Source organism: Notolepis coatsorum (assembly GCF_963971535.1).
Source record: "Notolepis coatsorum genome assembly, chromosome: 3".
In the NCBI taxonomy this organism is placed as follows: Eukaryota; Metazoa; Chordata; class Actinopteri; order Aulopiformes; family Paralepididae; genus Notolepis; species Notolepis coatsorum.
In genome coordinates, this window is record NC_140167.1 from 36,487,557 (window position 1) to 36,766,610 (window position 279,054).

Below are 279,054 nucleotides of genomic sequence, written 5' to 3' on the forward strand. Positions count from 1 at the left end.
GTTTTAAGACATATACTGAGGGGGAAACATTTTTGCTGCATATTTTAAGTTACATTACACCAATGTAAATATAATTTATAGATATTCTTTTGTATATTTTTTGTGAAATGTTTCTTAAATTGAACTTTAATAAAAAAAAAATAAAAAAGGCAAATGAAATTGTTATAACTATAAACTGATATTACAGACTGATCTTCCTAAATAGTTAAATTTGAGTGTGAAACTAAATTTGAGAGCGTAAAAGAGCACAAAACAAATAATGAACTAAAGCAGACTGACAATTAAAATACTTTCCAGCTGCGTTTTAATCATTCTGATATAATCAGAAAGCACAACAATTAACTCTGTAAATATGTTCAAATAACCATACCACAAGCACATTTGGTAATTTATGCACATGATCCAATGGCCTGGTTTACACACAGATTTGATTTGAAAACATGACAAACTTGTAAGCACTTTCATAGTATTATAATAGTTTATAGTAGCAACGATTCATATATTATGTGGCCTATTTACAGTTTGTACACACAAAGACATGGCACTGAATACCCGCCCACACAAAACACCTCAAAGCAGTCTTTGTTCAATATAAATAATACATTACTATTCTGTTCACAACAGCGCTGAATGTTAACTCAAATCATGAATGAACAGAGTAGACAATGCCATTGTTCTGCAAAACAGAGATCCAAGCACAATCATCAAATACCTCTCATCTTTCATTCACTTCCAATCATTTGAAATTTAAACAACCCACATTTTCCTCCAGGAGACTATCTGTATTCTATCAGTGTTATGGATTGCAGTGTCACTCAAATTGATTATTGGCGAATAACTTGACATGCGACATGCTGGGACATCGTCACAGCAAGAGATTGTCACATTGCTGCCGTCGGGCTAAAACCTGGTATCTCCAGTTACAATGATTTTTTTTATTTTACATACATGTTTACATGGTTTGGCATGTTGTCAGCAGGTTTTATGAAACCCACAACCAGGAAACCAATTAAAAACCCAATGCATAACTTCTAAAATACATGGATGTAAATATGAAAAAAGGTGTTCACCCTACGACAGCGATATGTACATGTAAGGATAACTATGATTAATACCCATTAGGGGCAAATGGGGGGCCCTCATAATTTAACAGAGAAGGAGCTGCCACAGGAGCAGCCGTGGTCGGCTTGGGGGTTCTTCAGCACCTGGAAGGAGGAGCGGATCAGCTCCTGGGTGAAGTCCAGTGTGGACCCTTTCACAAACTCCAAGCTGTCTTCGTCCACAATAATGCCCACTCCTCCCTGCTCAAACACTCTGAGAGGAGTAGAAAAGACACAGGGGTTGGTTAAGGGAAAATCTACCCTGAAAACTGAAGTGACATTCTATTCCAATGACCTTAGACAGCTACATACAGACAATGCTCTGACTTCCAGTTTAGGGTGACAGTTGTCTGTATGTAGATATTGCCATAATCTGGAAATCAGAGCATTACGTTTATATATATATATATTAGTGCTGTCAGGCGATTAAAAAAATTAATCTAATTAATTACAGGATTTGTAATGAATTCATCTAATTAATCGCATAAACATTTTATGCCTGATATTCTATATTCTATAATCATATTTCAAATTGCATGTGTCCGGATGGCAGAATGCAGTACTGTATCTACAAAACCTTCTGTTTAATCATCTTCCATCTATTAATTTGCTTAGATTTTTCAGGTCTGGTCAATTTGAGCATAGTGTTATTCACAGTAAAATATAAAAAAAAAATCGATATTCTCATTTGGTTCATTACAATTTACTCAAGCCTAGTAACAGACACAGTATTTCTGACACTGGGAATACATTCCCTGAGATCCATAGATGTCCCTAGAATCAGATACCAAGAACATGCAAATGACCATATTAAAAAAAAAAAAGGTCTGTAAATGTGTATTCTACGTTCTTATGGAATGAATGAGATTTAAAAAACTAAAAAAGATTTTTTTTGTAATTAATTTTGAGTTAATTTTCATAACGAGATAATTTGCTGTGTAATTAATTAATCTAATTAACGCGATAAACTGACAGCCCTAATATATATATATATATAAAATATATGGGGGCGACAGTGGCTCGGGAGGTAGAGCAGTCGTCTGGTAATCCGGAGGTTCCCGGTTTGATTCCCGATCCTCCAGGGCAGTGTGTCGATGTGTCCTTGAGCAAGACACTTAACCCCTAACTGCTCCCGATGAGCAGGTTGGCACCTTGCATGATTGCCTCCGCCGTTGGTGTGTGAATGTGTGAGTGAATGGGTCAAATGTGAGGAACAATTTGTAAAGCGCTTTGGATAAAACCTGCACAACCTGGACATACTGTATCAATTATCTCCAGTGAAACAAACACAAAAAAAGACAATACAAAAACAGTCGTCATTACAGACGGAAAAATAAACGAGAACAAAAAATGTATAAATAAGATAAATAAATATAATTGAATAGCAGTACACAAGTTCAAAAAGTATTTCTATTCTATACGAGTTTGCACCATAATGATATTATAGGATCTTATCATGATTAAGGAACGCATACAGTTCAAATTATTACTCCTCACCTTTAAAGCCCTCCATAGCCTCCCCCCCCTACCTGACTGACCTCCTTCTCCCTTACCGCCCCACCCAATCCCTCCGGTCCCCTTCCACTGCTTCCCTCACCGTCCCGTCATCCAAATTAAAAAGTGTTGGTGATCGGGCTTACTCACGTGCTGCACCCCAACTCTGGAACACCCTCCCTCAGACCATCGGAGACTCTCCACCTTCAAATCCCGACTCAAAACCTACCTGTTCTCCCTAGCATTCAACCTCCCCTACCCATAATCACCCTCCTCCAACCTACCACCCCCTTTTCCCCTGCTCTACCTCCCCCTCAGTTTCCCTTACTCACTTCCCGACTGTCTCCCCTACTGGCTCCTGTATTTGTTGTCCGTTACTCGTGGTTTTATGTTCTTGTGTATTCATATTGTTCCCTGTGGTTCGGTTTCTTTGTTTTTTGCCTATTGTCAGCGACTGTGGGTCATTGAAAAGCGCTATACAAAATAAATGAATTATTATTATCCATGTTTAATAAGACATATCATGAGCCACAGAGAGTTCTGAAAAGGTATTCTCTGTACTCATTATATTTATGCATTAGATATAATTATACTTAACCAGATACAAAAAGATATATATACCGGTATATATTTAAGAAAAACAAGAAATAAAAAAAATTGGTCGGCCTATAGTATTGACATGTCACACAGAGCATTAAGACTTGAATTTGTGATGTCATCAAGTGATACTTTTTTGGAGTTGGACCTTTCCCCGTCATGCGAACATTTATAGGGTACTTCAGTCCCGTCATATTGACTTTTCAATCGCAAATTGATCAGGGGGTGGATGTGGCCACTGTATCCCACCTGCTATACAAATGCTGATAACGTTATGCTGGCTACAGAATTGATTCAGCATAATCATTTTATAGGCTAAAATGGCCTAAATTAGAATGGCTATCCTGTGAAACTGTACCTACCTCATACAACACTGCCCTACCCTGCATCACACTGGCCCCACCTCTACCTCAAGCATGTTTGTGAGAACCACCATCTCTCTGCAGTTTCACAGCCATTTTTAAAGCATTCTAAGTCAATGGGTGGAGCAAACACCACGCACGTCTTCTAGTTATTTATCTCTTATGACATCTCTCTGGTATTCAGCTTAACCCTTTCACTACCACACTACAGAAGGTTAACCTTTCACTACCACACTAGACTGTTAACCGTGTGTAGTGTGGTAGTGAAAGGTTAACCTTCTGTAGTGTGGTAGTGAAAGGTTAACCTTCTGTAGTGTGGTAGTGAAAGGGTGAAGCTGAATACCAGAGAGATGATGTCATTAATATTCACAAGTTGAAACGGAGCAGTTCAATATTATAGAAATACTATGTGAAATCTACTTTAGGGTGGATTTTCCCTTGTGTTTTTCAATGTGTGATTTGGGACCACAGGTGGGTCTTGGGAAGAATGGATCCCCAAATCATTCTCTGGAAGTATTTTTTTTGGTTTGTTAAAATAAGTGGTCTATGTTAACACTTTGACTGCCGGGAAACGCTGTACAGCGTCATTCCCGGCCATGCTCAAGTTGCCGGAGGACGCTGTACAGCGTCCTTATATCAATATTTCAAAAATCTGCGATCGGATTCATATTTCCCCTCCGCTGGCCTGAGATCCACCAGGAGGACCCACTGAGCTCTCTGGCGGTTCAGGAGCGCCATCTGGTGGCCGATCGGCGCAATCGCCAAACAGGAAGTGCTATGGAGGTTGTGCTGGTCGGCCATATTACTTCCGGGCACTCTGTTTGGCCCTCGGGACTCGATCTCGACACAATACATAGCGATCGATTGCCAATAACTCGATAAACATGATTTGGACATATATACTATTATACAAGCTGGAAATGGACCGGATATTTCTACATACCATAATAGGTAAATGACTGTTCCACGCTCATCGCCCAACGGCGCGAGGAGGATACGGTAAGATTCAGCGTTATTTTTGATCGTATTCCATATAAACTGTTATGATGAACATATCACCCACACTAGATTAATGATATAACGCTGCCCACGGAATTATAAACGATCCCCCGCCCATCCGGTCATCATCAGATCATACTTAGATCATTCTAGAAGTACGTCCAATTGAAATTTTTTATATCGCCCCGATTGCCATCAAACTGTATTTCATCATCAATATAATGCATTTGGGGCTATATATCACGTTCTGGAGAAAGCTGCAGAAAGAGATGAAAACATACTTATACATTAGACCATACTTTACTATGAATATGTGAATGAAAAAGTTTAACGTGGCTACACAATGAACAATACATATAGGACTTTGAATGGGCCCTAATAATGGCAATGTAGCAATAGAATTTAAAAAGTTATAGCCCTGCAAAGAAGGGGAATTTCTCCATAGACAAATAGCGCTGGCAATCCACAGTCATTTTCCGGATTTCTGGCCGGCACCCATAGTGTTAAAGGTCCCGTGTCTTATAAATGGCCTTTTCCAGTGTTTAGCATTGTTTCCTAGCAATGGGGGATTATATCAATGTGGTCTGTGTCTCTAATTATCATTTTGACTAATCAGTCTAGTCTCGAGTTCACAAGATCTTCCCTCACTCAACTAAGCCGTTCTGATTTGACTGTTTTGCTGACGTGAATAAGGCACTGGTTGTAGTCACCGCCCACAATCAACAATTTGCTCAACAACAGAGCGAGTAGAATTACTTCCTCAAACAGAGGGTGCCGACAGACAGCAGAGAACGAGCGAGCGAGAGATAGAGGGAGAGATAGAGAGGGAGAGAGAGGGGGACCGCGCGCAGGAGTGTGTGTAAATGTGTGTGCGCGCGGGGATGGATCTTCTCCCCCACAGTCGGGAGCACTCGCATATTACTGTCAAAATATCTTTTTGCGCATGCTCCCACGCGCACGCCCATATTCCGATCCATGCAATAATATTCACAGGGGTATATATTGTCATTTGAAACAAGTTACCAATGCATTGTCCCGTGGGATTATGCCCCCCCGCAGCGAAATTAATTAGTATCCCCCTCAATCTTTCTATCTCTCTCTCTCTGTCTGCCAGTCACATACTGTGGGTGACTGTCACTCAAAGCGCTTATGGGCGGAGCCCACCCCAAAAACAGCTTGAAATCTTGAAGTGGAAAAATGCTGCTTTAGAGTACCGTAATTGATTAGAAATAGAAAACAATGAATTTTTTTGAATAAATACTTTACAGATGTGTTCCATAGACTCACAGGAATTGTGTAAAGTTGCCCAAATAGTGAAAGGAATAGCAATGCATGACCCCTTTAAAATAATAGCTATACATTCTGACAGCCATTGCTGAAATAAAATAAAACTTTTCTGGTATCCCGTTCCCACTTTATCCAATCAGGAGAGAGAACTGCACACTGCAAAAATGGTCTGACAAAAATAAGAAATAAAAAATTGTTTCAAGCAAATATGTCTTTCAAACAAGTACAATAATCTACCAATGCTGTAAGCAAATTTGGCTTCAGCAAGATTTCTTGAAATAAGTACAAATATCTAGGGTTCTCTATCCTGATTGGATAAAATGGGAAGGAATATTTAGTGTTTGCTGCAGAGCGGAGGGACTGGGAGACCCATGTTACTGACCAAACACTCTCCAAACAATCAGTGATGGCTGTCGGAATGTAGAGCTATTTAACACTTCTTTTAACAAAGAAATGCCTCTTACAGCACCTTTAACACTGTTTGGTTTGTAGGAATATCTATTCTGAAAATGTGGCTTCCCTGAAAAAACATTTTGAAATTAGTCAAATTACATGAAATGCTGGATTAAAGTGATGGACATGAGGTGAATGTGTACGCTTGTACAGTTGAGGCCAAATTATTAGCCCCCAAGGAATTATGGAACATGTTCCTAAAATGCATCCCAATGTTTGCAGCATTGATAAAACGTTATATAATAAATAAAACATTGAATAAAACATTAACCAGAGCTATTTAGTAGCTTTTGGTACATTTTGGAATATAAAATACGTTTTTAGGCTTGCTTTATATCAAATACAGAAAAATGCGTTAGTTAAGAAATATTAGCCCTCATGTGAATTTTTGCTTTCAAAACACCTACCATCAACTAGGGGTGCACCGATATATAGGTCGGGTATCGGTATCGGCCGATAAGTGCCTTGTTAACTCAAATGTGCCGATGGCAGTAGCCGATAAATATCCATCAATTTGTGTCGTGTCAATCTGGTCCACACATTCAAACTTTGAAAAAAGTTTCAGTCAAGCGACCTGCACAACGCCACCCCCACACACACACGCTACTGCATCAAAGTTACTACTTATGATGAACAAAGGCATTCGTTTTGTGGAATTAACGTTATATAGTTACACGTTCAATAACATCAGCGTATTTACCCGAACATAGCAAGCATTACTCATTCATATCTCAGTTCCTTCCTTTGCTCAGAGAGCCCGTACTGAATTGTACCCATTCTGCAATCTGTTAATAAAGTTTTCAATCAGACAAATGTATAGAAAAGCTTTTATTATAACATTTGTTGCAGTAAAATCATTATGCCTCGTTTAGTACTCCTGTGGAGCGCTGGTAGTCTACTCGTGGGCCGCGGGGAGCTAACTTTATTAGCTTTGTTGTTGAGCTCGTGAAAATCAATGGCGGACTTCCCGGAAGTAAAAAACGAATAAGCGCTTGCCGATTGGTGGTAAGAACAGCAGAGGCGGGTGCAAGCGGTGTGATGTAATTGGCAGAATCGACTGTCAATCAAAATTGTTCTGTTGCATTGCTTTGGTTGAGAGATAGTGCTCTCTTATTAAAACTAATAAACAAGTCTTGAGCAAGACAAGTTAGTCTGTTATGAAAGCCAGTGAGTATTGTATGACTCAGACTTCAGCAATAATCATGACTCATGAGCATTATAAAATAAAAACACACATGGCATGGTGGAATTAATACCATAAACATATTTCTTGATGTTTCCTTTTTTTAAGTAAGTAAAGAGGCCTATGTTCATATCGGTGAGCACAATTTGTAACACAAAAAGAGAGACGTGTAGCCTATTTATTTATTTAATATTTTATTTATTCATTTTATTATTATTATTTTATTTGTTGCCATGCCTAAAATAATAGTCAAGCATAGGGCTAAAACATTTTCATAAACAATATAATTTTTTGTTATAATAATAAAAGCTTTTCTATACATTTGTCTGATTGATTGAAAACTTTATTAACAGATTGCAGAATGGGTACAATACAGTACAGCTCAGTGGACTGGAGGATGAAGACCAGAAAAAGACTTTCGGCTTTTTTACATAAGGGTCCTCCATTTTCAATTAATCAAAACATTTAGAGACATACAAATATACAGTAGTTTCATAAAAAAAAAAAAATACAAAAATACAAAATTATAATACTTTTTTTTTTTGTCACAAATATCGGTATCGGTATCGGCCGATTGTGTTAGTTGAACAATCGGTATCGGTGGCATTTTCATATCGGTGCATCCCTACCATCAACCAATGAGCTTTCAAATCACACCTGTACAGTCAATTGGCTTCCTAACAACACCTGAACATCCAATCAGCATAAAAGGACTCCAAGAAACAGGCCACTCGAATACATTATTGAGAGAGACTATACTAACTACTACTCTTACTCACCATGCCAAAGACAAAGGAAATCAGTCTTGAGCTCAGAAAGCGTTTCACAGTGTCTAGAACGGCTGTTGCATCATTGCTAAGTACAAGGAGACAAATTCTGTAAGAAACAAACCTGGGCACGGTCGAAAGCGCAAGATTTCAAGAATTGTGGAGAGGAAATTAGTCAGAGATGTCAGCAAGAGGCCCTGGACATCTGTCAAGATGATTGTTGCTGACCTGGCCTCTTCTGGAGTTGATGTTTCAAGGAACACAGTTGTGAGGGCTCTTCATCGTGGTGGGCTTCAGGGCCCTTGTCCCAGAAGAACCCCTCTACTCAAAGAGCGGCACATCGGAGCCAGACTGAGGTTTGCCCGTGAACATTTGAAAGGTAAAGATGAGTTTTGGAAGTCTGTGCTTTGGTCTGATTAGACTAAACTGGAACCGTTTGGGAACATGGATGTTGCTTAAGTATGTTGTAGTCCATCAACCCTAAGAACACAGTTCCCACAGTTAAACATGGTGGTGGAGCATCATGCTGTGGGGCTGTTTTGCAGCCTAAAGGCACAGGGAGCCTTGTTCGGGTGCATGGCATCATGAAAGAATTTAATTATGTTGACATTATGAGGGATAATATGAAGATGTCTAGGCTTAGGTCATCGCTGGATCTTCATTTGAATTAGCGATTCATAAAATCCCAAGATGAATAAAAAAAAATTATATATATATATATATATATATATAATATAGTATATATTTCTTTTTATCCCCAATTTAGTCATTATGCCTATTCCCTTCCTGGCCGTTGCACGCCACGTTGGTCTGGGGAGGGTGTAGACCAGGGGTCAGCAATTAAGTTTGGCCTCGGGATAGGCATTTTCCATTGGTTCTCCCAGGCCACGTGACCATTTCTAGCATTTACATTGGCTATAGTGACAGACATAGATAATGATTGTGGAAATAATAATAATAATAATAACTTCGTTTTATATAGCGCCTTTCAGAGGACCCAAGGTCGCTTTACATAGGGGGGGGGGGGGGGATGACAAATTAACAACATAGTGGACAGACACAACATATACATATAGAGTGAGAAAGTTAGGGGGTGAAGGCCTAGTGAAGGGGTGGGTTTTGAGCAGTTTTTTTTAAATGAGTCCAGAGTTGGGGCAGTGCGGAGTTCTGCAGGGAGGGAGTTCCAGAGGGTGGGAGCTGCCACACTGAAAGCTCTGTCCCCGAACGTCCGTAGTCTGGTTCAGGGGATGGAGAGCTGACCAGTGTCCATGGATCGCAGGGACCGTGACTGAGTGTAGGGGTGGAGGAGGTCAGTGAGGTACTGGGGTGCCAGGGCGTGAAGGGATTTGTAGGTGAGCAGGAGGGTTTTGTAGGTGATGCAGGATTTGATGGGGAGCCAGTGGAGGTGGATGAGGATGGGGGTGATGTGCTGCCAGGGTTTGGTGCGGGTTAGAACCCTGGCAGCTGAATTTTGAACATACTGGAGCCTGTCCAGGGTTTTGCTTGGGACCCCGGACAGGACCCCGTTGCAGTAGTCCAGGCGGGAGGTGACGAAGGCGTGGATGAGGGTCTCAGCTGTGGTGTCGGAAAGTGATGGTCAGAGTCTGGAAATGTTTCTGAGGTGAAGGAAGGCGGATTTGGTGAGGGAATTAACATGGGATTGATAGGAAAGGGTGGAGTCCAGGATAACGCCCAGGTTGCGGACCTTAGGGGATGGGGAGATGGAGCATCCGTCAATGTTGAGGGTGAGATCCCCAACCTTCCGGAGCAGAGCCTTGGGTGCCACAACCATGAGCTCGGTTTTATTGTTGTTGAGTTTGAGGAGATTAGATGACATCCAGGTTTTTATTTCGTGAAGGCAGTTGATAAGGGAGTGTGGGGGGAGATGGGTGGATGGTTTGGTGGAGAGGTAGAGTTGAGTGTCGTCGGCATAGGAGTGGAAGCTGAGGCCATGGCGGCGGATGATCTGACCGAGGGGGAGCATGTAAATGGTGAATAGGATTGGGCCAAGTACGGAGCCTTGGGGGACGCCTTGGTTGACTGGGGCCGGGGTGGAACTGGAGTCGCCGATGGTGATAAACTGTGTCCGGGTGGTGAGGTAGGATTGAAACCAGGAGAGTGCTGAGCCAGTGATGCCGAGGTTGTTGGATAGGCGGTTGAGGAGGATGGAGTGAGAGACTGTGTTGAATGCTGCAGAAAGGTCCAGGAGGATGAGGATGCTAATGTGGCCAGAGTCAGCTGCAAGGAGGAGGTCGTTGTTGATTTTGATGAGGGCGGTCTCTGTGCTGTGGTGAGTTCTGAAGCCGGATTGAAAAGGCTCATAGAGCTCATGGTTGGACATGTATTGTTGGAGTTGGGCGGCCACTGCTCTTTCCAAGATTTTACTAAGGAAAGGAAGGTTGGAGATCGGACGGTAGTTGTTTAGCTCGTCTGGGTCGAGGCCGGGTTTCTTGATGATGGGGGTGACGGAGGCTGTTTTGAAGCAGGGGGGGACGAGACCAGATTTTAGTGAGGAGTTTATGATGTTGACCATGGTGGGGCAGAAAGCAGGGAGGCAGATCTTGACCAGGGTAGTAGGCATGGGGTCAAGTGAGCAGGTGGAGGCTTTGGCTGAGGCTATGAGCTTGACAACTTGGGGACCATTTACCGGGGAGAAGGAGGAGAGGCTGCATTGGGGGGGGGGGGACACACCCAGGGGGAGGAGCAGGTGAGGGGGAGGAGGGGGGCACTACTAGCTGCTGGTAGATGGTATTGACCTTGTCCTGGAAAAAGACATGGAACCTGGAGCAGAGGTCGTGGGCACCAGATGGGCGGGGGGGTCAAGGGGGCGGAGTAGCCGGTTGATGGTGGAGAAGAGTGTCCTGGGGTGGTTTTGCTGGTTGCCGATGAGGGTGGAATAGTAATTTGTTTTGGCCTTGGTGAGAGCTAGCTTGTAGGTCTGCACATGGTCCTTATAGGCCTCGAGGTGGACAGTGAGGCCAGATCTTTTGTGGAGTCTCTCCAATTGGCGACAGACAGCCTTCAGGGAGCGAAGTTCAGGGGTGTACCAGGGGGCAGGACGGGTGTAGGTGACAGTCCGGGTTTTGATGGGGGCGAGAGAGTCCAGGCTGCGGGATAGGGCGGAGTTGTAGTGGGCAGCCAGACCATCCACCTGGGTGCTGGGGGGAGCTGAGGCCAGGTGGATGGTTAGCAGGTTGGTCAGAGCTGGTGCACTGACTGTTTTGATGTTCCTGTAGGTGATGGTGCGTGCATTCCGAAGCTTGGGTAGGGAAGTAGGGAGGGTGAAAAGGACAGCATGATGGTCGGACACCGCCAGGTCGAGACACTGTACATCAGATGGTGTTGTGCCAGTGGAACAGACCAGGTCAAGTGTATGGCCTTTGGTGTGGGTGGGACCATTTGTGTGCTGTGTGATATTGAAACAGTCCAGTAGTGAGAGGAAATCAATGGCTGTGGAGCAGCTGGTGTTGTCCACATGAATATTGAAGTCCCCAAGCAGGAGTGTGGATGAGCACATGGTGCAGACAGTGGTGAGGAGTTCAGACAGGTCAGACATAAAGTAGGTGGAGGCTTTGGGGGGGGCGGTAGATGAGGACTACCTGGAGTGGTGTAGGCCCAGGTAGTGAGAAAGCCACGCACTCGAAGGAGGTGACAGTGGGTACTGGGAGCTCTTTAACTAGGAAGTCAGCCCGATGTATTACGGCCAGCCCACCACCATGACCCTGAGTACGTGGCTTTTGGATGTAAACATAGCCTGGGGGTGTGGCTTGGTTGAGTGAAATGATGTCCTGTTGATATTGCCATGTCTCAGTAAGACATAGAAAATCTATATCTCTGTCAGTAATTATGTCATGGATGAGGAGAGATTTATTGTTAAGAGAGCGAACATTCTGGAGCATGAATGTTGCATTTTTGATGGATGCTGGGGCAGACAGTGCTGGAGGGATGTCAACACAGACTAGTGGCCGCAGATTGGTCAGGGTGCGCACGTGGGGTTTGTTGTGATGACGTCGTTGCTGCGCATTGTTGGAGCGCCAGCCCGATAGCACAGAGGGAATTTTATGGTCTGAATAGTAAACAAACTATTCTATACAAACTATTCTATACAACAAATCTACGAAACCACTTACTGAGACATCATCACCCAGCCATGACATATCGCTGCTGTCGGGACAAAACCTCATAACTCCAAAAACCCAACTTTTCAGCAGATGAAAAAAACTAACACAGATTTGAGGGTGAATAGAGTTAGGAGGTTTAGACAGATGATCGGTTTAATGCTTTCCCATTGTTTAAACTTTGTAAAACCCACACACACATATGGAGGATGATCTACGGAGTTGATTTATATAATAAAAAAAAATTCAAAAAATGGAGTTATGAGGTTTTGTCCCGACAGCAGCGATATGCAAATTCCAATGTTCCAATAAAAAGTACATTCATGTAACTGCTTGAGTCAATTCTTAATGTAAACATTGATATTTTTAAAAATGCAACATGTTAGATAGAGGGTTCCTTGAACCATTTAAATTTTATAGCATTGAATCGAAAATCAAAGATTCTGGACCTTGTGAATCGGGATCGAATCGTTTTGGGAAATCAGTGGCGATACCCAGCCCTAAATAAACACTTGTTGTTAATGGTAATTTCCATGGAGAAATCAAGGGTTGTGTTTGATTTCACAGGGGGGGCTAATAATCTTGGCCTCAACTGTGTGTGCAGGGGGGAGGGTGCGTCGAGAGCAAAATTTAACAATAATAAAGCGTCGATAATGACCGCCTTGAAAGCTAGAATCAATCACATTAGACATTATTTACCTGTCGTCCTCGTTCCTGTTACCATCAACAGAAAACTTGTACTGGAACCCAGAGCAGCCTCCACCCTCCACATGTATCCTCAGATACTCTCCCTTCACCATAATCTCTCCTAGTCTCTGGATGAGGGCAGAAACATTAAGCATAATCAATAACTTACGGAACCGAAACATGTCTATTCAGTGAGATTTATAACTAGCATGAAATAGAAATGTGCATATGTTATACTGTGTTCTTGGACAGTTCAATTTATATTTGTGTACATGAACTCCCATTGCAAAGTTAGAATATAATTTGTGATGTCTTCAAACGATGCTTTTCCACACCATGGGTTATATGAAATCTACTTCAGGGTATATGTTATGTTATGTATTTGAGCTTGTATACCCATGTTATGAACCATATCAAGATAATTCGACTGGGTTCCCAGTCACATGGTTCCCAATGTCATTCTCCCGTCATTAATTGTTAAAGGAACAACATTATGAGAAATGCACTTACCGTTATATCTATTTTATTTTCTGACTCTAGAGATAGTCAGAAAATAAAATAGACATAAATGTCCTCTCTGTGCATTCAGTAGAAAGCTATCAGGCTGAATGCTAGCCTAGCTTAGCACAAATGAACAAACGGATAGGGACCACTAGCCTAGCTTAAAACTGGGAGGTGTTTTTGGCCAACAGCTGGGCTAGCTGGTCTGTATCCGCTTCCATTCGTTTGAGATCATCTAGACCAGTGGTTCCCAAAGTCGGGGTCGCGACCCAAAGGTGGGCCGCGAGCAGCCACGGATGGGCCGCGAGATTATTTATAAAAAAAAAAAAAAAAAAAAAAGTGAAGGCCACTGAACTTAGAAGCAGGCCAGGACAGTGTTTCTAGTTGTATTCTAAAATTATTTTCTATTGTATTCTAAAATGTGACTATATGGTTTTATATTAACTTAATAAATAAACAAAAACGAAAAATCTACTTATTTCAACGAACATTTCAAACTAAATAACAGATTATGCACATAAAACGCTGAAAACAACCGAAGCAACAATAGTATTTTAATGAGGCTATTATAATTATCATTATTATTTTGCAACAAGTTAGCCCTCTCATAAATAGCACATATAAATGAATAACTAACTTGAACTAACTTAATAGGATTGAAGTGATATTTGGCTTAAAAAATCTGTCACCTGGCAAAAAAAAAAAAAAAAAAAGCCAGACAATGTGCATTGGGCCGCGGCTCTCTGACGCCTTATTTTCTGGGCCCCGGCCTGAAAAGTTTGGGAACCCCTGATCTAGACTAGCTTGCAGTCGGATAACTTTCTACTGTCTGAACGCACAGAGAAAATTGGTATCCATCTTCTTTCCCATAATGTTGGCAATGTTCTTTTAATGAAGGAGCTTGTTCATTGGAGTGAAGAAAACTAATGTTGACTGTGAATTTATACTGGGGACAGAAATGTTCTAATACCAATGATATGCAAATAAAATTGTTATTGACAAACGTGCTTTTGGTATGCAGCTCCTAAACTACTCCTGTGTATTTCCTGTGTAACTTCTCAGCCCTACAAGCCCTTCTTCTTCTTCTTTTGATTTGTATTGGCGGTTGGCACAACCTTCTTGGTGCATTACCGTCACCTTCTCTAGCTTGATGTGGTCTTAACGTTGCATTACCGCCATCTTCTGGTACCCTTTACCTCCTACAATGTCCATTCTGCGTTCACCATCATGGAGTGCAGAGTGCTGCTTCCTCCTGACTGAGTCCCCCTCTGTGAGACACGCTTCGCCTCCTGTGGCCTGACTCTGGACTTCTTGATTACTCACAATCCCCTTATTCAACTCGCTTCTTACTACTTCCTCCCATGTCAGACCCTTCATACCCATGTGCTGTACTGCCACTTTAACAATTAACTTGATCCTTTGCGTTTTACTCTTAACCATAGCTGTTGCATTAATCACTCCTGCCACAAAGGCCACCACATTCATCTTCTCCTCCCACACACTCTTTATCCTCCTGTACTACATTTACTGACAATTCCCCCTTTTTAAACCCCTGTTCCTTATCTTGCTTTTCCTGTCCTGCCATCCTAGCTGCCTCTGCATATGAGATTTTGCCTTTCATTCTCACCTGTTGAACCACCACCTCTCGTTTCATCACCTCACAACCCCAATACGCAACATTATGCTCCTTACCACAATTACAGCACTTTGGCTCCACTCCCTCTCCACATTTCCCATAATCATGCTCCCCGCTACATCTAGCACATCTCTTCCTCTTTCTACACGACTTGGCTATATGCCCAAATTCTTGGCAGTTATAGCACCTCAGTGGTTTTGGTTAGAACTCCCTAACCCTATATACCATATATCCTAAAAACATCCCCATCTTCAAATTGAATCACAATAGTCTCTGTCTCTTTCTTCTCTGCTCCTCTTTTCATTCTTTCAGCATTTTTTACATTCCCATTGCATTCGTCTCTCTTTAAATTTCCCACCAACTGCTCCATACTAACCTCGATGGTATTCCAGCTATTACCCCCTTGCACCCACGACCATCCCTCTTCTCCCCAACTCTTACTACTTTAGAGATATTAACTTTACCAATGCTACTCATTTTCGTAGCCTTTTTTTATCCACTTTTTCTCCCATTTTCTATATTTTCTCCCATCCCAATTTCGTATCATCCAATTCAACCCCTCCCCTGTCACGGACGCTGTTTCTTGCCTCCCACAAGCCGGCTGCAATGTGGACTAAGTCATACATAGCACAAGTCCCCTCCGGTACTTAAGGTAACAGCAGTCGCATCTTTTCACCTGCGCAGCTCGATCTCTCAGTGGCGAGGAGTAACACGTGGGAGGCTCACGCTGCCCCCGACACTTCCTGATTCTACTGCGCAGGCGCACCAACAGACCTGTAGGAGTCGCTGTCCACAACGCCCGATCCCCACCCATCAGTTTCCCACCCCCTAATACGGCCAATGTGTATTAGTACGGACGACCAGCTAAACTGAAAGCAAATGTGGAGCGCTGGGCTCGAACTGACGAGCCCAGCGTCTCCAGCATTTCGTGGCGAGCGCCTTGCCCACTACGCCACGTAGCCGCCCATTTTCCTTGCCTTCTCCACCTGCTCTAAACGTACACAACCTACAATCAAGTTTCCATCTCTCAACACTTTTGCGTATTTTACCTCTCCTAACTGCGCTCTTATGAATTTTGTTAACTTTAACGGCTCTATTTTTTCTAACTCCCCCCATCTCCCTCAAATCTCACCACTATATTCAACACTTCTGTCAAATCCTTTCCTCTACCTCATCCTGACCCACTTGAGCTACCTCACCCTCTCTTTCTTCCTCTTACTCCCCTTCCCTTCTTCTCCACCTTTTTCCACCCCCGCTCTCCTCTCCCTCTACACTCCAACTGTCACTATCAGTCTCCTTTCTTTTGGCATGGCCGTTCCCATCCCTGTCGGTGTCGCTCTCGCTCAAAGCTTGGTAACTGACCGCCCTGGCTCCCGATGTCGAATCCTGAGGGGAAACAGGGCACGGATACGGTAACTGGCGTCCTTCTCTCCTACGCATGCTTCCCCGATCATAACGCCAATGCTCTAATTAGTTCAGAATCCATTGTCTACGCCATGAGCGTGCTCCAAAAAACAATCCAGATAGTCTACATCATGTGCATACAAACTTGCTAAGTAATACTATACGGAATATTTCCTGAACAACAATCATCTGTCAAAACGTCTCTCCGATCAAGGACCTAACCCACTTCGCTTCCCTACAAGCCCTTTGTCGTGTCAATTCTGTTTATGGGTGGATTATTTTGCTAAACAAACCCAAGTAATTCGGGCAAAGAGAATGCGAGGATGACGATGGTGCTGACCTTTACACATGATTTACTGAGGTACACGTTGTCTTCGGATGAACTTGACACCACTGGGTTATCCTTGGTCAATGTGCTGCTGAATCGGTGAGGCCCAACTGGTTGGCCCATGTTGGTGAGGAGAGAACAAGCCCTAGAGAAACATTACCAGACCAGAGGTAACTTCACAGGCAGTAAAAGACAAGTTTAGTATTTGATTGACTAGTACGACATAAATGTGCTCGTATAGACGGAACACAGTGGCTACGCAATGTTAGTTAAACATGTACTGTAAACCTAGCACGTTAAAGTTGTTTGTTTTGACCCTGAACTTCTCCTTATTGGAGATTCACACAAGCGTTGTCAACACAGCTCTGAGCTAATGTTAGCTAACACGTTACATCACGTTTAGCTAACGGTGGCAAGTACATACATATTTGCTCAACAAGCTGCTTAAAATATGTTATATTCAGATCACAGTTGTTCACATGGCCATTCCATTGGTTGTCTTAGATTAAAGTTACCTAGAAAAGCTCCATACTCTTGTCTTTGACGCACTTATCATTGCTCCTGTTACGAATGACATCGTCCATAAACAACTGTTGTTTGTCCCGCCCCCAAAATGGATGACGAGACTATTATCTAAAGACGCGAAACCTAATAGGTTAAAATTTGCATTCCGTAGAGAAACCAAAGGACAACGCCTATAGTTCATAAATAAAATGATTCCATTCGTTACAGCTAATGCCAATCAGTACTTTAACTCAATGGGTACGCTCGATTCATCATATGCTGACAGATATGTGGGTGGTCGGCAAAAGCCCTCACATAGGTCAGTGGAAAAGGAAGTCAGCTGACAAAAACAACCCGATGGCTTGACAAATCGAACTCACCCAAAGGAAGAAGGGCGTCACGTTGTCTCGTGATACAAGGAAATAAGAAGGGCTGGTGAGCGAGCACTAGCTGCACTCGAAGCGCAAGTGTACAACAGGTATGTAATGAACTTTATTAGTTGGATTCCTGTATAAATTCATGCCACACTATAGTTATATCTGCTATTTATTTCAGCGCTTAGCTTTATATGTCTTTATTTACCATTTGTCACCGCTTGGTAACAACAATGTTTACTTGTCTTTAGGACTCCTAGGAGTCAGGGGGCACAAACAAGTCATAATGACTGTGTTCTTGGCTGACTCATGAATATAGGCGATCGATCTGTCCCCTAATGTATTGGTGTTAAAGGTATTGCCTTATTTCAGGCTCGAAGCAGATTGCTGAACCATGGATTTCCGAACTGCTTCCGTCGTTTTGTTCTCATTGATGGCATTCACCTGTGCGGAGCCTGTAAAGTTCGTTGATTGTGGTGAGTTGATCCCATCTATCTCATTAACCAATCGACGGGATTTGAGTGACTCGTTTGAACACTGTGCACGACGTTGATTCGTATGTAAAAAGTACGGCCTTCAAAGTTATTGTTCAAGTTTGCGGTTTGCCACAACGTTGGGCGACATTTCGCTGTCCTACATGTTTTTGGTTGATTGATAACTTTATTAACAGATTGCAGAATGGGTACAGTACAGCTCAATATCCAATTGTTAAGGGGATGCAGACCAGAGCAAGACTTTCGTCTTGTTTACATCAGGGTCCCACATTTTCAATTAATCATAACATATGATATACACGACATACAGATAGACAGTACTGCTACATCTATACATTTATGACATACCAGATTTGCAAATACAGTACTGTTTGTGATAGAAAAAGAGTCCAGAAAAGAGAGTATATACATTTGACGTAGAAACTACATTGGAGGAGGTTGGGTAGGTGGGGTTGGGTGGGTGGGGGGCTGATTGATTGATTGATTGAACATTTTATTAACAGATTGCAGAATGGGTACAGTACAGCTCAATACACACCAGAAAGACTTTCGTCTTGTTTACATCAGGGTCCCCCATTTTCAATTAATCATAACATATGACATACAGATACAGTACTGCTACATCTAGACATTTATGACGTACCAGATTTACAAATACAGTACTGTTTGTGATGCAATAAAAGTCTAAAAAAGAGAGTATATACATTTGAGGAGGGGAACTGTACATTGGAGGGGGGGTTGGGTAGGCGGGGGGTAATGTTATGGAAATTATTAAGGACAAAGGATGAGCCGTTTTGTAATCATTCTGAGTCGAGTTATTAAAAATAGAAACATAATTTATTTAGCTGTGGCCACAGGGAAAAGTGATCAGTTTACAATCGGACATGTTCACACACAAGCGTCTGACCAGAAAGTGACAAAAAGCTCTGGTCAGATGTACATTAATTAACACTTTTGAGTGCCAGCCACGAGTTATGCCGTTATTTCATGCCAACCGTTCAGTGCCAGGCGATGAGAAAACTCTCTTTTAATCGTTATTTTATTAGCGATTTCCATTCATATTTCATCAATCTAGCCTCGCGTTACCACTGGAACTCTCTCTGAGCTCGAATTGGGAAAATACCGCCCCCTATCGTCTCCCGGATGGTAATGCATCCTTTGGATTGGACCGAATGAAAACTCATGGGGAAAAAATCCGGATTCCACATTTTACTTGTCAGGCATGTAATCCGAGCCTACTGCAGTCATCGCCAACCCTCAGAGGAGCGTGGATTATGTGTTTTCGACCACCCAGCGTTGGATCAATAAACGTGATCGATATTTGGAATGGCGATCAGGAATTGGAATAATCTTTTTGGAGAACATCTGATCTGAGGTAAGGAATCTATTTTACCAGTATTGGGATAATCTGAGCTTTTTCCACCTATATAATATATCAGCGTGTCCCATATGCGAGTGTGTGTGCGATCAGGAAATAAGAAAATCGATTTTTCAGCCCGCTTCTATAGCGTGCATAAGTTCACATATACTATCGATAATCTAGCGTTTATTTGAAAACGATTAATAAATAGGCCGAAAAATGACCGTGTTTTGTGTATTCCAGTAAAGGGCGATTCCTGCAGAATCACTTTTTCTTTCTGGAAATTTAAAAAAACTAGCGTTTTTCAAAATGGTATAAAACGGGGGGAAAAAAATATATATATATCCGTTTTGACAATGTTATTTTTTTTATCTACTTTTTCCTCCCATCCCAATTTCGTATGATCCAATTCTTCCCTCCCCTGTCTCGAACGTTGCTAGACCATGCCTCCCACTGGTCGGCTGCAATGTGGACGAAGCCTTGCATCACGTGTCCCCTCCGGTACACGAGGAGGCAGCCGTCGCATCTTTTCACCTGCACAGCGCGATCTCTCAGTGGTGAGGAGTAACTCGTGGGAGGCTCACGCTGCCCCCGATACTGCTGTACAGGCGCACCAACCGACCTGTAGGAGTCGCTGTCCACAACGTCCGATCCCCACCCACCGGCTTTCCCACCCCCTAATACTGCCAATTGTATTAGTATGAACGACCAGCCAAGCCGGAAGCAACGCCGAGAGCTGGGCTCGATCCCAGCATCTCCTGCGTTAGTGGCGAGCGCCTTGCCCACTGCGTCACTTAGCCGCCCCGTTTCGACAATGTTGACTGCAAACAAGTCATTGATAAGCGATGGGCGTATTAGACACATAGCCATAATTTAAGATATAGTTTATGCGTTCGCAAATGTGATCGCTCTCATTGAATAGAGCGTCGGCATTCAAGCGCTATTTTTAGGCACGGAAAGTGTTAATACACAATTGAAAGGCATAACACTAGACATTCAGATATGACAAAGTAAACAAAATGGCCCAGTTAGGAGAACCAGCCTTGGCTAGGCGGTGTTATTCGCCATGTCCCTAACTGGAATGAAAAACAACCTTGCTAGAAAAGGAAAAGATTAGGTCAAAAGTCATCCTCTCCCTGGAGCCCGGAGTCCTTAACACATTGGACGCCAAAACTGAGTATACTCGTTATTGCCCGCCATGCGTTGTGCGCCAGAAACGAGTTAACTAGTTTTTGGGATCAATATTTAATTTTTTCGCCATAGCATTCATAATTCATCCAGCCTCCCTCCGGGACTGCAGCTGGACCCTGTCTGATATTGCAACGCCTCAATACATAGATATACACTCGCGAGTCTCGAGTGCATGGGATCGCTTTCGAAATGCAATAATCAATATGATTTCTGCGTTTATTGCGTTGTACAAATGGGAAATGGATCTAGCAGATCGACGTCAAATAATTGGAATATTTTTCCTCCAGTCTCATCGGCGAACAGTAAGAGGAATATAACGTTATTTTCAGCCTGATTGTTTATTAATTTCACAGCAATCTATCTGATCATTATCAACCCATACTAAATAAAGCCGTTACTGACTATCAAGGAATTATAAACGACCCCCCCCCCCTTTCCTTCAAGCATGATGAAGCATAATGTATACCGATCATATACATTTGAATTTTTTAATATAGCATGTATAGGAAAGAAACGCCAGATAATCTATCATATGCGTCAGGGCCTATAACTTGCGTTTTAGGAATTACTGCAGAAAACCTTAAAAACATACTTACATTCTCGACGGTATTAAAGGGGAGATGAAGCATAGCGATATAAACATAGTCATAGCATCAAATTAGTATTTGGATAAACCACAGAAAAAATCACGTTATAAAAATAAGGCGTTTCTAAGAAAAAACTATATGTCCATTTATGTAGCATAAATCAACATGTGCGCCGCCATTTTGTTGCTGACGTCACGCAGAGATGGTTTCGCCCGGAGGCCGAGCCTCTCACCTCAGAGAATTGCACGCTGTAGCAATATTATTAGGCTCCTCAAATATCGTTATTCATAAAAACATATTTATGTAATATTTTACAGCATTGAGCAACCCCAACAGGGGGATGCTGCATGTATGCTCTGTCATCTTTGAGATGGCGAGCCCTGCAGTTGGCACCTGAGATGGCGACACCTGCAGTTGGCACTGCGAGGCCACGACATTTGAGCAAATTAATAATACTGCATGTTCTGAAGGTCCAGATTAATAACTGCGGTCAAGTGAGCCGTCTTTTGCTTTTGCGTGGTCAAATCAGCCGCTCTTGTTTTTCGAGTGCGCGATTAGTTCCAGGTTTACGGTAATGCATTCAAACAACCCTGGGACGCTGTTGTAATGAACCGACGTGACTTTTGAACACAGTCTCACAAGTAGATCTTACAGAAATACTTAATATGACATTGAATGCGCATCGAATCAATAGGACGTTTAGTCTAATCAATAGGACGTTTCGTATGTGCAGTATTATTGAACATCGAATCAATAGGACGCGCAGTATATTCGACCACTAAACTAAAGCTACAGACAATTCCACAGAGGAACACTTCCGGTGAGGATTTCAAAGTAAAGGATGGCATGTGGTTCATTTCTATTATTTCATAAGTAGTTTATTACACTGCCATGTTTGTACTTAATACTTCTCAAGACTACTTGCACAAATAATATTAACTACTTTTACTGTGTACTTTGAGTAATTTGAGTTTCACAGTCCTTTTTATAGAACAATGAGTATTTTCGACTAACTTTGATGTGGGATAAAAACAATTCTTTCCATAAGCAGTTTATGAAACTGCCATGGTTGTACTTAGTACCTCTTAGACTACCTGTACAAATTATATGAAATATTTTTACTGTGTACTTTTTGAGTTTCAAAGTCCCCAGAATCAGCAAACTTTGATGTGGGATAAAAAAATATTTTCCCATAAGCACTTTATGAAACTGCCATGGTTGTACTTAGTACTTCTTAGACTACCTGTACAAATTATATGAAATATTTTTACTGTGTACTTTTTGAGTAATTTGAGTTTCAAAGTCCCCAGAATCAGCATTTTCGACTAACTTTGATGTGGGATAAAAAAAGATTTTCCCATAAGCACTTTATGAAACTGCCATGGTTGTACTTAGTACCTCTTAGACTACTTGTACAAATTATATGAAATATTTTTACTGTGTACTTTTTGAGTAATTTGAGTTTCAAAGTCCTCAGAATCAGCATTTTCGACTAACTTTGATGTTGGATAAAAACAATTCTTCCCATAAGCAGTTTATGAAACTGCCATGGTTGTACTTAGTACCTCTTAGACTACCTGTACAAATTATATGAAATATTTTTACTGTGTACTTTTTGAGTAATTTGAGTTTCAAAGTCCCCAGAATCAGCATTTTCGACTAACTTTGATGTGGGATAAAAAAAGATTTTCCCATAAGCACTTTATGAAACTGCCATGGTTGTACTTAGTACCTCTTAGACTACTTGTACAAATTATATGAAATATTTTTACTGTGTACTTTTTGAGTAATTTGAGTTTCAAAGTCCTCAGAATCAGCATTTTCGACTAACTTTGATGTGGGATAAAAAAAGATTTTCCCATAAGCACTTTATGAAACTGCCATGGTTGTACTTAGTACCTCTTAGACTACCTGTACAAATTATATGAAATATTTTTACCTGTGTACTTTTTGAGTAATTTGAGTTTCAAAGTCCCCAGAATCAGCATTTTCGACTAACTTTGATGTGGGATAAAAAAAATATTTTCCCATAAGCACTTTATGAAACTGCCATGGTTGTACTTAGTACTTCTTAGACTACCTGTACAAATTATATGAAATATTGTTACTGTGTACTTTTTGAGTAATTTGAGTTTCAAAGTCCCCAGAATCAGCATTTTCGACTAACTTTGATGTGGGATAAAAAAAGATTTTCCCATAAGCACTTTATGAAACTGCCATGGTTGTACTTAGTACCTCTTAGACTACTTGTACAAATTATATGAAATATTTTTACTGTGTACTTTTTGAGTAATTTGAGTTTCAAAGTCCTCAGAATCAGCATTTTCGACTAACTTTGATGTGGGATAAAAAGAAAATTTCCCATAAGCAGTTTATGAAACTGCCATGGTTGTACTTAGTACTTGGGTTTAGATTTTTCCTTTTTCCTTTTAATTATAAATATTTCATATAATTTGTACAGGTAGTCTAAGAAGTACTAAGTACAACCATGGCAGTTTCATAAACTGCTTATGGGAAAATATTTTTTTATCTCACATCAAAGTTAGTCGAAAATGCTGATTCTGAGGACATTAAAACTCTAATTACTCAAAAAGTACACAGTAAAAATATTTCATATAATTTGTACAAGTAGTCTAAGAGGTACTAAGTACAACCATGGCAGTTTCATAAAGTGCTTATGGGAAAATATTTTTTTATCCCACATCAAAGTTAGTCGAAAATGCTGATTCTGGGGACTTTGAAACTCAAATTACTCAAAAAGTACACAGTAAAAATATTTCATATAATTTGTACAGGTAGTCTAAGAGGTACTAAGTACAACCATGGCAGTTTCATAAACTGCTTATGGGAAAATATTTTTTTATCCCACATCAAAGTTAGTCGAAAATGCTGATTCTGGGGACTTTGAAACTCAAATTACTCAAAGTACACAGTAAAAATACTTCATATAATTTGTACAGGTAGTCTAAGAGGTACTAAGTACAACCATGGCAGTTTCATAAAGTGCTTATGGGAAAATCTTTTTTTATCCCACATCAAAGTTAGTCGAAAATGCTGATTCTGGGGACTTTGAAACTCAAATTACTCAAAAAGTACACAGTGAAAATATTTCATATAATTTGTACAAGTAGTCTAAGAGGTACTAAGTACAACCATGGCAGTTTCATAAAGTGCTTATGGGAAAATCTTTTTTTATCCCACATCAAAGTTAGTCGAAAATGCTGATTCTGGGGACTTTGAAACTCAAATTACTCAAAAAGTACACAGTAAAAATATTTCATATAATTTGTACAGGTAGTCTAAGAGGTACTAAGTACAACCATGGCAGTTTCATAAAGTGCTTATGGGAAAATCTTTTTTTATCCCACATCAAAGTTAGTTGAAAATGCTGATTCTGGGGACTTTGAAACTCAAATTACTCAAAAAGTACACAGTAAAAATATTTCATATAATTTGTACAAGTAGTCTAAGAGGTACTAAGTACAACCATGGCAGTTTCATAAAGTGCTTATGGGAAAATCTTTTTTTTATCCCACATCAAAGTTAGTCGAAAATGCTGATTCTGGGGACTTTGAAACTCAAATTACTCAAAAAGTACACAGTAAAAATATTTCATATAATTTGTACAGGTAGTCTAAGAGGTACTAAGTACAACCATGGCAGTTTCATAAAGTGCTTATGGGAAAATCTTTTTTTTTATCCCACATCAAAGTTAGTCGAAAATGCTGATTCTGGGGACTTTGAAACTCAAATTACTCAAAAAGTACACAGTAAAAATATTTCATATAATTTGTACAAGTAGTCTAAGAGGTACTAAGTACAACCATGGCAGTTTCATAAAGTGCTTATGGGAAAATCTTTTTTTATCCCACATCAAAGTTAGTCGAAAATGCTGATTCTGGGGACTTTGAAACTCAAATTACTCAAAAAGTACACAGTAAAAATATTTCATATAATTTGTACAGGTAGTCTAAGAGGTACTAAGTACAACCATGGCAGTTTCATAAAGTGCTTATGGGAAAATCTTTTTTTATCCCACATCAAAGTTAGTCGAAAATGCTGATTCTGGGGACTTTGAAACTCAAATTACTCAAAAAGTACACAGTAAAAATATTTCATATAATTTGTACAGGTAGTCTAAGAGGTACTAAGTACAACCATGGCAGTTTCATAAACTGCTTATGGGAGAAATGGTTTTTATCCCACATCAAAGTTAGTCGAAAATACTCATTGTTCTATAAAAAGGACTTTGAAACTCAAATTACTCAAAGTACACAGTAAAAGTAGTTAATATTATTTGTGCAAGTAGTCTTGAGAAGTATTAAGTACAAACATGGCAGTGTAATAAACTACTTATGAAATAATAGAAATGAACCACATGCCATCCTTTACTTTGAAATCCTCACCGGAAGTGTTCCTCTGTGGAATTGTCTGTAGCTTTAGTTTAGTGGTCGAATATACTGCGCGTCCTATTGATTCGATGTTCAATAATACTGCACATACGAAACGTCCTATTGATTAGACTAAACGTCCTATTGATTCGATGCGCATTCAATGTCTTAAGTATTTCTGTAAGATCTACTTGTGAGACTGTGACAAAAGTCACGTCGAACGTCCTATTGATTAGACTAAACGTCCTATTGATTCGATGCGCATTCAATGTCATATTAAGTATTTCTGTAAGATCTACTTGTGAGACTGTGACAAAAGTCACGTCGGTTCATTACAACAGCGTCCCAGGCTTGTTTTAATGCATTACCGTAAACCTGGAACTAATCGCGCACTCGAAAAACAAGAGCGGCTGATTTGACCACGCAAAAGCAAAAGACGGCTCACTTGACCGCAGTGATTAATAATTAGAATGAGTTCAACAGAAAGGTATAGATTAGGCTATCACCTAAAGTCTGTTGGTTGCTATGCGAGTTCAGCCTCAACCGAACTCAGTCTAAAGGTCTATTCTGTCTCCGTTATCCCCTGCCCGTCGCCGTCGGCAGATCGATGCGGGAGGAGTATGGTATTCCTCCTCTCCCTTGGCGACACCACAACACCGTTACCACCACAGCGCTGTAGAAAAACACCTCTCTCCTCACTTTTATTCTCCAACTAACGGTTATCTTTTTCTCCATTCAATATGTGTTGAGTGGCTCGGTTGTATACAAAACTAACGGTATAACTTTGTCTCCGTTCCAATGCGCGCTGTAAGCAGCGGCGATACAAGGAGCATATACGGGCGAACAATAAAACACTATCGTCAACAGTAAATATATATCTTACAAATAAAACTATATATATATATATAGAGAGAGGGAGAGAAAATAATAATAGGGTTCGACGACCGTGTTACACTCTCCCAGGTCTCATGTATTTTTCAGACATTGCCCTGTACCCGAGCTCTACCAGGCAGTGTATTCGCACATTGATAGCCCATGTCATAGCTGAGTTTGACAGCTCAGTGGATTGACGCAGACTTCCAACTCTGTAAAGCGCTCCTGCATTCACAAGAGTTCTCCGGCTCCCATACTGCTGCAGCACTGGCAACAGCATTCGAGAATAATGTTCCAGACGTGGCATATTCCAAAAGAAAATATTCATGTCATACTCCGAGATAATGCCAGAAACGTGGTCAAATGCATGAAAGACGCAGGATTACAAAGTTTGGGATGTATGACGCGCTTCAGCTGGCTGTCCAGTGTCCCCGCCAATGTTCCGAGACATATTTATATTAGGGATGCTCGATATTGGCTTTTTTACCGATACCGATATTCCGATATTGTCCAACTCTTAATTTCCGATACCGATATATGCAGGGTTTCCCCCCCAAAAAACTGAATAATTTCAGGTAACTAATAATTTCACTGGATGCATTCAGGCTTTCTAAATGTAAGCATTATCTGTGCAAAATATGATCATTAAAAAAGAAAAAATTAACATTACATATCTCTTGTTGTTGAATTAAACCAACATGCATACTTTTGACAATAAATAAAATAAGAATTGGTTCTTACTTGCTTGCCTGGGTAAATAAAGGTTAAATAAATGTAATTTTTTTTTTTAACCGATACCGATATTTTCCGATATCACATTTTACTGCCGATATCGGCTGATAATATCGGTCGGACGATAAACAAAAAAATTCAAACTAGAATGCAATACCAAGCAGGGCTCTTTTGCCTAGAGGTTGCTGTTTGATGGCATTACAGATTCTACCTTTAGGGTTGGGCCATACCAGAGGAAAGTAGTAATGTTTACAAGTTCTAGCACATAATTCAACATTTTGATTACCAGACCACAATGGACAATCGCAGTTCATTAAGATACTGCTTAGGAAAAAAAAAAAAAAACTGCTTTGTAACAGCGATAGTTGCATTTTATTTCTGTCATTAATTCAAAAGACATCATGGCAGTGATTGTTAGTGCACTTTTATATAAAATGTAACTATGAAATGACCATCAAATTAATGACATCATCCATCTACTTTAACTCTCTAGGATCTTCTGTTGGCAAGGTGTCCATGGTTGATATTAAACCTTGCCCTACACAACCATGCCAGCTACATAAAGGACAGTCCTACCAGGTCAATGTGACGTTCAGCAGCAGTAAGTGTATTATTCAGATATAATATCGGTTCATCAAGGCAAAAGTCCTTTGAGCAGATCGGGGCAGTCATGTCTCATCCTCTTTTTTCTTTTAAATAGGTGTGCAGAGCAACACATGCAAAGCAGTGGTTCATGGAGTAATCGCTGGACTGCCCATTCCCTACCCCATCCCCGTTGAAGATGGCTGTCTGTCTGGTATTGTGTGCCCCATCCAGGTGCAGACGAGCTACCACTATGTGAATGCACTGCCTGTCAAGACGGATTACCCCTCAGTAAGTGACTAATGATGAGTCATGTCTTGAGCAATATTTTACTCTGGCATTTTGACACTTAGGCCTGTATCTTCATGTGGGTGAATGGAACAGTTAGCCGAATAGTGTTTAAGAGCAACTAAACGCCACAAATTAATCTATTTACTATTGCTAGCCTATCTTGGTGCCAGGTGATTGGTACCTGTGGATTGGATGTGTGATGACATCACCTGGCACAAAGATCGGCCAATAACAGATGGCGAGAGCAGGCATTTATCCTTTTAGATGGCATTATTTGGTGTTTACTTGCTCATATTCACTGTCACAATCACTGTCATTTGCAGTGATTACATTTTTGTTGCCGGCTTATGAAAATGCCCAAAAACTGCTAGGCACTTGTTCTACTCTCTCCTACCCTTTTGAAGCTCTCAACCAGGAAGCCGTATGTGCCTGTTTGCTCAAATCATTACATACTACATTCCTTTTCAAAATGCCATCATGGGAAGTACCTTTTTCTTTCTGCACCAAAATCCCACAAGATCACCCACCAAAGTGGCTAGTAAGAGTGACACGCCACTGCCAAATTCTACCTGCATTTGGCAGGTGTTAATGTCGTCCTGGTTAGATTCACATGTGGGCACACTAAAAGGTCACTCCAAACCTTTACTGAAAGTTGGTATCCCTGCCAACATATAGACTAAATCGATACAATCTCTTCACTTCCATGGTGAAAAGACTATACATATACAATATAAATGAACATTGTGACTGTTACGAAGTTGTTAAATTGATGATAAAGCTGTAAATATCAGCAATATTTGAAGCAGCTGACTGAGGGGAAGGCAATGTATCATTTCTCTTTTTCTTACTTCCACTTCCTCTTGTAAATATAAGTGGAACATTGTGACTGTTACAAAGTCGTTAAATTGAGCATGCTCGACAATAAATCTGTAAATATCGGCCAGACTTGACCCAACTGACTGAGGGGGAGGCTGACGTGTCTAATGTTTTTCTTACTTCCACTATATGTGAAATGTGGCGTTTATCGTTCTTCTTTACTATTTGCAGATAAGGCTGGCTGTGGAATGGGAACTGAGAGATGATGACAACAAAGACTTGTTCTGCATCAAGTTCCCAGTTCAGATTGTGAGCTGAGCAATCAACTGTACCTCTACCGCCTAGATTTTTTTTTAAACAACAAAGGGATTCAAATGTAAGAAAAAGAAAATGCCAAATGTATTGTAAATTATATTTATAGTAAAACGCAAGATACTTGTACTATATCTTGTTTTATAAATATAATTTCCAATATTCAGCTTTTTATTCTTTTCTTGCATACATTGCATCACGTTTTATGTATCGTTCACCTGGTTTTTAATTATGTTTTTGTTTAATTTAGTCTTTTCACTGGTTTGCAAATCTTTATTTTTTTTGCAGCCATTGCCATTTAGAATTCTACGGGTCAGTGTTTAACGCTTTCACTGCGACAATACACAAGGTTAACCCTTTCACTGCCACATTACAGGTTAACCCTTTACTATCAACTACCGAGTTATCGTCGGTAGTGTGATAGTAAAGGGTTAACCTTCTGTAGTGTGGCAGTGAAAGGGTTAACACTGTGCTTATTTTTGCACAATGTAATCTGCCCAAGAGTGTCAATGATTTACCCATTTCGGATGTGACATTAGACTAATGTTCCTGTGACTGGCTACGGCTTTGGAACTACATTCCACCGCATTACTTTTCTACGACTTTTCGTCTCTTAATTGGCTGCTGTGTAGTCGGAAAAGCATGTTTCACATGTCAAATTAAGTACTTTATTATACTGAAATAACACTGCCAATAAGCATCAGTTGTGTTTTTGTAAATTAATAGTTAATTCTAATAAAGACATTTATCTAAATCTCATTTGTATTTGAGGAAATTGGCTACTGGGTGAGGTGTTACTTTTGGCCTATACTTTTTTTTTTTTTTAAGCACAATATGGTGATTGACATTTTTTTTTTAGTACATCAGGAGTGATCTCATTCATCTTGAACTAATGCATGTACTCAACATGAATGGGTGAATAATTGTTTAATAGAAATTGAGACAAATAAACCTTTTGAGATGTTTTTATTTTGTCTGAGCAAAAGCCAGCAGCAAGGAATAACTGTATAAATGCAGGAGAAACTGGTTTTCTGGATAGGTCTTCACGCTGCAGCAGGTCACAAGTACAATAAACGTTTAACTTTGGTCCGACATCTTCAACTTTTAAATGAGGAATACTCATGGATGTCAACGACTGTGCTTTTGAACAATGAACCAACATTTTTGAAAACCTATGAAGTGTATTTAACCTTAGGTCATCTTGACTTGCATGAAGTGTATTTAACCTTCCTCTTCATTTACAAAGCCAAAATGTTTATTTGCTGACATGCAGTGCATGGGGTACTATCATAAAAAGCAGAAACTACGATATCAGGAAGTCTATATAGCAATTTTTCCCTCTTTAGCGTCAAATGCTGGTTGCTCATAGGACAAAAGCAGTATTTTTCTAATTGCCATTTTATTTACTAATTCCGCATGAAAGTGGCTTTAATAAAGTTCTACATAGTCACAGTGGCTATTTGCTGGTTCCCAGCTGTATTATGTAACACTACGCTAACTTCTCATCACATAAGCTAGTGTTACACATACAGCCAGGAACCATCGAAGTCTGGTTTACCACCTATAATGCCAGAAAACGAAAGGATTCTTGTACTTTTCCTGACGAGAGCACAGTGGTTAATAGTTAAGGCAGTTCATAGGAATAAGGAAACGGCGCAGAAGGAGTTGTATCAATTCATCTTTCAATGAGACATGTGCCTGCTGATCTAAAGTGCTTGTATACATACACCAATGAGCATACGTCTGCAGATGACGGCACACACATTGATAATGTAACAGACCTTCAGTGCAACAGAGAAAAGAGGTAAAGCAGGGTTATAGTCCAGCAGAGAAGTTGACTGCCTCCTTATTTCAAGACAATTATGATGAGTACAAAAGCTGGCGCATTAGAAAACAAGCATTGTTGTCGGCAAACTTGAAAATGGACAGCTCATTCCAGAGTAGCCAATATGGCAATCGGCGGATCCATACAAATCAATCCAAAACAATATTGATGTGACATTTATATATAAATAAAACTAGGGTGACCTTACGGCAAGCTATTACTCTGTAGTAGTCTCCCAGGTGGGCATTAGGCAATCATATTTGACCAGACTAAGTTGCCAGTGGCTCATATCAATCAACAACCCCCTCCTTCACTAATACAACTTGTAGCACTTTCGTTCTTTAATGTCCATTTTGCTGCAGCCTCTCCAGCCGCTGTAGCAACGCGTTCCCAAAGGCTTCTCTGTAGCCTGGACTGAGGGTGTCCAGAAGAGAGTAAACAGTCTCGTGATACTGTGTGCTCAAATCCTCGTCCACCTGATTAAAGGCATAACCCACCACCTGTTAGGGTAGAAGAGTCAATAGGTGTAAAACAGCACACAATTATTAGGCAAATGTGCAGAAGTAAAAATATTTTTTTATATATAAATAGTCTGTTGGTGTCTTACCCTTAGTCCTGCCTCTGTGAGCTCAAGGCAGTAGCGATTGCCCTCTCTAGTTTCCACATTTATATAGGCCACGTCCAACGCACTGTCGAGACTTTGTGAAACATACATCTCGTCGACGGCAAATAGTACGTCATTGACCACCGCCTCCGCCTCCAACCTCATGTCCTTCACGTCTCCGAGGTCAACGCAGTCGTCGAATGAGGAGACGATAGAGTCCTCTGGCTGGCAGTCTACCTCCATCCCCCTATATCACAGAGATTAGATTAGATTCTAATGTATTGTCATTATACAGCACATTAGAATCAAGAAACAAGTACAGACAGTACAACGAAAATAAGTTCCAGCATCCAACCAGAGTGCAAATGTAGCAGTAACATGCAACAGCAATATACTTGTGATTAAACTGGGTACAAAATATACAAATTGGTACTACCGAGTGTAGTGCTAATCAGATGTATGTACAGAGTTGTAGTATACAGGTGATACAGGTGTAAAGACAGTATGGTATTGGTAGTAGCCATACTGGCCAGCAGCGTAACTAGTAGTAAGAGTAGGATATGTACAGATAGGGCATAACAAAAAATATTGTTTGTTTCCTGTTGGTTGTCAGTTAAGGCCATGGGTAGGTAGGGAATTTATTTTATTTTATTCTTTCCCACGGCGACTATGGATAGGGAATTTCTTTATTTAATTAAAATGTTCACAACAACATCGATGCATGTACTCTGCCAGCATGTTTAATATCCATAATACTAAAGGGTTGACTAAGATTTCTATGAAACTTTACTATTTTTTTTTTTTTAACTCATAAAATATATTGAGTCGCACCTAAATCGGCAGGGTCGGTCGGCAACCGGAAACAACCCATTTTTTTTAGGCCTAGGTATAGATCTACAGATATGTAAAAGGGCTATGTGCAGATACAGACAGGTGTGGATAGATATATATGTTGTGGTGAGAATAAATATATATATATATATGGTATAAACAGCATTTGTACATGCTATCATACAGAGCTGTGGGTTATATGCAGGTAAGTAAGTAGGTATATATGAATATAATAGAAGTACTTTATTGACCCAGAGGGAAATACAGCACTACAGATGGTAAATGGACTATATCTATCTGTACATATCCTACTCTTACTAGACCCAGAGGGGAATTCAGCACTACAGATGGTAAATGGACTGCATTTATATAGCGCTTTTATCCAAAGCGCTTTACAATTTGTTCCTCACATTTTACACATTCACACACCGACGGTGGAGGCAATGCAAGGTGCCAACCTGCTCATCGGGAGTAGTTAGGGGTTAAGCGTCTTGCTCGAGAACACTTCGACATGCTGCCCGGGAGGAGTGGGAATCGAACCGGGAACCTCCGGATTACCAGACGACTCTACCTCCCGAGACACTCACATAATTTATATTATATTGTGTCTGGGACACTATGTACAATACACACACCGTACCCAATGTGATTTTACTGGGATATAGGTAATTTTTTGTCTCACATTTAAATAACACTTGTTTGGATGTAATAGCTAAGGCCCCGTTTAGACGGAAACGCTAGCAGGTGAATCCGCAAAAATATTTTTACAGATGTGCCTTTCGTTTATACGGAAACAGCGTTTTTACTTGGTGAAACCGCAAAAAAGTGAGACTACCTTCCAGGGTGGAATTCCTAGAAACGCAAAAGCTTTGCGCTTTCGTCTAAAACTGTCAAACCGTATAAATCTGTTAAAACGATGACGAAAGGGTTGTCACGGCTCTGGTCGCGCGTACTGCTTACGTCACATGTAGCAGGTATGCGCCAGTAGCCGAGACGTAAACAAAGCAAGTATGTCTGACTATATCAACGGAGATCACCTGAAGGCTACATTGGCAGTACTTTTAACCTTTTCACTGCCACACGACAGAAGGTTAACCCTTTACTATCACACAACCGGCTGTCGTGTGGCAGTGAAAGGGTTAAATACACAAGAATCTGTCCCGCGGCGTGAGTGGACCCACTGTCTGTGAGTGACTCTGCTTTTGTCCAATCAAATTCCCCATCCACAGTCTGCGAATCAGAGGCAGAGTAGGGCGGGTCTTCACAGCACGTCATGTGACATATGCGCCAATCGTGTGACAGCGGGGCTCCGTTTGTTACAGCGTCGTCTGCACGGAGAATTCCCCAAAACGCTCGTCTAAACGTAAAATTAAAAGTGAAACCGCAAGATGACTTTTGCGGGTTTCTGTTCACAAAACGCTCGTCTAAACGGGGCCTAAAACAAACATTGTATGAGCCCATTGTGTCACTAATTAATTGTCAACAGACAAACTCCCAAAAGTGTCACTTGATTACATCACAAATTCAATTCTTGATAATTTGGTTTCCAGGCAGATAGTAGTCTATGACTTAACTGTACGCAATTATTAGAATTGATCATGTAAATTAAGTTTTGTGGTGGAATGTTTACTTTAACATCCGTGAAAGTTGGCTTGTTTTTATTTGTCACATTTTATATGTGGCTCTTTGTATTGGATTTCAACATCGGGGGAGTCCAGTGATACCCTAGAATCTCTGAATCTCGAGGACAAATGTAGATATTGAACATGTGTTTTCTGCCAGAACTTTCAAAGGAATTAAATACTATATGACAATAGCTGTCCCCACTGTAAACACAGAGCGGGAATATCAGCCACTGTTTAGACGGAAACGCTAGCAGGTGAATCCGCAAAAATATTTTTTCGGATGTGCCTTTTGTTTATACGGCAACTGCGTTTTTTACGGGGAGAATCCGCAAAAAAGTGAGACCACCTTCCTGGGTGGAATTCCTAGAAACGATAAACCTTTGCGCTATCATCTAAACTGTCAAACCGCATAAAACTAGTTGTCAATGCTCTCGTCGCGTACTGCTTACGTCACAGGCATGCGCCAGTAGCCGAGAAGCGTAAACAAAGCATGTCTGATTCTATCCATGGCGATCACCTGAAGGCTACGTTGACTAAATACACAAGAATCAGTCCCGCGGCTATCGCAACTATTAGAGACTGGAGCCACTGTCTGTGAGTGACTCTGCTTTGGTCCAATCACATTCCCCCACCCACAGTCTGCGAATCAGAGGCAGAGTAGGGCGGGTCTTCACAGCACGGTCATGTGACATCTGCGCCAATCGTGTGACAGCGGGGCTCCGTCGTCTCGAGTATTTACAGCCTCGGCCCTCGTCTGCACGGCACGCAGAATTCCATCCCAAAACACTAGTCTAAACGCAAAATTAAAAGTGAGACCGCAAGACGACTTCTGCGGTTTCTGCTGAGACTCTCTCCATCTAAACATGGCCTAAGGTTGTTGTTGCTTCCTGTGACTGGGAACCATTTTTATTTACTTTCGTCATCATATCTGATGTATGGTGTTACGTCTGACAAGTGTGTATTAAACTATGTTCTGCCCAAATCTCTTGGTGACTTTATGGCGACTTTATGGCCAGATGCTACTGTGTGAACATGATGTATCCGTCTGTAAACTGGCCTTTCATTGTGGCCACGGTGAAACAAACATTTCTATTATTATTAATAATGACTCAGAATGATTTATAAACGGCTCATCGTTTTGTCTTTTAATATTTCCCACTACAGGGACCCTGATGTAAACAAGACAAACGTCTTTCTCTGTTCTGAATCCCCTTAACAATTGTGTGTATTGGGCCGTAGTGTATTGTACCCATTCTGCAATCTGTTAAATAAAGTTTTTCATTCATGTGTAGCCCCTTTCGTGACTGCGAGGCTTGCATCGCAGTCACGAAAGGGCCTAAGTAACCCATACCATACCCTATTTAAACCTGGTATCAGCCCAATATCCAACACCAGTATCACTAATTGTGTATATTATATCTACTATAAGCAAAAGAACAGCACAACGGTCTGAAAGCTGCCATGAAAGGCAGCAGCAAACATCATTATTTACTAGTTCTGTGAAAGACGTGTTTTGGTGGTTAGCTGCCAACCGTGTAGCAGCCTATATAAAGTAAATAGACATTAGGCTGCTTAATGATTTCCAAATGATCAACGTTCAACATATAGCCTAGATTGAGACATGGACCCAGTGGCAGTGGTAATGTGTAACTGATTTAACATTTTCAGTAACTTTATAATATAAGTTATAACACCCACACACACGGTTAGTGTTAATTTAGCAAGCGAACAGCGTCGAATAATAAACAAGCTATGGTTAGCGTTAGCAGACAAAACACCCTCGCATGTAGGCCGCAAACCTAGACCCGCTCTACAAACCTCCCCCGCCCCCATTCGTTATAATTGCAAAAGGCTAAATGCATTTTCACGAAAAGCAGAAACGTAATTATTATCTATATCGTGTCTACGAAATAGTAAATAAAATGTTCTAGCAGATTGTGCAAATTTCCTCCCACCTCCTCACCTTGTATCAATGAGGCTCTTTGGTTGTCTGCTTCCGGCTGATGCTCACTAGTGACGTCACCAAGGCGCCTCATACAGAGGATCAGTCTGTTATGGTGACGTTGTTATTATACTGAAACACAGTCAAGTTGTGGAGCGGGGATTCGGGACGGGAGTAGCACAGCGATTCTTTGTGTTAAATTTACGGGTTGTACTTTATTTGAACTAGTTGCGTGGTCTGTGTATTTATAAACGGTTTCGTTGGTGTTTGAATCGTTTGTCCCAGTAGCAGGGGTCCACGAACAACACATTTCCGCCTTTTGATGACGTCATTGTCTACTCCTTGTTTTGTGCACCCTACGCCCAGCCAGCGGAACGTGGTCGCGTCAGTCGGTGCGGAGTCATGAAAGTGTTTGTAAACAACTCATGCAGAGGGTGAGATGAAGTAATACACTTTACCTGTCTTCACAAAGAACTGATAAACACGTCACACAATTATTAATACGGCTTTGCTTGTTCTTCGTTAGTCAACATCCAACATAGTATCTAATTTATTTAAGATATGTAACATGTTCTGTTTACTTCCAGCTAACGTCGGCTAGCTTGCTAGTTACCAGTTAGCGTCAGTGAGCTAGCTTACCCCAAGCCAGGCTAAGCTAATGTTGATCCCCACTCAGATTGGGCAGTGGGGTGATTGATTGGAGTGGATTAGCTAGCTGGCTAACTAGCGCTACTACTAGCGTCGCCAACTTGCTAACTGACGTTAGCTTGCCAAGCCTTTGTTTAGCCAACAACAGCAGTCCGAACACCAGTTGTCTCGTTATTATCAAAACAACTAGTACATTGGTCTAGTAGTGACTAGTCTATACCTAGATACTGAGCTCATTTGTGTGGCACGAGTGTGTTTCGCTAGATGACACCCAAATAATGACAGTGCTGGGTGATGACACCCAAATAATAACAGTGCTGGCTGTCAATAACGTTGACTATCTATTATCTATCTGTGTTATAATAAATGTATACAGACTTTTGTAAGGAATAGGCTTTGTCTAACGTTAGACTAAAACTAAGTTGTTTGACTAAGTGTCTCTGTGATGTATTAAATTATATGTGTCTTATTTCTGTAGGCGCAGCAAACTGGATTCGGACCAATTGCCACCCATATCTTTAAGTTTCAGCACATCTTTCAGACTGTTCCAGGTCTTGAGATATGAAGGATGTTTGACTTGACTTTGCTGGACTTCTTGAAGCCAATGGGATGACAGCGCAACACAACCACACATCAATTCATAGCCATTAGGTTATCTATGCCATTCTTGGTCCAGATTTTCAAGAGATCTATTGTTTAATTATTCACTGAGTCCATTCATTCAGTGAAGATGCCCTGGCCATTTTCAGAGTCCATTAAAAAGCGGGCTTGTAGATACCTCCTGCATCGGTACTTGGGGAACTTTCTGCAAGAGAAGCTGAGTTTGGATCAGCTCAGCTTAGACCTCTATCAAGGAACTGGATCACTTGCACAAGTGCCCTTGGACAAATGGGTACGTATAGTAGTGTTTTAATTTCCAACACAGTAACAACAGATGAATTAAGCTGACATAAACGCATTATGTGTATTGATGAGGAATACCTGAGTATTGTTTCTCCGTCCTCAGTCGCTGAATGAGCTCCTTGAGACAGCCGATGCCCCGTTTGAGGTTATAGAGGGTTTTATCCAGACAATCTCCCTAACCGTACCATGGGCTGCGCTGCTGCAAGAGAACTGTGCCCTGGAGGTGAAGGGGATGGAGATGGTATTCAGGCCCAGACCGAGGATGGGTGAGGAGGAGATTCCATATGACCCTCTTTGTTTCATTGAGATAAATCTTGTATGGCTGATGAAGTTACAGGTTCATATGTTTGTCAGAGAACACAAACATCTTTCTCTCTGTTAGTAGTATCCCAGTCAGTGCAGACACGTTCGTAGGCAAACAAACAGCCAGAATGAAATCAAATAACCAGTGAATTTCATTAAACGACAACAGTGGCCAGTCATGCCTCTAAGAGGAGTTGACCAATTAATAATAGAACGCAAGATCCTTGTGCCCCAAGGATAAGTGCTCGTAGACGAAACCCAAACCCATTGCAAAAAGAAAGCCCAAAATGCCTATAAACAATTATACTATGGACCTACACACTAAGCATGTATTACATGGCCCATACTGGCCACACAAACAGCACCAATTTCAACAAGACCCATGGCCCTTTGATGCAAGCTTCAGGTATTGACAATGCTGATGCTGCATAACAATACTCTACCACGTGGCCTATAAATGGCCACCAGTGAGAGCAAACATATCACCAGGGTTATCAAATGGGCACTTCACTTTACTTTTGATTCGTTGAGTTGAGGCTCAACAGTTAGTTCTAGCATCCCAGACCCACCTCCCTCCATACCCGCACTCACTGCCTATGAGGCCTATATGTCCATAGACTCCTTTTATTATTTTATTCTTATGCCAAAACAGCAGCATTCCTAATATTAAGGTCACATTGTATTCTCTACTACAAACCATTCAAATACGCATGTCAAACCTTCGCTTTCAGCTTCCTGGGTGTTTCCCATTTGATTATGCAGATTTGAATGAACTGCAGTAGAGTAATACAGTTACATTATGGAAACAAGGGTGCCCAGCGACTGTGCCTAGTGACTTTCAAACAACGTTCAAGTCTTGCAGAGTCTTGCACCCCTTTGCCACATCAATGGCAGTGTGAATGGTATTTGGGAAGGTAGGCTGAGATCGGCTGAAACACACACCATATACACTTATGAACACAAAATGAGTTAAAGATGGGGGACAGTCTCCGGTAATGGCAACGTCAACATTAGACTGGTATGGTCCTTGTCTACTAAATTAGATGTATGTTGGTTTGCAGCGTTGCCTTCTGTTAACAGCTATATGTTTTACCCTGATCTGTCTTCCTAGCGTCTGGCATGGAGCCCATGTACTGGTCCAGCTTCATGACGAGCAGCATGCAGCTCGCCAAAGAATGTCTGAGTCAGAGACTTACCGATGACTTGGGGGAGAGTTTCCAACCATTTGAGGGCTTGGAGAAGTTTGCAGAAACCATAGAGACAGGTACATTATGTCTGTTTTTAATAAGCGTCCACTTAAACAGGTATAACCTGGGCCCGCCTTAAAGTCTGTATCATTTCTTCTCTTTTTTAGTTCTGAGAAGAGTCAAGGTGACGTTTTTGGATACAGTTCTTAGAATTGAGCATGTTCCCGAAAATTCCAAAACCGGAATTGCTCTTGAGATTCGAATCGACAAGTAAGTTGGGACTATTAGAGGGGGTCACTGACTCACTTATTTGTCACCCTCCTCATTATGCAGTGTGATCCTATCTTCTTTTCAAATTTTGTATCGCGTTCAGGATGGTTTACTGCGATGAGACGGGGGAGGAGGGCTCCAGCGTGAATGTGCACCAGCCCACCACGTTCGCACATAAAAACCTGCAGATGGAAGGAGTCTCCATCTTCTGGGACGAGTTCTCGGAGGCGACTCGTGCTGGTTTCAAATCCTCACCCACACCAGCAGTGAGTGTCTTGAGAGAGAGAGAGAGAAAGAGAGAGAGAGAGGTTATTTATATTCTATAATTTACTTACCGGTCCTTCCTTCCAGGAGACGGAGGCCAAGCTCTCCCCCAGCTGGAACCCCAAAATCATATGCGAGCCTCATCCCCAGTTCACGGAGCCTGTGTCCACCGCTACACCCTTTGAACCTATGCAGATTGGCAGTCTCTGTGGCAAAATTGAGCTGTCGCTCACTCTGAAACAGAACCTAGCTATGCCCGGAGCAAAGGTACAGCTGCTATCGCTGATTTCTTTCTTTTGTTGAGATGCAATGCCTTTGGGATAATTTACCCTTGATTGCCAATGAAATCACATTTTTGTTCTGTTCTTTGTTTTTCAGTTGGATGTTGACGGTCAAATTGATACAATGATAATTCTATTATCCCCACGGCAAGTTCAACTTCTGCTGGACATGTTTGGTGCTTTTTCAGGAGCAGGTAGGTTGTCTTCTGTGGGGGCCCAATGGGAAATCCACCCCCCACACACACACACACAAATCATTGTTAAAAAATACCCCTATAGAAAAGTTAATTTCCCTACCCTGTCTCTCTATGAATTATTTAGCTAGTGTTTGAACAAGATAGGCCTATAGCCAACTGAATTATTGAGACATAATCATAATAATAATAATAATAATTCATTACATTTATATAAAGCTTTTCTAGACACTCAAAGCGCTCCCCACAATGCAGGGTGGAAATTGCCTTCTTCACCACCACTGGCAGCACCCAACCTTGGGCTACGCAGGCTCAATGGCTGCCATACACTGGCACCAGGCACACATCACACTACAGAATGGCTGAATGGCTCAGGAGATAGGGATTGATACCACTACCAGCCAATTAAGGGGAAGGGATGATTAGGTGGCCTTGATGTCACAGACCTGATTGGGAATTTGGCCAGTCCTGGGTTCTTTAACAACTGAGATTCAGTCAGGACCTCGGTTTAGCGTCTCATCCGAAGGACTCGCAGCTATACGGTGTCCATATCACCGTAACAGGGGCATTGTTACTGACTAGTCCAGAGGACAGAGTGCCCCCTGCTGGACAACAACACCACTTTCCGACAATGGCCATGACCGGGGCTCGAACCGGTGATCTTCCGATCATGAGTTCGGAGCTTTACTCATGTAGCCACGCTGCCGGACAGAATACAGTGAATAGAGCATCTGTTTTGTTTTGTTGTTGTGTGAAGGAGCACAGGAATGGGCCAAGGACAGGAAGAGTCGGCCCATGCAGCAAGAGGACGAGTATCGTCTCCACATGGAGCTGAACCGCTGTCTGAAGAAGGACTCCACTACCCCCGGAGCGGACCCTGACCTGTTTGAGAGCCAGACCACCAGAACTGTGTCTAGCCGAGGTTTGGATTGAAATATCGCTCCTTTATCCCTGATGCATTCCTAAATATTAATAAGCCATTATAACTAAATCGATCTGCAAATTAATGCACATGAATTAATTAATTAATGCACATGCAAATACGCAGAGCCTAAATTTGTACCGGATCCGGACATCCGTGACCAAATTAGTTTGAAAAGACAAAAAATGAAGCTTGTCTGAACATTTGAGTTATGCAGTTATCAGAAAATTAAACAGACTATCTTTTCTGTGTAAGGAAATCATACATGTATGGCTGTGTTCATTGTTGTTTCCATGGATACAGTAAATAAACAAGGCCGCACAGACACCGTGAGATTTTATTATTGAACTTTTTTCAACTTGTTTTCGGTTCTTATTTTACAGCCTAAAGAATATGGGCGGAACCATAATATAATATTTATTCATGTTAAGAGAAAATAATGATTATAAGTAGCACCGGTTAGTTTACTTCCTCTTTGGGTAGAGATGTTTGGAGTGGACGCAAGTGGAATGTCATCCAACATAGGTGAATTAAATTAATGTTCTGTTATTGTTTATTACAATAAAAATAAAAGCATTTTACCTTGTTTGTGATTGGTGCAGAGGATGTGTTCTTCTCTATGGCTGACATGGACATGTCGCACAGCTTGTCGTCCCTCCCTCCTCTTGGGGAACCGCCCACTGTTGACCTCGACCTGTCACTCAACAGCAACTACTCCGCCTCCCCAGTAGAGTCTCCCTCTGGCACTGTGCCTGTAAGTGCTATACTCCTTGCCACTTTTTATGGACCTGACTGTATTTATATATATATAAATACATATATATATACATATACATATATATATATATATACGTTTTTTTTTTTTTTTTTTACTTATAAATATCTACTGTATCGATATAATATAGGCACACAAACTGTCACAATGTATATTGCTGTATCGATTTTTTACCCCACCCCCATTGAATAGTATGGTGTCTACCTCAGTGGTTCCCAAGGCATGGTCTGTGGGGACCCTCGGGTGTCCTTGATGTCATTCCGGGGTGTACCCTGGCCGTAACGGCATGCCAGCTTGCTAGCGCATATGTCTGGACTGCAGAAAATGTCATACAATTTCCTTATGTACTCATGAGATTGCTTAAATCTTCTCAAAGTCGCAACAGGCAATTACACACAAAGCACACCTACATGATGTTGTGATATTACACTGTATACAAGCTGGTAAGAAAGTCGAACAAGAAAACTCACCACGACTTTGTAAAAACCCATTGTGTCTAGCCGTTTATCTCCACCTGTAGTAAATCGTATTATGTGTATACTTTCTCCGAATGCATTCTGTGAGAATGTTTTAGAACCCTTTCTTGGTGTTTATGTCTCCGTTCTTCTAGACTCTCTGGGATGACTATCTGGATGTGCCACGGCAGAGAGAAAAGCCCAGTCAGGAAACCCCTTTCCAGTCACGGCATGCACAACTCACACATAAACTTCTGAGACAGACACGTAAGCAACTCAACAAACCTATAATAATTATTTTCAAAATATTATTTTTGGCATTTTCATGCTTTATTGATGGGACAGTCAGAGAGAGAAATCGGGAGAAGAGATGGGCCAGATTCGAACTCAGGACGTTGCGATTACGCAGCAAGTGTCTTAACGTGGTGCGCCACCGAGGCGCCCCAACTGAACAAACTTCGCTCTCATAACCATGCAGTATTGATACAGAGATGTTGACATTTGTTTCCCCACACATCGTTATTGATGTCGCATTATGTTTCAGCCCATCCAGCCAAAGCCCACGGGGACGAGTCCAGGCCAGAGCTGGTGTTCAGGATGACACTGGGAAGCCTGGCTATCTCAGTCCTCCACATCGACCCGCTGCCCCCGCCCAATGCTGCTCCCAGCCCCCTGGCTCCCATGGCCAGAGACTTCTTCAGCATGCTGGGGCCGGGCCAGCTCCCCCCGTCTGCTTTCCTCCGGTCTCGGACAGTGTTTGACCAGGCCTGCCCTCATGACCACCTCAGGTGCTCATTTCCTTTTGATCACTAGTTCCTGTTCTAGAGGGTCGCTATTCATTCAATCTTTATTTCATCTCGGAAGATCATTGAGAGCAAACTATCATTTGCGATGACATCGAGAGATACAATACATAATACAGAAAATCAATCAGTTAAACAATTTACAACAGACTGAGGTGAAATGGTTGGCTGTTATAGCTTTAAACTGACCAATGGAGACTAAAGTATTGAGTTTGAAAGTGCTTTGCAAAATGCTCCACATGTCAGGGGCACAGAAGCTAAAAGCAGATCTGCCTAATTCTGTGCAGACTCTGGGCACCTTAAGCGTAAGCCAATCACCAGAGCGAGTAGGATAAGGTCCTGAGTTCCAGTCCAGTAATGAAGTGATGTAGGGTGGAAGATCAGCAATAATGGCTTTATACAGAAATAGATCCTAGTGTCTTGTCAGTATTATTATTATTGTTGATGTTGTTTTGTTGTTTAAAAACCTCTTAACACATTAACTGCCACAGAGTTTGCCCGTCTCATACCACTCTCTGCCACCACTCTAAGCCTATGGAGATGTTTACCTTCTTTGCAGGGCTATAACTTTTTTAATTGTATTGCTATATTGACATTACTATGGCCCATTCAACATCGATTATCTATCGTTCAGGATGTAGGAACGTTATACTTTTTCATTCATAGATTCATACGAAAATACTGTCTAGAATATAAATATATTTTTATCGTTTTCTGCAGTAATTCCTAGAACGTGAGTTCTAGGCATAAACGCATATATAGATTATCAACTGCCGTTTGTTGCCGATACACGCTATATTAAAAATGTCAACTGTACATGATCCTAAACGTTATGACTTATCATGAACGGGGGGGGGGGTCGTTTATAATTCCGTGATCGTCAGTAAATGCTTTATGTAGTATGGGTGATATATTGATCAGAGCAGTTTGCATTAATAATAATAAACAAACACGCTGAAAATTATGTCAGTGTCCTCTTACCGTTCGCCGATGTGACTGGAGGAAAAAGATCCCACTTATGTGACGTGGATCGACTAGATCCATTTCCGGTTTGTATAATAATAATAAACGCCCAAATCATATAGATTATTGAGTTATGGTAGCGATCGATATACACGGATGTGTGTCTAGAGTCCCGCAACAATATGCGAGTGCCGGACGCATTTGCCAGATGCACGGAGATCTCCAGAGATCCATTTCCGGTTGTAACTCGCCGATCATCCACCAGGCGGCAGTATTGAAGCGTTGCAGAGTTGTGCAGTCTCTCACTGTATCAGCCGAGGCTGGGTGAGGGCATTATGAATACCATGGCGAAAAAATGAAATATGACAGCAATAACGTCGTACGCCGTGGAATGGCAGAATTAGCATGACCTTGAAACACGTTGTACGACGTTATTGGCGCCAGATGTGTTAACAATCGCCCCCCAAAAGTGGTCATTTTAGTTTTCGTTTTTGAGGACTGCATACTTCTTTTGCAAACCAAAATACTATACTTTATACTTATAGCACATGCATGAGCCTGGTCTCTTTTGAAAGATGACATTCTGAAGTTTCTGATACAATAAAAAAAATAATCACTTTTAGTGCTAATGAAATAGAGTAACATAGGTCTGAACTTGAGTTGTAGAAAAACTTGTTACTCACGTTTTTCTGTAGTAGTTAGTAGTCCAGAAGTAGTATTTCCAAAGAAATTGGTATGGCTGAAAAGACACCCTGGTTCCATAGCCTGAAGTCTTGTGTAGTACAGTACATGTCCAAATTTCATAAAAATCTGTTCAGAAATGAGTGATTAGAAGCGGTTTTGGTAAAAGGTGAGAGAGCTCAGAAAACGATTTTCTCATAGACTTTAATGCATTCGACAGACAATTCTCTTCCTGTTTTGGCTTGTGACTTTTCACCTAGATCCCCGATTCGATCATTCCCACGTGGGGTACCATTGGAAAGCCCTACTCATTGGTTACAACCCTGTCCAAATGATTGACGTAGGTAGAGGCTCGAGAGTCGGGAGTGGTATTTGAAAAAATAAAAATTCTGCCGTGTACTTCGGCGCACGCCTCACATATCGGCATGTAACTCGAGAACCTCTGAATGGATGGTCACCTGAAAGGGCTATATATAATTCTATATATATTGTATTCGAAAATATGCACACCGAGCCGCTAGAGGTCGCCAAAGTGCCGGTGGGCAAATCGTCCTCAAGAGGGCCCACATGTGGGCCGTTAAATTGAAAATAAAAAAAGATTTGATCACAAAAAGAAACAGATCCCAGTGCAAGGACCACCCAACCTTATCACTGGTGATAAATGTAGGGTAGAATGATATACAGACAATCTGATCAATCTTGGGATGGAGGTGGAATGATTATTTTTTTTTGATCCACTTTTTCTCCCATTTTCTATGTTTTCTCCCATCCCAATTTCGTATCATCCAATTCAACCCTCCCCTGTCATGAACGCTGTTTCTTGCCTCCCACAAGCCGGCTGCAATGTGGACTAAGTCATACATAGCACAAGTCCCCTCCGGTACTTGAGGTAACAGCAGTCGCATCTTTTCACCTGCGCAGCTCGATCTCTCAGTGGCGAGGAGTAACGCGTGGGAGGCTCACGCTGCCCCCGACACTTCCTGATTCTACTGCGCAGGCGCACCAACCGACCTGTAGGAGACGCGGTCCACAACGCCCAATCCCCACCCTTCAGTTTCCCTCCCCGTAATACGGCCAATGTGTATTACTGCGGACGACCAGCTAAACTGAAAACAATGTGGAGAGCTGGATTCGAACACGCGAACCCAGCGTCTCCACATTGGTGGCGAGTGCCTTGCCCACTACACCACCTAGCCGCCCCGAGGTGGAATGATTCTATTATTACAAGCCCACACATGAATAGAAATACTTTTATTATCCCGAGGGAAATTTGACACTGCAAATCGCTCAACATTAAAGTGGAGATGAAGCAGTGAGCAATGTGATCCTAGTTTGTTTGTTGTGTACCTTGTGTAAGACAGGGTTCTATAATCAAATGTGAAATCTATCTTATTTGTCTGAAAAATATAATATAATATCCCTGTTTTCAACATGGGCGCCGCCATTTTGTTGCTGACGTCATGCTGGGGGTTGGGTGTATACACTCTGGTTAGCTGCCTATATTGAATGGGTCAGTCAGCAAATAAAATGTTGCCTACAACATTTTGAACGGGGCCCGGCGTTAGCTCTCGCTAGCTAGCGTTAGCAACCGGAGCGTCGCGGAGCATTCAGCCTGCTGGCTACCTAGACCCACTTCAACCAGCGTCGCGGAGCATTCAGCCTGCTGGCTACCTAGACCCACTTCAACCAGCGTCGCGGAGCATTCAGCCTGCTGGCTACACAAGCTGGCTACACAAGCTGTGTAGCCAGCAGGCTGAATGCTCCGCGACGCTCCGGTTGCTAACGCTAGCTAGCGAGAGCTAACGCCGGGCCCCGGCTGGTGCCAACTAGCTAGCGATCGCTCCCGAGAGCTAACGCCGGTCTGTCTGTCGAAGACCGAGGGAACCGCGTCCGGCTTCAGCTGATTAGTGGTCTTCTGGACAAACATCCCACCCCAACAACATAATCCGAGGCAATGAAGTGTTCGCTGCAGATCCTCCTTCCCTGTCCAACAGGCTGGTCGCGCCGCCTGAGTGCAGCCAGCCCGAGCCAACATGTAAACAACACTGTTTTTTTCACTGGTAGTTTGTGGAAATTAACCAACTTTCCTCTCTCTCACATGGTAAAATTAGTTTGAACAGCCAGGAGCAATACAAACAGAACCACCGCGGTCCCGTTGTTTTGTAGGCAACATTTTATTTGCTGACTGACCCATTCAATATAGGCAGCTAACCAGAGTGTATACACCCAACCCCCAGCATGACGTCAGCAACAAAATGGCCGCGCCCATAATGCTAAATGCTTCAGAAATGTACACAACAAATCGTTTTTTCTTAGAAACTGCTTATTTTTATAACGTGACTTCTTCTGTGGCTTATCTAAATACTAATGTGATGCTATGAATATGTATTTATCGCACTGCTTCATTTCCACTTTAAACATTTAGACAGAGAACAGGTCATGAATAAGAATAACAAAACAAATCAAATTGCCTAAAATAAGAGTAGAATAAAATAGAATAAAAATACAGTAAATAAATACAGTAAAAATATACTGAGGTCTACAGTAGGTGTAATATAATATTGTGCCTTTTTTTTTTTTTTTTTTTTTTTTTAAATCTTTTTCCCCCTCCATTTTCCTCAGATTTTCTCCCATCCCAATGTTAGTCGTTATGCCAATTCCCAATCCCCTTCCTGGTCGCTGCGCACTTACCCCCCACAGTCGGTCTGGGAGAGTGGAGGCTATCACGTGCTTCCTCCGACACACGTCTAGCCAATCAACCGCTTCTTTTCACCTGGCTCTCACTGAGAGCGTGTAACGTATGGAAGGATCACACTACCGCCCTTAGATCCTATCCGCGCTTAGCAGGCGCCCCGACCGAACTGTAGGAGTCGCTGTTTACAACGACCCGGACCCACCCCGCCAGCTTCTCCCACCCTCTAATACTGCCAATAGTATTAGTGTGAACGGCCAGCCAAGCTGGTGACAACCCCGGAGCTGTGAGCTGGATTCGAACAGACGAATCCAGCGTCTCCGGGGTTGGTGACGAACGCAATCTCCTCTACGCCACCTGACCGCCCAATATTGTGCTGTTTCAAACAGCACAGTGCTGTTTCAAAAGTAAGAGTCCAGGAAGATGGTAACTGTCACTCTGTGCTCAGTGATGCAGTGAGGCACAGTGATCCATTGTAGTCTGATGGCTGTTGGAATGAAGGACTTCCTGTGCCGTTCAGTGCTGCATTTAGGTAGTGTGAGCCTGGCACTGAACATGCTCCTCCTGTCAGCCAAGTCTGTGTATAGTGGGTGGGAGGGGTTTTCCCTGATGGCCTGGAGCTTAGCAAGGCTCCTCCTCTCCGCCACCCTCGCTAGGGAGTCCAGCTCCACCCCAACCACGCTACTGGCCTTCCTGACCAGCTTATCCAGCCTGTTTGTGTCCCCTGCTCTCAGTCCGTTGCCCCAGCAGGTCACAGCATTCAAGAAGGCGCCCGCCACCACAGACTCATAGAACATCCTCAACATCCTTGTACAGACATTGAAGGATCTCAGCCTTCTGAGGAAGTAGAGCCGGCTCTGGCCCTTCTTGTACAGTGCCTCTGCGCGTTTGACCCGTTCAGTTTGTTGTCGATGTGCACACCAAGGTATTTGTAATCCTCAACCATCCACATCGACTCCCCTGATGGAAACGGGGGTCACAGGTGCACTCCTCCTCCTCCCCAGCTCCACCACCAGTTCCCTGGTCTTCGCCACATTTAGCTGCAGGTGGTTTTTATCGCACCATGTGACGAAGTCCACTACCAGTTCCCGGTATTCCCTCTCGTCCAGTGGTGCAGTCGTAATATGGGAACTGGTAACACGCCACGTGCACGCGCGCGCGGGTACGTGCATGCGCACAGAACTGATTTATACACACACACACGCACGCACACACACGCACACACACACAAGCGCATATACGCAAGTGCAATCTTAGCATGACCTTGAAACACGTTGTACGACGTTATTGGCGCCAGATGTGTTAACAATCGCCCCCCAAAAGTGGTCATTTTAGTTTTCGTTTTTGAGGACTGCATACTTCTTTTGCAAACCAAAATACTATACTTTATACTTATAGCACATGCATGAGCCTGGTCTCTTTTGAAAGATGACATTCTGAAGTTTCTGATACAATAAAAAAAATAATCACTTTTAGTGCTAATGAAATAGAGTAACATAGGTCTGAACTTGAGTTGTAGAAAAACTTGTTACTCACGTTTTTCTGTAGTAGTTAGTAGTCCAGAAGTAGTATTTCCAAAGAAATTGGTATGGCTGAAAAGACACCCTGGTTCCATAGCCTGAAGTCTTGTGTAGTACAGTACATGTCCAAATTTCATAAAAATCTGTTCAGAAATGAGTGATTAGAAGCGGTTTTGGTAAAAGGTGAGAGAGCTCAGAAAACGATTTTCTCATAGACTTTAATGCATTCGACAGACAATTCTCTTCCTGTTTTGGCTTGTGACTTTTCACCTAGATCCCCGATTCGATCATTCCCACGTGGGGTACCATTGGAAAGCCCTACTCATTGGTTACAACCCTGTCCAAATGATTGACGTAGGTAGAGGCTCGAGAGTCGGGAGTGGTATTTGAAAAAATAAAAATTCTGCCGTGTACTTCGGCGCACGCCTCACATATCGGCATGTAACTCGAGAACCTCTGAATGGATGGTCACCTGAAAGGGCTATATATAATTCTATATATATTGTATTCGAAAATATGCACACCGAGCCGCTAGAGGTCGCCAAAGTGCCGGTGGGCAAATCGTCCTCAAGAGGGCCCACATGTGGGCCGTTAAATTGAAAATAAAAAAAGATTTGATCACAAAAAGAAACAGATCCCAGTGCAAGGACCACCCAACCTTATCACTGGTGATAAATGTAGGGTAGAATGATATACAGACAATCTGATCAATCTTGGGATGGAGGTGGAATGATTATTTTTTTTTGATCCACTTTTTCTCCCATTTTCTATGTTTTCTCCCATCCCAATTTCGTATCATCCAATTCAACCCTCCCCTGTCATGAACGCTGTTTCTTGCCTCCCACAAGCCGGCTGCAATGTGGACTAAGTCATACATAGCACAAGTCCCCTCCGGTACTTGAGGTAACAGCAGTCGCATCTTTTCACCTGCGCAGCTCGATCTCTCAGTGGCGAGGAGTAACGCGTGGGAGGCTCACGCTGCCCCCGACACTTCCTGATTCTACTGCGCAGGCGCACCAACCGACCTGTAGGAGACGCGGTCCACAACGCCCAATCCCCACCCTTCAGTTTCCCTCCCCGTAATACGGCCAATGTGTATTACTGCGGACGACCAGCTAAACTGAAAACAATGTGGAGAGCTGGATTCGAACACGCGAACCCAGCGTCTCCACATTGGTGGCGAGTGCCTTGCCCACTACACCACCTAGCCGCCCCGAGGTGGAATGATTCTATTATTACAAGCCCACACATGAATAGAAATACTTTTATTATCCCGAGGGAAATTTGACACTGCAAATCGCTCAACATTAAAGTGGAGATGAAGCAGTGAGCAATGTGATCCTAGTTTGTTTGTTGTGTACCTTGTGTAAGACAGGGTTCTATAATCAAATGTGAAATCTATCTTATTTGTCTGAAAAATATAATATAATATCCCTGTTTTCAACATGGGCGCCGCCATTTTGTTGCTGACGTCATGCTGGGGGTTGGGTGTATACACTCTGGTTAGCTGCCTATATTGAATGGGTCAGTCAGCAAATAAAATGTTGCCTACAACATTTTGAACGGGGCCCGGCGTTAGCTCTCGCTAGCTAGCGTTAGCAACCGGAGCGTCGCGGAGCATTCAGCCTGCTGGCTACCTAGACCCACTTCAACCAGCGTCGCGGAGCATTCAGCCTGCTGGCTACCTAGACCCACTTCAACCAGCGTCGCGGAGCATTCAGCCTGCTGGCTACACAAGCTGGCTACACAAGCTGTGTAGCCAGCAGGCTGAATGCTCCGCGACGCTCCGGTTGCTAACGCTAGCTAGCGAGAGCTAACGCCGGGCCCCGGCTGGTGCCAACTAGCTAGCGATCGCTCCCGAGAGCTAACGCCGGTCTGTCTGTCGAAGACCGAGGGAACCGCGTCCGGCTTCAGCTGATTAGTGGTCTTCTGGACAAACATCCCACCCCAACAACATAATCCGAGGCAATGAAGTGTTCGCTGCAGATCCTCCTTCCCTGTCCAACAGGCTGGTCGCGCCGCCTGAGTGCAGCCAGCCCGAGCCAACATGTAAACAACACTGTTTTTTTCACTGGTAGTTTGTGGAAATTAACCAACTTTCCTCTCTCTCACATGGTAAAATTAGTTTGAACAGCCAGGAGCAATACAAACAGAACCACCGCGGTCCCGTTGTTTTGTAGGCAACATTTTATTTGCTGACTGACCCATTCAATATAGGCAGCTAACCAGAGTGTATACACCCAACCCCCAGCATGACGTCAGCAACAAAATGGCCGCGCCCATAATGCTAAATGCTTCAGAAATGTACACAACAAATCGTTTTTTCTTAGAAACTGCTTATTTTTATAACGTGACTTCTTCTGTGGCTTATCTAAATACTAATGTGATGCTATGAATATGTATTTATCGCACTGCTTCATTTCCACTTTAAACATTTAGACAGAGAACAGGTCATGAATAAGAATAACAAAACAAATCAAATTGCCTAAAATAAGAGTAGAATAAAATAGAATAAAAATACAGTAAATAAATACAGTAAAAATATACTGAGGTCTACAGTAGGTGTAATATAATATTGTGCCTTTTTTTTTTTTTTTTTTTTTTTTTAAATCTTTTTCCCCCTCCATTTTCCTCAGATTTTCTCCCATCCCAATGTTAGTCGTTATGCCAATTCCCAATCCCCTTCCTGGTCGCTGCGCACTTACCCCCCACAGTCGGTCTGGGAGAGTGGAGGCTATCACGTGCTTCCTCCGACACACGTCTAGCCAATCAACCGCTTCTTTTCACCTGGCTCTCACTGAGAGCGTGTAACGTATGGAAGGATCACACTACCGCCCTTAGATCCTATCCGCGCTTAGCAGGCGCCCCGACCGAACTGTAGGAGTCGCTGTTTACAACGACCCGGACCCACCCCGCCAGCTTCTCCCACCCTCTAATACTGCCAATAGTATTAGTGTGAACGGCCAGCCAAGCTGGTGACAACCCCGGAGCTGTGAGCTGGATTCGAACAGACGAATCCAGCGTCTCCGGGGTTGGTGACGAACGCAATCTCCTCTACGCCACCTGACCGCCCAATATTGTGCTGTTTCAAACAGCACAGTGCTGTTTCAAAAGTAAGAGTCCAGGAAGATGGTAACTGTCACTCTGTGCTCAGTGATGCAGTGAGGCACAGTGATCCATTGTAGTCTGATGGCTGTTGGAATGAAGGACTTCCTGTGCCGTTCAGTGCTGCATTTAGGTAGTGTGAGCCTGGCACTGAACATGCTCCTCCTGTCAGCCAAGTCTGTGTATAGTGGGTGGGAGGGGTTTTCCCTGATGGCCTGGAGCTTAGCAAGGCTCCTCCTCTCCGCCACCCTCGCTAGGGAGTCCAGCTCCACCCCAACCACGCTACTGGCCTTCCTGACCAGCTTATCCAGCCTGTTTGTGTCCCCTGCTCTCAGTCCGTTGCCCCAGCAGGTCACAGCATTCAAGAAGGCGCCCGCCACCACAGACTCATAGAACATCCTCAACATCCTTGTACAGACATTGAAGGATCTCAGCCTTCTGAGGAAGTAGAGCCGGCTCTGGCCCTTCTTGTACAGTGCCTCTGCGCGTTTGACCCGTTCAGTTTGTTGTCGATGTGCACACCAAGGTATTTGTAATCCTCAACCATCCACATCGACTCCCCTGATGGAAACGGGGGTCACAGGTGCACTCCTCCTCCTCCCCAGCTCCACCACCAGTTCCCTGGTCTTCGCCACATTTAGCTGCAGGTGGTTTTTATCGCACCATGTGACGAAGTCCACTACCAGTTCCCGGTATTCCCTCTCGTCCAGTGGTGCAGTCGTAATATGGGAACTGGTAACACGCCACGTGCACGCGCGCGCGGGTACGTGCATGCGCACAGAACTGATTTATACACACACACACGCACGCACACACACGCACACACACACAAGCGCATATACGCAAGTGCAATCTTTCTATCATACAAGCTCTTCTTGCTCTCTATTTGTGTGAATGTGCGCGTGGAAAGCTGGCGCGCAGCACAGACGCTTGATTCAATATCATAAGCAGGTAGACCCCCATCACGAATTCCGAGCCACATTAGTATTCACCTCCACTGCCTGTGTCACACAGAATGAAGGGGGAGATGCATTCAGATAGCCAACACCCAGACACTTAGTCTACCTGCGCTTTTTGTTATGTAAAACGGTGGCCGGGTACTAGTCACAACGAATGGATACAGCGCATTTTTGTGTGCGCGTACACGCGAGTACACATCCGTGCGCGATCGCGCGTACTTCTGCCTCAGTGATCTGGTAACACGGCGTGTAACCGGGTGTGACCACGACTGCACCACTGCTCTCGTCACAGTCCTTTATACATCCCACTATCGCAGAGTCATCAGAAAACTTCTGAAGGTGGCAGGACTCTGACCGATAGTGGAAGTTGTTGGTGTAGACGGTAAAGAGGAAGGGAGAGAGGACTGTCCCCTGCGGGGCCCCGGTGTTGCTGACCAGTCTGTCTGACACACAGCTCCCTAGGCGCACGTACTGTGGTCTGCCCGTCAGATAGTCAACAACCCAGGACACCAGGGGGGCCTCTACCTGCATCGCCTCCAACTTCTCACCCAACAGCCCAGGCCTTATGGTATCAAAAGCATTGGAGAAGTCAAAGAACATTACTCTCACAGTGCTCCCCGACTTGTCTAGGTGAGTGTAGGCTCGGTTCAGCAGGTAGATGACAGCATCCTCTACCCCCAGTCTGGGCTGGTAGGCGAACTGGAGTGGGTCTAGGTGGGGTTTGATCACCGGGCGGAGTTGCTCCAGGACTAACCTCTCCATGGTCTTCATTATGTGAGAGGTTAGAGCCACCGGCCTGTAGTCCTTGGACGTGCTGGGATGTGGGCACTTAGGAACAGGGACCACACAGGGTAGGGAAGAAGGTAGTTTATAGGGCTTAATAATATATATATATTAAGGCTGTCAAATATATCGCGTTAATATCGCGTTAACTCCCGATTCTATTAATGCCACTAATTTTTTTAACTCAAGATTAACTAAAAAAAAATTTTTTTTTTTTTTTTTTTTTTTTTACTAGACTTCACTCAGGTGTATTATTGATGCTCTCATTGATACTATGTTTGTTTCTGAAGTGTGTGTGTGTGTGTGTGTGTGTGTGTGTGTGTGTGTGTGTGTGTGAGAGATATAGAGAGAGAGGGGGGTGAGAGAGATGAGGAAGGGGCAAAAGAGAAAAATATCTGGGAGAGTGTGTGTGTGAGGGAGAGAGGGGGGTGTGTGATTAATCAGCCCTTGTGTGTGTGAATGTAACAAGTTCCTAACGTTTTCTTTCCCCTATTATTTCATGCACACTTTATTCATTGTTTTAAATTATTATTTTCTTTTAAGTTATTTTGTGCATCACTCTGTTTTGAATTTGATGCAAATTTGCAATGCATGAGGGTCATCCTTTTGTGTTAAATGGCTGCACAAAGCAAGCATTTGTTGACTCGCATGTTGATAAGAGTATTAAAACTTGGAACTTGAAAAAGATCTGTTTAAGGTAAAAAAGAAATTAAAAATAAAAATGCGATTAATTTGCGATTAATCGCGAGTTAACTATGGACAATCATGCGATTAATCGAGTTAAATATTTTAATCGTTTGACAGCACTAATATATATATATATATATCTCAAAATCACAATATGGCCTAGGGGCAATATCCAAATCGCAGGAGACGCAATAATTGTTAAAGGAACACTCCAAAGGCGCTATACCATGGTAAACATCGCCCGTTTCAAAATAATCCATGCTGGGTTTCTAGCTCATGAGTAAAAGCGTGTTCTGTGCAGCGTATGCGCAAATCTCGCGGCTGCTCGCCTGAAACCTATATTATTGCCAGGTAAACACATGACCTTGTTTCTTCACAAAGCCGGGGGGGGGGGGGGGGGGGGGGGGTAGTTTTCCGATGCTGCGATCATACAAACGCATGTTTTAGGATGGGGGTTCGGTAAAATAGATGTTACCTTTGTCAAAAGGTACACTACCATATGTTTCTTCACAAAATCATCGGGGGGGAGGGGTCGTTTTCCGACGCTGCAATCATACAAACGCATGTTTTATGATGGAGTTTTGGTAAAGTAGACATAAAATAGACGTGACCTTTGTTTTAGAGGTACTCCATTTCTCACTTCGAGTCCAAGTGTCTTGAATCAGAACAGGATCAATACATATAACGTTAGGAAACGCACCTTATTGTCCATAATCATCCATATAATCCATTTAGTCTTTTTCATAATATCCAATAGTTCGCTCTAGGCGATCGCCATTGTGGTCCTGCTCACAGCTGCTCGCAACCTACTAGTAGAGTGAGTGCCTAGTTGTTTGGGGGCTGTGGCCACCCACACTAAGCTGGCCCATATGCATGTTCATAAGGTAGGCGATACTGCCATCTGGCGGGATTCAATCGTCATTGCAATTTCAAGGTCTCAGATGAGTCACAAAGGTTCGCGCAAGTGTTTAAAATGGGAAAATTGAAAAAAAGAAAAAGATCTAAACCCAAGAAATCTCAGAAAGCGCAGAAAGGGTTAAAGGTGAAATGTGTGTCAAGATATCATTGTAAATGTAGTATAGTAGTGGTGCTGCAGAGATGTCCCAGCCTACAAATCATATTCTACAGACTTAACTCATTCAGCGCCAGCGTGTATCCCCATCCCTGCTGTCAATGGGCCACACTTTAAAAGATAGGCATTTTCACGGTGCGTCACAATGTTTGCAGAGCTATATCTATATTCTATATTATAGCTATGGAGACAATACTATGGCTCATTTGACAGTCACTATCTCTCGTCCAACATGTAAAAAAAGATTTTTCATGTATACGTTAGCGTGTTATCCTGTGGTGAATATAGTTTCAGAGTGATCCGGGCTAATTCCTGGAAACTTGAGTTATGGAGCGCTATGTGCATTTTGCGAAAGTCCTTCGCGTTGCTCGCCTGGACATGATACTATTTCCAAATCAAAGGTATATAATAGGTATTATGTTTCATTATGAAGGCATCAAAGGGGGGGGGGGGGTCGTTTTGTGATGCTCTGATCGTCAGCAACGGCATACGTTTTGGAGTACGTGACATATGATCGTTGCGATCGATGTGAAATCATTGTAGGATCAAAGTAGGATTGATGTCATATAGTCCTTACCTTTGCTAGGAGGTATTCCAAAATGAATATTCCAATTGTCTGATCGTGATTTCTGGTATTGATGTCCATCGGGTCGCTGACATAAAATGGGACAAACTATGCATCAAGTGTGCTGGACACGTTCCAAGTGGCTTTTCACTTGCCCGGGTACCATTTCTCCGCCCGGACCATATAAAATGTAACACACAGTGTGAAATACGGTTTCAAAGGATAGGCAATACTGCCACCTAGCAGGATTCGGCCGGCATTGCAATCTCGAGGTCTCGGAATGAGTCCCAATGATAGGTGAGATAATAACCTGACTTTTTTTCGTCATTGCCGCAGAATGAGTTATGGAAACGTGTCTTGTTTGGTACAGATACCTGCAAAAAATCATATGATAATTTTAATGTTTGACAATGAAAATATAAGTAAATAAATAAGCATAACTTCCTCAGTCAAAATTAATTAGGTGCGGCTGGGTAGCACAGTGGACTAAGCACTTGCCATCCAGCTGTCAGCGGTACCTCCGGCTTGGTCAGTCATCCCTACTAACACAATTGGCAGTGTTAGCAGGTGGGAAGCCGGTGGGGTATGTTTCCTGGTCGTTGTATGTTTACTGGCCTGTTCAGCAGGGAGGGGATCTGGGGGAGATGGCATGAACCTCCTGTTCCCCAGTGAAACTCCTTGCTGTCAGGTGAAAAGAAGCGGCTGACGACTCCACATGTATCGGAGGAGGCATGTGGTAGTTCTACACCCTCCCCAGACCGACAGTGGAGCAATGCGCGCAACGACCAGCAAGGGAATTGGCATAACGACTAAATTGGGATGGGTGAAAAATACAGAAAGCCCCCCCAAAAATGTTTCTAATTATAATAATATTGCAATTAGATATTCTTTCCAAATCGTTTGGCCCTAGTAGTTTAACCACTCGTGTGTAACTACTGTTTGTGTTTGAACCGCAGGTTTCTTCTAAGATGTGGCTTGACCTCGTGGATAAGTTGACACAGACGGGATTTGCGCTGTTACTGTTGGCACATGTTATTGAAGTCGGTCAAAGCTCCACAGGCTGAGGTCAAAGTGTTAGCCATTAGCACGTATTGGCAAAGATGTAGATGGCAATGGACAAGATATTCCCGACTACAGCAGTTGGGACACAAACAAGCTCTACACTGCCGCACCTTACACAATATTAGTCATACACATGAGTTATTAACACTTTAATCGCCGAAGACGCTGTTCAGCGTCTTTCCCCGCCATGCTTATTCTGCCGAAGACGCTGGACAGCGTCTTTGATATCAATATTTCAAAAATCTGTGATCGAAATCATATTTCTCCCCCGGAGACATTATATGTACTGGTGAGCCCCTCTCAATTCTCCAACGGTTCAAGAGCGCCATCTGGTGGCCGATCGGCCGCTCGCCAAAACAGGAAGTGATGCGGATGAAGTGGTGCTCACCCATATTTCGTCCGGGCACTCGCTATCATTAGCAGGACTCCATCTTGACACAATGGATGTCGATCGGTTGCAAATAACTCGATAAACAACATGATTTGGACGTATATACTATTATACAACCTGGAAATGGATCTGGTATTTCTACATCCCATAATAGGAATATTTCAGTTCCACGCTCATCGTCCAACGACGCGAGGAGGATACAGTAAGATCCAGCGTTATTTGTCAACGTGTTCTTTACTAACTGCTCTAATGATCATATCACCCACACTAGATGAATGATATAACGTTGCCCACGGAATTATAAACGACCCCCCGCCCATCCGGTCAACATCAGATCATACGTAGTAACTCCTAGAAGCACGTCCAGTTGAAATTTTTTATCTCGCCCAGATTCCTACCAAACTGTATTTGATCATCAATATAATGCATTTAGGGCTATAAATCAAGTTCTGGAGAAAGCTGCAGAAAACGATAAAAACATACTTATACTTTAGACCGTATTTTAGTATGAATATGTGAATGAAAAAGTATAACGTTGCTACACCCTGAACAATAGATATAGGACGTTGAATGGGCCATAGTAATGTCAATTTAGCAATACAATTTAAAAAGTTATAGCCCTGCAAAGAAGGGGAACTTCTCCATGTTAAATAGGGCTGGCGAGGGATGGTAAATTATGAATTTAACCCCGGCGATCAAAGTGTTAATAACATATTAATATTAGTTATACATAATATAAGTCTCCTTAATCTACATGGTATTCTCTTAAATATTCACACTGGAGAGCAGGTTCGCAGGTCGACGTGTTCATAAACGTCAAACTGACCCAGGCCTCTCTTATCTCTTCAGATTTGTGGGCCAGGGTCTGAAGATAAGCTATGAACACTGTCAGGGCTCTACCCTGCGGACTTTCAGCACCGACTTCTCCCTCGGCCAGATGGAGTTGCTGGAGTGTCTGTTCCCTTCTGAAGCCCTGAGCGGTGGCTTCCAGAGAGGAGTTCAATACACTGAGGTTAGCGTTTTAAATCTGACGCTAGCGCTCGCGTGACATCACGGCTCTCAGCTTTGACCTGTTGGAACAATGCAAATGAACATGCCGTATAGGAGTGCGTCTCACTTGTTTTACCTGTTCACATTTCAGCTCCTGACATTTGACACCACAGCCAGTGCTGATGCTCCATCTGCCACCTGCCTACATCTGCTCTATAAGCTGGCAGAGCGCAGAGGCCCTCAGGTAAAAAACCCTCATTGTTAGTACAACTAATGACACCGTAGCACTCAGAATACACTCAAAACAAACAGGCTTTCTTTAAAAAATATAAAAACATGTCACTGTATGGGCGGCTGGGTGGCGCTCGTCACCAACGCAAGAGACACCGGGTTTTAATCCGGCTGTCGGCATTGACTCCGGCTTGGGCCGGCCGTCATACTAACTCAATTGGCAGAGTTAGCGGGTGGAAGTCGATGGGTGGTAATCTGGACGTTGTGGACAGTGACTCCTACAGGTCGGTTAGGGGACGCCTGCACAGCAGAGACAGGAAATGGTGGGGGTAGTGTGAGCCTCCCACACGTTACACCTCGCCAATGAAAGTCCGCACTGGCAGGTGAAAAGATGTCACAGGCTGCCTCCTCGTGTATCGGAGGGGACACGTGATGCAAGGCTTCTATCCTCCCTACAACCGGCCAGTGGGGGGCATATGCGAGCAACGTTCAAGACAGGGGAGGGGAGAATTGGCACAGCGAAATTGGGATGGGAGACCAATAGAAAAAGAGGAGAGAGAAAAAGTGGATAAAAAACAAAAAAAAACATGTCACTGTTCGCAGGGTGGCCAGGTGCGCCTCAGCACCATCCCCAGGAGGGCAGAGATCCACGTGGAGTTGGGCACTGTGCGCTCCGAGCTGGACATCAGCATCGTGGACCGACTCAACTCCCTGCTGCAGCCTCAGAAGCTGGCCACTACAGAGATGATGGCCTCCCACATGTACACGTCCTACAATAAACACGTCAGCTTGGTGAGGACAACCGGCGGCGAGGCGGCATCAGTCATAATGTACATTGGCTTCTTACGGGAGCCGGGTTGAAGTAATTTCCACTGGAAACTAAAAGTGTAGAACCCACACAAGGTTCACCCACAATACATCTTTATTGAGCCGTAAGGCAATGCTTCAGCCCTTGCTGGGCCTTTGCCAGGTGTCCAAAGTGGATTGGAGATAAAGTGTGTGGGTTCTACGCTCTGGTTTGCAGCTTGGTAAGGACACCCTAGAAATCCTTGGTATAAGAGTGCTTACTAAAGCATTTCCATAGCTTATAAATGTGTTTTCTGTCCAACTCGTTTTACAGCACAAGGCTTTTGCAGAGGTTTTCCTCGATGACAGCCGCACCCCGGCCAACTGCCACGTATCGCTGACCGTCAACGCCCCAGTGCTGTGTCTGGTCATCCGTTTTCCCATTCCGGACCTGCGCTCCGATCAGGAGAGGGGTGCCTGGTTCAAGAAGTCCTTGCAGAAGGAGGTGCTCTACATCCAGCTGGAGGACCTGGAGATGAAGACAGAGTTCATGGGAGGCAGCTCTCCAGAGCCGACCAAGATGGAGCTCACCTTCAGGGAACTTGTTGGTAGGTAACCCCGGAACACAAAAGCTTCCACACAATCTAATCCCTGGATCCTAAACCTTGAATTTGAAGAACTGTATTTTTTTGGGGGGGGGTGTTCTTTGCCTTGTTTTTCACAGGGAAGTTCCAGGAGGAGCAGGACCAGCCGGCTGTCAGGTTCCTCAGGGTGTCCCACAGCATGGATGGAGACATGACAACATCTGACAGTGGCAAGTTTGACTGGCCAAGGTGGGTCCCACTACCAGCATACTGTAGTCCGCACCAGATTAGGACATTCTCAAACTGTGTCAAGGGGAGCACCAAATAAATTAGATAGAAAATTAGGCCAGGGACCCACATTTGATGAGATCTTATCCCAGTCCCAACTGATAAAGATTGTTGTTGTTGGATATCATTTAGAAAGGAATATGTCTACACTGTAGGTGACTCTTTAAGAGTGGAGAGGGGGAACCCTGTGATCAGAATAGATATATACGTACCTACTCTCATTCATTGTGCTAACTTGTAGGAGAAATACCATAAAACATCTAACAAAGGCAGGGTGTTTTTACATGTTTTGAGAAATAAAGGCAGGTCTCAATTAGAAGCCTGGTCTAGATTCATTCTTTATCTGGTTGCCATTGATGCTGCAAAGCAGTTTTTCCCCCAAAACTGGGGGGTTCATCCTGTAATGGAGGTTCTTTAGTCTCATACCGTTTTGTTCTCGCAGAGTTGTGTTGAAGATGAACCCTACTACGGTCCACTCCATCCTGGAGCGCGTGACGACGGAAGACGACGAGGGCGCAGAGGACCATTCCCCCGAGGAGGAAGAGGAGGAGGGGGCCGCCCACTCGCTGAAAGACGTCTGTGACTTTGGGAAACCGGAGCCGTCGCCTTTCTCTTCGCGCAGGGTCATGTACGAGAATGAAGAGGTGTGTAGTGGCCAAAGGGCCAATTGCTCTAAAGAGATCGGCTACAAAAACAGTCAGGTCCATAAATATTTGGACATTGACATGATTGTTTGAAGAGGTGTGTTTTCAGTCCCTGGTTCTCTTCTCCGGTTTTCAAAAAGAAAATGTCAGCTTGTTCGATTGTCAACTTTCTCTTTCTACCTAAAGTAGAACCTAAAATATACAGGAAATAGACCACGCAATTGCTGGATCCTGAGTCAGTATTTGATCTGCGACGTCTAGGTTGACAGTTTGATCTGTACTCCATGGTTCCATGGTACAGCATAGTCCATGTGCTTTAAGACAGCTTTAATTTGGTCACAGTATTAAATGTGACCATTTTATTTATGGGTTAGTTTGTCCAATTACTTTTGGTCTATTAAAAAACATGTAGGAGCTGTTGTAATTCCTACACTGTTCACCTAATCTGGATGTAAATACCCTCAAATTGAATGAGAATGAAGAGCACATTCAGCCAAAGACTTCCCCCCCCCCCCCCCCCCCCGACACACCACAAACCGCCTGGGCGAGTCCTTTATACCGGCAGCCATCAGGCTCTTCAACCAAGGGCTCGAACGGCCGGCTCTGCTGCCAGGAGAACTATCGTTGTCAGAACTCGGAACGTGAGAACTCAAGACTCATATCCATGTGCACTCATTGTACTATCATCTTGTATATAGTATATATCGGACTGTAAAGCTCTGTATCCCCCCCCCCCTATATCCCCCCCCAATGCTGCTTTGACACCTGCATTTCCCCAAGGGTATTAATATAGGATCATCTTAAATTAAATTAAATCTGCACTTAACACTTTGGGTGCCGCGCTGTTTTTGGGGCCCATATATTCAGTACCAGCATTAAACTAATGGAGTCCGTCACCTTGTTTGTAGAGCTATAACGATATTCTATATTATAGCTATGGTCATTTGACGCTGAGTTTCTTCCGGTCAAGATGTAAAAAATTCATAATTTTTCCATCCATATGTTCCCGTTTTATACCGTGGTGAATATAAGTATGGTTTTAGAGCGGTCTAGGGTAATTCCTGGGAGGCTGGTAATAGCCTGCAACGTGTATTATACTAAATGCATTGGCATTTCGTCCCTACACACACGCTACAATTAAAAAATCAAATGCATATGATAGGTATTATGTTCCATCATGAATGCATGCAAGGGTGGGGGGGTAGTTTTTTGATGCTCTGATCGCCACCAACGGCATACGTTGTGAAGTAACGTTACAGTAACACTTTCGAATCGCAATGAAGGCATGCTCGGATAACGCAAGATTGATATCATATAGCCCTTACCTTGACTAGGATGTGCCCCAAAAAGAATATTCCAATTATCTGATCGCCATTCCAAGTATTGATGTCCATCGTGTCGCCAACATAATCCATCCCACAACACCGATCTGGAGTGTTTGATTCTTCTCAATCCGAGCGTTATGACCGCTCGTCATGCCTGGAGAAAAAGAGCCTAGCCGGACCCATATAATCGACACACAGCCCAAGACACAATGTTTCAAAGGGTGCTCGATACCACCGCCTGGTAGGATGCAGCCGGTACTGCAGCTTCCGAGTCCCAGTATGCATTTTACAGGCAACATACAGCTCCCTGACATTGAATAGGGTATTAAAATCGAAACCCAGAAACGTGTTAACACGTGATTGGCACTGAAAGGGTTAAAGCATATCCTGATTGTTTCATTTCAAGTTCATTGCGGTGGTGTACAGAGCCCAAATTGTGTCGATGTCCAAATATTTATTAACCTGACCGTATATAGTGGGTCACTTCTCTTGGGCTTATTTCAGCAATTCTGGTCTCAAAGGCCATACAATTAGTAATTTCTTAAAAATAAGTCATAATCATGATTTGTTTGATACTGATGTCATTAGTCCCTAATAGTTTGGCTAGTTTTACAGAAGGCACGTAGAGGATAAGGACTATGCAGTAGCAACGTGGAACAGAGGCCTTTACACTGATATATTCTGTGCCAACACATTCGCCAGTTGCATCATTTGAACGTTAGCAAGAGGGCACACTGTTCTGCAAACTGGACCTGTGTACAGAAGCGGTCAGTTCAACAACATTTTGATTGTCCTTATTTGTCCTCAGATGGTCATTCCCGGCGACGTGGTTGAGATGACTGAGTTCCAAGAAAAAGCCATGAACAATTCTCGTTTCATCCTCGAACTGAATTTCCCCAATGTGCAGCTGGCACTGCCAAGCAAGACGTTCTACGAAAAACTCCACAACAGGTACTGAAGTTCACTTGTGTCACTAACGTTTAAAACTGATCCGTTACCTGATCACAATTCTGGCTCATGTAAATATTTGATGTATCGTATGTAATAGTGTTTATGTAAAGACATAATGGGTAGGATGCAGCCACTAGATGGCACTAGATGTCACAACACCCATGTCAGACAAAAACAATGTGGCGCTTACATAGGATTCACTGTACCATGAAACTGAGCAATTGCATGGCCTATTTCCTGTTTTCAGAGACATATTTTAGGTTCTACTTTAGGTAGAAAAAGAGAAAGTTGACGATCAAAGAAGCTGACATTTTCTTTTTGAAAACCAGGGACTGGTTCCGCCTTCGACTAAACAGGGTTTGCACAAGGTCCTTGAAGTGCTTGAATTTTGACAAAAAAAAAGTCAAGGCCTGGAATTTTGACAAACAGCTAAATTTTTTACTCATTCAGCGCCATAAACGGTCTCCATCTCTGCCGCTTCAGGCCAGCTTAAAATGCTCATATTCGTGGTGTTTCACGATGTTTGCAGAGCTGTGTGTGTGTTCTGTATTCTAGCTGTGGAGACAATGGTGTGGCTCATTTGACAGACACTACTTGTAGTCCAACATGTATTCTACACACTGTAGTTTATTACATGCTAAACATCGCACATTCCCAAGATAATCCAGTCTTTTTCCATAGATCGCAAGATAAAGCGCGTTATATGCAATATGCCCAAACCGTTCTGGTTGATCCCCTGAAACCCCAAATACTCTCAAATCAAAGGTATATACCATGTACACATGTACCTTCACAAAATCATCAAGGGGGGGGGGGGTCGTTTTAACTCAAAACTGTGATCGTGTTTGACGAGCATGTTTTACGTCCGGTAAAACACAAAACTGTAATCGTTAGAAAAACATGTTTCAGGTTCGGTAAAATAGATCGCCATCGCGATTACCAGTGTATATGTCTATACACGTTTCGATGGGAAATACGCTTCGGCAACGGAATTTCGAGGCGATCGCTGTGAATCTCTGTTCAAAACGTGTATCCACACCAAGCCATTCCAGTTCAAAGGTAGGCGATACTGCCACCTGGTGATATTCAATCGGCATTGCAATTCCAACGTAGGCAAACGAGCCAGGGATGGCTAGAATGATCCGGATGATGATTTAGAACGGGGATCAGAGGAAAAATATCAAAGGATCTAAAACGTATTAAAGGGGCTATGCACTGCTATTCCTAGCACTATTTGGGCAACTTTACACAATTCCTGTTTGTCTATTGAAGACATTTGTAAGTTTTTTTTCAAAAAAATTCATTGTTTTATATTTCTAATCAAGTACTCGAAACCATCATTTTTCAGCCTCAAGAAATCAGGCTGTTATGGCCTGGCTTCGCCCATAAGCACTTTGAGTGACAGTCAGACCACAGTCTGCACTGGTAGAGGGAGGGAGGGAGGGGGGGGAAGAGAGAGAGTTCAGTTCAGTTCAGAGTTTTTATTTGCCACATGGAATAATACAATCATAGTTTCTTCATTAAAAAATCATAAATAGTCATTCCATGGACAAAAGGAGCAGGAAGAAGAATAAATCTTATAGTTACCTGCCCCTTATTCCTAAACTAACATGTATTTTCTTAATGGTCGGCGTATAACCTTATTTACACAAATAATCATTTATACAGAGAGAGAGAGAGAGAGAGAGAGAGAGACTCTCTTCCTTTCTCTCCCTCCAAAGCGCACGGCCCCGCAGCTCCACTCGCTGATGAGACGGGGCAGCTTTTTTCTTTCTTTCAATCTCCCGTGTGGCGCGCGGCCGGCAGGTACCCCCCCCCCCCCCCCCCCAAGTGCCCCCTCTCTCTCCCTCCCTCCTTCTCTCTTCCTTTCTCTCCTTTCTCTCCCACTCGGCTCTCGCTGATGAGACGGGGCAGCTTTTTTCTTTCTTTCAATCTCCCGTGTGGCGCGCGGCCGGCAGGTACCCCCCCCCCCCAAGTGCCCCCTCTCTCTCCCTCCCTCCTTCTCTCTTCCTTTCTCTCCTTTCTCTCCCACTCGGCTCTCGCTGATGAGACGGGGCAACTTTTTTCTTTTCTTTCTTTCAATCTCCCGTGTGGCGCGCGGCCGGCAGGTACCCCCCCCCCCAAGTGCCCCCTCTCTCTCCCTCCCTCCCTCTCTCTTCCTTTCTCTCCCTCTCGGCTCTCTCTTCCTTTCTCTCCCTCCAAAGCGCACGGCCCCGCAGCTCCACTCGCTGTCTAGTCTAGGTAGAATGGGGGCGGGCATTAGCTCCAACCACAGAGCCAATCGCATCACTGTGCGCCGAATGACGTGACTCAGGACTTCAAATCAAAATGACCCGATTTACTAGAGGAAGAGAGGGGCTGGGCTGAATCGGAGCAATCCGCCAATATGGTATTTAGACCCTAAAACACATTGATACAAACTCCTATTACTATAATACAATGCTAGAGACTGAAAAATGACATTTATAATGCATAGCCCCTTTAAGTGTTTTTTGCGCTCAAGCGTTGGCGAGGAAACACGTAATATTACATGTGTGGTGCTGAATGAGTTAACAAGGTGCTTAAAAATTCCTTGAAATTCAAATCAACCATTCCCATTGAACGTTTTGTTCATCCATGATAAAATAGTTCTGAATCAAGATTATTTTTTTTTATCTAAAGTGTAACTAATTGTCGGAAATTGGTTTTTAAGCCATAAATATTGGATCCGATTTTAAAACGGCATTTAAAAGTGAATTGTATCCTTTTAAATGCCCTTTTAAAATGAAAGATAGTGCTTGGGAAACTACTTGAAAGTCCTTGAATTTCATTTTGCAATGTCTGTGGGAACCCTGACTAAAAACACACCTCTTCAAACAATAATCTGAAATAATATCTGAAGGAAAAGCGTCAGCTAAATGACTAAATTGTAAATTGTAATTGTAATTGACTGCCCACTAGCAGTGCATTTATCCAATCAGGTGCATTCCATGTGGGGAAGTAGGGAGGGGATACATGTACGCATTGCAACATGCACATTACCTACATGCACTGCCCAAAGATGCCCAGAAACGTCACAAGCACAGCAAAATAAGGCAATCCAGGCAGAGGGAAGGATCTCTGCAGATAAAGACACCATCACACACTTCTAGTGGGCCACAAGTGATTATTGAGAGGGATTATGTTTGCGCAAGTCTATACATTTCTTTTATTTTTTTGATGAATTCTACTCCATATGCCTTTAACCAACCCTAGTTGTTCTTCTAGAATAAACAATGACCTGCTGCTGTGGGAGCCCACTGCTCCTTCACCGGTGGAAACTGTGGAGAGCATGCCGTACGGAGTTGGACTGTCGGTGGCCAGTCAGCTGATCAACACCTACAGCAAGGACGGCTTCAGCCAGTTCCGTTCCACTGGGCCCGAGGGTGAGAACAGAATACATCTATAATAAAATAAATCATATAAAAGTTGCATTTGGTCCAAGTGCTAAACGCTTCGGTAGAAATGAATGACAGAAATGAAGTCAAAACGAGAATTGGAAATGCACACGGAGCGTACAGAACTTCTGTCTCCATGACAATCATGCAGCATTGATGCACAAGCAAAGATATCATCAACGGCTCCACACAGTATGACAGACACATGTGGCACTAACAGGACATACACATACAGCGCATGGGGATTGCAAGACAAACAACAGACTGTACGCTACACTGATCACTCCATACTGAATAGGGTTGAGTATATTGTTGGAAATACTTCAATATCGGTATCATTTTTTAAGTTTGTTTGTTTATTTATTTTTTTAGGACAGTGCACATGAATGAACATCTTCAGTTTCCCACATCAATGTAAATGTGCCAGATTTGAGCTAATTAGCTAGTTTCCATCTGTAGTCCCTGCCTACCATGCATGTATTTATGGTGTGGGAGGAAACTGGAGTACCCAGAGGAAACCCACGCAAACACAGGGAGAACATGTAAACTCCACACAGAAAGGCCCCTGCTGGGGTTTAATCAATACTTTTTTTCTATTCCTGTCTTTGTTGAATGGAAGCACATTTCATAATGCAACATTTTTATGCATTTTTATATGCCATCTGCTTTTACTGAATATAATCTCACTAGATAGAATCACACTATGCTAAATCTCTATTATTATTATTATTATTATTATTATTATTATTATTATTATTATTATTATTATTATTATTATTATTATTATTATTATTATTATATCTTTTCTTTTTACTTGCATTTTTATTAAGTTTGATCTTACAATGACAAAAACAACACAACAATGTGACGTGGGCTTTTCTCCCTTATTTATAATGTAACATCGTCTTCTAATTCCATCCCTCCCAATTTGTAGTGTCGTAAATATATATTTTTTAATTTATATATATTATATATTCATTTTTTTCCATTTCGATCCAAATTTCTCCTTGTTCCCTCAATATATGTGTAAAACATTCCTCGTCATATATTTCCTAGACTATACCCAACCACTGCTCCTTTGTAGGTGGATCCACCCTGTACCATGCTCTTGTTATGGTTTTCTTGCTGGCTGCTAGCAATGCCATCATCAGGTATCTGCCCCCCCCCCCCCTTGTATGTTTTCCTGTGTCAGATTCCCCAGGTGTAATACCAGACCTGTCTTAGGCACTTCACAACCCAGTATCCCCTTTAATATTTCCCACAGACTGAATCTGTATTTTCAATAAATTAAAAGAAATTAAAAAACATAAACTTAGAAGGAAATCCCTAGTGGTCATGTGGTTACTGAACAACTGTGTGGTGTTTGTTGTAGAGGAGGACAGCGGCTCAGAGGAGGAGACCCTGCAGTACTACTGCCCCGTCCCCGACCTGGGCCTCCGGTCTCGCAGGAGGAAAAAGCCCAAAGCCCAGAGCAAGACCTCCCAGAGTCTGTTCTCCGTCGTCCTCAGTGTGAACCACGGACTGGTGTCTCTACAAACGAACGCCAAGGTAACCTCCACACTGATTTATATGTAAAGCTTCACTATGTTGTTTCAGGAGTAAAGCTTAGAGCTTATTTCTAATCGCAACACAAATTGGAAAGAAAAAAATACCTTTTTTCAATGTTATTGGTTAGAAGATGCATCTTGTTATTGGAGTTGCAGTGCGGTTGCAGGGCCGAACAGATCGTTTCTTTCTCTTGGGGCACATTCTTTGCTTGGTGCTGAAGGTACACTGCGTACCATTTTGACTTTAAAGATCCCCTCTTCTCAAAAATTTGTTTTCTTATGGTTAACTACTCTTGGAGGCATGACTTTGACTATAGAGATTATTTTGTGCAGAACTTGTTCTCTGGAGAGGGAGAGCTTCTTCCTGTACTTCCCTGAAATCGGAGTTGCATGTGTGATGTCACTAATAGGTCGACCTCTCATCGTCCAATATGTGGTAGCTTCAGCGTACACAGAAAGCAGAGTAGGTACAGTATTGACATGTCTTGAAAGAATAGAAGCTGTTGACTTGGAATTCCTGGTAAACATCAATGGCTGCGTGTTTGCAATTTGCATATTCATAGATCCATGCATTCCCAATAAGGGTAAAGGTGTAGAGATGCTGCCAAGACATTATCAGTAGTTTATTGAACAATTTGGTAGAAAATAAATATATTTATACGATTGTTGTTCAATACTTCAGATTTATAAGGATTTAAAATGCATATCTTGAGGGAAAATGTCTACCTCAAAACATCACAGTGCAACTTTTTATTATTATTTAAAAAATTATGTAGAAAGTTATTAGAGGTAGAGCAGTCGTCTCGTAATCCGGAGGTTCCCGGTTTGATTGAAATTAATAGGCAATGGTATTTGCTCCAACTAGGTAAACTGTCTCTCCCCCCTCTATTTTCACCCTTGATGGTTGTTCTATTGAGGTTATTGAAACTTACAAATACCATGGCATCTGGCTGGACAAGAACCTAGATTTTAAACATCATAATGATGCTTTAATCAAAAAACTTAAATTCACAGTTGCTTTTTTCACAATTAGATTATGGTGACATAGTTTATAGATTTGCTTGTCCTACTGCCTTAGCCAAACTCGATCCGCTTTACTATGCCACTCTGAGATTTATCTCCAACTCACCATATACAATAGGACGCATCACTGTACACTTTACTCACTAATTGGTTGGACTTCACTGGCTACACGCAGGTTGCAGCACTGGTATGTTATATATAAGGCTGTTCTTGGTCAACTTCCTTGGTACATAAGTTCCAAGCTTGAATTAATTCAAAACTCCCTCAATCTCAGATCCAGCACCTGGATGCGCTTTAAAATACCGCCCGTGCGGACTGAGGCAAGTAAAAGAAGCCTATTTTATTTTGGTCCTTGCTCCTGGGATGACCTCCAGACACGTCTCAAATTGACCTCTCCGATCTTTTTTTTTTAACAGTTTATTTTTTGGCGTTTTATTGCTACTGGGCAGTCCAGTAGAGAGAGACAGAGGAGGAATGGGAGACAGAGCGGGGGGAAGACATTCGGCAAATAACGACGGGTTCGGGAGTCGAACCCGGGTCGGCCGTGTCGCGGCTGAGCGCGCTATGTGGTTCGCCACTGGGGCGCCCCCCTCTCCGATCTCTTTGTGTTGCTTCAAACTAAAAATATCTGAAATCCTTGCCACCTGCTGCTCCTGCTTTGATGTGTAGCACTTTTCTACAGGTTGATTGTTACTGTTTTATTGTGCTTGTATTTTATTAAGCTGAATTTATTTAATTTTTAATTTTTTATATTATAAATTATCCTCCTGGGCAGCGTGTCAAAGTGTGCTTGAGCGAGACACTTAACCCTAACTGCTCCCAATGAGCTGGTTGGCACCTCTGCTGTCAGTGTGTGAATGTGTGAGTGAATGGGTAAAATGTGAGGAACAAATTGTAAAGCGCTTTGGATAAAAGTGTTATATAAATTGACAATTTTTTTTTTTTTTTTTTTAGAAGGAAGATAAGACTGTATTGAAGAACCGCCACGGGGAGTTCTGGCTGGAGGTGAAGAACGGAGTTCTGTTCAGTGTGACCCAGTATGAAGGCTACAAAGATCAACACTATATCTGCTTCCACACCAGTAGCATCTGCATGTATCACCAAGGTAAACCAGGAGAACTCGAGCCTGATTTAAAGAACACACTTCTCATTTAGTAGAGCCTTGGGTGAACATATACAATATGTCAGTAGTACTACGGACTGGAAATGGTAACTGTGCACAGATATACTGTATCTGGTTTCTCAAGTCTGGATTTCATGATTCACTGCGTCAAATGATGCCATCATTCCTAGGGCAATATAAAAAGATATATATACCTGGTGAATGGCTCTCTTTTGACTCCCAGCCTCCCCTAACTGTTTTTAATTTCTCTAAAACATCGCCATGCATTGATGATGTCGTTTTGATGCAGTGAATCCTGAGATCCAGACTTTAGGAACCGGAAATGAAAATCTGAGCAGTGTTGCTATTTTCAGCCAGAGCCTGACTGAGGCTCTACTAAATTAGATTGTATATTGGTTCACAGTGTTTTAGTTTCCTTTATGTGCTACAGTGTGTCTGAATCTGATGTGTATAGAATAGATTGCACAAACTCTTTCTCTCTGCCTAAGTTACTTGACGAACACAGAATAAGCAACACAAGAAGGTTAGTTTCACCCAATATGTCCTGGCCCCTGTGCCGTGCCGTGCCGCCTGGTCGTCACGTCCTCCAAGTTCTGTTCTAGCTCTAGTTCTATAAAGTTGTTCATGATATTGCCCCTCCTACTGTGGGTCCTCAAAAACTGCCATCACTATAGAGGAGACCGAGACCCCTTTACCTAAACGTATCCCGACCCCCACAACAGCTGTCAATCCCACAGCTAGGTTTGCCTAACCTCCAGAATTAAAGTTAAGAACATTTGTTCTGGTACCACCCCAGTAATTCAACATTTTCATCTTATATGCATGTGAGAGTCATTGCTCTCATAGAGATGGACGAAGTGAGACCTAGATTCCATGATACAAAGGAGGATGTCATTGATTGAAATTTCTTTCTCATGGTGTGCCTGGTCTTAATTATTCTGGTTGAAACCGTTTCTAAATGTGTACCTCTCTAGACTCTTGACCACAGCTGTTCCATAAGCCTTCTCCCCCCTCCAGGTCACACATCCAATCTGGTACAATTGACACGATTCTTTCCAGAGTAGCTCACCCCTAATCAAATATGGCTCAAGATGATATACTTCTGTGGTGAATCTGGGTCCACCTCAGAATCCATGTTCATGTAGTCTTACTCTGTTTGTATGTTTAGGCCTTGTGGAAGGTGACGCCTCTGCCTCAGACGCCAAGTTTCCCTGCAGGACGCGTCCTCATTGGTTGGAGCCAGGCATCTACCAATCAGAGATGGCCTCTGAGAGATCCTCAACCCCCTCTGAGGGCATCGGCCTGGAGGCCCACAGCATGCTGTCGGTTGCCGTCAAAATCTCCTCGCAGAACACAGACCGCAATGTCAAGGTAGGGTCTTGTGCCGGGGTGTAGGTTTGATTTGAGATTTGGTAGGGACACTTGATATGTGAAGAATCTTTTTTTTTTTTGCACTTGCTGCATACAAATTGATGGCAAATTGGGTCCAAAAAAGGTAAAAAGATTTCAGAGATGTGCCTATGACTTTTCTATATGGTCATTGATACATTAGGATGTGAGATTTACAACACATTTGGAGGAAAGTCCAGGTTGTTGATTGGATATTGCAGATAATAGGATAGCTTGCTTATAGGTTCTTGATGCAGCTGTCAACCTACACTTTTGCAACAGTGGCTCTGTTTTCCAAGACCGTGATGTTGTGAATTATAATACTAAAACGAGTTTCACTCTGCAATTTCTTTGGTAGGGACAATTTGTGTTTCCATGGATATGTTTTTCTGGTCCGTACTGAACATCTCTATTTCAGTTCAGTATCGGCTTTCTCATCTTGACACACTGCTTTGTGCTTCTTCTACAGGAGTTCCTGGTGGCAGTGGGAGTGAGAGGGGCTACACTCCAGCATAGAGTGGTCCCTCCTAGCCTGGGCTGGTATGATCAGGTAGGTCTTCACTCTTCAGGATAGGTTTTCCAAACCCTCTGGTCGGGACTCCACTGATACTAATACGGGGTCACTAGAGAAACTCCAAATTGAAGTAAAAGAACTGTAAAAACGGCTTGATCGTTCATTTGAAAATGAAATGACTGAACTACTGTCCTGGACTGCACAGAAAACACTATGAAAGCCAGGCATTCTTACTACCCTGTACTCAGCCGTGATGACAATCTCACAACAGGAGATGGATTTCTGTCTCCCTGCGGCACGGTGGTGTAGTGGTTAACACTGTCGCCTCACAGCAAGAAGGTCCAGGGTTCGATTCCCGCTTGGGGACCAGGTTTCCATGATGCCAGGTACTCAGGTGGGGTATCTCCCAGGCCTTTCTGTGTGGAGTTTGCATGTTCTCCCCGTGCTCGCAAGGGTTTCCCCCCCGATAAGATAAACCCAATGGAAAAACATGCACAACAGATCGCTAACGCTGTGGCGTCCTTGACGAAGACGGACAGGAGCACTTGGATTGGTCCCCGGGGCGTGGCTCACGTTGACGCCCTATCTGCTCCCGGCTGCCCATGGGGGGAAGGACAACGGGATGGGAAAAGTGCAGAGAGACATTTCATTGGCGACTCAGTGCATGTGTGTGTTCCTGTGGGTCGCCCATCTCGCGTGTGTGTGTTAAAAAAACTGCATGACAAATAAAGACTTCTAGTCTAACAATTATTATTATAATGAAACATCGTTTTTTTTTTTTTTTTTTTGATCCACTTTTTCTCCCATTTTCTATATTTTCTCCCATCCCAATTTCGTATCATCCAATTCAACCCTCCCCTGTCACGAACGCTGTTTCTTGCCTCCCACAAGCCGGCTGCAGTGAGGACTAAGTCATACATAGCACAAGTCCCCTCCGGTACTTGAGGTAACAGCAGTCGCATCTTTTCACCTGCGCAGCTCGACCTCTCAGTGTCGGGGAGTAACGCGTGGGAGGCTCACGCTGCCCCCGACACTTCCTGATTCTACTGCGCAGGCGCACCAACCGACTTGTAGGAGTCGCTTGTTCACAACGTTCGATCCCCACCCTTCAGTTTTTCCCTCCCCGTAATACGGCCAATGTGTATTACTGCGGACGACCAGCCAAACTGAAAAACAATGTGGAGAGCTGGATTCGAACACGCGAATCCTAGCGTCTCCACACTGGTGGCGAGTGCCTTAGACCACTACACCACCTAGCCGCCTATAATGAAACATCGTTATGCACTCAGTTCAATGTGTAGTTGGTAGGATGGACATGAATTTCCTGACTGCAATATGGGGTCACCCTGCTTTAGTGCAACATGGGGACAGTAGACTACTAAACAAATTGTAGTGTAGCTATCTTGTTATTAAAGTGTAAATTGAGAATATGTCAACCCCTAGCTCGCCCTACTCACTACTTACCAAAGATATTGTTGATTGGTGGAGTCCTTTCTCAGCATAGCCCATTTCCAATGTACAGTTTCTTCCCCTTCGGATGTATATATTTTTATGATCTCTTTTTCTCACACAGTACTGTATATTTTTATGTCATAAATGTCTTGATGAATTGAAAATGGAGGACCCTGATGTAAACAAGACAAGTCAAGTCTTTTTCTGGTCTGCATCCTCTTAGCAGTTGTTTGTATTGAGCCGTACTGTATTGTACCCATTCTGCAATAGGGAAATAGGGCTACGGGTCCAACATTTGACACTTGCCCTTTTTAAGGGTTCTAAAATCATTCAAAGTGAGTAGAGTATAATCATTCTGATTGATTTAACAGATGGTGGACTTCCTGAATGTCTCTGATGAGCCTGTGTTGGGCTACACGCCCCCTGCCTCTGTCACCACCCTGCACCTGCACCTGTGGAGCTGCTCTCTGGACTACAGGTGCCGCGTGAAGCCATGTCTCGAGCGTTCTTATTTACGTTATATTTTTATATTGTTCATATTAGTTCATGAAGACGTTCTCTATTATCTGTTTATTTGTGTTTTCAGACCCCTGTACCTGCCGCTCAGGTCGCTGTTGGTCGTGGAGACCTTCAGCATCTCCAGCAGCGTCTCACTGGACCACTCCTCCTCCACGCTCCGGTACATGAGATGCACTGGTCCTGTCACTCATACAGAGGATTCAGATTAACATTCAGATTATTTTATTCTCACAGCTTTTTTAAATGTACATACATTCAGAAAAACGTGAGATGCTTGTTTTTCCCGGGCTCTTCAACCATAGTAGATTTGTAGACAACAATATACAACGATCTATACAAACTATACAATACAAGGTAAAAAAAAACTGTGGGTTAAACAAAACAATGTAATGATTCTATAATGTAAATAGCAGCAGTGTGTAATGAGTGGAGAACCCAGATCCTTTACTGAAGGACGGGGCGACAGTGGCTCAGGAGTTAGAGCGGTCGTCTGGTAGTCAGAAGGTTCCCGGTTTGATTCCCGCTCCTCCCGGGAAGCGTATTGATGTGTCGTTGACCAAGACACTTAACCCCTAATTGCTCCTGATATGCAGGTTAGCACCTTGCATGGTTGCCTCCGCCGTCGGTGTGTGAATGGGTGAATGTGAGGAACAAAAATTGTGAAGCGCTTTGGATAAAAGTGCTATATAAATGCAGCATTTACCAAATACCCTGATAGAATAGTCCTCTGAACTTCCATTCAAATTTATACTCAAGTAAAAAAGGGCACTTGATCTTTTTGATGCTACTCTTTTAGGTTAGGCTGAAAAGGTTGGTCAATTTGGCTGACTTGAAGTTGAAAAGGACATTATTTGTACAAATTGATTACATCTCTTGTACGAAAACCCCTTTTTAATTAAAGTAATTCGTCCTTACAGGTGTTAAAGATAAATAAAGTGGAGTACAAATTAGGACATTTCCATTGAGATATCTAAAATGGCTATAAAATACACAATCCTCACAATTGTACTTAAGCGCAATACTAGAGCAAAAGCACTGAGTTACTTCCCACCCCCAACAGATAATTAGTGTTGTTACAGTTGACGGATTGAAGAATGTCTCATTACAAAGTATATTGTTATTCACAGGATCATTTTGGATGAAGCTGCTTTGTTCCTCTCGGACCGGAATAACGCTGTCTCTGTCAATCTAACACGAGGTAGGCTAAGTACTAGGGGTGTAACGGTACACAGAAGCCACGGTTCGGTACGTACCTTGGTTTTGGGGTCACGGTTTAGTACGAGTTTGGTACAAAACGGGGGGAAAGCTAAAACAATCCCAAATGTATAAGGCTAGGTTTCATTTCATTTATTTTGAACAGACTGTAGTACAAGTTATACTTAGTTCCACCTAGGCTTGCCACAGTAGTTTGTGATACCGGTGTTACTCGTATTCAGGCATCCACCAAGTAAATGACCCCCGGTGTATGCTTTTTAAGTTTCAGTTTCACTTCTAGAGTAGCAGCTCGACTGGAGAGGAGCTCAGATGACCAGTCCAGACTAGCAAAAGTAGAGATGGGAAGAAACAGCCCAGTGTATAGTGTGGTGCAGTTGTTAAATTGCTCTGTCCCCTTGTCATCAAGCCTTTACAAGCATCAACATTTTATTTATCATCTAAATTTTGGCAACACAAGCTTATAAGATATTGAGCATCATTGTGTAAAACGTGCAACCCTAGTTCCACCTAGTGTCGTATAGTCCCCCTTGAGACATTCAACCCTAGTTCCATCTAGTGTCGTATAGTCCCCCCTGAGACGTATTCAACCCTAGTTCCACCTAGTGTCTATAGTCCCCCCTGAGACGTATTCAACCCTAGTTCCACCTAGTGTCTTTAGTCCCCCCTGAGACATATTCAACCTTAGTTCCACCTAGTGTCGTATAGTCCCCCCTGAGACGTATTCAACCTTAGTTCCACTTAGTGTCATATAGTCCCCCCTGAGACATATTCGTTGTATAGCTCGACGTACCGAACCGAACCGAACCGATTACTCGTACCGTTACACCCCTATTAAGTATCAATAAAGTGTTTGATTGTAAAATGATTGAAGAAGACGCTACATTGCCTGACCCTGCCTTGTGTCGCATCTCACAGATTATGTGCAAGTCGTAGACATGGGAACATTGGAACTAAGGATCACAGCGGTCAAGCCTGGAGTGGATGGAGTGTTGGTAAGACGTTTGCAATCCAGTAATCAACATAGGGCTGCTCGATTATGGCAAAAATCATAATCACGATTATTTGTGGCTCCCTCCCTCCTCCCTCTCAACACAAGCTGAAACTAACTGTTTGGGCTTGGGGGGGGGGGGGGGGGTGCACCACTGTAAAGGAAGGGTGTGCTGCATTTACAACACAAGACAAAATAAGAACGATGTGGCACAATAATCGTTTTATCTCGATTATCTTGTTTTCACGATTGCAGGAAGACAAAATCGCAATTGAAACTCAATTAATCGTCCAGCCCTGAATCGACATAAACATTTATCGGCTTCTCTCACTCTTGGATCACACGTTTTGATTTTCTGTCTGTTTGTTTGTTTTTTAGACTGAGCCCAGATTGGAGCTGCGCTGCTCCAGTGATGCCATCCATATCAGGACGTGTTCCGACTCGTGTGCTGCCCTGATGAACCTCATCCAGTACGTGGCGAGCTACGGAGACTTACTGCCCCCTGCAGAGCAGGTGGTCCAGAGCAGCAGCACACAGAGACCCAAGGTCAGTATTGACACAGAATTCATGACCTCAAGACGACTGTGTCATTATAGAGCGCTAGTTGCCAGAGGAACTCTCATCATAACGTCTTACTTTGAATACATCTTTTGGACAGGCGGATTTTGCCAGCCGACCTCCGTCTCGGACCCCTCTGCTTCCTGAGACAGAGCAGCAGATGCTGCAGGACCTGATGAGCGAGGCTATGGAGGAGACCGACGGTCAGCATGTACTGGGCATGCAACAGAACGGTGAGATGGCTATATATTCAGCCAATACAACCTTGCATTTACAAGCTTCATAAACATTTGTTTGTAATTGTATTTCCATGCCGTTTCCCCACTCACACAGGCATACACGAGGAGCGAAATCATGACCAGGACCCTCCTCGTTCAGACCTATTCCTATTTCCAGATGAGAGTGGGAATTTGACCCAGGAGTCGAGCCCTACATACCCCATACTGCACTCTCCACTCATCACCCCTGTGCCCACCCTGGCCCAAGAGGCAGATGACTTCTGCATCCTAGAGACGCCGGGCTCCAGGGGAGCGGTAAGGATGCACTCAGCTGTGTAGTCAGGGTTTCTACAGTCATGCATACACAGACATGGCATGGATTTAGAGAATTTAGCTTTCCAGGCTTGGAAGAGCTATAGAAAATGTGCAAAAACTTTAGTAAAAGTCATAGACATTGGTCAAGTATTCATATTGAACACAGCTGTTTGCCAATGTACAGTAGGCACACTGAAGAGATGGTAACCCTAAGCCCACAGCTACATCACGTCCCAGATGTGAGTTGTACTCAGCCAAGGAAGAGATGGGACATTCAAACATGAAAATAGTGATAAATGTTGTGTGTCATCCGTTTTAGGATCTAGACCAGGAGCCAGTGGTGAACAAACTGACCTCAGACTCTGTAGTGATTAAAGACGACCACTTCAGTGAGCCTCTGGACAGCGGTGACTCCAGCCGTGGGGCCATGAACTTCCCCGTCCCAGAGGTGCGCTACCTCATTAGGGAAATCTCTGTCATCTGGCACCTGTACGGCGGGAAAGACTTTGGGAATTCTACTGTCACCGCTTCTCCTGCCAGGAGCCAGGGGTGAGCCATGTTCCAACCCTAACACACATCCAATCTTGAGTAGAATTGTAAAAAGCCTCATGGAATGTGTTTTAAATGGGATATAGACTTGATTTATTTTGCCCTGTTGCATGTATTTGTTGTAGATCTACCCCTCACAGCTCCCCCTCCCAGACACCGGTCAGACAGGGCAGGGCTGGAGGCCGGGCGGCTGGTGGGAGAGGAAGGAACCCTGACGTCCTGATGGAGATCCAGCTCAGCAAGGTAAAGCTCCTCCTCTGCTGATTTTAAAACAGTCTTTTCAAATAACACAAATGTCACTGTCACATAATCACCCAGATACGAAGGTCCTCACCACTGACTCCTCTCTCACCTGTGATACATGACTTCAAAGTCAACTCGCTGTCCTCTGCCTTTTGTCTGCCCCCCCCCAGGTGAGATTCCAGCACGAGGTGTACCCACAGGCCCAGGTGGCTTCTGGGTCAACGACGGACCAACCCGTGTCCCGGCAGGTGTTCATTGTACAGGACTTGGAGATTCGAGACAGACTGGCCACCTCGCAGATGAACAAGTTCCTGTACCTGTATTCCAGCAAGGAAATGCCTCGCAAGGCCCACTCTAACATGGTGAGAAGGCCACACAATCACAGCAACAACAACCCACGTGATGGTATTGACCTAGAGCAGTGGTTCTCAAACTATGGGTCACGACCCAAATTGGGGTCGCGGGTAGGTGACAGTGCATTGGAAAGTAAAAAATTAAAAAAAAAAAATATCTGGCAACATATTTTGGCTAAATATGCCTCGTTTTATAAATGTGTATTGATAACATAGTGCTGTAATAAAATGTTCTAATAAATATGCATGATCAAGTTCAACAACATGTGCTTTTATTTTGATATTCCTTAATTCCACTTTGAAATTACGCAATGTGGGGTCCCCAAAAAAAATCCTAAATAAAATGGGGTCACTGTATGAAAAAGTTTGAGAACCCCTGACCTAGAGGTTTGGTAAACATAAGGAGGCTTGTGATACACTGTGATAGGCCTGTGATACACTGCGATAGGCCTGTGATAGGCTTGTGATACAGCACTCACCGCCTTCTACATGGGCATCATTGAAAGCACTCTATCATTGAAAGTGTTATTACTGCCTCACGTCCTGGTTCGGTTACTGCAAAGCGTCAGAACAACATCAGCTGAACAGGATTGTGAGGACAGCCAGTAAGATCATTGGTGCCTGCCATCTGGGAAGAGGTACGGGAGCATCTGTGGCAAACCCAGCAGGATCTACCCACAGGCGGTCAGGATTATGAACAGACAAATCCCCCCTGCAACATAATGCCAACATTGACGTGAAAAATGTCACAAAATGAACTTTCTCACCAATGCACTTTAATGAACTGTGCTGCTATTGTCATGCTGCTAATTGATTTAATGTAATCATTGATTGTGTATATGTTGACTTATGTGTTTTTATTTAATCATTGATTGAGTATATGTTTTTATTTAATCATTGATTGAGTATATGTTGACTTATATGTTTTTATTTAATCATTGATTGAGTATATGTTGACTTAATTTTGGTTTTTCGTACAGCTTCTTAATGGACTTTTATATATTATACATTTCTGGGCTAGGAGGAACTGTATTTTTTTTTTTTTTTATGTATGGAGTACACAAAGAAATGACAATAAACTAAATAGAATAATCTTGATAATGTTAACACGTGCTTTCTCCCTCTCAGCTGACGGTGAGGGCGCTGCACATGTGCCCAGAGGCAGGCCAAGCTCCTCAGGAGTGCTGCCTGCGCGTCTCCCTGATGCCTCTTCGCCTCAACATCGATCAGGTAGGAAACATACGCAGATGCACTTGATTCAAAACACCCAGTCGTGTCTGGTTTAAGAGACATCCTTAAGGTTCCACGATGCTAAACATGACATGTTAAAATGTCTGTATGTCCCTGTAGGACGCTCTGTTCTTCATGAAGGACTTCTTCACCAGTCTTGCTGCTGAAGTTGAGCTGTTCTCTCCTCCTGAGACGGAAGGTAAAACTGCCCACTCACTGGTTGTTTGTTTGGTGTGTGTTTTAAATATTTCCCTTACCTCTGTGATGTATGTATCGTCTGTGTCCAATAGTCTTATCTGGATTGTTCTTTTTCCCTGTTACCTTTCGAGAGGCCCTTTTGTCATCTCGCCAGGCCATCATTGGAAATAAGAATTTGTTCTTAATTGACCTGCCTGGTTAAATAAAGGTCAAGGAGAGGAAAGAAAGCTTCAAGGTAATGATTGGCTCACAATATCACATGTGGTCTGCAGCTCTCTGCATATCGATGAAGAAGCCGTCTGGTCCAGAGATCTCCTGCAGCTTCTCTAAACAACACAGCGCCCAAGACCCGGCCCCAATCATCTCAGTGCCTGCTCAGAGCCGCTCCACCCACAACGGCCTGACCATGCCTGGTGGAGAGGACTCTAGCGAAACCCATGCTACTGCTGCTGTTACTCCCTTCACAGACCAACCCATCTTCTTCAGGTTGGTGACGAATCACTAAAAAGCAGGGTTCCCGTGGGGTCTTACTCTTAATCGCGATTTTAGGCCTTAAAATGTCTTAAATGTGTGGGTCTTATTTTAATGAGTCTTAAAATGTATTGCAAGTTACTTCTTTGTTGCGATAACTTCTCTGTGTCGCATTTAAATGTGTTGGGGAAATGTCTGAGCTGCAAATCAGTCCCCCAACAATTCATATGGAATTTCTTCTTTCATAGTAATTTCCCTTCATACTTTTTTGCCAGTATAGCTGTGAGATAGGTATTAAATTATATTCAAAGTGATCTTAAAAAGGTCTTAAAAAGTATTTTAACATTTAACTTGCTGAAACCAGCAGGAACCCTGAAAGAGTTATCCAGCACATTTTGAGGACATTGTGTTTTGGATCAGTATTTGATCATGTTTCATTTCACCATCAGGGAGTTTCGGTTTACCTCTGAGGTTCCCATTCGACTGGATTACCATGGGAAACATGTTTCAATGGAGCAGGTATGTGGTCTTGTACAGCAGCCCTGTGAGAGAGACACTACTGACACTTGTTCTTTTCAGTCTGTGCGCCATACATTTACTTCTGCTTTGTTTCAGGGAACCTTTGCTGGGATCATTATGGGGTTGACGCAGCTGAACTGTTCCGAGTTGAAACTAAGACGCTTGTGCTACAGACAAGGGTATGTTCCACCACTACACCAGTCTCCTATTGGACTGTCTTTGTTTTCTATTTAATGTCACTGATGTAGTTAGAAATAGAGCATTTTCTTTCAAATGTCTACATAACAAGGTATTTGTTCCTAGTGAGTATGTAAGTAACTATGCAAAAAAATGAATGTCAGCAAAGTAAAATTGTTTGTTGTCTTTCAGACTGTTGGGTGTGGATAAGCTCTTTGCCTATGCTATAAATGAATGGTTAAATGACATAAAGAAGAACCAACTGCCAGGGCTTTTGGGTGGAGTGGGGCCCATTCACTCTCTGGTACAGCTGGGTGAGTGCAATACATCTGTAGTTCATTTTATGACTGACTTTGGGTAATTATTATAACAACTGCATGTATTTTAGAGGAAACATAAAACACAAATATGATTTCCTGTGATGGAACTCCTCCTTTGTTTATTTTTGTATCTGTACCCCAGAATGAAAATGTTGAAATTCAGGTACAATAGCTATATCTTTGGCCAGTTGGAACAGGTCCAATGATATGGATTAAGCACAGTCCCAGATTAAGACCCCCACCCACACACACACACTGATCTCCACTAAAAGCAACATCTAGGACATGTCTGTGAAACCAGCCCTATGTGTAATTCACATTTCTATAACTGTTCTCCTAATGTCTAGCTAGATGTTAGTAAGTGTTGGGGTTGACGTTTTATTGAAATCACAATATGGCCTAGTGCAATATCCAAATCACAGGAGGTGCAATATTTGTTAAAGGCTAAATGTGTCAAAATACCATTCTAGATTAAATTAAGTATAGTGGTGTTCTACAGACTAAAACATCTTTAGTTGGTACAAATCCCAGCAACAATCACACCATGAAATGAACTGAAAATGTGAATAATGACTCAAGAATGATCATTCCCTCTAATATTGTGAATCATATCGCAATTGCAATATTAATCAAAATAATTGCCGTTAGATCATTTTTCCAAATAGTTTAGCCCTATTAAGTATGCCTAATGGTCTCGGAATGTTGATATCCTGGTAAGTGGGCCATATTATTCAGATCCGTTTCTCAGTAATTCCTTTTGTCCAGTCCAGGGATTCAGGGATCTGGTCTGGCTGCCCATAGAGCAGTACCGTAAGGACGGTCGGATAGTCCGTGGCTTCCAGCGTGGCACTGCCTCCTTTGGGACCTCCACTGCTATGGCCGCTCTGGAGCTCACCAACCGCATGGTGCGGACCATCCAGGTAGTTATTTTTTTACCATGAGAAATAGCCTTAAAGGAACACGCCAACATTTAGGGAAATTAGCTTACCGTCTTCTCCAGAGAGAGACATGAAGATAAAATACCAGTTTCCTCTCTGTGCGTTCAGTAGAAAGCTATCTGGCTGCATGTTAGCCTAGCTTAGCTAATTTCCCAAAATGTTGGCGTGTTCTTTTAACAAGTACTTTAAATAGTGTAATCGCCAGATATATCTCTCTCTCCATGGGGTTCTAAGCTGATAACGTTTGGTCTTGTCCACCTCCAGGCAGCAGCTGAGACGGCATACGACATGGTGTCTCCGGTGCCTGACGAGAGAGAGACCAAGAGGGTGAAGCGTTACTCTCACTACGGCTCGGCTCATCAGCCCGTTGACCTGAGGGAAGGGGTCGCCAAGGCCTACACTGTGGTGAAAGAGGTACCGAAACTTAACCAGGCTTACTTACAGTTAATACCTTGCTTACAGGAAGTCAATCGGTTGTCGAATTAGATTGGATTAGATTGAAATGTATTATGATTATAGAGCACAAGTACAGTACAATGAAAATAAGTTTGGCGTCCAACCAGAGTGCAAATGTGGCAGTAAAGTACAATGTACATGTGGTTAACCCTCATGTTGTGTTAGGAATTGGCACCACTGACCGTTGTTAGCCGGTCAATGTTGACCCGGGGTCTAACTCAGTCCTGACCACTAAAAAGAAAGGAGTATCACTCAATATAGTTAATACTACATCCTAACTAACATTATATGCATTCATAACCATATACCGTACTTTTCGCACTATAAGCCGCACCTGACTATAAGCCGCAGCAGCTAAATTGAATGATGTGTACATATATAAGCCGCACTGGACTATAAGCCGCATGTGTTTTAATGTTTAATTACCATATGTAAGGAGTGGAGCCTGCGGCTTAATTTGACTCAACACGGGAAACCTCAACCGGCCCGGACACGGAAAGGATTGACAGATTGATTGCTCTTTCTCGATTCTGTGAGTGGTGGTGCATGGCCGTTCTTATATTGAGCTTTAAGTTCCCACCTCTACAGAGAATGACTCCCATTGGGACACAATACTGTCGGACAAATAACATTAACTCATTTACAAGTTGTATTAAGTTTAGCAAATAAGGGAACAGATGAATAACATTTCAATGCAGTAAAAAAAGCAATATTTCGATTTTCGGGTTTTGTCCACATATAAGCCGCACCGTTATATAAGCCGCAGGGTCGAAAAATGGGGAAAAAAGCCGCGGCTTATAGTCCGAAAAGTACGGTAATCCCATTGTAATTCGATTTTATGGCCCCCGAGACACATCATGTCCCTTATTTTTAAGATGAAAATGAGGTTGTTCAATCATAATAATACTAAATGTGAAACCCATAGATAATAATGTTTTCTGACTATAATAGAACAATATTAGATAACTTCTGAAAAAAAGTTTAGTATATTTCTTATTATTTTATTTATTTATATTTAGTATTATTATTTTATTTATTTATATTTAGTATTTTTATAGTATAGTTTTACCTTGCCGGGTCAAGAATGACCCTAACACCACAGTCGTACCTTTTTTCTGCAGATACCTTCAGACTTTTCAAAATAGTGAAACATAGTTTTGCTGTGCTTATATATGTGTTGTGGAGGATATCATAAAGCAGTGTTCTAATAAAATCAACTACATGGTAGTTATTACATATTATAACCTTGAAACGGGTCGCTGGAGACCCTAACACCACATAAGGGTTAAACGGGGTACAAAATACACAAATTAGTACTACTGAGTGTAGTGCTAATCAGATGCATGTACAGAGTTGTATTATATAAGGACCCCCTCGAAAACGAGATAGCATATCTCAAGGGGTTTATCCTTCCAATAAATTTCAAACTTATATAAATAGAGACAGTATGACTACTACTGGCCAGCAGCATAACTAGGATATGATATGTACAGATATAGATATAGTAAGGGACTATGTGCAGGTAAGTACAGACAGGTGAGGATAGTTATACTGTATATGTGGTGGGAATAAATAAATATATATATATATCGTATATACAGCATTATAGTACATGCTATCATACAGAGCTAAGGGTTATGTGCAGGTGTACAAGCAAGTATATAGACGGGTTATATGCAGGTATATTCAGATAAATATGGGTATATATATGCGGTAATATAAAGATATACATGTACATATGCGGTATATACAGCACTGTTGTACAAGCTATCATACAGAGTACTGTATATGGGTAGACAGTGAAGCAGTAGGTAGGTATAAGTTAAGTATATAGTAAATAAAGAGGTTGTGTGTATGTCTACAGGGAATCACAGACACGGCACTGACCATCTATGACACGGCCACCCGGGAGCATGAGCAGCGGGGACTGACCGGGGCGGTCGGTGGGGTCCTCCGACAGCTGCCCCCGGCGGTGGTCAAGCCGCTCATCATGGCCACGGAAGCCACCTCCAATGTCCTGGGTGGCATGAGGAACCAGATTCACCCCGACGCACGCCAGGAGGAGTCCCAGAAATGGAGGCAAGGAGAGGAGTGAGTCCATGCCGTCCTCCGAATTACTGGTTGTACAGAAAGGAATGCCAAATGGATTTGGATTTGATGGACAGGTGGACTGGTCAGGCCTTCGTGTGCGGGCTCTGAAAGAATCTGTGTCTTGGAATTATTTTTGAAGTAAAATTAATCAGAGCTACTGTACATTTTCTGCCCTGGGTGTAAGTAAACTTAGACTACATTCATTTCATACAATTCGTGGCATATTGAACTTTGTGTGATTCAGCGTGTGTCGCCATCCCAGTTGACCTATCTCAAACTCTGTCCTCTTTTCTTGATCCTCCAATCACAACTATCGCTTTCCTCTGACAAATTCTTTGTTTGTCAGAGGAAAGCAACAGTTGTGTTTGGAGGATAGAGAAAAGTAGGCGGTTTGAGATGGCTCCCTTCCCACATTTACCTCACAGTGCCTTCATGGTTAACATCCCACACTATATTTAATCAAGGGGACTTTATGAGGAATGAAGTGTGTGTGCTGATCAAGGCTGCATAATATTCCAGCTTTCTTTTTTAAGGAGAGGACTGGCATTTTCAATGAAAAGAATGTTGATTTTGCACATAATCTCACACAAATAAAATAAAAACTAAACCGCTTTGCAGACATTCATTTAGTTTGACAGTTATTGAGAGTAAATTAGTTTGAATATAGCCACCGGTGATGTCATTGGTGTTGTGTTAATTACAGCACCATGAAATGATGTAGATGAAGGAAATGCTATTTTATCATTTCATTGAGCTGTAATTAACACAAGGATTCATCGTCCCTGATGGCATCACTGGTGGCCATATTCAAACACATTTACTCAATAACTGTACTGTACTGTATTACTAAATGAATGTGTGCAAAACTGTTTGAGCTTTTGGATGTGTATGAGATTATGTGCAAAATAAATCAGCATTGTTTTTTGGTGAAGTGAACCTTTTTAAAGGCCCAATAATAATAATAAATTAGATTCATATAGCGCTTTTCTAAAACTCTGAAGTCGTGACCCAAACGTAAACAAAAGTGTAGCTCCACCACCAGATATTTTAAACTGGAATGGAGACATTCACTGAGCTCTTGATACAAGGACTAACATGAAACAACAGTTAAATATTTCTTAATTGTATTTGTTGTATTTTGTGGCATGATAATGTTTGTAAACATGGGAGTAAAACAGACTTATGTTCTGATTTGCAAAGTTTTTTTTAGTTTTTTTAATCTTTTTCTCCGCCTGATTTTCTATTTTTATCCCTATCCCAATTTAGTCGTTATGCCAATTTCCCCCCTCTCCTACCTGGTTGTTGTGCGCATGTTCCTCCTACTGGTCGGTACAAGGGAACCCTGAAGTCCACCACATGCTTCCTCCGACACATGTGGCTCTTTTTTCACCTGGCAGCGAGGACTCATTGGTGAAGTGTAACGCGTGGGAGGTCACGCTGCCTTCACCATTTCCTGCCTTTCACTGAGCAGGCGCCCAGACCTGACCTGTAGGCGTCGCTGTCCACAACGCCAGATTACCACCCACGACTTCCCTCCCCCTAACTCAGCCAAACGAGTTAGTATGACTACCGGCCCAAGCCGCAGGGCAATGCTGACTCCGGGAGTCGCTGATTTGCAAAGTTAAGAAGCTTTCAAAAAGTTCCCATATACAAATCTATACCCCACATTATATGGTCAAACATCCTGGATCGGGGCTTGAAAGCATTCATTATGAGGGGGAAACTAGGCTGTTGCGTTATGAGGCACTTCTATTGCTTGATTTAGAAACGGCTTTGGGTATGACTTGTCTGTTCAGCCATTCAACATTATCTAGTCCTACTTGTGTCAACAAGCTCTACCATCGCTGTGAAAGTCCCTTAATTTATGCAATGTAACGTATTCTGGCCTTGTAACTTACTGTGAGTGTTCATAATATGTAGCATTTCATGCATTGTAAAGCAATGAGGGTAGTCGCAGTAGTCTGAATGTGTTATGGTTTTGTGTGAACCTATAATAAGCACTTTCAAGGGTAGGTTACTTGACTACATCCGTGATGTATTGGAGAAGATGTGAAGTCACTATTTTATTACGAACCGTAATGTTAGTCCGTGTCGCCGAAGCACAGTTTTTCACAATGGGTGAAATCATGTTAATCTTTGTTTCCTAATCTTCATGTTAGGAAAGACTCATGACCCCCGACTACTGCGTTACATGTTGGTTTCCTACAAGAACATCATCTGCTTGAGATCCTCAACCACAGTCTTAAATGATGCTCATTTTAAAATATTTTGTAAATGTATGTTTAATATTGATATTTGGTGTGTGATCCACAGTAGTTGAATTTACTCACCACCTTGTTTATTATGTGGAAATTAAGAATAATTTCGTGTACATAAGTGTACAGTTGACTTTCAGAATTTGTATTTAAAGCATGAAAAGCTCTGAAAAGGGAAATAAAAAGGTAAAGTTTACCAAAACAAAGAAAATGGTGAGCTCTGTTGTTCTTACCCCCGTCCTGCTACTTTTTTATGCACACATGGCCATGGTGAAATACCAAACGTTGTAAAGATTTGCTTGCATAGAAACGCTAGTTACTCAGAAACAGCACCGCCCGCTGTGCTGAAGATGTAGCGTGTCAATTGATTACATAAACATGAGCCTTGGGATTAATAGAGATCCAGTAACGGATTAAGCATTTATTTCCCTCAGCAGATAGAACTTTCTTTTAACGTTCACATTATGGTCTCCTCAACAAAGGGCAGACATTGTGTCCAGGGGGAGGCCCATCGGATGAAGACCCTCTCCACCTCCACACAGCCTCTCAAATTTGGAGTCCGTTGAGGAGAGTGGAAGTGGATGCCCCCCTCCCCCAAGGAAAACACTATGCCCACTCTTATTCTCACTGAAACCCAGCAACAACCCTCCACTGGGAGCGGATGCTCTCTAGCTCACAGCCTATGGCTGTGGACACTGCTATACGTATTCCCTCCTCCCCATCTGACAGCCCCATTCATCAACAGGGTCAAAGAGGAGAAACTGTCAGCACTCTCGGTGACCCCAGATGGACATTTCTTGGCTTAGCATGGGTCCTGATATAACTTGCTGACTGGCCCGCTTTGCCGATTCCGCTGTTCAAGGGGGCGATATCCACTGACCTATAGGTGATATCACAGGGGGGGGGGGGATCCCACAGAAACTCTTTGAGAGAACCAAGATAGCCCCTATTATGGGATCTGTCCTTGGTGCTGAAAGCCATGTCGACAGCCCTAAGGAGGTGCCATTGAGGATCATGTCTGTGCTTCTGGCTGTCACTTCAGCTAGGAGGGTAACTGACTTATACTCCCTGTCGGTATCCGCTGATTGTACAGCAATCAGGGATGACCTGAGCAGAGTCGTTTTGTAACTAAGAACATTAATAGTTCTTCCAGGTCAAGGCTTATCCCCCCGGATGCCTTCCTGCCGACCTCCGCTGCATTCGCTGTGCCCGATTCGTGCGCCGTCATGCCTATGCACAGCGCACTCGGGGCATATGCAAGACGCAGCAAGGGGCGACTTTCCGAGCAGAGACTGGCTCACTGGATATCGAAAGCAATTGGTCTGTCCTACTCAACATCACCTCAGTCAGTCAGCCCACATTTGACTGCACTAAACGCAGGGATAAGCATGGAAGACACTCAGTGCATTTCTGCATTCAAAATCCCAAAATTAAAAAAAAATAAAAATAAAGCGATTGTTTGGTTTTCCTGGTGAAAAACTGCAGATACTTTTCTTATTCTGAAACCAGAAGTTGTCATTAACAAGGCCCAGGTGTCTCATGTGGTCATACTGTATAGACCCACCGCATCCAAACGCCACATGTGACACCACAAAATGTTTGTGTGAGCTCTTACACCCAAATGAGGTTTATATTCTAGCATTGCTAGAAGGTCTGAACCAGAATTAAATTGCCATAGGAACTGGGGGAGGTTTTAGAAAGGGAATTTCACAATCATTGTGTAATGTTATGCCTACATTTAATGTTTTATATATTTTTCAAAAAGCAGCACAATTTTATTTTATTGCAAATCTAGCTCTCATTGGTGATGGACTGCAGATCTTAACATTTTGGATGTGGATTGACTGAAAAAAAAAAAAACGATAACGATAACACCCTTCTAGCTGTTATTGTATATACAACTGCTTTTTAAAATTATATCATCATACGCCTTTATTTAAAGAGGCCATTGCAATCCGTGATTCATTGGCATCAGAAAAAAGTCTATTCATAGGGATTCTGGGATATTGGCAAGCATTAAAACCTTCACACATCAAAATCTCCACTAGAAGACCCGAGGCACTGGGCTACTTTCAGATAAACGGGTTGTCAGAATGCCATTATCTGCAGACAATAAACTCCTTTGATTGTTCTTATGTCAGCGGAGTGTTACTTTGACAACCGCAGACAGCGTGGGCAGATGTTCTATTCCTTTGTCGTCCGCCCTCTCACCTCCCAAAGGTCTGTGCAGGCCTTCCCATCTGCCGAAGCACTGCCTTGTGTGTACAGCGTCGTCTCTGCCATGTCTGCTAAGAGGTGAATACATGCGCACACACACATGTTTGTTTATGTGAAATATTGGGACATTACATAGACTTACATGCACTTTGTAACTAACCCTAAGCGTAAATGTCACATCTACAATAGCCCGTCAAAGAAAATCAGGACGTCGAAGATTTAATTGTCCTCATTTGGTAGCATGTCCTATGCGTGTGAGTGGAGTCTTGAAATTGTCCTGATTTCTCCACATAAATGAGGTACACGCACACACTTATATTACACTTGTGTCGAACCTCATTTCATCAACAATTTTCTTATTCTGCATTTCAGATTAGCACAGTTTCTCGGACACACTGCTGTCACTCAGTTCTTTCCTAAAGCTTATGTTTCATTCTTATGCTATGTATAATCATGTTCTAAAGCGGAATAACACTACATTTTCAAATAGTTTTTCCTATTAACCAAGGACACTTAACAAGTGGGAACATGAACAATGCTCTTCTAAAGCTAAAAACACGAGAGCCTAGATTATAATCTGTTATCCAAGATGTACAGTTTGGAGCTACTGTTGACAGTGGATGGAAAACTGATTTTTGGGATAGGTGATATAAAATATGTTTGAGAGCTTTTACACCTAAATTAAGTTATTTATTTATTTTTCGACCAAGGCACTGTAATATCAGTGGAGCTGTAAACCTGTATAGCATCACAAATGAGGTGGTAGGACATCAACTCAAGAGACACTAACAAACTGAACAAGCTGGTGAGGAAGGCTAGCTCTGTAGTGGGAGTCAAACTGGTCAAACTAGAGGTGGTGGCTGAGAGGAGGACGAGGAAAAAGCTGGATGCTATACTGGAAAACCCTTCCCACCACCTCTATGAGGAGCTAGCAAAAATGAGGAGCAAGTTCAGTCATAGACTTATTACCCCACGACACACCACAAACCGCCTTGGCCAGTCCTTCGTGCCAGTAGCCATCAGGCTCCACAACCATGGGCATGGACTGCTGCCAATTGCTGGAGAGCTAACGTCTGGAGAACTGTTAGGACTACCTGACTCTTAATAATAAACACTGCACGGATTTTGGTGCAGCGTGTTACTATGTTATGGATCACGTATACTCATCACTATAACTACATCCTGCCATTCACTACTGTCACACTATTATCACTATCACCATTATTCCTTTGTTGTATTATTATTATTATTATTATTATTATTATTATTATTATTATTATTATTATTATTATTATTATTACCTATTCTGCCTGTACCCCCTCCCTATGCTGCTATGACACCTGCATTTCCCCAAGGGGATTAATAAAGGAACACTTGACATGACTTGACTTATCTTATCTTGTATCTTATCCAAGTGGCATTTTGGCATTTCTCTATGTCTAAGTGGGCAGTGTTGTACAGCCTCCTGAATATGTGCAGTTCTGCCCGTCTGGGAAGCAGTGAGACTCTTGCTCTGATCAATGACCTCTTCTAACTACAAAGGCGACACACTTTGGAATTCAAATTACTCCAAATGAGTAAATTCAGTAGCTCAAGATTGTATCTTGATTTCATTTCGAAATATATATATATTTTATTTTATTTCAGAGCACAGGAAATGACCTTACTGTGAATCTCAAGTCACACACATGCTCCTCCCCCACTCCTACTTTCAGTTAGGTAGGATCCTTTATTTTAGGAGCATGTGCTACTAAAGCGGCAGCAGCACTAGATTCTACAGTGTAGAACAATGTCTTCACTGGATTAAGATCATTTACTTACTTTAGTCAGATGAGAGGAGCCTTGGGTTTCCTGAAAGGCGCTATATCAATTTAAGAAATTATTATTATTAGTATTAGATGCTGAGACATGGAAAGAGATTCTGGGGTGGGATCATTTTATGAAATGATGATCCTATAAAAAGAATCAATCTGAAATTGTACACAGTTTTTCACAATAGTAAGCCAAGATTATAAAGACAAATCACAATTTGCATACTTGTGATATTTATATTAAACTTTTTTCCTTTCCATTTTATAAGGGTCTTTTCCTTGGATTAATTTGACCGATGCCCAGACCAAGGAGACACTATTATCATGCTTTGTATCAAGAAGCAAATGTATGCAGGATTGCATCTCTGCAGTGCAGCATACAAATTACTTCTGGAGGACTCAGTTAAGATGAAGGAGACTAAAAATAATTAAACTGAACCATAGTATGGCCTGATGTAAAACAAGTTATATTCCAATACTTGTTTTTGTTTTTATCTTTTTAATTTAGACTATCATAATAGCCTTAATAAATACATTACAATGTTCGGTACGAATTGATTGATTGATTGATTGATTGATTGATTGATTGATTGATTGATTGATTGAAAATTGTATTAACAGATTGCAGAATGGGTACAATACAGTACGGCTCAATACACATACAATTGTTTTTTTTTGTGATCAAATCTTTTTTATTTTCCATTTTTCAAACATGAAACAACACAACTCACAGCACAATAATAACAATAATACATAAAAGACATCCAAAAACATAAACTAACACAACAATGATTAGACAATAAATTAGACTGATTATACATTTAACATCCCAAGCCCCCTCCCTCACCAACCATCGCAGCCACGATCCCCAACCCTCGAGAGCCCCTAGTCCGGCACCCCAGCGAGTCAGAGCATCATGCCTCTTTAACACCCCGACCCGCCGAGGGCCGGAAACCAAGGGCCCCCCCACCCCGAGCCTGTGACCCTCCGACACAATCAAGGGGACCCAGAACATAACCAGTTAAAGTAAGTTGTCCCAAAGTATAAGGAAAATAAAACATTTACTATAAAACGGGCTTCCTGAGCCCCCTCCATCTCCAGGCCCGGCAGCCCCGAACCCCAACCCCGGAGGACCCGGAGTCCGGCGCCCCCGCGGGCCAAAGCATCACGCCTCTTTAATGCCTCGACCCGCAGAGACCCCGAACCACGCCCCCCCCCCCCCCCCCCCCCCCCCCCCCTAGTCTGAGCCCACGGCCACAGCCAAAGGAGGCCCAGAAAATATACACAATTAAAATTACAAGAGAAAAAGAAAAGTGGACAATGGTATACACACACAATTGTTAAGGGGATGCAGACCAGATAAAGACTTTCGTCTTGTTTACATCAGGGTCCCCCATTTTCAATTCATCATAACATTTATGACATAAACGACACAGATACAGTAGGCCTACTGTTACATCCAGACATTTATGACATACAATACAGTACTGTATATTTACAGACATTGTTTCTAAAAGAGAATATACATTTGTGGGGGAAGAAACTGTACATTGGAGGGGGTTGTATTGGACATTTACTGGGGCCGGGCCAGTTTCGAATTGCAGCCTCCCGTATAGGTGCTATTTGAGAACGGTAATAATGGTACAGTACATGAGATGGGTATGAATGGAAAACAAAATTTCATACTGTCTTGCGCGTATGGGAATTGTGAATATTGCTTAATCATTCATCCTATGCTATGACAAGAAAAAAGCTTTTTTTAAACCAGCCCAGAGAATTTATGTTTACTTTTCAGACAGTTGTACAGTATGCGTATCTATCTGTATGTCATATTGAAAATGGGGGACCCTGATGTAAACAAGACGAAAGTCTTTCTCTAATCTGCATCCCCTTAACAATTGTATGTATTGAGCTGTATTGAATTGAAATTGAAACGTTTATTAACAGAATACGTTGTGAATACGTTTTGCAATCTGTTAATAAAGTTTTCAATCAATTAGACTTGTACACAATTTTGCCCCCAGATTCGTGAAATTCCGTCAACACTCGGGAAAGTACGGAAGTATCGAAATCTGGGGTTGTTTTTTCCTGCAAATCAACAGAGTGGACAGATTCGTCGCATGATTGCAGTTACAGTTAATTTGAAGGGCATTTCCTGATGGCATAGTTTGGTCTCATGCTGTTTTATAACAAGTCATCGCATAATCGACGTTTTCTGCCAGGTTTGTAGCTAACTTGTTTGTAGTTTGTTTTGACAGTTTCCGCTAACGTAACGTTAGCTAGACTATACTGCAAGCTAATAATTGACAGCAGAGTCAACGAAAGAGCAAGCTACCCCCCACCCCCATCACACACACGTTTGGCTATTGTTTAAACTATTCTGCATATTTCTAATTTACAGTGCTGTCTTGGCAGTTCGTTACATTTATTGCACGGATGTTGAGGAAAATGGCTAGCTCGTCGATTAAACCAGGAAGTCTGCAGCTCGATATCACTTAACGTTAGTTTATTGCTGTATGTTTACAGTCTGGCTGACTGTTGATGGGATTTGGGATCATAGCAGCTGATATTTGCTAGTAGTGATGTTACGTCTGATGAAACCGATGACACACGTTCACATGTACTCGGAAAAAGTACAGTGTGTGTGACCACGTAAAATAGTGTAAAGGACTTGAGTATTTATGTAGCGATATTTTGTATTAATCATACTATTTTTTATTTTAAAACGATAACGTTATGCACAAACTACTACTGCTACTGTCCCCCTACTACTACTGAAACATGACTGTCTACTGCTTCAGTGAAACATGACTACTGCTGCTTCAGTGAAACATGACTGTACTGCTGCTTCACTGAAACATGACTGTACTGCTGCTTCACTGAAACATGACTGTACTGCTGCTTCACTGAAACATGACTGTACTGCTGCTTCAGTGAAACATGACTGTACTGCTTCAGTGAAACATGACTGTACTGCTGCTTCAGTGAAACATGACTGTACTGCTGCTTCAGTGAAACATGACTGTACTGCTGCTTCACTGAAACATGACTGTACTGCTTCAGTGAAACATGGCTGTACTGCTGCTTCAGTGAACATGACTGTACTTACTGCTTCAGTGAAACATGGCTGTACTGCTTCAGTGAAACATGACTGTACTGCTGCTTCAGTGAAACATGACTACTGCTGCTTCAGTGAAACATGACTGTACTGCTTCAGTGAAACATGACTGTACTGCTGCTTCAGTGAAACATGACTACTGCTGCTTCAGTGAAACATGACTGTACTGCTGCTTCAGTGAAACATGACTGTACTGCTGCTTCAGTGAAACATGACTGTCTACTGCTTCAGTGAAACATGACTGTACTGCTGCTTCAGTGAAACATGACTGTACTGCTGCTTCAGTGAAACATGACTGTACTGCTGCTTCAGTGAAACATGACTGTACTACTTCACTGAAACATGACTGTACTGCTGCTTCACTGAAACATGACTGTACTGCTGCTTCACTGAAACATGACTGTACTGCTGCTTCACTGAAACATGACTGTACTGCTGCTTCAGTGAAACATGACTGTACTGCTGCTTCACTGAAACATGACTGTACTGCTGCTTCAGTGAACATGACTGTACTGCTGCTTCAGTGAAACATGACTGTACTGCTGCTTCAGTGAAACATGACTGTACTGCTGCTTCAGTGAACATGACTGTACTGCTGCTTCAGTGAAACATGACTGTACTGCTGCTTCAGTGAAACATGACTGCACTGCTGCTTCAGTGAAACATGACTGTACTGCTGCTTCAGTGAACATGACTGTACTGCTGCTTCAGTGAAACATGACTGTACTGCTGCTTCACTGAAACATGACTGTACTACTTCACTGAAACATGACTGTACTGCTTCAGTGAAACATGACTGTACTGCTGCTTCAGTGAAACATGACTGTACTGCTGCTTCAGTGAAACATGACTGTACTGCTGCTTCAGTGAAACATGGCTGTACTGCTGCTTCAGTGAACATGACTGTACTGCTGCTTCAGTGAAACATGACTGTACTGCTGCTTCAGTGAAACATGACTGTACTGCTTCAGTGAAACATGACTGTACTGCTGCTTCAGTGAACATGACTGTACTGCTGCTTCAGTGAAACATGACTGTACTGCTTCAGTGAAACATGACTGTACTGCTGCTTCAGTGAAACATGACTGTACTGCTGCTTCAGTGAAACATGACTGTACTGCTGCTTCAGTGAAACATGACTACTGCTGCTTCAGTGAAACATGACTGTACTGCTTCAGTGAAACATGACTGTACTGCTGCTTCAGTGAACATGACTGTACTGCTGCTTCAGTGAAACATGACTGTACTGCTGCTTCAGTGAACATGACTGTACTGCTGCTTCAGTGAAACATGACTGTACTGCTGCTTCAGTGAAACATGACTGTACTGCTTCAGTGAAACATGACTGTACTGCTTCAGTGAACATGACTGTACTGCTGCTTCAGTGAAACATGACTGTACTGCTGCTTCAGTGAAACATGACTGTACTGCTTCAGTGAAACATGACTGTACTGCTTCAGTGAAACATGACTGTACTGCTGCTTCAGTGAAACATGACTGTACTGCTGCTTCAGTGAAACATGACTGTACTGCTGCTTCAGTGAAACATGACTGTACTGCTGCTTCACTGAAACATGACTGTACTGCTGCTTCAGTGAAACATGACTGTACTGCTGCTTCAGTGAACATGACTGTACTGCTGCTTCAGTGAAACATGACTGTACTGCTTCAGTGAAACATGACTGTACTGCTGCTTCAGTGAAACATGACTGTACTGCTGCTTCAGTGAAACATGACTGTACTGCTGCTTCAGTGAAACATGACTGTACTGCTGCTTCAGTGAAACATGACTGTACTGCTGCTTCAGTGAACATGACTGTACTGCTGCTTCAGTGAAACATGACTGTACTGCTTCAGTGAAACATGACTGTACTGCTGCTTCAGTGAAACATGACTGTACTGCTGCTTCAGTGAAACATGACTGTACTGCTTCAGTGAAACATGACTGTACTGCTTCAGTGAACATGACTGTACTGCTTCAGTGAAACATGACTGTACTGCTACTTCAGTGAAACATGACTGTACTGCTGCTTCAGTGAAACATGACTGTACTGCTTCAGTGAAACATGACTGTACTGCTTCAGTGAACATGACTGTACTGCTTCAGTGAAACATGACTGTACTGCTGCTTCAGTGAACATGACTGTACTGCTGCTTCAGTGAAACATGACTGTACTGCTTCAGTGAAACATGACTGTACTGCTGCTTCAGTGAACATGACTGTACTGCTTCAGTGAAACATGACTGTACTGCTTCAGTGAACATGACTGTACTGCTTCAGTGAAACATGACTGTACTGCTTAAGTGAAACATGACTGTACTGCTGCTTCAGTGAAACATGACTGTACTGCTTCAGTGAAACATGACTGTACTGCTTAAGTGAAACATGACTGTACTGCTGCTTCAGTGAAACATGACTGTACTGCTGCTTCAGTGAAACATGACTGTACTGCTTCAGTGAAACATGACTGTACTGCTTCAGTGAACATGACTGTCTACTAGGGGTGTAAAGGTACACCGTACACGTAGCCGTACCGTTTCAGTGTGTACCGTACGGCTGTGTACTGAACAAATACAACGGTATGTTAACCACTAACGTTTTTTTCACAATCTAATATAATTATTATTATTTTTGTTTTGTTTTACAAGTCGATTATTAATTTCAATATAGAATATTCGTTGACAGCCCTACAAGTACAATTAGTTACTGCACACTACATCACCCCTGAGTGGAACATGGAAAGCCAAACTTTCCCGCACTGAACCGAAAACACGTACCGAACCGTGGTTTTTGTGTACCGTTAGTCCGTTACACCCCTACTGTCTACTGCTTCAGTGAAACATGACTGTCTACTGCTTCAGTGAAACATGACTGTCTACTGCTTCAGTGAAACATGACTGTCTGCTTTGTGAGCAAGTTTGAACTAGTGAGTGTTTAGGACAGGACCGCTCTTCCGACTCTGGGTTGTGTAGCAAGAGAGAATTGGGTTTAGTGCCAAAGCAGAAGCATCTTTTCTACCCTTCTTTATATTGCAACTTTTCATTTTAATCTTATATTCTTTATTTTTATATATTAAAAGGTAGAAGTATGCTATTTTATAGTATTCTAATAGCTGGCGTAGGTAGTGTAACTTAGTGGATAAGAGCTAACCCCAACTAGGTTTTTTCAATTCGTTTTAGTTGTCTCTTTTGTTTTCTTTCTGTAATTGCATTTACAATCAAAACATAATTCACTCACACTCAAAATATGATCGTTACCATATATAAGTAACATTGAAAAACATATCAGCGAACAGGGATGATGGGGGGGGGGGGGGGTTAGAACCATTAGAACACGAGTCAGTAATATACAATTGTCAACCACTACTCCACCTGCAGCACTCAGGCCCATAAATGCAGGATTGCATAGATCAGGTTAGCGGCACTACTTTTATATAACCAACAGATGGCAATGTTCACTGTTTCGTATTGAAGCGACGACGAACCAATTTCCGACACAATGCGCTGGGAAAGCCTCGGCAGTTTAGAAAGGTTCACTTCGCCATCGCTACTCTATGGGTGGGATGACTACGCACCATTTTTTTTCTTCAACAAAAAGGTTACCGTTCGTTTGGTGCGTCTCTTTCTCTGTCCGTCTGTCTTTCTACCCCCCCTCTCACACACACACACACGCACACACACACACTCACACACACACACTCGCACTCACACACTCACACTCGTCGAGAGAGGGGCGGGGAATCATCTTTTTGACACGCAGTGGGGACGTATTGATCTTGTCTTTACAGCGATGGCGAGGTTAGAAGAAGCAACTACTGAGCTGCAGTCCAGGTTGTCATCGTTGTCGGTTTCATCCTTCCCTGGAATAACATCCCAGCGCAGCGAGGACAGTAGTCCACTAGACCGGTAACCTGTTGCTGTTAGAAGCATTGATTAGCAGCATTCATGATTTTTTGGTATTTTGTACTCGTTCTTATACATAATCTGTTCTGTTGCATGTCACTTTGACTGCTAAAGAGTTCGCATACATCACACTGCTGACTGCACCACATATGCTGTGTGTTCCGGTGCATTAAAGGGATCTGTTTTCCTTACAGGCTCCAGAATACAGATCTTTCACAGAGTTTTTGCCATTCCATCGGCCAACAGAACATGGAAGGAACTAATGACACAGAGGATTCTGGGCAGAAACATGCTGAGGTAATTAATATAGCCTAGTGCGGGCACCTGTTGCCAATGACATGTAAGCATTATTAAGAAGGTTACTTTATTATCAATGTACACAATGGCAATTGAAATTCTGTATTTTTGCTGCATATTCGTTGTTGTCACACATACACATAGTAACCGCCACTGTCAGAGCACAGTGTCACCCCTGGAGCATGTTGGTGGTTCAGTGCCTTGCTCAAGGACACTTAGGCAGAGATAGTGGACACCATAGATAGAATACCAGCAACCCTTTCTTTAGTCACCAGCTCACAGCTGGAGTCCACCCTCCTGTTGGTGCTGGGAGGGGGATCATCAATCCGGTGTTGTAGTGTGGATCTTTAGTCTCTCCTGACCCTATAACACTGTGGTACTCCTTTGATTTGAACATGTTGAGGTAATTGATTTTTATAGTGTCCTTGATTGATTGATTGATTGATTGATTGATTGAAAACTTGACACTGTACACCTGTACAAGCAAAACTGTACATTGGAATATTGACAACCATACTTGGTCATTTACTGTACATTGGAGGGGGTTGGTTTAGGACATTTACAGGGGTCAGTTTCGAATTGCAGTCTCCCGTAGGTGTTCTTTGAGAGTGGTTTTGAAAGTGGGTAGTGATTCAAATTCCTTTACAGCTTTGGGTAGGGCGTTCCACATTGATGTGGCATAATTGCTAAACGTGTTTAGTCCCTTGTTTGAGCCGAATCTGGGTTTAACATGATTTGTGGAGCTCCCTCTGGTGTTGTGAGCGTGGTATTCACTGACCTTTGGGAAGTATTTTGACATGTACATGGGTACAATTGTGATCCTTTTGATATTAGCTAGTATGAACTATTACTAGCCCCGACCCCTGGCACACATTTGCTGTTATTCACTGTCTAATGTTGTGTCTTTACCCCCATGTGTCAATGTCACTTCCTATATAATCTAAGCTTTTGCCTTCAGTGTGACAGGCTATGCTTTGTATTTTCTCTCTCCTATGAGCTCATAATTACATTTTTACTAGCAGACCCCCGTATTTCTGATTCTGGCCTTACCTCTTCAATACAACACCAGTTACTGGCGGTCAGCCTCTTTACCTCTAGGCTTAGTAGGGGTGGGAATCACCAGTTTCATCACGATACGATACGATATCGATTCTTTGGAAAACGATACGATATTTGCCGATATCACAAAGTCTGCCACGATACGATTCAATTCAGGTGCCTGCGATCGATATGAGGCGATATTATGTGCCCATTTAACACAATCAGTCACATTTAGATCAACTAAAAAAAGGCTACGGAAATATCAATTGATGTATTTATTTTTGAGCTCTTCCAGACATTTAAATGAAAAACAATCTATTGTTTTTAATACAAATAGACCTCCTGTTCACTTTTGTTTTTATATATTGAGCTTTAACACACACACAGACACACACAGACACGCACACACACACACACACACACACACACACACACAGTCCCCCACAGCCCCCACCCCTCCTCCTTCCAAGTCCCCTCTCCACTCTCCTGTTCTCTCTCACGGTTAGCTGCTTAGCTTTTAAGCAGCCAACGCGACGTTCATTTAGATATTTAACGCGACGTTGGCATAAAGGAATGGCGACAATGCAACGCCTGTTATATGCATTTGACCCGTTGCGGGGAAAAAACTGCACAGACTTATATCGGCTCGCAAAATAGACGCTCTGAGTGCTTTACAGCAGACGCAAACACTGCTGTAATGTCTACACGGAGTTTCACAATACTGGGCGCCGGCGGATATGACTCGCGGGGATTTTCAAAATAAGAGTATCGCAATATGAATCGATCTTTTTACGTTGCATCGATCCTATTTGATTATTGATAATAGATCGATATATCGATCTGGATCGATGTATTGTCCCACCCCTAAGGCTTAGGCTATCATCCTGCCATTATATCTCCTAACTGTGATACTGTATCTTGCCTGCCTCTCCTTCTCCCTCTCGCTCCCTCTCTCTCTCATTCTCCCTCCCCCTTCCTTATGTGTGTTTATGGGCGTTTTCAGGGTAATCAGGAGGCCGCTATTGAGCAAACCCTGGGGGGAGAGGCTGAGGAGAACACTACTGCTGGGACCTGTCCGCTCCCCGGTGAGATAAAAGGTATCTCTGCTGCTGCACCTGCTATTGCTATGCTCCAGCCATAGGTTGGATTCACAGGGGTTCTTGGAATAATTCATGGCTTACTGTTAATCATATAATCTTGAATTAAAAAGTTTTATTTAGGGTTGTCTAAAACACATTGCGCAAAACCTTTTTTTAAAGGTGAATGTCGCCCATTTAAATAATTTACACATTATTCCTTTGCCCCAAGGACAGTTAAGTCAATGTTTGTGAACACACACCACTCTCTCCAAAAGCTCGGAATCGGAAGGAGCACTGCTCCATAGACAGTAATTTGGGCACTGATGTTGTGGAGCTCTCAAATGTCACCTAAATGACACTTATATGTCCACTTATCTCTAGTATTTGTAATACCTAGAATTTAAACATCACTTTGGTGTAAGAGCTCCCACAATTGTTATGAGTCCACAAATACAGAGAGGTTATGTAATCAGTCCCGTCTGTAAGTGAGTTAAGTTTAATTTATACTGGAACGTTAAAACGTTGCAGGAGCTTCAGCAGAGTTATCAGCAGTCCCGGCGCTGGTCCCGGCACTGGTCCCGGCGCTGGTCAAGGAGCCTACTGGCGGAGCCCACATGCACCTCTGCCAAAATGTAGCTGCATGTATGGTGATGCAGCACCACAAGCAGTGTGATTGGCCTACTTGCCTAGAGCCACACATTTCCACGTTTAATTTGCTCTTGTATGGAGGAGGGATTAGCAGAAAGGTTGCGTGGAACTAGAAATGCTGGTACTCCCACAACCACTGCAGCTAAAGAACCTACGTCTGATTCAGCCTTAAGTAGGTACAGTATATGTGGGTTTCCATCCACCTGTTTTTGCTGAAAGACACCTAAATATATAGCAATTTTTATGTTTGACTGAGGTGGAAGACTTAGTGTATTGATAAAGAGAAGATGTGATGAAGGGCGATGGAAACAAATGTTTAGAGTAAATGATGATGTGCCGGAGACTTAAGTCTTCCTAAGATAAAACACTAAATAGTTTGTAATGCCACAAAACTATACAGACCTAGACTATTTAATTAGGCTTGACAGTTTTGGAAATGCAGGGTCGCTCTAATGTTGTTGCAGTGAACGTCCCTCGCCCACCTTCAACCTATTGTCCCTCTCAAAGTTGGAACATTCGTGACAATCCAGCCAGACCGCGCAAACAAGATAGTATTTGCTGAACTACAATTAAATTGTTCTAGCGAAAGGATGTATTTAGTCCAAACCACAGGACGAAGTCATCATTAGATGTTTCCTTTTCACACAATTTGAACAATAGCCTATACTTGTGTGTACTGCTTATAATTATAGCCATAGACTGTAGAAATATAGTGGTCTATTTAGCGGGAAACTGTTTGGATGGTGCTCTTTTGACCATGTAATCTTGTTGCAACCTCTTCTGAATATTCACCACAGTTGATGGAAACAAACATTGATTTGTGGAGAATCACTTAACATCTTCGCAACATTTCGAGTGAAACTTAGCTAGTGAATAATAAGTCCATACCCTTCTCTGTCTCTGTTCTGGCAGTTGCCAGCTATGCCCCCCCCCCCAACATCATCTTTTGGGGGATCTCAATGGGACTTCCTGGTAATGGTCAAATTAAAATCAATGAGATATCTTGCCGGATTGTCATGACATTTTCTGTGCACATTCATGACCCCAAGAGGAACAAACATATTGATTTAGGTGACCCCATGCCAGTTCCTATAGTGCCACAATCAGGCCAAACTGAGAACAACATATCTTGTAATGTAATGGGTGGATTGCCATAAAATATGATGCACACATTCATCAACCCAATAGGAAGACATCTTTAGATTTTGGTGACCCCATGACCTTTCTTCTTGTGCCCCCATCAGGCAAACTTTCCATTTTCAAGTGAGCATATCTCCTGACCCATTAGTCGTACAGTCACACAATGTGCTGTGAATATTCATGACCTCTAGGAGGAGAAAACTGTACATTTTGGGTACCCTGTTACCTAGAATAATAAGAGGATGCGTCAGCATTGTTATAGAAACGTTACCACTGGGTGACAAAATGTATTGGAAGAAGTAGCGTCTCCAGTGCTAAACAACTTCCATGAGAACCTAGGGACTGTGACCCATCCTCTTCTTATAATTCTAGACCATGGCCTTTCCTAGAGCACCACCATAAGGATTTATAGCCTGGATCTGTTGGGACAGCCAATATCGGCAATTATTTTTTCTGTCATCTACCCAATAAAATGTTGCATGTGAAAGTAACAGCAAAGTGGGGAGTTAGGCCTTGGCGGAGGTCTGCACTCTACTGAGTGCATTCCTCTAGTTGTCTATGGAGCAGTCCCAGATTTTACATCCAGGTGACATCACGTTAATTGGTTCTCTTTAAATATCTAGCTCAAAGAAAGATTGGTGTATGTTCACAGATATTGACTGAACTATTCTGCGGGCTCAGGATTAACCGAAATTCTGGCATTATTAACATTTTAATTATATTTTTTAAATGTGCTATAGATAACATTCAGCCCCTAGATGTTGCACTAGAGCACCAGCATGTAATTTATCCAATCAGGTGCATTCCATGTGGGAAAACGGGAAGTAGGGAGGGGATACATGCATGCAACATGTAAACAACAACATCCATTTTGGACCCGCAAAAACGTTGAAAATGATAAATAAATCATTAATCAAAAACTGGGGGGGGGGGGGGGGGGAGTGTAAAAGCAATGCTCTGTGGATGTGGATGTTTATTTTATAATAAACACATATTCATCGGTTGTTTCTGACTGCAGCCCAACTGCCACCGTTGACCCCTCCCACCACATGGACATCTGCAGCACTCAAGGAGCTGAAGGCGAAGCTGCGGCTGGAGAAGGACAGCGTGGTGACCGTGTACCGCGGGGACATCATGACGGTCCACGTGCCCACCGTCCCCGAGGGCAAGCGGGTGTGTTGGGAGTTCGCTACGGACGGTTATGACATTGGGTTTGGTATCTACTTTGACTGGACTCCTGTCACTAGCCGGGCCATCACAGTCCACATCAGCGAATCGAGCGATGACGAAGACGAGGAGGAAGACCTGGAAGGTCAGTGGATATTTTTGCTTTTGAAAGTCTGAAATAAAGAATAGTTCTCTTGATTTAAAATGTTTGACTTTGACAGCAGATTATTAGTTAAATTTATAAGTTAAAATTATTAGAACACTCTAACGTTTTGGGAAATACACGTATTTGCCTTCAGACAAGATGGATAGATATCAATAGATTTAATCTCTGCATACAGTACAGAGAGAGGTTTCCCTTTACCCGGACTGCTATCTATTCTATACATCCAGATAGTTTGAGATATCTGCCATTACTCCAATACAATGGAGCTGAATGGCACTCGGCTTGTGGTGCTCAAAACGGCAAAAAACTCAAAAACAATGTCCCTTTCCAGAAATCATGACACTGCTACTCAAGATAATCCAGAGACCTTGTGAACAGTTTAATTTGGGAACTTTTTTAAATTGTAATATGGCCGGTATACTTTGGTAGAAACTATATAAGTATGGCAGAAAATACTTCCGAAATGGAACAGTGTACAACAAGGTCTGTGGATTATCTTGAGTAACTGTGTCATGGTTTCTGGAAAGAGACATTGCTGTTGTGTTTCTTTTGGCACAAACCAAGCAGGGACAGCAGGCTTAGGTCTATGCAAGCAGAGTCACAGTACAGAGTAGCTTAAGTTTCACTTTCACTTCTAGAGTAGATTTAACTTCACGTGAAGCAGAGGGAAAATTTAAACCCTGCAGCAGCTCGACTGGAGAGGAGCTCAGAGAACCAGTCCAGACCAGCAAAAGTATGTTTGCACGATGCACTAAATAACAGCGACATTGATCCGTCAATGAACTGATTGACAGAAGTTATTACTGTCCGTTGGTTTATTTGTAATTTGGGAGGGTATGTGCACCACAACCAAAACACATCATGTCTAGTTTCAAACAGTGCTCCAGGGATCCAGGTTTGTTCTCTCTTGTAACACAATACTAAAGAACCATATACTGTATCATACTTTATAATGGAGTTATTTTTCAGGGGTTTGTTTTTACCCCCCCAAAACCTCCCGGTACACATTTTACACAATGTAAAAGGTTTTTAGTATATTTAGCTCTGAATGGGATCATAGTGTTGACATTTTGGCATGTGTGCTTTCTGTGACAGGACCCGTGAGTAGTGGAGATGTTGAAAAGGGTTCCAAGACTTTAGCCAACTCAAACCTGGGAGAGATCCTCCCAGTGTATCGTCAGGACAGCCACCTGTCAGTCCACGGGGGTAGTCACGAATTTCCAGGTGAAGGAACTTACCTCTTGAAATTCGATAACTCCTACTCACTATGGCGAAATAAAATGTTGTACTACAGAGTATATTACAGTGCCTGAGAATCCAGTTTCTAGTTGTCTTATGTTTGACTTCCAAGAACTCGTGATTCCCAAGATTTATGAACTATTTTTGATTCCATACTGTGTAAAAAAAGAAAAAATACAATTTAATAAAAAGAGAATATGTTCTGGTTGATATAGGCACATCTATTTTTATCACTCATGTTGCCCTGAGGCCACATATTCCATTTGGAAAGCCAGAGGATTTTTAATGCGGAATTCGCTCCAATTGACCATGTTCACATGGTGGCCATTTTGCTCTCATGTCATCCTCAGGTTGGGATTTCTCTAGGAACAGCGTTGAAAGAAATTCCAACCCGAGCATGACGTAAGGGCAAAATGGCCGCCGTGTGAACCTGGTTGATGTCTTACCGCTTTTTTTGTAAAGCCTTGCTTATGTGCCATGTTCACATGTATACTGTACTTAATGTGCAATTAGGCAAAGTGCCCATGATTCAGTCAATATCGTCTTGAACCGTAACATTTCTATGGGAGCAGTGATCAGGGAACACCTGTACGAGACATGCTTTACCAGGCCAGGTGCTTAATCAAAAGTGCTCTCAAGAAATGGGAGTTTTTTTTTTCTTTTACGTGTGCATCTTTTATGATTGCAATCACTAAATCGATTTGTTTTCTTGTCTCATGTATTCATGTCACTGTTTTCTGGAAAAACCTCCCCGCCCTCCCCATCTGTGAAACGTAATCATATTGCAAATTGAAAATGCAATCATCCGATAGAAATACTGTGCACAAGTCCAATGTATTTTGTGTGTACCGTGATTGTTGTACGTTATTGAGAGACATATACGTTGAAAGTAGAAGTCGGTAAGGATACTGAATGTGCTAAAAGCAAGTGGTAACAGTTGATCCAGTGTGGTTAACCGGCTGCCTTTTTACGACACAAATAAAAGCCATCCCTTATCACAGAAACCTCTTATGTAATATAGATTCAGTATTTACATTTGCCTTTTCCCCCCCATTTAGTTTGTTGGTTGTGAGGTCAGGTCAGCCACAGGAGGTTTTTATGTTCTTGATTTAATCTAAATGTATTTTATGCACAAGATATATGTAAATGAAGGTCACCGTTTGTGTGTGTGTTTTTATATATATATTTCTGTAACGGGCACAATTTCGTATCACCCACTCCGAATTTGATTGTATTGTATATCCCCTGCTTCATCCCGTTTCCAAAACGAATGCTCTTACCTCATTCACTTGTGGTGTGCATGTTTCCAAAGATATCATGGATTGTCGCTGCTAACGCTGTGTTACACTAAATGAATTAAAGCTTCCCATGTTCGCTCTACTGTATTTTTAAGTTCTACAACTTGTTCCTGAAACTTGTTTTCCATAATAAAGAGGAAAGCTTGTCTAGTTCTGTTTTCTTTCTCTCATTAATTTCATGTCCCATTAATCATGACACTGGAAACAAATACAGCAGAACGATTCAACAATGATTCATTAGTTTGCAGAAAGCAAATCCATTTCACCTGAGACCTTAAAACTCTTGATGATTCTCATCTCATCCAGAATTAGAATATGTTTTACTTTGGTCCCGTGAGTTTCCATTAGGATCTGACATTGGAGGATTGATGTAATTATCTCAGAGGTGATGAAACAGGTCTATTCTTCAGCTTGTCCCCAAAGACTCTAGAATTAGGTTTGTGGGAGGGGGGTTCAAGGCCCTGCACAGGTGTATCTAATCAAACCTCATAATAGCACACCCAGGAGCAGGCCTAGTAGCATATCGTTCTTCAACGTGGAAAAAGATGGGCCGATTGAATTTCTTCGCTCTTTGGTCCCTACGTGACGCTCCCCGCCAGTTCATTAGGTAGGCCTAACCTCAATAAAATAAGTCAACATAAAGTGCATTATGACTCTCTTGCCCCGTCGTAAGGCCCACTAAACGATACATATTGCTCTGGTTTTCTCACAGCAAATCCAATCGGAGGTGCTATCAAGTCCATATCCCATTGCCTCTCCCTAAACAGCTGGTTGTCTTTGGTCTTGGAGAGTGGAGGGGCAATGATACGACAATCTCAGTTGAGGTTCTGGTCAGTGAAGAGGTTAAGCCCCAGAATATTGGGATTCTGTCACGTGAAACAAGGTAGGTCTGATTTGGTTGATTTATTTATCCCAAACATACAAATAAAATGTATATAAAAAATAAAAAGCAAGAAAAAGGTTTTCAAACAACATTTACCTAAAGCAATTTGCAAAAAACATGCCCAGGAGGAAGTAAAGTATCTACTCCTGCCCCTTCCTTACAATATATTGCATATAAAATATAGTCTTTCTTAATCTAAATATAATATACCAAATCTACAAATGCCAAAAAAGAAAATAGATGTGGTACTTCAGTCACCTTACTACGTCCTCTCATGTACATGTCCAAAAATACTTGTTTATGGTGGCCTTTGAATTGGTTTGTATTATTGCTTGGCTGTATACAGGCATCTAGTCCACTCCAAAGGGACACCCCACAAACTGAGTTGCACATGCTTTTCAGAAGTCAGGATGTCGGGACTAGGATGTTTTAGATTCAATGTCCCTCTTAAATTATAACCACCTTCTCTACCTATGTAATTTTTTTAATGTAGCTTGGCAACAAGTTATTACCTTAAACATAATTTGTGCAGTTTTGAATTTAACTAAGTCCATAAATTTCAAGTCACTAAGTCCATGTTATGCCTGTCACTCGACTCCACACCATTTTTTAGGCTGTCGCCAATCCTCTACAGCAGTTTGAAGGAATAAAATATTAAGTCTGTGCTATGCTTGCCTTTGAATGAAAGCACCTTTAGTCTGTGGTTAGCTGGTAGACACCCAACCTCATGTTCTGCTCAACCGCATAGTATGAGGTTGGGTGAAAATACCATAACCAGAAAACAAATGCTCAGCAATTGGGCTCAAGGTAATGTAAAGACATGGAATTACTTTGTTGGCTTTGTTATTGCACAGATGGCACAATGTTGCAATATTATATATCGTTTGTGAAGTACAATGTTTATAATCTTTTCCTCAAACTGAGCTACAGGTACGCAATCTGACAGACTGATTGCATTTTCAGGTGACCTGCCATGCCAAAATTAGGGCCTTTGATTGAAGGTTTAGTCTGTGGTATGTTTGCCTTTGAATGAAGACACCTTTAGTCTGTGGTATGTTTGCCTTTGAATGAAGACACCTTTAGTCTGTAATATGTTTGCCTTTGAATGAAGACACCTTTAGTCTGTAATATGTTTGCCCTTTGAATGAAGACACCTTTAGTCTGTAATATGTTTGCCTTTGAATGAAGACACCTTTAGTCTGTAATATGTTAGCCTTTGAATGAAGACTCCTTTAGTCTGTGGTATGCTTGCCTTTGAATGAAGACACCTTTAGTCTAATATGTTTGCCCTTTGAATGAAGACTCCTTTAGTCTGTAATATGTTTGCCTTTGAATGAAGACCCCTTTAGTCTAATATGTTTGCCCTTTGAATGAAGACCCCTTTAGTCTGTGGTATGCTTGCCTTTGAATGAAGACACCTTTAGTCTAATATGTTTGCCCTTTGAATGAAGACCCCTTTAGTCTGTGGTATGCTTGCCTTTGAATGAAGACACCTTTAGTCTGTAATTAATGTTTGCCTTTGAATGAAGGTGCTTCACCTGGGAGGGTGAATGGAACCATGACCTCATCACAGCGGCAGCAGAGAAAAGACGGAGAGGAGTCTATGGGAAGATTTTGCTCACTGTTTGTGGAGAGGTATGGGCTGTGTTGCAAGACAGCCAGTGCTATTATGGGTATCGAAATGTGTTACTTTTATGGTATTCGATTTCAATACCTAAGTAGTTAATCCCATCGGTGTCAGTGAGCCAATAAGCATGTTTGTTCCCAAGATATACCATTTCTTCTGTTCAACCACAATCCAAAAATAATCCAAAATGTAACAAAGCCTCCGATTGGCTCACACAGCAGAAGTGACGCACAGAACAAGGTATCGAAAAAAGTATTGTATCACCGTTATCAAATGTACTCTGGGGTTCTTTGATCTTGCATTAATGCATTGTATTCTGTATCACAGCCACAGGATAACAGCAGCTTCATCAGCAGCACTCTAGTAGGTCAAGACCAGCACAACACGGATCTCTCCCACACACAACCCAAAAGTGCTGGGAGTGAAAAGGTGAGATTTATCTAATGGGGTACATGGATTATAAATGGATCTCTAGTGATCTGCAGTATTGTTGCTTGGACAATTTATTTTTATTTTATTTATTTTTTTATTATGTTTTTGGTAGATTTGTATTAGTTTATTGGACAAGTCCGGCAGAGAGGAAGGATGGGAGGAGAGATATGGGGGAAGACATGTAGTGCAACGAACCCGGGACGGCCTCGTTGCACTACAGTGCGTTACGTGGTGCGCCACCCTGGCGCCCTGCTTGGACAATTTCAAAGTGTCATATTTATCTTTGCTTAATATTGCACCTTGTAGACGACTCCCAACTCCTCACACTTGGGAGAGAGTGTTTCCTACACCGACCTCAAAATGGACACGACTGAAACCTATGACTACACCTTGTTGGGACCTAAACCTTTCATTTGGCCTACGGTAAGCATCATGGCAGATAATTCCTCTCTATATTTCTAAATAAGCATTCTGGTTTCATGTATATAATTATATGATGTGTGTCTGTACATCAAACAATGCACGTATGAACTGCTAATAATAATACAGATTCATCACTACCCCTCCCCCAATGTGTTTCATTAGTCTGCATCAAAAACATAGTTTGAGTCTATTCTTTTAACCACAGACATGCAGCCTATTTGTTAAGATGCATATATATCATTGCATTTCAAGTTGTGCTGCAACACTTTTAAGCCCCCTCCCAGTATAAGCACCTCAATATTCGAGAATCGTAAGAATATTTGTGTTGGGGCGGCTGGGTGGCACAGCGGACATTGCGCTCGTCACCAACGCAAGAGACACCGGGTTCGACTCCGGCTGTCAGCGTTGCCTCCGGCTTGGGCCAGCCGTCATACTAACTCAATTGGCAGAGTTAGCGGGTGGAAGTCGATGGGTGGTAATCTGGACGTTGTGGACAGCGACTCCTACAGGTCGGTTGGGGACGCCTGCACAGCAGAGACAGGAAATAGCGGGGGTAGTGTGAGCCTCCCACACGTTACACCTCGCCAATGAGAGTCCGCGCTGGCAGGTGAAAAGATGTGACAGGCTGCCTCCTCGTGTATCGGAGGGGACACGTGATACAAGGCTTCTATCCTCCCTACAACCGGCCAGTGGGGGGCATATGCGAGCAACGTTCAAGACAGGGGAGGGAAGAATTGGCACAGTGGAATTGGGATGGGAGAAAGAGGAGAAAAAGTGGATAAAGAAAAAAAATATTTGTGTTGGACATGGCATGTGCTGCGACAATTGATCCTACAGTCTTTGGTCTTCGTACTGTTTGAAGGACAAGACGCCCAGGCGGACAGTAATTGGGAAGAGAGGCCACCTCACCTCTGATGATCTAGATGGTCTCCACGAGGACACGGGCAAAGCATCTTGCCCCAAGAAAAGGAGGCTGTCCCGTAAGAACAGCGGGGAAGAGAAGACGGCGCAGGGAAGGATGAACGACGTGGAAGAGAAGACTGCGCAGGGAAGGATGAACGACGTGGAAGAGAAGACGGCGCAGGGAAGGATGAACGGCGTGGAAGAGAAGACGGTGCAGGGAAGGATGAACGACATGGAAGAGAAGACTGCACAGGGAAGGATGAACAGTGTAGAAAAGATGGCATGGAGAAGGATGAACAGTGTGGAAGAAAAGACGTCTCATGGAAAGATGAACAGTGAAGTAAAGGTGGCACGAAGAAGAGTGAACAGTGAAGGAGAAAAGACGACACAGAAAGCATACAGAGCAGGTCAGAGTTTCAAGTTTGTTTATTAATTATCATAATTAATGTGGTGGTGTGTGTGGTAATGAGTGAACCACCTTCTAAAACGCTAACCTCACCTTCACATCAAATTAAAGGAAGTTGTTTGTTTTGTGTAAGGAGAATTCATGAACGCTGATTCACTTTCAGTGTGTCCCTCAAAGCGCTGGAGCCACACTATGTGTTTGAGTGATCCTGACACAGCCATTGTAATTGGAGGGGAAACGTCAGATCAAAACCACTGCAAGGACTTCTTATGGAAGCTAGAGATAGGTCAGTTGACTTTGCACTTTTATGGAGTAGGGTAAAACTGCAGTGCCGCAGCCCCATACATAGGAGGGGCCTGTACTGTGCGTTGGGGGCCTGTACTGTGCGGTGCACTACTGCGCATGCGAGAAACAAAGTAACATATAATATAGGACACTAGAAACAAAGTAACATACGGAACATAAAGTAACATACGGAACATAAAGTAACATACGGAAAATAGGACCTAATGTCCAAAATATTTTTGTCTTAAACTGAATATCAATTGGATTAGGAGTAACCAAATAAAGCATTCAATGCAACCAATTGTCTAGACTAGAATTTTTATCTTAAACTGAATATCAATTGGATTACCAGCCCTGACTGTTACTCAAAGCTTAACCTCTTCTGGATGAGGGCCTAAATTTAACCCTTAGACTAGATTAGAATGACTTTACTTTGTTTCTCGCATGCGCAGTAGTGCACCGCACAGTACAGGCCCCCAACGCACAGTACAGGCCCCTCCTATGTATGGGGCTGCGGCACTGCAGTTTTATGCTATTGCATTTATGTCTTGTTTGGCCCTGTATTATATCGTCCAATGGACCACATTCATCAAGTATGTAGTTTCCCAGGAATTTGTCCTTCAGTCCTTCCAGACCATCCCAGAGTGCAACACATGCATTCCTGGTTAAGTCTTGTTGAATGCATTTACATTTGATCTAATGCTGCTTTAAAAAAAAAATATATATATAATAATATTTGATGGCAGATTTGAGGGAGAATATGAAAAAGTCATAATTTTCATCTACACAAATGACTCATGAATTTCCATGATGTGGAATTGCTAATCTGCTTGCAAGCTTTACTTGGATTCCATTTTGGCTACTGTTGTTGCTTGTAAACATTCAAACGCTTCATGCCCCACCACCTGGCAGTCCTGGGCCAGAGTGCATTCTGGGTGAGAGCTGAGACTACGATGTGACTGAAAGGTCCAGTTTGATAACTGAATGCCATTTTATGAGTAATATAATGAAATAGTCTACTATCTGGTAGGGCTGGGCGATTAATCGAGGTTCAATTATGATTTTGTCTTGCCACGATCATGAAAACAAGATAATCAAGATAAAACGACTATTGTGCCGTCATTTCTTCTTGTGTTGTAAATGCAGCGCACCCTTCCTTCATAGCAGTGCGCATTTCTCCTCCCCAGACAATGACTTTTGGTTCCCCATGAACTCGGCCATGAACTCTGGACCCATTCCACCTTGTGCCCGCGGCCACTCTGCAACCTACGACGCTGACTCCAAGGCTGTCTATGTGTATGGTGGCCTGAGGGAGGGCCAGCGCTACAGTGACCTGTACATTCTCAATACCCTGACGTGGAAGTGGAAGCTCGTCACTGTGAGTTTGTCTCGACTCTTAAAACATGCTTCGGTTCCCTTTTCCTTTTCTGTTACTTAATAGAAATGGTGGACAGGAAATCCTGGATTTGAAAACCTTTTGTGTTGGAAATCCCCCCCCCCCCTTTAAATTTTTTTAGGCAAGAGGAAATGTTCCAACTTTGGCATATCACTCGGCAACCTTTTACAAGAAAGAGCTTTTTGTCTTTGGTGGAGTTCAGCCAAGCCATTGTCCTGGAGGCAAAGCCTGCAGTAATGCTCTCTACATCTTTAACCCAGAGTGTGAAATCTGGTACCAGCCCATCGTGGAGGGAGACCGACCTCTGCCTAGGTTTGGGTCAGTGTACATCGATCATTCTACTCAATCCCATGAGATTACAGTGGCCCAAATAGATTATAAGGATTATTAGATGGACTCTCAGATAAACTCCAAATGAACATCACTTCCTTACAGGCATTCAACTTCATTACTGTCTGACAAGTTGATAATCTTCGGTGGCCGGCAGACTGCAACCTACCTTGACGACCTCTACATTCTAAACCTCGGTAAGGTGGAGCTCCAGCAGAGTTTTTCGATTTCACAACCCCTTTCAACTTCATACTAAAAACTGTGATTTGCTTGATTTGGGTGAAGGTTACATGGAGTACACAGCTGTGAAATACGAGAACATGCCACCACTGCCTCGGGGGTGAGTATTAATTCAACCTCGTCAAATTGCCCATCTGTTCTTGGCCTTCTTGATATCTCTAGTGCAGACCTACTCCCACTCATTAATGTGCCTTATGTACAGGACAAAAATGATGCTCTACTTCTGCATTGCTTTTATATTCATTGTTGAACGCAATTGATTGAGTGGTTCTATTATTTCAATGTTTCTTAGACTGGTGTTTTGAATGATTTAAAAAAATAAACGTTCTATTCCTGTGTTGGTTAGTTTCCATGCTGCACTTCCAGTGGCAAGGAACAGGATTCTGGTCAGTGGAGGATGCAGTGCCGTTGGAGCCCTGCAGGATGTGCATATTTTCAATGTGGGTGAGTGCTATTACCGTGAGTGCTGTTACCGTGAGTGCTGTTACCGTGAGTACTGTTACCTTTATGCTTCTTTTTTATTTTAGAGGCGTGAATTTGAGTCACAAATTTGATGACTTCAGACTCAACTCGACAAAATCACAAGACTTGCAACTCAACTTTGACTCGACACCAATGACTCGTGACTTCACTCGGACTTGATATGGCTTAATACTCTTCCCAAGCCCAAAATGTAAAATAATTATGTTGTAAGAAATGTAAAGCGAATCAACTTAATCTCCATGATTACAGTTCCACTTTGGACCAATTTGTCAGCCGCCAATCAAGTTGTATGAGCAGAGAAAGAAGTTGTGTGTCAGTGCAAAATCATGTAAATTGTGAATATACTACTAACTATTACTCTGCCGGCTTTAACATTTGAAATGCCATTTGTAAAGAATTCATTAGGACTTGTTTAGGACTTGGAACCAAACGTTTGAGACTTGCCTGTCTTGACTTGGGGAATTGCCAGTATTGACTTGGGACTTGAGTGTAAGGACTTGAGAATTAATTGGGATTTGCAAAACTATGACTTGGTCCCACCTCTGCTTTTTCTCACTGGAATACAGCTCGATGTGCATTTGTGCAGCTAAGTTGAGCCATATAAATGTCACATATCAATGCAATCAAATTTGGTCCTTCTCACTTGTCTTTGTTTCTTAAATAAATCTGTATTCCTCTTTAGGAGTCAAAACGTGCCTTTTTGTTATTTTCCTCAGATACCAGTATGTGGAGTTCGGTGGCGTCTCCTCTTCTTTGTTCCAAGCCACGCGCAGGACACAGCGTAATCAACCTGGGCGAGTCCATTCTTACAGACGCCGAGAAGCATAAGGGGGACAAGCATGTCGACGTCCAGTGCACACTGCTGGTGTTTGGTGGGTCAGACTGTTCCGGAACATTCTACAATGACATGATCAAATGCAAAGTGGAGATCTCTGCTGACAAGTGACGGACCAGACCTCAAGGAGAAACTCTTTATTGTCTTAAAATAACGAGTTTTCCCAAGTTTTGATCTCTGATATGAAGGTGTTGTGGACATAAATGGTCATTTGACCATAAAACAAGCTAAAATCATTTGAACCAGCATTTTTGTTTTTGGATATTGGAAGAAGACGACAATACTGTCATTTGTTCTTGGAATCATAAGCTAAACACTTCCAAAATCTCAGAAACCAAAACATTGGTGCAAGTGCTTTTTGGATGACTGAAAGGCTTCCTAATCTGTGACATATGATAGGCTTCTTTTTAAGTGCATTTGTCTGGTTCTGTCTCGTCTCCAAGGGCTTATCTTAATGACCAGTTTTATTGAGACCTTTTTAAAAGGCATTTTGTTTGCTCTGTGGTCCAGGATTGTCTCTTTCCCTGAAAGGAGGTTGATGGTCAGTCACGGTGTGAGCAGTGTTTTTACCCCTTAACAGTAGAGGGCCAGCAGAATTAGATTTTAATTGCGTATTATGGCTCGTATTGCGTATTTCTTACTTTGTAAGGAGAATCTTTCACACAAGGACGACTCGCTTTATCCATCTGACCAGCAGAGCTTCCATCTGTGTTTTCATATCGATGTATGTACTGCACTATGAGCAAAAGGAGGCATTTGTTTTCTTTTGTAATCTGTCTGATTTCTGCAAAGATACCGTATTCATATTTGGTGATGTTTATAATGGCGTGAAAGCTATTATGCCAAACCAAGTCCTCAAAGTGCAGATGACCATAACACTTCCCAAGTGTAAAAATGTTTTGCACATTTGTTGCACTTTTTGCTTCATACTATATATTCCTTTTTTTCTCCATCAGAATGTATCGGAGGACATTGTTTTATGCATGTATGTATTTTAAATTGGTGAAGTGTTGTATTGATTAAAATGTATATAGTAAAATTATTTACATGTATTTTAACCCAAATAATTATGTTAATAAAAATCATTGAAAAGGAGTATTACAAAGCATTTTATTGAACAATTGAAATGACCATCTTGCTTACATCAGAGACGGAATTCTATGTACGCAGCTCAGCAGGTGTATCCGGTTGGCAGGATGGATGGCTCACTTTGAAAGCCTCAATCTCAATTAAGGTTTCATTGACCCTTTTGATGGTTCGATATTGCTCAACATCCACTTTGAACCTGTTATGAATGTGAAAGCCAGAGAAAAATCAAGTTATATGGTAACATATTGACATACCAGTGTTTTGACATATGGGTCCTATGTAGGGATGCTCGATATTGGCTTTTTTACCTATACCGATATTGTCCAACTCTTAATTTCCGATACCGATATCAACCGATACCGATATATGCAGGGTCCCCTAGGTAATTAACATTACATATCTCTTGTTGTGGAATTAACAACATTATGCATACTTTTGACAATAAATAAAATCAGAATTTGTTCTTACTTGCTTGCCTGGGTAAATAAAGGTTATAGAAATGTAAAAAAATAAAGAATTTAACCGATACCGATATTTTCCGATATCACATTTTAATGCCAATAATATCGGTAGGCCGATAATATCGGACATCCCTAGTCCTATGCCATCATTTGATAATGAATGAGACAAAAGATGTCAAGTCAGTGGTCTGAGTTGCCTTGACATGTCGGACCCATGGAACGCTTGGACAGCTTGCCTAGTAGCTGATGTGTAGCTGGGGTAAAACCTGTTAAGCTGTAGCCCTATTTTCAGAAATCTCGCCTAAAGGTACATGCCTAAGTAAATGGAAGATTGCTCCACTTCAACAAGGCCAATTTGCATGTTCTTGGTATCTAGGAACATCTGGGGACCTGGGGGTATGTATTTCCAGTGTCAGAAATATTGTGTCTGTTACTAGGCTTGAGTAAATTGTAATGAAAAAAGGGAGAATATAAATGATTTATTTTTGCATCTGTGCCGGTGAATAACACCATGTTACAATTGTGAGCAAGCCGAACTCGCTCACTGAGCTCATTCAGCACCTTCTTGAGATCAAGTGTAAAAAATAAGCAAATTAATAAAGGGAAGATGATTAAACAGAAGGATTTGTAGATACAGTAATAAATGATAATCGATTTAAATTATAAATTCATATTTGACCTTGAACTTGACCTTATTATGGCAAAATCATACATCTATGGATAGGGAAAAGGCTCCTCTTTCCAATGGCAGGGTTGAATCTGGATTTAGTCATTTCCTTGCGGTTTTACGATAAGAGATATAATTAGCATTTTTCTGATAAATTCGTATAAAACATTGGTAAAAATGAAAATATACACTTTGACTACTGTTTTGATAGGGTTATGGCATTTACTCTTGGCTAAAAAAAAGAATAATAAAAAAAACAGAACCTCTTAACATCCAACATCCAACATCATGAGGACGATTTTGCGACGCGCCACTTTGCCGACCTCTAGCGGCTTGGGTGTGCATTTCTTTTAATACAATATATAGATAGAATTAAAGCCCTATTTGTTGCCTGTCAATTGCCCTTTCAGGTGACAATCCCTTCAGCGGTTCTCAAGTTACATGCCGATGTGAAGCGTGAGCCAAAGTACACATTACCACCCCCGACCTCCGGGGGCTCTAGCTCCGTCAATCATTTGGCGATCTCGAAGATTCTTGGACAGGGTTGTAGCCAATGAGTGTGGCTTTCCAATGATCCCACATGATATGATAATTGGGGATCTAATACGGTCTCTATTGATCGATTTATGATAAAGAAAAGCAGGGTACCTACGGAAGGGGGACCTACGGACTTAACAGGTTAAGTCATAAAACCCACATGGCAAAGTACTTATTTAATATGCTTTGATATATATATTTATATATTTTTCTCCCATCCCACTGTTAGTCGTTATGCCAATTCCCAACCCCCTTCCTGGTTGTTGCGCGCGCGCACCCCCCCCCCCCCCCCACATGTGTTTTCCTCCGACACATGTGCAGCCAGCCTGGCAGCGCAGATTCGCACCGGGAGAGTGTAACGTGTGGAAGGTCATACTACCTTTCGCGCCCCGACCGAACTGTAGGGGTCGCTGTCCACAACGCCCAGGACCCACCCACGGCTTCCCTCCCCCTAACTCAGCCAAACGAGTTAGTATAGCGATCAGCCCAAGCCAAGGCAATGCTCACTCTCCGGGAGATGCTTTGATATTTTAGTAAAAAGTCAAATATTTGAGTTTGGACTGAATGAAATGTACCTTTCTGCATTGTAGACTTGTGGGACCAGACAGATATCTGCCATGGAGATCTGGAAGAGGTAAAACCCTTAGTTAATATTTTTTTTCACTGTGCCAATTCTCCCCTCCCCTGTCTTGAACGTTGCTCGCATATGCCCCCCACTGGCCGGTTGTAGGGAGGATAGAAGCCTTGCATCACGTGTCCCCTCCGATACACGAGGAGGCAGCCTGTCACATCTTTTCACCTGCCAGCGCGGACTCTTATTGGCGAGGTGTAACGTGTGGGAGGCTCACACTACCCCCGCCATTTCCTGTCTCTGCTGTGCAGGCGTCCCCAACCGACCCGGTAGGAGTCGCTGTCCACAACGTCCAGATTACCACCCATCGACTTCCATCCGCTAATTCTGCCAATTGAGTTAGTATGACGGCCGGCCCAAGCCGGAGGCAACGCCGACAGCCGGAGTCGAACCCGGTGTCTCTTGCGTTGGTGACGAGCGCAATGTCCGCTGTGCCACCCAGCCGCCCCTGCCCTTAGTTAATCTTAATAATACATACAATTTGTATAGCACCTTTCTCAGTGGTCAAAGGTGTTTTACAGTGTGGAATAAATAAAAGAACAGCCAAACAAACAAAAACGACTATGGGTCAAAAGCAAGAGTGAATAGGTGGGTTTTGGGGCTGATTTAAAGGACAGTATGGTGTTGTGGATGTGGTTGAGGAGGGCATTCCAGAGGGAGGGGGCAGCTGTGGCAAAGGCCCTGTTGCCCGAGGTCTGGAGTTTGGTCCTGTAAAAGGTTGGCGTCAGAAGACCTGAGGCGATGGGTAGCGGTGTGGTGGTGGAGGAGGTCAGCGAGGTAGCGGTGTGGTGGTGGAGGAGGTCAGCGAGGTAGAGGTGTGGTGGAGGAGGTCAGCGAGGTGTGGTGGTGGAGGAGGTTAGAGAGGTAGAGGTTGTGGAGGAGGTCAGAGAACTAGAGGTGGTGGTGGAGGAGGTCAGAGGTAGAGGCGAAGGTCAGAGAGGTAGAGGTGGTGGTGGAGGAGGTCAGAGAGGTGGAGGAGGTCAGAGGTAGAGGTGGTGGAGCAGGAGGTCAGAGGTAGAGGAGAAGGTCAGAGAGGTAGAGGTGGTGGTGGAGGAGGTCAGAGGTAGAGGTGGTGGAGAAGGAGGTCAAAGGTAGACGTGGTGGAGGAGGTCAGAGAACTAGAGGTGGTGGTGGAGGTCAGAGGTAGAGGAGAAGGTCAGAGAGGTAGAGGTGGTGGAGGAGGAGGTCAGAGGTAGAGGTGGTGGAGGAGGAGGTCAGAGTGGTAGAGGTGGTGGTGGTGGAGGAGGTCAGAGAGGTAGAGGTGGTGGTGGAGGAGGTCAGAGAGGTAGAGGTGGTGGAGGAGGTCAGAGAGGTAGAGGTGGTGGTGGAGGAGGTCAGAGAGGTAGAGGTGGTGGAGGAGGTCAGAGAGGTAGAGGTGGTGGAGGAGGAGGTCAGAGAGGTAGAGGTGGTGGTGGAGGAGGTCAGAGAGGTAGAGGTGGTGGAGGATGAGGAGGAGGTCAGAGAGGTAGAGGTGGTGGTGGAGGAGGTCAGAGAAGTAGAGGTAATGGAGGAGGAGGTCAGAGAGGTAGAGGTGGTGGAGGAGGAGGTCAGAGAGGTAGAGGTGGTGGTGGAGGAGGTCAGAGAGGTAGAGGTGGTGGAGGAGGTCAGAGAGGTAGAGGTGGAGGAGGTCAGAGAGGTAGAGGTGGTGGAGGAGGTCAGAGAGGTAGAGGTGGTGGAGGAGGAGGTCAGAGAGGTAGAGGTGGTGGAGGAGGAGGAGGAGGTCAGAGAGGTAGAGGTGGTGGAGGAGGTCAGAGAGGTAGAGGTGGTGGTGGAGGAGGTCAGAGAGGTAGAGGTGGTGGAGGAGGTCAGAGAGGTAGAGGTGGAGGAGGTCAGAGAGGTAGAGGTGGTGGAGGAGGTCAGAGAGGTAGAGGTGATGGAGGAGGAGGTCAGAGAGGTAGAGGTGGTGGTGGAGGAGGTCAGAGAGGTAGAGGTGGTGGAGGAGGTCAGAGAGGTAGAGGTGATGGTGGAGGAGGTCAGAGAGGTAGAGGTGGTGGAGGAGGAGCAGGTCAGAGGTAGAGGTGGTGGAGGAGGAGGAGGTCAGAGAGGTAGAGGTGATGGTGGAGGAGGTCAGAGGTAGAGGTGGTGGAGGAGGATGTCAGAGAGGTGGAGGTGGTGGAGGAGGAGGTCAGAGAGGTAGAGGTGGTGGTGGAGGAGGAGGTCAGAGAGGTGGAGGTGGTGGAGGAGGAGGTCAGAGAGGTAGAGGTGGTGGTGGAGGAGGTCAGAGAGGTAGAGGTGGTGGTGGAGGTCAGAGAGGTAGAGGTGGTGGAGGAGGAGGAGGAGGTCAGAGAGGTAGAGGTGATGGTGGAGGAGGTCAGAGAGGTAGAGGTGGTGGAGGAGGAGGAGGAGGTCAGAGAGGTATAGGTGGTGGTGGAGGAGGTCAGAGAGGTAGAGGAGGAGGTCAGATAGATAGAGGTGGAGGAGGAGGTCAGAGAGGTGGAGGAGGAGGTCAGATAGGTGGTGGGGGGCAGGTTGTTGAGAATCGTGCTTTTGAATGAGAAGTCTTGATCCTATGCTATACATGACACAGTTGGCATGTTCTTAATACGATGAAACATTGTCTTACCTCGTCCCCCACACAGTATTTCCCAGCTGTTACACTCAGGATGGGCTCTAAAGCTGGACAAAGGACACCACATACACTTGGTCAGCCATGTAAAGGATACCTGGGGTGGAGCTTTAGAATCATTCTGGATGCAAGTGTAACTGTTTGCTACCAACCTTGAAAACCACGGTCAATGAAATGCTGTGCCCACTGCACCTTCTCGGATCCCATCTTCTGGATCACATATAAATTCTGAAACACATAACCAAGAGTGCATGAGTATCCAAGAGTTTATATAGTTTTGAACACTATGGGTGCCGGCCAGAAATCCGGAAAATGACTGTGGATTGCCAGCGCTATTTGTCTATGGAGAAATTCCCCTTCTTTGCAGGGCTATAACTTTTTAAATTCTATTGCTACATTGCCATTATTAGGGCCCATTCAAAGTCCTATATGTATTGTTCATTGTGTAGCAACGTTAAACTTTTTCATTCACATATTCATAGTAAAGTATGGTCTAATGTATAAGTATGTTTTCATCTCTTTCTGCAGCTTTCTCCAGAACGTGATATATAGCCCCAAATGCATTATATTGATGATGAAATACAGTTTGATGGCAATCGGGGCGATATAAAAAATGTCAATTGGACGTACTTCTAGAATGATCTACGTATGATCTGATGATGACCGGATGGGCGGGGGATCGTTTATAATTCTGTGGGCAGTGTTATATCATTCATCTAGTGTGGGTGATATGTTCATCATAACAGTTTATATGGAATACGATAAAAAATAACGCTGAATCTTACCGTATCCTCCTCGCGCCGTTGGGCGATGAGCGTGGAACAGTCATTTACCTATTATGGTATGTAGAAATATCGGGTCCATTTCCAGCTTGTATAATAGTATATGTCCAAATCATGTTGTTTATCGAGTTATTGGCAATCGATCGCTATGTATTGTGTCGAGATCGAGTCCCGGTAGCCAAACAGAGTGCCCGGAAGTAATACGGCCGACCAGCACAACCTCCATAGCACTTCCTGTTTGGCGATTGCGCCGATCGGCCACCAGATGGCGCTCCTGAACCGCCAGAGAGCTCAGTGGGTCCTCCTGGTGGATCTCAGGCCAGCGGAGGGGAAATATGAATCCGATCGCAGATTTTTGAAATATTGATATAAGGACGCTGTAAAGCGTCCTCCGGCAACTTGAGCATGGCCGGGAATGACGCTTTTAAGCGTTTTCCGGCAGTCAAAGTGTTAATATATAAGGGATTCCCAACCCATTTTCTTTATTTTACCATATTACCATATTAAGGTTAGAAAATTCCTGACCTTGAAATGTACACCACAATAACAGTGTATATTGTTGCTATGAAGATGTTGACTGAGACAAAAACAGTAATATCACATGGCCGAATTATACAATCAGACATCTTTCCCAAATTTGGGGTTGATACCCCAATTGGAGTCTTTGAAAATGTTCTTTGAAGTTCTTTGAAAATGTTCTTATCGAACTAAAATGATTAATAATAAATTAAGCCACTTCAAAAGACATGCAGCAGTTGTTTTTGCACTCTAATTACTGTTTTTGTCTCAAACAACTGCTGCATGTCTTTTGAATTGGCTTCTGTCCAGAAAGCTGTTGGCAGCAGTTTTTCCATGTTGAAATAATGATCAACTATTACTTAATTTACTATTAATCATTTTAGTTCGATAAGAACATAATTCGGCCATGTGATATCGGAGTATGACAACAATTTACCCCAATTTGGAAATAAACTGCCACTGATCTATATTCTGTAATCTCTTGTTACCCTGAATTTAGGTGGTACTAGAATGGTTCTCAACCTGTGGTGGTGGTACTTAAATAAAATAAAAAATACAAATGTAATTTCTTTAAAAAAAAAATTATAAAAAAAATGTTGCAGTCAGGCCACTGAACTTAGAAGCAGGCCAGGCCAGTGTTTCTAGTTGCAGCGGCGCGATAGTTAGATAACCTAAGTGGGGAACAACCAGGAGATCACTGTGACAGAGAGTAATGCAGTCTAAACAGTCATACATATTTTATTCAACTTCAGCCCTGATCCTAACCATTTCTATTTTTAGATTTATTGTTTTTTTGTAATGTCAGATAAAAAATACTCCCACTTTTCTGAAAAGAGTTGTTGTTAAATCTGACATTACAAAAAACAAAAAATCCATCAAAATCAGTGTTGTTGCTAATCATTGACACATGCTAACCTGTAATAATACCCCCCAGAAAAATCGACTTTGCATTTGATATATTGAAAATATTTCACCTTTTGTGTGTTTTTTTAACAATAATTTGTGATGCCATCACACAAACTGGCATTTAAAGGGTTACAATTCGAAAATGTATTGAATATGTGGTGGTTATGATCATGGGCTGAAGTTTAATAAAATATTTATGAAAGAAAAAGTGGAAAAAATGTTCAGCATATAATATTTTTATGGCGTTTTTTGAAGAGGACAATTTAGTTCCCTAATGGTAAGAGTAAGTCTTTTTTTTTACAAACAAACTAAAAGCCCATCAAAATCAGTGTTGTTGCTAATCATTGACATTATGCTAGGCTGTAATAATCCCCCCCAGAAAAATCCACTTTGCATTTGATATATTGAAGATATTTACCTTTTTGTGTTTTTTTTTTAATCATTTGTGATGCCATCACAAACACTGGCATTTAACCCTTTCTGCGCCAACAACGAGTTAACTTGTGTTAGCCCACCAATCATTGAGCGCCAACAGTGAGTTAACTCATTGTTATGATCGTTATTTCTTTTATTCGCTATTGCCATTCATAATTCATCGGGGCAGCCTGTGCAGGCTGTTCTGAGTGTGTCTGAGATTGCAGACCGCCGCCTAACGCCTTGCAGCCGCTATTGCACTCCATTTGAAATGATGTAGTTTGTTTTCTGGGCCGAGCTGAGCCGTACGGGCGGGGTTTAAATACTCCGGCAAGACAAGCACTTACAACGATGCATCAACTAGGCTCCCCCCCCCCCCCCCTCGTTCATATGCAATGCCGGATAACGTGGGACGGACTACCGCGACCAGTACTTGGAATGGCGATCAGATAATTGGATTATTTTTTTTGCATTACATCAGAGACAAGGTAAGGACTATATATTACCAAGCTTGCGTTGATCCGATATTTTGATCCCGCAATCTAAGCCTGTCTGTGTGGAATGTGTGTGTGCTGTGTCCCGTTGGGTCACATCACGGCACGGATGGGCGCCCCGCTCTAAACCACATTTCATGCTTGCATGAGGAAAGATAATACCGATAATCTAGTGTTGATTTCAGGATGATCCGATAAGCAGGCGAAAAATGACAACGTGATAAGTGGATTTCACTAAAGGGCTATTTTTGCGTATTTTCCTGGGATTACTCAGAATCACCCAAACTATACTCATATTCACCACGGTATAAAATGGAAATGTACGAATGAAAAAATGATCTGTTTTTTGCATGTTGACTGGAAGAAACTCACTGACAATCGACAACGTTATTAGATCCATAGCTATAATATTTTATTATAGCTGCAAACACGGCATTCTCCTCATTGAACAAAGCGCTGGCACACAACGGCCCAATGGCCGATACAAATTCAAAAATTCCTGCACCAGAATGCAGGAAATTAAGTCTTTGTAACAAAAAGATTCCTGGTGGGGGACCCCCAGACCCCCTGCTTAAAAAGTGGCCTGACTGGGGCTATATTTCACACTATATTTCCCAGCCTGAATTATCTCCTCAGTCTGGCCCTGCTTATGTGACAACAACATGCTGTGTGTGTGTGTGTGTGTGTGTGTGTGTGTGTGTGTGTGTGTGTGTGTGTGTGTGTGTGTGTGTGTGTGTGTGTGTGTGTGTGTGTGTGTGTGTGTGTGTGTGTGTGTGTGTGTGTGTGTGTGTGTGAAGAGAGAGAGTGTGTGTGTTTGGATGAAATACTGTACAGTTGTTATTTTGTTCATAATGTTCTCATTTGCTGTGTGATAATGATGGTTATTATTCTGTTATTAATGTTCTCACTGTGTGTGGTGTGTCACTTATTGTGTGTGTATGTGTGTGAGAGAGAGAGAGAGAGAGAGAGAGAGAGAGAGAGAGAGAGAGAGAGAGAGAGAGAGTTTGAATTAAGTACATTTGCTGAAATACAGTTGTTCTTCATTTTCTCACTTTCTATGTGAGAATGTTAGTTATTATGTTCTCAATGCCCCTTGCATTGTATGAGAATTGTGTGTAGAGTTTGCTAGTTCTAGTTCTACCCCTTTGTACATTGTGGCTGTATCTGACAAAAGTTAACAATAAATAATGTTATTAGGAAATGGAATACATTTGCCTCCTGCGTGAACTGTTCATAGCTGAATAGACTGTATTCTAGCGTCGGTCATATGGTGGTACTTGGAGAGCCAGCTACGTTCTCAGGTGGTACTTGGTGTAAAAAGGTTGAGAACCACTCAATGTAGAAATATGGGTGAACCATATAAATTGGGATGAACTATCTGCTTTGGTTTGACTGATTATGTATATTTATTTACATTTAACATGTATTATTATTAATTAATTAATTAAATGATTAATAATGCATTATTATTATTATTATTATTATTATTATTATTATTATTATTATTATTATTATTATTATTATTATTATTATTATTATTATTATTATTATTATATTAATTTCGCTGATGCTTTTATCCAAAGCAACTTAAAGGGTTAGGGTTAGACTTAAGGTTCTGTACAATAAGTCAGCAGGGAGGGTACAACTCTGGCAGCTAAGGGTAAGTAACATTGTTCATCAAACAGTGTCGAACTTGTGTGCATATAGCATAGACATATTAGCATAGAAGGTAGTAATACAGGCATGGTAAATTACCACAGTTAAATAATCCAGTTCATGTTCATCATATTGGACTGCATGGTAATAGAAACTGTGATGCCGTATATCCAACAAACGGGAACGTTCGGACATTCTCAAATATTTCTGAAATAATTTTGTGAGAAATCAGACATAATATTTAGCTTTTTAGCATTAATTTTGAAAACAAAATTGTATCACAATTCCTGATCTAAAAGTAACCCCACAATATAATAACACAAATAACAAGATTCAGTAAATACTGACATTGTCCGGCCTTTGCTGTTACCTGTAAAGGCTGTATTCCGGAGGCGATGATGTCACATATCATCCGCACCTGGGCACGTTTCTTTGGGTCTACTGGGAGAAGCCTGGGTCCTGGCCTGGTCTCCTCAATGTACTGGATCACTGCAAGCTGGATGAGCAGAGGGCATATACTGTTTTAGTGAACTTAGCAGTTAATGAAAGTTGTTTTATTGGATCAATAAAAGGGGAATTTGAGCACTCACTGACTGGGACAGGGTGATTCCATCGATTTGGACAGCAGGCACTTGTTGCATTGGGTTTAGTGTCTTGTATTCGTTTGTAAGCTGAAGAGCACACAGAACATTTCATGGGACAGTGCTTCATTATTGCTTCTGTTTCCACATACAAGCACAAGGCAGTAATCACTAATTGCATTTTATTATTATATCAATCAATCAATCAATTTTATTGTATGATAGGTGAGTTTAAAACATGGGATACTTTGACAACATGTCTTTTAGTGTACTACATGCTAAATACAATCGCATACTATTTTACTAGAATATGATGCAATGGAACTATGTACTGTACCTGCTGACCTCCATCCTTGATGAGATTGACAGGAACTTGGTCATATTCAATGCCTTTGAGGGCAAAAGCTGGCATGCAAGATGTTAATTATTATCATCCTGTTAACAGAAGTGTGACATTTGGGGACAAATCTGAAGTATGATGACTGAACTTACCAATCCGAACCCTCCAGGAGCAGGAGCTTCTGAAATACCCATGAAGAATAGGCTAAAGGAGAAAACAAAAATCAGTGCATTTAAAAACCACAATATCCTCTTACAACAAACTGTATCCAATGACTGTATTCACCTTATTTTGGGCTGCCATCGTTTTCAGATACTCAGACTTTCAACGCAGAATCAACTACTGGAAGTATGTCTAGCTGGTCAGAAAAACCTCTGCATCTGTCAGCCAATAGAATCTGTTCCCCAAAACCCTCCTCCCCAGTTTTTTTTTTCAGAATGACTAAGCATGGTATGACTGAGGTTCATATGTTTCAAATTAGCTAGCTTCGGCACAACGTGTTACAAGTAATAGTGACTTTACAATACCTTGCTGAGGCAAGCAAGTGCCAAATGCATCGTATTTGTGGCGTTGAATGAACTTGTCACTTGTTTTTGATGACAACCTTTACACGTTCAGTAAATGACTGCGGTCAAGTGAGCCGTCTTTCACTTTTGCGTGGTCAAATCAGCCGCTCCTGTTTTTCGAGTGCGCGATTAGTTCCAGGTTTACGGTAATGCATTCAAACAACAATTCTGGGACGCTGTTTTAATGAACCGACGTGACTTTTGAACACAGTCTCACAAGTAGATCTTACAGAAATACTTAATATGACATTGAATGCGCATCGAATCAATAAGACGTTTAGTCGAATCAATAGGACGTTTCGTATGTGCAGTATTATTGAACATCGAATCAATAGGACGCGCAGTATATTCGACCACTAAAGCTACAGACAATTCCACAGAGGAACACTTCCGGTGAGGATTTCAAAGTAAAGGATGGCATGTGGTTAATTTCTATTATTTCATAAGTAGTTTATGACACTGCCATGTTTGTACTTAATACTTCTCAAGACTACTTGCACAAATAATATGAACTACTTTTACTGTATACTTTGAGTAATTTGAGTTTCAAAGTCTTTTTTATAGAACAATGAGCATTTTCGACTAAATTTGATGTGGGATAAAAACCATTTCTCCCATAAGCAGTTTATGAAACTTCCATGGTTGTACTTAGTACTTCTTAGACTACTTGTACAAATTATATGAAATATTTTTACTGTGTACTTTTTGAGTAATTTCAGTTTCAAAGTCCCCAGAATCAGCATTTTCGACTAACTTTGATGTGGGATAAAAAAATATTTTCCCATAAGCAGTTTATGAACCTTCCATGGTTGTACTTAGTACTTCTTAGACTACTTGTACAAATTATATGAAATATTTTTACTGTGTACTTTTTGAGTAATTTCAGTTTCAAAGTCCTCAGAATCAGCATTTTCGACTAACTTTGATGTGGGATAAAAACAAATTCTCCCATAAGCAGTTTATGAAACTGCCATGCTTGTACTTAGTACTTCTTAGACTACTTGCACAAATTATATGAAATATTTTTACTGTGTACTTTTTGAGTAATTTCAGTTTCAAAGTCCTCAGAATCAGCATTTTCAACTAACTTTGATGTAGGATAAAAAGAAATTCCCCATAAGCAGTTTATGAAACTGCCATGCTTGTACTTAGTACCTCTTAGACTACTTGTACAAATTATATGAAATATTTTTACTGTGTACTTTTTGAGTAATTTCAGTTTCAAAGTCCTCAGAATCAGCATTTTCGACTAACTTTGATGTTGGATAAAAAAAGATTCTCCCATAAGCAGTTTATGAAACTGCCATGCTTGTACTTAGTACCTCTTAGACTACTTGTACAAATTATATGAAATATTTTTACTGTGTACTTTTTGAGTAATTTCAGTTTCAAAGTCCTCAGAATCAGCATTTTCGACTAACTTTGATGTGGGATAAAAACAAATTCTCCCATAAGCAGTTTATGAAACTGCCATGCTTGTACTTAGTACTTCTTAGACTACTTGCACAAATTATATGAAATATTTTTACTGTGTACTTTTTGAGTAATTTCAGTTTCAAAGTCCTCAGAATCAGCATTTTCGACTAACTTTGATGTAGGATAAAAAGAAATTCCCCATAAGCAGTTTATGAAACTGCCATGCTTGTACTTAGTACCTCTTAGACTACTTGTACAAATTATATGAAATATTTTTACTGTGTACTTTTTGAGTAATTTCAGTTTCAAAGTCCTCAGAATCAGCATTTTCGACTAACTTTGATGTTGGATAAAAAAAGATTCTCCCATAAGCAGTTTATGAAACTGCCATGCTTGTACTTAGTACCTCTTAGACTACTTGTACAAATTATATGAAATATTTTTACTGTGTACTTTTTGAGTAATTTCAGTTTCAAAGTCCTCAGAATCAGCATTTTCGACTAACTTTGATGTTGGATAAAAAAATATTTTCCCATAAGCAGTTTATGAAACTGCCATGGTTGTACTTAGTACCTCTTAGACTACTTGTACAAATTATATGAAATATTTTTACTGTGTACTTTTTGAGTAATTTCAGTTTCAAAGTCCTCAGAATCAGCATTTTCGACTAACTTTGATGTGGGATAAAAAAATATTTTCCCATAAGCAGTTTATGAAACTTCCATGGTTGTACTTAGTACTTCTTTTTTTAAAACTTCATTTTTTAGCGTTTATCGCTTTTCTGGTCAAGCATGACCGACAGTTGTAGAGTGAAACGGGAGGGAGAACAGGGGAAGACATTCGGCAAATGACGGCGGGTCCGGGAATCGAACTCGGAGTCAACCAGAACCGTGACGCAGCACGGCTCCTCCCGACGCAGAAATAGCGCCGAGATACGCGGTGAGCTACTGGAGCCCCTTTTACTTAGTACTTCTTAGACTACTTGTACAAATTATATGAAGTAGTCTAAGAAGTACTAAGTACAACCATGGCAGTTTCATAAACTGCTTATGGGAAAATCTTTTTTTATCCAACATCAAAGTTAGTCGAAAATGCTGATTCTGAGGACTTTGAAACTGAAATTACTCAAAAAGTACACAGTAAAAATATTTCATATAATTTGTACATGTAGTCTAAGAAGTACTAAGTACAACCATGGAAGTTTCATAAACTGCTTATGGGGAAATATTTTTTTATCCCACATCAAAGTTAGTCGAAAATGCTGATTCTGAGGACTTTGAAACTGAAATTACTCAAAGTACACAGTAAAGATATTTCATATAATTTGTACAAGTAGTCTAAGAAGTACTAAGTACAACCATGGAAGTTTCATAAACTGCTTATGGGAAATTTTCTTTTTATCCCACATCAAAGTTAGTAAAAAATGCTGATTCTGAGGACTTTGAAACTGAAATTACTCAAAAAGTACACAGTAAAAATATTTCATATAATTTGTACAAGTAGTCTAAGAAGTACTAAGTACAACCATGGAAGTTTCATAAACTGCTTATGGGAAAATATTTTTTTATCCCACATCAAAGTTAGTCGAAAATGCTGATTCTGGGGACTTTGAAACTGAAATTACTCAAAAAGTACACAGTAAAAATATTTCATATAATTTGTACAAGTAGTCTAAGAAGTACTAAGTACAACCATGGAAGTTTCATAAACTGCTTATGGGAAAATATTTTTTTATCCCACATCAAAGTTAGTCGAAAATGCTGATTCTGAGGACTTTGAAACTGAAATTACTCAAAAAGTACACAGTAAAAATATTTCATATAATTTGTGCAAGTAGTCTAAGAAGTACTAAGTACAAGCATGGCAGTTTCATAAACTGTTTATGGGACATTTGTTTTTATCCCACATCAAAGTTAGTCGAAAATGCTGATTCTGAGGACTTTGAAACTGAAATTACTCAAAAAGTACACGGTAAAAATATTTCATATAATTTGTACAAGTAGTCTAAGAAGTACTAAGTACAACCATGGAAGTTTCATAAACTGCTTATGGGAAAATTTGTTTTTATCCCACATCAAAGTTAGTCGAAAATGCTGATTCTGAGGACTTTGAAACTGAAATTACTCAAAAAGTACACAGTAAAAATATTTCATATAATTTGTACAAGTAGTCTAAGAAGTACTAAGTACAACCATGGAAGGTTCATAAACTGCTTATGGGAAAATATTTTTTTATCCCACATCAAAGTTAGTCGAAAATGCTGATTCTGGGGACTTTGAAACTGAAATTACTCAAAAAGTACACAGTAAAAATATTTCATATAATTTGTACAAGTAGTCTAAGAAGTACTAAGTACAACCATGGAAGTTTCATAAACTGCTTATGGGAGAAATGGTTTTTATCCCACATCAAATTTAGTCGAAAATGCTCATTGTTCTATAAAAAAGACTTTGAAACTCAAATTACTCAAAGTACACAGTAAAAGTAGTTCATATTATTTGTGCAAGTAGTCTTGAGAAGTATTAAGTACAAACATGGCAGTGTCATAAACTACTTGTGAAATAATAGAAATTAACCACATGCCATCCTTTACTTTGAAATCCTCACCGGAAGTGTTCCTCTGTGGAATTGTCTTTAGCTTTAGTGGTCGAATATACTGCACGTCCTATTGATTCGATGTTCAATAATACTGCACATACGAAACGTCCTATTTGATTCGACTAAACGTCCTATTGATTCGATGCGCATTCAACAGCGTCCCAAGCTTGTTTTAATACATTACCGTAAACCTGGAACTAATCGCGCACTCGAAAAACAAGAGCGGCTGGTTTGACCACGCAAAAGCAAAAGACGGCTGCAGTCTAAAACGTGTTGTTGACACTACAAGAAGTCGCTGATCACACTGTGCATATTTCACTGCAATGCGATATTCCTTATCTTCTATGACGTTGCATGTTTTTTATGTCGGCGTGTGATGTTGAAGATCACCAGTCTCTACAACAAAGCGATGCGTAATTAGTTACTTAATTTGCAACATTGTAGCACTTTAGCGTTACCAATGTCAACATCCGTGACAGAGATTGACATAAATTATATCCAATAGTTACCTACATTTTTCAAGTAAGGAGGGATTTCTTAAACCTCGAGTAGAAATTGTCCAATGAAAGCCTCGAATCAAAGCCTGCGTATGGGAGTGTCTGCTGGGAACAAATAGTATTCGGACATATTTTTCTTTAGTGCCCGCCCACTTATAAATCGATGTAGGCGAAGAAGCAAGTTGAGTGCTGTCTTTTGATCACTGTCCTATCCAGGGGGTTGGGGAATACTTAATTCTGGATACATCTAATAAATAAAATCAACATTTCCATCATGGCAACGTCTGCAATGAGATCACTGCTGAAAAAAGGGGTAAGAGTGCTCGACAAAAGAAATGTCAGTCTACTTCAACCACAACTTATGACGCTTAGTGCTTTTGACAGAACATTGTTTACAAAGAGATAGGTGCCATGTGGCTGCAGGATTTAGTTCTGGACTCTTCTCTGTATATTACTAAATTCTTCACAAATGGGGTTTATAACACTTTATATCTGCTGCTGATGTGAATTCCATTGCATATTGCATCAGTTGGCTGTATAACCATCTTTTAAATGACTGGTTTGTATTATGTGACAGTGTTGATGACACCCGTGCACACAGGTTTACTTTCATATATATTTGTGGAATACCTCACTGTTTAGTTGAACTCCTGTTTAAGATTCCGTTCACACTCTGCATGCTTGACTTTGAACCCCTCACATGTCCTTTCAGCTGCACCATGGTGCATAATACTAGTTGCACATTACTCTTGACCAACCTGGTTTAGACCCGACACTCCTGTGATTAATGGATTACCAACATGCAAACATGTATAACATCTTGCCCATTTAAACAATGGACGGGGACTTCAAATGCTGGGTGATCCCAGTTTCTAGTGACACAAGTACTGAATAAACCTGCATATGGCCCCCTAAAAAAGTGCAACTCATTGGTTCATAATGTACAAATATATGAAGCCAGCACTCTTGTCCTGCAGTTCAAAAGAACACAAACATGTTTCTGCCCTTACTAGTTTGTTTGTTTTAACATACTGAAGTCTAATCAAATCTTTTGACCTGCGGATGTGTTCATATACTTGGGTGTAAAACCTGAATCACTTACTATTAAGAATGAGCCAGGATCTGCATCCTACTTTACTGTATGTCCCTGCAGGACTCCCTGCCTGTAAAAGCTGAAATACTCTCAATGTTGTAATTTGGATGGTTCTGGATGGTGTAGTTTTTGCATTGCATTCTAAGCACCTGTTATGCCACATCAATGTGGAACGCCCTACCCAAAGCTGTAAAGGAATGTGAATCACTACCCACTTTCAAAAACACTCTCAAAAAACACCTAAGGGAGACTGCAACTCGAAACTGGCCCCTGTAAATGTCCGAACACAACCCCCTCCAATGTACAGTAAATTACCAAGTATGGTCTTGTCAATAATCCAATGTACAGTGTTGTTTGTACAGTTGTACAGTGTCCCCCACCCACCCCTCCTACCCACCCCCCCCCCCCCCCACCCACCCAACCACCTCCAATGTACAGTCCCCACCCACCCCTCCTACCCAACCCCCCCCCCCCACTCCTACCCAACCCCCCCCCCCCCCCCCCCCCCCCTCCTACCCCCCCCCCAACCACCTCCAATGTACAGTCCCACCCCCACCTACCCAATCCAATGTACAGTTTCTACGCCTAATGTATATACTCTTTTCTTTCTGGACTCTTTTTGTATCACAAATACAGTACTGTAATTGCAAATCTGGTATGTCATAAATGTATAGATGTAGCAGTACTGTCTATCTGTATGTCATGTATGTCATATATGTTACGATGAATTGGAAATGGGGGACCCTGGTGTAAACAAGACGAAAGTCTTTCTCTGGTCTGCATCCCCTTAACAATTGTATGTATTGAGCTGTACTGCACTGTACCCATTCTGCAATCTGTTAATAAAGTTTTCATTCATTCATTCATTCACCTATAGGTTCCACTCCAAGTCGGCCGCATGTGTTACTCCTCCTCAGTGGTAAGTCAGTAAAGACAAATGTTTTCTTTTTATTGATATCAGTGTCAGCAGGTCTTGTTCATCACATTGGGCTTAACATCAGATGTGTTACACATGGCATGAATGATTTAATGTAGTGGAAAAACGGATATGTATGTCTATCTCCACACAGCCCACCACTAAGCTGCTCATCGATGGCAAGTTTGTCGAGTCCAAGACTTCAGAATGGCTGGATGTACACAATCCTGTAAGTATTCCACCTAGTCGTCAGTTGCGTAATAGCGCTCTCGTTTAGGTAACCTCGTTAAGCAGTTCAGTAAGTGCACTCTGCTACCCGGCACATTTCACAACAATGACCAGACATCGTTCAGATCAGTCATGTGCAGCATAATCTACTGAGTTGCTTAACCAGTTCACTCCTGTTTCAAATTACTTTGATATCGTAATGTTCAGATGGGTACAAATTAGTTTCCCTTGTTAAATTCACCAAAGTACAGAGAACGGGCTGTGTTGTTTGAACAGACCCACATAGCCTTCTAATTTTATGCAATTAGTCAGGGACAGAGTAAAGTGTTCCTCAGAATAAAAACGCGTTTTAATTACAAGGCACGCATGTCCTTTTATCGATCAAAGGTCAGATAATCTTTGTTCAATGACTTGGCAACCTGTGTTCCCCCAGATAAAAAGGGTAATCAGTCATTAAGTAAACCTTTTATAGTGCCATTTGATAAGTGCTTCACAAACACCTCACGATAAAACAAAAGAGAAATAATAAATCACAAATGCCTACATAACCAAAAAAATTCGAATACAGAACATAACAGCTTATAGAACACCTGGGAGGAGAGTGATATTTTTAGTAGCTTGTTAAAATAAGTGACTGAATTGGCTGATAAAAGCACAATCACGTTTTGATTCAGTGTTCTCATATCATGTTGAGTCAGAGAAAGCACACATACTGTAAACATTTCAAGCAATTTCTCTGGCTAGTTCTCCTCTAATAAACTCTGACCTCCAGATCCACAGATGTCCTTGGAACTCAGATAAACAACCAGAGAGCTAACCCTTTACACTTCCCAACTGAAACACAATAATTACTCTTTAGACCATATATAGTGTGAATTAGACCTTTTCTGATGTATCATTTTAGAAGCTTGTCATTATGCATTCTGTCCTCTGCTCGACCGCAGGCTACCAACGTGGTGATCGCCTGTGTCCCCAAGGCCACCCAGGAGGAGATGCAGGCTGCTGTGGACTCCTGCTCGAAAGCCTACCATTCCTGGTCTGAGACCTCCATCTTGGCTCGACAGCAGATCTTTCTGCGCTACCAGCAGCTTATCAAGGACAACATTGTATGTCTGATTTCAACTTTGTTGCATCTATTATATATATATATATATATATATATATATATATATATATATATATATATATATATATATATATATATATATATATATATAGTCAAGCGTTCCTTTATTAATCCACTTGGGGAAATTCAAGTGTCATGGCAGCGTGGGGGGGGGGGGGGGGGGGGGGTTCCAGGTAGGATAGGTAGTAGTAATAATAATAAAATATAATAATAACAACGTGCAAAGTAATAATGATAACAGTAGTAGTAGTGAGTGGCAGGATTCAATCAGACGGTAGTAATAGTGGTATACATGGTCCAAACCGTCGTAACACACTGCACTAGAGTCCGTGCAGTGTTTATTATTAACACATCAAGTGCCGTTCAGCAGGGGGCACTGTGGGCCGTGAGTGCCAGCGCTCTGTTCAATGGGTATAATGCCGGTGTTTGCCGTGCTAAAACTATATTAAATATTATAGCTATGGATCTAATAACATTGTCGATTGTCAGTGAGTTTCTTCCGGTCAACATGCAAAAAACATAATTTTTTCATCCGTACATTTCCGTTTTATACCGTGGTGAATATGAGTATAGTTTGAGTGATTCTGAGTAATCCCAGGAAAAGACGCGAAAACAGCGTTTTAGTGAAATTCACTAAACACGTTGCCATTCTTCGCTTGGATCAACAATCAATCTGAAATCAACGCTAGATTATCGGTATTATCTTTCATCATGCACGCATGAAAGGGGGTTTGGAGCGGGGTGCCCCTCCGTGCTGTTATCACTACCAACAGGACACACCACACAGTACACATACCACACTAACACGCTTCGATCGCGGGGAATAAAATATTGGATCAACGCAATATTGATAACGTATAGTCCTTACCTTGTCTCTGATGTACTGCAAAAAGAATAATCCAATTATCTGATCGCCATTCCAAATAACCACAGCGATCCTGTGTCCAGCGTTATCCAGCATTGGACATGAACGGGCGGGCGGGGACAGTTGTCGATGCATCTGTTGTAACGGCTTGTTTTGCCGGAGTGTTTATAACCCGCCGCAGCTCGGCCGCGAAAACAAACCACATCGTTTCAAATGGAGTGCAATAACGGCCGCAAGGCGTTAGGCGGCGGTATCGGACCGTTGCGGTCTCAGACAGAGTGCCATTCAGTCCTACAGCATAGCAGGATAAATTATGAATGGAAATAGCGAATAAAAGAAATACCGACACAGAAACGTAGATCTACGTTAACAGCACTGGATGTGTTAAGAGTCAGATAGTCCAAGTTTTCCAATCTGGTTTTAAATCCCTGCACAGCACAGAGTCGGCACTTTTAAGAGTTTTTAATGACATATTTTTAGCTACTGATTCCAGTGACTGTGTTGTCCTGGTCCTTTTAGACCTGTCGGCCGCATTTGACACAGTGGACCATGACATTTTAATTGCCCGCCTTGAACAGTGGGTGGGCATCAGAGGCATAGCCCTTGAAATGGTTCAAGTCCTACCTAGCAGATCGATCGTTTTGTGTCAAGCTCGAGGACTCCGTGTCCTCTACTGCCCCCCTATAGTACGGTGTACCCCAGGGCTCGATACTTGGCGCCGTCCTGTTCTTTATTTATTTATTGCCCCTTGGTTCCATCCTCAGAAAGCACGGCATTCCTTTTCACTGCTACGCTGATGACAGCCAGATCTATATGCCACTAAAAAAGTCTGGCTCCTTTTCCATAGAGCCGCTGACCAAATGTCTCGATGACATTAAAACCTGGATGGCATTGAATTTTTTAAATTTTAATGACAAAAAGACGGAGGTCATGGTTTTTGGTGGCCCCTCTGTGACCTCACTGCTAGATCTGGGTTCGCTGGCACAACATGTCAAACCGTTAGTGAAGAACCTAGGTGTAATAATCGACCCAGACCTTAAATTCGATAGCCAGATCAAGGCCGTGGTCAAATCGAGTTTCTTCCAGTTGAGGCAGCTGGCCAAAATTAAGCCCATCCTACAGGCGCAGCATTTTGAAGCAGTAATCCATGCATTTGTGACTACTAGGCTGGATTACTGCAATGCACTTTATATAGGGGTGAGTGGATCCTCAGTGGCTCGCCTTCAGATGGTGCAGAACGCCGCTGCACGTCTTTTAACTGGCACTTGTAAATATGACCACATCTCACCGATTTTATCCTCACTCCACTGGCTCCCCGTGCACTTTAGGATTCATTTTAAAATTATTTTATTTGCTTTTAAAGCTCTTCATGACCTTGCCCCACCCTACCTCTCTGAGCTGTTGCAGGTCTATACACCTTCTCGCTCTCTCAGGTCAGCTGACCAGCTGCTCCTAGTAGTGCCTACAACTAGGCGTAAGCTCAGGGGGGATCGTGCTTTCTCCGTTGTCGCCCCCAAAATGTGGAATGAGCTGCCACTGCAGATTAGGCAGGCCTCATCACTGCCCCGTTTCAAAGGCCTCCTTAAGACCCACCTTTTCTCTCTGGCTTTCGACACCATGTAGCTTGTTGATTTTATGATCTTATTGTCTTACTGTGTTGTTGTTTTATCGTTCTGTTACTGTGTCCTTTGCTTTTAAATATATATATATATATATATATATATATATATATATATATATATATATATATATATATATATTTTTTTTAAGTACTCTGATCTATTTAAATTTGTATTGCTGCCTATGTTTACCTATTTTTTTCTTCTCAGTTTTGCTACTCTTGTTTTTTTTTATCTATTTTTAGTGCTGCTTATAGTTTTTAATATGCTCCCTCTGTACAGCACTTTGTGCCCCTGTGGCTGTTAAAGCGCTATATAAATAAAGTTGGATTGGATTGGATAGTCCTAACAGTTCTCAAGTTCACCAGCCGTCAGCTCTCCAGCAATTGGCAACAGTCCATGCCCACAGTTGTGGAGCCTGATGGCTACCGGTACGAAAGACTGGCTGAGGTGGTTTGTGGTGTGCCGTGGGGGGTGTCTATGGCTATATATATATATATATATTATTCTGCTGTTTAGATTCAGTCACTTCCCTCTGTACCTTTTTTGCATCGTCACAGATTCAGCACAATATAGTTAAAATGTTTCTCTTAAGTCAAAATGTCCTTACTGTTTACATCTGATCCTATGTTTTTACTCATTAACTCATTCACGGCCAGCCGTTTTATCCATCCTTGTACTCAATGGGCCACGCTTTAAAAGATAGGGATTTTCACTGTGCGTCGCAGTGTTTGCAGGGCTATATCTATATTCTATATTATAGCTATGGAGACAATACTATGGCTCATTTGACAGTAACGATCCCTCGTCCAACATGTGAAAAATAATAATTTTTTTCATGTATACGTTAGTGTGTTATACCGTGGTGAATATTGTATAGTTTCAGAGTGATCCTGGATAATTCCTGGTAACTGCGTTATGGAGCGATATGTGAATTTTGCTGAAGGCGTTCGCGTTGCTCACCTGGACACGTTACTATTTCCAAATAAAAGGTATATAATGGGTATTATGTTTCATCATGAATGCATAGAGGGGGGGGGGGGGCGTTTTTTGATGCTTTGATCGCCAGCAACGGCATTCGTTTTGAATACTACATACGTTGATCGGCTGGATCGATATGAGATCATTGTAGGATCAAGGTGGAATTGACGTCAGATAGTCCTTACCTTTGATCAGGGTTATTCCAGAAAGAATATTCCAATTGTCTGATCGCGATTTCCAGTATTGATGTCCATCCGGTCTCTGACATGAAGTGGCACAAGATATGCCTCAAGTGTAATGAACGCGTTTCAAAGTGCTCGGATGAAACGATTTACTTGGCTTGGTCTAAATTCTCCGCCTGGACAACATTAGATGTGACACACAGTGTGAAATAAGGTTTCAAAGGGTGGGCGATACTGCCACCTAGCAGGATTCGGCCGGTATTGCACTCGGGGTCTCAGAATGAGTTCCAATGGTAACACAGAGGTCTGTGAGCCTGTAATGAATTAAAAAAACGAATAAAAGAAAAAACTGCCAAAACCCGACTATACTCGGGTATGGCGCTCAACCGCTGGCGAGATAACCCGACTTTACTCGGGTATGGCGCTGAATGAGTTAAACTGACTTCATGCTTCATATATTGTTGTACTTTTTCTGATGTCACTGTAATCCAGGTGACCTGAAATGTGAGGAACTAAGGTTGGAATTGAGGACTGATATGAAGATGTTCTTTTATATTTCAGAAAGAACTTGCCAAGTCAATTACATTAGAACAGGGCAAGACCCTGGCAGACGCAGAGGGGGATGTGTTCAGAGGATTACGTAGGTTACACACACACACACACACACACATTAACTGCTTCAAAGGGCAACATCTACTGTAGATCCCCTTTTCATTACTACGTTTCATATACACTTATAGATCAACAGAAATGGTTAATCAGTAGACTGCTTCTCTCTGTGTGTTGCTAGTTGAAAGAGCATGTTAACCCTGTGAATGACTGTCACATATAATATATGACAGACTAACCCATCCATAGCACTGTTACTCAACTACACCCATTCGTCTGGGATGCGTTTGACTATGAATGATCAAAATCTAAGTACATATCGTTGCATTTCTGCCATTATTTTTGTCAAGTGTTTTTTATTTTATTAAATCTTTTTGAGTGGAAGAAAAATCGTCCGATCCCATGTTTTGTCTCACTGGGCTTTTGTCATGTCCTCCCTCCAGAGGTGGTGGAGCACACCTGTAGCATCACCTCCCTGATGCTGGGGGAGACCCTGCCCAACATCACCAAGGACATGGACACCTACACCTACCGCCTGCCCATCGGCGTGTGCGCCGGCATCGCCCCCTTCAACTTCCCCGCCATGATCCCCCTCTGGATGTTCCCCATGGGCCTGGTGTGTGGCAACACGTACCTCCTGAAGCCCTCTGAGCGTGTGCCCGCCTGCACCATGCTGCTGGCTAAGATGCTGCAGGACGCTGGGGCTCCGGACGGAGTGCTCAACATCATCCACGGCCAGCATGACGGTAACCGAGCCCCGGTGTCACAGGCGTCGAATGGATGGGAAAGGGCCCAATGTTGTGTTCAGTTGTGATTGGAGGATCAAGAAAAGAGGGCAGGGTTTGAGATGGGTCAATTACCATGATACAGCCTGTTCAGTTGTGATTGGAGGATCAGGAAAAGAGGGCAGGGTTTGAGATGGGTCAATTACCATCATACAGCCTGTTCAGTTGTGATTGGAGGATCAGGAAAAGAGGGCAGGGTTTGAGATGGGTCAATTAAAATCATACAGCCTGTTCGGTTGTGATTGGAGGAGGGTGGGGTTTTGAGATAGGTCAATTAACACCATACAGCCTGTTCAGTTGTGATAGGAGGATCAAGAAAAGAGGGTGGGGTTTGAGATGGGTACATTCCAAGTGATTTCCATATCATTTTGAAAATATTGCCCATGGAAATTAACATTGTCTTATGTCTGGTCATGTGCATGAGGCGTCTTCACCGCCTCCCACCCCCTCTCCACCCACACACACTGTGGTTGGTGAATTTGGCTAATCAGCAACAGTCATAATTTTCACCTAAAAAGTTGTTTATAAACCTGACCTCTGTGGAGACCTCACGCCCCACCCTAACCTCAAAGGTGGGGGGAAAAAAGCTGCTTACATTTTGAAAGTTTTCCACAACCAGGACGTGGAAAGAAATCAGAACATTGCCACTGGAGTGCTGAGCCATCATAGGTGTGCCGGCAGCCAAACGGCCATTCAAGAATGATGACTTGAAAAAGGGAACGGCAGTCAATTTAATTTCTATGCCTGATATATGATATCACTGTGGGTTGCATCAACAGGAGATTAAGTGTAATTATTAATATCAGTTCCTCTGATTGTCTTTCTCTCCTACAGCCGTGAACTTCATCTGTGATAATCCGGCCATCAAGGCCATCAGCTTTGTGGGCTCCAACCAAGCAGGAGAGTACATCTACGAGAGGGGCTCCAAAAATGGCAAACGGGTACAGTCCAACATGGTGAGTGTGAAATGTCCAGCCCAGAATGAGGTTTTAGGGTTGAAATCGGAAAGATTCGTGTGACCCCAACATGTTGGGTCTCTCACATGAAAGATTACTGACATTAAGTGAGTGGAAAAACAACATATAAACATATAGAAATAACCAAATATTGTTATAGTCATTTTTGTTTGATTAGGAATCTTTCTAGGGACACCACTTTCATATGGTGACCAAACCCAGTGTTGGGACAGTCTGGTCCACTCATGAGTCCAATGCAGTGACTCTCAACCTTTCTTCTTGTTAATTTATTGATTGATTGAAAACTTTAATTAACAGATTGCAGAATGGGTACAGTACAGCTCAATACACACAATTGTTAAGGGGATGCAGACCAGAGAGACTTTCGTCTCGTTTACATCAGGGTCCCTCATTGTATGCCATCTTATGCCATGGACCACCATTTGATTGGGTTTTGTCTCTGGGCCAAGATTCTTATTGTTAGATATGATTCAGTTGAGAAATCCATAGCTGTCTATACTTTAGGTGGGGAGATAAGTCATTTGTATATATTATCTCATTGGGCTCTAACTTCTAGTCAATTCAATGGTGAAATTAAACACATAAACTATTTTCCACTTTTCTGGGGATCCCCTGGAACCCCAAGGACTCCTGGGAGTCCCCAGACCCCATGTTGAGAAACACTGTATGTTCAGCCAGGAGTAGTGTCTGAGGTTGTTTTCACAATGGCCAGAGGGTGGCAGCATTGGCTCACAAATTATTTCAAGATCCTTTTCCCTACTGTTGCTCCTCCTTATTGCCAACTGTACAGATGATTTGAGAGGCAGAGCAGTGCTTGTAGTTGGGCACCGCACCACCAATGTGAAATTGTGATTGGGAAACGATGAATGTTTCATCCATGCAACTTGACTTGCTCCTGTCCATTTCCTCTAGTAAATTGTAAGGAATGAACGGAATTACTTACTACACAAGTAGTGCGTCTAAAGATTTATTTTCGACTTCAATGCAATATGCAATCACATTGCATCATGTTCAGGGCGGTCATTTGTGACAGACCGATTTCTGTAATGTGGTGATTAAAGAGAAACAGGCTAACCGCTCCTCGTGTCTCATAGGGAGCCAAGAATCATGGTGTGGTGATGCCCGATGCCAACAAGGAGAACACTCTGAATCAGCTGGTGGGCGCGGCGTTCGGGGCGGCAGGGCAGCGCTGCATGGCCCTCTCCACTGCCATCCTGGTGGGCGAGGCACGCGACTGGCTGCCCGAGCTGGTGGAGCGCGCCAAGGCTCTGCGCGTGAACGCAGGTACCCCCACACCCTCTCGCCCCACCCTCCCTTCCCGATACTCCGCGAAGCCCCGGGGGCCTTCGGTTAAGTTCTGCTAGGGGCCACCCACACTGCCCTAACCACACCTCTCGCCTTTTAACCCTGCTATAACTTCACATTGGACTCAGCTGGGCCTGTCGAGTCGAGTCATGCTGCAAATTTGTGGCCAGATCTGCGGCGCTCCCGAGCTTAAAAAGTGGCTCAGAGCATCAGATCCTTTGAGAAAGGAAATTGATGTGGAGGAAAAGGATGAATGTGATTCACTCTCCCTATTTGCAGCGATATGCACTCTAATTTGTGCGGCTAAACAGGAAACCCCTAAACATCCACTTCGGAGGGAGTGCCTCACGGTGCCCCTCGCCCTGGCTTTTGTGTGTTTGCGGCTGGATGATTATTTGAATCGTCTGTTCTGTACTTTGCATCTCGTGCAAGTGCAAGTGTATGTTGCATCACAGCTGGCTGTTTTCTGGGGGCCTCTAGGGGACCAGCCTGGTGCAGATGTTGGGCCTCTGATCTCTCCCCAAGCAAAGGAGCGGGTCAACGGTCTGATCCAGAGTGGAGTGGATGAGGGAGCCTCACTGCTGCTGGACGGTAGGGACATCAAGGTCAAGGGTTACGAGAACGGCAATTTTGTTGGACCCACGATCATCGGCAATGTCACAGTAAGTGTATTTTCTGTAACGACCAAAACGTATTTGCCTCGACAATCACGGACTAACTTAACTTTATGGGATCAAGTGTTAAATGTGGTGAATAAAGTAAGATATAAATAGGAATGATTTATGTGATGATGGAGAAACTGTATGCACAGGTCAATACGCTGGCAGGCAAAGTTCATGTGTATACAGATGTACTCCACTCTATACATACTGTACTCCACTCTATACAGCCCACCTGTGCACTCTCCTACGCAGAGAGTTGGACGACGTTCCACTGTCAAACATCTCTGCCCAACCAGCAAATAAATCAACCAGTGCTCTATACTCGCTATACTACTTCCCATAACATATTAAATAAAATAATAAATTATATTATAGTCCCCCCCATATTTTCTGTCTCTTTTATAAATAAGAATCAGAAACAAGTTAAATTATTTCATTTCACAGCATCTGTGCAGCCTTGTTTATTCACTGTGTCCATGGAAGCGACAATGAACGCAGCCATAAAAGTATGGCTTCCTGAACCAGAAAAGACACGGCACTAATAGTCTGTTTACTTTTCTGATAACTTCATCACTGCATAACTCATAAATGTCAAGACTAGCTTAATTTCTGTTTATTAGTGATACTCTGTATACACCCAATTCAATATTTCTTTCAAACTCATTTGGTCGTGGATGTCCCAACTCCCGATTTGGTACAAATGTTTGCGCTCTTGGATAGAGGTGTTTCAGAGGCTGTGACGTACAGGCGTAGGGACAGCTCTGCGTAGGAGTGTGCCAACTTGTGGTGCAGTTATAGTAAAGCAAACATGAAGAAGCCTCATTGGCATTTAAAGGATTACTTCGCTATTTTGGACCTTAGATCCATCTACCATGTACCTGACGCATAGAGACCATCATTTCACTGACCGGTCCAGTATTGAGCTAGCTACAATTTCCCTGCAGGCTCTCACTGGGCTACAATAGCACATAATGGGAAAACGTAAATCCTTTGCAAAAACAATGGTAATTTAAATGTTCACTATCTGCTATTGTAGCGCAGTGAGAGCCTGCAGGAAATCGTAGCTAGCTCAATACTGGACCGGTCTCTATGTGTCAGGTACATGGTAGACAGACCGTGAATAGGGTCTAAGGTCCAAAATAGCAAAGTTATCCTTTAATGATGCATTCAGAATGTTGTTTAAGGTTCCAAGATGGACAAGTGCAAGTCATGTTCGTGACTAGTAATGTTCCCAACTTCCCACCTTTCATGCTGTGTTGAGGAATTTCATGTACAAATCTATGTGTCGGTTAATTGATAAAAATCTTTTTTATCACTTTAACTGAGCCTACACAAAGTGACACAAGGTACTCCTCTTGTTTTTGGAAACATCAGTACATCGGTCTGTAGGCCTGTGTTTTGAATCAATGTGAATTGGGAACTACCATGATCCTGTACATATTTCTATGCTGTCTATTCTCGTATTGCATTTTATTGTTCTCATTTATTCTTTATTTACCGATGTGGACCTTTTCAATTATCCATCCATTCAACCTTTATTTCATCTTGAAGTGCCATGACGTTGAGAAATACAACACATAATAAATACAAAGAAAACAATGTACAAACAGAAAGTCAATCAATTTAATCTTTAAAATAATTGAAAACAACTGCAGTCTGTGGTAAAATGGTTGGCTATTAAAGATTTAAATTGACAAATAGATACAAATGAATTGAGTTTTAAAGTACATTGCAAAACATTCCATGTGTCTGGGGCCCAGAAGCTAAAAGCAGATTTTCCTAATTCAGTGCAAACTCTGGGAAATGTAAGCCAATCACCAGAGCGAGTATGATCAGGTCCAGAGCTCCAATCCAGACATCCTACGGATGTCTGAAATAAAAACGATTTATCTAGCCAATGAAAGCTAAATTGCATCTGCAAGTCTGAGCTACACGTAAGATGTCCTCTTGTGTTCTCCCAGACCCAGATGAAGTGCTACACGGAGGAGATATTTGGGCCTGTGTTGGTCGTTCTTGAGGCAGACACCCTGGATGATGCCATCAACATAGTCAACTCCAACCCCTATGGCAACGGCACAGCTATCTTCACCACAAATGGTGCCACTGCACGCAAATACACTCACGAGGTGGATGTGGGCCAGGTGAGTGACTACAAGCTCCCCATGTATCCCCCCCACGCCCAGGAGAATGGAGACATTCACAACCGTCTGCCATGTCTATACAGCATCTCAAACAAGGAGCACATAACACCTCTGTTTGAAAACGTCCACACAACAATTATTTTCCATGGCGAGTATATAGCCTTGTTTGCTCCGGACCCAAAATATACAGTACGTGTTGGCATCCCCCCCTTGCCCCCGACTAGGCTACAAATAGCCACTGCAAATATGTGTGTTTTTTTTATTAATCAAAATAGGACATAGAAACATTTTCAGATTAGAGGAGGGGGAGACCTTCAAAGTAAGGGATTCCTAGGGTCCTTTTCTAAGGTTTAAGCATAAATATGAACAGCCTTTTATCCTGTTTGTTTGCCTGTGGGGCCCAGTTATGCTCTGTTTGCTGTTCACATGTCGGGGAATGCTGCACAGGCCATGTGCTGTACTCTCCAGCAAACCTCCATGCAACAAACACCTTTTCCCTCTCCCCACGTACATCAGGCCAAAAGGCCCGACTCTAGAAATTATTCCCGCAGTTTTAAACGGTTCTAGATGAACCTTGCCAGTTTCCAGTGCCTTCAAAAACAAAATGTTTGGTTTAATTATTCTTCCCCTTTCATTAGCGAATGCATACATAGCTCCCCATACTGTATGTATATAAGCCACAATTTTAGGTTTGTCTCGAGTGCCGTCATGTGTTTTTTTACAGCCAGGGGTGTAATCTCAACATCTCCGGTGACTTACTGTATATCTTACTCATCCAGTGGCTCAGTAGGCTATATGCAGAGCACCGCTGTCCAACACGTACACAAATGAACAGCAGAATCTTGTGGTGTATTGCAGGTTGGCGTGAACGTTCCCATTCCCGTCCCTCTACCTATGTTTTCCTTCACCGGATCAAGAGGCTCTTTCAGAGGCGACACAAACTTCTACGGGAAACAAGTGAGTAGCGGGGGGATAACCGCTGATCATCACGTGTCCAGGCGGTTACCGAGACCGTCTCTATGAATTTAAGGTCATAGATTAAATTCCTGCTGTAGACAAAATGTGTCCAATCCATCCCTGTTGAACTGTCCGATCTTTAGTTCTCTATTCCCTTTTGTGCATTCATGTGTACCTCGGATGCAAAGAAACAAACTGCTAATTACATATGGCAATTCCTAAATACATACATAATATGGCAAATGACTGGTTTCAATTCCCCAAAACATTACTTTTGGTTGAAAGTAACAACAAATGTAGTGCAGCATTTAGTCTTGATATAAATGTTTCTATTTTGTGTTTCTCTTATTACAGGGCATCCAATTTTACACGCAAATCAAAACTGTTACTTCACAATGGAAAGCAGAGGATGCCACCTTGAAAACTCCCGCAGTTACCATGCCAACCATGGGGCGCTGACTGCCTGGCGTAAAGACCGTCATTCCTCCCCAGTGAATTAAAATGTGGAAACGACTGCGGTCCCACACCCGCTAGACCAGCCCCACCCCCCCCTGCTCCTTAACATACAAGCCTTAATGCTTAGGAAGTGTATTGAAGAGGTTTTTATTTTTCTCAATGGACCATTACAGATATGTATATTGATATAAAATAGTTATACGTTTAATGCAGATTTTATACTAATTATATGTATTTAAGCCACTCTTGCTCTCTAAATGTACACCAATCATGGCCAGCTAAGATATTGATGATGTATAGGACCTGTACAGCTCAAGAAATATGTATAATGTTTCTAAATCTTAAGAGGCATTTCCTTTGCTATTTCTCCAGTATAGAAACTCCATATACCCAACTGTAGCCACTAATTAACCTATCTCAAACCCTGCCCTCTTTCCTTGATCCTCCAATCACAACTGCGGCTTGCCTCTGAAGCAACAGTTTTGATTGGAGGATCAAGAAAAGAGGGCAGGGTTTGAGATAGGTCCATTTAACATCTGAATGTATTCCACCAGGGACACATTATGTAGCTCCTCCTTTAGCTGCCAATCATGCATTGTGTTACCAGTAACTCTTATGAACATGTATTATATCTACAGTGTCAGCATTTTACAGTCATTACCACAGATAGCATTGGAATAAAGAGCCATCTGATTGTGTGTGATTGTGAGAGAGAAATCATATAAGCCTTGGTAAGTGAAGATGTTTAATGAAACCGAACACGCGCACACACACACACACACACACACACAAAGTCTTACACTCAAAGATACACGTAATTGAAGTGCTGTGGAAATGTTTGCAGCTGCAACAGCAGGCGTCATCACAGACAATGAAAGTGCTAGCGGAGCAGTGGAGCCTCCAGGGGCCAGACAGAGGTCATGCTGTGCGTATATCTGGCAGGCAGGTGGGGGGGTTGCGGAGCGGCAGGTCGGACACAGACGCCTGGGTGATGAAGGTCACCGGGGAAGGCTCCACTGTAATTCTGCGAATGACACCCTCATCATTATGTGTAACAATAAAACACAAACTCTTGATAAATCAAATCAAACGCGGTCTCACAGTCCCAGATTTTGCATCAGCTAAACATGCAACATGGGACCAATAAATCTATGCGTCTTTGTAATTACAAGGACAACTTGTTTTTTTATTTATTTTCGGGGCCCTTACCCGGCAGCGACATCAGGGTTCTTCTCGGAGGACGGAGGTTGACCGGGCTTCCTGTCAAAAGAAAATACGAGAGTTGATGTACATCATGTTGAGAGGCTTTCAACACACTGGGGCTTCTGTTATCCCAAGCCTGCAGGGGGGTTAGTCTGGGTCGTACGCTGAGCACATGGGACTGTTTGGTGCTATAAATGGACCCTCCCAAGTCAGCAAATGCTACATGTTATGCTTCTGGACTCGGTGCCAGACCACTGTTAACACGTATCTCCCTGCCATACCTCCTATATAATTCATCTCCCCTGCACATTTATTTATTAAATTATTTGTATTTTTTTTTTTATTGAATTTTTTTGAAAATCTCGTTACCAGCTGCTCCCTGACCACAGGCGTTCAAAGAACTAAATAAACCCCCGGGCATGCACGTGAAGCGGGGCCAATAGGGTGAAGGCAAATGGACGTGACCAGATGTTTGTTTCCGAGCACACGACTCTGTGGCCGAACCCTATTTTTACTATTGTGCCGAGACTCTTTCTTCATTCTTTTTAAGCAGCTGGATGGAAAAGAACATTGGTTGAAGCCTAACTGATGTTTTATGGCCCCTGCTGTAGAAGACATTAAAAAGAGGGAGGAGTCACAAGGAGAGCTCCAGACTGCCAGTGGTGCCCAGCCTGGTGTCACTGCGTTTTGTTCTAAAGACTTAATTGCGCCAGAGAGGGTTTCGTTTTCATGTTCAGAGAGACTCCAAATCTGAACTGAAGGGTCATCTGAACTGGATTAGGTCATGCAATGGAAACTGAGGGAAGCTATAGTGGAACAACCAACGCGCCTGTTTGCTATCTAGGGGAACAAACGCTTCAGGAAGGTTATTTTTTACCTCGTTATCTGTGCGTTCATTTTCGCAAAGAGCATCCTGAGCACCCTCTCCTTCTGCTCCCAAGTGAGATCAGAGATGTCGACCTTGTTGCCTTGTATGTTAGTCCTGAAACATGAGAGGGTAGAATGAATGAATGTGAATCACCACCATATAAACACACCAATCTCATTAATATGCCACAACGGGCAGTATCCAGATTTGAGATGCAAACCACTGCGTTGGGCCTATGGAGGATTACTGAATGAGACACGGCAGCTGAGGAGCAAGGGGAGATTTAACAAAGCTGTGGAAGAGTGGTCAGTGAGTGGTGGAAGAGAATGGGATATGGCCTCACCGCTTCTCCGCCTCCTCCATGTCTGAGTAGACACAGTTGGTGCTGTTGAGGTTTCTGCGGAAGGTGCGAATGGGGGGGAACGTCTGCTTGCCTGCCCTAGCTTCGCTCATCCTCCTGTGGTAGGCTTGTTGGGCCTCTTCCCTGTACTGCAGCCTGCTGGACTGGATCTCCTGCTTCACCTGAAACAGAGCCTCGGTGAAGAAGCTCTCCAGCTCTGTGCGCCGTTCCGCATGGCCGTGTGCCAGCCTCTTCATGTGGCCCAGCTCCTTCTCCCGCGCGGCCAGCAGCGGCTGCAGCTTGCCTAGTTCCACCTGGCCGGCCTGGGCGCTGACCAGGGCTCGCTGCTGGGTCTCTCGAGTCTCCTGTTCAAACTCCCCTGCCATCAGCCCCAGGGCGTGCTCCAGGGTGGCCACCTTGGCCTTCAGCTCGGATATCTCCTCCTTCTGGGCCTTCAACTGAGCTGCATTATCCATAATCAGCAGCTCAGGAGTACCCTGGGCGAGGAAGGGGAACGCCAGAGGGTCAGTCCAACATCGGTTGGATCCATGAAACTTATTTAATTAAGTTACACATTTTCATCCTTTGATCATTGTTTTAATAGTTTTGACGACTTGACCAAAGAATCGACTGAAGCCTTCCAATGAAGAAGTCCATTAAAAACAAATATTTTAGAACAGCCTGTGTATATGTAATAATATAGTCGATCCAAATGATATGGAGTATGAATGTGATACACCGTCAGAAAATACACAGCCTCCTTTGTCTTATATAATAAATATAAATGTACACAACATGGGAACTTCCAGTTTTGTCAGTCATCTGAAAACAGACTTGTATAGTTCTGTAGGATTCGTGCCTGCAGCTCAAACCCAGCGTTGCTACAGTACCTTCAAGCAACTCAGTATCATGTTGATGGTTAACGGAACAAATGGAGTGGGACACATACCAGCTTTTATTTCCACTTGAGTGATTTTCAAGTGAAACGCTGTGCTGCCGAAGTGGCTGAATCCTCGACTAGGTGACTTCCGTTCCTCTACTTGCTTTATCGACTGTATGACCTGTGGAACAAATTACCTGCCGTCGTCAGGGGCGCCTGCTCTGTCGAAGCTTTTAAATCCCTGCTTAAGACCCAACTTTTCTCTCTCCTTCAACCTACCCTGATCTCACCTGGTCGGGGACTGACCCTTAGATTAATCTGTCTAGTTTAGTTAGGATGTCTATTTGCTGTTTGCTCCCATGTCTGCTTTTCTGCAGACATGGGAGAACCTTTTTAACCTCTGTCTCTGTCTCAACTGGTCCCATGGAACAGCTTCATACCGCCTTCTGTCTGGCCTGCAGCGCTGAACCTTACCTGCTCTGCCCTGACCAATTTTGAGTGGTTTCTCCTGCCCCCCGGGGCATACGGCCCTGAGCTATTGTCTTGTATCTCATCCTGTATACATAAGCTTGCAGTAGTTCTTAGTTCTATCTATTACTCAATTTCACAATTTTCTTATATACTTTGATTCTACTGTCACCATGTATGCATATGCTCACTACATGTATTTATTGCTCCATCTCCGCCCACTACAAACATGGGAACTCTCTAACCCCCCCCCCCCCATCTCTCTGAGTGGTTGTCTCGTAGTGTTGACCAAGGTGGTGGATGTCTAGGGGTCTTGGCCAAGATTGCAGTGACTGTTCTATGTGCACCACCGACGCCTTTTCGAGCTCAGAGCCATTCCCAATGATAACGTCAGGCTGGATGGATGAAAAATGAATGGATATCGCTAATAAAAGAAATAACGATTAAATAACGAGAACTCGTTATTGGCAACCAACGCATGGCGAGAAATAACGAGAAATCTCGTTGTTGGCACCCAATGTATTAAAGAAGACGTGTCCGGCCCATGGGGACATTAACGTGTGTTGTCGGGCCTTACAAATAAATTTGATTTGATTTATGAGGGGTATGATTATGGTACCCGGTATTTGTTTGTCTTAGAGGAACACTGCCGGAAAACAGTGAGGGGGGGAAGCCACCGAGTTGGAACCCATACACCCAGTGGAAAACTGGCCGCAACCACCAACCACTGAGAGGTTGGCTTGCAACGGCGAGGTGAGGGGAAAGCAATGCCACAAGCAAAATACACACAGGGTCAGCATATGTAAACAACACAGGGAAAATACCACCTGAAATATGTCCTTCACAGATCTGACAAGTGTTTCAGAACCGAACCGGTTTGAAAATGGCTTTTTCTCTGAGGTGAACGGTCCTCATCCAAAGACGGCCGGTGCAAAATAGCCACGTTCGTGTTTGCTGCCCCCCCCCAAGTGTACCTTGTTCGCCGTCAGGGACTCATTTTCCTCGGCGAGTGACGTGGTCAGTCTCCTCAAGTCGTCCAGCTCCTTCATGTGAATATTGAGCGCCTCGTTCAGACGCACGTTCTCCTTGAAGACGGAGCGCGAGGCGTTGTCCAGCTGCCTAATGGGACGACAAACAAAGTGAACACAGGGGCATTCACATCATGTGTCAAAGCGTCTCCGCGGTCGTTCTGCACCCACAGGTTACAGTGTCATATTGACAACAGACCGGTGGGGGGGATTGGGTTCTGAGGTGACTATAGTTGGAGCTGGCCATGTCGAGCAAATCATTGTTAACATTTCCCATTCGGTGACTTGGTTCTGAGTCACCAAATTAAATTTAAAACTGAGTCTGCTTTGGTTTTAAAACACCACAGTGAGACCATAGAGGTTCAGACTTAAATCAATTACTGGTACTGAAGGCTAAAATCAACCGCAAGACCACACCAGTATCAACGCTGATGTTTCATGGATTGTAAAAAATAACTAAACACAGGAGGCAAAGTATACTCCCTCATATGGCTTCAGAACTCAAAACACACTTTTTCCACACATGCCGTTCTACAAGAGGACTCTCTCTCTCTCCCGTGGGGCGTCCTGGGACTGCAGGGGATGTGATCGTTGGCTTTGGGTGATGTACACTATCTTGGCCATGACTCACCGGTGTGGTCAGGATGATAACCTTAGCTTGTTTTCCAAAAATAAAAACATGATTTATTATTTTCTTTTCCTTTCCCGAGCCCTGAAGGTGCAGTTCGAAGAATAAAATTAGCCTGCAACAAGACAGCGGAGACACACTCACACAATGGCTTCATTATGGGCCCTCTCAGCCAGCTCGGCTATCCTCTGTTCTGCCTCCTTCTCCAGACGAGCCTGTGGGGTCAACACACAATAAATGTTCCTCCTCAGCCGCTTACCTTAGTTTAGCCTCAATACATACTATCTGTTCCATCTTCTCTGCCTGATTAAATGATGTTGAGAAACCCATAGCTTTCTTTTAATTAGTCTTATTGGTTTAGAACTGTCCTTGTCCTTATTAATATGCCCGCTAGCAGGTGCTACATCCCCATTATAAATTACCTGGCCAATATTTTATTTAGAGTCAAATCCATTTCATAGGCAATGTTTCGACTGAAATATCATGTATCAACTCTAATGGGAAATACCACGTTGACTTCATCATACCTTTTCACGGAAGAACTTGTGCTCCATTCTAATCTGGCTTTCCATATGTTCTTTGTCAGCAATAAACATGCTTTCTTTGATCTAGAAAACACATAGGAGATGGTTACTGGTATAACAATGTACGATAACGACCAAAGGTTTCTTGTAAAGCCATCTTTTGGTCCTCACACTGCTGAGCTCCATCTCCATTTGCGCTTTCTTCTTCTGGAACTCCTTGATGGTCTTCAGTTCCCCCTGGATCGTGTTGAAGTCACCAGACCTCTTGTTGAACAGCTCCTCCATCTCGTCTATTTGATGCCTGTACTCTGCAACCTGTGGCATCCAATCATGTGATTATATGCAGAAGATAATCTATTGTATTCAAGTCAAGTCAACTGTATTTATATAGCACTTTAAAATGCAACCAGTCTGTTCCAAAGTGCTTCACAGAAACAAAAACGAAACAAAAGGAATGAACGGGGTCCGTCAGACAAGGTGTGTTTTTTTAAGATCCCAATGGATTCAGCTGATCTAATGAATGAATGACCTTTATTTATATAGCACCCTTCACAGCACGAATGCACAGGGTGCTTTACACTACACTACAGCATAACATATAAAACAAAAATCTGAAATAAATGACAACAACAACAGACAGCAGTTAAAAACAGTGAACCAAATATAATAAAAGAATAAAAAGAATTTAAATAAAATCATCAGTCAATAACTAAAAACTATAGGAACAGTGAGGACAAATGGTGCCTATATATGACCAAAAGCCTGTCTGAACATGTGTGTTTTTAGCTGTTTTTTTTAAAGAGTTTTCTGAGGGGGCAGTTCGCAGGTCCATACTATTATTACCTCATAATAGTATGAGGTAGACTATTCCACATAACCCAGGGCAGCAACAGCAAAAACGCAATCCCCTCTGCCTCATATAGACTTTGATCTGGACCTGGGGATGACCAAGAGCACCTGGTTAGAGGACCTGGGAGAGACCTAGTAAGGATGTATGGGTGAAGACGTTTGGAGATATACAGTGTGGGCAAGATTATGTAAAGCTTTATAAACAAACAATAGAATTTTAAAATAAATGTATTCTATTACTAATAGGAGCCAGTGAAGGGATGCGAGGACAGGGGTTATGTTTATGTGGTCCTACTTTTTGATCTAGTCAGGAGTCCAGCCAGAGAATTTTGGACAGGCTGGAGGCAAAGCCACAAACACACGGAGAGCAGGCCCAAACAACAGAAATTGACCAACTTGTATGTGAATGGGCAGTTGCAGATACAAGAATAGACTTTTTTTTTTTGGTTGGAGCTTCCAGGAACAGGGAACAACCACTTAGAACAGATGGGAACAAACCCTTGCCTTAAAAGTTCACATGGACCGTGGCCTTTGCAACCCAGCCCAACTTTCAGCACGGATCAGTCAGGCTAAACGCCTCCAATCAAGGGTGAACTGCTACTGTGGACACGCCAGTCAGAGCAAAAATGTGACAAAGTGACCAAAGTCATGAGAGACAAGCTAAACATCATCCCACAATGATGAACATGATGAGTAAATGAGGTTATCGAACATTTTATTACAACTTTGGGTTTAATTGTTATTCTTCAGATAACTGCGTATGCCCTAGACTGCTACATAAATGTACTGACCTATAAGAACTTGCAGAATGCACAGTTTCTTAAGGAAAGTCTGCGTTTATATGGTCATTTTAATCCAGATAAATGTCCATAAATCATCTGCTCAGCTGGAAATGTGCTTAATGCAGAATTTCTCTCTTTTGCCTTGAGTTATGTGGTAGCAGTTGGAAAACTCTTTATGATATAATTGTCTGGCTGGCTGATATTCTCAAAATGTCTCGTGTCTGATTCCTTAGACAAAAGCCATGGGCGCTCACGTCCCGAGTGCTTTTGATGAAGTGGTTTCCATTAGCTATGTAATTTTTTCAAGATTAACTATTTTATCGCCTCACAACGGGGAAAGAGGCTTGAGAAGGGATGTCCACCACAACAATATTTTCCCCAGAATTAGTGCAACATGAGCCTATGTGACCATTCCAAACCCACTGCAAAATATATACAAAACTGGATGGGCTGTCAATATAATCATAGATGACTGTGCAGTTAGATTAAATGGAACCAGACAGTATGTGCCAGGGATTGGATATGTGTATTCACAGAGTATCCACAGTATATAGCTTTATATAGAATATGTTATGAGAGTAATATAGAATAATATAAGAATATAGGACATAGGAATATGGATATGTATATACTGCTATCGATATGTACTGTATATTCACAGAAAGTTCACAGTATATAGAACTGTATAAATATATGGTACAGCTGTGCTGAGATACACAGAGTACACAGAATTGACTATGTGAGTAATATGTGAGAATTTGGTGATATTGTTGTTTCAAATTGGTCCAAATCACGTCTCTTTTTTTTATTTATTTTTTATTCCTTACTGGGTCCCATTTGACCAGCATAAAGTAAGAGAGATGGAAGATGTAGAACAGCTGAGAGGGAATGCAGCACATTTTCTACTTATTAAGCAACTTGGATACTGCACTGGAAGCTTTGTACTTTGAATTGTAACTCCTAACAGAAGTCAATAAAGAACACGTGTAAAAATGAGCTCAAATAAAGTGTAACATTACATCATCTATGCTGGTTGCAGAGCAGAGGTCTACAACACACATGGTTTGAATAAATGGATGACTCTGTTTTCCACAACATACACATTTAAATTGTGTTTTCTTTCCCCCTGTAGTCACTAAGGAGGATTACCATAATCCTAGACTGTAACTGAAGATGCATGGGTTTGATTATTCGTTTAATTTCTTTTTCGTTTTTTTGCTTACAGAAGAAGTGTAAACATAATTACATAGAGCACAGCTGTTTAGACACAACACAGAGCATGTTTGAAACACTATATGTTTAAACTACACCCTTGAGGCACGATAAATGACATTCACTTGATAGTGTAGTACTTGGAAAACCATAACATTTTTAACTTCCCTTGTGCATCTTGACAAGTTTCCTATAAACTGTGTAGTCACAGGTCTACATGCGGCTTGTGAGCTCACCCAGGTCTCTGCCTACCGTGTTCTCTAGTTCTTCTCGTGCATGGGCCTTCTGCCTACCGTTTCCTAAGTTCTTCTTGTGCATGGGCCTTCTGCCTACCGTTTTCTCTAGTTATTCTCGTGCATGGGCCTTCTGCCTACCGTTTTCTCTAGTTCTTCTCGTGCATGGGCCTTCTGCCTACCGTTTTCTCTAGTTCTTCTCGTGCATGGGCCTTCTGCCTACCGTTTTCTCTAGTTCTCGTGCATGGGCCTTCTGCCTACCGTTTTCTCTAGTTCTTCTTGTGCATGGGCCTTCTGCCTACCGTTCCGAAGTTCTTCTTGTGCATGGGCCTTCTGCCTACCATTTTCTTTAGTTCTTCTCGTGCATGGGCCTTCTGCCTACCGTTCCTAAGTTCTTCTTGTGCATGGGCCTTCTGCCTACCGTGTTCTCTAGTTCTTCTCGTGCATGGGCCTTCTGCCTACTGTGTTCTCTAGTTCTTCTCGTGCATGGGCCTTCTGCCTACCGTTTTCTCTAGTTCTTCTCGTGCATGGGCCTTCTGCCTACCGTTTTCTCTAGTTCTTCTCGTGCATGGGCCTTCTGCCTACCGTTTTCTCTAGTTCTTCTCGTGCATGGGCCTTCTGCCTACCGTTTTCTCTAGTTCTTGTGCATGGGCCTTCTGCCTACCGTTTTCTCTAGTTCTTCTCGTGCATGGGCCTTCTGCCTACCGTTTTCTCTAGTTCTTCTTGTGCATGGGCCTTCTGCCTACCGTTCCGAAGTTCTTCTTGTGCATGGGCCTTCTGCCTACCGTTTTCTCTAGTTCTTCTCGTGCATGGGCCTTCTGCCTACCGTTCCTAAGTTCTTCTTGTGCATGGGCCTTCTGCCTACCGTGTTCTCTAGTTCTTCTCGTGCATGGGCCTTCTGCCTACCGTTTCCTAAGTTCTTCTTGTGCATGGGCCTTCTGCCTACCGTTTTCTCTAGTTCTTCTCGTGCATGGGCCTTCTGCCTACCGTTTTCTCTAGTTCTTCTTGTGCATGGGCCTTCTGCCTACCGTTTTCTCTAGTTCTTCTCGTGCATGGGCCTTCTGCCTACCGTTTTCTCTAGTTCTTCTTGTGCATGGGCCTTCTGTCTACCGTGTTCTCTAGTTCTTCTCGTGCATGGGCCTTCTGCCTACCGTGTTCTCTAGTTCTTCTCGTGCATGGGCCTTCTGACTCTTGAGCTGGTCCTCCAGCCCCATTATCTGTAAAAATGACACAATGTGTTATTGAAATTCCCTCAAGATTCCTAGTATGTTTGTCCTACATGTCACTGTATCTTAATCAAGCGATGCTTCTCTTGTGCAACTCAACTGTGGGTTGGAGACACAAATACCCTCTGATGCTGTCGCATAAGTTTGATTGATTGAAAACTTTATTAACAGATTGCAGAATGGGTACAATACAGTACGGCTCAATACACACAATTGTTAAGGGGATGCAGACGAGAGAAAGACTTTCGTCTTGTTTAAATCAGGGTCCCCCATTTTCAATTCATCATAACATATATGACATACAGATAGACAGTACTGCGACATCTATACATTTATGACATACCAGATTTACAAATACAGTACTGTTTGTGATACAAAAAGAGTCTAAAAAAGAGTATATACATTTGACGTAGAAACTGTACATTGGAGGAGGTTGGGTAGGTGGGGGGGGGGGTTGGGTAGGTGGGGTTGGGTAGGTGGGGTGGGGGGGGGTTGGGTAGGTGGGGTGGGGGAAACTGTACAAGAAAAACTGTACATTGGAATATCGACAAAACCTTACTTGGTCCCAAGAAGAGGGTCTTGTGTATTATTGGGTTAGGACATTTACTGTACATTTACAGGGGCCAGTTTCGAATTGCAGTCTCCTGTAGGTGCTCTTTGAGAGTGTTTTTGAAAGTGGGTAGTGATTCCACATTGATGTGGCATAATTGCTAAATGTGTTTAGTCCCTTGTTTGAGCCGAATCTGGGTTTAACATGATTTGTTGAGCTCTAGGTACCTTAGTCGTATAGTGTATCTTGTAGACCAGGCCCATTGCAAGTTGCTGTACTCTGTCGTCTACTCTAAGCCATCCTAGGTAGTCAAAGTGGGCAGGGGTGAGGTGGGTTCTAGGAGTAAGGTCAAGTAGTAGTCTGACCAGTTTGTTTTGTGATGTTTGTAATCTTGTTTTTAGCGCCTTTGAGGTGCTTTGGTACCATGTGGTGCAAGCATAGTCGTAGTACCCTTGAATGAGTGCTCCTGCCAGAGTCTTCAGGGTATTCTTGTTTACCAGAGAGGAGATCCGGTACAAGAATCTAGTTCCTTGGTTGACTTTTTTGATTACATTGGATGCAATTTTGTCACAGGAAAGATTTGCCTCTAGGATGGAACCTAGGTATGTAATTTCATCTTTCCTTGTGACAATATTATCACCCACTGTAACTGAGAAGCCGTCGGTCTTGCTGAGTTTGTTATTTGATCCGAAGAGAATGGACTCTGTTTTACCCAGGTGTAAAATGATAGTTTGTTATCAGCGAGCCAGGTGCAGATTCTGCCGAGTTCTGAGCTGAGGGTTTTTTCAACCTGTAACTTGTTCTTGTCAGAGACCAGCAGGACTGAGTCGTCCGCGAACAAGAACAAGTTGCAGTCACAACTCACAAGCTGACGACATGTCATTTGCATAAATTAGGAAAGTCAGTGGTTCTCAATTGTTTCCGTGTTAAAGACCCTCAGAATTTATACAAATTTGGCTTCAGACCCACATTTGCTTCGATTTAGTCTCATCTGAGAAGATTTGTGTTGTTGGATAAGATTTAGTCCAGCATTCTCTAGCTGATACTATAGTGAAATAGTGTGATCAGAATAGTCACTCCTCTATATTCCCTCAATGGGCTATTGACCAAGGACGCAATGACCCCGGGTTGAGAACCACAGGATAAGTGTTGCTTCTTCTATGTGATGTGATTCATGGAGGCTTGATTGGTGGAGTGTGTGGTGGTGACTGTAACTATGTAACCACGTTGTTTATGCAGCAAAAAAAAAGTTTAATTTAAAGGCACACTATGTAGTTTGGGGAGAGAAATTAGTTTACATTTGCAGAGCCTGCAATTAGTTTACAAAACACATTCACAATGTATTACAATTATAAACATATTTGTAATGCTTATAATTATGTCTTATGTCATCAAAACAAAATCATTTTGAGGCACTGTGAACCAAACATGTTTGTAAACAAAACTGAGCCCTGCCATTGTAAACAACCACAATGACACAGTAACTATTCAGGGAATTTCTAGCTTCAAACAGTGTTCAACTTCTCTGACTCTCTCAAAACGACATATTGCACAAAGACGACTTCAAACTGGAAATGGTAACAACAGATGAGGTACTCAAAAAACTGAGTGCCCTCCAACCTAACAAGGCCACTGGCCATGACAACATCCCCTCCAAATTCCTCAGAGACTCAGCAGCTGCCATCACCCCAGTCATCACACACATAATAAACCTCTCCATAAAACAGGGACACGTCCCCAAGGACTTCAAAATTGCGAGAGTGACCCCTCTGCACAAAAAAGGCAGTAAATTAGACCCAGGCAACTACCGCCCTGTTTCTATCCTTACCTCCATCTCGAAAGTCATGGAAAAAATTTTATACGAACAGGTCGAAAAATACCTTGCGGAAAAAAATCGAATCTACGAATTCCAATCTGGCTTCAGAACATCCCACTCCACTGACACATGCCTTCTCTATTTAAACGACCACATCAAACAAGAGGTGGACGCGGGCAAATACTGCGGCATGGTCATGCTGGACCTACAAAAGGCCTTCGACACTGTCAATCACACCATTCTGATTGACAAGCTAAAAGCAATTGGTTTTGATAGTCTATCAGTGAGCTGGATGCAATCCTACCTGGAGGGGAGAGAGCAGATGGTGGAGGTAAACGGTACCCTATCCCCCCCCCTCACAGTAAGCTGTGGTGTTCCACAAGGAAGCATACTAGGTCCGCTACTGTTCCTAATTTATGCAAATGACATGTCGTCAGCTTGTGACTGCAACTTGTTCCTGTTTGCGGACGACTCAGCCCTGCTGGTCTCTGACAAGAACAAGTTACAGGTTGAAAAAACCCTCAGCTCAGAACTAGGCAAAATCTGCATATGGCTCGCTGATAACAAACTATCATTACACATGGGCAAAACAGAGTCCATTCTCTTCGGTTCAAATAACAAACTCAGCAAGACCGACGGCTTCTCAGTTACAGTGGGTGACAATATTGTCACAAGGAAAGAAGATATTACCTACCTGGGTTCCATCCTAGAGGCAAATCTTTCCTGTGACAAAATGGCATCCAATGTAATAAAAAAAGTCAACCAACGAACTCGATTCTTGTACCGGATCTCCTCACTGGTAAACAAGAATACCCTGAAGACTCTAGCAGGAGCACTCATTCAAGGGTACTACGACTATGCTTGCACCTCATGGTACCAAAGCACCTCAAAGGCGCTAAAAACAAAATTACAAACATCTCAAAACAAACTGGTCAGACTACTGCTTGACCTTACTCCTAGAACCCACCTCACCCCTGCCCACTTTGACAACCTAGGATGGCTTAGAGTAGACGACAGAGTACAGCAACTTGCAATGGGCCTGGTCTACAAGATACACTACACGACCAAGGTACCCATGTACATGTCAAAATACTTCCCAAAGGTCAGTGAATACCACGATCACAACACCAGAGGGAGCTCCACAAATCATGTTAAACCCAGATTCGGCTCAAACAAGGGACTAAACACGTTTCGCAATTATGCCACATCAATGTGGAACGCCCTACCCAAAGCTGTAAAGGAATGTGAATCACTACCCACTTTCAAAAACACTCTCAAAAAACACCTAAGGGAGACTGCAACTCGAAACTGGCCCCTGTAAATGTCCGAACACAACCCCCTCCAATGTACAGTAAATTACCAAGTATGGTCTTGTCAATAATCCAATGTACAGTTTTGTTTGTACAGTTGTACAGTGTCGCCCACCCACCCCTCCTACCCAACCCCCCCCCCCCCCCCCCCCTCCTACCGAACCCCCCCCCCCCCACCCACCCACCCAACCACCTCCAATGTACAGTCCCCCCCCACCCCCACCTACCCAATCCAATGTACAGTTTCTACGTCAAATGTATATACTTTTTCTTTCTGGACTCTTTTTGTATCACAAACAGTACTGTAATTGCAAATCTGATATGTCATAAATGTATAGATGTAGCAGTTCTGTCTATCTGTATGTCATGTATGTCATATATGTTACGATGAATTGAAAATGGGGGACCCTGATGTAAACAAGACGAAAGTCTTTCTCTGGTCTGCATCCCCTTAACAATTGTATGTTTGTATTGAGCTGTACTGTACTCGTCTGTACCCATTCTGCAATCTGTTAATAAAGTTTTCAATCAATTCAATCAATCAGCACCTTTAAAGGCTTTAGGCCGGGCATATGTTTCTAATCTGAGTTTAATCAAACTATCTCCGATTGAATTGGATAATCGTGTACTTGGCATTGCCGAACTGCGAACCCACTTTATTTTCTTTTGCTGCATCCTTTATCCTCAAAAAACCAACGATGTCAATCGTGTCCTTTTCTGTGCGATACTGGTGGTTGGTCAGTTCTTCATTGGCTCGTGCCAGTGTGCGCGCGGCCTCGCGGTACTGCGCGCGCGACTCTGACGTGACGTCCAGCTTCGCCTCCCAGAGAGCAGCGTTGGCCTTGGCCTTCTCCACGTCCGACTCCTTGTCGGCCTTTGACTCTTGCTTGCCTTCTTTCTTCTCTTTCCTATGATAAATACAGTGCAGCAGGTAAATGTTTTTACTGAAACTGAAGATGTTGATTAATGTGCACTGTCCCCGGGTAAAACATTTATAAATAACTGAACTTAACTTAACGTAAAGAAGCTAACTATGTTTACTTAGCTGCAGTCGAGTGAACGTTTTTCCCACTTACCCGCTTTTGCTTTTCTTCCCCTTCGTGGTTTTTTTCTTCGGCATTGCGACTGGTGACGAGATTAAAAAGAAAGCAAATACAAACTAATGTTGACAAGCCATAGAAAAACGTAAAGTTACTAGTTGGCATCGGCGGCCACCCACCTGTCCCCGGTACATGCGTGAAAAACCTTGTGTACAATAATGTGTTGCCATGGAGACGTTGATACCGGAAAGGGGGGGGGGGGGTAGCTTGGTAGCGTTATTTTTTTCCGTAGCCGCAGTTTGCAGAATGAATTAACTTTATTTAACAAATTGCAGAATGGGTACCGTACAATACAGTACGGCTCAATACACACAATTGTTAAGGGGATGCAGACATTTATGACATACACAACATGCATGACATTTATGGCATAGGGACATATAGGTATTTAGTACTGATACATTTGTGACATAAACGGTATTCAAATATACAGTACTGTTACCCCTAGATCCTGACAGAGTATATACATATGATGGGGAGGGGACTGTACATTAGGAGGGGGTGGGTGGGAGAGAGATATACATACGGCGGGGAGGGAATATATACATGCGGTGGGGAGAGGAGACTGTCCCCTTCCCAACCCCCCCCCCCCCACCTCCAATGTACAGCCCTCACCCAACCCACCCAACCCCACCCCACCCAACCAACCTCCTCCAATGTACAGTTTCTATGCCAAATGTATATACACTCCTTTTCTGGACACTTTTGTATCACAAACAGTACTGTATTTGCAAATCTGATATGTCATAAATGTATAGATGTAGCAGTACTGTCTATCTGTATGTCATGTATGTCATATATGTTATGATGAATTGAAAATGGGGGACCCTGATGTAAACAAGTCGAAAGTATTTCTCTGGTCTGCATCCCCTTAACAATTGTATGTATTGAGCTGTACTGTACTGTACCCATTCTGCAATCTGTTAATAAACTTTTCAATCAATCAATCAATCAATATTAGGAGGTGGTGGGGGTTTTGGGCATTTACGGTGGCCAGTTTCTAATTGCAGCCTCCCGTAGGTGCTCTTTAAGAGCGGAGACGCTCTCTGATTGGCCACTGACGTTTCTGGTCATGTGACATGTGCGGCCAATCGCAAAAACTGTACATTGGAATATTGTCATTTACTGTACATTGGAGGGGGTTGGGTTAGGACATTTACATGGGCCAGTTTCGAATTGCAGTCTCCCGTAGGTGTTCTTTGAGAGTGTTTTTGAGAGTGGGTAGTGATTCACATTCCTTTACAGCTTTTGGTAGGGCGTTCCACATTGATGTGGCATAATTGCGAAACGTGTTTAGTCCCTTGTTTGAGCCGAATCTGGGTTTAACATGATTTGTGGAGCTCCCTCTGGTGTTGTGATCGTGGTATTCACTGACCTTTGGGAAGTATTTTGACATGTACATGGGTACCTTGGTCGTGTAGTGTATCTTGTAGACCAGGCCCATTGCAAGTTGCTGTACTCTGTCGTCTACTCTAAGCCATCCTAGGTTGTCAAAGTGGGCAGGGGTGAGGTGGGTTCTAGGAGTAAGGTCAAGCAGTAGTCTGACCAGTTTGTTTTGAGATGTTTGTAATTTTGTTTTTAGCGCCTTTGAGGTGCTTTGGTACCATGAGGTGCAAGCATAGTCGTAGTACCCTTGTATGAGTGCTCCTGCCAGAGTCTTCAGGGTGTTCTTGTTTACCAGAGAGGAGATCCGGTACAAGAATCGAGTTCGTTGGTTGACTTTTTTTATTACATTGGATGCCATTTTGTCACAGGAAAGATACGCCTAGTTTATCACTGGTTAAGCTGGTATTGACTGATCGATTGATTGATTGATTGATTGAAAACTTTATTAACAGATTGCAGAATGGGTACAATACAGTACAGCTCAATACACACAATTGTTAAGGGGATGCAGACCAGAGAAAGACTTTCGTCTTGTTTACATCAGGGTCCCCCATTTTCAATTCATCAGGACATATATGACACACATGACATACAGTACTGCTACATCTATACATTTATGACATACCAGATTTGCAAATACAGTACTGTTTGTGATACAAAAAGAGTCCAGAAAAGGGAGTATATACATTTACATACATATACTCTAGATCCCATAGCCGCCCTAGAATTATAACAATTCAATCTTATACTGTAATTCTAGTCCATAGCCAAGGATCCTTCCTCATGAGTCGTGGCCTAGAATAAGAAGAATATTATAATATAATTCTAGCCCATAGCCTGGAAGGATGTTTCCATTAGAATTATCACTTTTGGGGCACCCATAGATGATTATCCTATTTCTATGGAGCCTAGACCTCCTAGACTCCCTAGAACCTGCATGCAACTAAAGCTGGACGCTGCAAAATTAATTAAATTTGTCTGTGAATATTTGAGTAAATATGCAATATGGGAATTGCACACATAATAGCTTAATTTGTCTAATCCAATCTTGCAATCGCAGGGATTTTGTGAAAATGCAGCACCTTTACAATACAGACATATATTATTTCATTCACTTTGTGACACAGAGTACATATACATCTCAGCTCAAAATATAGTCATGAATACATGTTAGAGATCATGACTGCTTTTGAATGTCTCTGCCGCTGAGTGTCTGGAGTCTGGACTGACACAGGATAGCTGTATATCTGTCAGTCCATTTGTAATTATGGTTTCCATGTCGGTTTTTATCAAACATGATCTGTTTGCACATCATCTTCACCTCCCACATGCCGACATGAGGTACTGTAGCCTCTCGACAGCAGCACTGTGCACGCCTGCAGTGCACGGTGTCCTGAAAAGAACCATGAACTGCTCACCGGGATCCAATAGACCCACGCTGTGTCTGTTCCATTAGATAAGATGTGGAGAATTCCACTGAAAGTAAAATGAATTGCAGTTGACGTCCCAATCTCGTCAGGAAAAGCACATCCAACAGAAATATACATTATTTCTGTTGGTGCAGGTCATAATTTCAACTCTGAGCCACCGCATGCCCTCAATCATCTTGTTCTGCTAGCAGGAGCTGGCGGGTGCCCAGGGGACATTATTCACCAAACAACAACAAAAAAAAAAAGGAGATATCACAAAATGTCAGGGTGTAGCTACTGTAAACGGGATCATATAGGCCTTTGCCTTTCTGCCCTGGCATCACGCGTAGAGTTTGAAGACTAAATTTAAAGGTAATTGCTATGACAGCAAGCACAGAAAACTGAAATAACCCTCCAAGCTGTCATTATCATAGGAATTGTAATGACAAGGTTTACGTCTCTTCAATGGCCTTTTTGGGGCAGGACACCCACAAACATGGCATTCCTGAGGGCAACATTTGCAGTATATTAATAATAGATTGCGACGACGTAGATTACAAAGCTGGGGTCCCCTTTACAGCTTTCTGGTAGCTTGAGACAAGACACCAAGCCTCGTATTCAAAGCTACCTCTGATGGGTTTCCTTTGAAGAGTTCTGCTCTCGTGACACATGCTGCGTCATTCGCACTACCACCTCATGTGGGCTAAAGGTTACAGGTTCACCTATATATGTTTTTTTTAACCCATTGACATGGCTTACCTTGGTTCACCACAATGCTTGGGCTACCTGTTTTATCCTTGTGGTTTGATTTTAGCAGATTCAGAATCAGTTTTCATTGTTACATTACTGTTACAGCATAGAGGACTGAAATTATTTTGTTCTTGGCTCCTCTGCCTTGCAGCAGCATCAACATAAAGTAGAACAAAAAAAGAAAGCTATAAAAATAGTATAAAAGAAATAGCAGCATAATTAATTATAAGAATAGCACTAAATTACAATACAATAATCACCATGTAATAGTGTGGGTGTAGTGGGTGCAAAGTGGCAATAGAATCAATGATAAAATAGCTCTAGACGTTGACATAACAAACACTGCATGGGTGTGGTGTGTGTGCAAATCAGTAGCATAAGTCAGTAGCGGAAACAATGATAAAATTGCACTAGATTACCACAGTGACAGGCCGGTAGCCAGCCGCTAGTGTTATTTGTTCATGAGCCTGGCTGCCTGGGGGAAAAACTGTCCTGGAGTCTGCTGGTCCGGGTCTTGAGGCTGCGGCACCGTATGCTGGACGGCGTCAGCCGAAACAGTTTGTGGTTGGGGTGGCTGGGGTTTTTAATAATCCTGCAGGCTTTGCTGCATATAGTATTTGTTTCTCAAATAATATATCCAATTTCTAAACTGGCAATTCTTTTACATCGAAATTAATATGACTGTTCACTTGGAGGATGCATTTCTCAAGCCATTTTTCACATGACATCACACTGTAATTGCAACATAAAAGAGGTTCTACGCCACAGCAGCGGGCTGTGATTCATGGTGTAAACACCAGTGTGCAACACTAAGTGGCATAAGGTGGTAGGTGGTAGTTCACTTCACACCTGCACGTGGTCCAAATACATACTTTTCCATAATATTGTTTACAATATGAGTGTGAACTTCACTTGTCGTTGACAGAGTGAGAGTGCACACACAAGGATTTTAGAATGAAAGTCATATGACACGTTGCAGACAAAACAGCTTCCTCAGTGTGCAGTTCTAATAGTACTACTGTAATAGGGGTGGAGGGGGGAAATCGATACAGCATAGTATCGCAATATTTTGGTGGCAATATCATGGACATCAAGTTTTTTTAGTTTTTTTTGCTGCAATAGAAAATAAGTGAAGTGAGATGAATGGACTGAAAATGTTATCTTATGAGATTAAATATATTTATATATTTTATTGCAGATATTAACAAAGTTTTCCATTGGGGACATAATTCGCAGTTGAAAAGGGGTAATAAATCACAATTCACCACAATATATTGCAAAATCTAAAATGTATCATAATAATATATATCATGGGGCCTCTGGTGTTTCCTACCCCCATGTACAGTATAGGGCAGCACAATGTGTGCTTACACAATAGTGACATTACAATAGTGACATTACAAAGGACGCAATGTTGTTTCTTTTGTGAAGGGCGTTAAGGATGTTAAATCTAATTTTAATCAAATGATTTAAACTGGAGAACAGAGACAAACAGCCTGTAATCTCCTGGATCTCTTCTAGACACCACCCTTCTTCCACACATTCATACACGAGCCTCCTTATTGTAGGGTGAGCAACATGCATTATTATTATATTCTGTTGGATCATGGATTTAGACTGGATTGATTTACACAAGTATTATCTGAATACAATGGTGTCATGGTGAGTCAACCACCAGAGTATTAAAGGAACATATTATTTTTGGGTGAAGTGCTCCATTAAACAACTGCCTCATTTCCCCCTCCGAAATCACCCTAATCATTGCTAGAGTGAAAATGTTCCTGTATTTTTTCCAATATCGTACAGGAAGCCTACTGTAAATGACCAGATGATCGCACAGTTAACATGGCCAACTGAATATTGGCACGAGCCAATGAGAGGTCTTGCGCATGCATGCTTTGATAGGGGTAGAGAAGACCATGCTGGTTTGCCACAGGATTGAAAAAAAAGAAAGTGGCCACAGTGTTTAGAAAAAAAGGAGGAGGAAAGAGTCCAATATTTTTAGTCCAAATTACAGCGTTGGACCAGCGCTTTGCTCGGCGGAGTGTCCCGGGATTGGAATGGCATGATGGGCAAAAGACGGTGCCAAGCCCTGCCCTCCTCTCACTGTCCTCTCAGTGGACCTCCTCTCTCTGTCCCTCCTGTCCATCTGCAGGACCTCCGCCTCCTGCCTTGATCACAGTCCTCGTGGCTGGCTCGGTTGACAATAGTTCAATTTCCTCCTCTCTCTCATCTGCTGCAAGCAGGTAAAGCAGCATCGCTACCAGCGGTAGCGGAGGGATGACAGGAGGAGACGAGCAGGGTCAGTTCATCGTGGTAACGGTACAGCTAACTGTAAAACATGTTTTGTGTATCCACCCCACCGTCCTCAAACTCAGTTCAAATGAGGTCCCATGAGTAATGAGTTACCGGGCCTCTGTGCTCCGCTGCTGGTGCATATCTTCAACATGCCTCCGTCTCTCTCTCCCGCCAGCAGCTCAGAACATTACATGGCAATATTTTAGCTGATACTACGGCATGGCTCATGACGCCTCGTCAGCCACCCACATAATTCTGAGAAATATCCACGTGTGCTTTTCATGCATTCTCTGGTGAAACGTGCCTTACTACTACCAAATATCTCCCCCTTGGCAAGCTTGTGGTCAGAAGACAGATGAGTGGGAGTGAGAATGATTACTAACATTTCTTAACATTTATGCCAGTTGGGAGTGCAAGTCACATTTTCACAATTCGGTTGGTGAAGAGGTTGTCCTGGGCTTTCTTCTGTGGTCGGGGGTTCTCCTCACGCGTCATAATTGTTGTACGAAGCAGCGTGGATTGTGATGTATAGCAGTGCACCTTTTCTACACATGCAATCCATCATTCCAGTCGTTGAAAATGGTTTGTCAGGTAGTAATATAAAAATACATCTAGCAGCTCTTCTACACCACAATGACTCATATTTTCAGTTTGAAATATACCATTCCGCCGTTGGGGTTTCTCTGGCTTTAACGATTATAATGGCTTTTTAATTCTTCACCACAAACAGTCCCACAGTATATTAGATAATGTCTAGTTGACTTTCTCGTTGGAAAAGTAAAGCCAAGTCCAGAACACGCTAAACATTTTAAAACTGGAATAATTCAGTAGTGGCACAGTTATGGCACAACTTCTATTATAACTTCATTAATCAGCCGTTTTCAACGATATAAGCAACATTAGCCTCAATGAAATAGTCCATTTGTTACATCATTGTTATCAGCTGTTTCTAAGCAACAGTATCCTCAAATGAACAAGTAATCTAGAATGAAATAGTCCATTTGTTACTGTACATCATTGCTGATTTAGATAAATGGCAAATTTAGATTACAGGTATAATTTGTATAAATATGCACTTGTGAAATTCCAGGAACAGGTAGAAAGAAAGGCATTTTAGAGGCAAGTTACTCTGTGAGTCTTAATTAAAACACCCATAAAATGTATTTTAAGAGCATTGCTCTAAGCTTCTGTGTGAGCCATTCATTTTCATGTCTTGATATATATTTTTTCCCTTTTTTCTTTTAGGGGGATTTTTGGCTCCACTTTGCCTGCTGAGGATGAAGAGGGGGGGGGGGGGGGACTGTTACCAGATTTAAGAAAAAAAAGAAGAAAAAAAAAGGCAAACGCTGCTGGTAAAGCAGGTATTCAACCTCCAGCTCACTCGGAAGGGGGGACTCTTGAAGGAGCTGAGAGATGAAATGCCACATGATTGGTCGGTGGCTGCTGCCGGCGTGGCCCCACGCCAATCTCGCATGTCTTTATATACTGTAAACAGATGACCGGACAGCCCTGAGCACTCTGTCCTCCTCAAGCTGCCTCTCGTTATCTCAGCCAGCAGCTGCAACTGTACTCTCTGCAGCTCCACTGAACAGGACTCTTGTGTTCAAGTCACACTTTTACACAAACAGCCACCAAGGGTTTTGCTTTTCTTTTTTTCTTTTTTTCTACAAGGCACAGAAGTCTCTCCTGTGAAAACGATGGCTGTGCAGATGTTGCTCCTGACTGTGTCCATGTGGCTTCTGGCTGGGGACTTCTTAGCGGAGGCGACCTACTACCGGCACCACCGTCTCGTGGCCCACCACCGCTACCGTGAGCACTCCGCCAATGCAGAAAACCTTCTGCCTGAGGCGTCCCACCCGGCTCCCGACGCCTCCCAGCCCGCTATTCATGCGTACCATGAGGTCTATCATCCGGCTCCTGAACCTCTCCACCCCATGCCTGAACCTCTCCACCCCATGCCTGAACCTCTTCACCCCATGCCTGAACCTCTTCACCCCATGCCCGAAGCTCTCCACCCCATGCCCGAAGCTCTCCACCCCATGCCTGAAGCCTACCAGCCTGCATCCGAGCCTCACCATCTACCTGAGGTGTTTCACGCGGTCCCCGAAGCTGTACGCTTCCTGAGCCGTGTCTTCTACGGCATCATGTTTGACGCGGGCAGCACGGGCACCAGGATCCACATCTACCGGTTTATCCAGAAAGACGCAGGTGAATAATAATAATAATAATTACTTGCATTTATATATCGCTTTTCTAGACACTCAAAGCACTTTACAATGTAGGGTGGATATTGAGCGCTTCTCCCTCTCAGCCAATAGGGCTTCACATGCTACCGTTTCCCACAATGTCTGTTTGCTGTTCGCTCATTCACTCTGTGGTGTATAAGGCAAACATGTGCCTGCAGGGTGGGGAGAGAGCGCAGGCAACGCTGGGTCTAAGAGGAGCCGAGGAGGAGATTTAATGTGTCTGTCTGACTCAATTCTGAAGTTAATACACTGCCGAGGCAGACTTGTAATGAAAAGTGAAATTGGATTTAGTCCATGAGTTGCAGGTTAAGTTCATGAGTTGCAAATAAGGACATAAATACATAATGTTCACATGGCAAATGTATGACTTCACACAAATTCACATAAAAATATGCATTTTTTCATGACCAAATGCATTCTCCCACACTTCTCTTGCAGTTGAGCTGCCAGTCCTGGACAATGAATTGTACCATGCAGTGAAGCCCGGTCTGTCTGCTTATAAAGATAACCCTGAAGAGGTGAGTGTGACCGTTATTGCATAACTTGTTATTAAAGACTAACAATTAGGGTGTTATCCACAGCCTACAAACCACTGAGATTTTCACAGGACTTATTCTGTGTGGTGTAGAGACTATGTAATTACAAGAATTCCTTTTGCTGACTTTACCACTATGGCGAAAATATGTTCTTTCGTCTTTCCCACTGAATTTCATGTTGAGATGATGTGAAGAGCAGCTGTTTTCAAAACCCTTTAATCCCTGCGTTTGGAGTTGAATATGCTTATCTCATGCATTCCTCCATGCGTCCATTCATGCATTCTATTGTTCATTCCATCTCTTTCTGGCAGCTGCCATGGCGCGGCCACAATTACCGGTTTGTGACCGATTGCCTTCCTCTGTTCTCTAGGGCGGCAACACCGTCAGACAGCTGCTGAAGATCGCCAAGAAGACGGTCCCGGAGGAGCAGTGGAAGCAGACGCCGGTGGTCCTGAAAGCCACAGCGGGTCTCCGCCTGCTGCCCCGGGACAAGGCAGAGGCTCTGCTGGATGAGGTAAGGCACATTGCCTCTCTACCCTGCCCTCAGACAGCTTGGCACGGGACACTATAGCCGTCCCCGCCGAGGACCAGGATGTGAAACCGCTAAGTACTTACAAGTGTCCTTGGAAAAAAAGAAATAGAGGGCAAGTCTACTCAATTGGTGGCTATCGTAGCGCAGGAGGAAGAGACAAAAAACAGCTGTTGTGGGGTTGTCTGGAGTAGCCAAATATGACATTTGAATTATTAAGTCTGGGCTACTGTTCCAACCATGCTTGTGGTCGAGAGATCTGCCACTCAGACACATCAGTTACAGTAGGTCTGCTGGAGTGAAAATATACTTTAGGATATCCTAACACCCACGGTACGCTGTATTGCCTAGGTTAGGGCTACAGTCTCTAATGCATAGTTGAAGTCACTTTAATTTAACATCCCAACGTGTGACGTTTCCAGCTCACTCGATCATAACGTAAAATGTAAACTTTTTTTCCAGGTGCGGGAGGTATTTGAAGAGTCCCCTTTCTTTGTCCCAAACAACAGTGTATCCATCATGAACGGAACAAATGAAGGTATGTTATCTTTGAGGTCCTTCAAGTCATTTTCTGTTAGTAAGCAATTCTGTTAGAACTGAGGTTTTATCTGATCAGGCCTCACAGTATCAAGATGCATCTATCTACCAGTACCTCATTTAAAGTATATATATATTTTTTTTTAAACAAGGTCTGTTGCTACCTCACTGAGACAATGAAATATCGTAGTCTGACTTGTCTCTTCACGCCCAATAATTTAAGTGATCCTCCACATCACTCATTAAGACACCCTCACTAAGTCACGTATCATCCTACAGCGTGCCATTCATTATCCACACTTTACAAGTGCAATGACTTGACATCAGAGACAATAGCAATTACCTGGGCCAGTCTACTGTCGCTAATGTAATAGAGTAAATACAAGTAATCTCCAATACCCTCTGGCCCTTTCTCTATGCTTCAACATGAGTGCGAATGGCAGGATCAGTTTGTGTTTTGTTTGTAACCAATGGTTACCAGCTCCCATGAATAACGCAGAACTTTCTTTCTCCCATATGCTGTGTTGCAGGAGTGCTGGCCTGGGTCACAGTGAACTTCCTCACAGGTGAGGCATGGCTTGTGTTTTTCTGTGGTGGTGTTAATGGTCAGGGGGCTCATTTCCGAGGTCACCACTGTACACAGTGGCAAGGCAGTGAAAGACTCCAGTCTGATGCTCTAAACCTGAGTCACTGGTCGCCATCCGTCATTAAAAAGCTATAATGCTGTCATTAAAATACTATTAACATGGGTGTGAAATGTAGGAGGGTTAGACCAGCCCATGTAATTACTACAGATAAGGCTGCATCCTCAATGACCCTACTTAGGCTCCACACAACAGGGTCCAACTAAGTAATCGGCGCAAACGAAGGAATTCTAAAAACAACCAAGTTTAATAAGTAATTTGTCCCCACGGCGATTAGACTGTTAAATGAGAGGGAAGGTATTAAACATGGGATTTGATGGCTTATTCGCCCGGGCTATGTGAAATGAAAAACCCTTACTCGACTCGACGCATCGCTTGTGTGGCACAACGGACTCTGTTAACATAATATTTCATGTATATTTCTTTTTAAAACCCCATCCTGAGTCTTTCACAAAGAATGTCCTTCAGTGGCCACAGACGAGATCCGCATATTTGCAGGAATACCTATAAGCACGTCTTGTCTTACCGACTCTGGTGGTTGGAAAATGAGCGAATTCCATATAAAGTGACCAGTTAAAATGTCATGCCCTGTTTACCGTGATGATGATGGATAGGATCCTCTCTTGGAAGTGGGCTATTTTCAGTGTCATGCGTTTAACCCCTGTGTTGTTTGGCCACAGGTCACTTGTATTCCAACACAAAGAAGACGGTGGGGATACTGGATTTGGGCGGAGGATCAACGCAGATCACTTTCCTTCCCAAGTCAAAGGTGAGCGAAGCGTGTTTTTCTTTTTAATGAATAAATATATTTCATTATACCGCATTTCTAATGGAACTGGATATTGAACACCTTTTGTTCCACAGAAAACTGTTCTCACTGCTCCCCACAGTTACATTGCCAACTTCAACATGTTCAACCACACATATCAACTCTACACACACAGGTAAGACACAGCAAAGAGCTCATGTGTGTCAGATGTCGCATCTACACACTATGTGACGTATTGTTTTTTTTTTTACCTCTTTTTTGGCATCGATTTTAACTTTTTACAATAAACAAGAGACCGCTTTCAGTGTTGCCATTAAGGTCTTTTATTCCTTCACAGCTACCTTGGAAATGGACTGTATGCAGCCCGACTGGCAACTCTTGGCGCCCTTGGAGCCGATGGTAAAGCATACAGTAGCTCTTGTCAACTCTCTTTGCATTGTTGTCATTCTTTTCTGACAAACACCATGATTCATTTGTACATTTGCACAACGGAGAAAAGTGCAATAAACATGTCTCGATTTCACTCTCTCTCTCTCAGGTCTCGACTGGAAAGTCTTCACTAGTTCCTGCCTACCAAAGAAGTTCAGAGAGGATGTGACCTTTGGAGGAATCACCTATCAAGTTAGCGGAATTCCAGACGGTAAGATTGAAGTAGCTTGAGGTTTTTGAAACATCTTCCTGGTCCCTGGGACCCAGCAATCCCGGCATTCCTCCAGATGCCGGGACAGCAGTATAATATAATACGGCACATCGTCTCACATGAGAACATTTTCCCACTGGAGTCCCTGGAACCTCGGCGCCAAATGCATGTCTTGTCATCCTCTCACTCTTAGCATTCCCTCTTCAACAATTATACTGCAGGCAACCTTGTATTTAAATGAAATGAAAACTGTCAGTTTAAGTCCACAAATAAGACAGCTACTCCCATACCACAGTCAAGTAGCCAAAAGATACTGGGTTAGTCCCCGAGCTGTTATTTTTCTGTGTAACAAGCGGCTTGATCTTGACCGCTCACAATTATGTGGTAAAAATAGACAGCCCGACGGGGCACTGCCAAGTGCCGCTCTTGTCGGCACATGGTTTTCTCTCCTGCTTGGCTGAGCCGACAAGTCCCATGGGGCCCGCGTGAAATTGGCCCTTTTTGGGGCTTCCCTTCTCTAGCCCTCCAGCGTCGACCCCCATCTGACCTCAGGCCGAGGGTTCAGGCTCAGGCTCTCCCCCCACGCATTCCACCGCAGCCTCTACGCGCCCCTTTCACCCAAGCCGCTGCCCGTGTTCCGATGCGGATCATTTAACATTATTTTGGCTATGTCCTCTTCTCTCTCTCCAGGCTACGCCGGCTACAAGCTGTGTTACCATGAGGTGATGAAGGTCGTCAAAGGCATCGTGCACCAGCCATTCGAGGTGAAGGGCAGCAGCGTCTTCTACGCTTTCTCCTACTACTTCGACAGAGCCGTGGAGACCGGCCTCATCGGTGAGCGAACAGCGGCGCCAGGAATCGCCTTCCGTTATTCATCGCCGCTTAAGTCAATAGCCATCTCTTGCAGAGGTGTTAACGTGCTCGCGTTCTTTTCTCTCCCAGATGCCAGTCGAGGAGGTATGGTTGAAGTCCGGGACTTCAAAAAGAGAGCCAAAGAAGGTGAGCCGCCAAATGTTGTTTTTCTCCTGCTTTCCTTGGCTCGGCACTCCCCGGTCGTGTTGATTCAGAGCACGTCGTACAAACAAGGAATCTTGCTGTTTATTTACATTTTTTAGAACCCCACAATCTCACCGGCTTCACATAATGTCAGCCTATCTAACCGCTAATCTTCCTGCAAAACACACACTGCTCTACACTAAACCTTGTTTAGGCCCGAAGATTTTGGCACAATTGTGCCATCTCGGCACAAGTCATCCTCGCACATAAGTAGAATATCGCAAAACAAAAATACAGTGGGAGGCTTAAAAATCAGCTGGAGTGTGTGGCACTCGTGCAAAATGTCCATGTAGTGTAAAATTGACAGCCTACACAGGAATGAGGTGGTGTATTATGCAAGCCTGTTTGTATTACGAGAACACACTCTCACGTGGTCTCGAGGAACAACTCTGGCACAGGCTGGTCTGGCAGCTGAGCTGAAGATGCGTCTGTCTGGCCCCATAGTACAGGCACCTGACAGCCACACACCACCCCGGGGGCTGATTGTGTACAAGACTGCTTGGCACCGCCGCCACCCACACTCACACTTGTGCTGACCCTCAGCTCTTCACCTCACACCTCCCTGCTTATTCTGCATAACAAAACAGAGAGAGGGCATCCAGGGCTCCACCTTAATGCTCGTCAGGGAGAAGTAAAGTTAATGCTGCCACTACTTAGCCCAGACAATTCAAATGAGACAGGGTTGATATGATCCAATTCTCTTGCAAATGATTAACCATAATGTAATGTAGAAATGCAACACACCTGTATTTGAACCTGGGTCTCCTGATAACAGCAAAGCAACATTTGTTTTAAGGGAGCCTGATAAGTCGTCTTCAACAGCCCGCTGACAAATTTTTAGACAGATGACATTGCAAAATCAATTGATGCAGCATCGGACAAGCGATTTACACGTTTGGAAAAGTAAACACTTATTTTTACTGGTGCAAAGGACAAATGCCAGAAAATACTTCATGTCAAGCCCAGTCATCCTTCAACCATTTAGCACACGGGTTAGAAAACACGATTTACGGTGGAACGTGGTTCTGTGACGCACTCTAACAAGGTGCCTCAGTGTGCCCCGCTCACCTCAAATACCCTCTTTGCTTTCTCCATCAAACCCGTTAACGTTGCTCATGCCCACATGTCTTGACGCCTGGTGGTACTTGTTCCGTTTGCAGTGTGCAACAAGATGGCCAAGTACCGTCCCATCAGCCCATTCCTCTGCATGGATATGACCTACATCACTTGCCTGCTAAAGGAGGGCTTTGGCTTCAAGGACAACACTGTACTGCAGGTGAGGCAGCCTGGGACCAGGGGCAGCTACCTGGGGAGACTGGCTAGACACATTTAATGCTTCAGATGAGAATATCCGACTACTACGTACTCTGTAATGCTAGGAGATATTGATACCACAATGTGAGTTACCAGAAACCTCACCGGAGTAGTGTTAGTTACCTTGTTAATTATGAAGGTAGTGGATTAATAGTCTGACGGAGATATTGTGTGTGCTTCTCTGCGTCTAGCTGGCCAAGAAGGTGAACAACGTGGAGACAAGCTGGGCACTGGGGGCTACGTTCGACCACTTCCGGAACCTCAACATCCACTAAGGGCAGGTAGCCGTCACCGCTATGACTGCAGCAGGCACTGTGGAGGACCACCTGTCGCTGTGGGGCTTCCCTTCCGCTCCTCGACCAGCCCCCTTCTAGAGACACACCCAGTACCGCTACACTCCTACAGCCCCAACCCCCACCTCCCTACCCCTCCCTCCACCACAGCACCCTACAAGAACTGTTGACAAAGAAATCACTATATTTTTATAAGGCCAGCTATTTCTACTGTATGTTTAGCCCAGAATTAGTGAGTTGACTTTATTTTTGTAAAGCAAAGCGTTTACATCTTTTATGGGTCGTCTAATCTGAAATGCTGTTCACCTGCCTACCTACCTTCAAGTGTGTAGAGGGTAACGTTAGCTTCTAGAAGCAATGCAACTAGTCATGGTATCTACTATCTAGGGAACTTTGGTGCTTACTGTGGTCCTGGTGTGCACTGTAAAGCACAGTGGAATATTTGCAAGACGTGGGTTGCGCGGAACGCGACCTTTAGTTGCACTCTCGGCGCTTGCGACTCGTTCTTTTTTATTTTTACGTAGTACAACTTTCAACGGAATGGGGGGGGGGAGGGGTGATTTGTCCTTACGAGATGATACGAGCAGACATGGAGTAGTTGGAAGTAGACAAAAAAAAATAGCTTTTCCTTCATACTTTGCACATAACACTTTAATTGCAGATATTGTAGCTATGACATGATCTGTTGCTTTGATTGAAAGATGTATATATATATATATATTCATCATCAAGGAGCGTTGGTTTTGCCACGACTCAGGGGTTCTCAGAAAGCACAGAGGGGAGATGACGGGGTCTCGCAGAGTATTCGTTGAATTTGATAAATGAATACTATTGTATGTATGAAGTTAATGCCTGTGTTTGAAAGTTCTGTCGTGTATATTTGTGTCGTCTATGTTGGCCTATCGAGCGTGGCTAAATTGCAGGGCCCCTGCGTCTGAACTATAACTATAGTCTGTAGGCGCTATGGAGGAACCTATGATCAAGCTTAGCTGGTGTATCCCTCAACATCGTTTACGGACATAAAAATGTAAAAAGAAAGAAAAAAGGAGAAAATTATAATAATGATAATAAATTGGAAACGTAGTGATTTTGTGGGAAGAAAAATATTGTAATCCAAGATTTCCAGACACAAATAATGATAAATACTGTATGTAATTTTATTTCTTGTGAACTGTATAAATATTTATATAACTGAAAGAACATCTGATTACAGTATTTTAATCAGTTTTGTGTTCAATATAAATTCAACATTTCTGTGTAACTGTTCTCCAAGACATGCCTTTTCTGTCTGTTCAGTATTCAATATGTACAATAACTACTGCTGTATATAATACCATAATGAAAAACTTGTATTAATGACAAACTGCTTCGACATAGCAAACAAAAACTAATGCTGCAGCTGCACAACTGTTTACGAATGCCTCTATGTTCATCAGTTGAATCACCCGATGACTGATATTTGTAAATTCCATATTTTATGAAAACTTTGTAAATGAAATACATGTATGTTTTAATAAAACATGTGAAAGATGCGCTTTGTGCAAACTTATTGTTGTGTATCAGAACAAAATGCGGAAGGCCCGGTGGGAGGCCTTTCTGCGTGGAGTTTGCATGTTCTCCACGTGTTTGCTTGGGTTTCCTCCCACGCCATAAAGACATGCAAGCTAGGGACATGCTGGAGTTGGTCCCCGGGATGCTGGACTGTGGCCCGCGGCTCCTAACTGGTTGGGATGGGTTAAATGTAGAGGATGAATTTTGGGTATATTTATAATGTGCTTGATAAATATATGTGCTATTCTTCTATTCTAAAGGGTGCCTACACAGTCATTTTGGCTACACTACAACACTGGGTCTTCATTTATAAAAATTTATTTGGATTTCATTTAGGGATGCATGATACATCAGTGACCATATCGGTATGTGTATTGATGAGATACACATCGGCAAATATATATCGGCTGGTGATAGTGATTTTATATTGATTGTATCGGTCCGATGAGCAAAACTGGGCCGATGAGAACAACTCAGAGTTTGTTCAGGTAACATAATGTGGCGGGCGGCTACGTGGCGTAGTGGGCAAGGCGCTCGCCATGAATGACGGAGACGCTGGGCTTGCCTGTTCGAGCCCAGCGCTCCACATTGCTTTCAGTTTAGCTGGTCGTTCATACTAATACACATTGGCCGTATTAGGGGGTGGGAAACTGATGGGTGGGGATCGGGCGTTGTGGACAGCGACTCCTACAGGTCGGTTGGTGCGCCTGCGCAGTAGAATCAGGAAGTGTCGGGGGCAGCGTGAGCCTCCCACGCGTTACTCCTCGCCACTGAGAGATCGAGCTGCGCAGGTGAAAAGATGCGACTGCTGTTACCTAAAGTACCGGAGGGGACTTGTGCTACAGTATGTATGACTTAGTCCACATTGCAGCCGGCTTGTGGGAGGCAAGAAACAGCGTTTGTGACAGGGGGGGGGTTGAATTGGATGATACGAAATTGGGATGGGAGAAAATATAGAAAAATGGGAGAAAAAGTGGATAAAAAAAAAAACATAATGTGGCAATGATGCAGGATTGTGGGCTAGCATTGTTTCAGTATGTACAAAAATAGTATGTACAAAATAACAGAATAAGAAATGTTAATATAGGTTATCGTATCGGCCAAAATGTTCATCTGTGGATCCCTAATACAATTCATTCTCCTACACAGAGAGTTCTACTGTCAAACATCTCAAACAGGAAGTAAACTAACCAGTCCTACCTTTACTGGTATTATTTTCCCTCAACATATTGAATAAATTATATTATATTATTGTTCACCCCCATATTTCTTTCTATTATAAATAACAACCAAGAATGAGTTGAAAAAAGTAAAATTATGAAATGTCACAGCGTCTGTGCATTTACACAGAAAAGACATAGCACTATAGTCTACTTTTCTGATAACTACATCACATAACTCGTGAATGACTTAATTTTGTGTTATTTGTGATATTAGGACGGACCTTCGATTTTCTTTTGGAAATCGAAGCTTCGGGGCCGAGATTCGATTTTAATTCAAAGCTTCAAAATAAAAATAAAAATGTAAATAATATTATTTTTTTTTTTTTATGTTGTGGGACTTGTACAGCACTTTGTTCAACTTTGTCAGTGCTGTAAAGTTTAAACCTTTTTTAAATCTTAGACAAACGAAACACTTTGCTTTCCTGAAATATTGTAAGCCGTAATTCTGTATGAAGGAGAACTACAAGTTAACCCAAGTTAACCAAGAAACACCCAAGTTGTAACAGAGTAAAATATACCTTTTAATAATTTACACTTTTACACTTTTACATTCTGTTGATAAAGTCACCATGGCATACGGTCATTGGGGTCCCATCAAACAGCCACTGCATCCCTAGTGCGTCACTTGCTTGCGTATGCAATGATCTGCTCCTGTAGAAGCAATAGAGAAACAAGATCAACTAAACACTGTGCACCCCGTCCAAGCGTGCTTAACAAACTGTATGTTACACGTAAGTGGCACTACAACTATACGAGACCTGTAAACCGGTGGGGAACTCTTGACATTTAATATGGAAAGAAATGTCGAGCTCAACTTTGAGCCTCCTGAGTGAAATGCCTTTTACAACCAGTTACTGTTGCTTTGGTCTGAATCACTTAGTAGGGAATAAAGCCATTTCACATGAGTGGTCTGTAATAAAAGGGGGGTGTGAAAACACAAGCCAGCGCCGCCGTCCGCTGCCCCTGGGGCCGGCCCTGGACCCCGCCCACACACTTTCGGTAACAGTAAATTTGGGGCTAAACTTAGATGCCATAGTAGTAGGTTCACAACCAGGGAAATTATAGACGCGGCTGAAGTAAAGCCCCATGTAATCAGAAGTCAGGGCGTTGTGGGGTGGGGTCACGGGGGGAGGGAGGCGGGGCTTACTTCTGACAGGTGGCTGAAACTCAAGAGTGACCCGGCTATGGCTCACATGTTGAGGATATGGAGGATATGGTACAGGCGGAGGTGAGGGGGAGAGAGAGAGGGGGAGAGAGAGGGGGAGAGAGAGAGAGAGAGAGAGAGAGAGAGAGAGAGAGCTTACTTTTAGTGGTGGGAACACGTTGGTGGCCTGCAGGCCTAGGGTGCGTAGGAGAACCATAGGGGCAGCGTTGGTGGAATAGAGACGTTTCATGAGGTCGATGGCGGCCATCATAGGCAGATTGTGCCGCTGGCGCTCAGTCTCATATTCCAACAGGTGCTGCATTGCTCCTGCAATAAAACAGAACACAACACAACAGGATTAAGTCATTTTAGTCTCAGCCTGTGTACATCTTTCATGTGTTTTCTGTGTTAAAGGAAATTTCTTTTTTTGATCTACTTTTTCTCCCCATTTTTTCTATTTTTCTCCCGTCCCCAATTTCGTATTGTCCAATTCTACCCTCCCCTGTCTCGAACGTTGTTAGGCCATGCCTCCCACAAGTCGGCTGCAATGTGGACGAAGCCTTGCATCACGTGTCCCCTCCGCGTCTATTTTTTTACCAACGGATTTCCAGTTCCGCGTTCTGCGATCTGATTGGCCACTGATGTTTCTGGTGCGATCTGATTGGCCACTGACGTTTTTGGTCATGTGACATGTGCGCCCAATCGCGTGACGCCTGTGTCTTTGCCCATTTCCGCCTCGAACGGCATGCAAACTACCTAACGCCTAGTTTATCACTGGTTAAGCTTAGGCGACTCTTTCGAAGTTGGTTAAGGTTAGAGTTTGGAATCAGGGCTGGTGTTCCATCGCCCTGCTCTAAGACAAACTCTAACCTTAACCAACTTCGAAAGAGTGCCTAAGCTTAACCCGTGAAAGAAACAGGCGTCACACGATTGGCCGCACATGTCACACGACCAGAAACGTCAGTGGCCAATCAGATCGCAGAACGCGCACGCGGAACTGGAAATCCGTTGGTAAAAGTATTGACGTGTCCCCTCCGGTACTCGAGGAGGCAGCCGTCGCATCTTTTCACCTGCACAGCGCGATCCCTCAGCGGCGAGGGTCTGCGTGGGAGGGACACGCCGCCCTCGTCGCTTCCTGATTCTACTGTGCAGGCGCACCAACCGACCTGTAGGAGTCGCTGTCCACAACGTCCGATCCCCACCCACCAGCTTCCCACCCCCTAATACTGTCAATTGTATTAGTATGAACGACCAGCCAAGCTGGTAGCAACGCAGAGAGCTGGGCTCGAACCCAGCATCTCCTGCGTTGGTGGCGAGCGCCTTGCCCACTGCGCCACCTAGCCGCCCTTTAAAGGAGGACTTTAAGCTTAATCCTATGGTTCTGTTGTGAGGAGGACGTGTGATAATCGGACATGTAACTCACCGACGTATCCTGCGTCTCGAGAGCTCATGCGGATCGGAACTCCAGAGAAATTCCTCCGAGTGACGTCGCCGAGAGGAGAGCAGACCTCTAGCGAACGGCAGACAATATTTCCTCAACTATTTTCAACTGTAGTTAAGCTCAAGGAAAGTTGAAGAAATGGTTATGGAAATAGTGTCTGCAGTTCGGTGCCGATGCGGCTGAGCTCTCGAAAGTGGGAAGACGTCGGTGATGAGTTACATGTCTGAATATCCCGTGTTCTCATCACAACAGAACGACAGGATTAAGCTTGGAAATTGGCGAAGCGCCCCAACACATTGGAGCTATTTTGACTTCAAACTGAATGAAGAGATTTCCGCACACTTAGATATACGCTTAGCGTGCGGAAATCCCTTCACTCGGTTTCGGACACATTGATTCATCCAGCAGCTTAGCGAGGATCTAGCTGGGCGGAGTGGTGGTCATCCTGCAATTTTTTGCTATTTTGACTTCAAAACAGACCAATCAACAAAACATAAATAAACACAGTTTCGCATAACAAGATTCTCATTCTTAATGAAAGCAACGTACACATAGTTCCTGGCAGAACAGACAGAGAAAACATCAAATAAACTCTGGAGGGAAAGTCGGTTCTTTATATAAATCAAGATCAACAGCATCCAGTGCTACAGTGGGACTATGGAAAAGAGCTTAGGGAGAAACCACTGGCTATGGCTGTAGTTCATGCGTCCGTTTAGGGCTCTCACTGACCCAGGTCCTTTCCATTAAAGGCTGCTTGGCCCAGGACCTGCGTGAGGCAAGCCACATCCCCGAAGCCGAGGTTAGCTCCCTGGCCGGCCAGCGGGTGGACGCGGTGGGCTGCGTCCCTGAAAAGAAAACACAAATATGAGACCCTCGCCATGCAAGGAAAATAAACATATTTTCTCCGTAGAGTACCATCAAAGCGTAACTCACTTTCACTTGAAGAATTTTTATCTTGGCCTATGCATTCTGACAAATGCCAGGAACTGAATTTGAATGAGCAAACATGAAATGAATGAGCAATGAACTAGTAGTATTAAGAACGCTACACACATACTTGACAAAGATGAACGTTAGCAGTCTACCCACTCTGTAACAAAAGAGGTCCGACAGATTTGAGAGATCTAAATCTAAATTAATTGGCTCCCTCTGAATCAGTGGCCCACTCATGTTGTGCCTTACCCAATGAGAGCCACCCGGTGCCTTATGTACTCCGATGCGTGGCCCATTCCCAGAGGGAACATGACCCGGCTCTTTGGGCCGACCGCTGCCACGCTGGGGGGCAGCTGGCGTGAGGAGCCGGCAGATGGCATGAGGACAGACAAGGCGCTGCGGAATAGAGAGCCGGCTGTGTCGATCAGCTCGGACTGGTTTTCGTTACTCCACTGTCGGACCAAGCACAGACGGACACACAGACAAAGGTATGGAAGGGGGATCCACAAAGGACGGGAGAGGAGGCAAAAGAGAGAGGTTACAAGTTGACTCGACACAGAAAATTAGTTTGACAAAGGAGTAAAGTGAAGTACAGGCCAGGGAGAGAGTGTGCTTTGTTCCCCTCCCTAGCTAACTGGCTTGGCAGGGCTTCAGGAGCTGAGGCTAATTAAAAGAAGACGCTGGCCAGGCCGTGCAGTTGAATTAGCTCCGTTTGAAAAACCTTCCATGTAGTAATGGTCGACACTGGCAGACCACAGGTTTAATTAGCAAAACAGGCCTGAAACCAAGCATGACTCAACCGTGGTGACCCAGGCCACCGTCAGGCCCAGCTAAAATAGCTAGCTTGGGAAAAAGGAGTTTCTCCTTACACACACAAAAACAGAGGATAGGTGTAAAGAGGATAGGTGTAAAGTGGATGGGTGTAAAGTGGATATGTGTAAAAAGGATAGGTGTAAAGTGGATAGGTGTAAAGTGTATAGGTGGAAAGAGGATAGGTGTAAAGAGGATAGGTGGAAAGTGGATAGGTGGAAAGAGGACAGGTGCAAAGTGGATAGGTGTAAATTGGATAGGTGTAAAGTGGATATGTGTAAAGTGGATAGGTGTAAAGTGGATAGGTGTAAATTGGATAGGTGTAAAGTGGATAGGTGTAAAGTGGATAGGTGTAAAGTGGATATAGGTGTAAAGTGCATACAGCGAAAGAGTGGGGTTGTATGGCTTGGAAAATGAAACAGATCAGGGACCAAATCGATTTCTGACATAGCAGTAACGGTATGTCTGACCTTGCAGGGAAACTCATAAGATATAAAAGATATAGACATGTTAGGATCTTCCATTTCCTTGCCGTTAACCTTTAACCTCGGAACCCAGCAACTGGGTTATCTGCTCAGGTTGTTTAGAGCAGCTGAGGTCAGGAGCTTACGGGAGCTGAGGTCAGGACTTACGAAAGCAGAGTTGACGGCGTCGACGAAGCTCTCCTCGTCCAGCTCCAGCAGCTCCTCAGCATGGCGGTGACTGGTAGACCACACCAGAGAGCTCTGTGTGTCCGACAGCTACAATACACAAGGCACGTCCGCGTTAGCTACATCACATCCTCAGATGACGATACAGTATTACGTCTGAACAACTGCTAAGTGATGGGGATGAATTACCGGTAGCATTGCGATTGGTCCCGTTGGGAGGAACCTCTGCCATGCGACAATGTTCTCTGTGGGCTGAAAGACATGTGTGATGAACATTTATATTGTTATTGTGTAATATAGATCCAAATTAAAGCGAAGGTTCAGGAGTTTGTTTGATTGATGGATTCTTTTTATTAAATGTTATGCAGGGCGGTCAGGTGGCGTAGCGGAGATTGTGCTCGTCACCAATGCAAGAGGCTGCGGTCTCGACTCTCGGAGAGTCAGCATTGCCTTGGCTCGGGCTGATCGCTATACTAACTCGTTTGGCTGAGTTAGGGGGAGGGGAGCCGTGGGTGGGTCCTGGGCGTTGTGGACAGCGACCCCTACAGTTCGGTCGGGGCGCCTGCTCAGCAAGGATATGATCTGGAGAGAGGTAGTGCGACCTTCCACACGTTACACTCTCCCGGTGAGAATCTGCGCGGCCAGGCTGGCTGCCAGCTGGCTGCACATACTTACTTACGCCTGCTACCCCTTCTGGGGCATAGGCCGTCAACAAGTGATCTCCAAGCATCTCTGTCTTGAGCTGTTCTCTCCAGTTGGTTCCAGGTAATCTTCATGGTCTTGGTGTCTGCCTCCAGGTCTCTGCGCCAGGTGTTTCTCGGGCGGCCCCTTTTCCGCTTGCCCTGCGGGTTCCATGTTAGGGCTTGTCTGGTGATGGTACTTGCAGGCTTTCGCAGGGTGTGGCCTATCCAGCGCCATCTGCGTTTCTTAATTTCTTCTTCAGTGGGCAGCTGGTTTGTTCTCTGCCAGAGTTCGCAGTTGCTGATGGTGTCTGGCCATCGGATGTGGATGATCTTCCGCAGGCAGCCGTTAATGAAGACCTGCACTTTCCTGATGGTTGTAGCTGTAGTTCTCCACATCTCTGCTCCGTATAGTAGGACTGCCTTGACGTTGGTGTTAAAGAATCTGACTTTGGTGTTGGAAGTCAGTTCTTTTGAGCTCCAGATGTTCCGTAATTGCACGAATGCTGTACGTGCTTTCCTTATTCGTGCTCTAATGTCAGCATCTGTGCCGCCCTGCTTGTCAATAACACTGCCAAGGTAGGTAGAGGCTTCAACTTCTTCCAAAGCCTCGCCATCCAGCATGATTGCGTTGGTGTCGTTTGCTGCATTGGTCTTGAGGATCTTAGTCTTGCCTTTGTGGATGTTGAGTCCCACTTGTGCGGAAGTGGATGCCACGTTGTTGGTCTTCTCCTGCATCTGTTGTTGGGTGTGCGACAGTAGTGCCAAATCGTCAGCATAGTCCAAGTCGTCCAGTTGCGTCCAAGGTGTCCACTGAATCCCGTACCTTCTCTGTGCTGTGGAGGTCTTCATTATCCAGTCAATGGCCAGCAGGAAGAGGAAGGGCGAGAGCAGACAACCTTGTCTGACCCCGGTCCTCATTTGGAATGCCTCTGTGAGCTGCCCTCCGTGGACCACCTTGCATGTCAGTCCCTCATAGGAGTTCCTGATGATGGAAACAATCTTGGTCTGCACCCCGTAATGTCGGAGAAGCTTCCAGAGGGTCTCTCTGTCTAGGCTGTCAAAGGCTTTCTCATAGTTCACAAAGTTTATGTACAGGGGAGAGTTCCACTCTATCGACTGCTCCACGATGATGCGCAGCACTGCAATTTGGTCTGTGCAGGATCGGTCCTTGCGGAAACCAGCTTGCTCATCGCGGAGTTGTGCATCGATGAGGTCCTTCATCCTGTTCAAGATGACTCTGGCTGCACATGCGTCGGAGGAAAGCATGCGACAGTCTCCGGCCTCTCGGACCAACAGTAGGGGAAAGTGCGCAACAACCAGGAAGGGGGTTGGGAATTGGCATAACGACTAACAGTGGGATGGGAGAAAAATCGGAAAAAGGAGAAAATAAAAATAAAAAATGTCATGCACATTTATTATACACACTATAGTTACAACATAAAAATGAATACACAAACTCTAGATCATAAATTTGAAGTGTTTTGTCTCTTCCCATGCTTTACAAATGCCATACAATTTTTTTTTTATTTAATAATCATTCAGCCAAAAGAAATTAGCAGAGAGAGAAGACATTTTACTAAAGAGTAGGCTGCACTTCATATGATTTCATCATATAAAAGGGTACAGTAAAACATAAAATGGGTTTCGAGATCACATAAACTAAATCTGTCCTCCTCTGGGGTACCATTAAAACAACCTGTTTCTATGGCTAATGATGTGTACATTGTACCTGAATGTAATTCTCCATAAAAAGACCTTTGACTTGTAGATAGATGTTGCAACATATGGTTATATCATAATGCATAATTTGACCAAGCTACCTCATCGAACATTCAAAAGGTTTTTGCTCCTGTGTTTTTGTTCCTAAGAAACATGCTTCTGTTTGCATTTGTCAACAGGTTATGAGAGACCATTATCTCTACAATGTGTGCACCACATTCCATTCCATTTACTTTACGTCATAGAACTGTTTGAGAGGACTTGTAAGACATTTTGAAATAAATGGTATCATAGCCCAATGACTTTCACTAGCATAGCGAACACAATGCTAACATCCAGGCACACAGGATCCTGAAAGACCCCCGCCACAAACTGTTTGAGCTCATGCCGTCTGGCAAACGGTACCGCAGTCTCAGGTCCACATCCAAAAGAACACTGAACAGCTACTTCCACCATGCAAACAAACTACTGACGGACAGACTCTAAATTATCACATGAGTGTACACACAAAAGCACAAGCACACTTATTACACAAACACACACTGCTGATATTTACACTATAAAATATTTTTTTTTTTTATTTATGCACTGCTTTTTACCTTGTATTGTATAGTTTGTAAAGATTGTTGTATATTGTTGTCTACAAATCTACTACGGTTGAGGAGCGATGAAAAACAAGCATCTCACGTTTTTCTGAATGCATGTACATTTAAAAAAGCTGTGACAATAAAATTATCTGAATCTGAACAGGAAGCTAAAGCCAATTTCACAGAAATCATATCACTACAAGAAAAATGTTAGTAACCAATAGGATAGGCAAGGGTGGAGAGTAACTAATTAGATTTACGTAATTAGGTAATTATTTTGTGTAATTGTACTTTTTTGAGTCGTTTTTAAAATAAGTCATTTTACTTTTACTTAGGTATATTTTGTGTGAAGTACAGTATTGTAATTAGTCAACGCTGTGAGGAGAACGAGCTGGTGCTAAATCAGTGTAAAGAGATGGGAACGGACGAGCCAGAGAGCAAATCAACAGAGCTAACTCTCTTCAGCTTCAAATAGGCTACTCAACTCAAATATATGAGCTAACATTATCCAGCTCAGTGATGGTTTAGTCTCAGCGACTATAATAATGAGCTTGCGTGCTAGTTTTTTTTTACCCCTCAGATCAAATCAAATTAATTTCAGAGTCAAAGTGAAAACTTGGTCTATTTTAGGATGTCCAACATAGGCTATAAAGGAACTTGTGTGCAACAGAGCTTCATGGAGAGTAAACAATAACAGACGTTCATAACTCAAACAGATTCAAGCATCCCAGCGCTCTCCATGGCACAACACATACATGCCCATTACACACCTCCTTCTCATGTGGTCTCTCTACTAGTCTATCTCCTCATTTTGTTTTCAACAAGCATTTTCACTTCGGCTAGAACACTGTATTCTTATGTGGGATATTACTTGGTGTAAGCTTTCCCTACAGCGACCAAGCACACCACAGGCGCATCACACCCAGGCCTCAAGCATCTTTGGCATCAAGCAGCCACATGCTCATGAGCATTCAGTTTGTCATCAACAAAAGTAGCCTATAATCTACGGCTCACTCCAAAGTCAGCATTTCTCAGCATCTCCAAATATTGGACATGGCTAATCATCCATCATGAATGTTGACACTTACTGTACAATTAATCAAAATCGAAATGTTTTATGAGACAGTCGGCACAGAAGCCACAATGCCTCCCTAAATGGTCATGTTAAATCTGGCATACTTTGTTCATGCACTTTATTTTGTAAAAGATGTTTAACAACCTTTTAGAACGTTTTGTTTTAATACTTTTTCCACCTCCGATGATAGGAGTATTCCCTTTAAGTGTATTGTGTGCAAACAAATCATAGTTTAAATTGTTGTGTATGGCAGCCATTGAGCCAAGCTTGGGTGCTACACCATTGGTGGTGGAGGAGGTAATTTCCCCTCTACATCGCAAAGCACTTTGTGTGCCTAGATAACTTGATATCAATGCAATGACTCATTAATTAATTCGAATACAAAGCGAAAGTGGAGTGGGTACTGCATACCTCTGACAAGTGCAGCACAGCCACCACAGCTGATTGGTCATAATTCCATTTGACAGTGGGTATCCCCGAGTCTCGCCTCACCATTGAATTTGGTCCATCGGCACCAATCTGGAAGAAAATAAACGGTTAACACACAAATTAAACTATCACACTACTGTTATTGCTGTATGTCTGTATGTACTCTTGGTGTTGTCGACCGACCAGTAGTTTGGTTTGAAGGGTCTCGCCACTGGCCAAGGTGACCTGGACCCAAGGGATGGAGTCAGCCACCTGGTGAGACATCGGCCAGGTGTATTTGTCCACCCTGGACCTGTACTTGATGTTGACATTATCTGACAGAGAGGCAGGGCAGAGAAGCAGAAAGGGCACAGGATGGACCGTTTCTCTAAAACAGAATGGCTTTAGAGTGCCACAGTTATTTTTGCATGACAAGGAGGAACAAGACTGTCCTGTGAATCATCACAACTGGACACGCTAATCACGGCTTTGTTACTTTTTCCCTCCCAAAAGGGAGGTTTGGCCATGACCAAGGCAGTGCAAGATCTATAAACCACCTCGTAAAACACTACTGGTTTTCCTCCCCTGACAAAGTTGAGCTGCCGGAGCACATTTGACAATTCTCTTAATGGTCTTGGCTTGCCACACTGCACAGACTAATAGTGTTTATCTACAAGCAGGCCACGCCGCACTCTGCACATGCTGCCAGCATGTTGGGTTCTTGCACTAAAACTCCTGCTTGTCCAAAAATATCAGTAGCCGGTCATCTCTTGACAAGAAAGGATGCCGAATTGTGCTTGCCGTTGCCGACTTGGAGCAAGGCCTGTCCGCGGTCCATCTGCAGATCGACTACTCATTTCCTGAACACGGGTGTCAACTATTGGCTCGCTGTGATCTGAGACTCGGAGAGCAGTTACAGGGAAGCCGGCGGCATGCTTCTCTCTCGTGTCCTGCCTCCGTAGAGCAGAGCGACACCAGGGTCAAAACGAGCCAAACCGTGATGCACATGAGGCGAAACGTGCAGCAACTAACCACACATCTGTTGAAAAAGCCTATCATTTTTACTGTGCAACACATGGCAAGAGCTACGTTTTCATTTGCGAACCTCGCGGCGAAAGTCGGGCCTTAATGTCGCAGCATTAACGACACAGCACCGCATACACCGTCAGCACGCTGGAGCCGCGAGAAGCGGTCGAAGACACATGGCACTTTTAAATAGGTCACTGGACCAGTGCACGTGTCCTCACATGGCGCTGGGTCTCTCGCTCTCTCTGAAGAGGGTTCAAACTGTCCCTGGAGGAAATGTGGTGCTTTTGATTCAAATAGCAGCAAAAACATGGATGGCTCCAAGAGCCATGAACTAGTCTTTTAAAAACAGACACTGGGGAAACTACAAATAAAAAGAATCCCATGGACAGGAAGGAACAAATGTGGTGGCATTAGTTGCCAGTCCCAGTGTCCAACAGGATGTTACAGGAATACAGGGGGGAGGGGTATGGATGTATCACAAAACCCAGTACATGGGCTTTTAAAGTTCAAAACCATCGACTTGTGCAGTCGTCTTACCGGCGAGGCTGTCCAGCTGCTTGGTGAGGGCGGCCACAATGATGTCGTTCTCCACAATGTATGCCATCTCGTCCTGCAGGTTCTCCTTATCGAATGTAATCAGGGCATCGGAGCAGGCATCCCAAACCTAAATGAGAGGCCAATTATCCATGCGGTCTACAAACTCTATCCCTAAATGCACCCTGTTCCCCCTATATATAGCCTGCCAAAGAAGCACGGCCTCATTCATCAACTCCAGCACATCAAAGTTGCCCCGGCTGCTGCCAGGGGGGGTTTGGTAGAGCCGACATCCAAGCGCCACCGGGCCTCAGATCCCCTCAGGGTCACAGACACCCCTTCTGGTTCCACGCTTGACTTGAGGAGCTTAGCGAGGCTAAGGATAAAATGATAGTTTGTGGATTCGTTGGACATTTTCTTGGAAACAAAAGTAATAAGTAACACATTTGTGAACATTACAGAGCTAGTCAATATTTACTCGCAGCCCACCCACTTCAATAAAATAAAGAGCCAAAATGAGATGGAGCTTATGAAGGCAATTAGGGCTGGGTGACGTGGCTGAAGAATCATGTCACAATATTTTTCTTAGCTTTGGCGGTATAGCGGTATTTAGTTTCCCAGTACAATATGATATGATTTTTTTTTTTTTTTTTTTTAATGTTTTTGGTAGATTTTATTGGTTTTATTTGGACAGTCCGGCAGAGAGGAAGGATGGGAGGAGATATGGGGGAAGACATGCGACAAAGGTGGCCGGGTCCGTGAGTCAAACTCGGTGTGCCACCCTGGCGCCAAATATGACATTTTTAAAGCATTTATCTTCCATTGTTGTGGTGCTATTTCATTCAAAATTCCCATTTTCTTTTTTAATGATGTTCCAAGAAAAATGTTTTCATTAGCTAATACATATATTGTGTAGTGTAGCCGGGTGCCAGTGTATGGTAGCCATTGAGCCTGCATAGCCCAAGGTTGGGTGCTACCAGTGGTGAAGGAGGCAATTTCCCTAACCCTACGTTGTGAAGAGTATGAGAAAAGCGCTATATAAATGTAATGAATTATTATTATTATATACATTTTAGGTGTATTCACATATAATACTTTTGTAACAAAACATGTCTTTTTTACAGTTTCATAGCTTATAACTCAAAAGTCCTTGGATCAAAAGGTTATTTCAATCTATTTGAGTGAAATAATGTCTCTAGTCCACTGAATAAATCATTAAAAAGCCAAAAGTGGGGAAAGGTAATTTCATCACTACCAATAAATTAAATGAATTATTATTATTATCAGGGGGTACTTGCTGGTTCTCAGCTGTACCACTATGCTTTGCCTGCTTCATATCACAAAGCAACAAGGCTAAACAGTCTATGAACATAGACTGAAATTAACATTTGATCTCCCGGGCAACGGTATGTCATATTTTACTTACGGAGAAGCCTTTTATATCACCCAAACATAAAATCCTGGCCACTTTTTTGTCAAACACCTACCACAAAGTTGTTGAAATTATCCAACTTCTCAAAATCTCAACGGAGTCTTTCTGTTGATGCATCGAATGCGACTTGGGAGTGAGAATAACTAACATTACGTTCTAATCAAGATGATAGCCCCCAGTAAACAGATAAGACTCTCCATTGAAATGTTGTGAAGTTGGACCATTTCTACAACTTCAGGGGAAAGTGTTTGACAAATGAGTGGCACAGATTTTATGTTTAAGTTATATAAAATGCTTCTGAATGAAGTAAAATGACATCCTGTCGCCCCAGGAGATCAAAAGTTAATTTCAGTGTAGGTTAATTTGCCCGGCTGTGATATGAAGTAAGCGAAGCATAACGCTACATATACAGCTGGGAAACCAGCGAGGGGGGGGGGGGGCATACTGCAACCACTGATTGGAGCTTTAAACAAGAGAGGGGTGAAAGTGTTTTCACAAGATAAATACCCTCTTGGGTTTGTAACTATGGTGACAGACCCCATCATTCTGAAGTAATGTTTCTGTACTACTTTTTTCCAACGTTCCATAAAGTGGGGGGGGGGGGGGGGGGTATGCCCTACAGAAAACCACTAATGGTGGTGGCTTTGCAACTTGTGATAAGTGGTTGGGAAGAACGATTTAGTGGTATTTTTTTCTTTCTTATAAAATGGTAAAAAAAAACACAACATTTGCAAAAGAATGGGTTACTATGGTCTTTGCGAGATTTTAAATGACATGCTCGTTCCTAGCGACCTGTTGAAAATGGCCACCTAATGACAAAATCATATTCGTACCGTGACTACCATGCTTAGGGGACAATTAAGTGGAGAGCTTTTTGTTTTAGTGTAAGGGACCTTATTTGAGGGTTAACCTCAAGGCATTCCACTACTGTAGCCGACCTGCACGAGCAGACAAACAGGCCGAACCAGCGGCCAAGAGCAGTGAAGGTATTATGGGAGAGGTATATCACCATAATCACCATACGGCAGTTCATGATGACATTCTAGGCCCTAAGAGAGGCACTGTGGTCCGGTGTTTGGTACACACTGACCACATCTTACAGGACAGACCAGGCCTGCTGCGCCCACAGCTGTAAAGCTGGGTCACTTCAACCTCATCTTTCATCTCCTTCCCGCATGAATCTTCATAATTAGAAGACGGGGGGGGGGGGGGGGGCACCAATTTCAAAATGTCAAATGTATGTATGACTCGTAATGAAGACAGTTATAATAAATAAACACTGAGGCGCTGTGGCTTGGAGAGAAAAGCCAGCACGCTCACTACGCCCGGGGTATCGTCTTTTTTAAATGTACTGTAGCGTCTCCTGTCCTTTGGGGTTTTGCAGTGCCTTGGCATTCAAATGCCCTCCAGAAGAGGTATAAATTACACGGGGGGGAACGAACGAAAGCGTATGCTGACAAACCACTGCTGTGTTTTGTCTTTTCAATGTGAACAATGACACGACCACGGAGAGAAACGACATTGTGTTGCTCGGTAAGTGAACTAGATGATGGATGTGGGGCCGATTCTACTCCCGTAAAATTGTACAGCAAAATAATTGTTTCAGATGATTTGAGGTTTGAAGATGATTGATGGGAGAATGGAAATAAATGCGCATAACATATTTTGGGGGATCCTCCATATCACAGCGGTCGGGCCATAGTTCAATATTATCGTTTATTGTATATCGGGATCATATATATAGTGCTAAAATGATGATATAAAGATATCATTGCGCACAATCCTGTCGTCTAAATGAATAACAACCACATATTAAGTTACATTTCTCTTAAAATGAGATCCTCATTATTTATTTGAAAATCTTTTTGCACATGTGAACAGATATCGTGATATATACCAACATCGGGCAAAACAATTCCAAGTGATTATCGTGATCTAATTGACATTCCAATAGTTCATGCAGTGTTCTAAGTTCACGTCTGGCTTTAGACCTGTTGCTGCATGTCTCATTCTCTTGTCGGTCTTGTATACCGTCCAGTAAAACTAAATACCACAGAGGTTTGTCGCAAAGACAAGCGAGAAACTTCATGTAAAGGTTGATGCCTACCTGCATCTTCTGATATGGCTTGCACCTCATGTTGAGGATGTGGTCCCAGGCTCCAATACCTGTGTGGTTCACAAGACATTTTCAACGTATGGAATATCACTCTGTCTGCAATGATAGCAAGGAGACATGATGTTACAAAGGGTTAAAGTAATTTAGGGCTAGGCAGAAGCCTATATAAATATGTATGCTCAATCTGTGTCATCGTATTCTTTTTTTTATACATTTTCTTCAGATTTCTCACAAAATGTAAATTGAAAATGATAGTTTGATACTGTAACCCATTACCAAGCAGCATCAAAATGTTTTATCTATCGTGTTTCTTTTCCAAACCTAAGCAGATATTGCAATATATGTTATCAAATTAAGTCCTTATGATTATCGTGTTTTTCAGGTTTTTTCCAAATCACCCAGCCTTAATGTCAGGTCATCTAAATGAAAAGGCAAAGAGCCAAGATAAATTCAAGGTGGTGTGAATAGCTGAGAGAGGACCACATCGGGTACAGTGTAAACCAGATATGAACCCCTGCTAAGCCTGTGACTAGACAAGGACTGATCCCTGGCCTACTTTGTGGGAACAATTTATAAAGGTGTGCCACAAATAGGCGTATAATCACAGGCAGGAACTTGTTCACCACAGCAAGAGCTTTTTTGACAAGATGAACTTCCCATGACCATGCCTGTTTGATTGGATAACCCTAACACTCCAATTTTCACTGTCAATAGCAATTCTGGGGTTCTGCCCAAACGTCAGCCTAGCTATGGTCTTGTAATTCTACTGAATTCCCATTAAATGCAATGCTGGAACAGGTGCATTATGTGTACATGTGATAGAGGAGTGCACTGCACATTGAATGCAACAGTGCAGGTTTGCAATTCAGCTGAATTAACATAAAATGTGGATATTTAAACCAAAACATGCCACAAAGTATTAGTCTTATGATGTGTATTTCCCCCCAAAAATAAATTTACTATTATAAGCTAGCTTTATTGAAATTGGGCAAGATTTCCAATATTCCCGAGCTTATCGTCCCAAGGAAAATGTCCAGAAAGTTTCTGGAAATTTACTAGAACGTTTCTGCACCTTTGAAATCTGTGATGTCAGATACCAGTCCCTATCAGTGCATCACTAGTGTTCATGTAGGTTACATGTGTACTGTACCATTGAGCAGAGTGGCAGAGCCAGGGCTGATAGAGCTGACTCTGGTGCTGTATACTTCGGGGACCTTGTCCATCGTCTTCTTGTTGCCTGCTTCAAGCAGCATAATCTTCTTCCCTTCTAAATAGGGATCCATGCCTGTCAAGAGTGATGCATCCAAGAAAATGACTTTATGCTGCATGAAACCGTTCTGTATTATTAAATAATCTTAAAGCGAGACAGCCTAGGACTAGGCAAAACAAATATTTTAAATTTAATAGATATCACTATGAAACTTTCCCAGTTTGTTATGTACATAACAACTAAGAAAGAATGTATTGCAAGTTTTCTGAGATGTTATGTTTATATATGCAAAATGGGCATTACCTAATGTGATGAGGGATTCACCAGGCCATAAAGCCCCACAGCAGAGAGCTGGGAGAAACAGGTTACGTCTACACAAATCCGGATATTTTGCGAAACGCACATTTTCTTCCACGTTTGGGCCTTTGATCCACACGTAAACGGCATTTTCGGAAACGTAAACGGCATTTTCGGAAACGTAAACAGAGAATTTCTAAAACTAATTTTAAAGTGACGATTTTTCAAAATATCCGTTTCAGTGGATCCATGTAGCCACGTTAAACGCATAGTCTCTAGATCTAGATAAACGATGACGTCACAGCTCACTATGCATGCTCAGACTGTTGTTCTATGGCAATAGGCGGCCTGTAGCACTTGCTTAACACTTTGAGTGCCAACAACGAGAATTCTCGTTATTTCATGCCAACCGCTCAGTGCCAACGACGAGAAATCTCGTTATTAATCTTTTTTTTTTTATTAGCGATTTCCATTCATTTTTTCATCAATCTAGCCTCACGTTACCACTGGGACTCTCTCTGAGCTCGAACAGGGAAAATACCGCCCCCTATCGTCTCCCGGATGGTAATGCACCCTTTGGATTGGACTGAATGAAAATGCATGGGGAAGATAAATATATATATATATATCAACGTGGGCCCTATATGTGTGTGTGTGTGTGTTGATCAGGAAATAGAAAATCGATTTTTCAGCCCGCTTCTCTAGCGTGCATAGGTACACATATACTATCGATAATCTAGCGTTTATTTGAAAACTATTCATAAATAGGCCGAAAAATTACAACGTTTTTTGTGTATTCCAGTAAAGGGTGATTCCTGTGGAATCTAATTTTTTTCTGGAATTTTCCAAAAACGAGCGTTTTTCAAAATGGTATAAAACGGAAATGTACAGATGAAAAAACAATCCGTTTCGACAATGTTGACTGCAATGCAAGCAAGTCATTGATAAGCGACGGGCGTATTAGACACATAGCCATAATTTAAGATATAGTTTATGCGTTCGCAAATGTGCTCGCCCGCTCATTGAATAGAGCGCTGGCACTCAAGCGCTAAATCGTGCGCCCCCTGCTGGCACTGAAAGTGTTAACATGAAGGTAATAACGTCGGTGGACAGCGCCTGGTGCTGAAATGGCAGACGAGCAGTGGGTGCTCTTCAGCCACTCTGAAGTGGCTCTGTAAGTTTGAAAAATAATAATAATATGGAAATAAATAATGGCAAAACATTTTTAAATTAGATTTTTATAAATTAGTGTTTAATATTTAATCAACTAAAATATACGTCACACAACGCGCCCCTCCCTGCCATCTGCAGGTGGCTAATCTTGCGTTTCGGACCCTCCATTAAGTTAACCATGGATAAATAAAGAAAGAAAAGTAGAGAGTTTAATTAAGCGGACAGATTAATTTGTTTCCACTACTAATGATGCAGGCTTGATATGTGGCGAGAATAAGCGAACAACAAAAAAACGTCACTCGTCACTTAAAAGAATCAAAAGCATGTATTTAACAAACTCAAACATTTTCTAAACACGGTTTTATATTAACTTAATAAATAAACAAAAAACAAAAATCGAAAATGTCCAGTAGGCGGCCTAACTAAATAACAGATTACATACTCCGGCAAGCAGCGTCTGATGGTCGAATCTGTCCGACGGCTCACTGGAGTAGATCGAAAAACTATATGAAATATAGAAATACTGTAGATGCGTTCATTAGAGAAAATAATTTTAATAGCATTTGCGCTATTTTATGTGCACCGTCTGCCAGCCAACTATGTGCGACGGAGATATACACTTTCAATTTTGACAGAGAAGATCTCCCGATTCAGATACAATTGAACACAAACGGGTCCAAAGATATTTAATGTTTGTCTGCATATTTTCACACCGCCAACAAAGTACTGGCTCTTATTCGGATTTTCTGTCACTACATTATTTAACTTTTCAGTTTTTGCCACCAATGAAAATCAGCTCACTACGCATGCTCAGACTGTTTGATTGATTGATTGAAAACTTTATTAACAGATTGCAGAATGGGTACAATACAGTACAGCTCAATACACACAATTGTTAAGGGGATGCAGACCAGAGAAAGACTTTCGTCTTGTTTCCACCAGGGTCCCCCATTTTCAATTCATCAGGACATATATGACATACATGACATACAGATAGTCAGTACTGCTACATCTATACATTTATGACATACCAGATTTGCAAATACAGTACTGTTTGTGATACAGAAGGAGTCAAGAAAAGGGAGTATATACATTTGACGTAGAAACTGTACATTGGAGGAGGTTGGGTGGGGGGGGTTGGGTACACTGGGATATTGACAACCATACTGGGTAATTTACATTGGAGGTGGTTGGGGGGGGGGGGGGGGGCACACTGTATAAGCAAGCAAAACTGTACATTGAGGGGGGGGAGACTCTGTACAAACAAACAAAATTGTACATTGGACTATTGACAAAACCATACTAGGTAAATGACTGTACATTGGAGGGGGTTGGGTTAGGATATTTACAGGGGCCAGTGTTGAATTGCAGTCTCCCGTAGGTGTCTCTTGAGAGAGGTTTTGAAAGTGGGTAGTGATCCACATTCCTTTACAGCTTTGGGTAGGGCGTTCCACATTGATGTGGCATAATTGCGAAACGTGTTTAGTCCCTTATTTGAGCCGAATCTGGGTTTAACATGATTTGTGGAGCTCCCTCTGGTGTTGTGATCGTGGTATTCACTGACCTTTGGCAAGTATTTTGCCATGTACATGGGTACCTTGGTCGTGTAGTGTATCTTGTAGACCAGGCCCATTGCAAGTTGCTGTACTCTGTCATCTACTCTAAGCCATCCTAGGTTGTCAAAGTGGGCAGGGGTGAGGTGGGTTCTAGGAGTAAGGTCAAGCAGTAGTCTGACCAGTTTGTTTTGAGATGTTTGTAATTTTGTTTTTAGCGCCTTTGAGGTGCTTTGGTACCATGAGGTGCAAGCATAGTCGTAGTACCCCTGAATGAGTGCTCCTGCCAGAGTCTTCAGGGTATTCTTGTTTACCAGAGAGGAGATCCGGTACAAGAATCGAGTTCGTTGGTTGACTTTTTTTATTACATTGGATGCCATTTTGTCACAGGAGAGATTAGCCTCTAGGATGGAACCCAGGTAGGTAATTTCATCTTTCCTTGTGACAATATTGTCACCCACTGTAACTGAGAAGCCGTCGGTCTTGCTGAGTTTGTTATTTGAACCGAAGAGAATGGACTCTGTTTTGCCCATGTGTAATGATAGTTTGTTATCAGCTAGCCATATGCAGATTCTGCCTAGTTCCGAGCTGAGGGTTTTTTCAACCTGTAACTTGTTCTTGTCAGAGACCAGCAGGGCTGAGTCGTCCGCAAACAGGAACAAGTTGCAGTCACAAGCTGACGACATGTCATTTGCATAAATTAGGAACAGTAGCGGTCCTAGTATGCTTCCTTGTGGAACACCACAGCTCACTGTGAGGGGGGGGGGATAGGGTACCGTTTACCTCCACCATCTGTTCCCTCCCCTCAAGGTAGGATTGCATCCAGCTCACTGATAGGCTATCAAAACCAATTGCTTTTAGCTTGTCAATCAGAATGGAGTGATTGACCGTGTCAAAGGCCTTTTGTAGGTCCAGCATGACCATGCCGCAGTATTTGCCTGCGTCCACCTCTTGTTTGATGTGGTCATTCAAATAGAGAAGGCATGTGTCAGTGGAGTGGGATGTTCTGAAGCCAGATTGGAATTCGTAGATTAGATTTTTTTCCGCTAGGTACTTTTCGACCTGTTCGTAGACTATTTTTTCCATGACTTTCGAGATGGAGGTGAGAATAGAAACAGGGCGGTAGTTGCCTGGGTCTAATTTGCTGCCCTTTTTGTGCAGAGGGGTCACCCTCGCAATTTTGAAGTCCTTGGGGACGTGTCCCTGTTTTATGGAGAGGTTTATTATGTGTGTGATGATTGGGGTGATGGCGGCTGCTGAGTCTCTGAGGAATTTGGAGGGGATGTTGTCATGGCCAGTGGCCTTGTTAGGTTGGAGGGCGCTCAGTTTATTGAGTACCTCATCTGTTGTTACCATTTCCAGTTTGAAGTCGTCCTTGCGGACCCCTAGGTTTTTGTAGTAAGCTACTATGTGTTCTACCCCATAAAGCCCTGAGTGGGAGGGTAGTTTGTTTACCAGTGTTGTGGCTATGTTTGTGAAGAAAATGTTTAAGTAATTGGCTACATCCAGCTTGTCTGTGATGAGCGTGTTGTCCGTTTTTATGTTTATGTTTGAGAATCTGGTTTTAAGTTTTTTACTGCATCCTAGTTGATTATTGAGTAATTTCCAAAGTTCACGTGGTTTGTTTTTGTTTTCCTCAGTTTTGTCATTGATGAAATTCTTTTTTGCAGTTTTGATCATGGAGTTTACGTCGTTTCTTAGTCTGTTTCTTTCTAGTTTGAGTTCAGTCACGTGGGCTTGGAGTTCACTGCTCGTGCTTTTAGTAAGCTTTGACTGACTTTTACGAAACTCAGAGCATTTTTTGTCTCTGGTTTTCATAGCGGCCAGTATTTCGGAGTGCATCCACGGCTCAGCGCGATTTTTTACCCTGGTGGTTCTTAGGGGGGCCATGTCGTTTAGTATTGTTGAGAATTTGGTTTTGAAACCAAGCCATGTTTCTTCAACCAGTGTACCATTGAGTTCATCTGACCAGTCCAGGCTCTCCAGTTCAAGGTTAAAGGCCTCGCTAGAGTAGGATTTGAGGTCTCTAGATGTGACTGTTTTGTGGCAGCCAGCCTGTTGTTCTATGATATTTGAGATATCGCTTATCGCTACCTACTGGCCCGGCATGCTTGTTGGAGCAATTTATATGAGTTTCTGCATTTGCGTCTGGATGGAGTTTTTTGGGAAAACACTGCCGTGTGGACGAGGATTTTCTTTTTAAACTGAGCCTGAAAATATCCGTTTTGCAAAAGATCCAGATAGGTTTGTGCCCAACTTCTCTTCGGTAGCTGCTCCCAAGTGGGCCATCCATGAACTAAGTATCTGTATGGGAGAAGATTCACTCTCGTCACAGACCATGCTCCCTTACAGTGGATGGCCAAGGTGAAGGACACCAATGCCAGGGTGACTAGGTGGTTCCTCTCTGTCCAGGACTACCAGTTCCAGGTCCAGCATCAGGCTGGGGTGTACCATGGGAATGCAGAGGGCCTGTCGAGGATGCATGCTCTCTGGTCGGGCCTACTTTGTACTTATCATCCTCTTTGTTCTGCTACCCGCCCTGCCTTGTCCTCTCGACTCTCTTCCCCAGGTACATCTCTTGGGGGGGGGTCCATAAAGCCCCACAGCAGAGAGCTGGGAGAAACAGGCAGCATGGCAATCAGCACCCACAGCTGGTGAATCACCCACACCAGGAACTCATCAGGCCTTGTCAGCAGCCACACAAAAGGAGGCTTCTGACAGCACATGGGTAGGTTAGTCTAACTCACCTCAACCGAGAGCTGTCCTTTTTGCCCTAGACGGAGAAGACTGACGACCGCTGGGACAACATGCCTGGACCAGCTGCCCCCCCACTTTCCCTTGCGGAATACCTTGGGGTTCACCACGGGCCATGCAACCCCCTCTAAAAATCTTCTCTCTCCCTATGGACAATAAACATGGTGTTTTGACACATAAATACAGTGTCTGTGTTGTGTCGCCCCAAGCAGCGTTTCCCCAACGCCACTAATTAAATATGCGCTCATTTGCATACATCGCCAGGATAGACATCACCAACATTGGATGATGCCAGATTCAAAATGTTTGTTTCATTATGTTGACACATAACACAATGAACTTTTTACGGAAGGGATTGTGGCTATATCTTTTTATCATCCCATAAATCAGGAAATACTGTCTACAGTCATAACAAATCTATTTTCGCCAGGTTTATTGGTATAAATGTACTATAAATCAGGCTATGAATGATATATCAACAAACCCCTCTGTAAAAAGATGCAGGGTATAGATAGGAAGAAATGTGGAAAGTATGGTGTGTGTAGGTGCTAGGGAAATGAGAAATGTCCTCTCTTGCGTGTAAGAAAAACGCATACTTTTTTTTGGGAAAACGCCCTAAATGTTCTGTATTGTAATTGTGATCTATGGACACAATCAGACAAAATTAAGTAAAATAAACAACTAATTGTGTGTTTTCGATATTTTATTGCCACTAGTTTGAAATAACACATGTTAACTCATTGGACGCCAGAGGTCGCTGTGGGCGTATGGCCGTTGTGTGCCAGCGCTTTGTTCAATGGGGATAAATGCCGGTGTTTGCAGTACTAAAACTATATTAAATATTATAGCTAATGCTATGGATCTAATAACATAGTCGATTGTCAGTGAGTGGTCAGTTTTATACCGTGGACTGATACATCCCTATTGGCAATATATTAGTGATGCACGATATATCGGCCGCCGATATAATACCGGCCGATATGGCAGTTTTATTTACACATCGGTATCGGTCCGATATCAATATAGGGCCGATATGAACCGATATAGTACAATTTTTTTTTTTGGAAAATAGCACTTTATTCGATTATCATAAAAAAGTGTTTTCTATACAGAGATATCGACATCGTAAATATCGGTATCGGCCAGAACAGCAATATTAACACATTGGGCGCCGGGGGTTGTGCCCATCATTGTACCCAGTCTTTCTTGCCTGCAACTTAAAGTAATGGCTTTGCTTGTCCAAATGACAATACTGACCAAATTGAGATTTATTTTTCTCTTGTCCATTTATTTTGTTTGCTTTCTAATTTAAAATACAGTTTGAAACAGTCTCTGTACACAGTAGGCTATGTGTGCTATCAGAGCTAGACTCCAGTCACAAGTCACGGTGCACATGTGCGGCGGTTTGTCCACCAAAAAATTAAATATTAATCCCAAAAACTATTTACGCCGTTGTTCGCGTTCAACGCATGGCGGGCTAAAACGGCGTAAGTCGTTCTTGGTGACCAATGTGTTAATATCGGTTATCGTATCGGCCACAATTTTCACATCGGTGTTAATGTATCAGTCTAGGTAATTAACACTTTAATCGCCGGGAACGCCGTAACTCGTCTTTGCTCGCCATGCTCATTCTGCCGAAGACGCCGTAACTCGTCTTTGATATCAATATTTCAAAAATCTGTGATCGAAATCATATTTCTCCTCCGGAGACATGAGATGTACTGGTGAGCTCCACTCAACTGTCTAACAGTTCAAGAGCCCCATCTGGTGGCCGACAGGAAGTGACGCGCGAAACAGGAAGTGCTCATCCATATTTCGTCCGGGCACTCACGATCGTTAGCCGGACTCCATCTCAACACACTGGATAATCAATCGCTCGCCCTAACTCAATAAACAACGTTATTTGGACGTATATAGTATTATACAACCTGGAAATGGTTCATCTATATCAACATCCCATAATCGAAAACTGTCTACTCCAAGCTGATCGTCCAACGGCGCGAGGAAGATACGGTAAGATCCAGCGTTATTTTCTAACGTGTTCCATATAAACTGCTCTGATGACCATATGACCCACACTAGACGAATGATATAACGTTGCCCACGGAATTATAAACGACCCCCCGCCCATCCGGTCAATATCAGATGATACGTAGTAACTTCTAGAAGTACCTCCAGTTGAAATTTTTCATCTGGCACCGATGGCTACCCAACTGTATTTGATCATCAATATAATGCATTTGGGGCTATAAATCAAGTTCTGGAGAAAGCTGCAGAAAACGATAAAAACATACTTATACTTTAGACCATATTTTAGTATGAATATGTGAATGAAAAAGTATAACGTTGCTACACCCTGAACAATGGATATAGGACATTGAATGGGCCATAATAATGTCAATTTAGCAATAGAATTTAAAAAGTTATAGCCCTGCAAAGAAGGGGAACTTCTCCATAGACAAATAGAGCTGGCTAGGGATGGTAAATTATGAATTTAACCATGGCGATCAAAGTGTTAATGGGAAACAGGCACATACAACACTAACTATTTACAACCAGTAATTTTTTCAGGGGGGGCGGGGGGGTCCCGTTAGCGGGGCGGGCCGCCCCCCCCAAAGGCAATGGTAGGGGAAACACTGAACGGGATACGTTACACACACACACCACAGACACACGCTGCGATCACGGGGAAAGAATTATCGGATCAAGGCAAGATTGATAACATATAGTCCTTACCTTGTCTATGATGTACTGCAAAAAGAATAATCCAATTATCTGATAGCCATTCCAAATACTGATCGCCATCATGTTTCCAACGTAATCCACCAAAGAACACGAACTGGGGGGGCCCGACCCTCGTCGATGCATGAGTTATAAGCGCTTGTCTTGCCGGAGTGTTTAGACCCCGCCCGCACACCGCAGCTCGGCCCAGACAACAAGCCAGATTGTTTCAAATGGAGTGCAATAGCGGCCGCAAGGCGTTAGGTGGCGGTATTGGACGTTTGCGATCTCAGACACATTCCCAATGATAACATCAGGCTGGATGGATGAATTATAAATGGATATAGCGAATAAAAGAAATAACGATTAAAAACCGACTTTTCTCGCATGGCGAGTTAACCCGGGATATCTCGGGTCTGGCCCTGAATGTGTTAAGGAAGCTAAATATAAAAAAATCTCAATGAACAAAATATTTGTTTTGCCTATTCACCGTCCTAGGCTGTCTCGCCTTAAAAGGAACATGCATTGCCAACATTATAGGAAATGTGCTTACTGTCTTCTCCAGAGTCAGACAAGAAAATAGATACCAAATTCCTCTCTGTGCATTCAGTAGAAAGCTATCAGGCTGCAAGTTAGCCTACTGTAGCTTAGAAAAATGTATGGAAGCGAATACGGATCAGCTTAGCCTAACTTAAAACTCGGGGAGAAGTGTTTTTGGCCAAGGCTAGCTCGCAGCCAGATAGCTTTTTACTGAATGCAGGAAATTAGTATCTACTGTATCTTCTATCTGACTCTGACGGTAAGCACATTTCCCATAATGTTGGCGTGTTCCTTTAAAGGTATAATTTGCAATGCAGTCAAACAGCAACCTCTAGGTAAAAGAGCCCCACTTGCGCTTTGTTTACTTTTTTGTTTTGGTATGATGTGTGTGGGTTGGAGTTTAGTAAGTTACTGTGAATTTGCAGCAGTAGCAACCCCTCCCTTATACCCACTGAAATCCAATCCACACATGATCAGACTAAAACTAAACTGAAAGCACAGTACCATGTTGTCATCTTTTGACTAGCTGTCGCTGTTTGATAACATTAAAAAGTCTACCTTTAAATCTACAGAATTGTCATTGTTTTCGTCTGTGAAGTTGTTTGAATGATGCTGAGCAATGTTATTCGGCTGACATGATTCAGCTCATGTGTGGTGTGTGTGTGTGTTTGTGTGTGTATTCATGCGCGTGTATGTGCACACCACTTTCAGGTGGTTGAGCTGGTGTCAAGCAAATAAGAAATTAAACTTGAACTTGCTACATGCCTCGGTGTTAATTACAACTTACTTTGACAACACATCACCAAATGCAATTTATTTTCAAGTATTTGATCGTTCCTTGGAAAGAGAACAAATGGCACAGATTGCTTTGGGTCTTTTCTTGTTAAATGCAAATTAGGGTGGATGAGGGCAGGGCTAAAAGGCTGTTATTTGACACAAGTCAGTCAGTCATGGGTGCATCACTTGACTTACCTAAGGAACATGCCATAGCGGATCCAACCATCCCTCCTCCGGATATAATAACATCATACACTTCATTATTGCCAGAATCCTCCCCGTGTTCCGCGCACACAAATCCTCGACTTATGGTTTTTGCAGTAGACAGTTTAACTGCAATATAACGTCGACCTATTCCGTTCAAAACCAACGTCGCTTTAGTGAGACTGTGCATTCTATCTTAAACACACAACGGGATATGTCAAACCGTAGAAACAAATCCAACTTTGAAGTTGGAATGTTTGTAGATTAGACGTTTCCCCTTGAATATGTCCTATTAACGGCAGCTGTGTGTGACTTCTAATTCAGCTATGTTGTGTTGACAATGCTGTAAGGAGTACTTCCTGTAGTCCCATCCAATCACAGAATAGTGAGCAATACTTAATTTGTCCACACATAGTGCTAATGTTACAGAGACAATGAATACGTTAATTCAGTCTGTAACCTAACGTAACTAACTTGTAACTTGCACATTATGATCAAAGTCTGTCTACGTTTGGTTATAGCAAAACGTGATAATCAGATATGATCATAAATTATACTATTATATCACTTGGAAAAGATAGCCTACACAAATGCAATGAAGCGGGATACTATTCGTCTCGTGAACTAACAGGTTGGTTGTCATTGTTTTTTATTTGATTTGGCGGATTGCATCAAAGATAATGACCATACTTTAATTAATCATAAATGAAGTATTACATATTTCTACCCCGAAATAGTCGTTATGTATGTACTGTGACTGACTGTCTACCGTACATTTGCAATGTTGAGGGAGCAGAGGTTTGGTTACCATGGTAACCATTGCACAGGCTGGAGTTCGAATGTTGGCTTGCATGCTATATGTTTTTCGCGCTATGTAGTGCTTCTAGCTTTCGAATAAGATAACTAATGTTACATAGCTAAGTTAGCCATCTAGGCTAGCTATAACAATAACAAAAGTAAATCAGCGATATGAGATAAGTTATTGTTTATGTTTATTTGCATGCCTGTATGAACTCACATTTTAGTATAACGTTTCTTGAAATTAATATAATGGTATATTTTCTTTAGGTGTAGGGTTAATCTTCTATCGTTCAGTGGTCCAGGGCTTGTCTGCGAATGTAATATGCAAGAGCAGAGAAACATGTCCTTTCTGGAGGATGGTCTGAGATCAGAGCAACAACTCCAGCAGCGACTCCAGGCCCTGAAAGAGGCCCACAGGCAACTGCTGCAGGAGACAGAGAGGAGACAGAGAGAGGATCTGGATAAAAGGATCCATCAGAGCTCCCTCCTCTCAACAGACATGGACAGAGAGTCCAGTACTGAAAGAAAACAGGAGGTCTTTTTCAACCAGCAGAACAGGTCCATGCCGATACTTTACCGTCATGATTGTGTATTTTATGATGTTCATATTCATTTATTATTGTCATTATGTTCAATATAATCAATTCAAAACTGTTTTATAGATATGTGGGTCTGAGGAGATCTAGCTCTACACCAGCTCTAACTTCAAACGAGGGGACTTCACAGCAGGTCAGACAGTCATCTCCAGCCTGGGTGTCTTCTACGGCTATCTCCCGTCCTTCTCTCAGGACCTCCCAGGAGTCACAACAGCGAGCACTAACAAACGCACAACCTGTCCATCTAAGCAAAGAAGAAGAGTCAGAGTGTCAGAAGAAGTTCCGCGCTGTCCCCGTCCCCGGCCACGTGGCTCTGCCCCTCTTCCACCGGATGATGGAGACGAGGGAGGAGGAGAGGAAGCTGGGCCACGAGCAGAGGAGGAACTTCCTTCTGTCCTCGCAGAAGCCCTTCAGTTTCCTGGAGAGGGAGGAGGGGAAGAAAGATAAACTAGTGGAACAGTTAAGCCAAGCGGCGCTGACTGAAAAGACCAAGGCTGCTGTTGTTCGGAAACCCGTTCCCAAACAAGTCAGGGACCCTGCGGTCTCTGAACATTTGCTAGGTGAGTCATGAGCTGAGCTTTGATTGTGTTTCATTTGTTGGAAGATGCTGCTATGTGGAGTATCTAGCATTAGGATAATATGTTAATATTGTTAACCCTTCCACTACCACACTACAGAAGGTTAGTAGTGAACTACTACACTGTAGTGTGGTAGTGAAAAGGTTGACATTATGTAGTGTGGTAGTGAAAGGGTTAACCTTCTGTAGTGTGGTAGTGGAAGGGTTAACCGTTGGTAGTATGGTAGTGAAAGGGTTAACCATTTGTAGTTTGGTAGTGAAATGGTTAATGTGGGAAACCTTAAAAAAAAATAGTTATATGAAAGATGAATTGACAGACAAAAAAAATTACCTTAGGGTCTGCTGTGTTCATGTCAACAGATGCCATGCCTTATCAAATGCAATGATACAACCCATACTCACTCTGCACTATAAATGAACACCCACGCGACTTATCCCATCTGAATGTTCTTCGCAGAGGAGGAGCTTCGCAGAAAGGTCCGCATTCAGACAAGGGCACAGGAGACCTTGAGGAACTCCTCAGCCCCCATTGAAAATCCCACTCACGCTAGCAGCCTCGGACCTAGCTGTGTGCAGCGTACCAAGAAGGAGATGCTAGCTTTCCTGGATGAGAAGCCAACCTTTCAGCCCAAGATCAACCCTCAGGTCCCTGATTTCAGCAGGCTGCACAAGGCCTTCCAGGCCGAGGCTCTGCGAAGGGCAGAGGTTAAGGATGTGACAAAGTGTCAGCCATTCCACCTGCGGACATCAACTCTCCCTGCAAGGAGGAGTAGGATGAGTCCTGAGAACTCACAGGTAATGTGTCAGGATTACCATAGGTATTTCACATATCCAGTGTTAAAAAAACGAAATTTCATTTCAACCTTTATTTAAAATCCTAAGCTTAACTGAGGTGTCCCTCATTTACAGAAATCACGATTGTACAAAATGTAAACAGTACATAATACAAGCAATATTCACAGAAAATTAAACACCAGAGTAAAAATTAAAAACATTTTAAATAATTAAAACAGTTACACAATGGTCTGAAATCATACGTTTAAACATACCAAGGGAAGGGAGAACCTCCAATTTCAGAGCGAGTTGAAGGACATTCCATGAGTTAGAGGCATCAAAGGAAAAAGCTGACTTCCCTAGATCAGAACAAACTTGAGGGACCCTAAGAACCATCCAGTCATTCGATCGAGTTGAATAGGTTCCAATATTCCAATCTAACAGTGAAGAGATATAAACAGGTTGTTTACCAATAAGGGCTTTAAAAATAAATAAATACCAGTGTTTGTTGCGCCTTTCTGTAAGAGAAGGCCAACCCACCCTATCATACAGGACACAATGGTGAGTATCATATCTGTCACCAGTAATAAACCTAAGAGCTGAGTGATATGCAAAATCCAGAGGTTTAAGAGTTGATGCCGCAGCATGCCTATAAATTACATCACCATAATCCAAAACTGATAAGACTGATTCAACTATTATTTTTTTTTAATCCACTTTTTCTCCTTATTTTTCTATTTTTCTCCCATCCCAATTTCGTATAGCCAATTCTCCCCTCCCCTGTCTTGAACGTTGCTAGACTATGCCTCCCACTGGTCGGCTGTAGTGAGGATAGAAGCCTTGCATCACGTGTCCCCTCCGGTACACAAGGCAGCCTGTCGCATCTTTTCACCAGACAGCGCAGACTCTCAGTGGCGAGGAGTAACGCGTGTGAGGCTCACGCTACCCCCGATACTTCCTGTCTCTGCTGTGCAGGCGTCACCCAACCGACCTGTAGGAGTCGCTGTCCACAACGTCCAATCCCCACCCATCGACTTCCACCGCTACCTCTGTCAATTGAGATAGTATGACGACTGGTCCAAGCCGCAGGCAATGCTGACACCGGGATTCGAGACCGGAGTCTCTTGCATTGGTGACGAGCGCAATCTCCGCTACGCCACCCAGCCACTGATTCAACTATTCTTTCTTCTACTAAATAGAGGAAAATTGGATCTGTTTCTGTACAGGAAACCAATTTTCTGTCGCAGTTTAGAGGCAAGATTGTCCACATGGAACTTAAATGTAAATTTCTCATCAAGCCACAGGCCAAAATATTTATACTCAGTGACTCTCTCTATACAAGAGCCACTGACAGTAGATATCCGCACATCATCAAAGTTAATATTTCTGGCTCTTGAAAACAACATAAACGTTGTCTTACTAGCATTAAGAACCAATTTAAGACTAGCAAGGGCATCCTGTAGACTAGAGCATAAAAGGAAAGTTGCAATTTCTCAATGGCCAACTGTACAGAGTCAGCAATACAGTACACAATTGTGTCATCTCATCAGCATACAAATGGGCATGACATCCATACAAAGAAGAAACAATATCATTAATATAAAATGCAGCAGTAGACATTATTACAGGAAGCAAAAAACATACACACACACAAACAAACTTTAGTTTCTATTTTTAGTTCAGTTTACTCAAATGTTTCCGTCATGCCCAATTTTGGTCTTGCATTAGTTCCGGCTAACTATAAACATTGACTTTCAGAAACTGCTTAAGAAAACCCCAAGAAAACAAAACACTTTTTCTCTTTCATAGGAACCAACAGTAAGCAACCGTTTAAAGCGCAGTAATTCATTTGGAGGCTTAACGTCGCTGTCAACAGACACACTACCCACATACATCACTGACGCTGCAAGAAAGCGCTGCATAGCCATCAGGTAATGTGGAAGGATTTCCTCAACTCTGTTTTATTGACACATTTGTCAAATTGCTTTGACTGGGCAATGTCTGGGTATATTTTGTATGATTCCTGATAAGTGTGCATAATCTTTCAGGGATAAACAATTAAAACCGACTTAAATTGTCTAAAAACACATTTGTCCAATTAAGACCATTTAAAAAAAAAAGAATTTATGAAGTCTTAAAATTATTTTTTATTTTCAACAGAAAGTCAATGGAGTTGATGGACAGCAAAGAGAAAGAGAGTGCAGAGTGGATGAGGAGGCACCAAACGAGGTCTCAGGCCATGAGGAAGACAGTCGCCATCCGTGCCAAGGTCATGGACCCACACAGCAGCCTGAAAGAGGTGTACCATGAGAAACTAAAGCAGCATCGGTGAGGACTGAGAACAACAACAACAACAACAACAACATGAAACCACACCGTTGTGCACTTGTGCCGCAGAAGCCTAATAATCTACAATCTTTCCTTCCGACATGCAGGGAGGCGGACCGACAGCGGACGGAGGAGTACAGGAGAGATCTGCACAACATGAAGGCAAGAGTCACTGTACGGCCCTATCTGTTTGAGCAGGTGAAGCAGGTACAGGAAATGATACAGCGATCTCTTTTAAAAACAGTATGTGATGTTTTGAAACGTGTTCCTCTGTACTAATTATACACGACTGTGACTTATTTCCAGAGAAACGCCAAGGCTCACGCAGAGCAGACGTATAGAAACAAGCTGAGGGAAGCTGGCTTGAATGAACACTTTGTTGAAGCAAATGGAGAAGGAGATGAAGTGACTCCTGTAACCTCCAGATCTCACAGTGATGAAGATCCTGATGACCTCAGTACTGAAGATGCCATGCAAAGCAGGTATCCAGTTTTAAGGTCACTTGTGTTTTTTTTTTTTTACTAACACACATCTATTTTTCTCTTTCTCTCTCTCTCTCTTTACCCCCTCTCTCTCTCACTCCTCTCTCTCTCTCTCTCTCTCTCTCTCTCTCTCTCTCTCTCTCTCTCTCTCTCTCTAATGTACACACACATGACACAGCCTTCACTCATCCCTCTCTCCCCTCCCTCTGTCTCTTTCTATCACACACACACACGCACACACACACACACAGCCTTCACTCATTATCTACCCCCTCTCTCTGTTTCTTTCTATCACACATGCACACACACACACACACACACACACACACACTCTTAGCTGTCCATCGTGTTCGATGATGACGCTTGCTCCAGGGATGGGGAGAGGGGGGGTGGGCTGCCGCTGGTGCCACTTCTCGTGGGCGTTGAGTCCGATCCTTGAGCCGCACACCCGTCCACAGATGGCGCAAGGGAAGCCAGATACCTGGGGGATGCCAGCCGCCCGCTGGTGTCGTTGCGTGCGCCTCTCAGATCTTCGGTCTTGGTTCGTTTGGTGTATTTGGGAAACTGCAGTGGCACAAGTGACTTGCCAGGCTGATCTGTCGAGTGCCAGAGTTTCAAGCTGATTGATTGAAAACTTTATTAACAGATTGCAGAATGGGTACAATACAGTACAGCTCAATACACACAATTGTTAAGGGGATGCAGACCAGAGAAATACTTTCGTCTTGTTTACATCAGGGTCCCCCATTTTCAATTCATCAGGACATATACGACATACATGACATACAGATAGACAGTACTGCTACATCTATACATTTATGACATACCAGATTTGCAAATACAGTACTGTTTGTGATACAAAAAGAGTCCAGAAAAGGGAGTATATACATTTGACGTCAAAACTGTACATTGGAGGAGGTTGGGTGGGGTTGGGTAGGAGGGGTTGGGGGGGGAAACACTGTACAACTGTACAAGCAAGACTGTACATTGGAATATTGACAACCATACTAGGTAATTTACTGTACATTAGAGGGGGTTGGGGGTGGGGGGGAAACACTGTACAAACAGGCATAACTGTACATTGGAATATTGACAAGTGACAACCATACTAGGTAAATGACTGTACATTGGAGGGGGTTGGGTTAGGACATTTACAGGGGCCAGTTTCTAATTGCAGTCTCCCGTAGGTGTTCTTTGAGAGTGGTTTTGAAGGTGGGTAGTGATTCACATTCCTTTACAGCTTTAGGTAGGGCGTTCCACATTGATGTGGCATAATTGCAAAACGTGTTTAGTCCCTTGTTTGAGCCGAATCTGGGTTTAACATGATTTGTGGAGCTCCCTCTGGTGTTGTGATCGTGGTATTCACTGACCTTTGGGAAGTATTTTGACATGTACATGGGTACCTTGGTCGTGTAGTGTATTTTGTAGACCAGGCCCATTGCAAATTGCTGTACTCTGTCGTATACTCTAAACCATCCTAGGTTGTCAAAGTGGGCAGGGGTGAGGTGGGTTCTAGGAGTAAGGTCAAGCAGTAGTCTGACCAGTTTGTTTTGAGATGTTTGTAATTTTGTTTTTAGCGCCTTTGAGGTGCTTTGGTACCATGAGGTGCAAGCATAGTTGTAGTACCCTTGAATGAGTGCTCCTGCCAGAGTCTTCAGGGTATTCTTGTTTACCAGAGAGGAGATCCGGTACAAGAATCGAGTTCGTTGGTTGACTTTTTTTATTACATTGGATGCCATTTTGTCACAGGAGAGATTAGCCTCTAGGATGGAACCCAGGTAGGTAATTTCATCTTTCCTTGTGACAATATTGTCACCCACTGTAACTGAGAAGCCGTCGGTCTTGCTGAGTTTGTTATTTGAACCGAAGAGAATGGACTTTGTTTTGCCCATGTGTAATGATAGTTTGTCATCAGCGAGCCATATGCAGATTCTGCCTAGTTCCGAGCTGAGGGTTTTTTCAACCTGTAACTTGTTCTTGTCAGAGACCAGCAGGGCTGAGTCGTCCGCAAACAGGAACAAGCTGCAGTCACAAGCTGACGACATGTCATTTGCATAAAATAGGAGGGGGGGGGGGGGGGGGGGGGTAGGGTACCGTTTACCTCCACCATCTGTTCCCTCCCCTCAAGGTAGGATTGCATCCAGCTCACTGATAGACTATCAAAACCGATTGCTTTTAGCTTGTCAATCAGAATGGAGTGATTGACAGTGTCAAAGGCCTTTTGTAGGTCCAGCATGACCATGCCGCAGTATTTGCCCGCGTCCACCTCTTGTTTGATGTGGTCGTTCAAATAGAGAAGGCATGTGTCAGTGGAGTGGGATGTTCTGAAGCCAGATTGGAATTCGTAGATTAGATTTTTTTCCGCTACTTTTCGACCTGTTCGTAGACAATTTTTTCCATGACTTTCAAGATGGAGGTGAGAATAGAAACAGGGCGGTAGTTGCCTGGGTCTAATTTGCTGCCCTTTTTGTGCAGAGGGGTCACCCTCGCAATTTCGAAGTCCTTGGGGACATGTCCCTGTTTTATGGAGAGGTTTATTATGTGTGTGATGACTGGGGTGATGGCGGCTGCTGAGTCTCTGAGGAATTTGGAGGGGATGTTGTCATGGCCAGTGGCCTTTTTAGGTTGGAGGGTGCTCAGTTTTTTGAGTACCTCATCGTTACCATTTCCACACACACACACACACACACACACACACACACACACACACACACACAAACGACACACACACGACACATATCTTTCACTTACTGTATACCCCCTCTCTCTGTCTCTTTTTCTATCACACACACACACACTCACACCCCCATAGCTTTCACATGGTCCACACACACACACACACACACACACACACACACACACACACACACACACACACACACAACCATATCCACACACATAGACACACTCTCTCCCTCTCTATCCCCCCCTCTCTCTCTCTCTTTCTCTCTCTCTCTCACACACACACACACACACACACACATACACATACATACACATACATGCACTTACATCCACGTCGCCTTCTCATAGTCTGCATATCATATCTATAACTCATAGTCTGTACGCCAAGGTACCACTTAGTTTTATCTACTCTATAAATACTTGGTTAGCTTGCCATTCTACAGAGATCAAGTCTGGGGCCCATTGCTGTAACCTAGGTCATTCCATGTTGTAACATGTCATTCTGTCAGTAAACTCTATCCTTAATCAAAGACTCTGTTGTATTATTGTTGGATAATCTGGTCAAATTATTCCACATCAAATATGTAATTGCACTGTATCTGTGAATGTCTGACTATGACTGAATAATGCTGTGTGAGGCTAAACCCCTAGAGTCTTTGTTGAAGAGACGACAGAAAACCTGCAGCCAAGTTCAACTTTGATGTAATTACAATATGGGCCTTTTCTAACCCAACATGTTTGATTTAGGGAAGAAAACGTAGACGACGAGGAGAAGATTGTAGACAAAGAAGAAATGAGCGTGAAGTCCAAACGGTAAAAAAACGTCATGATCAAAAAGGAACAAGGCGGCATGCAGCTTCTTGTGGCCTCTGCCAGACAACAGAACTGTGTGCAGAAATAATTCACGTCAAAGGTAACTATCTTCACAAAGCATTCAACAGTTTTAAGATGTGCGGCCGGCCACGGGATGAATCGCCAAAATGCGGGAAGAACGCCTGTTCCATAAAGTCACAAACGATTCTACTGTAGGCTGAACAAGTACAACAAAATTAAGAAAACTTTATAGAACTGCATATGTTTATACATTTTTATGCGTTTTTCTTTTAGTTTTACAATGGCAGGGGATTATGTCTGGGAGTTTCAAAGATTGGGATATTTGGCTTGAATATTATTTCCACCTCATTAAAACAGAAAATCAAAAAAGTAGTTTGTGTTTTATTAAAATAATTTTTGGGATTAGGAGCGTTGCAATATAGAAGACAGAGAACACTTGGTTACGAGCAAAACAGTTCAAAAACAAAATATCACTGTGTGAGTAATGTTTATATTTTACTGATTCTAAATCAAGACGTTTCTGATGGGACATATAAATATGATGGTAATCATATAGCAGTGATTCATGTCGGGGTATTACCGTAAAACTGTCACAACCGGTCAACCGTATTTATGTTGGTTCTGTTTGAGTAATCACGCAATATTTGTGAATGGACGGACAGGTCCCCTAAGGACAGGAAAGATCGGAAATGGACATTTCTCAAATGCTTTGGTTAAAGTTCCCAGCTATTTCTAGAGCCACACTACCACTTAAATAAATAGCCCTTGCTGTCAAACTGCCATCACAAAGACCACTACAGTGCTCCAGTCCAAGCCCATACTGCCACATCAAATGAACTTTTACACTGGGTTCCACTATGAACTTGTGCTGAAGCAGCTAACTGCCAAGAATTCGTGGGATTTCTTCTTTCCACTTACTAACCAAATGGAAATGTGAATATGTATAATGAATCGTACTGAGCTGACTGAGCTGCCCGAATGCTGGCAGTTATATAGCAGATGTCCATGTTTGGTAGTAGCAGGTTGACCATAATTCCACAGCCATAAATACTGTAGCCTACCTTGCTGTCACCATGGAGACCAGAGCATGCTATGTAGTTATTTGTTGTAGACCATGGAGCCGTAACTTGAAGTCAGTGTTTGCATGTGGTCAGATCAAAATGTCAACAAGGTAATTCTCGTTGACTGCAGCATCCCACATGCACGGGAACACCTTGAAACTCCTGCCTGAAATGTTGTATACACGTGTTTACAAATTCTGATCTGTACACTAAGTTTATTGCTATTTCAAACCCACCTTTGAGTTATATGCCATTGGGTGAGTGGCTGTGCCCACACTCACCAATCAAAAGCAAACTTTAGATTTTTTACTAATATTTGGCCCTAGATCATGTGTGCCAAATTTCATGAAAACAACACATGCCAACTTCTTAACGATGATTGAGTAAACTGTTGGAGAGTTATGGCCAATGGTGTGACAGGCCACAGCCTTGTTGTATCACCTCAGGTCAACTGGGCTAAACAGTTGGAAATATATAATGGTGAAGGGACACAAACTGACATGGTAAACACAACCCATATCAGTGGATGCAGGATGTATTTAAAATCAATAAGGGATCCCTTAAAGGGGCACTTCACCAAAAACAATACTGATTTATTTTGCACATCATCTCTCACACATCCAAAGACTCTAAATCATTTTGCACACATTCATTTAGTTTGACAGTTATTGAGAGTACATTTGTTTATATTGCCACCAGTGATGTTACCTGAGACAGTGAATCCTAGTGTTGTGTTAATTACAGCTCAATGAAATGATAAGGTAGCAGTCCCTATAAGACAATGTATTGCTATTTTTTCATCTACATCATTTGATGGAGCTGTAATTAACACAACACATGGATGCAATGTCCTTGATAACATCACTGATGGCCTTCAAACTAATTTACTCTCAATAACTGTCAAACCAAATTAATGTGTGCAAAACCGTTTTTTTCTTTGTGTGGATGTGTGTGAGATTAAGTCATTGTATAAGTCTGCTCTACTGCGTCTAACAAAGGCCAACGTCTTTATCACTAGTTTGAGGGTTCATGATGTGGATGAGGTGTGGAAAAGCCAACATAGACACTGATATATAGTCACAGAGACCCTTCCGTGAGATCTCAAACATCACATGATAAAAGGTTCAAGGGCTCCAATAACGTTGTCATAGGAACCGTGTATCCCCCCCCCCTCTACCCCCCATTGCCGCCTAGTGGTCCCTGAAGAGAATGCTGTGCAGCGAGTCCTTCACTCCCCATTGCATGGCTGAAAGCCATATCACTGAAGAAGGACATAGTCCGAAACATGTCTGTTTCCTATTCAGGCTGCCATTAAAAACATTGAACCTGAGAGTGCTGGTCCGGCTACCCTGCTTTTTGATATACTCAACTTTATGGGACTACAGCACCCAGTGTCAGAATTTGAGAGCGCGGTCTAACTTGACTATATGGCTGAAAGAAACCAAAACCAATCTCACTGAATCACTGTCAAACTAGCTGCCTGCACTAAGTGTCAAAGTAAGGGCCTCCAGTAATGACATATGTGAGCAAACACTACATTGCAGTCTATTTAAATGAGCTGTCTTGCTGTAATGGGGGCTGAGAGTGGGAACATCTCATTTAGATTAACAACATGCTGCACGGTTGGCCACCAAATATTATTATCAGGGTGTCTGCGGAGTGGCCTCTCCCAGCAAACAATTATCATTTCACCAAGCTAGTCTGCCCGGGTCTCTTCTCCTTTTAGCCACTGTACAATATTACATTCCCACACACATTTAATTCTGAAAGGGCAAATGTTGCACATCTTTGCATTTTGGCAGCTGAAGCGCATCCATTTCATTCATTTGAACTTTCAAGTATCGTAAGATGATCCTGTATAAAAACTAGATGGCAGAGAGGTTTTAAGAGACGCACCCTAGAAGAGATTATTCTGTAAACTGTAAGCCTCAATATTGGTCGGCATCACTTCATACTGCAATGAAATCACCCTGTCTACATGTACAGCAGTACACCACTTGACTACTTGGTAGTCTCTACCATGAGTGCAAGGGCAAATGTTTGTACAGTGTCATTGTGTGTGTGTGTGTGTGTGTGTGTGTGTGTGCGGGCGTGCACGTGTGTGCTATGCCTTATGGCGTGGTCGCCCGCGGTTCACCTGCAGGAGGAGCTGTGGCTCGTTGCAGCCTCAGTGGAGCGAAAGACAGACATCCCTCGCTTTTCTCCTTCAGTGGCATGAATAATATCCACAGAGCCGTAGAGGCTGCGTATCAGGAGAGACGCGGGAGGGGGGAGAGAGATAGCAGTCAGTGTGACAGATAAGACTTATCTCTCTCTCTGAATGCATCGTGAGCGTGAGAGAGAGAGCAAGTGCACCAGAGGTGTCAGGCAAGGCTGCTCCTTGCCCACAGGAACACACAATCAAGACAACCCCACATCCTGGCTGTACCAGAGGAAGTTAAAAGAGAAGAGTGCCCTAACTAAGGTACAGTATCACGCCTTGTACATATCTTACCTGGGATCAGGTCCTATGCCGTCATGCCCCTCTTAGTCTTACAGCTGTTAGTAAATCAGTTGTCTTAAACTCAATTAATTGCTCTCTGCGTTGTCTTCCAGGTGGGTTGGAAGAAGTTTCTCCCCGTGAGCTCACCAGATTATCATCATGGCTTTCCACGCTCTGAGCCAATCTTTGATCCAGTAGAAGTGACTGTTGTTGTTTACTTGCCTGAAGAACTTGTGTGTTGCACGTCAACTCTGAGAGCATGGAGGAACTGACCGGGAAAGACAAGGAGCTGATCCGAGGCAGCTGGGAGAGCCTGGGCAAGAACAAAGTTCCACACGGCATGATCATGTTCTCCAGGTAACACTGCCTCTTACGCTCAGCATGAGTCGGTGGGAATGTGATAGTAAAGTCAAACAGAGCTCAAATATCTCCCCTTATTATTATTTATTATTATTATTATTATTATTATTATTATTATTATTATTATTATTATTATTATTATTATTATTATTATATTATTATTATTATTATTATTATTATTATTATTATTATTATTATTATTATTATTATTATTATTATTATTATTATTATGTGCATCCGCCATTCACCTGCAGTTCTTTGAATGCCAATGCTAGACTGGAGTAGTGGATAGTTGTGTTTTGTTTTTAACAGCTGCGATGTTTGACTGTGCATTATAGCCATTAGTGCAGGTGTAGAGAAACAGAGAGAGAGAGAGAGAGAGAGAGAGAATGGAGCCAGCTCCCCACCATGCAGGGACCGGAGGCTTGACTTGTTGCTTGGCGACAGATCGCAATAGTCTACAATTTACTTTGAGACAGCTGCCTGCTAAAACAGACGTGAGAAGAAGAGATGTGTTGATTTAGTATTCATAGATATAAATTGTGGATGTTTGGCAACCCATATAATCTGTATACACCTATAGAATAGTGTGATCTGTGTCTGTGGTAGACTGTTTGAGATGGACCCCACGCTCCTCAGCCTCTTCCACTACAAGACAAACTGCGGTGACTCCACACAAGACTGCCTGTCCAGCCCGGAGTTCCTGGAACATGTCACCAAGGTGAGCTCAGTTCACGACAACCACCGCTAAAAGTATACAGAGGATTCAAAATCTAAAGCAATATTCGCCTCTTCAACTTGTGTGTGTTGCCCATGTGCGGCTGTGTGTGTGTGTGTGTGTGTGTGTGTGTGTGTGTGTGTGTGTGTGTGTGTGTGTGTGTGTGTTCCCAGGTTATGCTGGTGATCGATGCAGCAGTCAGTCACCTTGACGACCTTCACTCTCTGGAGGACTTCCTACTGAACCTGGGGAGGAAGCACCAGGCAGTGGGAGTTCATACCCAGTCGTTTGCTGTAAGACACCCTGTGAAAAAGTACTGTTTAAAACAAACTGTTGCTTCCAAAAGGCAAAATAAATAAATAAATGTATCACGACTAAGCGATGATATAATCTGTGTGTGTGTGTGTGTCTGGGACCATGTGTGCTTCTGTCTGGCTCCGCGTGCATTTGTTTTCTTGTGTGTCTTGGACTGCTTCAGGTGGTGGGTGAGTCCCTCCTCTACATGCTGCAGAGCGGTCTTGGCCAGGCCTACACAGCCTCCCTGCGCCAAGCCTGGCTCAACATGTACGGCATCGTGGTGGCGGCCATGAGCCGCGGCTGGGCGAAGAACGGCGAGCACAAGGTCGACTGAAGACATTCAAGCGGGATCTGCGGAGCGGTCGCTGTCGAATCACTTGGAATAAGGTTGTGTAACTCGCGGCAAGGGAGGCTTTGGCTGCTGTACATTTCCTCTGCCTGTAGGGTCACATAGTGTTGCGAATGTAAGGTGTAATCTCAATGATAGTTGGGTCAACTGATGTTCACAGAGTTTACTTTCTTTGCTGTGGATGTTGTAGCTACCAGGCACTGCTGCTATGATGCTGCGGGGGACGTCCTCTTTGGACTGCTGTTCACTCTGCCATCTGAGGTCCTCCCATTAGAGGAAGTATAGGAGGTTAACTGTCTCGGTTGAAATCACTTTGTACATAACGGCTTCGATATATCTAGTCAAACGATAACGATGACTTTGTGGCGGTCTTTGTGATGTATCTTTTTAAAAAGTTGCACAGTTGTCAAACACTGGTTATTACTAGGGATGTCCGATATTATCGGCCGATATCGGCATTAAAATGTGATATCGGAAAATATCGGTATCGGTTTTCAATCTTTTTATTTTTTTTTTTTTTTTTTACATTTCTATAGAAATTATGTCCGATATTATCGGCCTACCGATATTATCGGCCGATATCGACATTAAAATGTGATATCAGTTGATATCGGTATCGGAAATTAAGAGTTGGACAATATCGGTATATCGGTATCGGTAAAAAAGCCAATATCGAGCATCCCTAGTTATTACGTTTAGACAGCACACGCTAACTGTGACGGTTACTGTGACCTGCGCCGGCAGCTCTCCTCCACACTCGGACACAGCGATGCTGAGTGCATTCGAAATTCTGAGATAAAAAGACGACGTGTTTTCACTGAACAAAAATACTATCACACCACACTGTTTTTAACGACTGTTTTGCTCTAGAATCGAACTCCATACCTCTTTGTTTTGCGTGCAAATCTGTTTTCTAAGGTGATAGTAATTTGTAACCACACTGATAACACTAAACACTTTATTTTTTAAAACCATATTCACTAGATACTGACAAGAACTGTTATTCTCTCTGATGGCCTTCTGTTGCCATCTCAGTGACTGTTAAGGCGTCCGTGTGCACTTTACACATGACACGGTCTCGCCCTCCTCAGTGGAGTTTGTAAAGATTTAAAAATCCTTATTCTCACATTTCAATAGGCTCGAACTGACTGTTAAATAAACTATACCGTCGATAGACTGTTATTGTTAACCTTTGGAGTTTGGAGGTTGAAGGATATCTTATCTTGAAGGACTTTGAAGGTCAACCTCCCCCCATTACTTTTTTCACCATAAGTGGTTTTGTTGTACTATAGTATCTTATCTCAATAATTGTGTGTTGGTATTAATTTGTTAATGTGGCTAAACACTGTTTTTACCTTGGCTTTAGTAGACCTGTGAGAGGATTATGGTCATAATAGCCTGTATTTTCCCAACACCGTGTTACTACATGGTTATTGGAGCAGGTATTGTGTGTATTTTTGTGTTGCACTATTGCCACAAAGACAGCTCTAATGCTGATTAGACCCTTTTGGTTTATTGATAAATGACAACACACTACACATAGATACTGTCTGCTGAGATAGTATGTGTTTATCATTATTGCTGCTATAATAATGTATGTTTCTTCCTTCATTTTATTATTATTATTTAATTTTTTTATTCTGTGTCACAGTGCCAAGTAATTTAGCAACTATATGTCAAGTATTTGATAATAATACCACACAATTGTATATCCGAGCTGCTGATATGTGGTTATTATCGCTTTAGTCTGAGTTTACATTTATAACGTTTATTTTTGTATTTTGAAGTGTTTTCTTTTTTCTTTTTCTTTTTGTGGTAGAAGCACAGATTTGTGATATATATATATGATACCCTCAAAATGTTTTGCTTTAAGTGTCTTTCTGCTAAATTAATTATGACTCAATACGGGACAACCACATGGTGTGGGCTGTAAAGATGGGTTACCACCCAATCAACTGCTGCCTTCAAAGCAGCAAATTAGCAGAATTAGAAAGAACATGTTAATCAGAATAATGGCTATATAATCAACTTCTAAATAAATACCATTTCTATAAAAAGATACTCTTATCAAACCATCTCTGCAAGCTCTGTTCAAGCTGTACTTCCCAACCCACAAGTGTTTGTTAGCCGACCGTGTAGGTGGTGTATTTATAGTGGTTCTTTTCTTAGCATCAGTAGGTACATGGCCCTCCACAGATTGTTGTGCTTCATGTCTCTATTTTCAATGGACCTATCTCAAACCCTGCCCTCTTTTCTTGATCCTCCAATCACAACTGTTGCTGCTTCCCCTCGTTTGTCCGAGGGAAGCGACAGTTGTGATTGGAGGATCATGAAAAGGGGTCAGGGTTTGCGATAGGTCAATTAGCTGAGAATAGGTCTATTTGACAGGCATGATGGACGACTGGTCACATTTACTCTTAAACATCCAAATCTGTTGCTTATATTGGGTGTGTCAATGTCTACCTCATCATATCAGCTGCTATTGGAACATGATGACTGCTTCACCTAGATAACCTTTAACCAAAAACACATGTGACCGTCCACAAATAAGCACTCTTTCTACCGAGATGCTTTGTGAATAGGAATCCCATTCTAGACTTTATGTAACGTGTTGTGTGCTTACTTGAGAGTAAATAAAGTGATATTCTGTGGATATATACCAAAGGAGGTCAGTGTGTTTTTCTCCCCCACGCAAATTGTTTGTCTCAGAGACTGATGGTTGGTTAGTAGTACTGTAGCAACGCAAAGTTCAGTGTTTGAAATCAATCATACTATGCCCCGATTTCTCTCGCTTCAACCATCCATTCCCTGGTCTTATGTAAGAGCCATGCACTGGCTGCTCTCATTCCCCTTAGCTACAGAGACGAGGGCATCTTCAGCTTCACTACCACACCACCAAAGGGTTAACCCTTTCACTGCGACACTACAGGGGGTTAACCCTTTCACTGCCAAACGACAACGGGTTAACCTTTTCACCACCACACCACAGAAGGTTAACCCTTTCACTACCACACTGTGTGGTAGTGAAAGGTTAACCTTCTGTAGTGTGGTAGTGAGAGGGTTAATATCGGAGAGCTTGGCACATCAGCCCATTTAGTCACGCAACTGCACAATGTCACATCCAGTCTGAATTCCTTGCCGTGCAGACCTTGTTTTGTCTTTTTCTCCTCTCAAAAGATAATGATTAAAGCCAACAGCCGTATGACTGAATTTTGTAAACAAGTGTTGGTTTGCATGCATACATGCATGAGTGTGTGTGTGTGTGTGTGTGTGTGTGTGTGTGTTTGTTTGTCTCAGTGAAGAGAGGGGAATGAGATCAACAGAAGTGGATATGGAGGGGAGAGGCAGTTATAATGGAAGTTTGAAAAAAAGAAAATGCCTCATTCTAAAGTCATTCATCAGACTTCTTCCTCCCACATATTATGCACATTCAATTTGGTTACTGTACATCATTGTAAAAGTCACGTCCAGTCGAGCCCTGTCTGCTCTGCCGGTGGGAGAAGCAGCTTGACACGGCCTTAATCTGTCTTTCTGCGCGGCCAACGCTACCCTCACACCCCCTCGGTCCCACTGGAGGCCTGCTTTATTCACGCTGGGGGTGTGGATGATGTTTTGTCCCGTTCGAGCCTACAGAACAATACTCAGGCCAGACCGGTTAGGTCAGCGGGGAGGTTCTGAAGATTCGGACCTTGACATCTTCCCGGGTCGGCGGTGAAAGGTTAGATTCACTAGTAAAGGTTATGAGTAGAGAGACTAGAGCTGTTCTCAAGAGACAGGCCTACTGTTATGGCCCTGCTGTATCCAAAGATGGTGGGGATTGAACACTTGAAACAAACAAGTGTATTTATACAGTGCTGTTTGGGTAGATAACTAGAATCTTACTAGATGCAATTCGGCGCAAGCCTTGATCCCCCCCCCCCCCCTCCAGTATTTAACCTGTTAAAGCTTGAGGATTGGATCTGAAGGTTGTCCTGTGGAGAGGAGTCTGTGAGAAAAGACAACACATTATTTTTAGAAAGTCTGCAATGTGTTTTGGAATGAAGGGGGGGATTGGGTGTTGTCATGGCAACTGTAAAGCGGAGGGTCCAGAATGGTGTGTGTTGTACGCTTGTTTGTTTTTGGTGAAGGAGGAAGGCAAGGCACTTCTCAGCAGATAAATCATACTGGGGAGAGGAGAGGGGGTGGAGGGGGGGCTCGACTGGCAGGCCGAGGCTAATCAGGTTATCTCTCTGGATCTCAGAGCCTGGAGGCAGCAGAGACAAGTCTGCCAGCTCTGCCTCCAGCTATCACCAAGACATAAGCAGCTAAAAAACCAACAGTGACCTGGGTTTCTCAGTGCAACCAACAGCTGAAAAGGTTTAGATGTTCAAGTCAGTTCAATGCACATTTTGTATGGCGAGCAATGGTCTCATAGGTCAGATTTGTGGAACGTGTTTGTGGAAGGGTTGGAACATACCTGAGCCATTAGGAACAATAAAATAGAGCATCCCTTTCGGATTCCAGCTGAGATTGTCTCCCATTTGGTTTGCTGTCCCAAACAGCTCAAAGGTTATATACTGTAGTGATGGAGGCATGCATCCATGGTGACATGTCCAGTAATCTCCTGCATTAGATAAGTGGGCCTGACACGTTCTTCTTCTTGGGAAATGGAGACGATGACATTTTACACTGAAGCTGTTTAGCTCTAATGAGCTTGGCCCCTGTGTGACACACCGCCTGCCAAGACCTTCACAGCTCCACTCTGAATTGCACATCAATTTCCTCCCCAAGATCTTTGACCGAGACACACTGCAAAGGGGTTGGCCTTCAATGCCTCTGGCATGGTGTCACTCTAGACTGGGGGGAAAACATGCTCTGAAGGTGGACGAAAAAGTGCCACAAAATTTTGCTTTTGTGAAACAATATTATGCAAATAGCAAACAACAGCAACTGATTAAGCTGAATTTGCATGTTGAAACAAGGCAAAGGGAAGCCATAGGGGACTGACAATATGGTTACTGCAGGAGGTAGCAGATACATTTTCTATTCTAAGCATCTGGGCTGGGAAGAGAGCGGTGTGCCGTGTGCCCAGAGGAATTCACCTTTAACTGAGATGTGTCTGTGTGCTCGTAGCAGTTGCCAGGGGTGACAGGGGGGAAATGTCAGGCATTTTTCTTTCCCTTTTTTGGAACTCAAGAATGAAAAACAGGTTGTATGTGATGGGTAGGTATACACAGTTATAGTATTTATCCTTCTTAACCTATGTGCAGAAATGTTGCTCATCCACTGGAAGGTATCCCTAGGAATCACTTACAACTACAACACCTTGGCTAATTCTATGTTATTCACTGGCACACATGTTGATATAGCTTCCCCCTGCAAACTGGGCGTAAGTCAGAGCCTTATGACATTAATTGCCACAATTTCCCCCTTCCATCCTCTAATGTTGCTTTAGGCACCAAAGAGGTCTCCATTATGCATGGACGCATGTCCCTGGGCTAGTTTGTATGCAGACACACTGTTTCAAACACAACGCCATCATGGAGGTGAGTGCGTGCATTCATTAGCCCTGTGTCTCTAGCTGCGTGTTGTGTTTAGATTAGACAGGGGGAAATGCATGGTCATCGGGGAGCAAGTCTGGTCAGGATTAAAACTCAACATAATTAACACTTACTAGTGCACTGCAGGGTGTTTTGAGGCATGACCATTCGGGGCATGTGGACAATCGGAACGCATGCCCGTTTGGAATGCATGCCCGTTTGGAGCGGCCCGTTTGCTTGGCCCCAGGAAGTGCTGCTTGCAGCGTTGTGGAGACGGGCATGTCTATGTTCCCCGGGTCCTATGTTCCCCGGGTCTTATGTTCCCCGATTGATTGATTGATTGAACATTTTAGACCACCAGCCATGATTCCAAACTCTAACCTTAACCAACTTCGAAAGAGGGCCTAAGCTTAACCAGTTCGAAACAAGGCGGACATTAATAATTAATAAAATAATAAAAAGTAATAAAATGTTCAATCAATTAATCAATCAACCGGGGAACATAGGACCCGGGGAACATAGGACCCGGGGAACATAAGACCCGGGAAACATAGGGATGATCCCGTGGAGACCTGAGGTATGACTGTTTGCGTTATCGAGAACTGCTCATCCGATTGACTCACTCTACACTGCATTCCCTTGGGTCCTCAGCAATACACCTGCAAAGTGTGAAGTCAAACGGATGACCGGTTCTCAAGATTATGTGTAAAGTTTGTTGTTATAGCACCACCATCTGGCCAAATGGCACCAGAATCGACACTGCCCTCCCCTGGATCCTCAGCAATACACCAACCAAGTGTAAAGTTGATTGGATGAATGGTTCTCGAGATATGCAAAGGATAGACTATACATTATAGCGCCACCATCTGGACAAATGTCACCAAATTTAAAACTGCATTTCCCTGGGTTCTCAACAATACACCCAATGAGCGTGAAGCCGATCTGATGAACGGTTCTCGAGATATGCGAACTACAGACATGCACGCACACAGACACATGGAAATTCCTTCCTTTATAGTTAGTGCCTGTTCAAAATGTTGCCATTTGGAGCTGGATGATTGCATGGCCCCCAGCATTCAAAACGTGCCTATCTGGAGCGCATGCCCGTGCGTAACCCATACGTAACCTGTGCCAGTGCGTAACACATACCCATGCTTGGCTCCCGAAGTTTGTATGAAGTTGTTTGGACAAACGGTTCTCAAGATATGTGAAGGACAGACAGGAGTATTATGGCTATGATGCTGCTACAGCGCCACCTATTGGCCGAGTGGCACCAAATTCATTATGGACATTCCCACATATCTACACATGCCCACCAAATGTGGTTGCAATAGCACAAAGCCTTCAGAATATATGACATTTTTAATATAAGCAATGCCCACAGCATTTGAGCAAACTTTAACTCATTCCCCACCAACAACGAGTTTACTCGTTATTGGGAGCCGACGCTTGAACGCCAACAACGAGTATACTCGTTATTTGATCGTTTTTCTCGATATTTGTATTCATTATTCATCCAGGGACCTTGGTGTTACCATAGGGAATGAGTCTGAGATCGCCAAAGTGCAATACCGGCCGCATCCAGCTAGATGCCGGTATCGAGCACCCTTTGAAACCTTGTATCTTGGCCTGTGCAATGGTCAAATGTCACCGGGCTCACTTTTCTTTGTCGGGCCATTCTAGCAGTTCTCCCGGTTGCATTGAAGCACGTCAAATATCCCCGATCCATATGTTGTGGTGGGTTATGTCGTGGATCAAATGGACATCGGATGTACCAGATGGCGATCAAACAATTGGAATATTATTTTTGGAAGGTAAGGACTATCTGACGTCAATTTTAGCTTGATCGTGCAATGCTTTTATACCGATCTGATAAGCGTTTTTAGTGTTCAATACGAATGCCGTTACTGGCAATCGAATAATCAGAAATGACCCCCCCCCCCCCCCCTTTCATGCATTCATGATGAAACATAATACCTATGATATAGATTTTATTTGGGAATAATAGTGGGTACAGGCAAGAAACGGCAAAGTTTATAGTAGAATTTACGTATAAGGCTATTACTCAGCCCTTCGGGAATTACCCCAGACCACGCTATAACCATACTTATATTCACCATGGTATAACACGGGAACGTATGGATGAAGAAATTAATTCTGTTTCACATATTGAACGATACATAGGTGATGTCAAATGGGCCATAGTATTGTATCCATAGCTATAATATAGAATATAGTTATAGCTCTACAAATAAGGTGACGCACTCCTATCTTTTAAAGCGTGGCAGTGCTAGAACGGGGCCCGACTAATTCCCGGCGGTCAATGAGTTAAGGGCCAGCTATAGCAAAACTGTATGGAATATCCAAAATACAAAAGATTTAATTTTTTTTCAGCTTGATCCAGCGATGCTCTGTACCAAATGGAGTAGTAGCAGAAAAACTGATTTTGACCAAATTCCAAATGGCATGCAGGAAATCTATCTAGACGTAAATGGTTGTGACTTACATACATTGACATAATTGCTGGTCAGAAAAAAAAACTATACGCAGAAATGTTGAACATAATTCGCATTAACTTGGAAGCATGCTCTGAGACAACATATTCAGTGTTTCCTCCGCAGAAAGTAGATTTATTCATGATGGCCCACCACAAATAGGTGATTATTAACAGTACACAGAGGAACATATATATTTTAAAGACACACAAGTGCACAAGGAGTCCAAGAGGAGGTGAAGGGAACTGTCCAAGAGAAGGCGGGGAAGTGAGGTGGAGGGATAAGTCCAGGAATAGGAGGGGGGAAGTGGGCAGGACCAGGTGGAACATAACAGTGGGTAGGGCGTTCCACATTATAGTGGCATAATTGCTAAACGTGTTTAGTCCCTTGTTTGAGCCAAATCTGGGTTCAACGGGATTTGTGGAACTCCCTCTAGTCGTAGAACCCTTGAATGAGTGCTCCTGTTAGAGTCTTCAAGGTATTCTTATTTACCAGAGAGGAGATCCTGTACAAAAATCTTGTTCGTTGGTTGATTTCTTTTATTACATTGGTTGCCATTTTGTCACAGGAAAGATTTGCCTCTAGGATGGAACCCAGGTAGGAAATTTCATCTTTCCTTGTGACAGTATTGTCACCCACTGTAACTGAGAAGCCGTTGGCCTTGCTGAGTTTGCTATTAGATCCAAAGAGAATGGATTCTGTTTTACCCAGGTGTAATGATAGTTTGTTATCAGCGAGCTAGGTGCAGATTCTGCCAAGTTCAGAGCTGAGGGCTTTTTCAACCTGCAACTTGTCCAGCAGGGCCGAGTCATCCGCAAACAGGAACAAGTTGCAGTCACAAGCTGATGACATGACATTTGCATAAATTAGGAACAGTAAAGGTCCTAGTATGCTTACTTGTGGAACACCACAGCTCACTGGGAGGGGGGGGCAGTGTACCGTTCACCTCCACCATCTGTTCTCTCCCCTCCAGGTAGGATTGCATGCAGCTCACTGATGAACTATCAAAACCAATTGCTTTTTTATCAATCAGAATGGAGTGATTGACAGTGTCGAAAGCCTTTTGGAGGTCCAGCATGACCCAGTATTTGCCCGCGTCCACCTCGTGTTTGATGTGGTCGTTCAAATAGAGAAGGCATGTGTCAGTGGAATGGGATGTTCTGAAGCCAGATTGGAATTCATAGATTTGCTTTTTTTCCACAAGGTACTTTTCGACCTGTTCGCAGGCAATTTTTTCCATAACTTTCGAGATGGAGGTAAGAATAGAAACAGGGCGGTAGTTGCCTGGGTCTAATTTGCTGCCTTTTTTGTGCAGGGGGGGTCACTCTCGCAATTTTTTAATCTTTGGGGACGTGTCCCTGTTTTATGGAGAGGTTTATTATGTGGGTGATGATTGGGGTGATGGTGGCTGCTGAGTCTCTGAGGAATTTGAGGGATATTGTCATGGCCAGTGGCCTTGTTAGGTTGGAGGGCCCTCAGTTTTTTTAACACATCATCAGTTGTTACCATTTCGAGTTTGAAATCGTCTTTGCGAACCCCTAGGTTTTTGTAGAAGGCTAGGATGTGTTCTACACCAAAATGCCCAGAGTGGGAGGGTAGTTTAGTGTTGTGGCTATGTTTGTAAAGAAGATGTTTAAATCATTGGCCACATCCAGCTTGTCTGTGATGAGTGTGTCGTCACTCTTAATGTTGATGTTTGTAAATCTGGTTTTCAGTTTCTTACTGCAGCCCTTTTTATTTTTATTTTTATTTCTATCCACTTTTTCTGCCCTTTTTCTATTTTTCTCCATTCCCAATTTCGCCTCGCCAATTCTCCCTTAAATTCTCCCCTCCCCTGTCTTGAACGTTGCTAGACCATGCCTCTGTGAGAACTGGGGTCTGGAGCACAGCCCAATTGCTGAATACACAGGAGAGGAGATAGGAGCGGTTTCAAGGGTGTTTAATGAAATGAGCAACACAGGAATTGGGGGGAATAGAACAGGGTTATGTTCTGTCTTGTGGCTGCCGTGGCGGCAGCGAGCGAGCAAGCGGTCCTTGTGCTTGTCTTGGAAGCTGCTGGGCTGCAGCGGGAGAACAAGTGTTCCTCTTCGGGAACAGGAGACGTCCAGGCAGGGATGGCGGTCCTTTGGGGCACAGGAGAGAACAGGTTAGAGTAGGCAATACAAGGATGGAATCCAGCAGAGCTTTAGGCAGAGACGTCGTACCTGGGTAGTGGTAATTAATACCACGACAGCTTCTGGTCAGCGTCGAGGAGTAGAAGTAGTCATTCCATCAGGGGAGGATTGAGTGCAGCTGTGGAGAGTGAGGTGCCTGACCGCGTGTGAATTAGGGGGATGGAATGCAGCTGGGCGTATGAGGGTAAAGGGAGGGGTGGATGGAGAAGGAGAGGATGAGGAGGAGTGTGTAGTGGATGGAGAGGGGGATGAAGAGGAGCGTGTGGAGAATGTGAGGGGAAAAGGAGGGGGAGTGAAGTATGCCCGTGCTGTGATTATGACAGCCTCCCACTGGTCGGCTGCAATGTGGACGAAGCCTTGCATCACATGTCCCCTCCGGTACACGAGGAGGCAGCCGTCGCATCTTTTCACCTGTACAGCGCGATCTCTCAGTGGCGAGGAGTAACGCGTGGGAGGCTCACGCTGCCCCCCGTTGCTTCCTGATTCTGCTGTACAGGCACACCAACCGACCTGTAGGAGTCGCTGTCCACAACGTCGATCCCCACCCACCAGCTTTCCCACCCCTAACACTGCCAATTGTGTTAGTATGAACGACCAGCCAAGCTGGTAGCAACGCCGAGAGCTGGACTCGAACCCAGCATCTCCTGCGTTAGTGGCGAGTGCCTTGCCCACTGCGCCACTTAGCCGCCTGCCTAGTTGGTTGTTGAGTAATTTCCAAATCTCACAGGGTTTGTTTTTGTTTTCCTCAGTTTTATCATTGACCAATCTTTTTTGATCATGGTATTTACATCGTTTCTTAGCTTGTTTCGTCTGAGTTTAACCATGTGGGCTTGGAGATCACTGTTGAAGCTTTTGGCAAGCTTTGACTGACTTTTATGAAGTTCAGAGCATGTTTTGTCTCTGGTTTTCATAGCGGTCGCCGGTCAGTATGTCCGGATGCATCCATGGCTCAGCACAATTTTTAACCCTGGACGAACATCCCTTGGTCTGATTAGAGGTCAATCACGGTCTCTCAACCTTGGAGGAATAGCAACCCACATCTACAGCACGCGAGAGACGAATGTTTGTTCATATTTTGACGCAAGAGTCAACGAGAAATCTATAATAAGTACCTCAGTTAAGACAAAGTCTGGAAAAACACTATAGACAATATCCCCAAATAGACCTAGGACGGTCAAGAGACCAGAAATGACAGAGGTACACCAAAGTTAATTAAGCGTGAAATGTAAAAGACTTTCCCCTTCTTTGATTCTCAGACGCTACCACATGACGGATTTAGAGTGACATGGGGATCTAATCAACAAGTATGAGGACTCTAGGGGGAAATAAAAGGACATTTGAGATTTTTAATAGGAGAGGACAAATTAGTTTGATGGTCTGTGAAACAACGGGCCAAAATAAAAGCTTCACTTAGAGAGTTCAGAGGCAGGGTATGTTCTGTGATGTTCTCTGATCTGCTCTTCAAACACATTTTACAGCCTCGTTCTCCGAGATGGACATGTCAAATAGCCACGAAGACAGTGAAAGTCTTCTCTCTGCGGGCGGCTTTAGTCTGGTGTTGTTGCAAAGTGTGTTGAAGAAACAGGAGTTCCATTCCCCCCTTTCAAATGAAACAAATACGTTTAATTTTACAAGACACGAGTGCTATAATATTCCCCTCCATTTCACAGAACCACAACTGAAGAACGCTACACAGCTCCCTAAGGGAAATGTTCCAGAAACATGTATTTTAATAGGAATACTGTATGAATAATCACATCACACAATATATGATTGGAATCACATAAAACCTTTTAGACTTTAAACAAAGAGAGTTGGACTTGTGACTTTTGGATTTTCTTCGCTTGGGTGCCGTTTATAGCTACACACTTTGAAGTACTGCTCAATTTACCGCATGGCAAGGACTGAGAGATTTATTTTAATTCATTCTAACTTTATTTAATCTCAAAAGATCATTGAGAGCAAGCTCTCATTTACAATGATGTTGAGCATATACAGCACACAATAGATATACAAATTAAAACAAGAAAGGTAAATTAATAAAACAATTTGTTTGACTTAAGTCTAATAATGAAGTGATATAAGGGCAAAGTTCTCCAGTAATGACGTCATAACAGAGCAAAGCAAATCATCTCTGCCAGAGAGGACCACCCAATCTTGTTGTACAGGATACAATGGCAGTACCGCAGTGGATATATGGAAATCATTGTAAACAATATATCTGGCTCTATAGAACAGTATGAATGTTGTTTTATTTGCATTAAGTACAAGTTAAGTACAAGTACACATTTGCAATACAATAAACAATAGTGTCATCTGCATATAGATTAATTTGACAGACACTCAAAGATGAGACAATATTATTCATATAAAATGGTAAATAAGACAGGACCCAGGATTCATCACTGTGCCTTTTGTAATGGGCAAGAACTCTGACTAGGCATTCCCTGTTTTCACACACCGACAGATCTACAAAGGGCGGCACTATGCTTTCTTTTGTCTAGGGTGGATATTATATAATTCAGAACAAAAGTAGTGGTTGAGATAGTATATGTTTTGCTCTAAAAGCAGATTAGTGTGGGCATAACCCATTGAATTCCAGGATTTTTGCTAGACAGAATAGTTTGGAGATTGGTTGATAATTATTTAGGTTGCTTCTATCTCCACCTTTATATAATTAAGATGTTTCAAATATGCTTTGATTGAAACAGTCGACAATCATGTTGTCAATTGTAATTAATGTCATATAATCAAAGAATCATATCAAATGGGATGACACTGGAAAGAGAACTTTAAAAAAATTAAATGTAATCCTCTGCGGAGCGCATAGCAATAATGATCACAGATTACAGCAGTTGAAAACTGCAAAGACACTGAGGTGACATCCACAACAAGGCACCTCAAGCCATAATCCAAATGCTTTCATGAGAAAATAAATAATCAAAAGATGTAAATGTGAGACATTTATAAAATGCTGTGACACATCTGATACGAGTAAACAGACAGAGTCAATATCATTATCATAGTAGTAGCATACCCAGTGGAGGAGCCCACTGTTTATTTCGCTGACATACATATGAGACCAACTACTCATTGGGTGATAACAGATAATAGAAAAGTAAATGGTTTGTTAAAATGTATCTTCGCTATGTGTTTTTGAGGCTTTATCCCTCCTTCCCCTGCTCCTTAGTTTTCAGTCCATGCAGCATATTTCAGGCCATGCTGGATTGTCAGACGAAAAGGGGGTTTTTGTCTTCAAGGCACAGCAAGAGAGCATGATAACAAACCAGCTTACATTCAGTTTGGCAAGGAAACCCTCACTCCCCTCAATAAGCAAAAACAACCCCCCCAAATACAAAACAAATATACTGAATGACTGTGACACAGTGAGATCAGCTAAACTTGAACATAGCTACTGTGGAAAGCTGGACCTTGAGTATAATGAGATACAGTAGATGCACAAATCTCTGTTATACAACACTGTCAACATGCGTTTTACAGTATTACACGGAATGGTTTGAGCTACTGCGATCCTGGTACAACAGGGTAGTATTTGTACTGCAATGTTTGTTTTGTTGCAGTCAGACCTTCACGAGAACATTTTTATGAAACCAACATTGATAAACCGGATGTTTTCACAGCAAGATTTGACCAACATTATCGCACAAATAAACAGCAATAAATAATGACACATAATGATAATAATCATAATTGCATTGCAATTTAAAGGACTGTCCCCAACTAAAACAAAATCTTAAAGTAAAATTATAGCAGGAGGGTTTGGTTGACTAGTAGTCAAGTTGAACATTACATTTACTCAATCTGCTAAGTTATTTTCCCTGACAATAATGTTCTCCTGCAGATGAACGCAATCATGCAAAAGAACCACTTAAGATCTACTGATCAAAAACCAAGACACATTTGTAGGGATGTACCGATACTGACCGACTGCCGATACTGATTCTGAGCCCTAAACTTTAAGTATCAGCTGATGTCAGAGTACCGATCTGATCTATTACTTTAACTGAAATGTATGACATAGGCCATTAGCTTGGGGGTCACTGGACAAAATGTATATACTCATCTATTTTTCTTACTTAGAAAGTTCTAATTTGTGTTAGCTGCAGGAAATCAAGTCACTTTGCTTTGATTTCAGACATGTTACACATGGTTTTTGGTATTGGAAAATGTTATACAGATACCCTGTTTTAGTCTGGTATCGGCCCGATATCTGATACCAGTGTTGTATGTGTATCCCTACATATTTGTGAATATTGTGATGCCAATATGCTTACACATTTCAAGTTAAAGGGCAATGCCAGTGTTCTTTTTCTTTAAATGTATATGTTTTTACATGTGGGTTCCAAGTTACCGTATATACAAACATATGGTAAAAGTACATAATTTCTTTTGAATGATTCACCACTGCACCAGGCTTCCAATGTATCTGAAATATATTACAGTGTCAAAACCTTTCAGAGAACTTGACATATAAGTATGGCATTTTAGTAAATTGTGGTGGCTTTCATGGATTTATGTGGTGTTTAACCATTTAACCCTTTGTAGTGTGGTAGTGAAAGGGTTAACCCTTTGTAGTGTGGTAGTGAAAGGGTTAACCCTTCGTAGTGTGGTAGTGAAAGGGTTAAGACACATTTTCAGATACATTGGAAGCCTATGGCAGTGATGAAGCAGCAGAATATACTTGTCAAAAACACTTGTATCGTCCTTTTAAAAAAAGAGGGAAAAAAGAAAAACAAAAAAAAATCTAAAACTATGTACCTATCGCTGCCTCGAAATGTTGCTTCACGTTGTATTTGAACAGACTTTAAGAGGGGACAGCTCTGAAAATAAATAATAATAATCAAACCATCAAACCATTTCAATGGCCCCAACCCCAACCCACAATATCAACACCACCACATGAATTTTGGAAATAGCTAAATGAACAACCTTAACACTAGAATGACCGGAGTTCTACTAGAAACTACTAGAAGGCCATAGCAGTCATTCTGACTGCTCATATTAATACTGGCATATAATATCCATAATAGATAAAAAATAAATACAATTATTTTTATTTGTTATGTTATGTTATAGGTAATAACTTAAGAAACATCAGGACAACAATTCTAATTAATTTGATAGTTTATTCATGAGTTCAGAATAAAACAAACTGCTTACCGTCAAAGGAAACAATTCAAATTCGCTATCAAGTGCTGAAAATGAACCGATTTATAAAACACTTGTTAAGATATTTTATTATAGGCTACTACAGTACATATCATATACTATCTACTATGTATAGTATAGTACCAACAATACCTTCTCTACTTGTGTACCAAAAAATACAGGGTTTATTTACTGTCCAATCAAATGTATTGTTGGGAGAGATAGTATAGTACAATAGGCAAATAATATACTATTTACTACCAACAAAACCTTTGGTGGGGCAGGAGATAATCTTTGAAGTAATTTCTCTCACTTTCACAATGTGTGCAGTTACCTCCGATTTTGTAGAGCAGTGCCTATTGAGATGGTTCAGTTAGCTAATATGTAGCTATTTTAAGCTAGAAAGTTTCCTTTCTCTCCTGTATTTAGAAAAGGCTGAGTTTTAACTGTTCTTTATGTTAGTCTAAAAAAAAAAGACGACCGGAAATGACAGACACCAGTCAGAGTGGCCTTTCTGGGTAGAAATCTTCAGTGTTTTGTAAATTTAATCTTAAAAACGACGCTAGACTAAAAGACATTATTTCGGAAAGATCACGGACCTGTAACCGCACAGCTTTTGGTTCAACAAAGCTGTTACATTTAGAAATTCAAAAACAGTCAAAATGACCGCCTTGGCCTTTCTAGTGTTAGAACGGCGATAATTACAACAAGCTTCAGCTACTGCAACAGCCAGGCCTTCCTGTGCCTCCACGGAGAGTGTACAGTATAATGTGTATTCCATCTCTAGAGTTCTCCCCCCGCCTGTCTGTTCTCGCGCCGCAGATGGCTCCACAACCCTCTGGCTTCAGAGCTCTGCCACAGAGCAACCAGAACCGACCAATGCCAAGAGCACTGCTGCTCACACACCACCCACTTCTCCCCCAGATCACGTCTGCGGGGTCACACGAGGAATGGATTTATTTTCTTCTTCCTTCTTGTAGCTCCACCGAGGTCATTCTAAACGTGTCAAACTCCACCTCAAAAGCTGACGGAATGACCGCAGACAACAGTTCAGCTAAAATAAAATAAATGAAATAGTGGTACTGTACATGTATCTGTCGATGCCGATGTAGCTTCTGTAAAGACTGATGCTCAGTTCATAAGACAGGCTCAGGAGATGTTTTGGAGATGTTGCTATTTGTACGTTTAGAGGAAGGTCCACGGGCATCCTTCTTCCAATATATGCATCATGAGTCCAAATAGGAGGTCCTTTGCAACCAGGGGTTCTACAGTAAGACTTCCTAAAGGTTCTTTCTCAGAAGCACAGTCCGGTCTGAGGGCATGAGGCAGCTGGGTTGGAGTTTGAGGTCAGCAGCAGAAATGCAGCATCGTGGCATTTAGCTTCCTATGTTTTCCCAGGCATAGGACACATGGAAATCAGCTTGGGGGGCGGGGCGGTTTTGGCATCACTGGTAACCCACCGGGCTGTCCATGAGTGGGCTGGAATAGTAGGGGTCTGGGGGGTCCTGGAGCTCAGTCTCATGAGTCTGGGCTTGGTCCTCTTCCTCTTGCTCCAGTGGACCGTGGCTGGAGCTCCGGCCGCTGGCTATGGCACCGTAGCTCTGGTGGGCTGGGGAGGGCATCGGGGTCAGACCCAGTTCTGGTTCCAGCAACACGGACGCCACAAACAGCTGGAGGAGGGAGACGGACACATAAGTCACATTACTGACTAAATTGAATAGTGTATGAGAAAATCAATATCTGTATAATTTATAATAATATAAAGATAATTATGCAAAGAAAGTGTGTCAACGCACCCATTACTTCAGAGATAACACAAGTGACAAAGTGTACGGATCAGCTAGCCTAGCTGTTGGCCAACAACACCTCCCCCGGTGTTTTAAGCTAGGTTAGCTGATCCGTACCCGCGTCCATTAATTTCTGCTAAGCTAGGCTAGCTTGCAGCCGAATAACTTTCTACTGAACACAGAGAAGAAATTGGTATCTATCTTCTTTGTCTGACTCTGGAGAAGACGGTAAGTACATTTCCCATAATGATGGCATGTTCTTCTAAGGTAATCAAAAAGAGTATTGTCTCAGGTATCAGGTTAATATCAATTGTAGTCCATGTAGAAACACAGTTGTCAAGGTCAATGTTTTTCAACATAGTTGGAGTATGACTTTCTGCCGGCTCGCAGTCTCTCTCCTACCAATTTTAATAATAAAAAAAAACAATCGTCCAGGGTTGATTATGTCATTTTGATTGAGTTGAGAACTACTAGGAATGTCTGATCACTAAGTGTGTCTGACTCTTACCAACGTATAACGTATGACGTATATCATGCCAGTTAGGGTACCTTATGCATACTGCACCTGTGTATATTGTATACTTAATTTACTCATAGTATATATTCCGATTCTAAGTGTTATTGACAATATTTACTGTAACGTATAACATAACTGAATAACTGTTAATTATACTGTTTACACTGCACACACACATTTTATTGCCTATATTTATCTCTTCTACTATTACCAGGCCCATACCTCCCCTCCCCCATGCTGCTATGACGCCTGAATTTCCCCCAAGGGGATCAATGAAGGAATATCTTATCTTATCTTATCTATCTTATCTTGATGCAGTGAATCCTGAAATCTGGAAATGTACCAATCAGTAATATTTGGCGAATAAGTTAGCCCATGGCTCTACTGAATTAGATGCATGTGGCCTTTTGAATCTGTGGATTTGAAACCCCCTTTGTTTAGCCAGATACAGTACGTGGCCATCAGATATTTCCGGGTACTGTCTTTTAACAGTGTAGCAGAATGTGGTAGGGTACTGTACACTGGAGGCGGTGGTGGTGGTCACAGTGTTCCTCTCCATATCAGGGAAAGTCCCCTCTGCCGGCTGGTCAGACAACTGAAACACACAACCACAGCGGTGATTTGACCAATCAGAGAACAGTCCAATGTTAGTCTAACGATGGAAAAAGAATATCTTTATTGTCAAGTACATTTTTACATATGCGCCGAAGTTTTGTATAGTATCTAGGGCTGGAGCTGCTATATCATATGGCATATTGTGCACAAAACACGCAATCCCAACACCCTGCACAGACCTGATCCATATATCAAGGCACTGATATTATTGGCTGATGTCTGCCCAAAACTTTGTATCAGTAGTTCATATCCATAGATATTATTGTTGTTTGTAGATTATGATGAATCTATTCCAAAAAGGATTATCTGTGATGTTCATTTGTGAGAAGAATATCATATCATCCTATTTTTTGCTGCGACCAGCAGCTCTATAGGTCGGTTGGTTGGTCCACAAAATCGTCCACAGTTTTCGCCCTAGGAGGCTGAAACTTTGCATGGAAGTCAAGCATGTGTGTGTGTGAAGGTTTGTGTGTGTTCATGCTAATTGGCTAAAAGGGGGAGTGGCCTAGAAAAAAAGGCGCATAACTTCTAAACGGATTCATGCAACATGGCCAAAATTTGTGGAAAGCTTGATGTGTGCATGTGTGTGTGCGTGTATGTCACACGGTCACAGCTTGTTTCTGAGCACAATATGAGGAAATGTCCATTTTTCATCCCACCATCAATCATCAGATCCAATACAGTAGTTGTTCATGTTGCACCCTTAATATCAACATCAGGCTGCTTTCCCGTGCCTCTGGCATTATCAACGACCCCTCTGGTCACCCAGCCGCAGGCCTCTTTGTCCCCCTCCCCTCGGGCAGACGCTACCGCTCTATCACATGCTCTACCTCTCGGTTTACTAAGAGCTTCTTCCCCAGTGCTGTGCGTAGCCTGAATAACTCCAAAGGCTAGTTTTGTATTTTATCCTATTTTGTTTCGGTGTGTTTATTAGTGTTATTAGTCAGGTTTGTGGAAGTGCTGTTTTTGTGTGTCTGTGCAACATGCACTTTGATTATATGCACTTTTACTGTAATTTGTGCCTCTATGCATTATGCACTTAACTATGATATCGCTGCTGTCGGGACAAAACCTCATAACTCCAAAAACCCAACTTTTCAGCAGATGAAAAAAACTAACACAGATTTGAGGGTGAATAGAGTTAGGAGGTTTAGACAGATGATCGGTTTAATGCTTTCCCATTGTTTAAACTTTGTAAAACCCACACACACATATGGAGGATGATCTACGGAGTTGATTTATATAATAATAAAAAAATTCAAAAAATGGAGTTATGAGGTTTTGTCCCGACAGCAGCGATATGCACTTTTAGGGGATGTTGATATACATTTTAGCATTTGTCCTTTTATCCTGTCTGTGTTTTTACATATTTTTCCTGTACTGTTTCTACTCTGCTCCTGTATTGGATTAGTTGTAGACACACAGTGTTTGCTCTGTACCTGTATTCCAATGTGGATTCGTCCATACATGGCAAATAAAATCTTTGACTTTTGACTTTGAGGTAGTATGGTGTGGGTCGGACCCTATTCAGCCAACACTATGGAGGCTGACCTGGTAGCTTGTTGACTTGGGCGGCTGTTTCCTAAGGCATGAGCCGAGGGCGGCGCAGGCGACGCAGCACAGCAGGGACACAAAGGTGAACAGGGTGATGGGATGCATTGGTCCTGAGGCAGAGAGAGGGGCGGTTACAGAAGAGAGCATTTTACCACAGAAACAGAACACACTTATAGAGCTCAGCTGTACCCTCTGGTTCTGAAGGTATTTTTTCTATGGACATGGAATCATGCAAAAACAGAGATAATTGTACTATGCAACATTGTAGAGACCAGCAGTTTAACAAGATTGTAAAACAGCTGCATATATTCAATATTAAATTAAGATAGTGACCATAGATTGTTAGGATTTCAACCTTGTTTTAAAGGTTGGAATTGAATTGGTTTGAATAATTTCAAAATAAATCTACAGTATATGACTGCCTTACGTTCACGGAGAGCCTTGGGTTTCTCACATATTTAAAAAAGAAATTATTTAATAATTGTAGGTGAACTTAATTTTCGCCAGCGGCTATGGACCAAGAGAAAATACTGCCTGAACCAGAGAGGAGGTGGGAGGAGCTGAGGGGCTCTATAGGGATGAAGGTTAAAACTTAAGTTAGGTCTAAGTCTAGACATTGATGATGTTTCCCTGACAACGAGGTGGGCATTCAGCAGAATTCTAGGGACCAGTCAGTGCTTCATGTAGTTGTTTATTTCAGCATCTGTGACTAAACCAAAGAGGTTGGATATAGGAAGAGGGAAGACATTGACTTGTGCTGAATAGCAACCAACTGCTTCAATATCAGGAATGTCAATGTCAATATTGTCAAAACTATATGAAATTAAATATGTCATCAGTATGCACCCAAAATATAACAAAAATCCCCCAAAAATATCCACTGAATGACATTCCGAGTTTAAAATATCAATATGTTTCCAAGACCCTAAAAAATTCAAATAAGCCTCCTCTACTTTTACTGGTACAAATAATTTTACGATTCTTTCCATTCATTTCGTGGGGTCCCTTGTCTGCTTATCTTCGCAGAGCTGGTGACGGAAGTAGCTAGTAGGGAGGAGTTCCATGTCTCGGTTCCTTCCCGTCTCTGACTAAACTTTGGCACAACACAGGACCCTCGGTCAGAACGTATACCTAGTCGCAGCACTGAGAAGAAGAGCAGCCAGAACAGGCAGAGGACGGGGGCCACGATGACCTGGCTGATGGCCGCTCTGTGGATGCGCTGATTGAGCTTGGTGGGTACATAGGCATAGTAGATGTTGTAGCGGTCGACCATGTGCTTCAGGACCACATACAGAAGACCTAGAGGCACAAAACACACAGCGGTTCGACCGGTCAGCACAAGCGTGTCCACAACGTGATTGGTTTGTTTGTTTACCTCGCTCTCTGGGGATTGACAAGACAAACCCAGGTGAAACACAGTGTTGACTGGTCGGCACAAACATTTCCTACACGTCGTGATCAGTTTGTTTATTTCATTCTCCGGGACTGGAGAGGAAAACCCCAGGTGAAAGACGGGGGGCAGCAGGCTCCAGAGCGCTCTGCTATAGGCACGAGGAGCTGAGCACAGTAGTAAATAAAGGCTTGCGGAGCTCTGGGCAGGACAGGAGTGGAGTGGGCGTCTGGCTCGCAACTCCCTGCGCCCGAGCGTCTCTGGCCGACCGTGGCGGCACATTCACACAGTCTGCACCAGGGCTGGCTGGCAACAGAGGTGAGAGGGAGGTTATGATATCAGGACACACACACACGCATGCACACACACATGTAAACACACACGCGCATGCACACATGCCAACACACACGCATGCACACGCACACATGCAAACACACACACGCACACACACAGAAAGAAGCAAGAAAAAGTGAAGGAGGAGGATGAAAAGGAGGAAAGGAGGGAGAAGGGAGGGAGAGAGGAGGGCAAGACAGGCTAAACGACCAAATCTATGCACATTATTATCCCCACGCAGCAACTGTACACTCACCGAAGGGCATGATGATGGGACATGTGATGCTGTAGGTCATGCTGACAGAGACAATGCACATGGTCCAGGCGTACTCCAGTCCAAACTGGAACTCATAGGCTTGGCTCTACAGAGGGAAGAAAAACAGTCATTGATGCAAAAGCTTACTGATCGTACACAAAGTGCAATGCCTGTGAGCCGCCACTAGGGACCAGGGGTGTAAAAAGTACCCAGAAATTATACTTAAGTGAAAGTATGGGTACCGTCTTAAAATCGCACTCAAGTAAAAGTCAGAGTATCTGGCTTAAAACACACTTGAGTAAAAGTAAAAGTAAAAACCTTTTTTTATTCCGGGGCAATGAAATGTTCCGTTTCGTCCTCTTCATCACTCGTACTATCGTTTGTGGCCATCTTCTGTAGCTTGTCACTCTGACTGTCTATTCTTCTGATAGCAGGTGTTTAATCAAAGATCCCCACTTTCTAGTCTTGCACAAGGACCAATCAGCATGGGTATGGGCGGGTTAATTTTCCATTGATGGGGATTTGATTGGCTGTTTTTAAATAAAGTGTGGCTGCAGGATTAATAGCGTTAACGTTAGTTCGGCCAGAGAAACAAATATACTAATTAAAATGGTTGGACCTGCGAGATTTGCACTTTGTACTTTGTATGTCTGCATTTTAAATGTAAGGAGTAAAAAGTATGTTTTTTTTTCTCTGAAATGTAATTGAGTAAAAGTACAAGTATACAAACCTAATAATACTCTAGTAAAGTGGGCGGTCAGGTGGCGAAGCGGAGATTGCGTTCGTCACCAAACGCCGGAGACGCTGGATTCGTCTGTTCGAATCCAGCTCACAGCTCCGGCGTTGTCACCAGCTTGGCTGGCCGTTCACACTAATACAATTGGCTGTATTAGAGGGTGGGAAAGCTGGCGGGGTGGGTCCGGGTCGTTGTAAACAGCGACTCCTACAGTTCGGTCGGGGCGCCTGCTCAGCGCGGATAGGATCTAAGGGGGGTAGTGTGATCCTTCCACACGTTACACCCTCTCAGTGAGAGTCCGCGCTGCCAGGTGAAAAGAAGCGGTTGATTGGCTAGACGTGTGTCGGAGGAAGCACGTGATAGCCTCCACTCTCCCAGACCGACTGTGGGGGGTAAGTGCGCAGCGACCAGGAAGGGGATTGGGGATTGGGAATTGGCATAACGACTAACATTGGGATGGGAGAAAATCTGAGGAAAAAGGAGGGGGGAAAAGATCAATAAAAAATAAAATAATAATAATACTCTAGTAAAGTACAAATCCTTAAGTATTGTAACGAAGTACAATTACTCAAGTACTTGGCATGGTGGCATGGTGCTAACTGAGTGAGTGAGTGAGTGAGTGAGTGAGTGAGTGGGTGAGTGAGTGAGATTTTACTACCACACTACAGAAGGTTAACCCGTTCACTACCACACTACAGTTGGTTAACCTTTCACTGCCACACTACAGTTGGTTAACCTTTCACTGCCACACTACAGTTGGTTAACCTTTCACTACCACACTACAGTTGGTTAACCTTTCACTACCACACTACAGTTGGTTAACCTTTCACGACCACACTACAGAAGGTTATCCTTTCACTACCACACTACATAAGGTTAACCGTTAAGTAAGCTTGAGAACTTCATTGACTTACACTACGACAACATGGTCAAATCACCGGTAAAGCCTAACAAACAGAGGCAGCTTCAAGGTGCTAAATCACAGAAGATCACAGACTTTGTCAAGCCTTCTCCATGTAAAAGGGCACGCTCTGATGCTGAGAGTGCTGAGGAGAACTCCAAATATGGTGCACAGGCAACCAGTGAGGGGGACACTCATTTGATAACATTAGAGTCCATCAACAAGAAACTAGACAAACTGGGAATGTTAGACTTGATGATGGAGCAGATAATAAGCCTTAGAGAAAGCTTAAAGTTCAGTTGGTTAAGGATAATGCGGAGATGAAGGGAAAGATGGAACTCATGGAAACCAGAGTTAACATAATTGAAACAGAAAACAAAAAGATGAAAGAATCTCTTATTGATGTACAGTGCCGCTCAATGAGAGACAACATTGTGTTTACTGGGTTACCAGAGAAGGAGGGAAAGGACTGTGAAACTGTCATTAGGGAGTTCATGTCAGACCAGCTTAGTTTGCCTACGGATACTGTTCGGACAGACCCTGTGCAATTGTGGCTCGAACACTATAAGCAAAAGGAACTTGTCATGGGGAGGGGCAAAGAGCTGAGAAATACCACCTTTGGCATGAATGACCAATTCCCTCATGAGATTAATGACAGGCGTAAAGTACTTATCCTGAAACAACATCTAAGCCAAGGCAGATGGGTCGCTCTCGTAGTTGACAGACTGTACATTGAACACCAACTTTTCAGAGACTCCAACATCACAACCTGGTTATTTTAATGTCAAGGTAGATTAACTGATCTCATGATGAGTCTTTTTATTTTATGACTGGTAGGCCTACCAAGGCTTCCTGCATTAAGTTGGGCCTGAAAAAGGGGTTGGTGGTAGCTCATATTAACATTTGCAGTTTGCGAAATAAGTCTTACGAACTAGAATGTACAGCCAAAGCTAATAAGATTAACATCCTTGCTGTATCTGAAACGCATCTGCACTCGGTTAATCTGCCAAAGAAGGGAATGCTACTTGCTAATTTGAACGTGTGTAGTCTGAAGAACAAGGTTTTCCAGTTTTCTTTCTTATTTTATTTTTCTTTCTTATTTTATTTATTTTATCTGTTCTCTCCCCTCCAGGTAGGATTGCATCCAGCTCACTGATTGACAAGCTAAACAATCAGAATGGAGTGATTGACAGTGTCGAAGGCCTTTTGTACGTCCAGCATGACCATGCCGCAGTATTTGCCCGCGTCCACCTCTTGTTTGATGTGGTCGTTCAAATAGAGAAGGCATGTGTCAGCCGCTAAGGCATCAGCTAATGGGGATCCGTTTAAATAAACAAATAAACAAACCGTAGTGAAAGGGTTTAAGGAGAGGTTTGCCTCTAAAACAGACTCCTGCATACACTACAAATATAAGTGTGATAACTCTGAAAAGTGGAGCGGACCCGTTTGACGTGGATGCGTTCAGCCTGGGACTTGGCGAAGCAGAGGCGGAGGGCGTAGACCATCAGCGCTGGGATGCGGAGCAGCTCCATGGCTGTGCCGATCATACTAGCAGTGATCACGTAGTTCACAAAGAAGGCCCCGTTATCAGGGAGAAACACACACCTGGAGAGGAGAGAAGATACGGCTTGAGAGCGTCTGCTCAGCATGGAACCATCCTTTTATTTTTTTAAGTTGTTAACTTGTTATACTACTTCATATATATTTAATTTAAATATGCTTCTTAGTTGACAAAATAATATGCAGTCTTACTGGAATTTGACTTCCTTCTCATCCAGGAAATTGACATCAAACAGCCACCTGAAGAACAGATCCAGACTACAGAGGGAATACATATAAAACATTATAAGAGGATTCAACAGGAATTCAAACAAAAAAGGTAAAGGCCCAGTCAGTAATCCAAATGTAAACAAATGGGGTAGCCTCACCACCGAAAATAAAACAAGTGGAGTCGTGTTTTCCTTCTCTGGTTGGTAGACTGAGCTCTTAATACAAGGACAAACACCAGGCCAACAGCTCAATTATAGGTTTTGTTTGTGTTTGCTGTATTTTGTGGCTGTAAATGGGTTGTTTAAGTTGGTCATGGTTGTAGACACTGAAGTAAAACAGACCTGTATTCTAATTCAATGGGTTTCAGATCCAAAAGCTTATTTACCATCAACAAATCATGTCAACATATACCCCATACCGGTATTTATGTGGGCAATTATTTTTTTATTTAATTTAAAAACTAAATCTGGATTTTGCAACGGCACACAATGGACTAATGTTGCTTAGTGTTTAATGTAGTTTAATCACATAGATCTTGGTGTACCTGGATAGACTAATGTTGCTTAGTGTTTATTGTGGTTTATCATGTAGATCTTGGTGTACCTGGATAGACTAATGTTGCTTAGTGTTTAATGTGGTTTATCATGGAGATCTTGGTGTACCTGGATAGACCAATATTGCTTAGTGTTTCATATGTATATCTTGGTGTACCTGGATAGACTAATGTTGCTTAGTGTTTAATATTGTTTATCATGTAGATCTTGGTGTACCTGGATAGACTAATGTTGCTTAGTGTTTAATATTGTTTACTATGTAGATCTTGGTGTACCTGGATAGACTAATGTTGCTTAGTGTTTAATATTGTTTATCATGTAGATCTTGGTGTAGCTGGATAGACTAATGTTGCTTAGTGTTTAATATTGGTTATCATGTAGATCTTGGTGTACCTGGATAGACTAATGTTGCTTAGTGTTTAATGTGGTTTATCATGTAGATCTTGGTGTACCTGGATAGACTAATGTTGCTTAGTGTTTAATGTGGTTTATCATGTAGATCTTGGTGTACCTGGATAGACTAATGTTGCTTAGTTTAATATTGTTTACTATGTAGATCTTGGTGTACCTGGATAGACTAATGTTGCTTAGTGTTTAATGTGGTTTATCATGTAGATCTTGGTGTACCTGGATAGACTAATGTTGCTTAGTGTTTAATGTGGTTTATCATGTAGATCTAGGTGTACCTGGATAGACTAATATTGCTTAGTGTTTAATGTGGTTTATCATGTAGATCTGGATGGTGTACCTGGATAGACCCAGAGAAGGCAGGATGATAACCATGAAGACCAGCAGTAAGAAGCACTTGTGCATCGTGATCTGGTTCTCGCCGGATCTGATCGGCACAAAAAACACACAGAATCCCACGAGAAGGAACACGTTACAGTTAATATGCATAAAACACCACCGACGCGGCACCACTTAACATGTGGGACTACAGGCATGTTAAACTCAGAAGGACACCGCGTTGATTAGCACCTGTAAACAGTTAATTTGCATTCAGCCCTTCACACATCACGCCTGCACAACACATTAGCGGGGATGGTTATGTAAAGGATGGTGCTGCTGCTGCGCGAGGTTGTCTCCTCATGCACAGCTGTTCTGCTGCTCCTCGGGCATATCGTTATCCCCACATACAGACATCTCTATGACAACCTGCCCAGAATAATGGAGCAGGGAGACTGATGGGGAGAGAGAGAGAGAGAGGGCGAGAGAGTGAGAGAGGGCGAGAGAGAGAGAGAGATGAAGCAATGAGGGAGAGAGGTACATAATATTGAGCAGAAAATAAGTGAGAGGTGAAGGAAATGAAGGAGAAGGACACATGTGAGAGAGAACATGTGAACAAGGGAGGAATGGCCATTCGCGGTGAGTAGAGTACCTGGTCCAGTGGGACTCAAAGAAGGCTGAGTAGTAGACGATGAAGGGCAGCAGCACAGAGAAGGCCCACAGCAGCAGGGTGGGGAAGAACTGGGTGATGATCGGGTTCTGTGTAGTGAAAGTACGAAGGTTACGTAACAAATAGCGATTGGTGAAGTTGAAATGGAGGAGGTTTGCGCTGAGCTCGTTGAGCTGTTGGTCAGATTCTAAAGGTTTGCATAACTGATTAAAGGTGCTGTAGTAAGTGGTATTTTCTTTGTTAAAATAAGTGGTCTACATGTTAAGATAATAGCTCTAAATCCAAACAGCCATCACTGAATTAGTGTTTGGTCAATAACATGGGTCTCCCAGTCCCTCCGCTCTGCTCTGCAGTAAACACAAAATAGATTTCCTGGTATCCTGTTCTCACTTTATCCAACTCAGGAGAAATAACTCCACACTGCAGAAATTATCTGACAAAAAATTAAAACAAATATGTGGTTGAAACAAGTTAAATAATCTGCCAGCTAATTTGACTTGGCAAGATTTCTTGAAATAAGTATAAATATCTAGGGTTCTCTCTCCTGAATGGATACAGTGGGAAGGAATACCAGAACATGTATTTTCTGTTTACTGCAGAGCGGAGGGAGTGGGAGACCCATGTCACTGACCAAACAACTCTATATCAGTGATGTCTGTCCGAATGTAGAGCTATAAACACTTATTTTAATACCACTTACACCATATTTAAGTCAAGGTTTAGAAAATGTTTTGTTTAGTTGTTGTTGCATTAGCAGTGAATCTTTTTATTATTATTATTATTATTATTATTATTATTATTATTATTATTATTATTATTATTATTATTATTATTATTATTATTATTATTATTATTATTATTATTATTATTATTATTATTTAGTAATTGAGCGCCCCATAAAAACCACACTTGAATTCTATGATTCTGCTCAAAATCCCAACTCTGACCCGAAGACTCTCCACAGGCCTGGTGACGTTGAACTTGTCGATGGTGTTGACGATGATGGCTGGGGTGGTGAGGAAGAAGAGCAGTAGGAAGAGGAGCATGTTGAGGAGAATGCAGCGTAGCCACCAGTGAGAGCCACACAGCGACAGGTTCTCCCTAGCGACAGGAGAGAAATACATCAGCCTCGGTTTGCTCTATCTGGCAAGATGGAGGGCAGACACAACAGGACTCTAATGGACATGTGCACGTTATATATTGACACGAGTCTTGAATTAGCCTGTTGTGTCAAACCCGGAGAGCATCAAAACAATGGCAGGCCTCCCAGCCATATCCCCTGTGTGGGAGGGACTGTGCTCCAGTGGACTGGACTGGAGTGCAGGTTTGGCACAACACACTCCAGCGCTCCGTTTTAATGAAGGAACAACAGTCCCCTGCTCGACCCCCACAGCCTGGGACTACTCCAGTTCTACTCCAGTCTGTGAAAACAGTCAGACACACACACATGCATACTGCATACACTACAGTATGCAGCACACATACAGGAGGCGGGAGGACGAGGGTGCATGGGTGCGCAACTGCGCACACACACACACACACATAAACGCATGCATGCATGCGCGCACACACATACACACACACAAACGCATGCATGCGCGCGCACACACACACACAACAATGAAGCTCAGACAGTGAGTGCTGCAGTCTCTCTGGTAATCCTCCGTACATATGCATCACTCACATCATGTTACATAATCTCAGTAGGTCTGCTGCATTGCCTTCGATGAAGAACATGCGTTATGGCTAATCCAATCATTAAAATTCTTACTGATTGGGACTGAGCTTAAAAACACCAATGGGCTGAATTTACACTACGAAACCGTAATTTTCCATATAATATCACCTCAACGTTTTGGTTAAGCATAGTGAAATGTTCTCAGAAATTGCTGATTGATTGCGGATAAGTGAGACAGGACTGTACAGCGCCTTCATATTTGAAAGAATAGAGAATAAAAACAGAGAGGTGTGTATATGTTGATACTGACCAGATGATGTCACTAGGAGCGGGGGCGTAGCTCACCCCCCAGCTGTGAGACTTGACCACCGTAGTGATGCTGGACTGCTGAGGTCTGCGGCGGCATCGCACCCGACTGTAATCCTTCACAATCCTGGAAGATTAAACAAGATAAGCAACATATAAAAACAATTATAATAGTGAATGCACATAGTCACATTATGTATAGTAATAACAGTAACAGGTAACTAAGGTAACCATAACATATCTAATCAAATAAGGGCTGCTTTCATCACTCTTCAGTGGTGAAGGTATGTTTTTTCCAATTACGCACCATTGCTAAACTCAAAGCCCTTCTCTCCCCTGCAGACCTTCAGAGAGTAATCCACGTTTTCATTTAATCTAGATTAGACTACTGCAACTCCCTCTATATAGGCATCAACCAGTCTTCCCTGTCCCGCCTACAGCTAGTACAGAACGCCGCTGCCAGACTGTTGACCGGAACCCGTAAGAGAGACCACATCACCCCTATCCTTGCCTCCCTTCATTGGCTTCCAGTACGCTACAGGATAGATTTTAAGGTTCTCCTGTTCGTTTTTAAAGCCCTTAATGGTCAGCCCCTTCCTACATCTTAGACCTCCTATCCCCCTATTCCAACACCAGGTCCCTCAGGTCAGCCGATCAGAGGCTCCCGACAGTCCGGAGGTCTAACCTTAAGCTCAGGGGGGGGGCCGTGCCTTTGCTGTCGCAGCCCCTGAACTGTGGAACAGCATCCCCACCTCCATTAGGCTCGCCCCCTCAATAGATGCCTTCAAATCTAGGCTCAAAACCCACTTCTACCTATTCGCTTTTCCCGTTCACTGACTCATGCCCTGTTTTCCTGTGTGCTTGCCTTTGTGCCCTCCCGTAAGTTGTGATTGTTGTCTATATGTATCTATGTATCTACCCTCTGTACAGCACTTTGGTTGACATGTGTCATGTTAAATGTGCTATATAAATAAATCTGATTGATTGATTGATTGATTGATTGATTGACTCTATACTCAGTTAATCAATGAAAGAAAAGTTACCTAAAGTACAAACTGTAGGAATCAAATGTTCCTATATTTATAGGTATCTGGTCAAGCCTGTGTAACAATGACACTGTAAAAATTCTGAATTTTTTTGAGCGGCTAGATTTATATTTTTCAAAAACCTGTTGATTTTTTACAGGCAGTTTCCAGCTGATCTTCACTCACTACAACGTCACAAGTTTACGTGGTCTTGACAGTTCAACACCCAACGACTTGGGCACATGCAAGTATCTGAACCGTCAGAATCAGCCAATGAGCAGGTTTGCATCGTTGTAGCCGAGCAGACGACTCACACAGCCGTCATCCTCTCGTCCCGAAAAGTCACAAAAGCGATGCCCAGCCGCTTGAGGGAGATGCGACCCTTCTCTGCGTTAAACTCGTCCGTCAGCTTCTCCTCCAACTCACTGTAGTACTGCTCCGCATCCACCTGCAGGGGAAATATAATAACGCACATTATTCACTAAATATCTCCGGCATCCTCTTTAGACCCATCATAGACTGCATGTAGAGAGGCAAGGTGTTACAAGGTTGCTGCTAAAAACCTAAATTTGGATTGCAGCACCATCTGGTGGCAATGCGCTAAGCGTGCAACAGAACTATAACTGAACCTCCGAGGCTCTGGAGCTGCTGAAGTAATCTACTAATCCTGATAGCGTTACGCTCAGGTTGCGTACCTGTTCAAAGCCACATATATCACAGCGGAATATCTGTGCACACGGATGGGTCTTGATCATAATCTTCCCCTCCTTTTGTGCCTTCGTGGTGAAATACAGTCTTCCCTTCATCGCCTTCCGTCTGCAAAACACAACAAATGTGCACGGTCAGGCACCGGGAACCACACCATGTCGACCACCACCATCTACTATCGTGCATGACATTGAACAACAACAGTGGTCTCTGTACCTCTCTACGTCCAGTCTCATCAGCTTGTGGACATTGAAGCAGAAGCGGATATCGGTGACTGTGCAGCTGGGATAGGCCTCACTGGTAAAGGAAGCAAGAGTTGTCATTAATACTGTAGATAATTGCTTCTAATTGGTATCCGACATAATTTATGAATAACCATAAGATAAAAATGGAAGACGGTAAAGGCAATACTGGAGGTAACGGTGCTTTACTGGAAGTGTTTGGTGATGAGTCCTGCGTCTAAGATCTCTCTGGGTATGGACGTGATCATCAAAGTCCTGGCTACCTGCGGTACAACACAACACAAACAACAACATTATCAGGTTTACCAACGTTAAGCGGTGAGATGGTGATGATGCTCGATAACTCTCACGGCCCACGGCAGTATCGCTGTCTTCTCGATAGCTTCGGAGGAAAGAGCGGCCGCCGCCTTATGTCGTTGACATACCTTTTCATCCTCTCTGTACTCCAGACGTGAGGAGTGGTGCGCCATGCACAGCATGGTGATGATGAAGTAGATGAGGGCGAAGACACTGTGGAGCCACAGGAACCGGTCCCTATGAAGAGATATGGAAAAACCACGTTGACAAAGAAGACTTTGAGACACAGTGTACGTCCAGTCGTCCACTATTGCAGACAGGAGATTTGATATCACTAAAATGTAGGTTGCTGATTGACTTACTTTTCACTAACATTAGCCACTGTTGTTCTTCCAAAGTTTTCAGGATCGTCACCTATGGAGACAACGAAATATGAGAGAGAGAGCAAAACAAACACAGCGGTTTCAGGAAAAGGCTCTGCTTCATCTGGAATACGAGGCAATATGGAAGCAATAGGACTATTCAGAGAATGTGTTTTCCATCCAACTTAATGACATCTTTTGGTAAGATTCTTTCTTTTTTTCCCCTTTTACACACAATTTAAAGATTACAACGATGTCTCACTCCACTATTTTTAGTTCGGGGGCACCCTTTATGTTTACTGTTGCCATGGCAGCCACTATACGGGTGTTGGTTTTTTTAACGACTGGGTGACACACTGCTCCATATAGATGGCAGCCAAGGGTAATAAACTGCCACTGTGTGGACAAACCCAGCTCTCCATAGACCTCTAACAGCTCTGGTCACATTCCAGCTGGGAGGACTTACTCAACGCATGGTACCAAGGAAAGCGCACAACTGCCAGGCAATAGTTGGGCTGCTGTTGAGCAGCTGGTTTCAGGGCCTGTGACAGCATCTTTATCACGTAGGTGTTAAAGAGGAAATGAAAGATTTTCTACCTCTGACACTTAACACACGTGTTGCTAAGAGGAAATTACAGATGCTCTATTTGTGTACTCAAGCTTGATTAAATGCTGCAAATTCACTAGGGCAACTGCTATGTGTCAAAGTGCAGATTGTTAAGCTGTCGTTGAAATTGTTGTGTGTGTGTGTCTGTGTGTGTGTGCGAAGGTTGTTATTACAATTTTGAATTGTTGTCTTTTCATTAGTTATTATTATATTATATTATAATAGTGCTTTTGATTTTCACTTGATTTTCAGTTAAATATGTTAGTTTTAATTTCCTTGGCATCTTGGTTCGGCTGGTGAGCAATGTGTTGATAGTACCTTCATATTCCCTACACAGCGTGTTCTATACACAGTAACGTTCCCTATACAGTAATGTAGAAATGCCGTTGGATGGACACAGTATGTATCAAGGTGCTGATATATGTAGGCCATTTGTTGTTTAGGGATTCTCTCACCTCTCAGTATGGCAATGATTATTTTCTAGAGGCAAACATTGTTTCAATTACAGAACATTTCAGTTTTTTAACATATTTATCATATATATATAAAAAGTTTATTTAAAGGGGAATTTCATTATTTTTAAACCTGGACCCTATTTTTGCAATTGGTCCAGTATTGAGGGAGATCGCTTCAGCCGGCAACCGCAAAATGGGTTGCAATGTTATCACAATGTAATCACAATGTAATCACACAGGGCAAACATGCACATCAACGTACATCCACTAAAATAGCTTTTTTGCCACTGACTGGCTCAGACTGTTATAATAAGTGTCTGAAAGATTTCTATTTCTTTCACTACAGTCTGGCTCAAACAGAAGTCTCACTCTGAACTCTCGTGAGGCCTGCGAAGAGTACAGTGGAAACTGAGTTGGTGAGGAAGATTAGGTTGTCTTGTTGGGAGTATAGAAAGAGTTGCATTCTTTTTTTTCCCACTTTTTCTCCTTCTTTTTCTGTTTTTCTCCCATCCCAATTTAGTTGTGCCAATTCCCCCCTCCCCTGTCTTGATCATTGCTCGCATGTGCCCCCCACTGGTCGGTCGTAGGGAGGGTTGAAGAATCTATCGCATGTCCTCTCCGATAAATGCAGTCACCTGCCAGCACGGACTCTCATTGGCGAGGTGTAACGTGTGGGAGGCTCACACTACCCTCGACATCTCCTGTCCTTGCTGTGCAGGCGCCCTGACCGACCTGTAGGAGTCGATGTTTACAACGACCAGATTACCACCCATCGACTCCCCTCCCGCTGACTCTGCCAATTGAGTCAGTATGACGGCCGGCCCAAGCCGGAGGCAACGCTGACAGCCGGATTCGATACCGGTGTCTCACGCGTTGGTGACGAGTGCTTAGACCGCTGTGCCACCCAGCCGCCGCCAAAGAGTTGCATTACTTAAAAGATATAAAACAATGTTAGTGTTTGCATATATCCGAATTGTATCAAGAAAATGTCGAGCCACACTTCACAGTTTTCATAGACTACGATTGTTGGATAGGGACACGCTGAAAGTGTGGCTAGTTATGTTACAGATTGATGAGAATACTGGTCCGTACACTGCGCCTTGCAGACCATCCGGTCTGTAGCAATAATTTTTACACTGATGACTATTGCCATTCCAAGAGAAGAAATCCCATACCAGAGCACCACGAAGAATTCAGTTCCTGCTGCAGCAGAGTGGAGGTAATGATATTAGCTAAATTGTGTTGACCTGGCATCAGTACACAAGAGAACTTGGCAAGATAATGGCAAAAGCAATCACTCAAAAAGCCAGAAGTATGTACAAAATATCAACTGAGTCATGATTGGTTATAAAATATTTATATAGGTTTATTTCCCCTTAGTGACTTATTTTATAAACATCAAAAGAAAGGCACCCGGCCGCAAATAGTGAAATGGATATACAGAGACTGGAAGAAGCATTACCACAAAGGTCTCTGTCCTTTACAGAATGTTGTCAGACACTTATTATAAGTCTGAGCCGGTCAGTGGTAAAATAAAAGCTCTTTTAGTGTACTTACTTTGATGTGCACGTTTGCACATTGTGATTACATTGATCTCCCTCAATACTGGACCAATTACAAACATGTTTGTCTCTATTATTCATTTACAAGGGCAAAATAGGGTCCAGGTTTAAAAATACCGAAATCCTCCTTTAATATTTTTTTCATGGCTAGTTTTATTCTTAGTTTTAACTAGCCTTGGTGTGTGTGTGTTTGTGTGTGTGTGTGTGTGTGTGTGTGTGTGTGTGTGTGTGTGTGTGTGTGTGTGTGTGTGTGTGTGTGTGTGTGTGTGTGTGTGTGTGTGTGTGTGAGTGAGTGTGTGTGTGTAGCATATGTGTATTTGGGTAAGCGTGGTTTTATGTTCATGCATATCTCTCTGTGTGGCCTGGCCTCTCTTCTTGCGAGGTGCCCCATTGCCGGCTCTCCTGAGGTCAAGGACATCCCTGCTGTGGACCTTCAGACGCCCCGCCGGCCTGTGGCCCCCTCACGTAAAACACCAAAATTACCCAGGAGTTTCCCGGAGAAGTTGACGGGCAGGACAACGGCCAGAGACAGCAAGCAGACCAGTGCCATGAGCAGGATGATGTGGCGCTGGAAGGACAGGTAGGTGATGGCATCCAGCCCACACTTACTACGGATCTCCTCGTCCCTGAGGAGACACACGACAGAGATGGAACTGTGAGGAAATCCTGAAGGAAAAGTGAATTCCCCGCACACTGGGATCACCTCTGCATATTGCATACTGCTGATGTTTCGGTCTTTCAACCTTTCTCAAGACATCACACTCATACAGTGTCACATGTACATATGTTCAATCAGTCAACCAAGCGTACTAGTATGTACTGTGTATACTATACTTCACTACTCATTACGTGTCGTCGTTATATCGATAGTGTCCACTGATGGACTGATATGAATGTGGAAATCTGACCGCATCGTTCTGTGAAATTGGTGGTTGAAATGAATGAAAATGTATCTTTGTGTTTATCTGTTTTATTTGTATTGTTATTATTATTTGTTGTGGTCTATTTACAAACATTTGCATGTTTATATGGTCAAAAAGAACCTGGGTACAACTAGCAGTCAGGCTCAGTCAGCCTCAAACAGGCAGTTTTGGCTACTGTCTTTTAGAATTAAAATGTGTTGCTTTTTCCCTGTGCTGCTGCAATTTGCAGATCAGATCCAGCAGTTGCATATCTTATTTCTCGCCTGACCTACCCATCAGGAGCAGTTAGGGCTTCAGGCTTTTGCTCAAGGACACCATGACACGCTGTCGGGAGGAAGTGGAATCTAAATGGGAACCTTCAGATTACTGCTCTACCAGACTACCAGACTACTGCTCTACCAGACTACCAGACTACTGCTCTACCAGACTACTGCTCTACCAGACTACTGCTCTACCAGACTACCAGACTACTGCTCTACCAGACTACCAGACTACTGCTCTACCAGACTACTGCTTTACCAGACTACTGCTCTACCAGACTACCGCTCTACCAGACTACTGCTCTACCAGACTACCAGACTACTGCTCTACCAGATTACTGCTCTACCAGACTACCAGACTACTGCTCTACCAGACTACTGCTCTACCAGACTACTGCACTACTGCTCTACCAGACTACTGCTCTACCAGATTACTGCTCTACCAGACTACTGCTCTACCAGACTACTGCTCTACCAGATTACTGCTCTACCAGACTACTGCTCTACCAGACTACCAGACTACTGCTCTACCAGACTACTGCTCTACCAGACTACTGCTCTACCAGATTACTGCTCTACCAGACTACTGCTCTACCAGACTACTGCTCTACCAGATTACTGCTCTACCAGACTACTGCTCTACCAGACTACCAGACTACTGCTCTACCAGACTATTGCTCTACCAGACTATTGCTCTACCAGACTACTGCTATACCAGACTACCAGACTACTGCTCTACCAGACTACTGCTCTACCAGACTACTGCTCTACCAGACTACTGCTCTACCAGACTACCAGACTATTGCTCTACCAGACTACCAGACTACTGCTCTACCAGACTACTGCTCTACCAGACTACTGCTCTACCAGACTACTGCTCTACCAGACTACTGCTCTACCAGACTACCAGACTACTGCTCTACCAGACTACTGCTCTACCAGACTACCAGACTACTGCTCTACCAGACTACTGCTCTACCAGACTACCAGACTACTGCTCTACCAGACTACTGCTCTACCAGACTACTGCTCTACCAGACTACTGCTCTACCAGACTACCAGACTACTGCTCTACCAGACTACTGCTCTACCAGACTACTGCTCTACCAGACTACTGCTCTACCAGACTATTGCTCTACCAGACTACCAGACTACTGCTCTACCAGACTACTGCTCTACCAGACTACTGCTCTACCAGATTATTGCTCTACCAGACTATTGCTCTACCAGACTACTGCTCTACCAGACTACTGCTCTACCAGACTACCAGACTACTGCTCTACCGCTCTACTGCTCTACCAGACTACTGCTCTACCAGACTACCAGACTACTGCTCTACCGCTCTACCAGACTACTGCTCTACCAGACTACTGCTCTACCAGACTACCAGACTATTGCTCTACCAGACTATTGCTCTACCAGACTATTGCTCTACCAGACTACTGCTCTACCGCTCTACTGCTCTACCAGACTATTGCTCTACCGCTCTACTGCTCTACCAGACTACCAGACTATTGCTCTACCAGACTACTGCTCTACCAGACTATTGCTCTACCAGACTACTGCTCTACCAGACTATTGCTCTACCAGACTATTGCTCTACCAGACTACTGCTCTACCAGACTACCAGACTACTGCTCTACCAGACTACTGCTCTACCAGACTACTGCTCTACCAGACTATTGCTCTACCAGACTACTGCTCTACCAGACTACTGCTCTACCAGACTACCAGACTACTGCTCTACCAGACTATTGCTCTACCAGACTACTGCTCTACCAGACTACTGCTCTACCAGACTACCAGACTACTGCTCTACCAGACTACTGCTCTACCAGACTACTGCTCTACCAGACTACTGCTCTACCAGACTACCGCTCTATGTAAATGTCTACCACCTGAACCACTGTCGCTCCAGAGAGAGACAGTCGCCCCAGAATAACTCCATTGGCATGGTCTTTGAATTATGTGACTCTGCAGACGTTCCGCACGCACCTCCAGCTATATAACACTAAAGGTAAAGGGAAAACCCAAAAAGCACAACATGGCCTCTTTAATTTAAACGAGTGGCGTAGTGTTTAAGTCCCCCTAAGGACCCTACAACAGCCTCAGACCTCATGGCGAGGAGAGCGCTTACCACCGGTGGTCTGATTCTAAAAAGCTGTGGTCGCCCAGGACGACCCCAGGCGGGACGATCCGAAAACCCACTGTCTGAGAAGAAAACGAGAGAAGAAAAAAAAACTGGCCCAGGAGGTATGCGCCGGCCTCACGGCAGGCCACACATAGAGAACTCACAGGGTGGGTTTGCTCTTTCCCAGGGATCCCAGGATAAGTACTGTAGCCGCTGACATGAGAGGCTAAAAACAGGAGCGCCCAAACTCCACCATAATACCCTGGAAACCATGGACACTGTTTCTTTTTTTTTACAGCCTTAAATCAGTTGAGCGCAGTCAAACTTTGAGCAAGTGCAAATATTCGGTGGTGAACCACGGCCCGCTGGTCGCGCATGAGACCAGACTCGTTTGTTTTCGCAGCTTAATGAGATATAACACGAGAGTTTACGTTTGATGATGACATCAGCTTTAAAGAGAGAGGGCCAATAAAAAAAAGGGACAGGGAGTCAGGACGGATTGGGGGGTGGGGTTGTGAAACAATTAAAAGGGCATACTGCTTTGTGTACTTACTTCATATGGCAAAGTGATGCAAGCCACGAGCAGAAGCCCTGCAAGAGAAGAGACAAGAAACAGTTCAGTAGATCGCTTATTAAAGACAATTAAACAACGATATCTATTGAAGTCGGTGTGCAGCGGCACATCTGGCGGCCGGCTCGCGTCTCGCCAAGCTCGCGTTCGCCATTTGCATAGCAATGAGGCTTTCCAGAGTGACAAAGAGATGGGGTTTTAATAGGTCTAGCCTGAGGCGGTAACCACTTACTGCAACCCTGGCCTCTCTGTGTAGGCAACAAGACGATGACTGGCGTCTGCCTCTCTGTCCTACGCCGTTATAAACACAGAGGGGGTGACCTCACTCTGTCACGCAGGTGTCACTGAAGTCACAGACAGGCCAGCTGCGTCATGTTCTAGAATTTTCTATTATGAGGCTTGACAAAGTGTCCCTTTACACGGCTGGGCATTTCAGACAATTCAGAGCTATTTAAAAGCTTAGGAGCTTGGACTACGCTCTTGTCAAACCCACTATAACTATACGATTTATGATCACAAACAATGAAAAAGAAACATCTCTATTTAAAGTTGAGAGGTCTCCACTGAGGTTAGGGTTATGGTAAGAGTTAGCTGTATAAACAGCTATCTAGGTGAAAATGATGATGGGTTGTGGCATTGCAGCTTGGCCAACGAGGAGACGCAAAGCTAGTTAAACTCACCATGTCCTTGGCCTCTGAGTCAGAGGGGCTGGACTCCGAGGGAGATTTCTCCTTCTCACTTGGTTCTCCATAAAAGAGGGATGTGAGACTGAAAAGGAGAAAGTCATGAAAACAAAGGGATTCCAGGATTATCATAATGACCTATTGACCATATTCACCCAGCTTGTGAAGCATGACATACGAGCAAAATGGACACCGTGTGAATATGGTCAATGGGAGCTTGTCATGACAATATAGTAGCTATTTTTAACACTAAAGTAATTTACACCTCCATCAGTCAGTGGCTGCTTGTATGACATTTACAGATTTTCAACATGGGCATAAACTGACACGATGTAGATTATATTAGATTCAAATTGAGTGTCAAGTACAGTACAACAAAAAAGAAGTTGGCATCTAACAAGAGTGCAAATGTAACAGTAAAGTGCAATAGCAATATACAATGCACAAGTGATTAAACTGGAGTATATATAAATGAGTACTACTGAGTAATAATGATAATCAGATTTATGTACAGTGTTCTAGTATTATGTACAGTGATACAGGTATAAAGACACTATGGTAGTCATACTGGCCAGCAGTATAACTAGTAAGAGTAGGTAAGGGATATATACAGATACAGATATAGTATTGACAAATTATTATATGCAGGTATATTCAGACAGATAAATATATATATGGTAAATATGAATATATAAATATATGGTATATTGTGGAGGAATTAACCATGACTATGACCACAGTTGTTGTCATAAGTTTATTTGCTTACAACCCAGGACAATTGGCTTGAGATACCCGGCCAAACCCCTGGCCAGGGGGGGTCTCATAACGGGCTCCGTGAGACATACATAGATCTTTATAGTCAGAGAACATGGGTTGTGCCTAGGTGAGATAGGAAAGATTGGATTGGAGGAATCAAGAAGGGGGGGGGTTAGGAGGAGGGGGGGGGGGTAGACTTGCATTGGGGAGGGCTGGAGAGGGTTGAAAGGGGGGGGTAAAATGTGGATAAATGGGGTAGGGTAGACAGATTGGAGAGATGTGGGGGGCATAACAAGAATGAGAGGGGGGTTGGAAACATGACTTGGAGATGTTTGAGGGGGGAGGGGATCATTATTCCACAATATACAGCATTATTGTACAAGCTACCATACAGAGTTATATGGGTAGACTATAGTTTGAGGTAGGTAGTTATGTTTACAGTGTAAGGCAGTTGTAGACAGTGACGGCAGTAGGCAGGTATAAATTAAGTAAATACAGTATAGGCAACAGAGTTATTTCTGATGCCCAAATCTGCGCCAATGACTCATTTACACTTGATCGTCTGCTCTTGGCACAACACTGCGACAACTATATAGTTTAAAGCATGCACCATACAGCCTTGGACCATGTCAACGCAACTAAATAATGCAATATTTCACAGGATGAGACTTTCAACACTATTTCCAAAACGTTGGAACAAATGCATGCTAGTTCTTTATTACAGTAGCGTTTATTGATTCTATGAAGCTCTGATCCTACCGCAGTCCAACCAGTTAAAACATGATGAGAGAAGCTTCTCTTTTAAACGGTGGCTGATTTTCTAATATTGTGCACAGCTGGCAGAAAAGCCAGTGAGGCTGGTTCCCCCTCACAGTGCGCTGTACACACCGGACAGCTTACATTCCGCTGGAAATAGATCCCCAAAACATAAGCTTAGACTGGGTGCAGGTTTACTCTACACCTGCGTCTATAGGAGGTAGAGCAGTCATCTGGTAATCAGAAGGTTCCCAGTTTGATTCCAGCTCCTCCCGGGCAGTGTGTCAAAGTGTCCTTGAGCAAGACACTTAATCCCTAACTGCTCCCGATGAGCAGCTCGGCACCTTGCATGGTTGCCTCTGCCGTCGATGTGTGAATGTGTGAGTGCATGGGTGAATGTGAGGCATAAGGTGTTAAGCACTTTGGATACAAATCCATTCTTTTCAGAAACTACCTGTTGATGTTGCTGACTAGTCTCATATCAATCACGTGTTACATCATCATTATTGATGCTGACAAAGAGGACTGGAAGAGGGCTTTGTTATGATATAAGTGACTTATGGGAAATAAAAAAGTTTTGTTTTTAAACCCAATAACGCTGAGCGATGATTGAGTTTGGGAATGTTTTTCGAACAGGCCTTATGCCTGACAATTCAACAGCGTGCCACTTTAAGAAGCTAAATTGAATTACTATAGCCTGAGCATCGCCCGTTCTGCAAAAACACACATCCCACTGGCTCAGGGGTGGCAGAGACCTGGCGTCGGTCAGGCAGAGCTCATCAAGCACGTGCTCACGCTGGAGAGGTTGCTTCAGGCCGCGCAGAACCAACCCATGGCAGACGCACACAAACTGTTGACCTCAAACTGAAACCTGACATGGTATCTGAAAATCTCTATATCAGTCTGCATGTGTCTGTCAAAGTCAAAGTCACCTTTATTGTCAATTTACTATTGTGCAAGACATACAGAAAGTTGAAATTATGTTTCCCTCATTTCCACGGTGTATATAAAAAGATATAGACATGGACAATATAAACAACAACAGTAAAAATGTAAGACACAATATACAAACACACAATATACAGGACTGCAAGATATGTACAATATAAACAATAAATAAAAATGAGCTAAAATGAGCTTAGTGCAAATATTTTTCTAGCAGCAGTAGTACTGAGTGAAGTAAAGTAAAGTGGCAGTGAGTGTCTGTGGGATGGTGTGTGTGTGTGTGTGTGTGTGTGTGTCAGTGGGGGGGGGGGGGGGGGGTTCTAGTCCTAGTGTGTGTGTGTGTGTGTGTGTGTGTGTGTGTGTGTGTGTGTGTGTGTGTGTGTGTGTGTGTGTGTGTGTGTGTGTGTGTGTGTGTGCACATGCCTGGCTGTTTATTTACCCCTGAGATTTAGACACGCGTCTTCTTAACACATACATTGATCAAACACAGGACGGACACAAAGTCAAATTCCACTCTTGACAGAAATCAAAAGTAACAGGACTTGTGAGACTAGTTCAGTGCCTCGGCTGCAGTACCGTTACATCCCAGTAGAGGGGGGTAATGCAGAGGGAGAGGCTATTATTATTATATATCTGTCAGGACTTATACATGTTTCCAAGGAGGTTACTCCATCATGAGTGTTGACTGTATTAACAGGAGTGCCATCGTGTGTTCAGAGTGAGTTAGTGAGTAAGTGGATGTTTTACCTGTCATTCTCCATCAGTAGAGCCAGCCGGCCATAGTCCCACGCAGCCTTCCTCAGGCAGGAGAACGCCAGCAACAGGAACTACCAATAGGAACAACAGATGGATTCAGAACTTGAAAGAGCAGGTACACAAGTATAAACACTGCAACAACTGTTTAGAGTTTTTGCATGTGTGTGGGATTATGTGCAAAATAAATCTGCATTGTTTTGGGGGTGAAGTGCCCCTTTAAGAATAAATATAGCACAGAACCATGTGTTATCATGCAACATCTATCCAAAGGCCAAATATCCTTTTGTGCACAATTACTGTATGTTCTGTACATTGCTATTAGCTATAGAAATGGTACATTCAATGGTACATAATTGTATTATGTGATTTGGGAAAGATTGAAAACATGATTTATTTTAGAATATTGTATTGTCTTTTGGCTGGATGATCATAAAAGACTTGAGTTACGTTTTAGTAGGGGAGGCTCTTTTCAGCGGCAAATTGTATTCGTAGGCCTTGGGAGAAATGGCAACATTGTTTGTGATCTACATCATTGTGTTTGTGATCTACAGCATTATGTTTGTGATCTACATCATTGTGTTTGTGATCTACAGCATTGTGTTTGTGATCTACATCATTGTATTTGTGATCTACAGTATTGTGTTTGTGATCTACAGCATTGTATTTGTGATCTACAGCATTGTGTTTGTGATCTACAGTATTGTGTTTGTGATCTACAGTATTATGTTTGTGATCTACAGCATTGTGTTTGTGACCTACATCATTGTGTTTGTGATCTACATCATTGTGTTTGTGATCTACATCATTGTGTTTGTGATCTACATCATTGTGTTTGTGATCTACATCATTGTGTTTGTGATCTACAGCATTGTGTTTGTGATCTACATCATTGTATTTGTGATCTACAGTATTGTGTTTGTGATCTACAGCATTGTATTTGTGATCTACAGCATTGTGTTTGTGATCTACAGTATTGTGTTTGTGATCTACAGTATTATGTTTGTGATCTACATCATTGTGTTTGTGATCTACAGCATTGTATTTGTGATCTACAGCATTGTATTTGTGATCTACAGCATTGTGTTTGTGATCTACATCATTGTGTTTGTGATCTACAGCATTGTGTTTGTGATCTACAGTATTGTGTTTGTGATCTACAGCATTGTATTTGTGATCTACAGCATTGTGTTTGTGATCTACATCATTGTGTTTGTGATCTACATCATTGTGTTTGTGATCTACAGTATTGCGTTTGTGATCAACAGCATTGTGTTTGTGATCTACAGCATTGTGTTTGTGATCTACAGCATTGCGTTTGTGATCTACAGTATTGTGTTTGGTTTGTGATCTACATCATTGTGTTTGTGATCTACAGTATTGTGTTTGTGATCTACAGCATTGTGTTTGTGATCTACATCATTGTGTTTGTGATCTACAGCATTGTGTTTGTGATCATTGTGTGCATGACACAAAAACTAAATAAATATAAAATCAAAAATGAAATCATACAGCGACACACACACACAAAACTATGGCACCAATAGGAACTGCCATACAGAACGACAGGGGGATTCAGAGCTCCCAAGAATGTAGGGCTGACCTTAGAATATTTTTTTGGAATTCGAAGCTTCGGGGCAGAGATTCGATTTTAATTCGAAGCTTCGAGATTAAATTCTTTTTTAATTTAAATTAAAAGAAATATATATATATTTTTTTATGTTGTGGGACTTGTACAGCACTTTGTTCAACTTTGTCAGTGCTGTAAAGTTTAAACCTTTTTAAATCTTAGACAAACAAAACACTTTGCTTTCATGAAATATTGTAAGCCGTCATTTGAGGCTTTATAAAAGCAGCACAATGAACACAAATCTGTCAGTGCCGAGTCCGACCTCATCTTAAATAACAAACAGCATTGCTTGTTGTAGTTAACAAAGAGAGGCAGAGTTGATTTAGCAAAAAATTATTAAAAATCATATATATATATTTTTTAATAATCGAATTTTATTTTCATATTCGAATCCCATGCCCATCGAACAAAGCTTCAAATTATTTAAGACAGCCCTACAATAATGTGTACACAAGTACACACACACACACACACACACACACACATGCACACAATCATAAATGACACAAATCCCTTATCCCTCTCTAAGAATGTTGCTGCTCTCTGTTATTCCTCATCTTCCTCTATTCCAATTCCACTTCTTTAAACTCCGGTTCCACAGCTCAGGTTAATCTCATTGCAAACTGAAACGCCCGCCCTAAACGTTCCACAGCATCCTCCACTCAGACTGAGGAGGGAGGGGGAGGATCTACGTCATCAGGAAGGGATGCACAAATAATACATGGGTCCAAAAAATAAATATCTGGCAGCAGTAATGAGCCATGGTCTTGCTTTTAGAGTAATATGTGGTTGTCTTGGAAACTAGGCAGGCCGAGGTCAGCGAGCCCACAGTGCGCTAATGACAACAACACTGAGAGCGGTCAATATAGCAAGACTACCTTTGAATAGCAACCCTATTCTCTGGTAAAAAAAAAGGCAGATAAGAATGACACAAGATGATAGAAGTGAGAAAAGGAGTAGCAGAAAATAGATTAGAACTGAATAGAACTGAAAACAAATATACCAGATAATGAGTGGAATCAAAGTTTTAAAGATATCTTCCATTACATAAAATCACCCTTTTGGCAGGAGTATGCTTGGAAAATAAATATGATGTACTTTAGAACACCATAGAATATATCCAAATTCACACAAAATAATCCCAGTTGCTGGAGGGAATGTGGGGAGAATAATGCTGACCATCACCATACACATATATTCTTCACATGTATATATATAAAAAAAAAAAGGATATTTTACTAATGGAACAGATGTTCGAGAAAGTGGGGTATATAGAAAAGCAAGATATACTGTTAGGCACACGCCCCAAAAACCTACAAAAAGAAGAATTATACTTTTTTTTTTTAATATATAGAGCTGCAGCACTTAACAAATAACAAGAGCTTGGAAAAAACTTGAATCTCCGAAAGTAAACAAGTGGTTAGAAACTGTAGAGGACATATATAGTATGGAAAAGGTAACTTACAAAATTTATAAGAATGAAAATATGCTGGAAAAAAGATAGGGTTTCTTTAAACTATGGAAAGGTATTAGACGACAGACAGATCAGGCTTTGAGATGAGGATTTAAGTAACATGAAACAGTAATAGAAAACTAGAGTAGTAGTAGTAGTAGTAGTAGTAGTAGGAAGAGAGTTATCTTTGATCTACTACTCAATTGTTGGGGAATACCCCATAGGCCTACACCTATAATGAAAATTCAAGTAATTTTCCCCTTTTTTTATTTAATTTTAAATTTAAATTTTTATATGTATGTGGGGACGAGTAGGGATGGATAATGGATGTATACTATGGATGGATGGATAGGTTTACCAGTCCAGGATCAGTAACATCTATACTGGTACTCACTCTTTTGTGTATGTGTTTTTGTTTTTGTATGGGTGATGGGTAAAAAAAAAAGTGTCAAGATTTACAATATACGTATGTACATTTGTGTGTGTATGTACGTATGTATGTACGTGTATGTATGCATACAGGTATGTGTGACTATGTATATGTGTGTGTACTCTAAATGTAGAGTGACTTTATTGACACAATAAAGTATAAAAAAAGTACAACAATGTTTTGATCCAGTCATGAATTGCTTATTGTCGACTGTCTGTTAACTCAATGGAGGCCAAACCCGAGATAAGTCGGGTTAACTCGCCATGCGTTGGGCGCCAGACCCGAGATTTCTCGGGTTTTGGTCGTTTATTCCTTTTTTTTCTTTTTCTTTTTTTAATCTTTTTTTCCCCCTCCTTTTTCCGCTTTTCGCCCATCCCAATGTTAGTCGTTATGCCAATTCCCAATCCTCTTCCTGGTCGTTGCACACTCTACCCCCTACCGTCGGTCTGGGAGGGCAGAGACGACATGCTTCCTCCGACACATGTGTAGCCAGCCCACCGCTTGTTTTCGGTAGTTTATTAGTTTATTCGATATTTTTATTCATTATTCATCCAGGGACCTCTGTGTTACCATAGGGAATGAGTCTGAGGTCGCCAAAGTGCAATACCGGCCGCATTCTGCTAGACGGCGGTATCGAGCACCCTTTGTAACCTTGTATCTTGGCCTGTGCAATGGCCAAACGTCTTCGGTTTCATTTTTCCTTGTCGGGCAAGAGGAGCGGTTCTCCCAGTTCCATTGAAGCACGTCAAATATCCCCGATCCATATGTTGTGGTGGATTATGCCGTGGACCAAATGGACATTGGATGTACCAGATGGCGATCAAACAATTGGAATATTATTTTTGGAATACTCCCGATCACAGGTAAGGACGATCTGACGTCAATTTTAGCTTGATCCTGCAATGCTTTTATACCGATCGAAGCGTTTTTAGTGTTCAATACGAATGCCGTTATTGACAATCAAATTATCAGAAACGACCCCCCCCTTTCATGCATTCATGATGGAACATAATACCTATGATATAGATTTGATTTCGGAATAATAGCGTGTACAGGCAAGAAACGGCAACGTCTATAGTGGAATTGACGTATAAGGCTATAACTCAGCATTTCATGAATTACCCTAGACCGCTCTAAAACCATACTTATATTCACCACGGTATAACACGGGAACGTATTGATGGAAACATTTATTCTTTTACATATATTGAACGATAGATAGGTGATGTCAAATGGGCCATAGTATTGTATCCATAGCTATAATATAGAATTCGTTAATAAGATGAAAGAAATTAATCACATGTTATTTCCACAAGCGTTGGTTAACTTGGTTTTAATTTTGAGTAGCCTTGGTTTTACAATCTCACTTATAAATAATATGAGGACATTCTATTGACGACGTCACTCAATGGCTACTGGCCACTGAAAGCTACTGACTGGTACATTTCTAAGACTGAATCTTGAGAAAACATTCCAGAAGACGTACACCCCAAGGGATTAAGGATGTCATTGACCCTAATTCACATGGCGGCCATTTTACTCTTATGTGCCACTCAGGATGGGATTCCGAGCAGGATCGGCTCTCCGTCCTGAGCATGGCATAAGAGCCAAATGGCTGCCGTGTGAATATGGTCCATGTGCTCGGTAGCTGGAACATGACAGACGACTGTTGTGACATGTGCAAATGGAGAAGGAGGTTCCGATAAACGCACAGGTTTTAACGGCAGCTTAAATCATTCACTCATTTGTGCTGGAAGATATTGGGGCTCACGGCGATAGGATGACAGCAACATTAATAGGGAGGAAAGCTCCCATAAATATTGAATGAGTCGTTTTCTTGATCCAAAGTCATGCATAGGTAATCAGGGCAAACTTGTCTCAGCCCGGGAGAGAGAGAATAATAATACATGCGGTGTGATGGCTGGTGCTGCTGACTGATTGATTGATTGATTGAACATTTTATTAACAGATTGCAGAATGGGTACAATACAGTACGGCTCAATACACACAATTGTTAAGGGAATGCAGACCAGAGAAAGTCTTTCGTCTTGTTTACATCAGGGTCCCCCATTTTCAATTCATCATAACATTTATGACATACAAGATATACAAATATACAGTACTGTTTATTTACAGACAGAGTTTCTAAAAGAGAATATATACATTTGAGGGGGAGGAAACTGACTATATGGATCTGGATCACGTGTGAGATTGAAGTGAACGTTCTACTGACTGCTGTTGCTGTAACGATGGCTGCTGGTCATTGAAAGAGTTTTAGGTGAAATTAGGTAAAAGGAGAGTACATTCCAATTTGGGGGGAGGGGCAAAAAACACCAGAGGAAGTTAAAGATGCACTGAGTACGATTTTTTATCATATGACATGAAGAGTGGACTCTCAGTTACGTGGAATAATCGGGTAATTTAATCTTAAAAGGTCCTCATCGTCTGCCTGATGGAATGAGGAACGTGTGTAGACTCAACCACTAAATACAGTATGTAATTCTGTGGGAACAGGGTGGAAAGCGAATCTCAACCTGAGCTTGACATAAGAGCAAAATGGCCACTGTGTGTGAATATGGTCTGTTGTTCTACACGTCTTGTGGCTGCGTGGGCACATTCATCCTGATGGCCCACAGATGATTTATTCTGTGTGATGATGAGACGATGAGATTGGTGCAGAGGCGTGCTGATGTCACCTGGGAGGTGGAAGTGGGAGCATGCTTTTTGCCCTGGACTGTTGGATGATTGAGCATGATAAGCAGTGCAGAGATCAGGCTGACAAGGGCCTGACAGTGAAACGGAAGAAGATGACAAGTGATGAAGGCTGAGGCCTATTATTATCTGGGGTTGAAGTCCGTTTGTAAACATGTGTGGTGACATGCGGGTGGGGGGCGGTTCTAGATTTAGTTACATGTCTCATTGTGTAGCATGATGAGAGGGAGAGGGATATATCTATATATACCTATATATACACGTGTGTGTATATATACATATAGAAAGAGAGAGAGAGAGAGTGAGAGCATATACAGTATGTTTGACTTTTTGGGAACACGTTTCCTCATTCAGGCCAGTTGATTAGGGGCGTCTTTACTAATAGGGGACGAAACCCCACTGTCTCCAATTAAAAGCAGATTTTTGGGTTAGTGGCTGTTGTGGTTAGGGTTAAGGGTTAAGGTTATGCGCGCCGACTGCGCATGTGCCCAGCTGTCATAACATGAACACTCGACGCTGACAGACACCAAAAATGTACTATAAACAGCCGTGTGTGCAGCGTGTCTGCAGCCGTGTGCGTGTACGTGTCAGTATCTGAGTATATTCGGGCCTTGAGGGTGTGGGAGTATGTGTATGTGTATTTATATGTAAGTGTGTGTGTATGTGTGTGTGTGTAGGTGTGTGTGTGAGAGAGAGAGGTTGAGAGAGAGAGATAGGTTGAGAGAGAGGGAGAGAGAGTGTAGCGTGTACCATCCAGAGGACCACATTGATGGCGAGGACAGTGGGGACCCCTCCAAAGGGAAGGCCCTGCAGAACACTGCTGCGGGAGTGAGCCCGGTAGCACCTCTCTGCTGTGCTGTTCTCCTCCCCTAGAGACTCCATGAAGCCCAGGACGTCCAGCTCCATACCGCTCCCATCCACTAGGGGCGCCCTGGTAACAAACAGCTCAGAGTCCGCCATCAGTACTCAGCGGGTGAAGTCAAGCAACCATACCTAGACAGAGAGAGAGAGAGAGAGAGAGAGAGACAGAGACAGAGACAGAGACAGAGAGAGAGAGAGAGAGAGAGAGAGAGAGAGAGAGAGAGAGAGAGAGAGAGAGAGAGAGAGAGAGAGAGAGACGTTTACTATCTTATTAGTGCATTTCTATTCCAGTGGTGGCCTTGGGTTTTTGTACACACACACAAAACATGATTCATGTAGAGGTCAGTGGAGAGACCCAGAGAAAGCAGATAGCTCTGTAACAATGTTGTGCCTTGTTTTTGTTGGGATTAAGCTGGAGATGTTATTTCACTCATGTCACCTGTTGCCATGGTTCTTTATCTTTATCTGTTCACTTTAATCCTATTCAGCGAATTATCAATTCAGAACACTCCTGAATGACTTGGTGCATTACAGCCGGCTTTATATAAGTGAAGGTCGTGATCTTTTAGAAATGGATAGTTCTTATTAATGGTTGTGCCATTGTAAGTGATAACTGCAGCTGAGATGAAACGGGCCATGTCATGTTTTTATCAGGAAAAGTGCAGCCATGATTGAGTACATAAAGGTTGATTTAATGACCCCTGCTGTCCTTTTAACAACTGTCTCTGCTGGTGATCTTTATTGATCGAGGGTCTGGTGGGAAGGGGGCGTGACATTTACCGTGACTTTGTGTGAATCACTGATCAGACCACAGACAAGGGCTCCACTCGGAAGCCAGGAATAATGTGACGTGTAGATGTTAACCAGCTCATATAAACACACAGAGAGTAAAATATCAATGTCCTTTACACTGCCGCTGCTCTGCTTGGTTCAGTGTGGTGGCGTTTTCACTGTAACGGCTGAATGGATTCAACTTCATGATGCAAGCATAAAAGCTTTTCAACTGGCTGCTCAACTGCAAGTTTGAACAGCTTGCTGCAGGATCAGGTTTTTACTGCCACCGTGTGTGTTTTTCTTGTCACACAGCAGGATATGAAGGTATCACTCACCCTGACATGAGGACAGTATAAAGGCATGAGCCGTCTTCCTCTTCACGCACATCAGCACACGTACACGGCTACACGCACACACACCCCTGCTCGATCAATACAGGCCTACAGTATGTCTCTACTGCTCGGCTTGTGTACATTTGCTCCTCACAGAACAAATAGTCCGGGGAAGCAGAATAGCGAGAGCGCCGACTAAGCTTCACCTTAACACTGTGATTCCAGTTAATTGATCACTTGAAAAGAACCTCAGCCTAGATTCCAGTCCCAGTCCATGCTATGTTTTCAGTGGGAAAGTGTGTACCGTGATCCAACACACGATGCACTCTGCAGAAAAATGCTGCCAAACCGGCGTTACAACGCCAGCCAACTTAAAAAAATAGCCAGGAGACGCAGAGACTGAGCCGAGTGAAGTATGAAAACGAGCGCGATGGGGGAGGGAGAGGAGAGTTAAGGCCTCCCAACGCGGCAGTGGCTCAACTCCAACCTTTGTGTGAATTATCGCTGCGTCGATGGCGTCACTTCCCGCGATGCTCCGACACAGTGTTGTGAAGACGCTCAGCGCCTCCTACTGTGCCACATAATCTCTTTAGCCGTCGAGGGGTGTTTCTTTGCGGAGGAGGGACGGATGAATCTCAGTGTGCTGCTTGTATGACTCAGTCACATCGCTGCACATCAGAGGGGGCCTGGAACTGCTATAGAGGTGGGAGGCAGGTGTGGGTCGTCCTCCAACCTTCTCCTCCATCACTTTGATCTAGCAGCAGTCTCTATTTCTCTGCACTTTTTTCCCCTAGAGTGAACTGCTCAGCAACTGCCGCCCACGGCATCTGGGTCTCAGAGGGGAAGACTAGAGAGATCCCCGATGGACGGAGATCAGAGCAGATCTGTAACATTATTGTCTCTAAAGAGCTCTATTTCTGCAGCTACTGCACCATACAGTATATATAACAGCGCTTTCTCTTGTACATAGCTGGCTTACAATCACGGTAAGCTTACAGTACAAAGGAAAAGCGGAGACCATCATCTGGAAAGAATACAACAATACAATTTGAAGATTGTGATGCTGTCTTACTAATATACAGTGTACACAGTGGTGTTAAACGTCAAACATCAACAGCCATCTCCAGGGGCATAGGTTTGATTTGAGCTTTGGTAGGGACACTTAATATGCGAGAATATTATTTCTTTTGCACTAATTTGAGCGTAAATACTGTTGAGCTACAGATGATCCTGATGACTGTTTCTTTTACCTCCTGAACTGATGTGTTTGGCCTACAATATCAAACTACTTGCAGACACGAAACACTCTTTTTTGTGTACTTGTAATGTAGGGCTGTCTTAAACACTTCGAAGCTTCGTTCGATGGGCATGGGATTCGAATATGAAAATAAAATTTGATTATACAAATATATATATATATATATATATATATATATATATATATATATATATATATATATAAATATGATATTTATTTATTTACTTATTTTTTGCAAAATCAACTCTGCCTCTCTTTGTTAACTACAACAAGCAATGCTGTTTGTTATTTAAGATGAGGTTGGACTCTGCACTGACAGATTTGTGTTCATTGTGCTGCTTTTATAAAGCCTCAAATGAAGTGTTTTGTTTGTCTAAGATTTAAAAAGGTTTAAACTTTACAGCACTGACAAAGTTGAACAAAGTGCCGTACAAGTCCCACAACATATACAAATAAAAATAAAAAAATTAAATAATACTTTTTTTTATTTTTTTTTTTATCTCGAAGCTTCGAATTAAAATGTAATCTCGGCCCTGAAGCTTCGAATTCCAAAAAAAAATTTAAGGTCAGCCCTATGTAATATAAACACAATATATTACACAAGTACTGGGCTATTGACTTCAACCTACTAGTGTCCTCCTACTTCAACGACTCAGTGGTACGAGTGGCCTGCCTGTTTATCGTGAGTGTAGTGGTTGTTATCCTACACTGTTGCCCAAATTGTACCGGTGCCTTTGCGCAGCCTATTTAACGAATTTAGGACAATTATAAACACACAAAGGTTTCCGGACAAACTGGAACGATGAAGACCGCAGTGTTTTGAATTATAATACTAAAACTAGTTTTCACACTGCAATTTCTATGGTAGGGACAAGTTGTGTTTCCGTGGCTTCGGTAGGTGTAATGATGTAAAGGTGTAATAATGTAAAGGTCCAGTAGGTGTAATAATGTAAAGGTCCAGTAGGTGTAATAATGTAAAGGTCCAGTAGGTGTAATAATGTAAAGGTCCAGTAGGTGTAATAATGTAAAGGTCCAGTAGGTGTAATGATGTAAAGGTCCAGTAGGTGTAATAATGTAAAGGTCCAGTAGGTGTAATAATGTAAAGGTCCAGTAGGTGTAATAATGTAAATGTCCAGTAGGTGTAATGATGTAAAGGTCCAGTAGGTGTAATGATGTAAAGGTCCAGTAGGTGTAATGATGTAAAGGTCCAGTAGGTGTAATAATGTAAAGGTCCAGTAGGTGTAATGATGTAAAGGTCCAGTAGGTGTAATGATGTAAAGGTCCAGTAGGTGTAATGATGTAAAGGTCCAGTAGGTGTAATAATGTAAAGGTCCAGTAGGTGTAATAATGTAAAGGTCCGGATGCTCTTTTGTGATCTTTATTTCAAGCTGTCAAGTGTAATACAGGTCCAATGCAACACACAGCTGTTACTCATTATCCTACCTAAGTAGGAGCCTCATAGGACCCTGCAGGTGAAGGTCTGACTGTCTGAATGAAAGGTAACCCACATTATAACAGTAGGGACATGTCCCTAGCATCCCTATATAAAACTATTCCAATGGTCATCTCTTCTACTTACAGGCTTAGCAGTGTTTCTGGTTGCGGCGGCACGATAGTTAGATAATCTAAGTGGGGAACAACCAGGAGATCACTGTGACAGAGAGTAATGCAGTCTAAACAGTCATAAATCTTTCATTCAACTTCAGCCCTGATCATAACCATTTATTTTTAGATTTTTTTGTAATTGCTGCTAATCATTGACACATGCCTAGCCTGTAATAATCCCCCCCAGAAAAATTTACTTTGCATTTGATATATTGAAAATATTTTACTTTTTGTGTGTGTGTTTTTTTTAACAATAATTTGTGATGCCATCACACAAACTGGCATTTAAAGGGTAAACATTCAAAAATGTATTGAATATGTGTTTTCTTTTCTTTTTTACAATAATTTGTGATGCCCATCACAAACACTGGCATTTAAAGGGTAAAAATTCAAATATTCCTGCACCAGAATGCAGGAAATTAAGTTTTTGTAACAAATAATTGTGTGTGTGTGTGTGTGTGTGTGTGTGTGTGTGTGTGTGTGTGTGTGTGTGTGTGTGTGTGTGTGTGTGTGAGTGTGTGAGAGAGAGAATGACGGACAATTGCTTGCTGTGTGAGAGAGAGAGAGAGAGAGAGAGAGAGAATTAAGTACATTTGCTGAAATACAGTTGTTCTTAATTTTCTCACTTGCTATGTGAGAATGTTAGTTATTATGTTCTCAATGCCCCTTGCATTGTATGAGTTGTGTGCAGGCATGCGTTGTTCATGGCACGGGGTACCACTCAGTGGTACCTCACTGAGTATTAAAGATTTGAGCAGAAGCGCGTGCACGCACATGCACACGCTCGCGAGAACGCGCTGCGCTCGGCTCGGATCGTTGTGTTTACCTGCGGCGCTACCTCGCATTATCATAACAATAGCCGCTATAGGCTGGTGTCTTCAACCAGTCTGGGACTCTTTGTTCAACCCCCCACCCACCACCACTCACCCCCGGACAACAACACACTCTGCAAACAGCAGCAACCCGGGACATTCCATATCTACATCACAAACTTCGGGACTGAGTAGATAATTAATTAATCTTCTCTTTATTTTTATTATTTATATTAAAACTGAATCAAACCATAAACAAGGTTGCCTGTTGGGATGTTAGATCCTAATGTGAAAAACTGATTTTATATGTCTGCACTTTATGTGCTCATTTTATGCCTGTCTTAATTCTGTTGTGAAGCACTTTGAGCTGCAGTTTCTGTATGAAAGGCTATACAAACAAAGTGTATTATTGTGCGCGAGGGAACATATGCGCATGCGCGCGGGGCCGCGCGTGCGTGTGCGCGCGCGCGTGCGCGCGGCGTCATTATCCTGCGTGGCGGCTCAGCCCATAATAACAACGCAACGCTGGTTGTGTGGAAGCGTTTGCTAGTTCTAGTGCTATCCCTTTGTACATTGTGGCTGTGTCTGACAAAAGTTAACAATAAATAATGGTATTAGGAATACATTTGCCTCCTGTGTGAACTGTGCATAGCTGAATAGACTGTATTTTAACGCCGGTCATATGGTGGTACTTGGAGAGCCAGCTACGTTCTCAGGTGGTACTTGGTGTAAAAAGTTTGAGAACCACTCAGTAGATGACAGAGTACAGCAACTTGCAATGGGCCTGGTCTACAAGATACACTACACGACCAAGGTACCCATGTACAATTGTACATGTCAAAATATTTCCCAAAGGTCAGCGAATACCACAATCACAACAACAGAGGGAGCTCCACAAATCATGTTAAACCCAGATTCGGCTCAAACAAGGGACTAAACACGTTTAGCAATTATGCCACATCAATGTGGAACGCCCTACCCAAAGCTGTAAAGGAATGTGAATCACTACCCACTTTCAAAACCACTCTCAAAGAACATGTGAGGTTTTGTCCATTGCTCACCTACTCGCTCTGTTCCTTTAAGCCTACTCGCTCTGTTCCTTTAAGCCTACTCGCTCTGTTCCTTTATTTTTCTGTTATCAATTGCATTCTCCTCACCTCACTAGCCCCCACCCTCGCGTTCGTTTGCTCTTCAGCAACCACACCCTTGGACTACCTGTCATTATGTGTTTGATTGGTCTGGTGCCGAACACACACTTTTAGTTCGATTATCAATTACCTCCCGCACCTGATGTGTATTCTAATTAGCACCCCTGTGGGCTTTAAGTACCTGGCTCTTCCCCTCTGTCCCTTGTCGGGTCGTGCCTTATCATTCCGTATCATATCTCTATCACCTAACTCCTTCGGGAGGGTCTCTGTCAATAGGCTCTTACGGGAGTTCTGTTTCTGTCTGCTGTTTTATCTCCGGCGTGAGACGGGGTGCAAGCTTTGGCCACCTGTCGCCGTTTGCCTGGATGTGGACATTGTTACTACGCTCTCTAATCCTCTACGGGAGGTATCCCAGTGTTCCACTTCAGACCTCCGCGCAGCAGACGTCCAGACGCGCATCCAGACCTCCGCGCAGCAGACGCCCAGACGCGCATTCAGACCTCCACGCAGCAGACGTCCAGACGCGCATCCAGACCTCCGCGCAGCAGACGCCCAGACGCGCATCCAGACCTCCACGCAGCAGACGCGCTCTTCACTCCAGACGCGCATCGCTTCCTAATACTCTACGGGAGGATGCGTCTCTCCGAGCCGGCGCGCTCTTCCGCGCAGACGCGCTCTTCACTCCAGGCACGCATCCAGACCTCCGCGCAGCAGACGCGCTCTTCACTCTAGACGCGCATCGCTTCCTAATACTCTACGGGAGGATGCGTCTCTCCGAGCCGGCGCGCTCTTCCGCGCAGACGCGCTCTTCACTCCTGACGCGCATTCAGACGCACTCCAGATGCGTCCTCCGTACCGGCGCGTACTCTAAGCAGTCGCGCACCACTCAGACCTCCGCGCCAGATGCGCCCTCCGTACCGGCGCGTACTCCAAGCAGTCGCGCACCACTCAGACCTCCGCTTGGACAACCCGTTTCCCGTGGCGACGCGCTCGCCCCGTTCTGATCCTTCTCTCTTTACGCACAGCGCCTGGGTGAGTTTTTATGACTGTCTTTTATCCTATTCGTTTTTCGTGTGTTTAAAGACACTGAAGAGATCCAGCTTTTTGTCAGACTGTCACTCACCCAGCGTCAGCTTTTTGGACTGTTCATTGGGATAATATTTGGCCTTAACATCGCTCACTGTGTGTATACACACCGAAGATATTATCACTTGGATTTGTATTTGGGACTTCGCTCACAGTGTTTATTTGCACCGAAGATTCTATCACGTGGATTGTGTTTGGGATGTTACTCACAGTGTGTATATACACCGAAGATTCTGTCACTTGGATTACTCTGTTTTTGGGACAAGTCACCTCTCCTGTCACCTGCTCTGTTCCCCATTGTACTCTGAGCTAACCCACTCCCTCTCTCCCTCTCGGTCCCGTTTACCCACCTCGGAGATCTGCCGAGAGAAGTCTGCAGAGCGACTCTGACGTACCCACCTGCTTCCCCAGACTAACCATCCCGGGAGAAGCTGCAGAGCAGCAACATTCATTAATGCTTGTATCCCTGGCGTTGTCTGTTTTCTCTGTCCCTGTAAGCAGCTCCAGCCCTCGCCCTGTTCCAAGGCCCTACCCTGTTTTCCAGTCCTCCCTCTCCCCAGCCCACCTCCGCGGGCCTCTGTCCCTGTTTCCCCACTCTAGTCCTCCTAGTCCTCCCTGTCCCCAGCCCGCCTCCGCGGGCCTCTGTCCCTGTCTCCCCTCTCTAGTCCTCCTAGTCCTCCCTGTCCAGTCCTCCTAGTCCTCCCCTTTCCTCCCTTGCCCCGGCCCTGTTTTTCCGTTAGCCTTCCCTTAGCCTTCCCCTTAGCCAGCTCGCCTCTTAAAGGCACTGTGCCTTTTCCCTTTCTTGTTATCCAGTAATTGTGTTCTCCCTTAAAGGGACAGTGCCGTTTCTGTGTGTTTTCAATAAATGCCCAGTTCTTGGCTTACTCTCATACCTGTCTTGTGTTGTGCGATTGGGGTCGGTTACAAACCATAACAGAACACCTACGGGAGACTGCAATTCGAAACTGGCCCCTGTAAATGTCCTAACCCAACCCCCTCCAATGTACAGTAAATGACCAAGTATGGTTGTCAATATTCCAATGTACAGTTTTGCTTGTACCAACCCTCTGTCCCTCAGATCCACCTCAGCCTGCCTCCTCTCCCTCTACCAATCCTCTGTCCCTCAGATCCACCTCAGCCTGCCTCCTCTCCCTCTACCAACCCTCTGTCCCTCAAATCCACCTCAGCCTGCCTCCTCTCCCTCTACCAACCCTCTGTCCCTCAAATCCACCTCAGCCTGCCTCCTCTCCCTCTACCAACCCTCTCAGTCCCTCAGATACTATATACACCCCAGCCTGCCTCCTCTCCAGTCCCAAGTCCAACCTTCACAGTTTTGGGGACAGAGCCTTCTTCTCCAGGGCAGCTCCCTCAGTTTTACACTAACGCCACAAGACCCATCTCTTCTCCACTTCCTTCTCTTAGCCCCCCATCCACCCTTGTGTGTTTGTCTGTTTTTTTGTCTGTCTAACTACCACCGCCCCTTAGTGTGTAAAGCCACTTTAGAAAAGCGAGTTCTATAAAAGCGCTCTATAAAAGTCTAATTTATTTGTATTATAATTTTTTTTTATTCTATTTCTTTTTGGGCTTTCTGTATTTTTCACCCAGTCCAATTTAGTCGTTATGCCAATTCCCTTCCTGGTCGTTGCACGCATTTCCCCACTGTCGGCCTGGGGAGGGTGTAGAACTACCACATGCCTCCTCCGATACATGTGGAGTCGCCAGCCGCTTCTTTTCACCTGACAGCGAGGAGTTTCACTGGGGGAACGTAACACGTGCGGAGGTTCACGCTATTTCCCCCAGATCCCCCTCCCTGCTGAACAGGCGCCCCTGACCAGTAGGAGTCGCAGTTTACAACGGCCAGGACACACACGCCACCGGCTTCCCACCCGCTAACACTGCCAATTGTGTTAGTAGGGACGACTGACCAAGCTGGGATTACCACTGACTGGATTCGATCCCAGAGTCTCTGCGGTGGTAGGCGAGTGCTTAGTCCACTGCGCTTACCCAGCCGCTCCCTTTTATTTGTATTATACAATTATTTCACAATAACAAAAAATAATCAATATAGAAATATAGCAACATATTATAATGTGGCACTATAGATGTGTATAATATTCCACTATGGATGAATCAGTATTTCTGTGGTATGAAAGAAATGAAGAAAACACAGGGAATACTAGAAATCACTACAGTATTTCTGTAGTAAATATCTAGTGTGTACGAACAAAAACAACACAGCAGAAATAATATAGGTGTTACTATAGTTGATTTGCATTATGGGTAGGGATGGGAATATGTCAAAATCCAAGACAGACAAGCCAGAATTTAGCTAAGCAAACAGTGGCAATATCAGCTTAAATATAAATTCTATATATTATATACAAAAGGAACAGCCATGTGATTTCAGGTAACTGAGCATTCAACAGCAGATGAAAACCACACACAAACACACGTGATTCATTATCACACACAAAAAGAACACTCACAAGAAGTGCCAGATCAGTAAGAGCTTGACATGCAGTCGATCAGATCATGAACAGACCTTCATCCTCTTCCTTCATCGGAAGCATCTCTCTCTCTCTCTCTCCTCCCAAAAGGCTGCATGTGAGAGAGGAGGAGAGTTACTGAGAGCTACTGATGCTAGCAGAGGAACTCGTTCACACCACTTCCAGGGCAGGACGGGACGCTTACAGCCTCTACTGTGATATGGGACAGTTGAGCCAACATGAACGTGACTCAGCGGATAAACACTACGCTTACCCCATAAAACGCTTATGTAGATCTCCCTCTCTCTCTTTCATGCTTTATATGTCTCTCCCTCTCTTTCCCGTTCATACTAATGCACTCAAGCAATACCCCTCTCACACACACACACACACACACTTGCACACTAAATCTGATATCCATTTACACTGTACTGCAGCTTATCCAAATGTGCAAACAAATCCTTTCCTTCTGCTGCCTGTGTTAAGTATTTGGAGAGGCTAGGCTTCTGATCGCTCCTCTCTGATCCTTGTCCCCGAGTGAAATGATGCCACATCGGTGCAGCAGATATAGCATCACTGTGTTTACCTCAGACGGTTGTGAGTCCGTCGAGAGATGCTGAGGCAACAGCTGCTGGAGTGCAGAGGCAGAGAGTTGATGATGAAACCCTGAGTTTGAGCCATAGAGGCAGGAAAGAAATGGCAAGCTGTATAAAGAGCGAAGCTAGCTCAGGCAGACCAGCTAATCTGCTCAATGCGCTAGAAAAACAGCTGAGGTGTGTGTGTGTGTGCATCTGTGTAGAATTGAGCGAGTAAATGAGTTAAAACAATTAAACCGTCAATCTGTTGAGTAATAATCCATCAATCTACTTTGTGGCAAACTATAGCTAATCCATCACCACCAACTCATAACATTTTGATTAAACTTCAATGAACTGTTGATTATATGGTAATGTTACAGGGAATGCTCTTCAGAGCTCTGCAGGTGTTTGCTTGTTCTACTGTCCCTTGTATCCATTAACTGAATCCCTTATCAATCGCTTTGTCATTTCGAATGGGTGACCCGGTCCCTAACCCAAAAAGTGGTCATGCCTGCAACCACAGCCATGATGATATTTACTGTGACACACTCCCTCTTCTGTTTTATTTCTTAATTAGATTCTTTGTAATCACACAGCTCCAGCTGACAGTGCAGCTCATAACACTGACCGGTCTGGGGATATAAAAAGGTAAGTTATTTTATTTTATTTAATCCAGGAAAGCAGTGTGAGGATTAGTTTGTAATTTCCAAAAGAATTTTTTTATCTGGACTAATAATGATAACAATAATAATAATAATAATTGTTGTTGTT

At 42.9% G+C, this 279,054-nt stretch overlaps 15 protein-coding genes across 20 annotated transcripts; 9 read left to right on the forward strand and 6 right to left on the reverse strand.

The window, feature by feature from the left end:
• Positions 1-287: 287 nt before the first annotated feature.
• isca2 (iron-sulfur cluster assembly 2) lies at positions 288-17,513 on the reverse strand. The gene is made up of 4 exons (XM_084309567.1): positions 17,432-17,513; positions 16,929-17,061; positions 13,060-13,175; positions 288-1,314 (listed from the first exon to the last, which is right to left on the reverse strand). Exons 1-4 carry the CDS (start codon positions 17,491-17,493, stop codon positions 1,140-1,142), a joined length of 486 nt encoding a protein of 161 aa, XP_084165693.1. The 5' UTR covers positions 17,494-17,513; the 3' UTR covers positions 288-1,139.
• Positions 17,514-17,828: 315 nt separating this feature from the next.
• LOC311224778 (NPC intracellular cholesterol transporter 2-like) lies at positions 17,829-30,388 on the forward strand. 2 transcript variants are annotated; one of them, XM_084309891.1, is made up of 5 exons: positions 17,829-17,898; positions 18,167-18,270; positions 27,916-28,023; positions 28,123-28,295; positions 29,343-30,388. In XM_084309891.1, the coding sequence occupies exons 2-5, from the start codon at positions 18,189-18,191 to the stop codon at positions 29,427-29,429; spliced, it is 450 nt and encodes a 149-aa protein (XP_084166017.1). In that variant the 5' UTR covers positions 17,829-17,898; positions 18,167-18,188; the 3' UTR covers positions 29,430-30,388. The 2 variants fall into 2 exon arrangements, with proteins under 2 accessions (XP_084166017.1, XP_084166018.1); XM_084309892.1 differs by having other exon boundaries at positions 17,854-17,897; positions 18,181-18,270.
• A 155-nt stretch (positions 30,389-30,543) lies between these two features.
• Positions 30,544-36,351, reverse strand: gskip (gsk3b interacting protein). The gene is made up of 3 exons (XM_084309894.1): positions 36,272-36,351; positions 31,856-32,099; positions 30,544-31,748 (listed from the first exon to the last, which is right to left on the reverse strand). Exons 2-3 carry the CDS (start codon positions 32,093-32,095, stop codon positions 31,590-31,592), a joined length of 399 nt encoding a protein of 132 aa, XP_084166020.1. The 5' UTR covers positions 32,096-32,099; positions 36,272-36,351; the 3' UTR covers positions 30,544-31,589.
• Positions 36,352-36,646: 295 nt separating this feature from the next.
• Positions 36,647-87,774, forward strand: atg2b (autophagy related 2B). Of its 2 annotated transcripts, XM_084311056.1 has the most exons (43): positions 36,647-36,684; positions 37,377-37,790; positions 37,905-38,067; positions 39,216-39,368; positions 39,459-39,561; positions 39,665-39,827; positions 39,913-40,092; positions 40,204-40,300; positions 41,058-41,222; positions 41,825-41,976; positions 42,608-42,719; positions 42,997-43,240; positions 58,585-58,747; positions 58,877-58,969; positions 59,560-59,748; positions 60,077-60,350; positions 60,467-60,575; positions 61,057-61,258; positions 63,392-63,534; positions 66,781-66,938; positions 68,323-68,498; positions 70,475-70,625; positions 71,812-72,014; positions 72,502-72,582; positions 74,370-74,476; positions 74,585-74,677; positions 75,645-75,715; positions 76,648-76,724; positions 77,099-77,266; positions 77,379-77,511; positions 77,612-77,811; positions 78,131-78,360; positions 78,486-78,603; positions 78,774-78,965; positions 80,085-80,186; positions 80,307-80,385; positions 80,657-80,870; positions 81,305-81,374; positions 81,471-81,553; positions 81,744-81,865; positions 82,637-82,791; positions 83,074-83,223; positions 85,130-87,774. In XM_084311056.1, exons 2-43 carry the CDS (start codon positions 37,629-37,631, stop codon positions 85,358-85,360), a joined length of 6,231 nt encoding a protein of 2,076 aa, XP_084167182.1. In that variant the 5' UTR covers positions 36,647-36,684; positions 37,377-37,628; the 3' UTR covers positions 85,361-87,774. The 2 variants fall into 2 exon arrangements, 1 of the variants encoding a protein (XP_084167182.1); XR_014619524.1 differs by lacking the exon at positions 85,130-87,774 and having other exon boundaries at positions 82,642-82,791; positions 83,074-83,211.
• Positions 87,775-89,745: 1,971 nt separating this feature from the next.
• On the forward strand, positions 89,746-91,362 carry noxred1 (NADP-dependent oxidoreductase domain containing 1; the record flags this gene model as incomplete). Its single annotated transcript, XM_084311165.1, is given in 3 exon segments — positions 89,746-89,773; positions 89,776-89,835; positions 91,280-91,362. Coding segments are annotated over 3 exon segments (171 nt in total).
• A 2,340-nt stretch (positions 91,363-93,702) lies between these two features.
• tmed8 (transmembrane p24 trafficking protein 8) lies at positions 93,703-106,885 on the forward strand. Of its 2 annotated transcripts, none has more exons than XM_084310391.1 (6): positions 93,703-93,861; positions 98,546-98,663; positions 98,855-98,957; positions 101,002-101,095; positions 103,884-104,177; positions 105,294-106,885. In XM_084310391.1, exons 1-6 carry the CDS (start codon positions 93,816-93,818, stop codon positions 105,509-105,511), a joined length of 873 nt encoding a protein of 290 aa, XP_084166517.1. In that variant the 5' UTR covers positions 93,703-93,815; the 3' UTR covers positions 105,512-106,885. The 2 variants fall into 2 exon arrangements, with proteins under 2 accessions (XP_084166517.1, XP_084166518.1); XM_084310392.1 differs by having other exon boundaries at positions 101,002-101,083.
• A 2,291-nt stretch (positions 106,886-109,176) lies between these two features.
• On the forward strand, positions 109,177-115,173 carry LOC311225772 (kelch domain-containing protein 2; the record flags this gene model as incomplete). The annotated part of the gene is made up of 9 exons (XM_084311166.1): positions 109,177-109,253; positions 110,938-111,410; positions 111,573-111,695; positions 112,882-113,072; positions 113,212-113,408; positions 113,526-113,617; positions 113,706-113,760; positions 114,007-114,104; positions 114,860-115,173. 9 exons carry the CDS (start codon positions 109,177-109,179, stop codon positions 115,087-115,089), a joined length of 1,536 nt encoding a protein of 511 aa, XP_084167292.1. The 3' UTR covers positions 115,090-115,173.
• A 921-nt stretch (positions 115,174-116,094) lies between these two features.
• On the reverse strand, positions 116,095-131,282 carry gstz1 (glutathione S-transferase zeta 1). 3 transcript variants are annotated; one of them, XM_084310089.1, is made up of 9 exons: positions 131,211-131,282; positions 126,774-126,825; positions 126,619-126,686; positions 126,291-126,371; positions 126,071-126,196; positions 121,082-121,157; positions 120,927-120,979; positions 118,308-118,357; positions 116,095-116,263 (listed from the first exon to the last, which is right to left on the reverse strand). In XM_084310089.1, the coding sequence occupies exons 4-9, from the start codon at positions 126,339-126,341 to the stop codon at positions 116,137-116,139; spliced, it is 483 nt and encodes a 160-aa protein (XP_084166215.1). In that variant the 5' UTR covers positions 126,342-126,371; positions 126,619-126,686; positions 126,774-126,825; positions 131,211-131,282; the 3' UTR covers positions 116,095-116,136. The 3 variants fall into 3 exon arrangements, with proteins under 3 accessions (XP_084166215.1, XP_084166213.1, XP_084166214.1); XM_084310087.1 differs by lacking the exon at positions 131,211-131,282 and adding an exon at positions 127,149-127,523; XM_084310088.1 differs by lacking the exon at positions 131,211-131,282 and adding an exon at positions 126,907-127,003.
• A 580-nt stretch (positions 131,283-131,862) lies between these two features.
• On the forward strand, positions 131,863-147,489 carry aldh6a1 (aldehyde dehydrogenase 6 family, member A1). Its single transcript, XM_084310751.1, has 12 exons — positions 131,863-132,011; positions 133,669-133,710; positions 133,862-133,936; positions 134,880-135,041; positions 139,270-139,348; positions 139,761-140,063; positions 140,937-141,058; positions 142,174-142,363; positions 142,865-143,046; positions 145,008-145,187; positions 146,046-146,144; positions 146,499-147,489. The coding sequence occupies exons 1-12, from the start codon at positions 131,973-131,975 to the stop codon at positions 146,601-146,603; spliced, it is 1,578 nt and encodes a 525-aa protein (XP_084166877.1). The 5' UTR covers positions 131,863-131,972; the 3' UTR covers positions 146,604-147,489.
• An 11-nt stretch (positions 147,490-147,500) lies between these two features.
• On the reverse strand, positions 147,501-161,659 carry bbof1a (basal body orientation factor 1a). The gene is made up of 11 exons (XM_084311167.1): positions 161,594-161,659; positions 161,173-161,425; positions 156,767-156,832; positions 152,711-152,854; positions 152,543-152,623; positions 152,160-152,230; positions 151,334-151,478; positions 149,015-149,508; positions 148,681-148,785; positions 147,810-147,860; positions 147,501-147,624 (listed from the first exon to the last, which is right to left on the reverse strand). Exons 1-11 carry the CDS (start codon positions 161,635-161,637, stop codon positions 147,519-147,521), a joined length of 1,560 nt encoding a protein of 519 aa, XP_084167293.1. The 5' UTR covers positions 161,638-161,659; the 3' UTR covers positions 147,501-147,518.
• A 7,324-nt stretch (positions 161,660-168,983) lies between these two features.
• Positions 168,984-177,547, forward strand: entpd5a (ectonucleoside triphosphate diphosphohydrolase 5a). Its single transcript, XM_084310752.1, has 13 exons — positions 168,984-169,668; positions 170,145-170,224; positions 170,613-170,756; positions 171,234-171,309; positions 171,839-171,874; positions 172,633-172,721; positions 172,817-172,896; positions 173,059-173,120; positions 173,260-173,361; positions 174,052-174,195; positions 174,304-174,360; positions 175,578-175,693; positions 175,923-177,547. The coding sequence occupies exons 1-13, from the start codon at positions 169,158-169,160 to the stop codon at positions 176,004-176,006; spliced, it is 1,581 nt and encodes a 526-aa protein (XP_084166878.1). The 5' UTR covers positions 168,984-169,157; the 3' UTR covers positions 176,007-177,547.
• A 1,766-nt stretch (positions 177,548-179,313) lies between these two features.
• Positions 179,314-204,917, reverse strand: coq6 (coenzyme Q6 monooxygenase). Its single transcript, XM_084309531.1, has 12 exons — positions 204,580-204,917; positions 194,510-194,644; positions 193,351-193,409; positions 189,815-189,941; positions 188,453-188,583; positions 188,252-188,359; positions 183,966-184,028; positions 183,759-183,866; positions 182,566-182,768; positions 182,113-182,228; positions 180,103-180,269; positions 179,314-179,449 (listed from the first exon to the last, which is right to left on the reverse strand). The coding sequence occupies exons 1-12, from the start codon at positions 204,776-204,778 to the stop codon at positions 179,420-179,422; spliced, it is 1,446 nt and encodes a 481-aa protein (XP_084165657.1). The 5' UTR covers positions 204,779-204,917; the 3' UTR covers positions 179,314-179,419.
• Positions 204,918-205,711: 794 nt separating this feature from the next.
• fam161b (FAM161 centrosomal protein B) lies at positions 205,712-217,349 on the forward strand (the record flags this gene model as incomplete). Its single annotated transcript, XM_084311169.1, has 9 exons — positions 205,712-205,947; positions 206,052-206,545; positions 207,020-207,357; positions 209,146-209,267; positions 209,497-209,664; positions 209,772-209,871; positions 209,971-210,146; positions 213,579-213,644; positions 217,322-217,349. 9 exons carry the CDS (start codon positions 205,712-205,714, stop codon positions 217,347-217,349), a joined length of 1,728 nt encoding a protein of 575 aa, XP_084167295.1.
• A 118-nt stretch (positions 217,350-217,467) lies between these two features.
• ngb (neuroglobin) lies at positions 217,468-218,917 on the forward strand (the record flags this gene model as incomplete). Its single annotated transcript, XM_084310080.1, has 4 exons — positions 217,468-217,565; positions 218,178-218,289; positions 218,460-218,579; positions 218,765-218,917. The coding sequence occupies 4 exons, from the start codon at positions 217,468-217,470 to the stop codon at positions 218,915-218,917; spliced, it is 483 nt and encodes a 160-aa protein (XP_084166206.1).
• A 15,375-nt stretch (positions 218,918-234,292) lies between these two features.
• tmem63c (transmembrane protein 63C) lies at positions 234,293-269,445 on the reverse strand. The gene is made up of 23 exons (XM_084310257.1): positions 269,314-269,445; positions 268,094-268,336; positions 261,113-261,192; positions 257,906-257,993; positions 257,208-257,245; positions 253,824-253,966; positions 250,717-250,768; positions 250,483-250,591; positions 250,247-250,320; positions 250,032-250,112; positions 249,803-249,923; positions 249,422-249,555; positions 248,087-248,209; positions 247,046-247,199; positions 246,081-246,187; positions 245,451-245,537; positions 244,131-244,196; positions 243,821-243,983; positions 240,742-240,847; positions 239,894-240,061; positions 238,760-238,872; positions 237,114-237,188; positions 234,293-235,959 (listed from the first exon to the last, which is right to left on the reverse strand). The coding sequence occupies exons 2-23, from the start codon at positions 268,301-268,303 to the stop codon at positions 235,735-235,737; spliced, it is 2,517 nt and encodes an 838-aa protein (XP_084166383.1). The 5' UTR covers positions 268,304-268,336; positions 269,314-269,445; the 3' UTR covers positions 234,293-235,734.
• Between the last annotated feature and the right edge of the window lie 9,609 nt (positions 269,446-279,054).

What these genes read in the sequence shown, in the direction of transcription:
- isca2 (XM_084309567.1), bottom strand. Translation starts at nt 17,493, where the DNA reads ATGTCATTCGTAACAGGAGCAATGATAAGTGCGTCAAAGACAAGAGTA. An exon ending in AGAGTATGGAGCTTTTCTAG is followed by an intron (nt 17,062 to 17,431) that starts GTAACTTTAATC and finishes ATGTTTCTCTAG; the next exon opens with GGCTTGTTCTCTCCTCACCA. An exon ending in TCAGTAAATCATGTGTAAAG is followed by an intron (nt 13,176 to 16,928) that starts GTCAGCACCATC and finishes GCCCTCATCCAG; the next exon opens with AGACTAGGAGAGATTATGGT.
- LOC311224778 (XM_084309891.1), top strand. Translation starts at nt 18,189, where the DNA reads ATGGATTTCCGAACTGCTTCCGTCGTTTTGTTCTCATTGATGGCATTC. An exon ending in TGTAAAGTTCGTTGATTGTG is followed by an intron (nt 18,271 to 27,915) that starts GTGAGTTGATCC and finishes TTAACTCTCTAG; the next exon opens with GATCTTCTGTTGGCAAGGTG. An exon ending in CAATGTGACGTTCAGCAGCA is followed by an intron (nt 28,024 to 28,122) that starts GTAAGTGTATTA and finishes TCTTTTAAATAG; the next exon opens with GTGTGCAGAGCAACACATGC.
- gskip (XM_084309894.1), bottom strand. Translation starts at nt 32,095, where the DNA reads ATGGAGGTAGACTGCCAGCCAGAGGACTCTATCGTCTCCTCATTCGAC. An exon ending in TCACAGAGGCAGGACTAAGG is followed by an intron (nt 31,749 to 31,855) that starts GTAAGACACCAA and finishes CTACCCTAACAG; the next exon opens with GTGGTGGGTTATGCCTTTAA.
- atg2b (XM_084311056.1), top strand. Translation starts at nt 37,629, where the DNA reads ATGCCCTGGCCATTTTCAGAGTCCATTAAAAAGCGGGCTTGTAGATAC. An exon ending in ACACAGACCGCAATGTCAAG is followed by an intron (nt 72,015 to 72,501) that starts GTAGGGTCTTGT and finishes CTTCTTCTACAG; the next exon opens with GAGTTCCTGGTGGCAGTGGG. An exon ending in GCAAGGCCCACTCTAACATG is followed by an intron (nt 78,966 to 80,084) that starts GTGAGAAGGCCA and finishes TCTCCCTCTCAG; the next exon opens with CTGACGGTGAGGGCGCTGCA.
- tmed8 (XM_084310391.1), top strand. Translation starts at nt 93,816, where the DNA reads ATGCTGTTTTATAACAAGTCATCGCATAATCGACGTTTTCTGCCAG. An exon ending in TAATCGACGTTTTCTGCCAG is followed by an intron (nt 93,862 to 98,545) that starts GTTTGTAGCTAA and finishes TTGTCTTTACAG; the next exon opens with CGATGGCGAGGTTAGAAGAA. An exon ending in CTGGGCAGAAACATGCTGAG is followed by an intron (nt 98,958 to 101,001) that starts GTAATTAATATA and finishes GGGCGTTTTCAG; the next exon opens with GGTAATCAGGAGGCCGCTAT.
- gstz1 (XM_084310087.1), bottom strand. Translation starts at nt 127,178, where the DNA reads ATGCATTTGGCACTTGCTTGCCTCAGCAAG. An exon ending in TCAAGGATGGAGGTCAGCAG is followed by an intron (nt 126,372 to 126,618) that starts GTACAGTACATA and finishes TGTGCTCTTCAG; the next exon opens with CTTACAAACGAATACAAGAC. An exon ending in CATTGACCGTGGTTTTCAAG is followed by an intron (nt 120,980 to 121,081) that starts GTTGGTAGCAAA and finishes TCCTTTGTCCAG; the next exon opens with CTTTAGAGCCCATCCTGAGT.
- aldh6a1 (XM_084310751.1), top strand. Translation starts at nt 131,973, where the DNA reads ATGGCAACGTCTGCAATGAGATCACTGCTGAAAAAAGGG. An exon ending in TGTGTTACTCCTCCTCAGTG is followed by an intron (nt 133,711 to 133,861) that starts GTAAGTCAGTAA and finishes ATCTCCACACAG; the next exon opens with CCCACCACTAAGCTGCTCAT. An exon ending in CGATCATCGGCAATGTCACA is followed by an intron (nt 143,047 to 145,007) that starts GTAAGTGTATTT and finishes GTGTTCTCCCAG; the next exon opens with ACCCAGATGAAGTGCTACAC.
- bbof1a (XM_084311167.1), bottom strand. Translation starts at nt 161,637, where the DNA reads ATGCCGAAGAAAAAAACCACGAAGGGGAAGAAAAGCAAAAGCGG. An exon ending in ATGCAGCAAAAGAAAATAAA is followed by an intron (nt 156,833 to 161,172) that starts GTGGGTTCGCAG and finishes TCATTTTTACAG; the next exon opens with ATAATGGGGCTGGAGGACCA. An exon ending in ATGGAGGAGGCGGAGAAGCG is followed by an intron (nt 148,786 to 149,014) that starts GTGAGGCCATAT and finishes CTCATGTTTCAG; the next exon opens with GACTAACATACAAGGCAACA.
- entpd5a (XM_084310752.1), top strand. Translation starts at nt 169,158, where the DNA reads ATGGCTGTGCAGATGTTGCTCCTGACTGTGTCCATGTGGCTTCTGGCT. An exon ending in AGTTAGCGGAATTCCAGACG is followed by an intron (nt 173,362 to 174,051) that starts GTAAGATTGAAG and finishes CTCTCTCTCCAG; the next exon opens with GCTACGCCGGCTACAAGCTG. An exon ending in AGGACAACACTGTACTGCAG is followed by an intron (nt 175,694 to 175,922) that starts GTGAGGCAGCCT and finishes CTCTGCGTCTAG; the next exon opens with CTGGCCAAGAAGGTGAACAA.
- coq6 (XM_084309531.1), bottom strand. Translation starts at nt 204,778, where the DNA reads ATGCACAGTCTCACTAAAGCGACGTTGGTTTTGAACGGAATAGGTCGA. An exon ending in GCAGCTGGACAGCCTCGCCG is followed by an intron (nt 188,584 to 189,814) that starts GTAAGACGACTG and finishes CCTCTCTGTCAG; the next exon opens with ATAATGTCAACATCAAGTAC. An exon ending in CCCTTCAAACCAAACTACTG is followed by an intron (nt 188,360 to 188,452) that starts GTCGGTCGACAA and finishes ATTTTCTTCCAG; the next exon opens with ATTGGTGCCGATGGACCAAA.
- tmem63c (XM_084310257.1), bottom strand. Translation starts at nt 268,303, where the DNA reads ATGGCGGACTCTGAGCTGTTTGTTACCAGGGCGCCCCTAGTGGATGGG. An exon ending in CTTCTCCGGGAAACTCCTGG is followed by an intron (nt 250,769 to 253,823) that starts GTAATTTTGGTG and finishes TTGTCTCCATAG; the next exon opens with GTGACGATCCTGAAAACTTT. An exon ending in TCCCATCATCATGCCCTTCG is followed by an intron (nt 240,062 to 240,741) that starts GTGAGTGTACAG and finishes TTGTGCCTCTAG; the next exon opens with GTCTTCTGTATGTGGTCCTG.